The 288,358-nt window shown below is 36.1% G+C and overlaps 1 protein-coding gene and 1 long non-coding RNA gene across 3 annotated transcripts; one reads left to right on the top strand and one right to left on the bottom strand.

Annotated features, from left to right (window-relative positions):
- Nucleotides 1–72,515: 72,515 nt before the first annotated feature.
- Nucleotides 72,516–82,239, bottom strand: LOC122725809. 2 transcript variants are annotated; one of them, XR_006352757.1, is made up of 3 exons: nucleotides 82,107–82,239; nucleotides 74,523–74,608; nucleotides 72,516–72,883 (listed from the first exon to the last, which is right to left on the bottom strand). It is a non-coding gene; the product is annotated as an uncharacterized LOC122725809 (long non-coding RNA). The 2 variants fall into 2 exon arrangements; XR_006352756.1 differs by lacking the exon at nucleotides 72,516–72,883 and adding an exon at nucleotides 73,325–74,187.
- On the top strand, nucleotides 82,005–280,065 carry LMBRD1 (LMBR1 domain containing 1). The gene is given in 17 exon segments (XM_043963134.1): nucleotides 82,005–82,277; nucleotides 90,099–90,275; nucleotides 96,680–96,740; nucleotides 121,454–121,462; nucleotides 121,465–121,550; nucleotides 122,102–122,169; nucleotides 149,823–149,908; nucleotides 153,153–153,226; nucleotides 200,067–200,192; nucleotides 200,659–200,811; nucleotides 222,818–222,882; nucleotides 223,403–223,505; nucleotides 230,663–230,767; nucleotides 232,119–232,268; nucleotides 252,454–252,532; nucleotides 279,233–279,324; nucleotides 279,478–280,065. Coding segments are annotated over 17 exon segments (1,629 nt in total). The 5' UTR covers nucleotides 82,005–82,202; the 3' UTR covers nucleotides 279,598–280,065.
- The last annotated feature ends 8,293 nt before the right edge of the window (nucleotides 280,066–288,358 follow it).

Genomic DNA, 288,358 nt, shown 5'->3' with positions numbered 1-288,358 from the left:
ACCAGAAGAACATTGTATACAGTATCAACAACGTTGTGTGTTGATCAACTGTGATAGACTTGACCCTTCTCAGCAATACAATGGTTCAAAAGAGAACTATGGAATCTAGATGCAGATTGGACCATACTTTTTCTATATTTTTTGTTTTTCTTTTTTTAGGTTTTTCCTTTTTGTTCTGATTCTTCTTTCACAGCATGACTAATGCAGAAATATGTTTAATGTGATTGTACATATATAACCTATATCAGATTGCTTGCTGTCTTGGGGAGGGGGGAGGAAGGGGAAGGAAGGAAAAAAATTTGAAACTAGAAATCTTATAAAAATAAATATTGAAAACTATCTCTACATGTAACTGGAAAATAAGAAAATACTTTTATGAAAAAAGAAGATGCTCTTCATCCATTTGGTTCTTTTTCAGCTATTACAGTCATTAAATTAAGTATCAGAATAAACAGATCTTAGAAGTAAAGTGTCAAATCATTGTATCACAAAGTATTAAAACAAGATTTCTTAAAATAAACCTGCAAACATATTGCCTTCACTAAAGTATTATACTTAAAATAGTTTAGTGAGATCAAAAAGTGTTTTCTAATATTAATGATTAAAATAGAAAATTTATTTTATCCTATAATTTATTTCATATTTTCTCATCTTTTCAATTTCTATTTTTATATTTTATAATGGGAATAAGCATTTATATAGCACTTACTATGTGCCAGGCACTGTGCTAAGTGCTTTACAAACATTATCTCATTTGATCTTCATACAATTTTGCAAGGCAGATGTGGTAATTATCCACATTTTACAGTTGATTAAATTGAGGCAAACAAAGGTTAAATGGCTTGCCAAGCTTATTAAGTGACTGAAACTGGATTTGAACTTTTTTTCCTACTATGAGCATGCAATTAAAAAAAAGTTTTAGATAGAGGAAGGCATCTGTCTTGTTGGTTGAACTCCTTATGGAGGATTTATGGGGCGATATATACAAGAGGTACACAAGATAATAATGTGGGGAGGGGTTGCAGTATAGATGAGACCACAAGTCCAATAAAGTTTCAAGTTTCCTAATATAGAACCTTTTGTACTTTAGGTGCTCAGTAAATATTCATTGGATGAATTATATCACTTAACCTTTTCTGTGGGTTAAATAATTATGATTCTTTTACTCATTCCTGATAGAACCGATTTTATAATTTTCTAACCATTTCCATTACTCTCTTACAAATCTCTTTGAGTTTGCAACATCTCAAGTCTAAATCATTAATCTCTATAGGGGCAATCTCCAACATAGAGAAAACACAACAGAAATATTATGTGGACTGATTCTTATCACTCATTTCCCATTGTTGGGGAAGCTATTGCTGGCCATTTCCACCCAGGACCATGTCCATGAGATGGTTGATTTAGAGGTGAAAGAAACCTAAACTCTAGTAATCTAGTCTCACTACTTTATTTTTACAGATGAGAAAAATGAAGCCCAGGGAGATTAAATTATTTGTTCAAAGTTACACAATAAGCAATAATAATAGTAATAAGTTAACAATAATAATAAGTTACACAATAAGCAATAGGGATGGGATTTGAACTCATATCCTTTGATTCCAAAACCAGTGTTTTTTCTACTGTACCAATGGCTAGTTCAAAAGTCAAATACCTCTATTCTTCTGAATAGTCACATGTAGCACACATCTGCACATACAAACATACAAATACATCCAAGTCATCAATTGTTTAAAGCCCCTTCATCCTCTACTCCTCCACTGTTTGGAAGAATCTACTTCCCACACTACCTTCACTGCCTTTATCACTTCCCTTCTAAGGCTCAACAAATGTTCAACACCCCACTTCTCAAGAATAAAAATATGAATATGTGCAGATCCTTGCTGTCCACACCAAAAGGGAAAGGATCAGAACCTTGGCACATCATTTTTTTAAAAAAAGTTTGCTGGCCTTGCTGTTTAAGTTTCCTGCATGCCCAATCTCTCTTCATACAGTAAAATTTACCCTTTAAAAAACCCTAAATATATAAATGTGGCTGACTCATCATAAGCTTTACAAATAGTCACTCACCTGCTCTCCTGGAATAAGTACACCCTGGCATGGTGAGCAGTTATTTTAGAGCCCAGATTCTTGCTGCAGCATAACTGTGCCTACACACATCTGCTGCTCATAGATAGAAATGGAGAAAAAAGTGAGGGAATCGAGTGAGACTAAAGAGGGAAGAAATAGAAGTGATGAAATCGAGACAAAACTAATTTTAAAATAGGGGAGGGGAGGACTGAAAGGGATAAAGAAAAAGGCTCAAAAATAAAATTAGAGAACAACATTAAAGGGAAAATAGAAATATGAAGAAAGAATGTGAAAAATGCCCCTCTAATCATATCTACACAGGGAACTCACAAGTCAAGGCAAATATTTACAGTTGCATTGAATATCGTGGTCCCAAATATTTTCCCCCTTATCCTTTCATTTGCCTTAACTACAGGCTATGAAGAGAAGTGGGTTAAGAATAATTTGACATGTCAATGGGTCCATCACTTTATCAGTGAGGTAACTCCTGCTGGTGTAGGTTGCAACTCAAGAACACCTTTTCGGGGCAGCTAGGTGGCACAGTGGATAAAGCACTAGCCCTCGATTCAGGAGGACCTGAGTTCAAATCTTACCTCAAACACTTGACACTTACTAGCTGTGTGACCCTGGGCAAGTCACTTAACCCTCATAGCCCTGAAAAAAAAAAAGTGCCTTCTCACCCAGAAGATTTTTAGTTCATATCCTCCCCACAAATTCCTTGATAGGGAATTTGCCCAGTGCAATAGGGGTTCCTTCTATATCATTTAGTACTTTTTGGATTCCAGTGCAGCACTCAAGCTGTCTGTCATCTGTTAATCCTTCCTTTTGTTCATGACCAACCCACTTTCTTCTCCAATTATGTATCACCCTCACGATGTCTTTTATGGCATTTCTTATTTGGCACTGACAATATGCTGCCACCTACTTACACTAGGACAATGAGAATAACGTCAAAGTTGATGTGGTACTTTTCCACAACAATCATGAGAGGTAGGGAGTGAAGGAATTATCTCATTTTTTCAGACACCTATGGTCTCTATTGATTTCCAACTACACAAGAACCAGGGAGTGACCAGGCAGCAAAGGGCACATGCTCGGACCACGGGTACGTGGTCGAGGAGGGCAGGCGCTCAGGCAAAGGTGGGCCTGTTCCAGCTCACATTGGTTGCGTTCTCTGAGAGTAAGAAAAGTTTTTATGCCCTTTCTTGTACTCCATGTTCCAGCCAAAGTGACCTATTAACTGTATCCAAATTTGATGTTCTTTCTCGCATGTTTGTATGTTTGCATAAGCTAGTCCTCATACCTGAGACACACACATCCTCATATTATCCATTTATAATCCTTAGCTTCACTGAAGGCTCATCTTAAGTATTGTTTGTCCTTCGTTTTTGAATAGGACCAGTGACATCACAGGTGATATCTTTACTTGAATGTGAATTGGATTTAAGTGAGGCATAATTGCACAAAGTCTTCAGCCTCACTCTCTTTTCCATTGTCATTGAAACCCAGTGGCAAGACAAAGGTCAGGACAATTGGCAATGGTCCAGGATGCAGTGGATGACCTTGGCATCTTCAATGTTTGACCAAGCTCTAAGCACTCCACAGCACCTGCTTCAGCTGCCTTCATGGCCATTGGAACAATTTGTTCTCATCCACCCATTCTGCAGGAGAAAGTCTTCATGTGCTTGAGGAGGACACCCCACTACATAACCAACAGGTTTGAGGTCCTTCAACCTGGTTTAGCTCATCTGCCGATGTTTACTGTGGTGTGGCCACTGCACATGCTGTTGCTTCTAATGCCACAGGTGAGAGTTGAATACAAGGTAAACACCAAAGAAGAATGAAAAGCCCTGAAACGGTATCACCAAACCCTCATACCAGAGGTGTTAGTCCTCCTTGAATACTCCATACCCCCTCTTAAGTGTAACCTTCTAACCAAAGCCTTTCCTGATTCCACAAATTGTTAGTGTTCTCTCCCTCCTCATTTTATCTTGTACATACTTAATCTGTATATGTATCCCATGATCCAGGGCCCTCGAATCTCTGGGTTTACATGTACCAGATTTGATCTCTGTGACTAACCTAAAAGATAACATTCTTTATGCTCTATATTCCCCTTCCCAGAGTTTACACAGGGAATAAGTTTGTGTCTAGGTTTCTGCAAATGTAGGTAATAAAATCTTCATATTCTGACAAGTACCTAAGGTAACTAATGCAGAAGTTTTGAAGGACTTGTAGGGGAAGAGAAACATAAAACATTGACAAAAGCTCATAAGCTCCCCTTAGAAGGACATTGAATTTTGAGTTTTCAACAAGACAATACTGACATTCTGGTGAATCTCTGGCTCAACTAGAGTTCTATGCAGTCCATCCCAGATTCATTGGGTCCATTTTTCTTTGGATTCCCTGAGTAAGGCAAACAAACTATAGAAAAAGGTGAAGAAATTGGATCTTAGGCAACACTGAAAAATAGATTTTAGGATATTTCCTCATGGAATTTCTGACAGGATTGCACAAAGGATTTTGAAACTCAACATGAATAACTTGGACTTTATCTTTCCTTCCTTCCTTCCTTCCTTTGGATTAGACCTGCATTTTCATTGGTATAGGAAACTTCCAGTGAGGAAACACTCCCACCCATACCAATCAGGACAAGTTGTCTAGGGCATTGATGTGGACTGGCAGGAGTGTTTTTCAGAAGAATTTATGCAAGAAAAATGGAGAGATTCAGACAAAGAGGGGGAGCCCCTCCAAGTGATGGGTAGGTGAGAAAGCCAATTTACTGGTAACCTTTGGCACAAATTTAAAAACAGAAGCCAAAGAGTAGGTAGTTTTGTGAAAATCAGGTAGAAATGAGAGCAGGGCAGTTTCCAGCTCACACCAGACACAATGAGAAGGCGGAATAGCTCTAAAGATTCTGGGAAGGGAAAAGCCATCAGTTTCTACAACAGACTGTCTGTGGCAGACTGCTTACATTATGAAAATAGACACAAACAGTGAAGAGATAAGAAGGAGCTCATGGTAAAGAACAGTGACAGCATAGTTAAAAAAAAGTCTAGGGGCATAAAGTAGTAATACATCTGTAAGATATTGCTTCTAAGAAAGACCTAAACAAACTTATGGATTAATAGAAATGGCTTGGGAGGAGGTTTAAGAGACAAAAGTTTTAGTCCCAGCATGTTTACCAAAGGAGGTCCATTTTCCTAGGGAAATCACTCACCTCTCTATGCCTCAGTTTCCTCAATTATCAGATAGGTATAATTTCTGACATCCTATGAGCCCTCAAAGCTTTATTTTGAGGATAACTTAAGAAAACAAATGCAATATCATTTTGAAAAGTCAAAGATAGTGTACTATAGAAATTTTCATTTAAATTATTACATTAGGCACATTTCCTGGAGGGAAAAAAGGCTAAGCCAGGTTTATCTTTGGGATAGTGAAATAGCCAAGATGATGTTTCTACTGTTGTTCAATTGTGTTCAACTTTTCATGACCCCATTTTGGGTTTTCTTAACAAAGGTACTGGACTGGTTTGCCATTTCCTTCTCCAGCTCATTTTACAAATGAGGAGACTGAGGCAGACAGGGTTAAGTGACTTGCCCACAGTCACACAGCTAGTAAATGTCTGAGGCTTGATTTGAACTCAGGAAGAAGAGTCTTCTTGACTCCAGGCCCTACATTCTATCTTGTGCCCCACCCAGGTGCTCTTTAAAATAATGTACTAATAAACTAATGGACTCTGAAATGGTGAATTCAAATCCCCTACTGGGAACAGTCTCATTGCTGAGTCAACCCTGATCTCTTTGAACTCTAGAGTTTAGACTACTGGGGATCAACAACTGCATCAATAAGGTATTTATTTCTGTCAGGGTTTTGTTATCATAGTCACCATCACCACCACCTCCACTTGAAAATGCTATCATGGGGGCAGCTAGGTGGCGCAGTGGATAAAGCACCAGCCCTGGATTCAGGATGACCTGAGTTCAAATCCAGCCTCAAACACTTGACAATAGCTGTGTGACCCTGGGCAAGTCACTTAACTCTCAAAAACAAAACAAAACAAAAAAGAAAATGATATCTATCATCAATGAATCCTCCGAGTGTTAGAGGAGGCAAGGTGGCACAGTGGAGAGATTGCTGGTCAGGAAGGCTCAAGTTCAAATCCAGCATTAGATACTTACTAGCTGTGTAATCAAGTCACTTAACCTCTGCTCACTTCAGTTTCCTCAACTGTAAAATGGGCATAATAATAGTACCTTAGTGAGGGTCAAATGAGATCACTTAGCATAGTGCCTGATAAATAGTACATTAATAAAAATGTTTGTTTCCTCACAAATAAGAAAAAAGGTTGTTTCCTTCCTCCCCAAAATACATATATAGCCTCAGAGCACACAGAACTAATGAGTAAGGTCAGCTTCCATACAGCTCCAGTATATACCCTCACCATATCAATCCTCTGACCCTGAAAGGATAAGCACCCACTCTAACTGGAATGTGGCCCCAAAACTGCACCTGATACCAAAGGAAACATCACCCACACTATTCACAACAACCAACACTTCTCCTCTTCCAAATTGTTAACTTAATTACTCTATTTCAACATCGTCAAACAAACCAAAGGCTAACTCCTGTCTTACACACTAAAAACCTGCCCTAGGATTCATCCCTATCATCCAGGGACTGGTTTCCACCCACACCTACTCCACTACTTAAGCACATTTGTCTCTCTTAATGTGTAGGAGAAGGAGGGGGGAGAGAGTAAGGGGATAGAATTCACAACTTTGGGCAGCTGTGAGCCCTCTTCACCTTGGTACACAGCTGCTAACTCTTCAAAATCTATCTAATAGGAAAGGAATGAATTGGTTTAAATGGTAGCAGAAGAAATTTAGGTTTGACATTTGGAAGAGCTTCCTGACTAACACTTGTGAGACACTGAAAAAATGTGACCAAGGGATACATGAAGAGTTTTGAGTAAAGGCCATAGATGATTATTTTTCTGTGATAGTTTGAATGCAGTACTGACTGGAAGCAGTGAAACAGATTTTTCACATTTCTTCCCATGATACAGTCTGATTAAATGAGGATTAAATAAGGGGAGGAAGGAGGATTGGGGATGTATTAACAGAAGCAGTTATAATGCCTGGTGAATCCAATACCAAAAAAATTCTCTTAACCCTTATGTTTATCTTTATCTGACCTACTCATGTTTGGTACAAAGATGCTGGGGGTTAGGGGGTGGTCCACTTCAGGGGTGTGTGATAAATGTTTAACAACTGGCTGTCTGGGGGAAGGGGAGAAATGTACTTAAGACAAGATTTTAAGTTTAATCTGTTTTATTAACATTTTCTCCAATACCTTCTCAAGTCTAACTAACAGTCAACAGAACAAGAAATCAAGCCCTGATTTGTAGAAATTGATGATTTCCGAGGTATAAATGCTTACATTGAAAATTTAACAATCACCTCTAGCCAGCTAGTGTCAGCTGCTCCAGCCTACTACTGGTCTTCTTACTCTGGTTTGGAGGATTTGTGAAAAGCTCCAGATCCCTTTGTCCTCTTGAGTATGAAGTTATGCTGGCCCTAGGAACTAGACCATGCAAAACACAGCCTACAATTCTGGACAGAATTGTGATTACATGTTCAACTCATACCTGAATGCCAGAACAAGGCTGTGACCCAAGATAGCAATAATGTCTCCTTATATGCTTTTTATACTGAATATTCTAAAAGTGACCTGTTTGCTATTACTCCCCAAATTAGGAAGAGTGTGTAGCTTTATTGTTGCTCTTGAGGTCATGAACTAACAAAAAGATCACAGAGTGAGAGCTACAAGGGACCTCAGAGGTCATAGCATCTTATGCCAGTAATTTACAAATTAGGAAACTGAGGCTCAGGGTACTTAACTGACTTTCCTTTTTTTTGGTGAGGCAATTGGGGTTAAGTGACTTGCCCAGGGTCACACAGCTAGTAAATATTAAGTGTCTGAGGTCGAATTTTAACTCAGGTCCTCCTGACTCCAGGGCCGGTGCTCTACCCACTATATCACCTAGCTGCCCCTCTTAACTGATTTTCCTAACATGATACAGGTAATAAGCATCAGTGTTGAGATCCAGAGTAGCATATCTTTGTTCTAGAATTATACAATATATAAATCCAAACAATTAAAAAAATATTTGTAAATTTATACACCTACAAATGATACTTGAAGAAATTAATTCAGACTACTCATTGGAAGGATAAATACTGGAACTGAAGTTTAAATACTTTGGCCACATAATGAAAAGAAAGGGTTCATTAAAGAAGACATATATTAGAAAACACTGAAGGCAAAAGTTGTGGCAGAAGATGAGATGGACAGATAGTGTTATGGAAGCAATGAACATGAACTTGGACAGACTTCAGGATATAATAGAGGATAGATGGGCTTGGCATGCTATGATCCATGCTATGGTCCACAAAGAGTCAGACATGACTGAACAATTAAACAACAACACCTACAAATGTGTATGTAACTTTACTGGTAATTCACACTTGAATAAAATTCTTAAATTGATGAAGCATTTGCACATTCTTTTTTTCTTTTTTTTTTATTCTGGATCAAAATATTCCCTTGTTAATCAAATAACCAAGAATTTATAGTGTTCATGAAGTCTTTTATTTCTTCCCATCCTCAAAAAATATATAGTTGTTTTGCTTTGTTTTAAAGTTTATATTTTATCCTAGAAATGGATCACTGGAAGTTACTGAGTTGAGGAGTTACAAAGCAAAGGATATGATGTTTGTAACTTGAAGGATATATTATGAGAGTGGGGAGCCTTTTCTTTCTCTGATAAAGAGTGCTGTTTTGGATATGTTGGGTTTGAAATATCTATGGAAATCCAGCAGGAGATATCCAACAGAGTTGGACTAGAGTTCAGAAAGGGGATGAAGACAGCATATGTAGATTTGGAAATCATTTGTATGGAGATGATCACCTAGAAAAGAGGGTGTATCTATGGAGAGAAAGAAGATGGCCCCAGACAAAGCCCCAAGGTATATCTGTCTTTAAAGGTGGACTATAGATGATCATTCAGATAAGGGAACTGAAAAACAAAGGTGAGATAAGTAGGAAAAAAGTTGTGAAGGTGAGACTGTGAGATAGGCATGATTAACAATGTCAAACACTAAAGAAAGGTCACTAAAGATGAAATCTGAGAAATGGCTTTGAATTTAGCAATGAAGAGAACATTGGTCATCTTAGACAGCATTTCAGTTAGACAATGGGGTAAAAAGTAAACTTATAAGTGAAATGTAATGATGTAGCAACTATGAATATTGACAGATTTTTCTAAGGTTTTGGTCATGAAGATATGATAAGGTCAAATGAAAGGATTTTGTTTATTTTAAGAATGGACACTTTCTGTTCATGTTTATAGGCTGTAATGAAGAAGCCAACAGATAGAGAAAAACAGAAGGGATAATTAAAGAGTCCAGTTTGGAGAAAATGGTCTCCAAGGACACTGATAGAGTGATGGGGCTTAGCAATAAAAAGGATCACCTCTTGATCAGAAATTGGAACAAAGGAATAGTGGAGAACTAGGATCACATTGAGAAAATTTGAGGTCAAGAATTAGGGATAAGAGGGAGCTCATGATGGGTGGCCTCAATTTTCTCAGAAAAGTATGTTAAGGTCCTTTGCTGAGAGACAGGTAGGAGGAAATGATGTAAGGGGCTTGACAAGAGAAGAAGTTTGGAACAGAAACTATGAAGAGTCAATAAGTGAAGAGTAAATAGCCTTCCATGCAGCAGTGAGAGCCCACTTGAAATTAGGTAAGAGGGGGAGCAGAAGCAAGATGGCAGAGTAGGAGAAAGAAGTACAACAGGGCCTTTGCTGCATTATGTGAGACAGGGGTGGAGGAGGAGGTAGTGGCAAAAGGCATCTGGATGGTGTGAGAGGAGAAAGAGAGGAGAAGAAGAAGGTCTCACTAAACAGGCTCTTTTTTTTTTTTTTTTTAGTGAGGCAATTGGGGTTAAGTGACTTGCCCAGGGTCATACAGCTAGTAAGTGTTAAGTGTCTGAGGCTGGATTTGAACTCAGGTACTCCTGAATCCAGGGCCGGTGCTCTATCCACTGCACCACCTAGCTGCCCCAATTTTTTCAATAAAATATGAAGAAAGGTGCTCAACAGAGAGAGTGGGAGGAGAAGGAGCCATGAGAGGTTGGAGAAGAGATGAAAAGGAGTGGAAGAATGGCTATAGTGAGTGGGATAGTCACTTAATTAGAGAGTTTGTAAAAAGAATCACTTGCTGACATAAAAGGTGATACCATAGGTAAATTAGGAGAGGAAGGAATAGTTTACCTCTCAGATCTTTGGAAAGGAGAACAGTTTATAACCAAATGAAATAGAGAATATTATGAAATATAAAATGGGTGATTTTCATTACATTAAATTAAAAAGGTTTTGTACAAACAGAAGCAATGCATCCAAAATTAGAAGGGAGGCAGAAAATTGGGAAACAAATTTTATAGCCAGTACTTCTTCTTCTTCTTCTTCTTCTTCTTCTCCTTCTCCTTCTCCTTCTCCTTCTCCTCCTCCTCCTCCTTCTTCTTCTTCTTCTTCTTCTTCTTCTTCTTCTTCTTCTTCTTCTTCTTCTTCTTCTTCTTCTTTTGGTGAGGCAATTGGGGTTAAGTGACTTGCCCAGGGTCACACAGCTAGTAAGTGTTAAGTGTCTGAGGACAGATTGAACTCAGGTCCTCCTGACTCCAGGGTCAGTGCTCTATCCACTGCACCACCTAGCTGCCCCCAGTACTTCCGATAAAGGTCTCATTTCTAAAATATATAGGGAACGAAATCAAATTTATAAGAATCCAAGTCATTCCCCAGTGGAGAAATGTTCAAAGGATATGAACAGGCAATTTTCTGATGAAGAAATCAAAGCTATCTATTGCCATATGAAAAAATGCTCTAAATCACTTTTGATTAGAGAGATGCAAATTAAAAGAACTCTAAGGTATCACCTCACACCTATCAGATTGGCTAATATGACAAAAAAGGAAAATAATAAATGTTGGAGAAGATGTGGAAAAATTGGAACACTAATGCATTGTTGGTGGAGCTGTGAACTGATCCAACCATTCTGGAAAGCAATTTGGAATTATGCCCAAAGAGCTATAAAGCTGTGCATACCCTTTGACCCAGCAATACCACTATTAAGTCTTTTTTCTGAAAGAGATCATAAAAAAGGGAAAGGGACCCACATGTACAAAAATATTTATAGCTGCTCTTTTTGTTGTGGCAAGGAATTGGAAATTGAGGGGCTGCCTATCAATTGGGGAATGGCTGAACAAGTTGTGGTATATGAACATAATGGAATTCTATTATGCTGTAAGAAACGATGAGCAGGAGGAGTTCAGAGAAACCTAGAAGGACTTGCATGAACTGATGATGAGTGGGATGAGCAGAACCAGAAGAACATTGTACACAGTATCATCAACATTATGTATTGATTAACTGTGATAGACTAGATTCTTCTCACCAATCCAATGGTACAAGAAAGTTCTAAAGGACTCATGATGGAAAAGGCTCTCCAAATCCAGAAAAAAAAAAGGAACTGTGGAATATGGATGCCAATTGAACCATACTATTTTTTTGGTTTTGGTGGTGTTGTTTTTCTTTTTTGAGGTTTTTCCTTTTTGCTCTGATTCTTCTCTTATAACATGACTAATGCGGAAATATGTTTAATGTTATTGTACATATATAACCTATATCGGATTACCTGCCGCCTTGGGGAGAGGGGGAGGGAGGGAAAAAAATCTGATATTAAAAGGGGATTACTAGCCCCAATTTGTCTCCTTAAAAAAAAAAAAAAGAATGACTTGCAGTGGTTAAGGCCCAGGTGAAGTTATGTAGTATACATTTGTAGAGGACCCAGTCAGCATGGTTTCATGATTTTCTCCAGCCTTATCCAGCAGCATGTACATAAGAATGAAGGCAGCAAATTGTGAGAATGATTCAAGGTTGATGCTTTGCAAAGCAAGTGTGGCAATATGACAAGGGAGTAAGGAATTCCAGAGAAGGGGACAATATAGAGTTGAATGCCAAGGAGTCTGAGATGGGGAAGAGAGGAGAGCATAATTAATTCAGGAATGATGCCCTAGGAAAAACTGAGGGGTTGAGGAATTGGGAATCACTGCATGGACAAAGAATGGCAATAGATTGTGAACAGATAAGGAAATTTCAGAGTTGTGTTGTATTTGTAGATGATGGCAAGATCAAGGGTATGACTATCTTTTTTTATATCCTTATTGATAATTTTAGCTTATCCAGAAGCTAGAGGTTAGGGAGACTGTCAACTAAAACAGTGTTCCTTGAAGAAAGCAGGACCTATAAGCTAAGTACTTTTTCATTTTCCTCAATCATAGTGTATATATTTGTGGGAAAATGCACCCTAAGTTTATAGGTATAATGTTTCATGGTAAATGTAACTATGCTATTTCAATAAATGCCTTTGGTTTGAGTTAAATTTGTCCTCTGGCTGACATTGAGAGGGGCCTGTGAGCTATAGTTTTAGAGGAGTAGATTCACAGCTTATATACCTTGAGTCCAGTGAAAGTAGCCATACCTGTGGTAACCTGCCCTTTGAGTTGGGGGTGGGCTTTGGGTAGCTAGATCCCTAAAGTGTAGCATCCCCTTCGGCTAGAAACACTTCCAAGAGCACACTGTCTCTACCAAGGTCAGTTTCCACAATTTATAAACTCTTAGTCTCTCTCATTTGCCTGTATAAATAAGCCAGCAGAGAAAAGACACAGGAAGCAATCCATAGCCAGGTACAAGTCCACTGTTTCTGCCTCAGCTGAGCTTTATAAGTCTTTCATATGCAAATGGATCACGCAAAGTCTTGATCAATTGTAATTTCAACAAATGGATGGATTCAATTTATCAAGAACTTCCTGATCACATCTCCATACACACACACACAAGAATATACAAAATAAAATTGGCAGGGATAGGGGTTGAAGGAGAGAGTGGAAGGGAGGATAAATTAGTAACTAGGAAGATCAGGAAAAAATTAATATTTTAAGGAAATTGAGAATTCTAAAAAGTAGAAGTGAGGAAGAAGGGAGTAGATTAATTTAATTTATATTAACTTTATCTATTGAGCTCAATGAGTTAAAATCAGACAACAATATTCAGTTCCCTTTGTGGGCCAGTGAATTTTGTTCTCTTTACTGACCATAGACAGTAAGCTAAGTTTTATCCAAATATTTGTGTCATTGGTGATGAGAAAGACTAGATACAAAATGTGTATGATTTAAGACAAATCCATTGGCATTACTGGAAAAACAAATAAAAATATAAACCCTACTGATGGAGATGGGTCAGTTGTCATACTTCCTGTATGAAGACATTATATATTTATCCAGTATTTTAGCATGTACTTTGAGGTAATAGCTTAGGAGCACTCAGGGTTGTAAAGAATTAATTGTTATTTGAGGTTTTTATGACCCCCATCTTTTGGCTAGAATTTAAAAAAAAAAACAAAACTCAGCACACGCACTGGCCTCTGGGGCTCCACAAATGGCATGGTGCTCAACCCACTGGTTGTAGCTGTCCCCATGGCGCTGGCACCTCACGTCATCGTCATCACCACTCGCCGACGCCTACATGGGCCTGGCAAAATTATAATGATTGGAAGCCTAGTGACATCAGTCATGTGACTGTCAGGGCGGCCAGCCAATTGGCTGGGGGCTGTCTGGGGTCTGTGGGGAAGAAGGGAGGAGATTCGCCTTCAGGGTCATTTATTTGAATGTCAGCATCTGAATTAATCTACCTTTTTTTTAAATAGTCTGCTAAATTCCACTATAATAATATCACTGACAATAGCTTAGCAATCACATTTGCCACTTCTTTCCATAGGCAGTTAAGTCGTGCAGTGGATAGAGCATTGAGTCTAGAGTTAGGAAGACCTAAATTCAAATCCTACTTCGGATTATTAAAAACTGTGTGATCTTGGGCAAATCACTTAACCTCTCAGTTCCTCAGTTTCCTCAACTGTAAAATGGAGATAATAATAACTTCTGCCTCCCAGGGTTGTTGTAAGGATTAAATAAGATATTTGTATAGTGCTTAACACAATGTCTGGCACATAGTAGGTACTGAATAAATGCTTGTTTCCTTTATTCCTCTCAGTACACAAGGATGTTTTGCTCAGGTTTCCTGGTTTAAACAAATTAAAATCTCTGACTGTATCACATAGCAGAAAGGGGTCTGGATCTGGAGTCAAAGGATCCGAGTTTGAATCCTACCCCTCCCACTTACTATGTCATCTTGGATACATCAATTAACTTTTCTGGGATTAAGTTTTTCTCATCTATAAAATCGGGAGCGGGGGGTGAGGATTAGATGAACTCTAAGGTCCCTTTTCAGTTCTAAGTCTACGATCAGTGGGGAGATTATGATAAACTAAGAAAAAGAAAATTTCAAATCCACATTAAAAAAAAAAATTGAGAGGTTGTGTTGTTCCTCAGTGGACAGTGAACTGGCCTTGGAGTCAGGAAAGCCTGGGATCATATCCACTTCAGATACATACTAACTGTCTCTTACTACTCTTACATACTAACAAGTCTCTTAATCATTCCCTCAGTTTCATCTCAGGCACCTCTCTAATACTAAAACTAGCAGAATAGTTTATGATTTCCATTGGTAGAGGGATTGTTGTCACCAGAAAATCCCTATGCCAATGAAACTACAGGTCTCCTCTTTTTTTTTCTTTTTTCTTTGTGAGGCAATTGGGGTTAAGTGACTTGCCCAGGGTCACACAGCTAGTAAGTGTTAAGTGTCTGAAGTCGGATTTGAACTCAGGTACTCCTGACTCAAGGGCCAGTGCTCTATCCACTGTGCCACCTAGCTGCCCCAACAGGTCTCCTCTTAAAAGTATATTAAGACATTTTAAATGATCATACAACAAACTAATAAGTCTCACAGCTAGAATATCAACAACAAATAACTTTTTGTCCTTATTCCTTTTAACCCTGAGGCTCCAGAGGAATTTACTGTGCTCAAGGATCCTGTGGCAAATGGTTTTGTAATAGTGAAAAAATGATAAAGCATTTATATGGCTAAGAATAGAAACTGCAGTTCCACTATCTAAGATAAAATTACAAGGGCTATAAATCCTCATCCTTTAGAATATACACTGATCACTAGCTGGGATTAGAAAAAAAATCTACTCATGATTTATGCTTTTAATAGGTCTGAGAATTCCAAGGCTTTCCCACACAGAGACACCATTTATCGCTCCCCCCCCCTTTCTTTCTTACTTTATCAAGATATTTAAAGGATAAGATCCGTGAGGGAAAATGTGCTATCTTAGGATAGAGGGCCCAGTCCTTAGAAAAACCTCTGAAACTAAATATGGGAATAGGATGGAGCCAGAGGTGTGCTGGAGCCACGTGGTACAGGAATATTGTTATTCAGTTGTTTCAGACTTTTCATGACCCCATTCAGGGTTTTCTTGACAAAGATATTGGAGTGGTTTGCCATTTTCTTCTCCAACTCATTTTACAGATGAGGAAACTGAGGCAAACAGGCAAACTGTGTTAAGTGATTTGCCCAGGGTCTCATAGGTAGCAAGTGTCTGAGGCTGGATTTGAAGTCAGGAAGATGAGTCTTTCTAACTGCAAGCCCAGCATTCTATCATCTGTGCCACCTAGCTGCCCATGATACAGGGAAGTGATTGTTAAATTTTCAGTGAGCAGTCACACCTTGGAAATGAGCAAACACTATAAAGCAGGGCTTGATTTGTTACTTTGTTGATTGTCTGGAGGCTTTAAACTTAATAGCATGATGGAGAAAATGTTAATGCAAATTAAATTTTAAAACTGTATCATGTTCATGAGCTAGTTGTTAAACATTTACTATCACACCCCTGGGGGGAGCCCATTCTCATCTATCACCTTGGCTCCTGTTGAGAGTAGAGTGTGGAGGGGCAGCTAGGTGGCGCAGTGGATAAAGCACTGGCCCTGGATTCAAGAGGACCTGAGTTCAAATCCGGACTCAGACACTTGACACTTACTAGCTGTGTGACCCTGGGCAAGCCACTTAACCCTCATTGCCCTGCAAAACAAAAAACAAAAAGCAAAAAAAAGAAAAATGTCAGATATTTAGGGGCAGCTAGGTGGTTGCAGTGGATAGAGCACCCACCCTGGAATCAGTAGGACCTGAATTCAAATCCAGCCTCAGGCACTTGACACTTACTGGCTGTGTGACCTTGGGCAAGTCACTTAACCTTCATTGCCCAAACCACCCCCCCCCCAAAAAAAGAAAATTTATTTTTAAAAATGAGAGTAGATTGTGATGATCATCTCCAAGTTCACTTCCTGGTATGATGTAGCAGAACAGACAGTGTCTCAGCTGCTGGGTCTATTCATTGCTGATTAGGTCAAACGAGTAATTTCTCAGGGCTGGCTCCTTTCAGGCCCAGTTGCTGCAGCTACTGTCTGACTTTGCTATGGACCTCTAGCTAGACCTCTCCTCACTATTCTGAACTTTGCAAGTTCCTAACCATCATAATCAGTTCCATTCCCTCCCATGAGATAGTAGTAGCCAGAGCACATAACTTATGAACACCTGTCTTCATTTTTATAGAGAGAAGGACAGGGAAGCTAAGTGGTACAGTAGATAAAGTGCTGGGCCTGAAGTCAGGATGATTCACCTTCCTGTGTTCAAATCCTGGGCAGGTTACTTAACCCTGTTTGCCTTGGTTCCCTCATCTGTAAAATGAGCTGGAGAAGGAAATAGCAAATCACTCCCATATCTCTGCCAAGAAAATCCCAAATGAAGTCATGCCTTCATGCCAGATATGACTGAACAATGAAAGAGAGAGGGAACCTCACAACTTCAAGAGTCAGGAGTAATTGTTACTTCACTCTTCCCTTCCCTTTGCTTATGAGTATATGACCAGAAGGATGACTGGAAAATAGACTTTTAGCTGGAAACAGGAGCATACTGGTAAATGTTTAAGAACTGGATCTCTAAAAAAAAAAAGTACTCAGCTACTTAAATTTAATCTGCATAAGTTTAAATTTAATTACTAGTATTTTCTCCATCAATTTCTTAGACAATCAACAAACTAACCAGTTAAGCCCTGATTTGTAGTGTCTCTGATATTTAAGGTTATAAATGCTCACACTAAAAATTTAGCAATCTACTTCCTGAGAGCCCATACAAAGTGGCTTAGACTTACCCCTTCGCTGGAAGGGACCTCAGAGACCCTCATCTGAAGGACTTCATCTAATCTAAACCCTCAATTTTACAAATGAAGGAACTGAGTCCCAGAGAGGTTAAGTGATTTGCATGGTCACACAGGAGGTAAGGAGCAGAGGTGATATTTTAATCTCAATGCTTTGACTCCAAAGCTAAACTTCTTTCCACTCTACTGTGATTGGGAAAGGAACTAGACCTGTGATTTCATTAATCTATGGAATTCCTGAGTGAAGAAATTACCCCTAAAAATGCCAATCAGAACTTTCTCTGCAACTTAGTCTTGAAGAGCTGCCAAGAGCATTGAGAGCTTAAATGACTTACTCAGCATCCCACAGCTAGTATGTATCAGACACTAAACTGTAAGAGAAAACTCAATATGAATTTATTTTTTCAATGAATATGAGGGACTAGGGAATATCTATATTATTCAGTTTCCAATGAGAAAGATAGATTGAGTTCTGCTCCACTTTGTGTCACGTTTATCATGTAAAATTAGCTCTGAGTATATGTACAAGGAGTCTCTGTCAAGCTGGTTTTTGAAGGAATGGAAATTTCTTGATATACACTTAATGTTTATTGAATTGAATTGAACCTAGGAAAAATCATAAAATGGTTGTTTTATCACTTCTGTTTTTGACAACTTTTTTTTTCTCAACATGGGATCATAAATCTGGAACTAAAATGGACCTGTAAGGCCATTCAGTGTAACCTTGTTATTTTTTGACAGAGGAAACTGAGGCCTAAGTAGGTTAAATGACTTGCCCAAGGCCTCATGGAGGCCTCTCAGAGGAGAGATTCAAACCTAATCTCTCTACTCCACAGACAATTCTCTTTCCACTTTTAGTGATACCTACTGTATCCCTAGAGTCCTGTCCCACCCATGCCAATCTACTTCCCTTCCTCCCAAGTGTTCTTATGCAGGCCCTTCTGTCATGACAAAAAGTGATATTCCACCTCCCTTCTCTCTGAATTTATATAAGCCTCTCCCCCCAGATCCCCCCCCCCCCATGCCAGCAAAATACTTTCTCATGAAATCTTCCTTTCAGAATCCTTATCTTCTGACTTTATGGCTCCATGAAACCTTTCCCCTCAGATTTTTCCTAATACACTTTGTCTTGTCTCTCCTTTTCCATCTTCATCCCCAACCTCGTCATATACAGATCCATGTACATGCCTTATTAGTAGAAAGAAAACTTCATACGGGTAGGGACCATTTGGTTGTTGTCTATGCAACAACCAGCAACTTAGCAAAATGCCTTGCACATAGTAGTTGCTACCTATTTGTTGCGTTGTTGTCACATTGAACCTGGAATAAAACAATTGGGAAGCCAACAAAAACCCTCCACCAGGCACACTGTCCTATCACTTAAGAGACTTGGATATATTATGGTTTCTCTCCCTTTGTAGTACTCTGTTTCTTCCAGCAGATGTCACCAGCCATCGTTCTCTTAGAGATAGGCCCTGGGAGAAGTCATTACTAGCAATGGCTGTGATCTGTCATGCCCTTTTCCTGCAGTTCTTTGTTGTTTCCAGCAAATGTTGCCAGGTGTTGCTCCCTCTTGTCTCTCTTCATGTATTTTCTCATTGCTCACAGGCCACTGCTTTTTGTCTTCCTTGAATCAGTAGGGGAGAGCCGTCCTTGGTGTGGATCTCAATCCATCTTTGTCACCATGGGGGGAAACCTCAAAACTTGCCCCTGTATGGCAGGGGACACCATTATCCCTGAGGCAGAGCATCAAACTAGAGACTTCTCATTGAAGTTATTCTTCTTTGTCACCATTCCTATTGAAATCTGGCCACATGAAAGTGAGCCTAAGGAACAAGTTTCCTATTAGTCTCTAACTTCAAGAGAGTCCTTATCACCAGCTCCTATTTCAAGTATAATGAACACTAATCTAGATGTTCTTTCTCCCTCTTCCACCTTTGGGAACACTTCACACTTATTCAAACTCTAACCAACCTCACCCTTCAATGTCCTCCTATAGCAAATTATGCCTTGTACCACTGGAAAGGATTATGAAAATGCTCTGACATTATCAGCAGTCAATGGTCAAGGGTAGTGTGAATGATTGTGTTGCTTTTTTGTTTGTTTTAAATTTAATTTTATTATTTTTTCAATTAATAAGCATTCATTTTCTATCCCTGCTACTTCTCCCCACCCATTGAACAAAAGCAAGTCAAGGCAACAATCATTTATGCACCAGGAACTATGCTAAGTACTAGAAAGAAAATAAAATGATAACTCTTATAAGAAACATGCATAATCAAGCAAAACAAATTCCAGAATTTACCGTGTCCAAAAATATTTCTCATTTTGCATTTTGAGTCTATCACTACTGTGTCAAGTGGTAGATAGAATGCACTAGAAATCATGGTTTTGTCATTTCATTGAGTCAAGTTCTCAAGTCTTTCAAAGTTGCTTTTCTCTATAATATTGTTATTATACAATCTTCTCTTGCTTCTGCTCATTTCCTATGCACAAATTCACACAAACCTTCCCAGTTTTCTCTGAAAGCACCCATTTCATCACATTCATAATTTGTTTTGTGGGCAGCTGGAGTGCTGGGCCTGGAGTCAAGAAGATGAGTCTTCCTGAGTTCAAATCTAGTCTCAGACATTTACTATATGTGTAATCCTGACCAAATCACTTAACCCTGTCTACCTCAGTTTTCTCATCTGTCAAATGAGCTGGAGAAAGAAACTGGAAAACACTCCAGTATCTTTGCCAAGAAAACCCCAAATGGGGTCAAAAAGAGTTGGACATGACTGAACAACAACCACAGTTTGTTTAGTCATTCCCCAACAGATGGATATACCTTAGTTTCCAGTTTTTTGCTACTACAAAAAGAGCTGTTATAAATATATGAATATTTTTCTTCTTTCTTTGATCCTAGTATAGGCCTAATAATGTCATCAATGGATTAACGACTTTTATGTCACAGTTTTGAATTGCTTTCCAGAATGACTGAATCAATTCACAACTCTACCAACAATACTAGTTTCCTATAGCCCTTCCAACTATTGCCATTTTCCTTTTCTTGTCATCTTTAACAGTCTAATGGGTGTGAGGTGAAACCTCACGATTACTTTAACATGCATTTTACTAATTACTAGTGATTTGGAACATTTTAAAAATAGTTGCTGATTGCTTAGATATCTTCCTTTGAAAATTGCCAATTCATATCCTTTGACCATTTTATTTTTCCTTTCTCAAAATCCTCAAGTAAGAATTACCTCAAGAAAACCATTTATTTTAGGTGAGGAAGGAGGGGGAAAGATTTGAGCACCAGCAATATAATGCATGGTGGGGAAGAGTGAGTAATTCAGTTCAATCAACAAATATTCATTAAGCATCTAATCAGATGCTGTGGAAGGGATACAAAAACACAAGAAATAGTTCCTGCCTTCAAGGAACCTATATTAGAGGGAATAGGATGACTAGATTGTGTCCTATCATTTGCCACTTCATAGAATTGTATATTAGAGATGGAAAGGGCTTCAGAGATAAGAAAGTTTTATACAACATACCAGAAAATTGGCCATCCAGCCTTTCTCTAAAGACCTCCTTGGAAGGGAAATCCATTACCTCTGAATCCTATCTTTAAAGAGTTCAAATCATTAGGAAGTTTTATCTTACATTAAACTCAAATTTGCCTCTCTGAGGTTTCTACCCATTGCTTCTCCCTGTGCCTTCTATGACCAAGCACAATGAGTCTAATCTCTTTCCAGTGATAGCCCTTTAAATACTTGAAGAAAGCTATCATGTTCCCTTTAAGTCATCTCTACATGGCTAAATATTCCCATTTCCTTCAACCAGTCATCACAAGGCCCTATCTCAAGGCATCATCAAGATCATGAAGTCATGATCTCATGCTCCCTGAGTATTTTGGTCACCTCCAGAGACTCTCTCATTTATCAATGTCCTTCCTTAAAATGTGGTATCCAAAGTTGAACACAATCCTACAGTCATAGGTTGACCAGGGCTGTTGACATCAGGATTATCACTTCCTTATTCCTGGAAGGCAAGCCTCTCTAAGTATGGTTTTAGATCACAGTTGCATTTTTGGTTGATACATCATAACATTGACTCATATTGAGCTTGTTATTGTTGTTCACCCATTTTTCATTTGTTTCCAACTCTTCACAAGCCTCTTTTCCTGGCAAAGATACTGAAATGGCTTGCCATTTCTTCTCCAGCTCATTTTACAGATAAGAAAACTGAGGCAAACTGAGGGATAAGTGACTTGGCCAGGGTCAGTGTCTGAAGCCAGTTTTGAACTCAGGAAGATGAGTCTTTCTGCTTCCAAGCCCAGGACTCTACCCACTGTACTGCCTAGCTTCCAGTCTACTAAAAAATTCTCAATCTTTTTCAAACAACCCATTCTTTGGCAAGAAGTGCCTGAAAGATTTTGTAGCTAAACCCCCTCATTTTACAGATAAGAAAACTGAAACCAAAAAAGATTAAGTAATTTACCTAAGTTAAACAGATAATGAGTAGTGAGACTAGTTGTTGAACCTATGTCTGGTGATCCCAAATCCTTTGCTTTTTGCACTATACCAAACCTCTTTGGGCCCTAACCTACCCATCCAGCCTTATATCCCTCTTTAGCTAAAGTAGTCTTCTGACTATTCCCTGAACACACTATATGATTTCCCACCTCCTTGCCTTTATTCATGTCATTCCTTCCCTCCCTCCTTTTCATTCATCTAAATTGTATGCTTCCTTCAAAGTCCACCTCAGATTGGATAACATCCCTACAATCAGAGCTTCCTTCAGTGTCCTGTCCTTCCTGTAGTCCATATTTTATAACTTTTATTTGTCATTTAGCATAAGCTACATTCCATTGTTATTATTTTTATTTATATCTATGTACTCCCAAGCTCTTTGGGGGCAGGCATATGTCATTTTTTTTCATTCCTGGGACAACCACAGCATTTGACAAATGACAAGTAGTCAATAAATGTTAAGATGATTGAATTTTTTATCTCCCTTTCCTTATAACTGGAGTCTCCTTAAACACAGAGCATAGATCACAATCCATTTATGTGTATTGTATTACCTTGCATGCTTCTGGTGATTAGCAAATAATCTAAGTATGTTAATGGCATTATGGTTATTGTTATGAGCTGCACTAAGAATAACAATAGTAACCTGAAGCCAGAGCTCTGTGTTGGTGGGATTCATGAGTAACAGCTGCAGATGCAGCAATGTAGGAGCTGAGCAAGTCATAGCAGTGCCAAAAAAAGTCAGACTTGGTTATGATGCAAGAATGGAACAAAGCCGAGGGAGCACATATGCTGAATTACTGAAACCAGCCAAAGGGCATTCAGGGAAAAGCACAGAGCTTGGAGAACGGACAAGATTGAGAAACAGTCATGTTGGGATCCATTGAAATGTCTATGAGACCATGACAATATCATTTCTTGTGGCAATGTTAGGTTAAGATATTTTTGATACCATAATTACCTATTTCCTCAATATAAAACACCTGAGGTTTATTCAAAATGTCAGCTCTTTGGGATGTTCTCTTAAAGAGATGGTTTTTTTTTTTTTGGTTGGTTTTTTTTAGTGAGGCAATTGGGGTTAAGTGACTTGCCCAGGGTCACACAGCTAGCAAGTGTCAAGTGTCTGAGGCCGGATTTGAACTCAGGTACTCCTGACTCCAGGGCCGGTGCTCTATCCACTGTGCCACCTAGCTGCCCCTTAAAGAGATGTTTTAATACAACAATATGAATCTCAATATGACTTGGGAATCAACAGTGAGCCCAAGACAGAATGACCAAATACATAAATTGCAGCCAAAAAAATTTGTGGAAGCAAACAGAAGAGTGAGCTCTGTTATTTGGGTCTCTCCTTGATTTGCCCCATAATGGTCATGCATTAGCTGAGTAGCTGGTGTGATGCTGGCTCTTTTGGTGAAACAGTAAAATAGGTGATGGAATTTACAAGTGGTACACGTAACAAGTGATTACACCCTACTTCTCTCCAAAGCTAGCTAGCTACAAGACATAGTTAAGGGATACTGTAGCCTACCTTGTATACCATAAATATGAACATTTTGCCACTAGTCAATTGCTACTTCATAGCACAACACCCCCAGGCCATATATACTTTAGCATAGAGAGATTCTTCCTTAGTGGTAAACTCTAATGATCACCATCTCCAGTCTCTGACCCTGATATTGAATCTCACATTGATAACTCTCTAGATTTTAGAGCTGAAAGAGACCTTAGCAGTTATCTCCTTTATCACATTCATTTTGCATATGAGGAAATTGAGGTTCAGAGAGGTAAAAAGATTTACATAGTAAGAGAAAGAGTCAGAATTTGAACCTAGATTCCCTGGCTCCAAGTCAGCACTCTTTCTACTATACCTCAAAAAGCTATACCAATATTGACCATAACTTTTAATTTTTATCATCAATATCATCCGTGGTAGCATAGTGCTATATTAATCAAATGCTAAGGAAAAGCTGGTACAATGCTTTAGAATGTCAGCTGGAAAATTAATTCAAGTGGGACACATTCAAAATGTGGGAAATAGCCTGGTTGAAAATAAGGTCATGCTAATTATTAGTTATCAGCAGATATCTTACTGAGCAAAATTGGGAACCAGTCACATGGGCTCCTCCTAAATTATGCCATTTAGAACAAAAGGGTTGACTACTATAATCCAGAAAGTGACTATTCAATAAAAATTGGTCTTTTTTTTTTTTTTTTTGGCCTGTGCCACATGCTTACCACAGGGTTAAGCATACTATCCACCTCCAAAGAAAGAACTAATCTTGATTAAACACAGACTGAAGCATGCTATTTTTCATTCCTTTTATTTTTCTCTTTCATTCAAGTTTTCTTGTACAAAATGACTAATATGGCAATGGTTGACATAATTGCACATGTATAACCTATATCTGATTGCTTACTGCCTCTGGGTGGGGGGAGGAGAGGGAGGGGAGGAGGGATAGAATTTGGAACTCAAAACTTTAAATTAAAATGTTTGTTTTTTTTAAAGTACATACACGGGGCAGCTAGGTGGCACAGTGGATAAAGCACAGGCCCTGGATTCAAAGTACCTGAGTTCAAATCAGGCCTCAGACACTTGACACTTACTAGCTGTGTGACCCTGGGCAAGTCACTTAACCCCCATTGCCCTGCAAAAACAAACAAAAAAAAAATAAAATAAAAGTACATACACACAGAGAGTATATCTTTTTCCAGGGCTAACATGACTATTTTGTGGTTTCTCTAAAAACAAAATCCATTTCCCTCACCTCTTTACATCCTTTCACTAATACAAATCTTATGCATCTTTCAATGATTTCACTGGTTTAAGGAACTCCCTGATAAGTTTACTAATTCTGGTTAGCACCTTCTCTGCAACATATAGTCTTAGAGAACTGCATAGAACAAAGGTGTCAAACATAAGCCCCACCAAGTACTGCTGAAACAGATTAAAATGTAATTGGTAAATAGTTTACAAAATAAACAAAAATACAATAGAACATAGACAATGTTAATATATGGTTTTCTAAGTTAATATGTGGCAGGGATCTTTATGTAAAGTTTAGTGGTCCCCATCTCTATTTGAGTTTGACACCTCTGGTGAACATTGAGAGATTAAATGACTTATTCAGAATTACATAAACAGTATATGTCAGAGGCAGGATTTAAACTCAGCTCTTCCTTGTTTCAAGGACAACTCTCTATCCATTATCATGCTGCTTCTCCATACCCTTCAAAACCTGACTCAAATCTCTTTTTGTATTAACCTTCCCAAATTACACTATTCACTAAAATCTCTTCTTCCTCTAAATTCTTAATGTACTTGTATTCTATACTATTCATTTACCAATTTTATATATGTATACATATATATACATATATATGTATGTGTATACACACACACACACACACACACACACATGCTCGCTTAGGAAGAGAGAAAACTTGGAGAAAGGTTTCTTAACCTGGGGTCCATGAACTTCTAAAAACCAAATTTAATAACTGTGCTTCAATGTAGTTAGACTTGGTAATTCTATATATTTAATTTAAAATTCTATATATTTAATTTTAAAAGAATTTTCTGGTAAAGGGTACATGGGTTTTACTAGGCTACTAATGAGGTCTAAGAAATATAAAAATGGTGATGTACCCCTTACTTACAGGGAAATGATATCTATTTTCAAGTATGTGAAGGACTGTCATATGGAAGGACTATATTTTTCTTAGTCTCAGAGACTAAGAATTGGGAGTGCTCTGTAAAAATGAGTGGATAAATGAATGAAGCATTATTATGTGTCATTATATTTTATCGTATGACAAAGGGTCAAATTTTAAAATATAAGGATCATAGATTTAGAGCCAAAATGGACTTTAAAAGTCATATAGTCCAAGGACCCTATTTCAAGGTGATGAAACTGAGGTCCAAAGAGGATATATATGAATTGCCCAAGTTTACATAGAGTGAGTGACAGAGCCCAAAATTGAATTTATAAATCTAAGTCAATGCTGTATTTTCTGATGCTAAACTCAGGAATTTTTCTGCTATATTAGGCTTCTTTTTCTATTTTAATAAACATTTTATTTAAAGTTTTGAGTCCCAAATTCTATCCCTTCTTCTCTTCTTCCTCTCCCTCCACCCCAAGATGGCAAAAATTCAGATATAGGTTATATATTATGCTGCTGATAAGACAGGAACCTTTGACCTTCTCTCCTGAACATCTCAATAATAACAAAGAGCTTTCCTATTTTCTGATAGAATCTATGTGATCAGGAATGGGGAAGGATATTCTCACTATGATGAAGAAACAAAAGACTACAGAACCAAAGAAAGAGAGAGGAACAGATAGCTGAAGGAGAATGGCTAAGCATAAACTTTGAATGAAGATGGAAGAACTCACTGTAGCCACAGACATGTGTGGAAAGCCAGCACCTCAATGTATTCCTTCACTTACAGAGCCTACACCTCCAGTAGGCTTCCCAGGTGGCATCATTCTTTCCATAGTTGAGCTGTTTTTATATTGTTTTCAATTCAAAGATCCCTTAGCCTTTGTGTGTTCTATTATCTGATCTTATCTGTGTAACATCCCTGATGACTAAGTCACTAACTTTAATAAATACATTGGCTTGCTATATGTTATGTTCTTTTGCACAATAAACATTTGGTAGGAGGGAGCAAAGCTGGGTGAGAGTAAGCTGCTACCCTCCCTCTTTAGAGTGATCAGAGAAAGTGTTTTTTATCCTTTTAAGATATTTTTAAAAATATTCATTTAGTTATTTTAGCATTCTTTTTAAAAATTTTGAGTTCCAAATTCTCTCCCTTCTACCAACTCCTCCCTGCCACTTAAAAGGCGAGCAACATGTTATCAATTATACATGTGAAATCTTACAAAATATATTTCCATATTAGCCAGGTCACTCACACACACACACACACACACACACACACACACACACACACACAAAAGTAAGAAAATTATACTTGAATGTACACTCAGAATTCATCAGTGTTTTCTGTGGAGGTGGATAGCATTTTTCATCATGAGTCTTTTGGAAGTATCCTAGATCATTGTATTGATCAGAATAGCTAAATCTTTCACAATTGATCCTCATTGCAAGTGTTGTCCTTCATTCTCAAAGAGGACCATAACATCGGGGGGATGTCATGATTTGCAGTGAACTGGATTTAAGTGAGGGAGAGCAGTGCAAGATCATCAACCTCACCTTCTCTTCCAGAGCCATCTGGGTCCAGTAGAAAGATATATATATATATATATATATATATATATATATATATATATATATATATATATATATATATATCAGGATGACTGGAGATGACCCTGAAGTTTAAGGTAATTGGGGTTACCCAGGGTCACACAGCTAGTGTCTGAGGTAAGATTTGAACTCAGGCCCTCTCAACTTCAGGGCTAGTGCTCTATCCTCTGCACCACCTAGCTGCCCCTCCTCATTACAATATTGCTGTTACTGGGTACAATGATTTCCTAGTTCTGCTCACTTCACTTTGCATTAGTTCATATAGATCTTCCCATATTTTTGGAAACCTTTCTCCTCTTCTTTTACCATAACAGCATCAAAATTATATGCTACATTCCTACATGGGAAGATAATACTTCTAACTCATAAGAACTTTCTCAGTATTGGGGTAGCTGAAAAGAATACACTTAGAGGACACAGGTCTGAACTGAATATGAAGGGATGATATCTGTAAAGCATTTTTTTTTTTGCTTATACTTGTTTTTTGTGGGGCAGACAGGGTGGGGTGGCTTATGTCTGGAGCTGGATTTGGGCTCAGGGCCTCCTGGGACCAGGGCAGGTGCTTTGTCCACTGTGCAACCTTGCTAACCCATTATGACATTTTTAAAATAAAGTTAAAGAGTAAGAGGAATGCACTGGAATAAAGGGAGAGGGAAAAGTAGACTAGGCAAAATTAGATCACATAAAAGAATCAAGAAAAAGGTTATGGTGGGGAGGGGAAAAGGGGGAAGGAGTGGGGGAGTGAGTGAGCCTTACTCTCATCAGAATTGGCTCAAAGAGGGAATAACATACATACTCAAGTGAGTATAGGAATATATTTTTCCCTGAGGGAAAGTAGGAGGGGAAGAAGATGAGGCGCCGGGGGGGGGGGGGGGGGGGGGAGATGAGGGGAAGGAAGGAAGGGCAGATTGGAGGAGGGAGCAGTAAAAAGCAAAACACTTTTGAGGAAGGTGAAGATGTTCTGCATAACTGACATGTATGACATATTGAATTGCTTGATTTCATAGGGAGAGCTGAGGAGGAAGAGAGAAAGAAAATTCAGAAGACAGAATTAGCTCAAAGACCTTAATCTCATCAGAGTTGGCTCAAGGAGGGAATAACATACACACCCAATTGGGAGGAGTAATCTAACTCTGAAGGAAAGTAGGAGGGGGAGAGGATAAGGAGGGAGGGGTGAAAGAAGGGAGGGCAGAGTGGAGGAGGAGGGGGCAGTCAGAAGCAAAACACTTTTGAGGAGGAATAAGGTAAAAGAAGATAGAATATAGAGTAAATATGGGAAGGGAATATGATGGAGGGAAATTGTTATGATGATTGATTATAATGGCAAAATGTATGGTACCTCCTTTGCTGACTATTGTGATGAAAATTGTTTGTCAAGTTTAAGGTACTATATAAAGGTTATGATGAATAGGATGCTATCAGAAAAACCTGGGTAGACCTACATGAACTGAAGCAAAGTGAAATATACTGTATACAAAAGAACAGCAATAGTGTAAGATGATCTACTGGGAAGAACGTGGCTATTTTCAACAATGCAATGATCCAATATAACTCTGAAGGACATGAAAATGACAATCCATCTACAGAGAAAGAACTGATGGTATCTGAAAACAGATTGAAGCATAATTTTTTTTTATACTTCCTTAATCTGAAGTTTTGTTTTTATCTGTTTTCTCTTACAACCTGGCTAATGTGGAGATGTTTTCCATGACTACTCCTATATAAATTATATTGAATTTCTTGAGTTCTTCAGGGTGGGGGGTGGGAAGGGAGGGAAGAAGTGAAGTTGGAACACAAAGTTTTAAAAAATTGATGTCAAAATTAGTTTTTACATGTAATTTGGAAAATAAAATTCTAAACAGAAAATATAATATGCTACAACTTGTTCATCCATTCCCCACTTGATGGACACCCCTTCAATTTCCAATTCTTTGTCACCACAAAAAGAGTTGCTATAAATATTTTTATTGCATATAGGTCCTTCTTTTTCTTTGATCTCTTTGGAGTACAGATATAATAAGTGGTATTCCTTGGTCAAAGGGTATGCACAGTTTTATTGCCCTTTGGGCATACTTTCAAATTATTCTCCAGAATGGTTGGACTAGTTTACAACTCCACTAACAGTACTTTAGTGTACCTATTTTCCATCATCCCTTCCAGCATTTGACATTTCTGATATATGTGAAGTGGTACCCCAGAGATGTTTTGATTTGCATTTCTCTAATCAATAGTGGTTTAAAGTATTTTTTCACATCACTATAGATAGCTTTGATTTCTTCTAAGAATTGCATGTTAATATCTCTTAACAATTTATCAGCTGGGGAATCTCTTATTTTTATAAATTTGACTCAGTTCCCATATATATATATATATATATATATATATATATATATATATATATATATATATATAAAGGTCTTTATCAGAGAAACTTGCTGTAATTTTTTTGAAATTACTTCTTTATCTATGATAACTTTTATCAAAATGTTGTTTCCTTGATTGTTTCTTTTAATTAGGTCTGCTTTTGTTTTTGCTTTGTCTGAGATCATGATTGCTATTCCTTGCTTTTTTTTTATTTCAGCTGAAGCATTCTGCTCTATCTCCTTTTAAAAAAAACACCTCTGTGTGTCTTTCTGTTTCAAGTGTCTCTCTTGTAAACAATATATTGTTGGGGTTTCTAATATATTCTATCTACTTCTGCTTTGTGGGTGGGCTTATCTCATTCACAGTCACAGTTATGATTACTAACTGTATTTTTTCTTATTTATCATTCTCTCTTTTCATCCTTGTCCCTCCTCAAAAGTCTGTTTTGCTTCTGACCCCTGCCTCACTTAATTTGCCATAACTTTTATCAAACCCATTCTTTTTTTGTCCCACTTTCCTCCTATTTTCCTATTGGTTTAAGATATATTTTTATGCCCAACTGGGTGAGCATGTGTGTATATGTTTATTTTTCCCTCTGAACCAATTCCAATGCTACCCACATAATTTTCCCCTCCAGTGTGAAAGTTCTTCCTTGTGCACTTCTTTGATATGAAATAATTTTCCCCATTCTACCTCTCCCCTCTCCTTCCAATGCATCCCTCTTTTTAACCACTAAATTATTTTGGAGGTCTTCCTAAGATAATTGAGCCATACCTGTGTCCTTTGATTATGTAGACTGTTTCTAACTGCCCTAATATCAATAAATTTCTTAGGCATCACATGTGTCATCTTCTTATATAGGAATATAAATGGTTCAATTTTATCAAGTCCCTTTTGATTTTTCTTTCATATTTACCTTTTTATGCTTCTCTTGAGTCTTATGTTTGATTGTCAATTTTCTATTCAGCTCTGGTCTTTTCATCAGGAATGTTTGACAGTTCTCTATTTCATGAAATATCCACTTTTCCCCCTGGAGGATTAAAATAAGTTTTGCTGGGTAGGTGATTTGGGGTTGTAATCCTAGCTCCTTTGCCCTCTGAAATATAATATTCCAAGCCCTCCAATCCTTTAATGTAGAAGCTACTAAATTTTTGTTATCCTGACTGTGGCTCAATCATATTTGAATTGTTTCTTTCTGGTTACTTGTACTATTTTCTCCTTGACATGGGAGCTCTCAAATTGGGCAATAATATTCCTGGGAGTTTTCATGTTGGGTTCTGTTTCAGGACATGATTGGTGGATTTTTTCCATTTTTATTTTACCCCCTGGATCAAAGCTATTGGGACAGTTTTCTTTAATAATTTTTTGAAGTTTCATGTCTAATGTCTTTTTTTTATCATGACTTTCGGGTAGTCCAATAATTCTTAAATTATATCTCTTTGATTCCTACATCAGTTGTTTTTTCTGATGAGACATTTTACATTTTCTTCTATTTTTTCATTCTTTTGACTTTGTTTTATTTTTTCCTGATATCTCATGGAGTCATTAGCTTCCACTAGCCCAATTTGAATTTTTAAGGAATTATTTTCTTCAGTAAGCTTTTGTACCTCTTTTTCCATTTGGCCTATTCTGCTTCTTAAGGGACTCTTTTCTTCAGTGAATGTTTGCACCTTTTTTTACCATTAGGCCAATTCTGTTTTTTTCTTGTTTAAGGTCCTATTTTCTTCAGCATTTTTGTGCCCTTTTTACCAAGCTGTTAATTTTTTTCCCACAATTTTCTTGCATCACTCTCATTTCTTTAACTTTCAGTAATTCTTTTTGAGCTTGTGTCCAATTAGCATTTTTTTCTTTGAGGCTTTGATTGTAGGTGTTTTCACATTGTTGTCTTCTGAGTTTGTGTCTTGGTCTTTCCTACCACCAGAGTAGCTTTTTATGGTTGTTCTTTTTATGTTGTTTGCTCATTTTCTTTTTCTTTCTCCCTCCCTCCCCTCCCTCCCCACTCCCCTAGACAGCAGGTAATCTGATATAGGTTTTATACACACACACACACACACACACACACACACATATATATACATAATAACATTAAACATATTTCTGCATTAGTCATGTTATAAGAGAAAAATCAGAGCAATGAAGAAAAACCTCAAAATAGAAAAACAACAACAGCACCAAAAGCAAAAGAAATAGTATGGTTCATTCAGCATCTATACTCCACAGTTCTTTTTTTTTTTTTCCTGGATTTTGAGATCCTCTTCCATCATGAGTTGTTTGCTCATTTTCACAGCCTATTTCTTTTTTTTGTTTGTTTGTTTTTGTTGTTGTTTTTTTTTTAGTGAGGCAATTGGGGTTAAGTGACTTGCCCAGGGTCACACAGCTAGTAAGTGTTAAGTGTCTGAGGCCGGATTTAAACTCAGGTACTCCTGACTCCAGGGCCAGTGCTCTATCCACTGTGCCACCTAGCTGCCCCTCACAGCCTATTTCTTAACTTTGAACTTTATGTTAAAGTTGGCTTCTGCTCAACTGGGACTAGAGGGGCCACTGTCCCAAGCTTCAGGCTTTTTGTGCTGCTATTTTCAGAGCTAGTTCTGGGGGTCAGTGTTTCCCAGGTGGTATGATCAGGGGAGAGGTATAGTCATTATTATCCTTGTCTGGTCTCTGATCTTTACCCACGAAGGGTAGCCACAAATACTAGCACTCTTCTTCATCTGAAACTGTGACCAGGTACCCTGTTTTCCTGTTTTCATAAGCACTAGTGCTTTTCTCCTCCTTGAACTGTGATCAATGCCCCTGTTCCCTTGTGACCGACCACAAGTGCTCCTCTCTGTCCTAGAACTATGACCCAGAACTGCTTATGTGCATTGTAGCTGTCAATCAGCACCAACTACACCCAGTGCCAACAAAAGGCCCCTTGTAATCTCTTTCTAATCAGTTGTCTGACTCCCTTAACATCTCTGGATTGAGAGCCCCCAAAGCCACTGCTGCTGCTACTCTAATTGTCACAAGTGCTTCTAAGGCTGGTGTTCATGCTGTGCTCTGGGCAAGTATGGTATTCTTATAGGGATTCAAGATGAAAAATACTTCAAGATGATGGATTAGAGGCAGCAACACAGCCAAACTTCCCCAAAATTCCCTCTTGGAACAACTTTAAACTATTTCCTCAAATTGAACCTTGGGGAACAACAAAGCCAACAAAAGATCAGGGTGATACATTTTTCCAGCCTAAGACTATTTAGGTCAGCATGAGAGACCTATAACACCAGAATACCATACTTGAATACTTGTAGACTGGGACAGTCTAGATCATAGCTACCTAAATATCTCTCTTCAACATAGGTCACTCCAGGTACCTGTGGCTCTGGTTAAACCCATTACACCCTTTTGGGCTAATGAAGCAGAAAACTGAAGCAAAGTGGAGAGGGGGAATGGAGGAATTAAATTATTAACTATTCTAAATCCTCCCCTTTTTCTCTTATTCCATTATTCCCCACCCCTCCTCCAGCCCTAGCTAAAATTTCTTCTTCCTTCACCTTCCCGTTTTTGTTTGGTGGTGGTTGTTGTTATTTTTAGCTAGTAGTTTGGTACAATGGAAAGAGTTCTGAATTCAGAGTACCTTAGAGGTCCTGGGTTCAAATCCCAACTGTCATTTATTACCTGTGTGACCTTGACAAAGTCAATTAAGCCCTCTGTGGCTTAGTTCCTCATTTATAAAATGAGGAATTTTGATGAAATGGTCTTAAAGGACCCTTCCTGCTCTAACTCTATGATCTTATCCTATGATCCTAAGTGGCATGGTATGATAAACTGAGGCAGGAGACTTGGTTCTCATTCTGCTATTTTGAGCAACTGAGAGTCAATGTCCTCAGCTATTATGAGTGGCTTGGACTGGCTATTTTCTAAGGACCCTTCTAGATCTACTCTCTTTTTTTTTAATTAATAAAGTATTTTTTCCCCATTACATGTAAAGATAGTTCTCAACTTTTGTTTATACAAGCTTTCCAATTTCAGATTTTTCTCCCTCCCTCCCCTCCCTCCCCCTTCCCCTAGACAGCAGGTAATCTGATATAGGTTATATATATATATATACACATAATAACATTAAACATATTTCCAGATCTACTCTTAAAGAGAGACAGAGACAGAAAGACAGAGAGAACTGATAGAATATAAATTCTTTGAAGACAGAAAATGTTCCATTTTTTATCTTGTATTCACAGTACCTGGTACATAATAGGTGCTTAATAAATGTTTGTTGATTGTCCCATCCCCACTCCTACCTTTTCAAGTTAAATTAATTTATATGACTCATGGTTTTTGTGAGTGGAGTTTTATACACACAAATACACACACACACACACGCAGTGAGGATATGAATGTAATAGAGTTGAAATTCACAATACACATATATGTGTATGTATAACATATATATGCATGTATATAATTATAATATTTATATACTATTTATACTTGAATATATACACACAAGGACATCTATTTTGGGAGATGATAGCAGTACAAACAAATGCAGAACACCATATAGTTTGATGTATAAGAATTACAAATGGAGTGTTTTGGTTCCCAAGACTATAGGTAGAAAGTTTTGCTAAATGATAGATGACTTAGTATTTTGAAGTTTTTAATTAGCAGAACTCTAAATTGCACCCAGTGTGTTCCTATTCTCTTAAAAGAATGAATAAGCTTTGCAACAACTGCTGTTGTCTTAGATCATTAAAGTTTCTTATGAAATGAATTATCTGTAGATACACAGCCAGAGTTATAAAACAGATCACAATTTGGAAGATTTATACATAGTTAAGTCTATGTTGGTACTTTCATTACAAACTTCTATTTTCAGAGACAAATCAACTGTGTAAATTCATAGTAAGTTTAGTTTGGAGATAAAATGAACTTCAAAGTACATTTTTGACAAAATCTAATTTATTAGGTGAAGAATGATTTCATTTAATCCAACTTCATTCCCCGCCCCCCAAAAAATACATGTTAATTTTTAATGAAAAAGAAAGCTATAAAGGTTTTAAGTTACTTTTAACATGGAACATTTTTCAACTGCAAAAGTCTGCCCCTTCAGCCTAACCTCCCTACTCTATCCCTACCCACCTTAAAGCTCTCTCTCTCTGTGTCTCTGTCTTTCTCTGTTTCTCTGTCTCTCTTTGTCTCTGTCTTTCTCTGCCTCTCTCTCCACACACACACACACACACACACACACACACACACAAACACACACTTATTTTCCCCTTTTTTATTCAAGTTTGATTTATTTTGGGTTTCAGACTATGAATTTACAATATATGTCTGTGTGTGTAACCACCACCAAGCTTTAAAAAGAATGGAATTAAAATTATACAAGAAAGAGAATGCATATGGACAAAATTATTTTTATTTAAATACATATATTTGTGCTCAGTAACTCACCAGTCTTGTATATGCAAGAAGTATAGTGTATTCTTATATAATTTTTTTTTCTTTCATGGCAATGAGGGTTAAGTGACTTGCCTAGGGTCACACAGCTAGTAAGTGTCAAGTGTCTGAGGCCTTATTTGAACTCAGGTCCTCCTGAATCCAAGGGTGTTGTTTTATGCACTGTGCCACCTATCTGCCCCCTATAAGCTTTTTCAAATATTCATTAAGTACCTAAAATGACAAAAGAATCAATATATATTCTAAAATATATTTCAAAATTTTAGAACATTCCCATTGACAATAAATGTTGCAAAGCCATAATGTATTTACAGAATCAGTATGATTTAGGGAGAAGAACCATAGATTTGGAACAAAAAGGACTGAATTTGAGTCCCTGCTTCTCTATTTACTAGCAGCATGATCTTGAGTAAATCACCTGTTCTGAGCCTCAGTTTCCCCTTTTATAAAATGTGACTAATATTAAACAGAACCACTGACTTCAAAGAATTGCTCTGAGGATCAAATGAAATAGTTGGTGTGAAGGTAACTATAGGGTTCTTCATAAAGGTGAGTTGTTATTACAGTAGAAATTTAACCTATTTCAGAATAGTACTTTATAACAAAAGAGGTCACCTGACTTCTTAAGAAGACCAATAGTTTTCAGTATAAGATTGTAAATCATTTTAAGCTCATACTCTTCTTCACTTTCCCCAGTATAAAATACCCACAAATAAGGGGTGCCATGCCATATTTGCACTGGACCTGTAACTCTAGAAAAAGATTTAGAGCTAGAAGGGCCCTTAGAGGTCAATTAGCCCATCCCCCTCAATTTATAAGTGATGCCCTGCCCAAGGTCACACATGTATCGGAGCTGAGATTCAAAGTTCGGTCCTCTAACTGCAAATCTAGCATCTTTTCCACTGTGCCATGATGCCTCTCCATAGATCTAAAATATTAATATATAGTGAGAGAGGTAAAATGGTAGTATGGAAATAGTTCTGAACTTGGAGTCACAAGATCTGAGTTCAAATTACAACACTGCCACTTACTCTGTGTGACTTTGGAAAAGTCACCTTAGTAGGCCTCAGGTCCCTCAACTATTAAATAGGTTTCTTCCATCTCTAAATCATGATCTCATGAACCAAATAGACACAGTAGAATTAAAAACATTGATGATAAAAAGATATTTCCATGGATCTGAGATTTCATTGATGTTTGTTCTCTCTTCAGCAAAGCAGATCACAACCCATCCATAATACTATAATTATCAGTTGTCATGAATATCCTTGAAATATTGTTATCACCAATATATAAAAACCACTTAAAGATTATTAATACTCTCCTATTCAAAAAAAGTTTCCATATAACTGTTCTTGTTATGCACTGTCATTCTCGTCTTTTATGTTTATCTTAAATGCATGTTTTAATGAGCAGTCCTGTCTCAGGTCTTTTCCATTTAATGTTGGAATGAAATGTTGTTGATCATATCCAATTCTTTGTGATCCCTTTTGGGATTTTCTGGGCAAAGATACTGGAGTGGTTTGTCATTTTCTTCTCCAACTCGTTTGACAGATGAGGCAACTGAGGCAAACAGGGTTAAGAGACTTGCTCAGGATCACATAGTATCTGAGGCCATTTTTGAACTCAGAAAGACTCGTCTTCCTGACTTCAGGCCCAGTACCAAGTACATAGGCCCACTGTGTCACCTAGCTGCCCCTGGAATGAAATGAGAACCACATATATCATGCAACTGTTAACAAAAGCTTTACTTAACCATAACATAAAAAGGAAATTCAACAAGGATACTTGTGGAGCATTTAGCTTGGGTAGACAAGGTCTCCTCTTCATTAAATCCTTATGGAAATGTTGATCAACAGGGAAGGGTATGTTGTCTCACTCATTTTTGATATATCTACTAAATTGAAGGACCCTGAATCTACTTAAGGGAACCTTTTTTTTTATAACCTTAGGTGACCAGGAAGCCATATCAGTATGGCCAGAAGCTTCTAAAGAGGCATGTGCAAATGTAAGCCTTAGTCCCTTGGGCCAATCAGATATAGCAATAACTCTGTTGACTTTCAAGGAGTTAGCCTAACCTAAGGAAATAAAGACAAACAAGCAGTGAAACATAGAGACAAAGACAGAGAAAGAGAGGAAACCCTGATTTATCATAAATAGTGTTGTTGTTTTTTTAATTTTTGCGGGGCAATGAGGGTTAAGTGACTCGCCTAGGGTCACACAGCTAGTACACGTCAAGTGTTTTTGAGGCCAAATTTGAACTCAGGTCCTCCTGAATTCAGGGCTACAACACCGAGCTGCCCCCATAAATAGGGGTTTTTTTTAAGATAAATTTAAGAAAAGCTACAAAGAAAAAAATATATAATGCATATATGTGTGTATATAGCCCAAAAGCTATCTCATGGGTGAGAAATTTTTTTTAAAAACTCATCAAGCATATTACATTAATAATGATGAAGCAATTTATGTATAAGATGATTTCTGTGGAAGAATATATTAAACAGAATTAGTAATAGTATAAGCAAAATAAAATCTACTCTTAAAGAAGCAGGAATTACAGAGTAAATTCTAATTCCCAGAGAACAAATGCAACAGGCAGGAGATGAGAAGTTTAGACTTTACATTAACAGAGAACCAAATGTTCAAACACAGAAAGGGACTTTGATCAGTAATCCCAAAGTCTCTCTCTTGGGATCAGAGTAGTTGTAAAATAACTGATCAGAAAGAATCCTAAAGCAAGTATGTTTGTGTTGAGAACCTTTCCTCATCACTTTGTATTTCCCAAGTAGGATCACATCCTTGATGTTGCCAGAAGCAATTTTTGCTCTCATGCCGTGCATCCACTAGGAAAATCAACCTGCTTATTGTAAATGTACCTATCTTCTGCTGGAATAATCGTGAAAGGTAGAGAAAATCCAGGAAAATTCAAGGGTTTTATGATGATTCATCAAATTTCATCCTGAACTCCACTAATTCTTTGGGTCAGATGGATTAATTGATTAGGATTGATGGTAATTAGATGTTAATAAGGGGAAGAAATAGATAGATAATGGTATTTCTGTGTTAGCAGGAATGAGGCAGAGGCCACAAGCTCATTCTGTTCCCCTCTAGTATTTCTAGTGGTTTCTTGAGACCTATCCAAATTTTAAAATAATTTGCCTAGTTCTTTACTCCTCTCTTGGGTGGGAAAGGGCATACTGGGCCTGGAAAGGGCAATTGAAAAGGGGATGAGTTTGTACCTATACTCAGAGAAACATTATGAGGGGCTAAACATGGAATGGGGCACTCTGCCCCAAGATAGGGAATGGGTGAAGAGAATTCATTTACACTGAACTAAACTAGTAATCATAGCTGGAAATGTATTGTAATTTAGGTTAAAAAGGTCGGGGTGGGGGGCCTCCAAATGCTTGAGCATCTCTTTTCTAGAATCAAATTGGAAGGGACTTTAGAGGTCTTGAAGAAAAAATACTAATACTGTACTCAGCATTTTAGGCATGTCTTCCAGAAACAGTTTTTATTCATTTAAAATTATTCAAATTCCAAGCATTTCTAGTTTAAAGAAACATCCAAACTGACATAGTCCCTCCCATGCCCTCAGATATCTTCCTAACCTAAGACAATTTGAGGTCACATTTTTTGAATCCTGAACAAGGAAAAGGTGTGATATGTCAGAGTACAGTTTTGGATTAACATTCTATTCCATCAAATAGAACAAAAATCACTGAATTTTCTCCTAACTTCTCAATTCCTTCCTTGATCACTCCCCTCTAGGGTTCTCAGGCATCAATAACCTAATCCCTTCAGAATGAGAAAAAAGGAAATAGGAGGCATTTTGGTTTTTTGTTGTTCTAGACTCAGTTACCACCACTAATCCATTTTCTGCGACGTTAGCTTTTGATCTTGCCATTCTCCTAAAAGAGAAAATCTGTGTTTGGTAATGCTACCTTAAGGAGAGGTAAGGTAGGGGACTGAGCCAGGCTGGGAATCTAGGGGCCTTGTATAATGGCCAGAGTTGTTCTCTGGGGAATATAGAAACCATTGCTCTTCATTCTCTGACTATTCTGTGTATCTCACTACCATATTGAGGAAAGCCTTCACTTTCTTCACCCAGTTAATCTGAGTACCAGTTTTTCCCTCATCAATACCAGATACACACACACACACACACACACACACACACACACACACCCCACTTCCCTTCCCCTACACAGTTAAGGAGCTATTGATTTCACAGGGATCTCTTCTTCTTCAAGTAAAGAGTTGACTTCTACAGGAAACAGTGTGACAGAAGACAATGCCAAGAATATTGTCAGTAAGGTGATTGTTGTGTAAGGAATAGAAATTGAAGTTTCTGTAATTTTTGCTGAAAAGCCAATAACTGTTCCAGGAAATTAAGCAAATGCCAATCTATGCCCCTAGAGTTGGAGCTTCCTCCAAGGGACCTCAATAACTATCTGAGAAGATCCTGAGCTTTAGAACAAATCCCTTTCAGTAGAAATGTACAAACTAGTGAAGATTTTTGTCTAAATGGGGTTTTCTACTTGATTGTCATTTTAAATTGTTTGGCTTACAAGATCATAGGGTCATGGACAGTATTGAAAGGCCTTCTAAACCCTTCATTTTACAGAAGATGAAATAGATTTAGTGAGGAATGACAGCAGTTTTAAAGTAATTTTTTTAAGTCCTTTATCTTGGCAGATGGAGGAAACTTGACTTCTTTTTTTTTTTTTTTAGTGAGGCAATAGGGGTTAAGTGACTTGCCCAGGGTCACACAGCTAGTAAGTGTTAAGTGTCTGAGGCCGGATTTGAACTCAGGTACTCCTGACTCCAGGGCCGGTGCTCTATCCACTGCACCACCTAGCTGCCCCTAAAAAGGAAATTTTTAATATGCTTCCACAGAGGCCAATCAGTCCAACCCCTTCATATAGCAGATGAGGAAACTGAGGCCTAGGGAGATTAAATGACCTACCCAAAGTCACACATGTAATAAGTGGCAGAGGTGCTGTTCCAGTCAGGGAAGAGCAGTAAAGCTGACTGATAGTAGAGCCCCAAGGCATGGTGGTCCACACAGCTTTACTCTAAAAGAACAAAAATACTTTCTCAAATTAGTAACAGTAGCAACAGGAAAAAACAAAAATGTCAGTATCATGACAGAGAATTTGGTGAACAGCAGATTTGGAGACCAAGAGCAGCAATAGAAGATAGAGCTTCAAAAAATGAGACCTATAGAAGAAATCTCTCTGTATCACATGACACTGTTGAGAACCTTCTCATTCTGATTAATCTCTCCTTTCTGGGCTTTCATGATGTTGCTTTTTCATGGTTTTCTTCCTGCCTGACTCATTCTTTCTGAATCTTTCTACCTCATGCCCACTAACTGTAGGTATCCCGGGCCCCTAAGGCTCTTTTCTGGGCCCTATTTTCTTTTCCCTCTATGCTTTTTCACCTGGAAATCTTATCAGCTCCCATCAATTCAATTATCATCTCTATACAGATAATTCCCAGATCTATACATCTAGGCCTAGTCTTTTTCCTGAGTAATAGTTCTACATCATCAACTGCTTTTTCGACATTTCCAACTGAATGTGTCATAGGCATCTCAAACTCAATATGTTCAAAACAGAATTCATCATATTCTTCCCAACAAACCCCTTTCCTCTTCCCAATTTCTGTAGCCCTCTCAAGGGTACCTCCTAGTCACCCAGGCTCTAAACCATGATTTCATTCTTGATTCCTCACTTTCATTCACCCTATGTGTGCTATCTGTCCTCAGGTTTTGTCATTTCTCCCGTATAGAACTCTTCTCTGTGGTCACACGGCCACAATCCTCCTTTAGGTCTTCATCACCTCTTTCCTAAAGTATCACAATAGACTTCGAATTGGTTTCTTTGTTTCAAGTCTCTCCCCATTTCAATCTATCCTCCATTGAGCTGCCTGTTCTAAACTGCAAGGCAGATGATATTGCATCCTACCCAAATCTACCCCTGATCAGTGAGGTTCAGTGGTTCCCTATTATCTCCAGGATCAAATATGAACTCCTCCATTCCTGGGTCCCTTTTCTACTCCTGTGTCTTATGCACTGTTTCTCCCCATCCTCATATTTTGACCAACTAGCTATAAATTGGCCTACTAGCAAATTCCCAAACAAAGTACTCTCTGTCCTATCTCCATGACTTAGCACAAGCTGTTCCCTTATCTGAAATACTTTGCCTTCTCACCTCTATCTCTTAGGTTCCCTGGCTTTCTTCAAAATTCAGCTCAAATCTCACCTGTAGGCTGACCCTTTCCAAGTCAACCCAGCTGCTAATGCCTTCCTTTCTTGGAATACCTTCTATCTACTCTGTATATATCTTGCCTTAGTCTAGTTTCTTATAAGTTGTCCCTCCCATTACAACATAAGCTCTGTGAGGGCAGGGACTGTTTTATTTGCTTTTATTTGTTTGCCTTTTTCTGTCCTTCCAGCTCTTTCCACTGTTCCTGGCACACAGTAAATACTTAATAAATACATGTTTATTAACCACTTGTTTATGTATTTTCTCCTCAATCAAAATATGAGCTCCTTAGGGGCAACTAGGTGGCACAGTAGATAAAGCACTGGCCCTGGATTCAGGAGGACCTGAGTTCCAATTCGGCCTCAGACACTTGACACTTACTAGCTGTGTGACCCTGGGCAAGTCACTTAACTCTCATTGCCCCACCAAAAAAAATTTTTTTTTTTAAATGAGCTCCTTAAGGGTAAGGATACTTTTCCATTTCTTTTTCTTCTCCACTTGGTAGAGTGCCTGACACATAATAAATGCTTAATAAATGCTGACTGACTTCCTTAGTCATAAGTTATGCCTAGGCACAACTAGGAATCCTTTCACCTGGAGATAAAAACAGATGGGAGAGAGATTGGCAGTGAGGGGCAGACTATAGTAGTGGAGCTGTTGGCAAAAGCACAAAAGACAGTGAGAGGTGTGGAGGCTCACAGTGTTATAGATAATAGTCTGGCCACAAATGGAATCATTTTGGAGAAGGATGAAGAGGGAGGCCCCAAGAAAGTATTCTAATAACTACCTAGGATGATGACCTAGTACTGGATGTAGTTGGCACATTATTGGGGAGGACCACAAGGGTCAGGAAGAGTGGTCACTGGACTGTCACAAGGAAGAAACATACCCTTTCCAGAAGAAGTGCAGCCCACCCTTCCCCCATTCCAGTGCCTTGATACGTACCACCTGATCACCTTGAATTAGTTAGGACTGTTGAAATAGGCTGTTCCCTCTTTCTTTCTTTTTTGTTTTTTTTGGCTGGGCAATTGGGGTTAAGTGACTTGCCCCGGGTCACACAGCTAGTAAGTGTTAAGTGTCTGAGGTCGGATTTGAACTCAGGTACTCCTGACTCCAGGGCTGGTGCTCTATCCACTGCGCCACCTAGCTGCCCCTTGTTCCCTCTTTCTTAGGCCAATGATGTACATAGCTAAAAGAACAGCCCCAAACAGGGTTGTTATTTGAACTAAATAATTCCTATATCATATTTATGCTTGCTATAGATAAATTCTATGAAGCATAAATAAAAAATAAAACAAAAAGGCTTGAGGCAAAAAAAGCACATTTCTGTGGACACAGGACTAGTGTGTAGGAGAGTTAGGTTAATAGGTGCTATTTACTTCTACCTCTGTTATGTTCAAGGTAATAGCTGACTCTATAAAAACCTAATACTGATTTTGAAAATCAGATTAAGTTCTTCAATATCTCATTATCATTTATGTTTTCCAAAATAAGGATATTATGTGTATATCTAGATTTGTGCAACCAAGATGTTAATACAACTTACATTACGTACCAAAAGTAGTTTATTTCACATTACCTTAAGAATTGTGTATTAGAAATCTTATGGCAAAACTGAGGATATAAACTAGGAATCAAGATTTAGATTTTAAATCAGAGTTTGGATCCCACTCCCAACTGCACAGTGTACTAAGATTGGTAGAACCAGACAGTTCAATAATTCCATGATGACTATCTAGTCTTCTACTCTCTAGACAAAAAGATCATAAGCCTTGCTCAAAGGCCCCCTCCTGATACAAATTACTTAGTTATATCATAGGAGACTTCTTGTCTGATTCATTGCCAGATGATCTAGGAACTTTGAAATCTAATTCTTCTTTCCCTCTAACCAGGATGAAGAAAATAACAGAACTGAGGACAGAAAAACAACCATATGATGAGAATAAAGTGTGGCTAAAATGACTACTGAAGAAATAGAGGGGATGGATGGATGGATGGATGGATGGATGGATGGATGGATAGAGCCAAGGATATGACAGCCACCACCTGAAAAAGTTTAATATCATCTCATCACCACACCTCCTGCAACGAAGTTGTGGAGAACAAAGACAGGGAACAGCAAGGGGAAAAAACAACACTTGATATCTTCAGAGACAGTGAGGGCTATAGAGTGAGTGAAAGGGCATTTATTAAAAACTTTGTAAATGACAACTACTTTGCTAAACTCTAAGGATTAAAAAAAAACAGCAAGAAGCAAAGAGAGTCCCTGTTTTCAAAGATATTGTATTTTAATGGTGTAGAAACCACAGAAAAGACTATGATCACCATGAAAGAGCATTTTGGTCTGGAAAGATATAGGGATGGCTAGGGAGGCCATAGTGGAATAGATTAATGCACCCCATTTAGGAAAACTGGCAGAAGGAGAAAGTAGAGAAGAAATGCCATTACACAATGTCACTAAGGACTATTGAAACAAAACTTTTAAGTAAAAATTTGGCAAAAAAAGACTGCAGAAACATATCCAAAAAATTAATCATGGTGATCAAGTTTGATTTATACCAGGAAAGCAAGGATGTTTCAACACTGGCAAACAATTAATATAATTCATCATATGAATAAGAAATAGAGCAAAACCCATATGATTATATCAATAGAAGTAGATAAAAGCCTTTAATAAACTACAGCACTCATTTGTTTAAAAAACAAAGGGCTTAAAAACATAGACATGGAAGGACCCTTATTATGTATGAGCAAAAGTATATATCTAAAACCAAGAACTGGTGTTATTTACAATGGAGAAACACTGAAAGCATTCCCTAGAAATTCAAGAGTAAAGCATCTTTCTCCAGTATAATTTGACATAATACTACTAAAAAAGCTAGCAATGACCACGAGACAAGAGAAATAAATTAAGGAAACAAATATTAGCAAAAAGTGGGCAAAACTCTTAATTCTCAGATATATTGGCTTAAATAGAACACTTGAGATAATCATTGAAGAGTTAGATGATGAATGTAGGGCAGCATCAATCAAGCTGTTAAAAAGTTATTTTATAGGACTAGATAAATCTTAGTAAAATTCATTTGGAGAATCAAAATGTCTAGAATCTCAAGAGAAATAATGAAAAAAAAAGTAATCATGAAGTTGACCTACCAATATCATTCTATGCTGCCTTTCTTTAAGTTTGCCTTTGGTCCCTCAGTCCTGATAGGTCAGTTTTTACTTTACTTAAGCAGAGCCCAGGCCTCCATGACACTTTTGACCCATTCCACTCCACACTGCTTTGTGTTTATTTCTTCCTCCATTATGTGTTGTCTTCTATCATTAGAATGTAAGTTCCTTGAGGGCAAGGACTGTCTTGCTTGCTTGTATTTTTGTTAAATCCATAGCACTTAATACAGTGCAGCTGGCACATAATAAGCATTTAATAACTTTTTAACTACCCATAAGATATCAAACTATATTATAAAACAAAAATAATAAAAAAACCACTGGCTACTGCACAAGAAATATAAAAGTAGATCATATTTAAAATATTATGTAAGCAAGATCCTGAAGCAAACAGACATAGAAGCCTATTCAATAAATCCAAGGACACAAACTCATGGGGAAAGGGTTTGCAATTTAACAAAACTCCTAGGAAAACTGGAAATCATTTTGAAGAAAATAAGTTTGGATGCCTTATGCTACATTAGACAATAAGGTTCAGATAGAATAAAATATAAATGCAAAAGGTTGCCTCAAAAGAGAGAAGCTTTCACAATCAATCAACAAGTACTTACTATGTACCAGACACAATGCTAAGTGCTTGAGTGTACAAAAAAAAAAAAAGACTAAAATAGTCCCTGCCCTCATGGATCTTATATTCTAATCCAATGGAGACAACAATATGTAAAAATAAATGTATAAAAATAATATAGATATGAGACAATCTGGGAGAGGAGAGCATTGAGGGAGGGGAAGAAGGACCTGGAAAGGTCTCCTGAAGAAATGAGATTTGAGTTGACTCCTGAAATCTAAGACAGAGGTGAAGGGTAGAACATTCCTGGCATGGGGGAATGAAATGAAATGAAAATTCACACATTGGAAGATAAAATAATTTGTTGCTGGATCATAGAGTGTGTATGAAGAGCCTGGGGGAAGTACAAGAAGATTGAAAAGGTAGGAAAATCTGGTTATAGAGAGCTTTAAAGGCCAAAGAGGGGAGTTTATATTTTATATTATATTTGATCTTGGAGATAGTTATTGTCACTGGAACTCTTTTAGCAGGGAATGACATGTCAAACCTGAAGATTTGAAAAATCTCTTTGGTATCTCAGTGACGGATGAATTGGAGTTGGGAGAGACTTAAGGCAGGGACACCAGTTAGAAGGTCTTTTCAATATTACAGGAAAAAGGTGATGAGGGTTGTAGTTTTGTTACTATAGAGAAAAGGGTTTTATACAATAGATGTTGCAATTGGCTATAAAGAATAAATGAGAGTGAGAAATCAAAGATGACACTATGGTTGCAGGGGCCTGGGCAAGAACAGTAATCATTAGATTAGACAATAATAGCCAGCATTTATATAGCACCTTAAAGTTTGCAAAGTATTTTACGATCTCATGTTATCCTCACATTAACCCTACGAGGTAGATACTTTATGCTTCTACATTTAGAGTGGAATAAACTGAAGCATGCAGAAGTTAAGTGACTTGTCCAGGGTCACACAGAAAAAAAGTATCTGAAGTTGGATTTGAATGCAAGTCTTCCTGACTGCAGGTTCAGTGTTCCTTAGCTAGAGAAATAGATAAAAGGGCAAGGGATATGTATGAACATTCACTTCTCAAAGGAAGAAATCTAACCTATCAACAACTACATAAAAAATGTTCTAAATCACTATTCATTAGGGAAATGTGAATCAAGACAACCCTGAGTGTCTACCTCATATCTATCAGATTGGCAAAGATTACAAAAAAGGAATATGACAATTGCTGGAGGCTTTATGGCAGAACAGGAACACTAATTCATTGCTGGTGGAGCTGGGAAATGGTCCAGCCACTCTGGAAAGCAATTTGGAACTATGCCCTAAGTCACTAAGCTGTGAAAAATCTTTGACCCACTAGTTTCAATACTATTTCTAGACATATACTAACACTCTTCCCTTTTCCCCAGCCAAAGATAACAAAGAAAGAAGAAATGGACTCATGTACAAAAATACTCATAACAGCTCTTTTGTTATAGCAAAGAAATGGAAAAGAAGGGTATGCCTGTCAGTTGATGAATGATTGAACACATCATAGTATGTGAACATAATAGAATATTATTGGGCCATAAGAAATTATTAAATATACTGTTTGAAAAAAGCCTTGTAAGATTTATATGATCTGATATAGAATGGAAATGAGAAGAATCAGAATAATTTATATAACATCAATTTTGTAATACAAACCACTTTGAAAGATATAAGAACACATCAATTCCATGACCTACCACTATCCTAAAACCCAGCATCTTAAACTGTGGATTGTGACTCCATATAGGGTCATGTAACTGAATGTGGGAGTCAAGAAAAATTTGGCAACAATAAAAGATTATGCTTACCTATATATATATAAAGTTTAAGAATCCCTGTCCTAGAAGATTAATGTAACATTGACAGAGGGATGATGCTCTCAAGGTACAGGATGAGACCTACATTTTTGGGCAGGGCCAATATGGGGATTGATTTTGACTATGCATTTTTGTTTTTTGAAAGTTTTGTTTTCCTATAATTTTCAGTTAGGGAAGGTAGAATAGAAAGAGGAGAGGGCTATCTATAGAATTGCCAAAAAGAGAAAAAAAATCATTGACACATCTGTTTAAATTAAACATAAGGAAGGTCAAAAGGAAACATGAGCAAACAGGATAGCTTTGAAAATTACATGTAGAATTTATTATACACTTAAAAGTTAAAGTCAGTCAGCCAATAAATATTTATCAAGTACTAAAAAAAATATTAAGTACCTAATATTTGCCAAGCTAGTGATAATCTCTGGAGATATCAATAAAGGTAAAAGAGAGTTCCTCTAGTTTTAAATCCAAAATCTTACACTATAATAATCTATAAAGCAGGTATTGCATAACATTTTCAGAAAAGGAAAGGCCTACACACTATAGGCCAGTGATCTTGAGTTCCTTTTTTTTAGGGGGGGAATTCTAAAACTGATCATTAAAAATGTGGCTCTTCACAAAGAACAGGCCGTTCCACACTAACCAAATTTCATTTGTTAACATAATGAATTAATAGAAGAAGGGAATTGTAGTTATAGTTTATCTAGATTTAGAACAAAGATTTTTTTTATCATATAAATGCTATTCTTATGGAAAAGAGTGAGAGCTGTGGACTATGTGATAATATAGTTAGAAAGATTCACAATCAGGAAAACAGGCTAACTCAAAGAGTAGTCATTAATGGTTCTTTGTCAACAGGGCAGGAGGTCTCTAGTGGAGTATCTCAAAGATCTGTTCTTGTCTCTGGTTTGTTCAACTAGAAGTATTAAGAAATAAATATCTGAGGGGGCAGCTAGATGGCTCAGTGGTTAAAGCACCGGCCCTGGATTCAGAAGTACCTGAGTTCAAATCTGGCCTCAGACACTTGACACTTACTAGCTGTGTGACCATGGGCAAGTCACTTAACCCCCATTGCCTAAAAAAAGAAAGAAAGAAAGAAATATCTGACCTTAAAATCCTTTCCAAACCTCTCCCCTTTAGAAAGTGAGTTAGGCCTTTCTTAAGGAAATGCCTTAAGGATGGCAAACAAATTTAAAACAACTATAAGACACTGACATTCTCACCAAAGTGTTTGTGTTATTTTTCCATCTAAGGGGTATCTTCTCCTCCATCCCCTGAAGTAATTGGCCTCTTATCCACTCAAGGGAAGTACCTTTTATTAGTCAAAAGAAAGTGTCCTTTTCTGATATTATATAAAGGAAAAGCTTGCCTATATTAATGCCAAGGAGAAAAATTATTTTCAATTATTAGTCAAGGAAAGAATAGAATAGTGACAATTGTCAGAACTATTCTGAGATGTTAACATAAAATCATATTTTAACATTGTGATTTTCCTCAAGATTCATATAAATGTTACTTGAAATCATCTTGAAGTAAAAATATGTTTGAGGCTGTGGGGAACAATACCAGTTTGGACATTTGTCACTCTAAATTAGAAATAGCTTGGATATTGGGTTAATGTTAAATGAAAAATATTTCTTACAGTCTTGTGTGCAAAATGCAAAATAAAATATTAATATTTTTCTTTTGATGCATATGATAATTCCCATTCTATTCTATTCTCATCAAACTTCATCTGAGTACCACAAGCACCAAAATTTAAGTAGGACTTTGAATTGTTGGGAAAGTTGCCAAGAAGGTGAAGGGCCTTGTGTCTTTATATAAGTATCTTGTAATGTTTATTCTGGAGAGAAGATTCAAAAGAGACATGATAACTATCTTCAAATATCTAAATGGGAGGTGAAGCCAAGATATTATCATGATAGAAAGTGTAAAGAAATTTAAAATTTCCTTTTATGAATTTTTTAAAAATTTAGGTCTCTGGGCAGCTAGGTGGCGCAGTGGATAGAGCACTGGCTCTGGATTCAGGAGGACCTGAGTTCAAATCCGGCCTCAGACACTTAACACTTACTAGCTGTGTGACCCTAGGCATGTCACAACCCCAATTGCCTCACCAAAAAAAACAAACAAACAAAAAATTTTGGTCTCAGGGCCATTCTTCCTACAACTTTTGGTTGACTATAGGACAATCTTCTGTTAATATTGACCTCACCTGACCAAAACCTGACTCATGAAATAATACATTTAGGGAAGGTCAAGGCTGTTTTTCCTCACTGAGAGATTGTTGAGCTGATCAAAGCTTGTCCCATGGGATGTGAAATTTTAAACATTCCTTAGACAAGAAGAAGCCAGAGAAAGAACCTTAATTATCCTTGACTCCTTAGATGTAAATATTCCTCCTCAATTAGCCTATTTGTGAACATTCTAAATGTAGTTTAATCTATAACCTTACTTAGTTTACCTATAGAGTTTATTGACAAATTCTGTTTCCTTAGGGAATATATGAGGTTATGGCTCAGTTTAACTAAGTTTATTCAACTTTTATGGCATTGAAGGAAATATGCTGTCTTTTATTTAACTTTTATGGCCCAAAAGGTATGAATATACATGATTGCAATTTAGAAAACAATGATTTCTCTGTCAGTTTGATATATTTTTGCCTATAAGAAGGCTTGTTAGAATCCTAATGATTGTTCAGGTTTATTATTCTCTCTGTGGCCTGAAACTATGCTTGAGCATAATAATAGAGCCTAGGTTTTTACCTATATAATTTCTTCATTGTGGTAAATATATTTTGGTAGTAGTCACCTAGCACATGAACTCAAAGAGGAGATATATCTCCCATGACAGAAGCATGTAATAATTTCCTCTCTACAAACTCCCTCTAATATATCTATAGATGTATCAAACCAAATCCTGATGGGGGAATCTAGAAAACTTACTTCAAGTCTTTTGTGCAACTCGACTGGGCATAAGGTGATAGACAGGGAGATCTGTAGATACTGGAAGTAGGGTAAGGCAAGAAGCATGATATATAGAGAACCATTCCAGTTCCCAAATTCCATCTCAAATAGCCTCTGACAACTGAAGCCAACTCCTGGCCTTCTCTTGGCGGAACTGTTTCCACTAACAGGAGAAGGGGTGAAGGCAGTCATTGGCGCCTTAAAACCAGTTGCTTCGGGCAGGTGGGGCTCCTTAACCTTGGCAGGCAACCGGCCTAGGGGAAGAAACCCTGATTTTAAACCTCTGCTGCCTTGCGGTTATACCCATATATGGGAAAGGCTTCGAGAGTTAACTCTGAGGAAAAATCAGGAGTCGGAGTCCCTTAGGCAGTTGGATGTTGGACATCACATCCCTCTGGCAACTCCTGCGGTGGCACTGGTGTATTGACTCTGCCTCTCCTTTGGATACACCAATGTAGCGGAGAGGGAAAACCTGCTGCATGGGCAACAGCTTGTTTGATCTGTCCAGGCCAGCGCTCTGGAGAGGACACTCCAGCTACTCCTCATGGGGTAGATACAACATGGGATGAGGCAGTTACCAGTTATAAGTCACTTGGGAGTTGCGGCTCCCACATTGGACTGCACACTGTGGCTTGTGGCTCTTCAAGGTGCTGATCCATGGTCGTCTTCGACTGGCGGAGGCCTACTATTCCAGTTCCCAGGGAGAGGTTTGCACCAGGGCAAGAGGAAGTCAGTCTCATTCTGTGGCAACCCTATGCCTATACCAGGATGCTGTTATGGGAACAGGTGCCAACTGGCAGCTTTCTTGCCCACTACCCAGTCCCAAGTCAAGGTGGAGTAAGGAGACCTGCATAAGGCAGTAGTGTTCCCCAGCAGGGTAGCCTTGGGTGATATGTGGAGAAAGGAGAAAGTTCAGAAGCCAGCAACAGCAGCAGCAATAGTGTGGCTCAGACCTCAGAGGCAAAGTAGAATCTCACTTCCAACATCTAGCCTAGTCTTCAGAGGAATAAAAAGAGCAAGAATCTCAGGCCAAAGGGGATCCTACAATTCTGCCCCTCTGAGCTTTCCAGTTAGCTCACAGGAGCAGAATCCAACAGCAGTGCACTCCCATTGTTCAGTCTTTTTTTTTTTTTTTCAGTCATGTCCTATTGTTTGTGATCCCATTTGGGTTTTCCTTGGTAAAGATACTGGAGTGGTTTGCCACTTCTTTTTCCAGCTCATTTTACATATGAGAAAACTGAGGCAAAGAGGGTTAAATGACCTACCCAGGGTCACACAGCTAGTAAGTGTCTGGGGTCTAATTTGAACTCAGATCTTCCTGACAGGCCTGGTACTCTATCCACTGAGCCACCTAGCTGCCCCAGTCTAACTTGCAGAGCTCAGATTGAGGGGTCAGCAATCAGACCTTGTCCTGGATCAGACTGGGAACACTGAAAGCTTACAGGTCCGCTACCTAACCCTAAGATTCTGGAATAACACAAGGGCTAAACAAGGATAAACTGCTTACATTCTTATATAAACAGCAAATATTGAGAGATGATACATGTGTCCCCTCATCTCTGTCATCATCAAGGTTCATAAAGGGGATTCAATTAGACAAGATCTGGGAGAGGTTGTGTTACGTCTTGATGATCTTAAAGAAAAAATGGAAGGGGAGGGGAAGAGGAATACCTTGGAGTGGGATATGGGGGTTGGGGAGTGGGAAGGGAAAGGAAGGTTAGGGGAAATAATCACAATAATGAAGGTGCAAAACAAAAAAGAATGAGAGGGGAGCAGGCTGACACTTGAATCTCACTCTCATCTGAACAGATCAAAGGAAGGGAGAACACACACATAGACACACAATTGGATGCAAAAATACATTTCATTCACCAGTGAAATTAGAGAAGGGAGGGAGGGGAGAGGGGAGATTATAGAGAGTAGATTGAGAGAGATTGGCATTGTTTTTCTTTGAAAGTTTTTCTCGTCCAGTCATTTCAGTCATTTCTTACTCTTCATGACCCCATCTGGGGTTTTCTTGGCAAAGATGCTAGAGTGGTTTGCCATTTCCTTCTTCTGTTCATTTTACAGATGAGGAAACTGAGGCCAACAGTTGAGCAGGTTGTCCAGGATCACACAGCTAGTAAGTGTCTGAGACCAGATATGAACTCGGGAAAATGAGTCTTCCTGAATCTAGGTCTGGCACTCTCTACCCAGTATGCCACCTAGCTGCCCTAAAACAAATTCTAAGGATGTATGAATAGTTTTGTAGATTTTTTGAGATGGCAAAGAATGGGAATCTAAGGGTATGCCCACAAGCTGGGGAATAGAGGAACGAGTTATGGTATATAAATGTGACGGAAAACTATTGTGTTCAACTTTTAATCAGCGTAATGACCAACCAGGATTCCAGAAGGCTAATGATGAAACATATTACCCACCTCCTGACAAAAAGGGGAAAGCTCAGAACACATATAATAAGGCAAAAAAAATTTTTTTTAACATGGTCAATGTGGAATTTTTTTTTTGATTGACTATAGATGTATGTAATGAATTTTGCTTTTCTTGTGTTCTCAATTTTGAGGGGATTGTGTGAGGCCAATCTTGTTTGATTAAAACAAAATATATTTTTAAAACAAGAAAACTTGGGAATTCATCAATTTAATGACTAACTACAATTTTTAAGGACTCATGATGAAATATGTTGCCCACTTCCTGATAGGTGACTCAGAGTGCTGACTGAGACACACACACACATACATATATATATAATAGACATGGCCAATGAGAATTTTTGCTTTCCTTGACTATATAGAGGTAAGAGATTTTGTTTTTATTGCTTTTCAATGTGAGAAAGGGAAAGGGGAGGAGAAGAGAGAAGTGGGAATGAGAGAAGGCTGATATCTGTTTGAAAATAAAATAAAATTTAATTATAAAAAATGTATTTAAAAAGACGGCATGTGAAGGTGGGACTAGACTTGATCTGTTTGACCCCCAGAGGGCAAAATGAAGAGTTTGAGATGGAAACTGCAAAAAGAGAAATTTAGGCTTCCAAACAGTTAGAGGTGTCTGAAAGTGGAATGGTTTGCCTCCAGAGGTTGAAGATTCCCTCTCTTTGGAGGTCTTTGAGCAGAAGCTGGGTGATCACTTGTTGGGTATATTACAATGGGAATTCCAGTGGTTCTCTAGGACATCTCTGTGGCATAGTGCATAGAGCATTGGATCTGGAGGCAGGATGACCTGAGTTCAAATCTAGCCTCAGACACTTATTAGGAATATTACTTTGAGCAAATTTCCCTTGTTTGCCTCAGTTTCCTCATCTGTAAAATGGGGATAATAATAGCATCTACCCCACAGGGTTTTTGTGAGCATCAAATGAGATAATAATTGTAAAACACTTAGCACAATGCCTGACACATAGTAAGTGCTATATAAATGTTAGTTATTATTACTATCTGCTATGAATTTAGCAACTAAAGGAAATATTTTTAACTTTTGTAAAGGCAGTTAAATTTTATTTCTTTGGTCTGTAAAGAAATTTAATAATATTGTCATAAATACACATACATAAAAATAGATCAATTCCCTTTTTATGGAAATATTAAAACTAGCAGGATAGCTATGAAAAAGTTAATGTCAGGAGTTTGTTTATATGAAAAATCATATAAAATTAGCAAGAATAAGAAATACCTTTATTCTCAATTATTTCTCTATAATTCTCTCCCTTTTAAGCTCTGTTTAAATGAGGAAAGGAAAACCTGTTCCATGGTTGAATCATCTATCGAGAATTTACATAAAAATATGAATAAGAACAATTCAGGATAAGAAGGAATTAATGAATTACAACCTGCAGGGGTGTAGAAAGCACCCACATACAAGATCCATTAAAACATTGGTATTAATGAAAAATTCAAAATATTATCAAATTATTATCAATTATTCAAAATTTTATTCAAAATATTGGCTGATTTTCACATGCCTCCTGGATTTTACTTAGGCCTGGAAAACACTGTCAATTTAAAAAATTCGCTGGATAATGAAAATGAATCTAATAGAATTCTTTTAAAAAGCTAATTATTATGATAATAATCAGTTGTTTAATCAGTTTGTTGATTAATTATTGAAATATTTATACAGTCACTTTGCTCTGGTGGTGCCACCTAAGATTTACAAATGTAAAAATGGATTGTATAAGTTCTCATTCAGGAGAATGAAGGGTTGTTTTTTATTTAGCACTTTTAAAAACATATCATCCTCCCATATGTTTATGACAGTTATGGTTCCCTGATATGCAAAGAAATGAAATTAAAATAAAAAGCATGAACAAAAACATTTTATGCTGAAGAATTTAATGCATGTCTAATTATATTGTTTTCTGAGATACAAAAGGATACCCAGAGGAAATATGTTGTTTATTAAAATTGTTTAAGAAATGTGTCCAATCTTTAGCTTTGAGAATTAGAGGCTGAGAAGAAGCTAAAAATTTTTAAATATATGGAAGATGCTAATGACTGGTTACCTAATGACTAACCGGATTTTTAAAAATGCCAATTTTTCTCTGGAGGATCTGCCAAACTACCAGTAAGACGATTTCTGTGTGGGAGCAGTTAGGTGGCACAGTGGGTCTGGATTCAGGAGGACCTGAATTCAAATTTGACCTCAACATTAACTAGCTTTGTGACCCTGGGCAAGTCACTTAACCCTCATTGCCCAGCAAAATAAAAAAATTTAAAATTATATTAAATTAAAATTTTTTAAAAAGAAGATTTCTGTGTGGAAAATCTCTCTTATGGGTCCATGACAATATGAAGGGATAGCATTTTTATCCTAGATAAGTCCCCATATATAGTCTTTATATGTTCTGCAGTTCTTTATCCCAAATCACACAAACTGATGAACTGGTTCCTCAGAGCAAAGGGCTACATTGCCCCTTGGTGATCTGGGGGTGGCTCTGAGGATCTTTATAACTTTTATAAAGGAAGTTAAATTTCATTTCTGTGCTCTGTAAAGAAATTTAATAGTGTTTTCATAATTACGCATACATAAAAATAGATCTCTATCACTATGGGATAGACTTCCCCATTCTACTTAGCTCTATCCCATACTAATTACCAGTTATAGTTAGTATCTCCCCTATGTCATTTTACCAACTAACATTAATTAGCTTTTTACAAAAGGATGGTTACTGAAAAGATCTTTCAAGAACAGAAGTACTGGGCAGATAGGTGGCACAGTGGATAAAGCACTGGTCCTGGATTCAGGAGGACCTGAGTTCAAATTCGGCCTCAGACACTTGACACTTAGTAGCTGTGTGACCTGGGGTAAGTCATTTAACCCACATTGCCCTGCAAAAAGAAAAATAAAAGAACAGAAGTACTAACACATTTCCCTTAGAGCAAGGGTCACTCTCCCCTCTTTACTACCTTAGTACTTGGAGATACTGGACTCACCTTTAAAATGGCTGCTTACTAACATTTGCCCCACCAAGTTCACTTCCAAATGTGGCAAGGCCGATGGATAAGAGTTGCTTCAGAAAACAGAAAATTGGCTAGAGGGTTCCATCTTGCTGCTATGCTGGATTCCCATAACTCACAAGGACTATACTGGTAGTTTGAAAGCTATAGCCTGCACTCCAGCTCCTAAACCGCTCCCCACCTATTGAAGCTCACAAGGACATAGACATATCAAATACTCCACTTAAGAGCAGGAAAGAACAAACACAAAGAGACACAGAGGCCTGTATTCGTGGGCCATAAGTCAGCCTCAGTAGAGTGACAAAGACTTCCTCACCTTCGTCCAGCCATGTAGTAAAGAGGGCAGAGTTGCCCCTGTGGGTGTATTTTGCCTGCCTCTCAGTTCCAGTTTAGCAGTCAACCAAAAAAGTTCCCTCTTCACCATAATGTAAATGTACCAGAAACAGAATACCTGCCTGTACGTGCTCTGAATTGGGGAACAGAGCCCTTTGATTTTATATAGCATTACCTCTTTCTGTAAATAGGTTCCCCAGCCTTTTCCACCTGGGCTGACAGCAGGAAGAGCATACTCTAGGCATGGGACACCCCATTAACCAGTCCCTTTGTTACAGCAGTAATTGTATTTTCCTTTTTCCACTGAAGATGATACAGAAAATAATTAATTTCCTACAGCAGAAACTGTTTAGTTTAGACATTAGAAAGAACTTTCAGCTTTTTATTGCTATAAAACACTTGTTGGTAACTTGTTATATAACTGCTATACGGTCTTTATTATGAAAGGAGATGTGTAGCCATAAATTTGGATCTGGGACTAAGGATATCACATAGTACAAATATTTCTTTTATAAATAAGGAAACAGAGGACTAGAAAGGTGAGGTCATTTGCAAATTAAGGTTGCATAGTTAATAATTAGCAAATACTGATATGGGTGTGCTGGTAAATGCTTAACAACCAGTTCTTATCCCATACCAAATGTAGGTAGCCAAACTTTTTAGTTCAATCTGTACTATTAACACTTTCTCCATTACTTTCTTAAGTCCAGGCAATCAATAAAACAATGAAACAAGTCCTGATCTGTAGCTTTTGCACTTTCTGAAGTGCAAATGTTAACACTGAAAATTTAACAATCAACTCTCACAACCTAGTTTGAGCTGGCTCCAGCACACCCCTAACCCAGATCTTTTGTCTCCAACTCCAGCTTCTTTCTTTTAAAGCATATTTCCTTCAGTGGTGTCTTATTGCTTACCAGGCAAAAACTAAACTACTTAATTTTTCATTTTAGACCCTCCAAAATTGGATGTCTTCCTACCTTTTCAGCCTTCTCTTACACTTTTTCCTCTATTTTCCAACCCTACTATATGACCTGCTATTCTTGGACAGCTTGCATTCTCTTCCCTCCATGTCTCTACCCACATTATTCCATATTTCTAGAACATTCTTCCTTTCCACGTCCCCATCCTTCAAGACACAACTTATATGCCACTTTCTATAGGAAGCCTTCCCTGATCCCTGCAGGCAGAAATGATCTTATCTTCCTTGAAATTGAATAGTACTTTATACCCCTCTCACATGCTTATCATTTGCTATTTTATATTAGTTATTTGTGGATGCATTATATTTCCCTTGTTAAATTAAAAGTTCCATGGGGACAGAAATGTTGTCCTTTTTTAACCTTTGTGTCTCTCCTAAGTACATAGCACAATGCTCTGGATCTGTTTGTTTAATGAATGTTTGTTGAATTTGAATTATTCATTTGCATGAATCCAAAAATGTTGCATAATCTGGTTCGATTTTCAAAATAGTCACCTATTCATTAAACATTCCAGCACACAGTGAATTCCTATTCCTCTGAATTCATGAAACACTTATTACTCTTACTACTTTTTTAGTTCACAAAATGCTTTGCATTACTGGTCATGTTTTTAATAGATTTGTATTGATTTTTTTGTTTGTTTTTACATTACTTCATTTCCCTCTATATTTCTTCCTCTTCCCTTCCAGAAAGCCTTCCCTTATTAAAAAAAAAAGATTTAAAAGAAGAGGAAGAGAAAAAGAATCATCAAAACTAATTAATACATCCAAAAAGTACCTGACATTATATGCAGTATTTCATACCTGTGGACTGCCCATCTCTATAAAGGAGATTATCCTTTGAAAAAAGTATTCATGATCTAGATATGAGACTTCTGATGCATATTTTCTAGAATATGTGTCACCCTATGTTATAAGAACACTCTTAATATGAGTGGCTTCATCTTGAATTTTAATGAGCATATACTCTAGGTACCCAAGTATGTAAATAATTTCCTTATATATGTCTGATAAACAAATGCTTGTGATCAGATTATCTAGTTTTCCTGACCTGACCTAGTAATGTTTATACTGGTCAAGATGGATAAATCTGTTTTATCATGAGTTATTTAATAAACAATTGAGAGATATCTTGAAGTATGATGTCAGTGTATTAGTATATTGGCACAAACAAATTTTGGAACCTATTAAATCAGCTAAAAGCTGGTTATTTGAGTTCCCCATAAAACCAGGTCATACTGCGCTGAAGGTATGAATCTTGATTATCATAGAAGGTTTCAGTACCACAGTGAAGATCCTATCTAAGCCCAAGGGAAGCTAAACCAGTAAAATCCACAAAGATACTAACCTAAGATTTGAGATGTATTCCTAGAGCTCTTCATTTGTATCTTCAATACTTAGCTGGCAGCTAGGTGGCACAGTGGATAGAGTACCAGAGCAGAAGATCCAAGTTCAAATCCAGCCTCAGACAATTACTAGTTATGCGACCCTGGGCAAGTCACTTAACTCTACTTACCTTGGTTTCCTCATATGTAAAATGAACTGGAGAAACGAATAGCAACATTTCAGTATCTTTCCTAAGAAAACCCCAAATGGGGTCATGAAGAGTTGAACATGATTAAAATGACTGATCAACCAATACTTAGCACAGTGTCTGACACAGATTAGGTGCTAAATCTTAGCTCACTGAAACTGTGCCCCAAACCTCCAGCTTTCTCTAGCCAAAAGTGCAGTGACTGAAGGTTTGCCAGATACAGAACAGTTCATGTAGCAGTTGTCACTAATGGTGATGAAGAAGATGGGCCCCTTTTCCACAATGATTTTTCTACTCAGTGATAGCTGGGTTAGAAGAAGCTCTGTTGGGTTTAAGGGGTTTTGTAGGGTTTTTTTTGGAGTGGGTACTATTCCCAAGTCTCTTGCACTAAGGGTTATGATCTGTCTCCACTGGGGTCTTGAGGAAATGGTGTTCGAAGTGGAAATGATGTTGATTTGCCTGGCACATGCAATCTTCTATCTTTCCCTCTCCCTCTGGGCCTGTAGGATAAAGAAACATAATTGAGTCTGGTGCCTTTTAGATACAGTGGTCTCACCATTATATTGTTGCATACAGATGTGGTATTTCTATTCAACTCCCTCTATACTTCACCTTCAGATTTCCCATCATCCACAGTCATCCCAGTCAAAAGGTGTTTTAGTTTGTGTGGTAAGAGAATCAGAATAGGGATTCCCCTTCCCCTCTTAAACAATTGAGTGATTAAGTAAAATAGATAAAGTAACTAAGAGTACATAAAGTGACTGAAGTAAATAAAAGCCACTTGATCGACCAAACCATTGAGTACTTGCCTTTCCTTGGAAGTTATATTGTTAGTTTTGATTGCTCTTTTTTAACATAATGCCTTCACAGCTTGTACATAGGTCTATAGGTCTATTACCATGGGTAATCTCAACTGAAAAACTTAACCAGAAGAAGGGGGTTTGAATAAAGCACAACAGTTTTAATATTCCAACCTATTCCCTTCTTCTCATTTAATTAACCAATTATCAAAATATTTGTTGATTTAACTTGGACCATCTTCTACCTCTTCATCTTTCACAACAAATGTTGGTATATAAGCTGCAAATATTTTCATACTTGTCATTTTGCAGATACTTTTTTTTTTAGTGAGGCAATTGGGGTTAAGTAACTTGCCCAGGGTCACATAGCTAGTAAGTGTTAAGTGTCTGAGGCCGGATTTGAACTCAGGTACTCCTGACTCCAGGGCCAGTGCTTTATCCACTGTGCCACCTAGCTGCCCCTTGCAAATACTTATTATGAACACCACCATACAAGATGAACAAATGTCCTGTGAAACTATTTTTCTTAAACCTTTGAGTGTATAAGAAAACCCCAAACTCTTTTATTAGCTTCTCCCAACAAGACCCGTGAGCCATCCTTCCATTTAGCTTTAGTTTTTTTCTCTCTACAAATTTCATTTAAATTAAAAATGTTGATTGATATAACTTAGTTTCCCCAATAATGTCCTATCTACTTATGGGCCATTGGACAAGGACCCCTCATTTAAAGCAACAACAGCTAAGTTAATGTCTACCTATGGCCTAAAAACTATCCATCTTAGAATCGTTTGACTCATTTTCTGACATTCTGCCATAGCTACCGCAGAAGTAGAAGGGAGCTGCACAGGACTGAAAATAATTTTCTATTTGGTTCTTTTAATGAATTGCTATGGCCATAAAATTCATACCAAAAGACCTGCTTACTGGTAATGAGCCTTTCATTAATTCATGAGGCTGGTCCTTGGAAAGCAGACTCAGGCTTAAAATTTTTCCCTGGGCCACTCTCAGGAACAAAATTCCAGACTGGATAGGCTTAGCTTAGACCTTTGCTTCTTACCCACAGGATATATTGAATTTGGAATTTAAAGGTTCCTAGCATTTTCTTTCCCATTGCTGTATAAAGTTAGTTAGATTAGGTAAGGGCTTCCTAAAACACAGCACATGGCCTAGAAAATGAAGAAGTGGAAGTTTTAATATTACCAGGATAGGTAGGGTAGAGCAGATGGGCTTATGATAGGCGGTAGGAGGCTTCAGTGGGTGATGGACAGCAAGGTTGTTGGCTGGGCCGAGGTCCAGAATGGGTGGGAGTAAGCAAGTAGGTGGATAGGCCTTAAAAATTATTTAGCAAAAGGAGACAAAATATTTTTACTTTTGCAAATGAATTTATAAAGAAAAGAATAATGATGTTGGAAGTCATCAAAAGACAAAAAGGCCCAGAATAAGACATAAAGAAGAAGAAAGTTTAGGGAAAAAAAATCAGGCTCTTTACAACATCACTGAAAATATGTCAACTTGAACAAGGTCATCTTTAATTGGTACTACAACTCAAGTAGATAAGGGAAGTAATACTGCTGAGCTCAATTGGTCTATCAATACTCTATTGACTTTATCAACACAAAATAGCAAGAATTTGAAATGAGTGAAAGATCCATTTTTACAACTAAATGAAAACGCTGCAGGCCTACAAAATATTTTTGCATTGACCATTTTTCATTGCCCAATTTTAAGAAACTGTAACCATTTTTTAAGTACTGATTCATTCAACTTTTGGAAATGAAGATTTTTGCCTTTTAATGAAAAAAATCTGCATTTTAATATAAAGATGAAACCCCACATCTGTGGCTCAGGCTCCATAAAATGAGGGTCTTTTTTGGACTGCCCTCATTACACACTATGGGAACAGTACCGCATAAAGAGAGACTGTTACTAAAGATATTAGCCAAAACCCAGAATATTTGTTGAGGCAGCTGGGGTGTAGAGGAAAGAACAGTGGAATTGCAATTAGAAGGATCCTATGTTCCAGTTGCCACTACTAACTGGGTCAACCTCTCTGACCCTTAATTTCCACATTTGTAAAACTGGACCTATACTATTTGTACCACCCACCTAACTGAGGGAAAGGGGAAGGAAATAAGCATTTCTACAGAGCCTGCCATGTGCCAAGCACTATGCTAAGTGCTTTACAAATATCATCTCATTTAATTCTTATAATAACCCTGTGAGGTTCGTGGTATTATTATAATTCCAATTTTACAGTAGAGGAAACTGAAGCAAAAAGGTTAAATAGCTTGCTTAGAGTTACAAAGCTAGTAAGCATTAGAAGTTGGATCTGAGCTCAGGTCTTCCTCACTCCAGATCCAGCACTTGATCCATTGTGCCATCTTATTGCCTCCAAACATTGAGGTATTGTGAGGAAAGCACTTTGTAATACTTATGGCAAATATAAATGTATTATTATTATTAATACTGTCAAATGATAAAGCATAAAGTTATCCATGTTGCTTTTGTCATCTTTGTTTTCAACTTTAAAAAAATGTTCTGCATCTCATATGAAAGTTTAGGATGTGGATTATAGTAAGAGGCCTTAATTGTTTACCTACCTCCTTATCCCCCAGCTAGGTATGTGCATACTCTTTCTAAACAGCTAGAGATTCACACTTAAGCTAAAGATGCTCCATTGATTTAGGGTGTTTTGTTAACAGAGGAAGGATCTAGGGGAATTTTTTATGTTTATTCATGTTCATCCAACTCATTAAGTGATTACTATGCACCTAGCACTCAGCTCAGATGGAATTATGTGATGTGGATTAGGTAAATTTGGAAAGGCTGTTGCAATCCCTTGTTGGGGAACAAATTCTGCCTCAGGGCAATCCTGGATCCAAGGCACTAAATATTTCATAGTAAACTATCTGAAATTTTCCTTCTGGAGTGTGAGAATCTGATCATCTCAGGGAAAGTGAATGAAAATATGTGAACCAAAACAGAATACAGACAAGAGTTAGATAAAGTGACTGAAAAATTGTTGTGATACTTTATCCATTGAAAGTAATTAATTTAAATATAGTTACTAGGCAACTTTAGTTGGCAGTGTTGGTATTTCATGCCAATTTTTTAACAGAATGTTAAAAATACATAAAAGAATAAGAAAACAATTGAGAAAAGTAAGCATGAAGAGAAAACAAAAAACTAAAAGTTCTAAATGATTATAAGCATCTGTAAACTTCTGTTGTTCACAAGTTAACTTCACCTTGAAAAAAAATGTCTTTTGACTCCAAATTAGTAGTATCCAAATTATTTTTAATTTTTATATTAATTTCTTCATTGTATATATATATATATATATATATATAACAAATTTGTTTCTATTATTATTTCTTTAATTACACAGTAAGGTGTACATTTTAATTTTAATTATATATTTCACCAAGCATCACTTAATAACTTCCTTTATTTCTTGGATTTAATAATTTTTATAGTATAGTCATATTCCATTACATTTATATACTGTAATTTATTTAGTGTTCCTACAATTATTATACCATAAGTTTATTTCCAGGTTTTTAAAAAATTTATACTGCTGGACCTTTAAAAATTAATTATCACAAACTTTCTTGAGATACAGTTCTAACTCTGGTCACGTTATGCCTGTTATTGTAACTCATTGTATTATTCCATATTGTTATTCTCAAAGGTTGGACAAATTTATCATCCCACTAGCAGCATTAGAGTCTCTCTATCTCAGCTGCACCAGCATTTAGTTTTATTGCTTTAGATTATATTCACTGATGTGAAGGGTGTAAGTCAAGATCTCAATTATTTTAATTTGCACATCTGATTATTAGCTTTTTTGAACAGTTTAAAAATTTTTGTTTATGAAAATTTGTGTTTCTTTTTCTTTTCTTCCTTCCTTCCTTCCTTCCTTCCTTCCTTCCTTCCTTCCTTCCTTCCTTCCTTCCTCCCTTCCTTCCTTCCTTCCTTCCTTCCTTCCTTCCTTCCTTCCTTCCTTCCTTCCTTCCTTTCTTTCTGGTGAGGCAATTGGGGTTAAGTGACTTGCCCAGGGTCACACAGCTAGTAAGTGTTAAGTGTCTGAGGCTGAATTTGAACTCAGGTCCTCCTGAATCCAGGACCGGTGCTCTATCCACTGAGCTACCTGGCTGCCCCTTGTGTTACTTATAGGATGTTCTATTCAGAACTTTTGACTACTTATCTACTGGAAAATGACTCTCAGATTTATACATGAAATTCTGGAACCTGAGGAAAATTTAGTTGACAAAGGAGACATGGAGCCCCTAGGACACTTTACTTTTTATATGGTTATTATCTCTAACATTATCCCAAAACTGATCTTGGGCAGCCCTCTGGGCCCTGGTACAGGGTAATATACCAAGGTCTACTGTAGTCATGCTAGCATAGAAATAGGGAAGGGCAAGCCCTAGAAGAAGAGTGTGATAGTGATAAGATCCTCAAGGTTTGGTGACCTAGGGCCAGATGATGATGGTAGGATGTACTCTTGCCCACATAATAGGTGCTACTCTTTCACCCCATGGTGGTTCTGTCCTGTCAGCCTTGCGCCATTTGTTGTAACCCTACATGAGAAAGTGATGATCTGTGAGAAGGAAGTATGACCCCTGGACATTAGCATCCACTATAAAGAGCCAAATTGTTGTCCCATGCTATTTATTGCTCTGTACTTTGTTATACACTTTATATCTTTTACTTTAATTGGATTTATATGATGGAAATATTTCCCTCTGTCTTTTTTCCTTCTTATTCATACTTCATTGCTTTTCTTTTTTTCTTTTTTCCCCCCAGGCAATGGGGGTTAAGTGACTTGCCCAGGGTCACACAGTTAGTAAGTGTCAAGTGTCTGAGGCCGAATTGGAACTCAGGTACTCCTGAATCCAGGGCCGGTGCTTTAACCACTGAGCCATCTAGCTGCCCCCTGCATTGCTTTTCAATGTGAAAAAAGTCTTTAACTTTATACATCATCTTTCATGTTTTATATCTAGCAATTTATCTTAAATCATGTATTGTTTCTGAATTGAATTGTTAAATTTAACTACTATATGTCTTAAAGTTTGCAACCTTGTTTTGTTTTGTTTTCTGAAGGTGATGTGGTGAATACATTTAATTGAAATTTCATTTTTTTCTGTTCCGAAGTTCTGTATAGGTCTCTGTCCAGAAATTTCCTTCATGAAGGTGTTGAAGATTTTTGTCTTATTGTGTGTGGTTTTTTTAAGACCTGTGGTCTTAGGTTATCTCTGCAATATGATCTTTGAGATAATTTTGTTTTACTTGCATGGTGATCATCATTTCTTTTAATGCTATTGGTTTGTTTTTTCTTTTTTACTTTTCTTCTATATCCTTTACTTCTATGTATTTGCATTCCCAATCTATTATTCTCCCTTTGGATTGCCATTGCAGATTCAAGTTTTTTTGTTATTACTCTTGTTGCACAGGACATAAATTCTCCTGTCAGAATTCTCATTTCTCTTTCAAACCACTCAAGAACTGCACATTGTGGTTCCATGTTCTCCTCAAATTCCACAGGGTCTTCTATGACATCAAGTGTCAGATCACTTTCCTTTATTTTGCAGGATTTATTTATGGATGTCTGAACTTGTTTACTGGCTATAGAGGGTACATTTCCTTCTATTGTTACTGTTTTTCCTATTGATTCATCTTTTTAAGTTCAGGGTCTTTGAGATTTCTTCTTCCCCAAATCTCTGGTACTTTTAGCTTTTTTTTCTCCCCCTTATTTTCCTTTTCACTCACTTCCCTCCCCTCTGATTGTACTTTCCCTGGAGGTTGGATCATAAAGCATCTCAGCCTCCTCCCACACTGGGAAATTCATGGTTTACTACCCTAGATCCTTGCCCCAAATGACTTTGGGGTGGCAAGAACTGACCTCAGATGGGTTATGGGCTCTTTCCATCAATCTTGGTGAAGTGCTACATAGCTCCTGAGAGGCCCAGTATCCTGTCCTTGTGACCAGTCTCATTGTCTCTGTTCCTTAGTTCTTTAGCCTTTGTTCAGCATTTCTGAACTCCTGAACTTCTGCTACTGAAGGGCTGTGGCTAGCTGGCTATTGAGTTCTAAGCAAACTTCCTCAGCCTGGAGGCCAGGTCTCTACAGCACCAGAAAGAGGGAAGAGGAACAGGGTAAAAGGGTGAGTTCTGCTATAAGCCTGTGCCATGTTCTTGGGTCTGCTAGCACACTCCCCACTGACAGCGGAGGAGTAGGTAGGGGAGGGATGCTGAATGAGCTCAGGGTAAGGGAACACCAGGTCCTGTTTTTGGGGGGTGTTTTTATGTTGTTTTTTCCCCTTCTTTTGGATTCTGGGTATCCTGGATCATGAAACCAGCTGAAATTGATTTATCTTTGGCAAATAATTTCTATTTTGGAGAGATGCGAGAGACTGGGGTGATTACAGAAAATGTCTAGTCTGCCATTTTGTTGCTCACATGACCCAGAAGTAAGCCATGAATTAATAAAAAATTATCCTTTTTTTTCCCCATAGGTGTTCAAAGATAACAACTCATTGTCTGTGTCTTTTAAAAATATTATTTGAAAATAAATATTAAAGTAATATATCCATTTGGAATTTATTGATGTATGGTGTGGCATATTCATCTTCTCCTAGTTTTCACCAAACTACTCATTTTTCCAATAAACTTGGTGAAATAATGAATATTTTCTCCAATGCTTTATGACCCAAAGTTTATTGAATACTAAACTGTGATACACATTTTAATATATTCCAATATTATCTAAGCTATTCCACTAACCTATTTTTCTACATTTTTATCCAGTACTAGATAATTTGGGTAATTAATGCATTATACTATAACATGAAATCTGAGAATGTATGTCCTCCTTCCCTCTTTTTCATTTTCATAATTTCCCTTGATATTCTTTCCTTTTTTTTCCATATGAATCTTGATTTTATTTTTGTGTAGCTCTCTAAAGTATGCCACTGGTATTTTAATTTTTTATAGCATTAAATCGATAGGGAAATTTGAGAAGTATTGACTTATTGATTATATTAATTCACTCTAACAATGAACAGTGAGAATCTCTCCATTGAGAATATGTTTCAAGTTACTTAGTCTTTTCCTTTAGGTAAAAATTGATTTAAACTCTATTTTATGTATCTTTTATATATCTTTGTAAATAAATTTCCAGATGACTAACATATATCATAATTACTTTAAAAAGTATTTTGCTTCCTGTAACTTTGTTCTTATTTTTATTGTCTACATATAGGAATATTGATTTTTTCACCTTTGTAATATTAATTTATTTAGACCATTTTTTGTTTTATCATTGTAGGCACTATTTTTGTATGCATTTACCCATTTTCTTCACAATCTCAGTTTTATTAGCATAAATTGACATGTAAGACTTTCTAATTAACTTTTTTCTTTACTATTCATAGCATTTTTGCCCTTTTAATTTTGATATTTTAGTTTCCTATCTCTTCATTTTGGTGAAATTAGCTAAAAAGTGAAAGATTTTATTGGATTTCTAAAAAAACAGTTTTTTTTGTTTTGCTTATGAATTAATGTTTTTGGCTCCAAATTTCAGTAACATCTCTTTTGATCTTGATGATCTTTCTGTGCATATTTCTGATTATTAGTTTGTTGGTTTTCAAGTTATTTTGACTGAAAATGTTTCAGTCTTCTCATTTGTTAATGTATTTCGTCAAATAAATAAGTTTTTCTTTCTCAGAAAACTCTTTTAGTTGCATCCCATAAATTCTGATATGTTGTCCTATGGTCGTCATTATCTTTAACATACTTTTTATTGTTCTTATAATTTTGTCCTTGGTCCCATCACTCTTAAGCATATAGTTTTTAGTCTCCAATTAGGCATTACTCCTATTTTCTTCATGTTTTCTTTATTGACAACTATTCTGATTTTATTTATAGTAAAAATGTCAACATCAATTTGAATCATTATTTCCAATATCATATAAACTCATTCATTGAACAAGGATCTCAAATTAGAGTAGCACCCGTTAAGTTAATGTTTACAGACAGTTTAAAAACTGTGTGATTATTATTTTGTTTTATCTTTTGGAGATTGTTTCCCTATCTCACTCAAGTTGGAAGTGCAGTGGATATTCACAGCCAAATCCCATTCCTTATGGGAATAAGAATTCTTTGTTTCATTTTTCTGACCTTGGTTGATTCATTTCTCCTTGGGCATCCTGGTGGTCCCTCTTCCAGGGAATCGCTCACCATATTGATGCTGAACTTAGTGTGAGCACCCAATCAGATTACTTACTGAACCTCAAAACTTTTGAGCTAAAGCAATTGACCAACCTCAGCCTCACTAGCAGCAGAGATTACAGCTGGTAACTGTGATTTTCTCTGCCTCTCTTTTCCTCCATTCTCTGATCATCACTGAAGAAACAGCAGGGAACAACAGATAACTGAAAGGTCATCTTCCGTTTCTGTTTATTGCATTACTGGGAAATAATCATCAATAAATTGATTATAAAAAGTAGCACAAACTATTTCAAAAAGCTGAATAATCAGAAAAGGAGTTGAGCCAGTTACATTGTGAGAGTGAGTAAAGTGGTCACAGTTGCATGCTGCATTAATTCTTGCATTATTTTAAAATACCTAGAGGAAGTTCCCCAAAGTGTTGGTTGAAACCTGTCATAGAAGGAATATCTACTAGAGTTCCTCCACCATGTGGCCTGGACTAATTTCTTTCCTTAGTAGGGATTGAACCCGTCCTGGATTGGTTCTGGGCATCAAAGACCCCTGCCATTGATGTAGACTCTTAGTGCCCTAAATACAAAATCCATCTCATGAAGTCTTCAGGCTTCTCTCTTTAGACTTCTGACCAGCAGACCATCAATGTAACCAATACCACCAGCACAGGAAAGCTACACTCAGTTGAATTCAAGCTGCATCTCTGATAATATACTTCCCCTGTGGGATGGCTAAGTAGATTTCCCTTTGCTAACTGTGAGATGAACTCTGTGTGTCTTATTTTATTCCAATTTCAAACTGACATGCAAGTTTAGTCTGAACCAGTCCTGGTCTACCACAGAACTCCTGTGAAGGACTTAAGCTAGGAAACGGACATCAATTATATGCATTCAAAAGGTATGAATCAGTTGTGATCTGAAGCCTTGGAGGGTTCAGATCTTTTGAGATCACAGATCCATTAAAAGTATTAAAGTAATAAGAGCATCATTCTAATTGCATTATATTATTTTAAATTAGTATTTAAATTTTTGTTTTTCTGAATTTATTTAAAATTGTTATTCCATAAAGTATAATAAATTTTGTGTCATATATTTCAATGAAAAGTAAATTCTCTGAAAAGACCTTCCAACTAACGAATAGAGAAATGTGCATAAAGACATGGACCACCTCTTAGACACTTAAGAAAAGGAATGATAGGTACCTCAACTAATATGCATATACATATTTTATGTCTAACAAAGGTAAAACTAAGAGAATGACAAATTGCATAAGTATTTAGAGATTGTGATATGATTGAAAAAGGACTGCCCATTAGATAAATTTGGGGAGTTATGACTTCTTAGGTAAAAATTGAGTCATAGAATTAGATGCTCTCATTTTAGCCATTCATCTACAACTACAACAGTTGAAGGGCAAAAGAAGACAGTGGCAGCAGGGGAAGGGGCACCTGAGTAGAAGGGAAGACAGAAAGACAGGGGCTGAAAAAAGCTGCACTTCAGTGCCACCTAGATTTGGAGAAAGGTGAAGCTTTCTATAAGGGCTTCTTGCTCTCTGCTGCCACCTCTGGCTTAAGAAAGAAAAGTTAAAGTGGTTGTCAACTGCTTTCATATCCTAGTGGGAGATGTGTTGCTATAAGCTCTGACTGGACAGAACCAGTACTACCTGGGGCAACTTGAATAACTGGCCAGGCTGGTTTGTATAGTCCAGAGATAGTTTGTTGAACTTGACCATTGTCTGGCTTAAAGAGCAATGCTATTCACATTAAATGCTAACACTTTCTAAATGCCCTTTTAAAGATGATGGTTAATTGAAAGAGCTTTAAAGATGGTTGCAAGGGGAAGCTAGGTGGCGCACTGGATAGAGCACTGGCCCTGGAGTCAGGAGTACCTGAGTTCAAATCCTGCATCAGACACTTAATACTTACTAGCTGTGTGACCCTGGGGAAGTCACTTAACCCCAATTGCCTCACTAAAAAAAAAATAATAATAATTAAGATGGTTGCAGTAGAGAAGAAAGGATTTCCCCAGCTGAAGAGTAATGAGGATCAATAGTCAAGGATTAAGCAAAGAAGCAGTTTCCTGCATTGCAGAGGTTCTCAAATAAGCTAATAATATTGAAGCTTTCAGTCTAGAGTTGTGAGTAATGCTAAGCACATGAGTTCCCTAATGAGTTTTCCTACCAGGTTTTCCTGTAAGTGTCTGAGACCAAATTTGAACCCAGTCTTTCTGACTCCAGGCCCAGTGTTCTATCCATTGTACTTAGACATCACCTTCCAAGAAATTGTCAGGGAAAATTGCCCTGATATTCTGGAACCAGAAAGTAAAATAGAAATTGAAAGAATCCACCAATCACCTCCTGAACGAGATCCCAAAATGAAAACTTCCAGGAATATTAAAGGCAAATTCCAGAGCCCCCAGGTCAAGGAGAAAATATTGCAAGCAGCCAGAAAGAAACAATTCAAGTATTGTGGAGCCACAGTCAGGATAACACAAGATCTAGCAGCTTCTACATCAAAGGACCAGAGGGCTTGGAATATAATATTCCAGAGGGCAAAGGAACTGGGATTACAACCAAGAATCATCTACCCAGCAGAACTGATTATAATCCTTCAGGGGAAAAATGGGAATTCAATGAAAGAGAGGACTTTCAGGCATTCGTGATGAAAAGACCTGAGCTAAACAGAAAATTTGACTTTCAAATACAAGACCCTAGAGAAGCATAAAAATGTAAACAGGAAAAAGAAATCATAAGGGATATTAAAAGGTTAAACTGTTTACATTCCTAAATTAGAAGATTATACTTGTAACTCATAAGAACTCTCTCACTATTAGGGCAGCTGGGTGGAGTACATTTAGACAGAGGGCACAGGTGTGAGTTGAATATGAAGGGATATCTTTAAAAATAAAATTAAGGAGTGAGAGGAATGCACTGGGAGAAAGGGAAAGGGAGAGTTGAAATGGGATAAAGTATCTCATATAAAAGAAACCAAAAAAAGCTTATATAGTGGAAGGGAAGATGGGGGAGGTGCTGGGGAGAGAGTGAACCTTACTCTCATCAGAATTGGCTCAAAGAGGGAATAACATACACATTCAGTTGGGTATAGTAATATATTTTACCCTGCAGGAAAGTAGGAGGAGAAGGAAATAAGGGAGTGTGTAAAAGAAGAGAGGGAAGATTAGGGGAGGGGGAAATCAGAATCAAAACACTTTTGAGGAGGAGTAGGATGAAAGACAATAGCAAATAGAGTATATTTCATGGGCAGTGAATAGGATGGAGGAAAATATAGTTTGCAATAGTAACTATGAAGAAAATTAAAGTTTGTCTGACAGGCCTCAGTTCTCAAACACATAGAGAACTGAGCCAAATTTGTTAAAATAAGAACCATTCCCCAATTGACAGATGATCAAAAGATATGAAATTTTCAGATGAAATAATCAAAGCTATCTATGGCCATATGAAAAAAATGCTCTAACTCACTCTTGATTGGAGATTTGTAGGTCAGAACAATTCTGGGGTACTACCTGATGCCTATGGGATTGGATAATAGGATAGCAGAGGAAAATGATAAATGTTGTAGGGGATATGGGGAAAATGAGACATTAATACACTCTTGGTAAAGGTGTAAACTGATTCAAAATTCTGTAGAGCAATTTGGAACTATGGCCAAAGGGGCATAAAACAAGGCATACTCTTTGACCTAGTAATAGCACTACTAGGCTGGTATACAAAAAGAGTTTTAAAAAACCAAAAAGCTGAATTTGAAATTGAGGAGATGACCATTATTTGGGGAATGGCTGAACAAATTGTGCGATGAGATTATGATGGAATACTATTGTGCTATAAGAAATGATGATTAGGATGCTATCAGAAAAAAACTGGAAAGACTTACATGAGTTGATGCAAAGTAAAATGTACTGTATACAAAATGACAGCAATATTGTAATATGATCTTCTGTGAATGACTTAGTCATTTTCAGCAATACTATGATCCAAGACAACACTGAAGGATTTATGAAAAATGCAATCCATCTACAGAGAAAGAACTGATGGTGTCCGAATACAGATTGAAGCATAATTTTTTTTAGTTCCTTTTTTTTCCACAACCTGACTAATGTGGAAATGTTTTGTATGACTACCCATGTATAACTTTAAAAAAAGGATTATCTGTTTGGCAGATGGTTGGAGACACTAGAAGGAGGTAAATCATTTAAGAGGCTATTAAAATAGTCCAAATTAGAGATGAGGGTTTGAAATAGAGTAAAGACTATGAATGAGGAGAAGGGAATTGGATATGAGGGATGTTTTCAAGATAGCATGGAAAAGATTTAGCAACTTAACTTATGGGCATTTATGTGGTACAGTGGACAGAATGGTGGGCTTGGAGTCAGGAAGACTGGAATTAAGACCTGAGTTCAAATCCAGCCTCAGATTCTTATTAATTGTGTGACCCTAGGCAAGTAAAAAAAAAAAAAAAAACCTCTGTTTGCCTCAGTTTCCTCAACTGTAAATTAGGAATAATAATAGGACCTTCCTCTCAGGGTTTTGTGGAGGATTAAATGAGCTAATATTTATTAAAATGCTTAGCACAATGCTTGACATACAATAGGTATTTAATAAATGCTTATTTCCTTCCTCCTTCCCTTCTTCCCTCCTTTCCTTCCTTCCTATGAGGATAAGAAGAGTCATGGATGACTCTAAGAAGTGAACACTGGCAACAGGAATGATTGTGGTACAATAAAAATAGAGAAGTCTGTAGGCAAGGAGGGTGTGGAGAGAAATATAAAGAATATCATTCTGGACATGTTGAGTTAGAGACATTCAACATGCTATTGGAAATGCAGGATTGTATTCCATGTGAGATATAAAGACTGAATTATAGATTTAAGATTTATCTGTATAGAGTTGATAATTGAACCTATGGGAGTTGATGAGATTTTCAACAAAGAGAATATGGGCAAAGAAGAGAAGAGAGCCCGGGGCAAAGCTTTGGGGAACATCCAAACAAAGGATAATTCAGTGGTAAAAATCAGACATGTAGGAGCAAAACTTAGTAATACCATAGAATCCAGTAAAGAGTAATTAGGAGAGAGGAGGCTGTTGAGTGTCAAAAGCTATGGAGAGACCATATAGAATAAGAACTGAGGAAGGCTTAGTATTAGTATTTTGATTTGTTTTAGTATTATTTAATTAGTATTTAAGATATCATTAGTAACCTACCCAGTAAGAGTAGTTTTAGTCAGAAGCCAGACGTCAAGATATGAAAAATGAGTGTTGAGTCAATAAATTTAAACAAGTCTTAGAATGTTTGAAAGTATTGTGGAGGATAGAAAATATGATTTTTAAAATCTTAAAATATTATTCCTAACTTAGCTAAGAAGAAGATTCTAGGGTAAACCCAGGGTCTCAGAAAGAAAACAAAATGTACATGACTCGCTTTAATTTTTAATCTGCATTATTAACATTTTCTCCATCATTTTCTTCAGTCTAGAAAATCTAGACAATCAACAAAACAATAAATGAAGCTTTTGCAGATTTCTGAGGTGCAAATGTTCAGAATGAAAATTTAACAATCAGCTCCCAGGAACCATTCTGACCCTAGATGAAGTTCAACTTCTCTTGACTTTCTCCACATTGTGTTTGAAATTTTAATGCTTTCTTCTGATAGATAATTCCGTATGACATGAATTGAGGTACATTGATAAATGTTTTTTGTCTTCTTAGTTTCTGATAAAATAGTCTCTTTAATTAATGGAACTCTTGAATTTGATGGCAATTTTTGCTTGATTTGAATCTGATGTTTCTCTCTGACAGTGTCCAGTAAAGGTAGGGAAGCAGTATACTGAATGGAAAGAGTCCTGAATTAGGTTTTAAAGTACCTTGGTTGAAATTCTAACCTTGCCACTTGCTGTGGATATGACTTAGGCAAGTCACCTAATGTTTCTGGAACTTGGTTTTATCATCTATAAAATGAGTGGTTTATTAGACAAAGTGGCTTCTAAGGTCCTTACCAAGTCTAAATCTATGATTCTATGATCTTTCTAATCTTTATCTTCTAATTTCATCATATTGGCTTTCCACTAGTCAGTGTGTCTATTAATCACTTTTCTCTATTCCTACTGTTACTGAGAATTGGCCTTCAAGCTGAAATTTTTATTTTCCATTGATCCTATTCCTTTATCCAATTTTTCTCTCACATTGTTCATGTAGTAGGGGCAGCTAAGTGGCACAGTGGATAAAGCACCAGCCCTGGATTCAGGAGGACCTGAATTCAAATCCAGCCTCAAACACTTTACACTTATTAGCTGTGTGACCCTGGGTAAGTCACTTAACCCTCATTGCCCCAAAGAGAGAGAGAGAGAGAGAGAGAGAAAATGTTCATGAAGTAGACATGTTACCAATTTATTTTGCTCTATTTTTACTAATGATAGCTCTTTCATTACATGATATTTCATTATAGAGGTACAGGGGTCCTCAGGGAAGACTAATACCTCTGGTTTGAGGCCTGCTGAGCCCTTTTCAGGGGAGCTTTTTTTCTTTGGTGTCCATCTGATTCACCCAGCTCTCACCTGTGGCTCCAAGAAGCATGCCCAATATCCACACTCTGGTAAACCCTTTCAGCACATGGGTTTTTACCTTTGTCACTCTCACATCCTATCTGTCTCTTCTCCTTATAATGACATAGTCTATTAAATGCCAGTGTTTGCTGCAAGGGTGTATCCACAAAGTTTTATTACATTTAGGTCAATGGAAGACAGTGTTGGTGATCCTTCATGTGGAAGATGGTTATCTACCTGAGAGCCAGTGTGGCTTCAGAAAGGGCTAAGGAATAGTTGATATGGTGTTTGCTGCCCAACAACTCCAGGAGAAATGTTAAGAGCATAACAGAGGTCTATAAATAACATTCATCCATCTGACCAAGGCCTTTGATACTGTCAGTCAGGAGAACTTGTGGAAAATTATGGAAAAATTTCATTGCTTGAAGAAGTTAACCAGTATTGTACATCAGTTTCATGACAGCATGCTTGCCTGAGTTCTGGATAATGGACAATGCTCTTTCCCTCTCCCAGTCACCAATGGAGTGAAATAGGGCTGTGTGCTTGCTTCCATGCTTTTTAGCATGATGTTTTTAGCAATGTCAGACACCTTCAATTGAGACAAAAATGGAATCAAGGTCAGCTACTGCCATGACAGTAAATTACTTAAATTGAAAAAGCTATAAGCCAAGACTAAAGTGGAGGGAGTGTTCGTGAGTGGCCTTTTGTTCTTGGATGATTGTGGACTCAGTGAAGCCTCTGAGGCTGAGATGCAGCAAAGCATGGACTGATAATCTTCTGCTTGTACTAATTTTGGCCTGACAATTAACACCAAGAAAACTGTTTGTTTTTTTTTTCTACCAGTCAGTACTATACCATCCATATGTGGAATCATCAGTTACAGCCAGTGGAGGAATTTTGAATACTGTGAATAAGATCACTTACCTTGGCAGTATACTTTCCAGAGATGTACACACAGAAGATGAGGTTGACACATATATTGCCAGAGCTAGCTCAGTGTTTGGGAGGCTCTGAAGGGAAGTGTGGGAGAGAAGAGGTATTAGATGCCTACCAAACTGAAAGTCTACAGAGCCATTATGCTGACCTTATGCCTGTGGAAACTGGACAGTAACCAGCACCATGTAAAGAAACTAAATTACTTACATTTAAAATTGTCTTAGGAAGATTCTGAAGGTCACCTGGCAAAACAATGTACTGGATACTGAGGTCCTTTCTCTAGCTAAACTGCCAAACATTCAAAATCTACTGCAAAGAGGGAAGGCCATTTTGTTCTAATGCTAAATGTACATTTGCTTTAAAGACTGTTTTAGACAAGGTAAGTGCTCACACATAGATCAGAGGAAGTGATACAAGGACACTCTCAAGGTCTCTCTGAAGAACAATGGAATCAATTGTGATACATGGAAGACACTAGTGCAGGACCCCCATCTATGCATGGCATGATTACATCAAAGAAGGCTCTGTGCTCAATGAGCAAAGCATAATTGCAGTAGCTCAAAAGAAATGTGAGAAGCACAAATTTAGAGCCATACCTATTCCAAATATTTATGTGGACTATTTGTGCTCAGCCTGTAGTAGAGCCTTTCGGTCTCATATTGGTCTGACACACTGTGCCTTGACCCAGACATAATCATTTTGGTCCTCTTTAAGAATGCAGGACAACAACCAACAGATTTTTTTTTTTAAGTAGGCACCAGATCATCCTTCGTTTCTTTAAAAATTTTTGTTATTCAGTTTGATGTGTCTTGTGCTTGGTATAGCTTAGCTTCTTGGACAAATGCTGAAGTTAATTAAAAAATTTTTTTCCTTCTAGTAATTTCTCATTGGAATATTTTATTCCATATATTTTTTTAATCGCATTGGAGCATATTTTCCTGTTGTTTGCTCATTTCTTTGTCTTTAAGAGAGGTAGTTTGGTGGATAGAAGACTGGCCTCTGAGTCAGGAAAGTTTTGGATTTCTGATTTCTATCTCTGATACATAATAGCTGTATGACCCTGGGCAGTCATTTAATCTATCAGGGTCTTGGGCAAGACTATAGACTGCAGAGTAGGTATTAATCTGCTTTGACAGAGTTTTCTCACTGGGAGTTCTTTCAAAGAAATCTGACAGATTATGATTTTTGGTTTCTCTCTTTTTTCTTTCTTCCTCCTTTTTAAATAAAATTTACTTGTTTGTTTATCCATTTATTTAGGGGGCATTTTAATGTATTTATGCAGGAGGATTGAGAATTCCATTTCTTTCATGTTCCTTCATTCAACCATCTTGTCAGATTTCTGTCAACTCTCTCCTTTTTCAGAAGAGAAAACTAAAACCCAAGGAATGAGAAAAAAATTTATTACAGCTTTACTGTGATCCAAACACTCTCAGTAAAAGGAAAAAGTGATCCAGTCTTTTTCGAGGAATTTACTTTACCTGAGGGAGACAATACATAAAAGAAAATTCTGCTGCACAGATAGAGGGACTATTACTGCCCAAAGATCCTTATGTTACATTAATAGTCATGGGGCTCAGGAGGAACTGGAAGGCATAGAAGATAGTAAGATATTGTGATCCTCTATCTCACTGAAAGGAAACAAATTGGTGACTCCCAACTTATCCCAGCCCTGCAAGCAAGAGGTCTCATGGATTCTAGAGTGGCCAGGGTAGGGTGGTAGGCAGTGCTCCAGTTGTTGGAGATGGATTATGGGCAGCCAGGAAAGGGGAGGGGAGAAGCTATATGACTTGCGTACGAATATATTTCTATGCTGTAGAATGTTAACGTGACTGAGAATTAATAAGAGCTGATATTTACATAACACTTGAAGGTTTATGAAGTATTCTACTTTCATCTGAGCCTCACAACAATCCTGTGAGATTGGTTCTGTAGGCATTATTATTCCTGTTTAACAGTTGAAACTCAAAGAGATTAAATGACTCACCCAAGGTTAAATACCAATAACTGTTCAAAGCAGAATTTGAACCTATTTCATCCTGATTCTTGGCCCAGTATCTTTTTCTCTATAGCACATTCTCTCTCATCTTACATGAAAAGAGAATTCAAAAGGTTTACATTATTGTTACTTTTTGTCCAGTTTATCCTTGTGTTTATGATAGCAAATATAAAAAGACCTCATTTCAATTTTGGGAAGTTTAGATTTTTAATATGAATACTGCAGAGACTCATCTTGTATATAATGATAAACCAAAGAAATAGTTTTGAGAAAAAATAATTGCATAGTTCAAGAAGTCATCCAGTTCATTATTTGTGAATATAAGTGAAATTCTGAGTACAGTGAAACATAGTATTTTAAGGTTTTGTGATTTCATCCACATAGGGAATTCTTAGTGTGGAAACAATCTCTGCCAGTACAGATTGGCTGTTTGCCTTTAACTCAGTGTCTTACAGAGGCTCTTTTGCAAACAATAAAGCACTATAAATGGTATTTATCACTAGAGAGTTGCCAAGCAGTGCTAAGGTTAAGTGATTTGTCAATAGTCACCCAACTAGTATAAGTTAGAAGTAGAATTTAAACCCAGGTATCCATGACTCCAAGTTGGAGTTTCTATTCACTATTTTATGTGGCTTTTTCACAGTTGTATTCCATGTAACAAGTTACCTGGTATAGTAGATAGTGTGCTGGGCCTTGAGCCAGGAAGCCTATTCTTCCTGAATTCAAATCTGGCCTGACACTAGCTGTATGATCCTGGAAAAGTCTCTTAACCCTATTTGCCTCAGTTTCCTCATCTGTAAAATGAGCTGGAGAAAGAAATGGCAAACCACTCCAGTATTTCTGCCAAGAAAACCATAAATGGAGTCAGGAAGAGTTGGATGTGACTAAAAAATGACTGAATTCCACATAACAACATCCCAACAAAAACTGTTCTGTAACGTCGCTAAACCATTATAAACATATTCGTTTTGGAAACAGATGGTCTGGTTTCAAATTCTGCCTTTGCTACTTGCTACCTATTCGCTTAACCTCTCTGAGCCTCAGTTTCCTCATTTTTTTTAAAAAGTGGGGGAGGTTAGACTAAATAGTCTCTAAGGTCCTTTCCAACTAAACTTATTTTAAAGTAATCAAGTAAACCAATTAACAAGCATTATTAGATTGCTCATAGGTTCTAGAGATGAAAAGACATTCAAGAAATTTTCAGTGTAGTGAGTTGTGTACATAAACAGTATTTGCAAAATAAATACAAGCTGTTTATTAAGTTTGTATCTCTTATTCAAATGTGGTGGCCTAGAAGTTCTTGCTTCTGAAAGGGCTGAGGCTTGTGGATTTCTTGAGTTTGGGAATTCAGAGCTAAAGTTGTTTGGGTGTCTTCATGACACCCTGTATCAATGTGGTGAGTAGGAAGAAGGAGCATCATTCTGACTAAAGAGTGGTGATTGGGGGGCAGCTAGGTGGCACAGTGGATAAAGCACTGGCCCTAGATTCAGGAGGACCTGAGTTCAAATCTGACCTCAGACACTTGACACTTACTAGCTGTGTGACCCTGGGCAAGTCACTTAACCCTCATTGCCTCACAAAACAAAAACAAAACAAAACAACAAAAAGAGTGATGATTAGCCAAGGTTGAACAGAAACAGCCTCTGTGGGAATTCATAGTCAAGTAGTAAGCAGAGAAGCAGTTTCCTGCATTGCAGAGGTTCTCAAATAGGTTAATAATATTGAAGCCTGCAGTCCAAAGTTGTGCCCCTCAAGTGTTTTCTGCATTTCCAGCCTGGGTCCCAGTGAGAAAGGAAACCCCAATATTCAAACTAAACCAAAATAAAACAGATACAATATAACAGATACAAAGTCATTATACTATTTCTCTATCAGTGCTTAATTTGGGGTATATGAACTTTAAAAAAAGATAATTTTGACAACTCTATTTCAATACAGTTGGTTTCCTTTATAATCATATATATTTTATTTTATGTGAAACAGTGCATAGAGTTTTTCTGTTCTTTACTGTTTCATGTTTGTTTCTATATCCCTCTGTCTAGAACAGGTTCCAGGACAGAGTGGAGGCAATATATACTTGTTGAATGTTAAATGCTATGTAGTCACTATTCTAAATGTGGTGCTTTTATGAGGATACCTACCTCAAAGGCTGAAAAAAGGCCTCCTTTAACTTCATCTGTCCAGAATAGGTCCTGCTGTTCATATTTTCTACATATATAATTTTGCAAACAATTCTTGGACAATAATATCCCTCAAAATCTCTTTCTTCTAGGAAGTTTTCCCTCATTAATTTTCACTGTAATTATTTTGCTTATGTCTGTGCATGATATCTTTGCTTCTAGAGTATGGTGTTAATTTGAACTCATTTGTAACTTACATTTTCTCTATGCATTCAGACTGTCAACCTAGATTTATAGAATTTTAAGGCTAGAAGAGAACTCTGAAGTTATCTAAACCAACCCCCTCACTTTTCAGATGAAGAAACTCAATATAGTTAAGTAACTTGTCTAAGGAGACACAGCTAGGATCATAACTAGTTTCATTATACCATGATGGGTACTCATATTCCACTATACCTACTTCCTCTTAAATTGACACGACTTAGATTGAGAGACTACTATCACTGTTATCTAATATTCTCTTAAAATACCTAACTACAGAGCTTAGTGCATTTTTTTCTTTTGAAAAACACATTTAAAATAACTTTTTATTGCTTTCATTTTTACATAATTGAAATGTCTTCCAGGATCTTTCCTTCTCACCCTTTCAAATAGCCATCTCTTATAACAAAGATTATTTTTAAAGAAAGAAGATTTTTAAAAAATTAACAAAACTGATCAAAATATTGAAATGCCTGAAAATATATGTAATATTCCATACCTTTGGACATCTCATTGCAAAGGAGTTAGAGCAGAGATGATTTCTCATGTCTCTGCAATTTTGCAACATTCCATTTTTTTAAAAAATAAATTTTTGTTAATAACTTTTATTTTTTTATATTTCCAGAATTCTACAATTGTCCACCCCTGCCACCTTCCAGAGAGCAATCTCATATAAGAAATAAAAATTTTTAAGAAAGAAAAAGTGCTGAGATAAAAAAAAATCAGCAAAACCTATAAATATATTTTTAAAATATGAAAATATATGCATTGTGCCAAGTGGTAGACTGCCCCCCCCCCTACAAAAAAGGAGTGAGGTGGAATGGTCTTCTAATTTCTTTTCTTTGGAGCCATGCTTGTTCTTTCTAATTCTGTAGCATCGAGTTTTGATTATTTTGTGGTGGTTGTTCTTTCTATTTACATTGTTGTTTTCGTTTTGTAAGTTGTATTACCTGCTCTGCTTAGTTCACTCTTCATCAGTTCATGTAAGTTGGTCTTCTTATGCTTCTCTGTATTTATCATATTAATAAATTTGTACAGAACATATTCCATTACATTCATATAACACATTTTATTTAGCTATTCCCCAACTGATGGACATAAATAAGTTTCTAGCTCTTTGCTAATTAAAAAAGTGCTACTCAAATATTTTGGTGCCTATCAGGGTTTTCTTCTTATCAGTTACTCATTTGGGATTATACTCCTACTAGTGGAATCTTGGGGTCAAAAGGTATAAACATTTTAGTCACTTTATTTGCACAATTCCAAACTGTATTCTAGAATCATTGAATTGATTTGCAACTTTACCAACAATGTGCTAATGTGCCGTTTTCACTTAATTCCCCCAACATTGACTTTTCACCTGTTTTTTTTTATATTTGGCAATTTGCTAAGTGTGAGATGAAATCTTAGAGTTGCTTTAATATACATTTCTCTTATTACTAGTGATTTGAAGCATTCTTTAATACAAATATTAATAGTTCACAGTTCTTTTGAGAATTGATTCTTCATATCCTTTGACCACTCATCTATTGGAGAATAGCTTTTAGTCTTATGTACCTTTTAGTTGTCTATATATTTTGGATACCAAATTCTGATCTGAGAAATTTGATATAAAATGTTTATTATTCAAGTATCTCCTTTCTTAAATTAAGATGCATTAAATCAAAATTATTAGTTTATCTTTTTACTTCTCTAACTCTTGTTCAGTTAAGACTACATCTTCTATACATAGCTGTGAAATGTAGATCCATTTTAAAATTTACTGTGGAATGCGGTATAATATATAGGTCTAAAACTAATAATAATACTACCAGACTGTTTTTCAGTTTTCCCAATAGTTTTTATCAAATGGAGGGGTATACTGAACACTGAATTATTGAGTTCCATTGTTTCTGATTTGCCCTTATCTAGTCTATTCCATTGATCTACTTCTTTTTTTAATATTAGCAAATGGTTTTGATGGCTGCTGCTTTTATAATGCAGTTTGAAGACTGGAAGTGCTAGTCTCTCCTTAATTCCTACCTTTTCCAATTATTTTCCTGGGTATTTTGGGTCTTTTGTTTCACCAAATGAATTGTTATTTTATCAAGTTCTTTAAAGTACACTTTGATAGTTTGATTGGTATATCATTAAAACTGTAAATTAACTTCCATTATATTCATGTACCACAATTTGTTTAGCTATTCCCCAATGGACAGGGACATACTTTGTTTCTAAATCATTGGAACTGGAATCCACTTCCAAAAAGTGCTGCTATATATGGGTACTTTCTTCTTACCAATGATCTCTTTGGGGAATAAGTCTAGTAGTGGAAAATATTTAATTGTCAACATGACTGTCTATGAGATCAAGTGAAATAAGCACAAACTGGGTAATTCTTTTTGCCATTTTGTTCAGCAACTCGGTCCTAACTGAAAAGTTATATAGTTACCTAAGTTAACCTCTCAGTGAAGCTCTAGTTTTCTCATCTGTAAAATGATGTTGTACTACATCATCTCTAAGGCCATTTTCAGTTCTCACATTAAGTGATTCTAAATTCTGCTATTGATACCACCTTTACACACACAGAAATACTATTGTTTTGTACAGCAACAGAGTAGTGGAAAGAGTAGGTCTTAGAAGTTGGTGGTGTGGTCATGGGAAAAGTACCTAAACCTCTCTAGATTTCAATTTGCTCACTTATAAAATGCATAGGAGCATGTTTTCATTATCTATGTCACAGGGACGTTGAAAGGAAAACACTTAAGTTGTGAAGAGATTGGTATAACTGGACAGTTGGGATCCCTGAGGTTTTTCTTCATTCCTGAAGCGACTGAAGTTTCATAGTAAAAATTTAAAGAAAATCCCAGGTCCCATCTTGTCCAATGCCTGGGGTTCGACTCTTTTAGCTTCCCTAGTCTATTAGACTCAGTTGGTTTGGTTCAGCTCCTACACGTTAAACGACTTGCTCAAAAAAAGGCTATCTGCCACCCTGCTACTAGCAGTATCACTAGACACCAGTTGGGGGAGAACGCGGGTCACGGAGGGGGAGGAGATGAGGTTATGACGTTACCTGCGTCAGAAGCGACAGAGCGCAACCTCCTCCCCCCGCCCCCCAACCCCATCCCACCAGCCTCTTCCGGCTCGATCGGCAGGGGACGCTAGTGGGCTGGTCTCTTTGGCAACCAGTGGCCCCGCCCCCTCTGCCCCTTTAACCTTTAGGCAGCGCGAGCGGCGTGTCCCAGGCCGCTCGCTGCTGGTTTCTTCTCGTTGCGTTGTCGTGTTCCTGGGATTCCGGGGCCGGAAGCGAAGATGGCGGCAGCGGGGAGCGGGTCCGCCTCCGCGGAGCTGGTGATCGGCTGGTGGATCTTCGGGCTGCTCTTACTGGTAGGAGGAGGAGGAGGAGGCGCCGCCGCCTGTCATCATCTTCTCTGCTGTTGTGGCTGTGGGGAGAGGAGGAGCTGGTTCCAGAGCCGGCCCCTCTCCGCCGAAAATAAAGGCTCCCCTTCCCCGACCCGCGAGGGGCCGGGCCGGACCGGGCCGGACGGGACCCGGGAGCGCAGGCTTCCACACGCCTCGACTCCCGCCCGGTCTCGGTCTCGCCTCTTCTCTTCCCATCGCGTGGGAGGGAGATGGGGGGGGGTACTGTGGGTGTTTTTGCGGACTCCTTTTCTGCCCCTCCCATCTCTTCGGGTTGGGGCTAGGGAGGAGCCTGGAGCTGTTGGGGGAGCAGGAACCGGGGCTGTCACTGGGGAGGCCGAACGGGGGGAACGTCAACCACTCTCCACAAACAGAGGCCTCCCCTGTTTGGAGAAACACGCGGGGAGATGGGTGGCATCCTCGGCTGGGCTTGGGAGGATATGTGTTTGTGCTCGTACTTGGGAGCCTGGAAGCCTCCGGAGAACAGATTTAGAAGAGGCGTGGAGAGGAGGGGCTTTCTGCCCCCTCTCCTACTTCCAGCCTTCCCACGCACGCACCCACTCACGCACCCACCCACTGTCCACTCCCCGGAGTTAAAGAAGGCTTCTTCCCATTGTACGTTTCTCGTCCTCGTGACGTGGTCGCTGGTTCGGACTTCCTGTGTCAGGCACCCACTCTCCCACCCTGTCCGGTTGAGTTAGTCTGTTGAAGCCTATGGACGCCCTTCTTAAGTGCATAATATACACAGCATTACAAAGGAACCAAATTCAAGTACAGCCATCAAGATTTTTTTTTTAAAGAATCAGACATTGCAAGTTAAGAGCCTCTGACGTAGGATCTGACATAAATCTGGAAGAGAATTTAGGAGAGCATCTAGTTCAGTGGTGTCAGACTTAAGTAGAAACGGATCCCTGAGGCTGCATACAGACTTAGAAAACCTCAAATTAGCATTATCTATGTTGTGTTGTATTTTTATTTATTTTGTCATATATTTTCCAGTTGCATTTTTATCTGATTCAGCCCTAATATTGCAGGCACTTATGGCCAGGGACTAGAGTTGAACTTTACTTAGTAAGCTTACTTAGCACAGTGGCAGGAGCATAGTAGGTGCTTAATTGATTATTTCTCTGGGCTTGGGTTTTCACGTGTATAAAATGACATGCTTGGCATACCTGACCTCTGATGCCCCTTAGTCTGTAAACTTGTGGAGTTCACTGAACTCACTCTGACTCAGGTTATCAATCTGTAAAATGAGAGGGTTGGACTAGTTGCCTCTTGTGGCCTTAAGTCTATCAACCTTAAAAAAAAAAATTTAAAAATCTAAGTGCTTTCTATATGCCTGGCCATGACAAAAAAGAAACGTCCTCTACTCCTAAGGAGTGTACTTTCCATTGAGTTATTCTAGATTATAGATTCTGAAATCGTGTGTGTGTGTGTGTGTGTGTGTGTGTGTGTGTGTGTGTGTGTGTGTGTGTGTGTGAGATTGACCACTCTGACAGTCTGGAGAAACTGATGGATCCCTTCTAAGTACAATGTTTTTAAATTCATAAAATAAAACAATTACAAAGGAAACCAAATATATTATAGTGCAGTAATAAAAATATTAAAATTCATGGAGCCAAGATTAAGGACTCCAGCTCTAATATCCTGTGACTCATTTTCCTGTGAAATATGAAAGCCTTGGACATCCGTACACATTTCCTCTTGCACTTTCTCTTCACTCCTTCCTCTGTGGTAGTTAGCTTTGCCCACTTTTGTAAGGATGTCTAAGCTGCAATTAGAAGTAAAGACTTTGGGTTTTTTGCTAGGTGATTACTCTGTGCACTTTCCATGTTGGGGTCTGGAATTTATGCAGTTTAATTTAGCTAGTAAATAAATTCAGGTTAGTGCTATAGTAGAAAGCCATCAAAGACAATAATTTGATGGCTTGAGGGATTAGAAGAAAAAGTCAGGTCATCACTGGCATGGTCAGGTGGCATTAGGATAGCAATTTAAATCATTCTTCAGATATTGAGTTCTAGACCTCTGAGAAGAAAGAAATACAGAACATGGTTCCTCTAGTCCTAGACTAGATAGTAGGGAAGACAAGATTTAATATGAAGCAAATTAGAGAATAGGTGCTGAACTGCGTAGGTACTGGAAAAGGGAGACAGCATTGATATAGTTGATGAGGGCTTCAAAGAAGAGTTGGATCTTAAAAGGTTGGATTTGAATTGGTGTAGAGGAAGGACACAGGAGCAAAGCCATGATAAAATGGAATGTGTTGTGGGATAGTGAACAGACCAGCAAGATTTGAGCAGTGGTATATAGGATTGGAAAAATAAGATATTAAATGATGCATAATCAACCTTTGAAAGTCATGCAGAATATTTTGAAGTTGATGTGATATGCATGTAGAAAGGTCATTTTAAACTGAAGAAAGCTAGTGGTGTGATGAAAGTGATGTTTTTGAGACTGATTTCCTTTAGCAGCAGTATAGTCAATAGTAGATTGAGATTGGAAGATACATACATACATACCTTGATATTGGAGGTTTTGATCAATTTAGAACAATATCATTTGGCACTAAATGCTTTTAAAATAAATGTGGTACCAACAAGTGTTCATCCTGCCTTTTCTTAAGGACATTCAGTGTGTGTGTGTGGGGGTGTTGAGGAACCCATTAACTCCTGAGAAAGACCACTGGGAGTTGTGATAGCTCTAAATGTTAGAGAGGTTTCTTTATATCAAGCCTAATCTGTTCCTTTCCAGCTTTTATACCTATTGATCTTAGTTCTGCCCTTCCGGGCAAAGCAGAACTAAATCCTTCTTGGGCAACTAGGTGGGTCAGGCAATAGCCAGGAGTTCAGGCAATAGCCAGGAGTTCAAATCCAGCCTTAGTCACTTAATAGCTGTGGGACCATAGACAAGTCGCATAAACCTCTGTCTTTTTTTCCTGATCAGTAAAATGGGAATAATAATAGTCCCTACCTCACAGGGTTGTCATGAGGATAAAATGAGTTAATAATTATAAAGTACTTAGCACAGTGCCTGGCACATAGTAAGTGCTATATAAACGTTAGCCTAGTCTGAACATGTTTTATCTTTTTTTTTTTTCATTTTAAATTTATCACCTCTTGTAGAGGCATATTTCATCTTCATTCTACTGAACCTCTTTTAAAAAAAATTAATATGCAATATATCCTCCATTTGTTTCAGGATTTATTTTATACTTTTATACAGCATTGACTTCACAAGATTTTACACCTTTTTACATTCATCATGAAATCATATTTTTATCACATCGGATATGAAGTGTCCCTTGGACAAACAACCCCTTTTATTTATTTTTTAAATCAAACCTAGCCTTGATTTTGTAGCCCAGAAGTTTTCAGTGGGGTTTAAATTACATGAGTTCCCAGGCCACTGAATAATATTTACCTCCATTTCTTTGATAAATTTCTAACTTTTTGTAACATTTGGCCTGGGCATGGTTGTAATATTATATCTCCAGTTGGGAATTTTAGTAATCCTGTGAGTCTCATTAGTAGAAATTACTTTTTCCAATTTTTAGTGCTCTACTTTGCATTTTTCTTCCCATGAAAAACTTTTTTTTGTTTGTTTTATACTTTCCACTATTTTCCAACTTCAAGATGCCTATGGTGCATTGTAGAGGAATCTGTACAACCCCGCAGATACCTTGTCCTAATGAAGGTCGGCTGTTTTGAAGTAATATTTTCCTAGTTCTTGGTGCTTTTAAAATTTGTTTTTGACCTCACCTTTGTGGTAAAAATTATTTGTGATAAAGTTATTACTGGCATTTTAACTGACTCATTTGGGAGGGGCCATACCTGGCCCACTCTGAGGTTACATATGCCCCACCTTTCTTTGTGCTTTGGTGTGATTTGATCCTATTTCATTTCTTGATGAATAAAAATGATTTTCTTCCAAAGTCAATAAAAGTTTATTAAGCATTTACAGTGTGCTATAAGTAGTCAAGAGCCAAATGCTGCAGAGAGGTTGAGAAGAATGAAGACTTGAGAAAAGGCCATTGAATTTGGCAGTTAGAACAACGGTAACTTTGGAGGAGTGGAGATACCTATTACAGACAACCTTTTCAAGGAATTTAATCACAAAGGGCAGAAGATATATAGAATGATAATGAGGATGGAAGAAGAATCAGGGGGAAAGGAGACAGAAGACAAATTAAAGATAAGTGATGAGTGGTGATGACAGAGGGAGCAGTGTGTTGGAGGAGAAGGAATGGAATGCAATTACTTGTTCTGATTGAAGGGTTAGCCTGGTAAAGATAGAGTAAGGCTGCCTCATCACTAGAGATGAGTGAAGGAGACAGTGAGAGCAGAAAGCTACCGTAGAGTGATGAGAGTTAAGGAAGAAAAGAGATGAGGATTTTTTTTCTGTAAGATAGGAGGCAAAGTTCTCAACTGAGAGGTTTGGGAAAGGAGGGGGAGCCTTGAGAGGTTTGAGAAAGGATGAAAGCACTTGGAAGAGTAGTTATGAAGGGGATAGAGTTGATAAGGAAGGCACCTCATTGTCTACCAGAAGTGAGGGCTCAGTTGAAGTTGTGTAACATAAATTTGTAGTGGACCCAGTCAGAATGGTTGCTTGATTTTTCTCTGCCTTTATTCAACAAGCATGTGTGCAAGAGTGAAGATGACAGATGTTGGGAGTGGTCCAAGGTGGAGGCTTGGCAAGACGCAATCATCAATATAAAAGGGTCAGTGATATAAGAGAAGAGGACTGTAGCGTTGAACTGGTTCGCCAAGGGGTCAAGGTGAGGAGAAGAGGGGAGAGAGGCTAGTGCTGGGGAGGTAGCCTGGGGGAGAGCCAAGGGATTAGAGGTGATGGTGTGGACAAAGAGTAGGGTTAGGTAAGGTCAGAGGGAGATGTGAAAAGCCAATAGATTATGGTCAAATAAGGGGATTTTGGAATTATTGAACCATGGGGGTTAAGTGCATTTTTGCATGATGGCAAGAATGGGGAATCTGTGCCTGGGTCTGAGGTAGGGTAGAGGATTAGGGTAGGAGAAGTTAGTAGGTTGAGGAACTGAGTGGTTAAAGTGTTTGAGGGAGAGTCAGTTTGTATGTTGAAGCCCCTAAGTATGAGGGCAGAAGGTGGAAGGAAAGAGGACAAATGTGTGAATGAGGTACCAACTTCATTGAGGAAGGAAGAGGAGTGAATTGGATATCTGTAGACAACAGCCACCAGGATTTTGACCGGATGGTGGATATGAATTTCGTGAACCTCAAAGGAGAAGTTATTTAGTAATAGAGGTAGGAAGAAAACCTGCAAGTGGCTGTGGGGAGCAAGGAATATTCCAACTGTATGGGCTTTCACTAGTGAGCTGAGGGAAATGAGTGAAGGTGCAACCAGTACTGGAAAGGGTGACTTTAAAGGGTGGAAGTCAGTCTGACCAAGCTCCTTGCTACTTTGCCTCAGGAGACAAGCTCAACAAGAGATAAGGGGGATGAGGTCAGAAGAAGGTCTTGTTCCAACTTCCTCATTCATATTGAAAACAAAAGGAAAAAAAAGCAAGAAAAACAAATTATCTGATCATGTCTAAAAAAAATAAATGAAATGATCGACTTCAATAGATCAACAAACACCACAGTAATTCTAACAGTTGTTTATATATTCTCTTTAAGAGCTACAGCTTTTGCACATTTTCTTGGAGTAATATCCATTAAAAAAAATTAAGTAAATGCCACATAACATGAAATCCAGCATTTACTTTACAGGGAACTTATTGAAGAGGGACCACCTCAGTCCAATTTCTTCACTACTAGGGAAGAGGGTCTGAATCAGCCTAATGAAACCATTCCAAACTTATTGCTTGTCCTAAATAATTGACATGCTACTATAACTGTAAAGCGCTTTTAGGCCTAGCTCTATCTCATTTGATACTTACAAACAACCTTATAAGGTTAGGTAGGATCTGGGTATATATTGTTTCACTTATCCTCTTGAAACTGAGGCTCAGATTTGTTTTGTCCAAGATTATATGAAGAGTAAGTGACAAAACTGGGACTTGAACCCATTCTCTTCTTCTTCTTTTCTTTTTTTTTTTGGTGGGAAGTGAGGGTTAAGTGACTTGCCCAGGGTCACACAGCTAGTAACTGTCAGGTGTCTGAGGCTGGATTTGAACTCAGGTCCTCCTGAGTCCAGGGCTAGTACTTTACCCATTGTGCCACCTAGCTGTACCTATTCTCTTCTAACTCAAACTAAATGCTGCTTTTTTACTATTACCACCTCATTTCCCTTTCATACTTATGCCTGGGTTTTGGAAATAAGTTAGTCAGTTTCTGAATTAAAAAAAAAATCCTTTCCAGAACAGGAAATGACATATTTAAAATGAATAATGTTTAAATACTTCTGGTCAATTGCAGTACCCTCTACTTGGAATGAGATTAACCTTAGCTTATCTAGTATGAGGTAAGACATATGAACATTAAAAGTTAAATAATAGTGCAAGACCACCATAAAAGAGATCATAAGACTGAACATGATTAATTACCAAAGAGTGTCACAAGCAATACATGTTTTTGAGTTCACAGATAAGGTTACTGTGAACTGAAGTGTTGTAGAAAAACAAGGTGGAAGATAGTATGGCAGAAACTAGGCATAGACCAACATCTTACACAGTATATCAAAATAAGGTCAAAATGCATACATGATTTAGACATAAAGGGTGATACCATAGGTAAATTAGGAGAGGAAGGAATAGTTTACCTCTCAAATCTATGAAGTGAAGAAGAATTCATGACCAAATAAGAGAGAACATTATAAAATGCAAAATGAATGATTTTGATTACATTAAATTTAAAAGTTTTTGTACAAACAGAAGCAATGCAGTCAAAATTAGAAGGGAAGCAGAAAGCTGGGAAATAATTCTTACAGCCAGTGTTTCTGAAAAAGGCCTCATTTCTAAAATATATAGGAATTAAATCAAATTATAAGAATGCAAGTCATTCCCCAGTATAAAAAATGGTCAAAGGATATGAATAGGCTGTTTTCAGATGAAGAAATCAAATGAACAGGCAGTTTTCAGGTGAAGAAATCAAAGCTATCTATTGCCATATGAAAAAGTGCCATAAATCACTATTGATTAGAGAAATACAAATTAAAACAACTCTGAGGTACCACCTAATACCTATCAGATTGGCTAATATGACAAAAAAGGAAAATAATAAATGTTGGAACATTAACGCATTTTTGGTGGAGCTGTGAACTGATCCAGCTATTCTGGAGAGCAAATTGGAACTATGCCCAAAGAGCTAGGGGAATATGCATACTCTTTGACCCAGTAATACCACTATTAGGTCTTTATTATGGTATAGTGTGGTATATGAAAATAATAAAATACTATTATGCTATAAGAAATGATAAGCAACCAGATTTCAGAAAAACCTGGAAAGAGTTAAGTGGACTGATACTAAGTGAAGTGAGCAGAACCAGGAGAACATTGGACACAGTAATAGCAACATTTTGTGATGATCAACTGTGATAGACTTAGCTCTTCTCAGCAATACAATGATCCAAGACAATTCCAAAGGACTCATGATGGAAAATGTTCTCCACATCCAGAAAAAAGAACTGGAATCTGAATGGAGATTGAACTATACTGTTTCACCCATCTCAAAGTGCATTTGACTTAACAAATTCTCAGTTACTCTCTGGGTATATGGGGTGGTGTTTTTTCACAAACTTTGAAAATATGTGTATCCATGTATCTTTGGGAACATGCTCGTTATATTAACACTACCTTTTTTTTTTTTTTTTTACTTTTAGGCAATTTTGGCATTCTGCTGGGTATATGTTCGGAAATACCAAAGTCAACGAGAAAGTGAAGTTGTCTCCACTATAACAGCAATTTTTTCCCTCGCAATTGCACTCATCACATCAGCACTTCTACCAGTGGACATTTTTTTGGTTTCCTATATGAAAAATCAAAATGGTACATTTAAGGTAATACACCACATAGCAGTTTCAACCTCTCCCTCCCCCCAACAAAATGATTAGAACTTTTAAGTGGGTTAGAAATTTTATTAGTTGATTCAGATTTGTGGGTTTTTTAAATACATTTTCTCTTCTGAAAACATTTTAAGTGTTCCTGTTAAACTTTATTGCCTAGTTTTCTCCAAAATTTATGGGACTTGTAGGGTAAAATTGGAGAACTTAATCCTTTAACAATGTTAATTTGGAAATACTTTTGATTGGTTGGTCTGTTTGTTAAGATCAGGGTACTAGATTCAAGCTCTGTGCTGGAAACCTTTTTGAGGTATCATTGTATTAGGAAAAAGCTCTGGACTGGTAATAAACCTGAGTTCTAGTTATGTCTCAGCCATTACTTAATTGTGTGGCATGGGAAAGTTACTTCATCTTTGTGTCTTAACATCTATAAAATGAGGATATTGAACTAGATGATTTCTAAGGTCTTTTGAAGATCAAAACAATAAGAATAATAATAGCTATTGTATATACTAATAGCACTTACCTTTTAGGATTGTTGTGACCAAATGAGATAATAATTGTAAAACACTTTGTACAGGACCTGGCACATTGTAAATATTATATAAAAATTAGCTGTTATCATTGTTATCTCTATTGTTGCTTTTCATTAGCTCCAATTTAGTTTTCAGTCTTTTTGACTGAAACTTTCACTTTTGTTTTAGGTTCCTTGTGATGCAGTATTTTCAGTGGTTTTATTAGATGTATTCTGATCCCTATTACTTAACAAGAATAGAAAGTATACCGTTCCTGTTTATTTGTCAAACCTTTTAGTCCTGGGATACTTGGAATGAATAAATAAATAAATAAAAACAAAGCATTTATTAAGTGCTTACTATATGCAAAGCACTGCATCAAGTGCTGGGAATACAAATAGAAAAGTAAGATAGTTCTTGCTCTCAAGGAGGAAGAGACAGTGAGAATGGAAGGAGGGTTTGTCTGCAAATCAGATGGAAATGTCCTGTGGTACTTAGTGTATAGTGTTAAAGTATATAGTAATGCTGCTTCTTTAACATCATTTCCACTGATAACATGAATCATTTGACAGTGCCAAGGACTTTGGTGAAAAGCACTTTATTTTTAAAAAATGACTGACTGTTACATGCAATAGTCCTTTCTGAGAAATAGTTCTATCACTTTAGGGACCAAGTTATAAATAAGCTTAAAAACCTATAAGAATGTTTAATTCCTTATAAACTTTGTACATTTCAAGGATAGAAGATTTTGGCAGCTTCAGAGTGTTAAAAATTTTCTTCCTATTTTTAAATAGGATATTATACTTCTAGAATGTCCAATACATTATTCAGTTTCTAAGATTTTTTTCTTGCCCAGTCTAAATTACATGTAAAAGATTCTGCTGTGTTTATATCAACTTAATTTTTTTTCAGTATAGTCATGGATATAACATTAATGCTTATTTGTTCAGAAGTAACATCTTACTGTATCAATTATATCTTGACTCTAAAGGTGTAGACTAGCAGGTTGCCATGTTGCCTAGCTCATGGTGCTTAATATTTTTGGCACAGTCCACCAGAAATTATCAGTATATTTTATACTTCTTGCTTGAGCACTTCATAATTTATTACCGTTATATCTTGAAAAGAAGTCCACAGTGACATTTGGTGTGGATATGTGCCTAGGGTCTCTTTTGGTTTTTCAACTGCCATATATATGTACCAGCCTTTAAGTTCAAGCTCATTCTTTTTTGCACAGCATTATGGGCAATGGAGACTGTTTATGGCCAGTACTATTGCTAAATAGTCTCAATTCCTTCTGAGCCTTTCTGAAGGATCCTTTAAGACCTTTCTTTTAGATCCCCTTAAGACCCAGTTTAGCTTTTCCAGCAGTAAGATGTTTGCCATCATACTCTTGTTTTTCTTTCTTTGCAAGTCAGATAGTATTGTTTGACTGCTAAAGTCTTAGAATAGATCCTATATCCACAGCTGTTGAGCCCTGGATCATGTGTTTTTCAAGATTTATGATCTGACAAATTTTTTTCATTCTGAATTTTCTAAAAAGAATCTTTTTACAAAGCTAATTCTTTTAGATTAGCCAATTTGCTTACTTAATTCAGTAAGTATTTATTTAGTACCTATTTTCTTCTTTGAGATGCCATCATGGGGATGTCAGCAGGCTTGTCATTGTATAACCCATTAGGAACTTAGCAGAAGAACATGAGTAAAAGATGTCATCACGGAAATGTGTGATAGGAAAGTAAGATGTGTTACTTATATGTTGAGGGATGACTGGATTACCTAAATGCTCCATGATGTTAGGGGAAAGGGAAGAAGGTCTCCAGGATCTTGAGTGGTCTTCCTGTGGCAAGTGTGGATGTCAGACATTTATGAGTTATGAGCTATGTTGGAGGAAATGTCAAAATCAGTTAGACTACAGATCCATTTTTCATTCTTCAAGATATAGAGTTGAAAGAGATCTTAGAAGCTATTTGGTTTTCTCCCTTTATTTTTCAGATGAGGAAACTGAGACACAGAAAGATTAAGTGACTTGCTCAGTCATACAGGCATAAAGTGGTGGAGCTAGAGTTTAAATCCATATTTATAATCACAAACCCAGCACTTTTTTTTCTACTATACCTTATTGCCTTGCTCTAGGAGGAATTTTTTCCGTATCTGTCTCACAAAGCTATTACTAAATTCTTCTCAGCTGTACACTTAAATAAACAAAAGAATTTTAGATTTGGCAGTTGTTGAGAATGTGAGCAACAGCTGTGAAATTAGCCACAACAGAGTAAAACAGAGCAGGTAGTAATAAGTTTTAATGTAGCCTAGCCTTGTCACATAGGTTGGATATATTAAGTAGACCTCAAAAGCTTTCTCTGATGAGTCATTTTCCAAATTTATAGTTTGTTTTAAAATATTCTAAAAAAGAACATGGGCTTGCTTTATAAAACTTAATTTTGTGTGTGATGCTACAGATCCTGGCAACCCCTTCATGTAAGGGCCAGAGGGTAGTGTACCAAGCCATTTTCCTGACACTCTGGCACAGCTTGGGGTTGTCATCACTGCTTTTCCTCTTTTGTTGGCCCTTGGGTTATTCTCCTTGGTTGCTTCTGTCTTCAGTTAAATGATGGAGGCATTGAGAAAGAGAAAGTGTGTATCTTTAGGTGGCTGGTACAATTATTAATTCTCTTTCCTGCATTTATGGTGTGACATTTTAAAGGATTTTATTATTTCCTTCTATAAGCAGTCAACTAAAGAAATAGATCCTCTATGTAGCTTAAGTGTAAATTTAGGCATTAATGTATGTATAGAGCAACATGGGTAGATACTAATTAGTTTTAAATATTAGGAAGGGATAGAGACTGAACTTAAGATTTCATTGGTATAAGAAGCTACTGGAAAAGCAAAAACTCCCTCTATTAATGCAAACTGACTGCTCTACAACCTTTTGTATTAGATAGCTATCTAGAATACTAAAAGATTAGATTGACTTTCCTGGGGTCACAAAATCAATGTGCATTAGAGGCCAGACTTAAACTTAACTCTCCTTTGCTCCAAAACCAGCTCTAGCCACTGTTATACTACCTCTCAGGAAAAATTAGGAAGCTAAATTTAAAATCCTTTTCCACAATTTCTGTAAAATGAGCAAATCTCTTATTTTAGACCACACATCAAATGAGAATAAAACATCTCAATAAGTGAAGCTTTGAGAAGTCAAAACCAGTTTAGTACTGTGGTAGCTAAAAAAACCAACACAAACAACTTTCCTCTGATTTTTCTCTTCATAATCCATTGCTAATCATTCTTTAGTCTTAAAAACTTTAGAAATTGCAACTTTCTTGTCCCCTCCCCCTCCTGTTTTCTTTCTTCCTTCCTTCCTTCCTTCCTTCCTTCCTTCCTTCCTTCCTTCCTTCCTTCCTTCCTTCCTTCCTTCCTTCCTTCCTTCCTTCCTTCCTTCCTTCCTTCCTTTCTTCTTCTTCTTTCTTTCTTTCTTTCTTTCTTTCTTTCTTTCTTTCTTTCTTTCTTTCTTTCTTTCTTTCTTTCTTTCTGGTGGGGCAATGAGGGTTAAGTGACTTGCCCAGGGTCACACAGCTAGTAAGTGTCAAATATCTGAGGCTGGATTTGAACTCAGGTCTTCCTGAATCCAGGGCCGGTGTTTTATAACCACTGCGCCACCTAGCTGCCCCCCCCTCCCCCTTTCTACTTTATTCTTTCTGTTCTTTCTATTCTCTGCCAATCCTTGAACCTCTCACATAACTCTTTGGGCACTGAAGATCTCTGCTTGACTCCAGACTTCATTGGATACTACTTTGGGAACTAGTGGTTTATAAAACATATCAAAGGCTTAACATTCTTTGGTATGTAAGAAAAAAGGCTGTTTCATGAGCTAAGCTCTTTTGACAGTAAGTACATCAAACACCTTGGAGGAAAGGCTGTTTATAAATGCCAAATAATCTAATCATGCTTGAGTGATGTTGTGTATGTTGTACATAGTTGTGCTTTCAAAATAGTAACAGTTTATGTGATGAGATTTGGGTAAATGAAAGTACATTGTAGCCAGGCTCAACAAATTTGCTTTAGATCCTAGGATCTAGCCCCCATATTTAAAAGCCAAATGAATTTAGTAAATAATCCACAACAAAAATTGCTTTCACATTTTGACCTTAAGAAAGTGGTCAGAGGAGCATGGGAATTCACTGCCAAGCTACAACCCAGTCCAAAACCTAATCTCACAAAAAACTGGAGGATTTTTGTTTTTTATCACTGGGGAAAATTCTCTTCAATCCCAGACTTAAATAAGAGGAAAAGACTGGCAGGACCCTGGATAAGAAAGAAATAGGTCCTGGTGAATTTGCCCACTTGTTGCTCTTGAACAAATAGTTCTGTGGGGGTTTTTCTATAGAAGGATGCAGAGTTTGTGGTTGGATAGGGAATGCCTTAACACACACCAAAAAATGTTTTGGGAACTCAAGCAAATTCACTTTGAAACAACTGGTCAGATTATAGCATCTGTTTGCCTTGCTTTTGGCAGCAGGAGATAGAGGAGGCAGAGCCAAGGAGTCCCACCTAATTGGTACCACTGATTGATGGAGACATCTTCTGTTCCTAGGAATAAACAGGAGCCAGTATGATTCCTTGAATGTTCAATAATAATTCTACTGTATAAAATTTAATATAAAATATTTCTTTTATATTTTGTCATCAAATGATTACTCTTTTAAATGTTAGAGACCAGTGATAGAATTATGAGTCATGTTAGTGATCTAACACCAATATTTTGTCCATGCCTACACTAAAAGAGATTATTGGTTGTTTTTTAATGTATCTGAACAAAAACTGTTAATTTAAGAGTGTCATATATTTTCTGGTTTTCTAAGGTCAAATCTCAAATTTAATCCTAATATTTAGTTTACCCTAAGTAAAAAAAAAATATAGGTGGTAATACAGCAGTCTTTGACAAAGTAAAGGAAATCATTTTATTTCTCTGAACCTTAGTTTCCCTCATTTCAACATTGAGAACAATATTCGCCCTGAATATCTCACAGAATTGTTGTGAAGATCAGATAATGCAATTATCTAGTAATAAAGCCCTTTAAATATTTTAGGGCATGTACTTAACATAATTTATTAGAAATAATTATTAATGCCATAACGTTTGAAATTAGCTAAAATTTCTGGTTTGCTTTCAAATACTTAATACATCTTGGTGTGAGGAATTTTAAAAGACTCTGCCACACGGGTAAGTTTATGAAAGTTCCGTAGTGCCCTTCCCCATATCCATTTGACTATAATGTTTCTTTTTCTTGAGAAGTACAAAGTTTTGGACAAATTAGAATGGCACTTAAATAATATGTAAATTCCATGATACCTGCTAATTGATTGTTATGATATAAATGAGGTTTTGGATCAGGTGTTAGGCTTATACTTTCTAGAGCAAAAAGAGTCCTGGATTGGGAATCGGGAGAATAGGTTCTTATTTCAGCTCTTTTTAACCTTGGGCAAGTGACTTAGCCTGTCAGGATCATGTTTTCTTACTTGTAAAATGAGGGAGTTGAATTAGATTATGCCTAAGGTTCTTTTCAGCTTTGGTATGATTCTGTAGTACCCAAGTTGAAAAACTATACATTTGAATTAGTCACACTTTTAAAAGTTGAAAGTATAAAAGAAGAATATGGATAATGAATGAATTGAAAGGAATTCAAAACAACTGAGGTGGTATTTTTTCTTCTAGAATAATTTTTTCCCCCTAATGTAATGTAACATTACACTGAAAACTGTTCTAGTTTGTAAATGTTTATGGAAAATTACTTAACTATCCTCAAAAACATAATCTTAAATTTTTTATGCAAATGAATGTTGCCTAATGAAACACTTCTACTATTTTCTTTTTTTTTTTATTAGGACTGGGCTAACAGTAATGTGAGTAAACAAATTGAGGATACTGTCTTATATGGATATTACAGTAAGTAACTTTTAGTGCTTTATTTGTTATTTTTACTGTTATAGTTTTGTGTCTAAGAAGATTTAAGGTTTTGACATTTGAGTCTTCTAATAGATATATCTTGTCCAAGTCTGAGGCAGTATTATGTAAGAAGTTACTGTTTCCATAACTTAAACCACAGAAAAAAATAATATAGCTATACTCTATTATATTAAGCCTTTAGCCTCCTTAAAAAAAATTGATTTTTTTTTTAAGTGAGGCAATTGGGGTTACGTGACTTGCCCAGGGTCACACAGCTAGTAAGTATTAAGTGTCTGAGGCCAGATTTGAACTCAGTTACTCCTGACTCCAGGGCCGGTGCTCTATCCACTGCACCATCTAGCTGCCCCCCAAAAATTGATCTTTAACCCTTCCTCATAATTCTCCATTCGGATTTCTTTTAACTTTCTTTTATAAGATATCCAAACTTCAGTTTCTGACTTCTGATCTGGGTTTTCTAGTCTCTGAAAGGTTGGTTATATAGGTTTCCCAGTATTAGTAGCTTTATTATATGCCCTATGAGATCTTCTTATAAGCTCACAAAAATTTGCTGTAGCAAAAAATGGGAAGAAGACTTTACTTTGTTCTACCCCATGCTATTTTGTGAGGCTTTGAATATATTGGGTACTTTTAAAATACTCTCTTATACCAGGTGTAAGGTGTTCTCTTATACCAAGAAAAAGTATTTGCTAGCAAATCAGGAACAAGAGAATTTTCAGATGTGGGAAGGTTTATAAAAATGATTAGTTTGAGGGGCAGCTAGGTGGCGCAGTGGATGGAGCACCGGCCCTGGAGTCAGGAGTACCTGAGTTCAAATTGGGCCTCAGACACTTAACACTTACTAGCTGTGTGACCCTGGGCAAGTCACTTAACCCCAATTGCCTCACTTAAAAAAAAAAAAAGATTAGTTTGAATAATCAGATCTGTCCTTAAAAAAAAAACTGGCAAAGTTTCATATGGGAAGATTTTAGAAAAAAATAAAGGAGTCAGGTAATGTCTTTATAATCATGTTGTTTAGCTTTTTCAGTCTCTAGAGGGTAAAGCACGATAATCTGATTTCAGATGTATAATATTTAGCAAAAGGGACAAATGAGAGTAGATGTTAAGAGTCTCAGTGGTTTGCATGATTAATTGAGAGTAATAATGTTTTAAAATTTTATCATTGTGAATAATTATCTTTAGGGTCACTTAAAAATTTTTTTCCTAGGGCAAGTCAGAAATCCATATATAGCCCCTATAAAGTTGAAAAAAATAATAAACCCTTTTTTTTTTTTCCACTCTTGCATTTTCCCTCTTTTAATAAACTATAAAGAACATAGGGGCAAGGCTGATTTCATGTTTTGTTTCTTTTGACCTATGGGTATTTATTAATATTTTCTTTCAACATTCATTTTCATAAGATTTAGAGTTCCAAATTTTTCTTCCTCGCCCTCCACAAGATTGCAACCAGGTTATATATGTACAAACCACAAGTGTTCTTTTTATCAGTTCTTTCTATGGGGGTGCATAGTAAGCTTCCTCATTAGTTCCTTGGGATTGTCTTGTATCATTGCATTGCTGAGAGTAGTTAAGTCATTCACAATTGCTCATTGAACAATATTGCTGTCACTATGCACAATGTCCTCCCAGCTCTGCTCACTTCACTATACATCAATGTTCATTAGTCTTTCCAGGTTTTTCAGGGATCATCCTGCTTGTCATTTCCTGTAGCACAAGACCAATCCACTACAATCATATAGCACAGCTTTTTCCATCATTCCTCAATAGATTCCCTTGATTCTCAATTCTTAGCCTACACCAAGAGTTGCTATAAATATTTATTTTGTACAATTTTCCCCCCTTTTCTCTTTTTCATGATTACTATTGTTAACGGTTTCCCTTTCCTTCCATCCTATTCCCTTCCCCATGATATATATTCTATTATCCATCTTCTTTCATCTTATCACTCTTCAAAAGGGATTTGCTTCTGTCTGTCCCCTCCCCCACTCTGCCCTTCCTTCTTTTGCCCCTCTCTCTTCACCCTCCCATTTACCCCTTCCTCTCCTCTCCAGATTTCTGAAGTCCCCTTTTCTGCTATAGAGCATTTAGGAACAAAAAATAATGGATGGGATAAGGAATACTTCCATACTTTTAAGAACCTGTGATATCATAGGTACTCCCTCCAATTGTTCAGATCTCACCCTATCTTTATGGGTTAGAGAGATTACTCCACCCAATTGAGTGTGTACATTATTCCCTCCTTGAACCAATTCTAATGAGATTGAAGTCTTTGAGCCAATTTTTTGTTGTTGTTGTTTTTTGTTTTTTAATTTTAGCAGGGCAATGAGGGTTAAGTGACTTGCCCAGGGTCACACAGCTAGTAAGTGTCTGAGGCCGGATTTTAACTCAGGTACTCCTGAATCCAGGGCCGGTGCTTTATCCACTGCGCCACCTAGCTGCCCTTTGAGCCAATTTTGATGAGTGTTAGGTTCATTTACTGCCCAGATTAAATAGATTACTCCACCCAGTTGGGTGTGTGTGTTAGTCCCTCCTTGAGGCAACTGTGATGAGTTTAAGGTCTTTGAGCCTTTTCTGATGAGTGTAAAATTCATTTGCTGCCCTGTTACTCTCCCATCTCTTCCCCACACTCCATAAGCCTTTTCCTGTTTCTTTTCATGTAGGATTTCACCTCTGCCCTCCCCCCTCCCTCAGTGCATTCCCTTCACCCCTCAATTTAAACCCAAAAGATGTCATCACCTAGCTAGGTGACACAGTGGACAAAGCATCACCCCTGGACCCAGGGGGATCCCAGCCAAAACCCGGCCTCAGACATAAGACAGTTGCCCACTGTATGACCCCAGGTATGTCCCCCAGCTCCATTTTTTTATGGTTCTCTAGGGTCTTGTATTGAAAGTCAAATTTGCCATTCAGTTCAGGTCTTTTCATCCCATTTTTTTCCGCTGAAAGATTATGCTGAGTTTTGCTGGGTAGGTGATTCTTGGTTGTAATCCCATTTCCTTTGCCCTCTGGAATATCATATTCCATGTCCTCCGGTCCTTTAATGTAGAAGCTGCTAGATCTTTCCTATCCTGACTGGGGCTCCACAGTACTTGAATTCTTTCTTTTTGGCAGCTTGCAATATTTTCTCCTTGACCTGAGAGCTCTGGAATTTGGCTATAATAATATTCCTAGGAGTTTTCCTTTTAGAATCTCTTTCTGGAGGTGATTGGTGGATTCTTTCAATTTCTATTTTAGCTGCTTCTTCTAGAATTTCAGGGCAGTTTCCCTGAGAATATCTTGGAAGATGGTGTCTAAGCTCTTTTCTTGATCATGGTTTTCAGGTAGACCAATAATTTTCAAATTCTCTCTCCTGGACCTATTTTCCAGGTCAGCAGTTTTTCCCAGAAGATATTTCACATTGCCCTCTATTTTTTATTCATTTGGATTTGCTTTATTGTGTCTTGGTTGCTCATAAAGTCACTGGCTTCCATTTGTTCAATCCTCATTCTTAGGCAATTATTTTTATCAGAGAGCTTTTGTACCTCCTTTTCCATTTGGCCAATTTGACTTTTCAAGCTGTTGACTTTTTTTCTCATGTCTTTCCTGCATCACCCTCATTTCTCTTTCCATTTTTTCCTCTACCTCTCTAACTTTATCTTCAAAGTCCTTTTTGAGCACCTCTATGGCCTGAGACCAATTTGTATTTTTCTTGGAAGCTTTAGATATAGGGGCCCTGATGTTGACATCTTCCTCTGAGGGTGCCCCTCGGTCTTCCTTGTTATTGAAGAAACTTTATATGGTCCTCACCTTTCTCTGTCAGCTCATCTTGCCTTTCTTTTACTAGACTTTTAGCTCCTTAAAGTGGGGCACTGTTTCCAGGCTGCAGTATCTCAAGCTTGAGAAGTCCCAGGTGGTATGATTTAAGGAGGATCAGGTTCTTCACTCACCTGGCCTGTTCCCTGGTCCGTAGATGACCACAGGTCAACTTGCTAATCAACCAGCTTTGTGTGTTGTGGTTGTTAGCTCTGATGAGCCTGTACCCCTCCCCCATCTGTGCCACTGCTACTCAAGCCTGCCTTCTGGTTCCCAGCAGGGGTGAAAAACCCACGTTCTGCCTCAGCACTAGCATAGCCCCCTGTAGTCTCCCCCCTGCCCAGGGCTCAGCCCTCTCACCAGACTGTGAGCTTAGTTCCAGATGACACTGGTGCTTCAGCTGATTCAGAAGCTCTGGGGGTCTCCTTCTCTAGTGAGGCCTTCCTGGGACTGGATCTGTGTCAGGGTGACTATGGGGTTGGGCTCAACTCCTGTATCAGCACAGCCAGCTCCCTCCTTCTGACCTTCCAAGCCGTTCTTGGTTAGAAGATGATTTCAGCACATTCTTCTGTGAATTTTGCTGCTCCAGGCATTTTCCTATGGCGTTATTTGGATGTTTTTTGGAGCGATCATCTGTTCATATTTTCTAATAACTTTGGAATTGTTCATGGTTTTCTTAGAGTAAACATAAGACCAGGGCTTAAGTAAGAATTGTTTGTGGTCATTTTTGATAGTAGGTATATTTCTGTTTTAAAACAAAATAAGAAATAGTTAATCTTTCAGAGGATTTATAATTTTTTTTATTTCTGATAAAGAGCAGAAGATGTAATGACAGTTTTTTTTTTTAAGTTTGACATTCACTTTAAAAATATAAATTAATTGACAGTGTAGAAAACCTTTATTTCTTTACAAATTAAGAAATCAACAGGCATTTAGTACATACTATGTGTGAAATACTGGTACCATTATGGTGACACAAAGACAAAAAAAAATGAAACTGTTCTTTCCTTTTGAGAATTTAGGGCAACTATTGGTTCCTAGAGTCAGGAGTACCTGAGTTCAATGCAGCCTCAGACACTTACTAGCTGTGTGATTCTAGGCAAGTCACTTAATCCTGTTTGCCTCAGTTCCTCATCTGTAAAATGAACTGGAGAAGAAATGGCAAACCACTCCAGTATCTTTGTCAAGAAAATCCTAGATGGAGTCATGGGGAGTTGGATGTGACTGAAACACCTCAACAACAAAGACATTGAATTTACATAGGACAGCAATAAAAATGTATTATACATGCACACATACAAAACATACAAAGCAAATTTTGGGGGAGTGAAAGTATTATAACTGGGTATCAGGAAAGACTTCATGTATAAGGTGTCATTTGAGCAGTTTCAAGGGGAAAAGGGGAATTCTGAGAAGTGGAGGCATTGCATGGATACCAGTGGATGATGCTGGGTGGCCCAGTGGTTACCCTTTGCTTTTGCCTATATGCTCTACCCACCTTTTCTCCTTTCATTTTGGTTCATAGATTTAGAGTTAAAAATTACTTCAGAGGGTCAACTAAGTGGTGCAATGTATAGAGCACTGTCCTTGGAGTCAGGAGGATCTGAGTTCAAATGTGACTTCAGATACTTTACCAGCTGTGGTGACCATGAGCTAGTCACTTAACCCTAATTGATTCCTCCCCCCTCCAAAAAAAATATTTACCTCAGAGCTCATGTGATATTCTTGAACATGACTTAAAGCCTTGGGTTATTACTGGAAGAATGCCATTATGAAATGATAGGTCTTTGTTTTACATAGAAGCTTAGGGTTGTTAAAATGCCGCACAGTTTCTGAAATCAGTCCAGTCTGTTTTTTCTTCCTGTTTGATTCTATGCTTTACCTCATTTGTCCAAAATATATACAGGATGTCCTAGAAGTATTAGTACAGTTTTAAGCTTTAATAGTTTTTGTTTTAACCACTGGTTCATTCAGTTTCATATCAAACTTGAGCAAATAGCATTCTTTATTTGGGTTTTTTCCCTTCCTCTGTGGATAGTAAAGCCAAGCCCTTAAGTGCCCATGAAACTCATTTAGGAGCCAGTATTACTATTTAGGGGCTTGATGCAATCAGCATAATGTCTTCTGCAAATAGGATCATCTATATGACTCTTGTCTAGGGAAAGTCTTTTCTTTGAACTCTTCCTCTATGGCCATGGTAGACACGTTTGGTGAACAAACACTTAACTGTTTTTGCTTTGATTGATTTAATAGAATAGCATGAGTTTGGTATCACTGATTTGGCTGGATATCAGAAGTGCGGAAAAATGAGGAATCCCACTGACTGGAATTTGAGTCTGGTCAACCTTTGGTGTCAGGATTGTCAGGAGTGGGAGCCATTTTAGTTAAGATTAGGAGTTTTGTTTTTAGATATTAGCCTTTCAGATGGCACGCTGTCCAAGTAGGAATGTCCAGTTAACTGTTGAGGTTTTGGTTATAAAACCAAAGCCTGAGTGTCATTACTTTATCAGAAATCAAAGTAGGAAGAAAATTTTTCTCCATTATTTTATTAACGAATACCCCTTCCCCCATATATTTTTTAAATTATGAAAGTTCCAGCATACTGTTGACCCAGAGGCACTGCAAAATCCTCAAGTACCTTTTGGATCATCAAAACAGGTTATATTATATTTTGTATGCACTCTTGCCTCTTTCCTGTAGTTGTAGATTTCACTGGCTGTGCCCATGTCTAAAGTGCTGTGCTCTTAACCTCTAAATCTAGTTTTCTTGGCTTCCTTCAAGACTCAGCACAAAATCCACTTTCTATTGGAGGCTTTCCCAATCTTCCAGTATACTTATGCCTTCCCTTTTCAGATTACCTTTCTTCTGTTCTCTGTTTCTTATATAAACCTAGTTATGTACATATCTCCTAGAAATATGTATATACATATATACATATATATATATACACACACATATATATACATATTATACATACATATTTTATATATATATCGTGAAGGCAAAAGCAGTTTTTTTGCCTTAATCTATCCCTCCCACAACATGGCGCATTTCCTGGCACATAGTGCTTAATAAATACTTTTTGACTGACTTACTGAAACTTGCAGTTAGTGTTTCAGGGGATAAAATGATATGTAAAATATTCTTGCATAGTTGTATGGTAAATCAAGAGCTTTCTGGAAGGACAGTTAACATATATACCAGAGATAGTTTATAGGGTGAAGGAACAAATGCTGGTTTATTTATATAGCAAGAGTGATTTTTTAACAGGTAGAAACTTCTGACTATAAGTGAGATGGCCATGGAATCGATCACAAATGGTTGTCTAGGAGGCCAGAAGCTCTGGAATGAACTCGCAGTTTGGTTGTTTTTGATAGAAATAAAAATGGTAATTATTAGTTTTAGTATTTGGATTTTAGTATTTGGATTCTCTGAATGAATGAATTTGTTTGAAGTACATTCTGTTTTCCAATTCTTAGAAAACATGTAATTTCTAAGAAATAGATATTGTGTTTATTAATCAAATTTAACAACCACATGTTATTTCCTAATTTTGTTAGATTAGGTTTGTATGCAGACAAACCCCAACCCCTTGGCCCTGTAATGTTTCCCTGACTTAATAATATCATTTTGCAGTGTTTTTCTGAAATGTTGCTTTTCCAGTTATTCTAAATGCCATTTGATCTACAAAGATCTCAGCTAGTGCTTTAGGTGACAATAGTGTTAGTCCCAAGAGAGTGAGTCTCTTTTTTTGAGTCTCTTTATAGTCATATGACTTATATGTGTACAAACTTTGTTCCTATAGTACTGACTACCCTGCTGTAACACTTTTATGTAACATATTGTTCTCCTGAATTGCTTACTAGCATTTGGTGGAGTATGGTGTATATAATAGTTGGTTTTGACTGTTTCATGAAATTGGTAGTTATTCTAAATGCCATTTGATCTACAAAGATCTCAGCTAGTGCTTTAGGTGACAATAGTGTTAGTCCCAAGAGAGTGAGTCTCTTTTTTTGAGTCTCTTTATAGTTATATGACTTATATGTGTACAAACTTTGTTCCTATAGTACTGACTACCCTGCTGTAACACTTTTATGTAACATATTGTTCTCCTGAATTGCTTACTAGCATTTGGTGGAGTATGGTGATATAATAGTTGGTTTTGACTGTTTCATGAAATTGGTAGTTATTCTAAATGCCATTTGATCTACAAAGATCTCAGCTAGTGCTTTAGGTGACAATAGTGTTAGTCCCAAGAGAGTGAGTCTCTTTTTTTGAGTCTCTTTATAGTCATAGACTTATATGTGTACAAACTTTGTTCCTATAGTACTGACTACCCTGCTGTAACACTTTTATGTAACATATTGTTCTCCTGAATTGCTTACTAGCATTTGGTGGAGTATGGTGATATAATAGTTGGTTTTGACTGTTTCATGAAATTGGTAGTTTTGTAAAATCAATTTTCTAATATTTTGTACCTGATTATGTTGCAACTCAGTAAGAGGGATATAAAAATCAGTATTTTGTATGTGACAGATGTAAGCAGATGTTTTTTAAGTAACAGATTTTTGTGAGTAACTTTTATTTTACCATCACCTAGGAGATTTTCCTCTGTCTCCTCCCCCCTTCCACAGAGCCATCCTTTATAACCAAGAATTTTTTTTTAAAGAAGAAGAAAAAGAGAAAGAAAATCAGCAAAATCAAAAATCCCTCCAAGCTCTCAAACATGTTATATGCATGATTCTACTCCATGGACTCCCCATTTCTGCACAGTATTCTCATATCTCTACTTTGGTTGCCAAGCTTGTTTTTATTTTAGCAGTATTCAGTTTCAGTTGTTTTGTGGTAAAGGAAAATTCTTAATGTTAGCTCTGTGATAAACATAGAGGCCTCTCTCAGTTTGCTCAATCTGAAATAATTTCAGGCATCTTTTCCATTTTATTTATTAGTATCTCTGTTTTTCCTTTTGGTAAAGACAGTGGAGTTCTACATTTTTGATTTTTAGGAATTGACAAGTAGAAAAAATTGACCAGTTATTGAAAATCTCCTCTACAATTGTACTAAGTTCTTATGTTTAGTGTTAAACCCTTTCTTCATGAAATCAACTTAAAAATAAATTTTTCTTGAAATGTTTTGTTTTTATATCCCCCTTTGTTTTTATTCTCCCTTCACTTCTTCCCTTTCACCTTCCCAGAGATCCATTTCTTATAGCAAACAATTTTTAGTAGAGAACCTCAAAATTCAGGAAAACCTGGTTAATACATTGAGAAAACATGACCTTTTAGAGGAGTGGGATGGAGGTGTCTTTTCACATCCCTTTTTGGGTCAGCCTGGTTTTTTGTTTGTTTGGTTTTTAGATTTAATTTTTTCCCACTTATATATAAAAAATTATTTTTAACATTTTGTTTTTTAAATTTTTGAATTCCAGATGATCTCCTTCCCTCTTTCCCTTCCCTCTTATTGATAAAGAAAGCATTATACATGTTCAGTTGTCTTAATTGTATCTGGCTCTTTCTGACCCTATTTGGGGTTTTCCTGGCAAAGATACTAAAGTGGCTTGCCATTTTCTTCTCTAACTCATTTTACAGATGAGGAAACTGAGGCAAATAGGGCTAAATGAGTTGCCCAGGGTCACATAGCTAGTGTCTGAGGCCAAGCCTGACACTCTATCCACTATACCACTTAGCTGCCCAGGTTATACATGTACAGTCATGCAAAACATATTTCCATATTAGTTATGTTGTCACAGATCAACCCCCCCCCCCCCAAAAAAAAAAAACAAAAAAAAAACAACTAAACCAAAAATACCAAGAAAAAAAAGTATGCTTATATCTGCATTAAGACTCCATTGGTTCTTTCTCTGGAGGTGGATAGCATTTTTCTTCATAAGTCTTTCAGAATTGTCTTGGAACATTGTATTGCTGAGAATAGCTAGGTCATTCACAATTGATCATCATACAGTATTACTGTTAGTGTGTACAATGTTCTCCTACTTCTGCTCATTTCCCTTTGTTTCAGTTCATGTAAGTTTTTCCTGTTTTTTTCTGAAAGCATCCTGCTCATCATTTCTTATAGCATAACAGTATTCCTTCACACTCATATACCACAACTTCTTCTGAGTTTGTGTTTTGATCCTCCCTGTTACCAAAGCAATTTTCTATGGTCAGGTTATTTTTTGTTTGTTTTTGTTGTTTGATCATTTTTCCAGCCTATTTCTTGACTTTTAATTTTATGTTAAAGTTTGGACTCTACTCCCAGAGTGATGCACTGTCCCATGTGTCATGTTTTTCATGCTGTTATTTTTAGACCTAGTTCTGGGAAATTGTAATTTTTCAATACATCCAAGGTGGTATGATCTAAGAAGAGGTGTGGTCACTGTTCTCCTGGCCTGTGCTCTGGTCTATAAGTACTTTTTTCCCATCCTGGAACTGTGACCAGGGTCTCTGCTCCTCAGGGACTGCATGCTCTAGTGTGCTAGTGTTCCTCCTTGCCCGGGGATTAGAACCCAGAACCATGTATGGACAGTGCAACAGAGGCTTGCACTCAGTGCTAGCAAAGGGTCCCCTATAATTTCCTTCTCACCAGCTGTCTGACCCTCTTACTGTCTATATGCTGAGAGCTCTGGAAGACTCTGATTCAGTTGCCATCAAGGCCTATTCCTCGCTTGCCAGGGTGTGTTGTGCACTGGAGTGCACTCCACTCTCACCTATGCCAACCATTTATATTGTCTTGGGCTAGAAAATTATTTCATCCCATCCTTTTGTAAGGTTTTGCAGCCTCAGAGTTCATTTTGAGGTGTTATTTTAAAGTTGTTTAGAGGGAATTGAGAGAGCTCAGGTGTGTTCCTGCCTTTACTGTGCAGTCTTGGTTCCACTGCCCAACCTGATTCATTATAATTTTTCAACACTCAGTTTCTATTATTTTGAGGTTATTATTCTTTCCATTTAAATTGCTTTCATGTTATGTGTATGTTGTTGTATATTTTATTTTCCTGACTCTCCTTATATCATTTTACATTAGTTCACATAAGTCTTTGAACGCTTTTTCATGTTAGGCACATTGTTCATTTCCAACATGCAATATCTATTACATTCATGTAACTTTATTTAGCCATTTCCCAATTAATGATGTAATTTTAAAACTTGGGAAGTGGTTTTGTTGTTACAGTTGTACGGTACTCTAAAGTGAATGACAAATAATTTACAATACTTAAGATTTATAATACTTCAAATAAAAGCCTATCTAAGGTATGCCCATTATTCCTATTGCTAAGGTTTTCATAAAATAGGATTAGGAAACTAAAATCTATGTTTCTTTTATTTGTACTACCATATTGATTATAATTTTATATTATTTTTCTTGCTTGCTCTTAAAGATATTTTCTTGGGGCAGTTAGGGGGTGCAGTGGATAAAGCACTGGCCCTGGATTCAGGAGGACCTGAGTTCAAAACTGGCCTCAGACACTTGACACTTACTAACTGTGTGACCCTGAGCAAGTCACTTAACCCTCATTGCCTCACAAAAAAAACCACAAAACAAAAAACAAACAAAAAGATATTTTCTTTACATTTATCTCTGCTAGTGTTATGGATAATAAAATATTGGTCTAGGCCTTATCATAGTTATCATATAGTATAAATTTCTATTTAATCAAGACTTATTAAAGTAAGCAACAACTTTGGTTGGCTCATTGAATAAAAAGCTAAAAATTAAATAGAAATCAAGTTTTAAAAATCTGTATTCAAATAGATAGAATGAATAACTCTTTTGAGAAGTAGTTGGTATTCAACTATTTATATTGCATTTGGGAGAGCCCTTGTGTTAAAATTATGTTGTCTGTTCACTCATTTTAGATGAGAATCTCATGTGAAATTAATAAAAGTAGATTTCATTTAGGGGGAGCACTTTTAAAGATTTAAATCATGATGTTGAAATGAGCATGTAAATGGAAATAAGAGCAGGGAGGAAAAGCAATCATGAGAGTACAATTGAAAATGGAAATTTACCAGATTGTCTGGTTTAGGACTTCTTTCTGTTTCCTTTAAGTTACACATTATGCAGGTATATAGATATAAATTATTTTTTAAACTACAATAATTAGTTTCTGTTCTTTTGAGACAGTATAGTTAGAAGTCCTTATTTTTCTTTGTTTCTTATCTCCTCTTGAGAGTTTGAATATTCAAGAGTATGTGTTAGTTGGCCCAGGATGTTTTAACTAGGAGGACTTAACTCAAGCTGATTTGACATCCAAAAAATGGTCATTTTCCTCGATTTTTTTTGTGATTTTAGGTTTTAATCAACAATCACTATGTGAAACTTCAAGTTAGAAGTAGAAGCACAGAATTGAGAATTCAGAGGGAAAACCACTTTTGAATGTGAGCAAGTTGGAGTCAGATTTGGAATTGATTTTCATTCTGAGAGATAACTGAAAGTTACCTGTGTAGGTGGTCTTGAAAGAAAAAGATTGGAGAATCTTTGTTAGCACTTCTCATTTTATATCTTTGTCATCCATCAGTGTTTCCTCTATGATTCTACTGCTAGCTTTGAGGGAAGCAGAGCTAACTCTGGAAATAAGAATATGTAGATTTTAGATAAAATGACTACCCACAGATCAGATTACTTGTCAAGTGAAAGTATCATTCTTTTTTAAAGAGATTTCTGTGTGTGTGTAAAAATTATTATTCTGTTCCTTTTTTTTAAACACTGTATTAGTCCAAATAGAAGTCTTCTCCCATAAAATCTACTTTGTATAAAATCTAAATACAGTCTATAATCAGTATTATTTTCAGTATCCCTAGAGACATGTGTATGTGTGTGTCTCCCTTTGAGAGAACTCTTTTTACTGGTATGATCTGTATAGTTAAGGGTAACCACAGCAATATAATATATTTTTGGTAGCTAGAGCCTTAATGCTTTGTGTTTTAGAGGATAGAAGTGTGAGAGAACTCACTGCATTTTTTTGCTCTAACTAGTAGAGATTATTCAGTTGTTGAGATCCAATGTGTGGTAACTTTAAAAAAATTCAGTGGGCAGTTATTAAGAACTCATTTTATATAAAGTCTTATGTAGACTCTGGGGATGCACAGACAAAATGAAAATCAGTACTTGCCCCAAAAGAGCTCAAAACTAGATGTATACTGAGGAGGCACTCTGAATGTTGCACAAGTTAAGTATTTAATACTAACCCTAAATTTTAGCGAAGTTAAATGGAAATCATTAATAAAAAATACTTGTTTTTTTAAAACCCCATTCAGTATAAAAACTGACCCAGAACTTGTTTTAAAAAGTTTGAATTACTGTCGAGGTCACCACCATGCTCTTAGTTACCAGTGTTGGAAACTTGAGTCTTCCTCTAATTTTTACTCTCCCCTCCACACCGCCGCCCCCTCCCCCATATACAATCATCTCCTAAGTGTTTTCAGTTCTATCTTCCTGACAACTTTTATATGACCCCTTTTCTTCTCTAACACTGCCACCACCTTGAGTCAGGTCCTAATTACCACATACCTAGACTATTACAATAGTCTTCTGGTTGGTCTACTTGCTCCCAGTTTTTCCTTGCTCCAGTCCATCTTCTGCTAAGCTGCTGAAGTGACCTTCTTAAAAGTTCAAGTCTGATTATGTCAGCACCCTATTTAGTAAAACTCCCTTTTACCTCTAGAATGAAATTTAAAATCCTATTTGGCCTTGAGAACTTCATAACTCTAGTCCTTTCCTCCCTTTTCAGTCTTCTTACATCTTCTTCCTTTCCATATAGTCATTCTTCAATCCAGGCCTCCTTACTGTTTAATATGACACTCTAAATCCCAACTCTTGGTTCATTTTCACTGACTGTCCCTAATGTCTATAATTTTTTGTTTTCCCCATCTCTGCCTCTTGCCTTTCCTCTTAAAATTATCTCTAATTTATACTGTTTATATCTGGATTGTACATATTTGTTTGCATGTTTTCTCCCCCATTAAATCCTGATCTTTTTGAGAAAAAGGGACTTTTGTTTCATTTTGCTTATGTATCCCTAGCAATTAGCATAGTATCTGGCACACAATGGGCTCTTATTAACATGGTTTATTGTCTTGGCTTCCTATTGGCCATGTGTGTTTCCAAACTGAAATTCTTAAATAATTTTAGATTAATTCCATAATGTGACTTGTATAGCCATTAGTGAGAAAAAGCAACCCATAGGCACTTTTGGATCCAGAAAATTGTTACCCCTGTAATCTCTCAACAGGATTTCTGGCATTTTGTGTACAAACTATTTGCTGTATTGGGAAACCCCATTAATTGTGTTCTTATGTTTTATCATGTTTCTTGAGAAAGTATCAAAACATTTGGCTCCTTCACATAGTCATGTAGAAGAATATACCTTAGAAGGTTTTTTGATGGTCTAGGTGAGTTACTACTGAATCAGGAAACATGAAAAATGTACAACTTATACTACAATTATAGAAAATTCTTTATTTTGTTGGAATGGTTCCTATAAGGATATTGTTTATGTCTGTTAGAAAGCACTGAAAATTAGGGTTTTAGATATATATTATCGCTATAAATTGGGATTGCAAGTTTGGAGGGTATAAGCAGTCCATTTTTAGAATAAAAAAGGAATTTCTTGCGGATTACAGTTAAATCTCTTTTACTGTTTTAATGCTGTCTTGCCTCCAGGTGGTGGTAGAGTTTTATGTACACTTTTAGAACAATAATTTTCTTGGTAATTTATAAATTTTGATCAGGATTTTTTTTTCATTTTCTTTCCCATCTTCATGTTAATTTTTAATTAGGAGTTCCCTGTGAAATATCCTGAGCATAAAACATATTTGAATGTACCTGTATTTTTATATGTATTAAATTAAAGCTGGAAGAATTGTAGTTTCACATGGGGTTCATTTGAGTTGTCATGGATTTGTAATGGAGTGTCTAGAGTATTGAGAACATTATCCACAGCACTATTTTGCTCTTGGGAAGCATCTTGCAACTTGTTTAAATCAATACAAATAGTTGGTTATTGTTTACTTGAAGTATAATAAACATGTCTATTATTGATAGCTAGGAAAATAGCTAATTAACCCAAACACAAGGGTTCAGAAGAGCTTCCTGTGAGTTAAATACGATTTAATGACATTTGTTTTGGTCACATGCCTTTACTTTTGTTTTTTTGCATTTATTCCAGATAGTTGAGGTTTTTTGATAATGATCTCAGGATAGTGGTGTGTTATAGTGTAAAATATAATGTACTAGTTGAACTGAAGAGAGATAATGTTGATATGGTATAAAAATGAGATGTATTCAAAAGGGTACTGAATTGAGTCTGGTGATTAGGGTTCTAGTCCTAGTTCTTACACTAGTAGAAAACCTAATGGCATACAAGCCCATGGGCTTTGAGCATCAGCTTTTCCAAGACTCTAGTTTCCTCGTCAAGATAGGTAGGTTAATAGAAGCACCTGGTGGTTGTAGTGGATAAAGCACCAGGTCTGGAGTTAAGAAAACCTGAGTTCAGATCAAGCCTCAGACATTTGTTAACTGTGTGACCCTGGGAAAGTCACTTAACCTGCCTGTGTCTGAGTTTCCTGAACTGTAAAATATGGATAATAATAGCATCTGTCTCTCAGGGATTGTTATGAGGATCAAATGAGATAATATTTGTATAGAGCACTTAGCTTAGTGGCTGGCACATAGTAGGTGCTATGAAGTACTTATTCCCTTTCCTTTACCCCATTAATAACTTACCATGATTATTTTTAGAGGTTGATAGTGTGAGAATCAGAGTGCCAAGCCACTGCTGAGAAAGACATTGTGAGAACCAGGGCAGTGCCACCCTGAGGAGAAAGCATGTGACTAGCATCTGGAAGTTACATCTATTCATAGAACTGTCCTGTAAATCATGTCAATCAATGCTACCGAGCCAATTAGCTTAGAGCTCTGTGTGGGGACTGTGCAGGGTAGTCCCGCAGGGAGCTTCTGCTCAAGGAGGATGGGGGATCTTCTTTTTGGTTGGAGGTCGGGGTAGAAGCAGCTGCAGGTCAAGGGGGAGTTAGGCTCTTTCCTTCTGAACTACACGTGTTCTCTTTACTCACTTCTAATATACTTTAATAAATATTTAATGCCCAAAGAATGGTGCTATAAGAATCTAATTTAAGGTGACCACACATTAGATTTTTAGACGTCACAATTAGATTTTAAATTTCACAATATCTGATAAGCTCCAGCTGCATTCTGGGCAATCTTATCAGCTCCCATGTATTCATTTATCACCTCTATGCAGATATCTTCGACATCTGTTGAGCTTTATTTCTTCTTTTGAATTCAATCTGCTAATACCATCTACTTGCTGGACATATCTACTTGGACATCCCAATGGCATCTCAATTCAACATGACTAAAACAGCTTAGGTCTTCCCTTGATTCGTCTTTTCTTCTCCACTGCTGCCTTCCATCACTCTAAATTCAGTTAGTTATTAAATTTTATGGATTCTACCTCCATAGGCTCTCTTAGAACTTCTCTCCACTCAAACTGATACTAATTCAGACCCTTATGATCTTGGCACTTTTAAAGTAGTTTTAAAAATTATTCTTTCTAATCATTTTCCTCTCCAGTACCTATGTGCTACATTGAATAGTGTTGGATTTGGAATCAGAAAGCCTGAGTTCAAATCTTGTCTCAAAAACTTGGCTTGCTTAGTTTCTCTGAGCAAATCACTTAACCTTTTATTCTCAGTTTCCATATCTGTAAAATATGGATAATATCAAATATGATCAACTGTATCAAGTGCTGTGTAAACCTTAAAGCACTATGTAATGCTATCTATTATTAGCTATTATTATGTTAATATTCTTAAGACACATGTCTGGCCAAACTACACCACTATTAGAAACAAAGATTCAACAGTTCTCTATTGCCTCTTTGCCAAGGGTGGCCATTTACCAAAGGGTAGAAATTTTATTTTATAATTTTTTTATACTTTTTTTTCTATTGCCCATGTTCCCAGTATAATCCCTTTCGTTCAACCAGGACATCAACCAAATTTAACATTATATATAGTGTTCCATACCCATAGGCTCCTGCCTTTGCAAAGAAGGGAGGGGGGTGCCTTCTCATATTTCTTCTTTAGGGCCAAGTCTGATCATGATAATTTCTAAACATTCAATTTTAGTTATAGTGTGATATATTTAGAGGTAGAAGAGACCTTAGAAGTCATGTGTTTTATCATTTACATTGTTTAGTCATTGTCTATGTTTTCTTGTTTCTACCTACTTAACTTTCATCAGTTCATGTCTTATATTTTTCTGCATTCTTAGTGTTAATCATTCTTATAATACACAATTCCCTAATCAATGGGCAGTCATTTATTTTCATTTCTTTGCTACTACTGCTATAAAAATTTTCACATATGTAGCCTTCTTTTTATTATTGACTTCCTTGGAGTATATGTCTGGCAGTGGAATCCCTGGGTTGAGGTGTATAGACCTTTTCAGTCACTTTAAAAAAACACAACATAATCCCATATTGTTTTCCAAAATGTTTGGACTAATTTATAGGTGCATAGCGGCATTATTTTGCTAACTTGCTATACTGCCCACTATTGACTATTCTGCTGAGTATGAAGTGAAACTTTAGTTTTATTTTAATTTGCATTTCCCTTATTATTGGTGTTTTGGAACTCATATGGTTATGAGTAGCTTATAATTTTTTTTTTGAGAACTGTTGTTTTTTGCTTAGTTATTGGGGAATGGCTTTAATCTTATTTATTTGTTAATTGTTACATACTTTGGATATCAGATCCTCATAGAAGATGTTTCATACAAAATTTCTATCACCTTTTGTTGCATTGATTTTGTTCATTCAAAAAAGCTTTTTAATTTTATGTAGTTGAAAATAAACAACAAAAGCAATTTAATCTTCATAATTACTTCTATCCATTGTTTGATAAGGAGGTACTTCTGAGCAGTTGTGCCATAATGTGATTTTTTTTTCATGCTATATGTACTCCTTTACATTTTATATTGCTTTCTAAGGGTATCCCAAATAATCCTATTAATATAGTACTATGAATTCTTTTCTAAATACTTTTTTTCTTTGAGGTTAATGTGTTCCATATGGGAACAAGTATTTCTTTAACAAATACTTTGTTTCTAGTGCTGCATCAACAATAACATTTAGTGAAGACAATCTTTAATATGTTAAGGATCTGTTATTTCTTTGTGTGAGCTTATTTCACTTAAGGAGGTTAAGTGAATTGTCCAAGGTGACATCAGGGTTAAGTGACTTGTACACAGTAACAGAGTAAGATGCAGATATGAACCCAGGGCTTCCTAGCTTAACTCTAAGGTCTTCAATTTTTTTTTTTTAATATTCTTTATCTCTTAGGTAAAAACATGCTTAGAGAGATGTTGACTGTAGTTTTTAGAATACAAATAACATATTGAATGAGAAATGTTTAAAAAAATATCCACTAAGTACTGGGCTCAGGGGTGGGGAAAAAGCTATATAATGCTCTAGAGTATTAACAGTGGTGCTTGAACAAATTTAATTGTATCAAGTCTAAAAATGCCAACTTTATAACAAAAAACCCCAACAAACCCCAAACTAAAGTAGTGGAATTATAAAAACACTATGAAATTAATTCTTGTGGATCTCTAGTGGTTAGCACAGTGCCTGGCACATAGCACTTGATGCTTGTTGACTGAATGCTCAATTTAGTTAAATACATATTAAAACATCTTTGTGCCTAATTAGATACTGGGGAATATGAAAAGCACAAAAGTCCCTTGAGAAGGCAGCATGATAGAATTGTTAGAGGGCTAGACTTGAAGTTCAGTTCATCAAAAATTAAGCACACAAGGGGGCAGCTAGGTGGCACAGTGGATAAAGCACCGTCCCTGGAGTCAGGATTACCTGAGTTCAAATCCGGCCTCAGACACTTGACACTTACTAGCTGTGTGACCCTGGGCAAGTCACTTAACCCTCATTGCCCTGCAAAAAACCAAAAACCAAAAAACAACAACAACAACAACAAAATTAAACACACAAGTCATTGTGCTAAGCATTAGGAAGACAAAAGCAAAAGGGAACCTGGCCCTTGCTTTTAGGGAGCTTACATTCAACCAGTACCTGGGTATTAAACATGGGCACATCACTAAACTAAGCTTCAACTCACAAGTAAAATGATGATAATACTTTGTGTATCTACCTGATAGGATTGTTTTGCAAAACTAAAATCTCCAAACAAATTACTATTACTCTAGAGAAACATCATCAATTTGATTTATTGTGATCTGATCACTGTTTTGAAAGATGATGAAAGGATTTTTGATATTTTTTCCTACCCCCTCCTTTATCTGAAACTTCCATTTCTTGACTTCTGTGACTCTATCCTAGCTATATTTTCTTCCTGTCTCTTCTATTACTTAACTTTCTCACCTTTTTTAGCTATAAAACTGTGGTTGTTGGGCAAATCTGAATTCCTAGCCATGTGAATCTTTTTTTTTTTTTACTCCCTTCTTCTGAGATCTCAGCAATTCCTTCATCACTGTTGAATCTGTGGCCTTAGAAGAGAGCAGAAACCAACAACTCTATTAGGAGATGGTACATATGACCTTACCCTCATCAAATTAATTAGGTCTATAATGATTACCTTCTTTTTCTCACAAATGAAAAAAAAATCTTATTTATTGAGCTTTTACTATGTTCAGTGTGCTAAGTATTAGCAGTACAAATATAAAAGAGAAATTCTGTCTCTCTTGTAGTTTACATACAACATATGTAAGGGATTGATGGCCAGGGAAGGGTGAAATCACAGGGCTGGTGGATGAGGCTATAGGGCAATTCATTAAGCAGGCTTGGGGTGAGATGAATAAGAATATGGACATAAGACAGAGTCAAGTGGCCGCAGTAGGCCAGCTATAGTGAACTCTCATCGACCATAATGGCCCAGTGGTAGTTGGAGGTCCAGGTGAGTGGTGTAGCAGTGGAAGGACTTCTTCTTTTCATAATTTTCTTCAGCCCAGTGTGTCACCACAGTTCTTTTCCTTGTGAAGTCCTGACTGGTTTTCTTCCATATATCTCACTCTTTTCTTACTTTTCTTTCAGTTCTTAAATTATGACAGGGAACCAGGGGGTAGCTGAAAAAACTCATCAGAAAAGCAGACGCAAACCAATATGGGGTAGAAGAAACAGTGTGATGGGGCAGGAGCTGGGAACTATTTATATTAGTACAGATCTTAGTTACTTTGAGCAAATACAGATGTTCTCCTTTCTGTAATGGTACCATGTCCTGGGAATATCTTTTAAAGGTGCCTACCATTCAGTGGGAAATTGATAGAAAAATTAAGTGGTGAATTATTTCCTTTATTAAATTAGTCACCACAAGAATTGTTTAAATTTTAAATGACTTGTTAGTACTTGATTAGATTTTGGTTTTCTAAATTATTTTTACTTCTAAAATCCCCAAATTAAGCACCAAAGGGCAACAATATGAGAATCTGTATGAAACTTTGAATCTCCATTTCATATCTCTTATTTTTTAGGCGTTTATATATATGTGTTACCTTCAAAAGTGCTCTTCTTAACTTTATTCTGTTTCTTTTTCTAACTTTATTCTGTTTCCTTCTGTGCATTTAAAAAAAAGTTGCTCTCTTTTTTTTTTTTTGAGGTTACAGTTTTGCTATTGGTGCTTTTTTCCTCACACCTCTAGCTCCCAATTAAAAAACCAAAAAGAAAAAAAAAAAAGAGAGACCCTTACAACAGATAAGCCTAATCCAGCAAAATGAATCCAAACATTTGACCATGCCCCAAAGTATGCATCTTTCTGTATCTGAGCTTATCACCCCACTGTCAAGTAGTTAATGTGTTTCATTATAGGTCCTTTGGGGTCATGATTGATTATTGCTTGGATTAGAGTTCTTAAGTCTTTCAAAGTTTTTTTAAAATTTTAATAAAGTTGTTGTTCTTCTTTAAATTGTTCTCATTCTGCTTGTCACTTTATACCACTTCATACTACCCAGGATTCTATGCAATCCTCTCTTTTGTCATGAATTACATTACAGTAATATTATATTACATTTATCTATCACAAAAAGCAACTTGAAACTGTGCCCAGAAAGTTATTAAGCTGTTCATATACTTCGACCTAGCAATATCGCTAATCAGTCAGCTAGTCAGTAAACATGTATTAGCTACTTACTACATGCCAGGCCCTATGATAAGCACTGGAAATACAAAAAGAAGCAAAAGATAAATCACCAAGTGATGTAGTATAGAGGGAGAAGAGAAGGGGGGCCAGGACAGATTCTTGTGGGACCCCACCAGTTAGAGCACATTATCTGAGTGAGGTTCCAATAAGGAAGACTGAGAAGGCCCATTGATCTATTCCACTAACCAATCGTACTCCACTGGCTGTTTGGGGAAGCTTCAGAATGTTTTTAAATAACTGAAGGAAATGCTAAATTTCAATTAGAAGACAATGAACAAAACCCAGATATAATTTTTTCTTATCCAGATTCATGGACTTCCAGAAACCTATCTTTGGATCCCTAGATTAAGAACTCCAGTTTTAAGGGAATAGGTCTTACAACAAATGTACTCTGTATATTTGATTCTTTTTTGGGGGAGGGTAGGGCAATGAGGGTTAAGTGACTTGGCCTAGGGTCACACAGCTAGGAAGTGTCAATTGTCTGAGGTCGGATTTGAACTCAGGTCCTCCTGAATCCAGGACCGCTGCTTTATCCACTGTGCTACCTAGCTGCCCCTCTATTTGATTTATTCTTAAATTTGTAAACTTCTATGCATTTTTACTCATTGAACCCATGAAGCTATATTGGACCACATCAAAAATGAGTAGAATTTTTAAAAAAATTAAAAACAAAAAGATTTGTAGAAAAGACTAGCTCTATATAATAGGAATTTTAATATAGTTTATGAGCTACATATACTCACAGTCTACTCACAGCATTCAAAGTAGCCTATTTTTATTTACTGTTATCTCCAAAAGAAGAAAAAAGACCCACTTAAATCTCAATACTTCATACTCCTAAATGACTCTTTGTGTATGAAATGCAGGCTCCTTTGTTATGAATGAGCTTCATATTTGACACTTTGGACTTATAAAATTCAAACTCAAATTTATAGATTTTTCTAGGCTGGAAAATGTCATAAAACATAGATAGCAGTATCTGCTAGAAAATTGTAGTTCTAAAGATCAGGAATGTTCATAAATGTCTTACTTTATTTTTCTCTCTTGGGGAGGGTTACTGAATTAGATGATCCACAGATATACAAATTCCTATATGTTTCCTTTGTTGGTCTTCATCCAAGTTTGGTCTTCATCTAGGTTCAACAACCACAGATGTTCCCATATTCTTTTTGTCTTTGGCCCTCTTCTCTATATATACTATCTCATCAGCTCCTGTGGATTAAATTATCTCAATGGAGATGATTCTTAGGTTTGTTTTTCCAGTCTTAACCTATCTCCTGACTGCCAGTCTTAAGTCACCCAGCTGTTTTTTGGACATCTTGATGCCACCTTTTTGGGATATTTTTAAAGTGACCATGTCTAAAAACTAAACTTGTAATCTTCCTTCCATAACCCTCTTATCTTCTAAACTTTTCTCTTATTGTCAAGGACACTACCCCTTCTCCCAGTTAGCCAAACTTAAAACCTAGATATCATCCTGAACTCCTCATTCTTGCTCACCCCCCCGTATCTAATCTGTTACAAAATGTTATTGCTTCTACCTACACAACCATAACCCTATACAACCCTTGCTTTCTACTCACATAGCTATTGCCCCTGATAAAAAGTCCCTTTTCATGTAGTACCTAGAGGTATAAGTTGCAGTAGCCTTCTGGTTTTTTTCCTTGACTCAAGTCTTTCCCCATTCTAGTCCATCTACTCAGCCACTGAAGTGATACTTCCTGAAGCACAGGTCTGACCATATCACCTTTCCCTTTACCCTTTCCTTGACTTCCCCCCTTTCCTCCCACTCAGTAAACTTCAGTGGCTCCTTTTACTTCCAGGATGAGATATAAAATCTTCATCCCTTCCTTATTTCTAATCATTTTCTTTATTTCCCACTTTCTTCTTTTTAGTCTTAAAATTTATTTTCCCTCTAGGCATTCTGTGTAATCCAGGGACCCTGGGCTTTTTGTTCCGTGTAAACAATACTTTTTCTCCTAGTTGAGTCTTGCACTGACTGTAAACTGCACTCCTTTACCCCTGTTTGTCCCCCCATTCTTGGAATGATTTCCTCCTTATTTTGGATTTTGCTTTCTCTGGTTTTATTGAAGATTTAGCTCACATTCTACCTTTTGCCTTTCTTGGTCTCTAATCTTTTCTTTATTGATTATCTCCAATTTGTCTTATATGTAACTTGTTTGTATATAGTTGTTTACGTGTTGTCTCCCCATTAGAATGTGAGAGGGCATTGTTTTTGTCTTTCTTTTTATTCCCAGCACTTAGCAACAGAACTTGGCACATAGTAAATGCTTAAAAAACTTTTGGTGCAGATGATGCTGATGTTGGGGGGGGGGGATTCCCAAAGTTGGTAAATTATGCCAAAGTACAAAGAAATTGCTAATGGAAATATTCACAAAGTTATGGTGACAGTGATTTTCTAGCCCTTCTCATTCTTCCCATGGTCCTCTTAATTGTATTTTGTGAGCATGTGCATCTAATTTTTATTGTGGAAGTCAATGGGTAAGTATGAAAGATTTTGTGAACCTTGGTTAGAATTGTTATTTTCCCTAAATCTTACAAGTATTTTTTAATATATATTTGTATTGTTATGTGCTGTTAAGGGTCCCCTGAACTTGTCTTTTTGAGTTGCCATATTTTCTAGAAAGACTGGACTAGGATAGAGAATGCAAGAGGCCTTGAATGTGTCAAGGATGAAGTTCCCCCTGAGCTGACATAATTTGTTTGTTGTACCTCAATCTGAACCCCCTGTGTGTTCTTGGGAGGCAAGACAGGCTCCAGCCAGTCTGTGCCAGGCTAGGATTTTGCTTGAGCAGCTGTGGGTCCTTTTCAGATAAACAGACCCTCCAATCTTCATAGTCTAGCAGTTCCCAAGGGAAAAGAAGAAGGCTTTTGCCATCAGTTCACTCCTCCTCATGGGGAGTGGTCTGGTCCTTTTGCTCACCTGTGCTACACTGTTCCCCCTTCTCATGTCATACCCCTTCCTGTCATCCCCTCCTCCCTTTGTCCTGCTAATATAAAAATGTAAACTTCTGTAAAAACAGGGAACCCTTCGGGTTCTACATACATGTTAATTTCTCTAGTAATAAACCTAATTTTCATATAAGTCTCATGATGTGATTGACTTTTGACAGTATTTACATAATTATTTTCTTCTAAGATCTAAAGCTTCTGAAGTAAATCTATAACTTCTATATTAGTTGTGAAATGTCATGGAATAAATTTAAACAGAATGTGCTTATTCTGTTATTTAGGCTTATTTACCATTTTGCTGGTCTTCAAATTATTAAAACTAATATAATTAAATAAATCCATTAAGTTATAATGAGAGGATGAGGAGATAAGAGTCAGGATTAAGGAAGGACAGAGGCAGAATGGGAAAATTGGTAGGGAACAATTGACTCATGGAGTCAGAAGACCTGGGTTCAAATCCTGCCTTTGACAGTCATTATCTGTGTAACTGGGTAAGTCACTTAGTCTCTCAAGAGGGGATTGTATTACATGGTCTTGACAGTTCTTTCAGCTTTAGATGTATGATCATAGAAAATGGGGGAACAAGAGAAGTTAAATATATGGTGGGATAGAGAATGCTGGAATGGAGATGTCATAGAAATTTGTTATAGTATACATTATCCATTTTAATATAATCTATTGTACTGTGCAATTAAATGTTCTATATACTTTTCCATACCCCATTGAGCCTTTTCTCTTTGTTCACAGCTTTATATTCCGTATATTATTCTGTGTGTTTTTGTGGATACCATTTGTCTACTTCTATTATGAAGAGAAAGAGGATGATGATACTAGTAGATGTACTGTAAGTATTCCTATTTTATTTTAGACTTTTAGTTTAGGAAAAATTGCCTAAGAATGATAATATGGACGATAATTTTTTCCTTATTCATTGTCCTTTACCCCAAACAAAAAGTATCAAGAGCTGAGTGTCAGGAAAAAACAAAAAGGTAGACTAATGGTCTTTGTGCTGTTTCCCCATTGTAGAGTCCAAGTTCCTTAGCTTTATAAAAGATTTTACTAAATATTTTGATAAAAGTTTGCTTAAGGATTTTGCTAAAATAGTCCTCATACTGGTAGAGCACTGAAAGATGGGAAAGTAGGCATTATACTTCATATAAATGCCCAATTGTCCAACAAAAATTTTAGACTAGACAGTATAGTTTGCAAAAGTATATTCAAGGTAACATGTTCTAGTTTAAAAAATTATTGAATCTTTAAACCTTGAAAGTGAAAATTGTTCCATTTTGAAATTAAATGTGTTTTTGACAGCCACTTTGTAGATTTTATGATAGAAAAAAAATTAAGTTAAAAAAAGCGTATCCTAATTCTTACTTTTTTTTTTAATATATCTAGCAAATTAAAACGGCTTTCAAGTTTACTTTGGGATTTGCTTTCATTTGTGCGCTTCTTCTTTTGGTTGGGTAAGTATTGTCACTTCATCATTTTTGTGCTTATTTGAAAGGTTATATGGTAAAGGGGAAGGAGTGCTGGCCTCAGAGCCATGTCTGACACTTGGTAGGTGTGTAGTCTTGGACAAATCACTTAATAACTTTGAGTCTTTTCTTTGGCTGTAAAACAGTTTCTGAGATTTACCTGAGGTAACAAACCTCAAAGTCAGGAAGTTCTGGGTTCAAGTTTTACCTCTGATTCTCACTGTTTTGTGACCATAGACAAGACACGTCTCTTTTGAATGCTACAGACAACTCTTTAAGACTTTCTGCACTCGTTTGGGAAATTTCCTCGTCAGGGCCTTCCTGTACCAGAAAAATCTCAGGACTGGTCCAAAAAGTGATATTCTTCAAAGAGTTATTATATGTAAAACACTTTAGAGTTTGCAAAGTGCAATATAAATGCCATTCAGAAATTTTACCACTTTTTCCCCCTTTTTATTGAAGCACTGATTTCTTACTTTCATTGTGAATATTCTATTGGGAAAAATGTGTCTTAGTTTTTAGCTTGGGTTGTTAATTTTCTATCCTTCTATATATTGCATGCATTAGTATAAAATAATTCTTGCTTAGCAAATTATAGTAAAATTGAAAAAAGTGAAGTAGGGAGAGAAGTAATATGGTAAGGAAAACATTGAACTGTGAATTTGAAGATTTATTTAACCTTGTACAAGTCACTTAACTCCTTGGGTTTTAGTTTCCTTGTCCTTAATGTAAGTATGTGGGATTGAATAATTCCATAGTCCTTTCTACTGCTAACAGTTTGTGATTGGATGGTACCTAATGAAAATGATGGTGGAATCAAACCAAGCAGAGCAACTGCTCACACACACACACACACACACACACACACACACACACACACACACACATACACACACACACACACACACCCCTGTTTGTATATAAATAAGCATATTTCCTATTCATTTGTTTCATTTTTCATACATACATGAGGTGTTTGTGTGTATATGGTAAGATATTATACTTACCCAGTAGTGTCAAATATGCGAAACATAGTGAACTGAATAATTAGTGCATTAATTTTACTTGAAGGAGAGGCCCTTACTTAGTAACTGTTTGTTCTTTAGATTCAATTCCAACAAGTTTTAATATCTTTTTTTTCTAGACAAGTGGATCATTATAAAGTATGTATGTATATTGTGGCGGGGAAGGGGAGTTATTAGAAGCAAGCACAATGATAGCAGGAAGAAGTGACAACTCATAGTGTGAAAATAAGCAAAAAGAAAGATGAAAGTATGTGTTATGGTTTAGCTCAAGAGCAAAATGCACATGTGATGATTACAAGTTTATGATGCTAAATAAGTACAGTAGGAATTTAGAGAAGTATAAGAGATCATTATGATCTAGAATAGCTGAGGAAGGCATCATTGAAGATGAAATTTGAGTGTATGAGTGAAGGAAGAAATTTTGATTTGAGAGCTGAGAGGCAGCTACGTGCACAGTGTATATAGTGCTATGTAATGTCAGGAAGATTCATCTTCCTGAGTTAAAATCCAGCCTTAGATACTTAATAGCCATGTGATCCTGGGCAAGTCACGCAACCCTGTTTGCCTTGGTGTCTTCATCTGCAAAATGAGCTGGAGAAGGAAATGGCAAACCACTCCATTATTTTTTGCCAATTAAAACCAAATGGGGGCAGCTAGGTGGGCAGTGGATAAAGCACCAGCCCTGGATTCAGGAAGAATTGAGTTCAAATTCGGGCTCAGATTCTTGATACTTACTGGCTGTGTGACCCAGGGCATGTCACTTAACCTTCATTGCTCCGCAAAACAAAAACAAAAACCAAACCAAATGGGATAGTGAAGAGTCAGATATAACTGAAAAAAAAGACTTAAAACAACAGTAGAAGAAATGAGAACAAAGTGACTGAGGAAGGGATGAACATGAAGAGTATTCTTTTCTAGGCATCTGCTCATCCTGAAGCCACACTCCAATCGTGGAATTCACATTGGAATTGGGTATCTGGGGTATTCAGGAGGACTAGCACCTTTGGTGTGAAGGCTTGTCAAGTACTTTTCAGAGCTGCTTATCCATCATTGCTGTTTACCTTTCACCTAGCTCTCACCTGTGGCTCTTGGCAGATGGGCTAAACCAGCTGACGGTAACTGATAGGCTTCAGGCCAGTGGTGGGGGTGGGATGTCTACTTCAAGCATGTGAAGACAACTCCTGGTGTAATGGGCAGAGGAAAATTCCAGTGGCCATGAAGGTGGCTGAAGCAGATGCTGTGGAGCACGTAGAACTTGTTCAGATGTTGAAGATATCAGAGTCATCCACTGCATCCTGGATCATCACAAGTTGTTCTGGACTTTTGATTTGCTGCCAGACTTTGATAACTTGGAAGAAAGAGTGTGCAACTCTGCTTCACTTAAGTCCAGTTTTCCCAAGTCAGGACATCACAAACAACACTTTATTCCCTGTGCTAAGCACAGTGCATGGCATATAGTAAGCACTTAATAAATGCTTTTTGACTTGATTCTTATGCTTATGTTTACATATATAAGAATAGGGGATTGGGATGAGTTGTATGGTTTTCTTGGTATGGGGAAATCCCAGATGAGGAAACTCCCTCTAACAATATGTGTTCACTTTCTCTGCAACTTGTAGTCTTAGAGAGGTGTTTAGAGTGCTGAGAGGTTACATGTTTTGTCCAGAGACACATAGTATCTGTTGGACTTGAACTCAGGTCTTCCTGGTTCCATACCCAAATCTCTGTCCTTTATGTCCCTCTTCCCATTTTCTGTCAAACTTATATGAGGATCTATAGATCATCAAGGATACCTTTAAGGAAAGTATGAGAAGGGAAGAGATAGGCCTTGTGGAAGATAAAAGGGAAAAACGCAAATATTATTTTTTGCTTTCTATATTTATTCCTTGTTACTAATAAGGACTTAGTTTTCATACAGATACTTTAAAAAAATTAAATACATGTGGGGGTGGAGCCAAGATGGTGGAGGAAAGACATTAAACACACAGAGCTCCAGACACAATTACCCCCAAAACAGCAATAAAACAACCCCTGGAATGGCAAAACCCACAGAAGGACTGGCTGAGATTATTTTCAAGATTAAAGTGGGCCATACTGGGCTAATAGTGGAGTCCAACCCCATGATCATGCCAACACAGACCCCAGATATGCTGTGAAAGACCCCCAAACCTCCGAATCAGCTACAGCAATGGCATCTTCTGGAATGAAGCTGGCAGTCGGCTGAGAGGGCTGAGCGGCTGATGGGGGGGGAAGTGCAGGGGTGTCTGCGGGATCTAAGGAGGAATTCAGCTATCCCACCCCAACAAGGAACCAGGAAGAAACCTGAGCTGCAGGAGGCCCAGGTGGGGGAGGGGCGCAGGCTCATCAAAGCTAAGAGTCACCACAGCACACAAAGTTCTGTTGGCTGGTTAATTAGCAAGTTGCCTTGAGGTTGTCTTTGGACCAGAGAAAAAGCTAGGCAGAGAAAAACCTGCCCTCCCTGAAACTGGAACACCTAGGACCCTCTGAAGCTTGGGACAGTGTAGCTTGGAAGTAGGGCCCCACTGGAAGAGGGAGTTAAAAGTGAAGTAAAAGACTGCAAGATGAGCAAGCAAAGAAAGTTGAGATCTATTGAAAATTTCTTTAGCAACAAGGAAGATCGAGGTGTACCCTCAGAAGAGAATAGCAACCTCAGGGCCTCTACATCCAAAGCTTCTAAGAAAAATAAGAATTGGTCTCAGGCCATGGAAGCTCTCAAAAGGGACTTTGAAGAGAAAGTAGGAGAGAGAGACAGAAGATTTAGAGAGGTAGAGGAAAGAATTGAAAGAGAAATGAGAGCAGTGCAGGGGAGTCATGAGAAAAAAGTCAACAGCTTGAAAAACCAAATGGAAAAGGAAATAAAATGCTCTCTAAAAAACAAATATTGCCTCAGAACTAGGATTGAACAAATGAAAGCTGGTGACTTTATGAGAAACCAAGACACAGTAAAGCAAATCCAAATGAATAAAAAAATAGAGGGCACTATGAAATATCTCCTTGAAAAAACAGCTGACCTACAAAATAAATCCAGGAGAGATAATTTGAAACTCATTGGACTACCTGAAAACCATGACCAAAATAAGAGTTTGGACAGCATCTTCCAAGAGATTGTCAGGGAAAATTGCCAATATATTCTAGAAGCAGAGGGCAAAACAGAAATTGAAAGAATGCACTGATCACCTCCTGAAAGAGATCCCAAAAGGAAAACCTCCAGGAATATTATAGCCAAATTCCATAGCTCCCAGGTCAAGGAAAAAATATTGCAAGCTGCTAGAAAGAAACAATTCAAATATTGTAGAGCTACAATAAGGATAAGATAAGATCTAGCAGCTTCTACATTAAAGGACTGGAGAGCATGGAATATGATATTCCAAAGGGCAAAGGAACTGGGACTATAGCCAAGAATCAAGTACCCAGCAAAACTGATTATAATCTTTCAGAGGAAAAAATGGGACTTCAATGAAAAAGAGGAATTTAAGGCATTTGTGATGAAAAGACCTGAACTGAATAGAAAATTTGACTTTCAAATACAAAACCCTGGAGAAGCATAAAAAGGTAAACAGGAAAAAGAAATCATGAGGGATATTTAAAAATCAAACTGTTTACATTCCTACGTGGGAAGATAATACTTTGAACTCATAAGAATTTTTTCAGTAAGGAATACACAGAGGACACAGGTCTGAACTGAATATGAAAGGATGATATTTGTAAAGCATTTATGTTGTTTTCTTTGTGGGGCAAACAGGGTGGGGTGTTTTATGTCTGGGGCCAGATTTGGGCTCGGGGCCTCCTGGGTCCAGGGCTGGTGCTTTGTCCACTGTGCCACCTAGCTAACCCATGATGACATCTTTAAAATAGGATTGAGGGGTAGGAGGAATAGACTGGGGGAAGGGGAGAGGTGGACTGGGGAGAGGTAGTTCACATGAAGGAAACAAGAAAAAAGCTTATGGAGGGGAGGGGAAGAGGGGGAAGGAGAGGGGAAGTGAGTGAATCTTACTATCATCAGAATTGGCTCAAAGAGGTAATAACATACATACTCAAGTGGTTATAGCAATATATTTTTGCCCTGAGGGAAAGTGGGAGGGGTGGGAGGGTGGGAGATAAGGGCGGGGTGGGGGGAAGAAGAGGGGAAGGAGGGAAGGGCAAATTGAGGGAGAGAGCAGTAAAAAGCAAAACACTTTTGAGGAAGGTGAAGATAGTCTGCATAACTGCACAAGTATGACATATTGAATTGCTGGATTTCATGGGCAGGGTTGAGGCGGGAGGGAGGAAGAAAAATTTAGAACACAGAATTAGCTCAAAGACCGTAATCTCATCAGAGTGGGCTCTAGGAGGGAATACCATTCACACACAATTGGGAGGAGTAATCTATTCAACAGGAATCTATTTACAGGAAAGTAGGAGGGGAAGAGGATAAGGAGGGAAGGATGAAAGAAGGGAGGGCAGAGCCTGGGAAGAGACAGTCAGAAGTAAAATTCTTTTGAGGAGGAATAGGGTAAAAAGAAGAAGAAAATAGAGTAAATATGGAAGGGAATAGGATGGAGGGAAATAGTTATGATGATTGACTAAAATATCAAAACGTATGGTACTCACTTTACTGGGCTATTTGAAGAAAATTCTTTGTCAAGTTTAAAGTACTATATAAAAGTTATGATGAACAGGATGCTATCAGAAAAGCCTGGAAAGACCTACATGAACTGAAGCAGAGTGAAATGTACTGAATACAAAAGAACAGCAGTAGTGTAAGATGATCTGCTGGGAAGCACAATTGTTATTTTCAGCAAGGCAATGATTCAATATAACCCTGAAGGACTTATAAAAATTGCAATACACCTACAGAGAAAGAACTGATGGTATCTGAAAACTGAAACACATTTTTTTTTCTTTGACAATTCTTTAATCTGAAGTTTTGTTACTGTTTTCTCTCACAACCTAGCTAATGTGGGGATGTTTTCCATGACTACTCATGTATAACTTACATTGAATTGCTTGAGTTCTTGGGGTAGGGGGTGGGAAGGGAAGGAGGAAGAGAAGTTGGAACACAAAGTTTTAAAAAATTGATATCAAAATTTGTTTTTACATATATTTTACATATATTAGTGCTATAGTGTTATTTGAGAGGCAGTCTGGCATTACAAATAGAGAGCTGACCTTGGAGCTAGGAAGTGCTGATTTCTAGCCCCACTGGTGACACATACTGGCTATATGACTTCAGCTCTTAGTGCTGTAGGCACTAGGTCTTCTGGTATAGTTGTTTGCATATTGTCTTACCTGTTGGAATATGAGCTCCTTGAGTTTAGGGATCTTATTTTTACTTTCTTTTTTATTTTTCGTATTTAGCACAGTGCTTGGCATATAGTAAATGCTTAATGAATGCTTATTGATTTATTTTGACTCAAAAGATGTTGAATGCTGTTTTTGTTTGACTCTAATTTTTTTAATTTCTGGAAGGAGTATGCTACTAGAAAATGAATATATTTTTCATATTGCTAGTTAATTTGATAAGTAGTTCTGTCATTTTACAAATATAACAAGTAGTTTTTTTTAACATGCTAACTGAGGCTTGGTTATTTCCAGCGTAATATTGTTCTAATTGTTATTACACACAAAATAGTTGAATCGTGTTTAAATTTAAACTGATTCATCTTATTTCCTGGAAGCAATATGACTTATACTGAAGGTGACATATTCATAGCTTTCTTATAATTTGCCTGTAAATAAACGATTTATGACTGCTGGTAAAAACAGCACCTGACTTTATGTTAAAGATAGTGAGTTTGCTTCTAGCCAAGTCCAATCTCTAAAATGATAATGTGAGGGGGCACCTTTAAGACTTTCAAGGTTAATAGGTTTGAAGCTCAATATATCTTTACTCCCTTTCCCATTTGCTGAAATACTTTAACTTAGTTTTTTCCAGGATACTGTAGAAAAAATGCTACACTTGGAATCAGATTTCCATTCCCCCCCCCCCCATACTTTTGGCTTTTACTTTTTCACTTACTACTGGGTGCTCATAGGCACGTCACTTAAATTTTGTTTGCCTCAGTTTCCTCAGTTATAAAATGGGATAATAGTACCTACCTCAAAGAGTTGTGAGGATCAATTGACAAGTCCTATTCTATTACAAAGGAAATAATAACACTCTCTTTGTCCCATAGGATTTTCTAGGGGGTCAAATGAGATTATTGATATTTAAGTACTTCATATATTATTAGAATCCATGTTATTTTGATGAATAATTTGGGTTGTGCAACTTATATTTTGAGTAAAGGAAAAGCTTCAGATTTAACCATTTTGAAGGACATGGGAAAATATAAGTACCTCTACATAGAAAGAAAACAATTATTTTTAAAAGAGCTATCTTTCTAAAGTCAGTTTTAAAAACTATTGCTCTGCTTTCAGTTAATAACTTACATTTTTATGGTGCTTTACAACACTATAAACAGTTTTTTTTGTGTGATTTCATATTCTTTAATGTCTTATATGCGTTATTTATATATTTTATTTCATTTTAGCCTAACAACAATCTTATGTGATAGGTACCACATATGGTATTTTCTCCACTTTGTAGGTGAGGAAACTGAGGATTAGAAAAATGAAATGGCTTGCCCATGGTCACATGGCCTGTTAGAGGTAGGATTTGGGTCTCTGTTTCTGACTTCAAGTTCAACACTCAGTGCACACTAAGTACTTACCTGAAGGAGATGGGATTATATTACTTTTCTTTGTATTGGGACTATGTCACTACCAAAGGATAGTCTGGTTGTCTGAACCTATATTTTGAACCTTTATTGCCTACAAATTCTGTTGTCCTAGCTTTTGATTTAACATCATTAGTATATTTCTAATTAGTCAGGAAAATAGTAATAGAGGAGTTGAGAAACTGGAAAAATTGAATTTTACCTATTTTGTGAAGCCTTTTTAGATCAGTCCTTCTTAATTCTAGTTATTTTGGTGATTCTCTGTTATTTACTGAATATCCTTGTCACTTTACATATCTTTGTGTCTCAATTTAGATATGCCTGCTAATACTGTAGATATATTTTTATTAGTTTATAGGAAGCCTTTTGGATCAGAGAACTACTTGCACTGAACATATGTGGTAATCAGATAAATTTTACAGGTAAAAGCAGAAAAGATAGAAAATAGCTGGGGATTTTCAAGTATTTAAACAAGTTATTTATTTGCTGATTACATTAGTGTTTGCTTCTAGTTAGATTGATTACTGGCTCCTAAAACTTGGTTGTTATAGCACCAGATAGTGTAAAGTTTGAGAAAATCCTAGGCAAACCAGAATTGGGTCCTACAAGTCAAATAAGATTTTTTAGCAAAAGACATAAATGATCATTATTTAAATGGTGTTTTCAAGGTTACCACAAAAAGACTATTTCCATTTAATTTTTCACTACCAAAGATAAAGCTACCAGTGAAGGTGCCATTTTTTTTTAACATATAAGGCATTTTATTTTTTCCGTTACATGTAAAGATAGTTCTCAACTTTTGTTTATACAAGCTTTACAATTTCAGATTTTTCTCCCTCCCTCCCCTAGACAGCAGGTAATCTGATATAGGTTATATCTATATATCTATATAGATATAGATATCTATATCTATATACACATAATAACATTAATCCTATTTCTGCATTAATCCTGTTATAAGAGAAAAAATCTAGAGCAGTAATGCAAAACCTCAAAATAGAAAAAAAAAACAACAGCACCCAAAACAAAAGAAATAGTATGGTTCAATCAGCATCTATACTCCACAGTTCTTTTTTTTTTTCTTGGATTTGGAGATCCTCTTCTATCACGAGTTCCCTGGAACTCTTCTGTGCCATTGCATTGGTGAGAAGAATATAGTCCATCACAGTAGGTCAACACTCAATGTTGATGATACTGTGTACAATGTTCTTCTGGTTCTGCTCATCTCACTCATCATCAGCTCACGTAAGACCCTCCAGGTTTCTCTGAACTCCTCCTGCTCATCATTTCTTACAGCACAATAGTATTCCATTGTATTCATATACCACAACTTGTCCAGCCATTCCCCAATTGATGGAAGATGCCATTTTAAAAAAAATTTTTTTTGCTGGAGGCAATCATCTATGTATTATGAATTGTTTTTACTTAAGGAAGGGACTTAGGGAATGCCTTTGATGTACTTTGGTGTAATAAAGAGCAAAGAGTTCTTAGACAGGATGGAATAAATGATCCAAGAAGAGGACTAGGAAGAAAGATTCAAGTAACAGAAAAGAATAAAAAATATTATCAACAGATTAGCAGAAGGAGAAGAAAGTATAACATTTACAGAATATGATTAAGAACCTACTGGGACTTTTCATTTCTATATGAATCACAAGCAGTGGGGAATAATTGGTGGGTTTTTGCTATGACACTGTTAGAAGATACCTGAAAAGAATCACATGTGACTATGAAGTCTTAGGCAGGAAACTAAGAAATTTGAGGACATTTGTGGTATTTTAATCATTGCTTTCATTTAGAGTTTGGGAATTTAGAGAAAGATATGGGATATGAACAACTGATTAAGCAAGTGATTTCAAAGATAAGATTTGGTTTCTGTACTGTGCCTTAGGTCTTAATTTTTTTTCCATCTTCCAGTGCTCACTAAAACCTGACTCTTTCAGAAGAGTGTCCTTCTACACTCACTCCCATTCAAGTTGTTCCTCTGTTATACCCCTTTCACTCTAGACCAGAAAGAAGAATTTGCATATTCTTTCCATTGCCATTTTTAGACACTCCTCTTATTGATGTGGGCTAAAATTTGTGGTCAAATTGATTGTGAGTTGTCCCAAAAGAATTACAAGACTCAGTGACTCAATTTCCCAAGTTTTATTGCAATGCTGTGAGTGATCACAGGGAGAGTACCAGAAAAGTGGAAAGGTATCTCTCCAATAAGGAAAGGAAAGACAATTATATTTATAGTATGGATAAATTGATTATCAGTCTCATTATAATAATCTCCACCTAGGGGTGTTACAAGGGAGGGCTTATCCTACTTTGGAGTTCCTAGGGTCCTAAGCCAACCCCCAAGGTGGGTACCTTTTTTGGTGGAGGTGTGTTTTGGGGGTTTACGCGTCATAAAATGAATCTGGGGACAAATTTGGCCTTTTCTGCACATGTCTCTTTCTTGATTCCCATGGCTAGTTTCAAAATATAATCATTTTTCATTAGAATTTCTATAGGTTGTCTTTTTCCTTTATTGTTATTTTCACCTGACCTGTTCTGGTCTGTTGTGGATGTTGATCACTATGGGTATGAGAACCTAACATAAGTTATCCATTAACTGGGATCTGACTCCCTTTTAGAGCTAATATCTGTACTAGAGCTTGGGTCTTAGATTTTTCTATTAACCCTTTTTGGCCTCCTACATCATTCCCCCCTTTTCATATACTCCAGGAAAAAGGACGAAGATCATCTCTTCTGTTACTGCTTCCTGCTGAGTTGGGGTGAAGTAGGGGCCCACAGGGGGTTTATGAATTGAGGGAGATGTAGGAACTAGTGTTATAAATGCAAGAACCACAACACAAAAGACAAATGATTTACAAACAGACCAAGGGATAACAGGGACCCTAATACAGAATAAATCTAAGAGTTCCATGAAAAACTGGACAAAGCAAGCAGTCGTGAACAGTTTCAGCCATCCAGATAATCTCTGCACGGCAGCTCAACTTTCAAGAGGTGTTCTGAACCTTACAGACTCTGCCTCAGTCCAGGACCACATTTGCCAGAGAATTAAAGCACTCTTCCAATTCTTATAACCCTAATAGAGTAGAATTAGAAACTTATTCCATTACCAAAGTTAAATTTGTAAGCATAGCTTCATGTTCAAGTAACCCAACAAAAGGAATAGTAAAGACAGCAGTTTTTCAGACCCACCAAAGAAAATTATCTCACGTTCCTCTTTTGACTCTAGTATAAGAAGAGGCAGTAGCATTTTTACTCTATAATCCAAATAGACCAAGATAACATATGCGTTTATGCAGTTGGTAGTTAACACTAAAGATTTATAATCTCCAACTTATTTTAGGAAGGGGAAATACCTTTGGGGCACAATAGGGTACAAGGGGACCAAGGCTAGGGTTGACCGGTGAATGGACCTGGCAACTAATCTAGCAGCAAGGTCTGCCCTGTGATTCCCTTGTACTATGGAGTTGGTAGCTTGGTGCCCTTGGCAGTACATAACAGAGATCTGACTGGGCAGATTTATGATAAAACCTAAAATGCTAAAAAAGTTAAAAGTGACCACCAGTCATACAGTAATAGCCAAATTCAGGGATAGCCAGATGGGGAAAACATTTCCTATTCAGTAGGAACTCAATGAGCCAAAAGGAGCCTACCTCGGACTGCACTCTCAGCTTTTTTCCAGATACCTCCACCTGTAAGCAGCACATTCCCTCTTGTGGCATTGATTTGTAGCATTCTCTCCAGTACTTGCATTACTGGATTAACCATCCAGACAATTATACCTGAATTCAAAACTCAAAACAATGTAAATTACAGTCCCCAAAATATTTTATCTTAAATAGCAAACCTCTACTCTCATGAAATTGCAATGAGCAAAAAAGATTTACCAGGACACACACACATGTTGCTTGGTTTTTCCTTCCTTCTCAGATTAAACTTTATCCTGGTGTAAAGATCAATCATTAGAAATTACTTCTATACAATTAGCAATCTTATAAATCCTCAGTAAAACCATTCCTTGTAACCAGCTCTTTTCTGGCAAGTTTACAAACTTTAAAAAGTCTAGAAGGCCTTTTCTGTTTAATGATTTACCAGCTTCCAATGCTTTTCTCTGTCTTAGAGGAAACAGCTACTATAACTAATTTTGTTAAAACCATCAATTGCTTTTCCAATTTTAACACAATTACAAATTTAACAAAATTTTAACACATATACATCAATTTAAAAATAACTTTAAAACTTTAACAGTATTCTTTGGTTCCTTCCAGAATTCACAAACCTTGAAATGGCAGGTGAACACTTTAAGTGGCAGTGTACCTTAAATATACTCCCTTTTTTTTCTTTTTTCAAGATTCCAAATTCTTTGAACAGTCAGTACAAAATGGCACAGTTTTCTTTCTATTTGTTTTTTACCAATAATTTAAAATACTCTGAACAATTTCTTAAGATTTTCTAAACATTCTCTCTCTCACCCACCACTCCGCTCTGGTGCTGCGCAGCCAGCCAGCACCTGAGGTAGGGGGAGGGGGGGGGAGGCAGCATCGCAAGTCAGGCTTGACTATTTCCCTTCCCCTGCCTTCAGAGCTTGGCCATCACTCTGAAAGGCTACAGGGGTACAACCAAAAATTCCCCACAGATTATACAACACAATTACAACATTTGACAGACATAAATGCACAAGACAACAAGCAGACTAGCAGCCCCACACAGACCAGCAAACAGGCAGCCATACCTTAAATCTTTCTCTTGCAAATAAGTCCTTTTCACCCATGTCCAATTTTTTTTCCTTTTTTAACAAATTTGTAAGGATACACCCGAGGAGTTATGCAAAATGTTTTCTCTCCCTGTCCCTTTAAGGTGGGGTGGGCTAGTACCACACCTGTGAAAAATCCTACCTCAGACCTTGGGGGTCCATCCAATGTGACTGAGGTTTCTGAGGCAACAGAGGAGAAAAACACAGTGCACACTCTGCTCCAGGGAACCCAAGAGCTGAATGAGGGGGTTGCTGTGGTCAGACAGTATTGGAATAAAACACCACCCATTTTCTTTTCCAGGTCAGTGCAAACAGACTTGCCCCAATTTTTCAAGATATACCCCAATGGGGAGTCATTAGGGATGCTAGCCTCGTGACCCATCTGTAACCTCCTGGAGGTTACCGACACCACACCTGCGTCCCCCACACTGCTGGGTCTTGCCAACAGGGCAATTCCTTTCTTCCCTTTTCAGGAAAAAAAAGAAATCCCTCAGGGTAAATTGCTTGATCCCGGATCAATGAGAAATACCCCCGCTTGCTTTGGTGTGCCGGCCAGACTCCCAAATGAGCCAAAAACCTGGGTGCACGAGTTAAAGGCAGATCCCAAACTTACCTTAATGAGATCTCACCCTACTGCTTTCAAAAAAAGGGAAAAGAGTTTGAGTCTGGGACTTGAAGTTACAGGGGGCACAAAATGATGTGGGCTAAAATTTGGGGTCAAATTGAGTTGTCCCAAAAGAATTACAAGACTCAGTGACTCAGTTTCCCGTTTCATTGCAATGCTATGAGTGATCACAGGGAGAGAACCAGAATATTGGAAAGGTATCTCTCCAATAAGGAAAGGAAAGACAGTTATATTTATAGTATGGATAAATTGATTATCAGTCTCATTATAATAATCTCCACCTAGGGGTGTTACAAGGGAGGGCTTATCCTACTTTGGAGTTCCTAGGGTCCTAAGCCAACCCCCAAGGTGGGTACCTTTTTTAGTGGAGGTGTGTTTTGGGGGTTTACGCGTCATAAAGTGAATCTGGGGACAAATTTGGCCTTTTCTGCACATGTCTCTTTCTTGATTCCCATGGCTAGTTTCAAAATATAATCATTTTTCATTAGAATTTCTATAGGTTGTCTTTTTCCTTTATTGTTATTTTCACCTGACCTGTTCTGGTCTGTTGTGGATGTTGATCACTATGGGTATTAGAACCTAACATAAGTTATCCATTAACTGGGATCTGACTCCCTTTTAGAGCTAATATCTGTACTAGAGCTTGGGTCTTAGATTTTTCTATTAACCCTTTTGGCCTCCTACATCATTATCATTGTGCTTTTCCTCCTATGCCAAGGCAGAACACTTTTACTTGTGTTCTTGAGCTCAGCTTCTCTCTCCTCCTTCAGGAACTTGTCCCATCGATCATTCTTATTTTCTTTCATTTTTAATTCCTCCCTTTCTACTGACTGCTAACTTGCTGCCCATAAGTATATCCAAAGTTTCTCTCAATCTTTTTTTTTTTTTTTAGTGAGGCAATTGGGGTTAAGTGACTTGCCCAGGGTCACACAGCTAGTAAGTGTTAAGTGTCTGAGACCGGATTTGAACTCAGGTACTCCTGACTCCAGGGCGCCGGTGCTCTATCCACTGCACCACCTAGCTGCCCCAGTTTCTCTCAATCTTAACCAAAAAAAAAAAAACAAACCCACAAAAAGCAACTCTTTAACCTTTCTATTCCCTGAAGAGCATGTGTGCTCGCTCGCTTTCTCTCTCTCTCTCTCCCCCTCTCCCTCTCCCTCCCTCTTCCTCCATTTCTCCCTCCATCCCCCCCATCTTCCACCTAGAAGGACTTGTCTCCTTTTGCTGTCTACATTTCCTCACTTTACTAATTCTTTTTTTCCTTTGCTCCAGGTTTTTGCAAAGAATTAACCTTTTGTGTCACATACAGCCCTTCTTCTTGTGCGCTACATCCTGTCCTTTTGCTTTCAGAAGCTTTTACTTTTTGACCTTGCCTTGTGACTTTCATATCAATCTGTATTTCACTTTGTCTTTCCCTGCTGTGTACAAACATGTTCATATCTTCTCTATTATTACAAAACCTTTCTTGATCCTTCCATTCCCTTTTGCTATCCTGTTCTATCTTTCTTACTTTTTAGAGTCAGAGTCCTAGAGTTCTTTATACTTATTGCCACCACTTTACTTCCCACTTATTTTCTACCCTCTTGAAATCTGCTTTCCGACCTCCATTATTCTACTGAAGCTGCTTTCTTCAAGGTTACCACTTATCTCTTAATTGTTCAATCCTGTGACCTTTTCTTGGTCCCCACCCTCACTGAACTCCATGAATCTTCTGACTGGTTTGTACCCCTGGGTGTCTCTCTTCCAGTTCTCTTTGTACCCATCTTACCATTCCTTTTCAGTGTCCTTTTTTGGTTAATCATTTGATTTCCACCCGTTACATGTTAATGTTCCTCAAAGCTCTGTCCTGGGCTCCCTTCTCATATTGCATTTCTTTCCCTGTTGATATAAATGTGCTCCATAGATTCCGTTATTATCTCTATTCATGTGACTTTCTGCTCCTTCCTGAACTCCAGCTGCATTCTCAGTTGTCTATTGAACATCTCTACCTGGGTGTCCCATCAATATCTTACTTAAAACAGAATTAATCATCTTTTCCCTTTTTAACTGTCTACCTGTCTTCCAAACTTATTTATGTCAAGGTTGTAACCATCCTTAAAGCCACCCAGGTTTTCATACACATTCAGTGAATTAGCAAATCTGTTCATTTTACCCGACCCAGAACCTCTTGAATCCACCTCTTTTTCCATACAACCACATTAGGCCCTCATCACCTATTATTGCCTTCACTATTGTCCCCTAAATGGTTTCTTGGTTTGTTTTCTTTTATACAATCTGTCTTGAACATAGATATCAAAATAATCTTCCCAAGGTATGACCATATCACTCTCATATCCAAAGACTTCCCATCTTCTTGTTGCCTCCAGAATAAAATTCAGTAACCTCAGCTTTTCATTTAAAGCCTTTCATTGTCTACTTCAACCTACTTCACTTTAAGTCTTATCTTACATGATTCTCCCTTCTGCATTTTATATTCCAGCCAGATGCTACACTCTGTCCCTGTCTCTAAGTGTGAATAGTACCCACTTTCTCCATTTCAACTCCAATCCTCTCTAGAATGTACTTTACTACTTAGTGGATTCCCCATGTTCCTTTAAGGTTCATCTCAAGTGGAACTTCTTCTGTGAAGTCTTTACTTCTTCACTCCCTTCCCCTCCTTAAAATTAGCTTACATTTACCTACTTGTTTATCTGTTGTATCCTCCCAGTAGTAGAATGCAAGCTTTTTGAGGGTAGAGATTATTGTATTTTTGTCTTTCTATTCCTAGCATTTAGCACTATGCACACAGTAGTAGACACTCGGATGATATGCTTCCAACCAGGATCCTTGTCCTCTAAATTCCTGATACTTGATATACATGTATGCCTTATTGTTTTTCCTTAATGGAAGTATAGAATCAGACTGTTGCAGCTGGAAAGTACTTCTAGATATCCAACCTAAATCACTCATAGTTAAGGTCACTTCCTAATGTAAAGATGCTCTTGACACTGTTGTCTTCCTTTGCATTGTTTTTGGCATATAACAATACCTTCAGTTTACTTGTCTGTAAGTAAAGAGAGACTGGTTTTTGATAATGCTACAGTTGGGACTTATGTCCAAGGTTTTGTTACTTCCAGTTTCCAGAGGTACTATAGTACCTCTCCTATAGATCTCAAAGTTTATAGATATTGACATGATCCTATAGCACTAGACTCTGAGAGAGAGAGAGAGAGAGAAAGGACTACTTAGGGGAGGATCCCAAGAATTGAATTTTTACTATCATAAATTTATTATGTTGCCCAGGAAAAGGAGGAGGCATCGAAAAAATATAATGTGCTATATATAGAGCTCAGATTTATTAAAAGGACATATTTAAATGTTAGAGTATAAGACCAATAAATAAAACTATGTTGATAAAGCCCAGAAGAAAATAAAGACATGAGTAAAGTACTGATGTTCACAAGGAGAATTTTAAAAGCTACATTTAGACTGAGAAAACAATAAGGTGAAGAGGAAGCTGAGTACTTGCTATAAAGAGACTGTGTTAACAGAAGATAGAAAGGATAGAGACTAGAACTATCTAATTTCAATTTTTGTTTCAGTCTCCTTACTTAAGGAAAATGATCTGTAGACAGAAAAGAATGAAACCTAAGATACATGAAGTGCTAGTAATTGAAGACCTAACTGCTTCAAATGCTTTTTCATCTTACTCAAACAAATTACATTTCTTTTTTCCTTGAAGACCTTTCCTGATGTGTTTGCTAGACTGCTTTCCATTATCTTTGAAGAATTATGGAGATGGGCAGTTATTTTCCATATTTCTGAAAGTGAAAGAAGGGGGTTCTTCAAACCAGAGGCTTGATGACATCTGCTTTAGAAGTTATTACTAAATGAATATTTTTAAGCACTTAATCATTAGGAAGTTGTGAAAGGGACCTCAGAGGCCATCTAGTCCAGTGATTTCCCCCTTTTACCCCCAAAGAAAACTACACGCATACACACATTTTACAGATTAGAAACTTTGAAGGAAATTAAGTGACTTTCCCAGTCATGGGTCCATTAAATGTTATTCCAGACAAACATAATTTCCTTTTTTGATAAGTTAATGGTCTATGAGCTAGGGTAATGCTGTTGATATAGTAAGATTGCCATGAGTAGACAGGATAATGATACAGTAAGGTAGATGTATAGCTGGGCAAGTGATGTGAAGAATTGATCATTGTCAATCTGCAAGAGTATTAGCAAGCAGCACTGCTCTTGCCTTGTTGACCCTGTGCTTTTCAATCTTTTATTAATAACTTTGATCAAGATGTATCATCTGTGATTTCTGCAGACCACCACTATATAAGAGGCTGTTACAGTAGTCAAATTAGCTACAGATCAGGGAATTCAGAACCAAAAGGAATGTAGGAAATTAGAAGTCAGGATTGTAGACGTCATTAACTTGAAGGAGCTTTATGAACAGGAAGGCCATTGAGGTCAACAACCATAATTTTATAGATGAGGTTCCTGGGAAGTATCTTGTCCAGGGTGGGATATGAACCCAGGTCTTCTTTGACTTCAGGTGCTGTTCCCTTTGTAGGGAATCTCAGTTGTGCTTCTTAGTTCCCCATGTGACCTTGGGCAGGTTACTTTGTCTCTGTGGGCCTCATATTTCACATCCGTGTAACTTAAGGGCATGCAGTGTCAAATCTGTAATACTCTGCTATTAGAGAGGCAGATTTATGCTCAGCGTAAGAAGGTCCTTCTTGTTCAACTACAGCTATTCAGAAACGCTATCTCATGATGTAGTGAGTACCCAGCCATCATCATAGACTTGTAAGTAATTTAATCTACCCCTTATTTTAAAATTGAGGATACTGAACTTTGGGTCATTGAGGTCCAGATAGGTTAAATGACTTGCCCAAGATCACACAGTAAGTAGCAGAGCCTCAATGAACCCAGACCTTCAATAGTCTTTAATAATTCAACACATAGTTTCTCATTGGAGGTATTCAACAATAGGCTGGGTACCCAACTAATTAGAGATGTAGAAGGGTTCATTTGTTATTTTGGACTAGATATATATTTGAGAGCTATTCTAACTCTTATTTCATAATTTTGTGGTGTTATCTTAAGTGTTGTCTTTTATGGTCAGTCTTAGTAGATGGTAAACACCTTTCTTTTAAGGACAGGTTATTTCCTTTTATTCCCTATAAGGTCTGGTACATTAAATGCCCAATAAATGTTAATTCATTGATCTTTTTAAACCATGTCTTTCATTTGTCTGACAGTAGCAGTTTGGGATAGTTAACTTTTGTCACACATATTTTCTCTGGTATTACTTTTTCGTTAATTTCAAATCTGCCAAAAAGTTCTGCTCAGTGGATTAAACAATTTATTAAATTAGTGCAAGAGCAGCTTTGGTTAATCCATTTTACTCCATTGTTGAACATTCTTCTGACAGATCCTTCAAAATGAAGATATCTATTAGTAAAGCACTAAGTTCATTTATATAGGTTGAGCTATATTAGTCAATATTCTGTGCACAGTACAAAAAGAAATCCAAAATGTTGATGATCACTCCCTTCTTGGCAGGTGCTTATCATAGTAGAAAACAAATAGATATGAAAATATAAGTGATTGGCACAAAATAAAGGAAAAATTCTTAGTATTTCCATTTGTAATATAGTTTAAAATATTGCAAATTTTGTTTAGAACTAATGGATTCTAGGTGCTTTCTAGAATAGCCCCTAAGGTCCTACCTATGTAAAGAGGAAAATATGCAAATAGTCCTTTTCTAGTTTTTATATTCAATTTCTATTCCTATTGGGAACTTGGAATTCAATTGAAACTACATAGATATTTTTCAGAAATGAAATGTTATGTTTTATTTGAGAGACAGTATGATATTGTGGTTAGAGAGTCTATCTTGTAGCTAGGAAGATCTGTTTTCAAATTCCACCTCTCACATATATTTAGCTGTGTGTCCCTGGGTCAATTCCTTTAACTTCTTAGTGATCTAGGAAACTGAAAATTTAAGTTGCAGAAAAGGTTGCAGCCTTGAATTAGTAAAGGGAATTTTCTCCCCTATAACAATGAAATAATAGATCCAGGTCCTACCCTACTTCCCCTCCCCCTCACACCCTTACTTTGTCCTTTATATATGCTCAGGTGACCGCTAAACCAAAATGTTCCTATCATACCTTTAATATGGATATGTAGGATTGAGCTAAGTCATTTCCTTTTGGAGAGTGAGAACAGTTAATATGACGAGGGCTCAAGGATGATATTAAATAGGACTCAAATCCAGCTCATTTTTCTGTGTGACACTACATATCTTTCCAATATCTGCCTTGAACCTCATATGCTGCCAGTCTGGTCTGGGATTTTAAGACACAAAGGCATTCCTCCCACTCAGTTGATATAACTAATAGTATTCAGAGGGATTTAGTGGACAGATAATACTGAAATTATAAACTATACTGATATTTTCAATAATATTACATATATATATGGGTATATGTATACATGTATATTGCATATGTATTTTATCTACCTCAGCACTAGCTTGGATCTCGATATTGGTTCTCCATAGATGTTTTCTTACTTGCTTCTTTGGTTTACGCTGTTGCCTTAATCTATTTGAAGCTTGTCTCAGTATATAGTGTGAAATTTTGATTTGTCTAGTTCCTGCCAGATTGCTTTGCATTTTCCTAGCAATTTTTAAAAAGTGAATCTTTATCCCAAGAGTAAAGGTCTTTGGGATTATCAAACACTGTATCAGTCAGTCAACTGGCATTAAGTGCTTACTTTGTGCCAAACATTGTTCTGAGAATACAAATACAAGTAGAACAAAATTCTGCCCCTGCCTTGGGACTGAGACATGATTGGCCTGGGCAACCTTCTTGAATAGAGGTTTCAGAAGGAGCCATCCAATCAGAGGAACAGCCACAGCAGGGGGCGTACTTCCAACATGTAGATTCCTGGGTTTGAGTGAGGCTTCAGGATGAACACCTGGGGCATGCTGAAACTTCAGGATTGTAGTGGAAGTTCAAAGTGTGGCCTGTACTACACTACTGCATTCTTTTGCTTCTGTGTGTTTTGTAGCTAATCTGTTCTATTGATCAACCTCAATTTTTAATTAGTACCAATCATTTTAATGATTACTGCCTTGTAGAATGCTTGAAGATGGGTAATTCCTTCCCACTCTTTTTTACTATTTCGTTTAAGATTCTTGACCTTTTGTGGCTCTAGAAGAGTTTTATTATTTTTCTAGCTCTTTAAAGTAATTCTTTGGTACTTTGATATATCTCTGGTTTAGTGAAGTAATTTAGGCATTATTGACATAAAAAATGACATGGTCTACCTATGAGTATCTGATATTTCCAATGACTTAGATCAATCTTTATTTCCATAATATTTGTTGTATTCATATGATCCCTATGTACTTTAGTAGATAGACTCCATTTTTTACATTCTATAGTTATTTTGGTAGCAATTTCTTTAAAAAAATTTTTGTCAACATTTTTCTCTCCTTTATACCTCCCCCAGTTGAAAAAAAGAAAAGAAAAAATAAAACCGTTATGACAGCTATACATAGTTAAGCAAAACAAATATCTACACTTGTGTTAAAAAAAATAGCTGTATTATTCCTCACCTTGAGTCTACTTCTGTCAGAAGGCAGGTAGCACCCTTCATCAGAAATTCCCTTGGAAGTGTGGTTGATTATTGCAATGATAAGAATTCTTAGTCTTTCAGACTAGTTTTTTTTTAATATTATTTTTATTTTTTAAAATTGTTCTAATATCACTCTGCACCAGCTCATACAAGACTTCCTAGTTTTCTCTGAAACATTTTCATAATGTTTATAAACAATAATATTCCATTATATTTATATATCATAATTGTTTAGTCATTCTTCAATTGATAGGCATCTCTTTAGTCTAGTTCCTTGCCACTACAAAAAGAGCTGCATAAGTAATTTTGTACATATGGATCCTTCTTTTTCTAGGAAAAAAGGTCCAATAATGGTATTACTAGGTCAGAAGACGTGCACAGTTTAGTAACTTCTTTTTTTTTAATTATAATTCCAAATTGCTTTCTAGAATTGCTGAATAGATTCATATTGTCTTATTGTACCTGTTTTTCCACAACTTCTCCATCATTTATCATTTTCCTTTTTGTCAGCTTTGTTATTCTGATGGGTATTATTGGAACCATAGAGTTGCTTTAATTTTAATTTCTCTAGAGATTTGGAGCACTTTTTTTTAAAGAAATTTTTTGCAGGGTGGAGCAATGAGGGTTAAGTGACTTGCCCAGGGTTACACAGCTAGTAAGTGTCAAGTGTCTGAGACTGGATTTTTGTAAAGAATTGTTATTTGAGGTTTTTATGCCTCAGGTGTTCACTGGCCTGGGGCTCTGCAAACCACATGGTGCTCCACCCACTGGTTGTAGCCATTGCCATGGCTCTGGAACCTCACTTCACCACTCGCTGAGCCTACATGGGCCTGGCAAAATTATAATGATTGGAAGCCTAGTGAGGGCAGTCATGTGACTGTCAGAGCGGCCATCCCAAGGGAGGGGTAGAAGGTGGGGTTTGGAGAGAAGGGGTGGGACCAGGGCAATTTGAATCAGACTTGATTTTGAACTCAGGCCTGGTTTTCCCTTCCCCCACAGCTAGGGGATTAGGCTGGGTCGGAGCCTCCAGGCATGCTAAATTAGAGAATCTCTTAGCATTAGAATTTGAAAAAACTGCAGGAGTCAGAGGTTTCTTTGAAAAGGCATGGAGTGTATCTACATTCCCTTGTGTGAGCACCTTTCTGGCTCTTCTAACAAAAATTAAAAGAGAAAATCCACAAAAACAAAGCATTAACATGATCTTATCCCCCATTTGTCTGGTCAAACAGAGTAAAATCAGAAATAGGGTATTTAGGGAGTTGAAAAAACCCATTTGAAAATTTAAAGGGAAAAAACAGCCAATACTTAGCAGTTTAAAGGGACAGGGTAGGGGAAATTTCTTACCCAACTGGAAGATCAGAAGACTGGGGTTCAGCTTTCCTCTTCGTGGTCAGCCATCTGTTAAGGCTAAAATTCTAGCTAGTCTGTATAAAATATCTAATGAGTAGTTGCCAATAAACTAAAAGCTTTAGCAAGAGTTAGACTTTTAAGCATTTATTAAGGAGAATAAGAATTTGGTGAAGAGAAAAAGAATGGCCTAGATTCATTTATCTATTAAAGAGAGAATGCATTTCTCGCTCCCTTTTCCACTGGAGTCCTGAGGAAAGAGTGAGTCAGAGGGCCAGGCTCCCCCTTCTTCCTCCCACAAGCAAACATCACTTCCTGACGCCAAAGAAAAGACACGTGGTCTTGCCCTCAGAGACCTTCACGTCATGGTGGAGCTTTTCTACAGTAAGTCTCTAGCAGGTGGCGTCATTCAAATCATTACAATTTGACCTCAGCTCCTGAATCCAGGGTCGGTGCTTTATCCACTGTACCACCTAGCTGCCCATGGAGCATTTTTTTTTTAGGTTATTCTTAACTTGGATTATTTTCTTTTAAAAACCACTTCTATTCTTTGACCATTGTGAATGGGGAATGGTCCTTATTCTCAAAAATTGAATAATTTTCTTATGTATTTTGTCAATAAGACCTTTATCAGAGAAATTTTCTGCAAAAATTCTCCCCTCCTTAATTTTATTTCCCTGCACTTGTCTGCAAAAAACATTTAACTTTTATATAAATATTTTATCTTCTCTAATCCACTCTACTCTTTGCTTATGATTTTTCAAAGGTGCTTTTTGACATCTATTGATATAATCATGTGAATTTTTCAAAATTCCTTTTGTTTCCATATAATGAAACAACCCTGTATTACTGTTATAAATACATCTTGATCTTAGTGTATAATGTTTTTATGGCCTTTTTCCTAGTTTTTTTTTTTTTTGAGTTATTTTGTGTCAATGTTCATGAGGGATGTGTTAACCCTCTTATAGTTTTCTTTCTCTGATTTATCTTTCCTTGGTTTAAGTATCATTATTATAATTGCATCTTAGAAAGAGTTTAGTAGTATATCTTAGTTTCCTATTTTTCCCCAATAGTTTATATAATTTTAGAATTAATTTTTCTTTGACTGTTTGATAGAAATTATGTATAAGCCTATATGCACTGGGATATTTTTTCCTTTTAAGAGTTTATGGGTTGGGGCAGCTAGGTGGTGCAGTGGATAGAGCACCGGCCCTGCATTCAGGAGTACCTGAGTTCAAATCTGGCCTCAGACACTTAATACTTACTAGCTGTGTGACCCTGGGCAAATCACTTAAACCCAATTGCCTCACTAAAAAAAAAAAAAAGAGTTTATGGGTTGCTCAATTTCTTTTTAAAAAATATTTAGTTATTTAAATAATATGTTTCTTGGTTATTTTAATATTGTTTCTGAAACCAGTAACTAAAGTTGCAGAGTCTTAGTCCCAGGTAACCCACTCTACTTGGAAATTTTCAGGATAATTCAGAGTGATCCTAAGGAATTTTATTTTGTAAGAATTTATATCAAGATTGGCAATGGGAACTGGAACCTTTTGCAAATGTACTAGGCTAGGATGAGCATACTTTAATATTAATATTATATACTAAAATTTTCAATAATAATCCAGTCATTAGTAGGCCTGATAAGGACAAATATAGGATTTGATAAAATCTGTTTAGTCCATTCATTTAACAGACTTTTCAGGTATTTTAACTTGTCTATACTCTTTCCTTTATCTGTGAAAATAGAAAGATTCCTAATACCTTTTCTTCTTGTCCATTTCCCCTTTTTTTCTGCCTAAATCAAATGGACAACAAAAGAAGCTGGTTGCTAAGGAGAACTTTGAGGATAGCACTAAACTTGAGATCTAGGCTTGAATCTTATTTCTGATACTATGTCTGTTACCACATTTAACTTCTCCAAGTCTGTTTTTTTCATTTATAAAATAAATATGACAGCTCATTGTGTATAGTGCTTTAAGGTTTACAAAATGTATTGTGCACTGCCCAACTTAAAAGGAAAGTAGCTTATTTAGGAAACTTTAAAGTGCTTGTAAATGTTAGCTCTTAGCTTAGTTAATAATTCCAATACGTGTTGTGGCTTTTTTCATGATCAGTGCTATCAACTTCAGTGAGATTTTACTGAAATCTGAAAGGCAGAATGATTTTTCTACATAGGAGATAATCATGTACCTGAAAAATAAAGCTATATTTTTATATATATATATATATATATATATATATATACACATACATACATACATGCATACATACATACACATACACGAATGTTGTGTGTGTGTGATATAATACAGAATTTTGGATCAAGGTCAGAAAATGTTACCACATTCAATTTGAAGATAACAAAAATTGAAAATAAATTATCACCAAGAGGGAAGCTGAATTGTATAAATCTTGACATTTTTGCTATAATTGAAACCAGAAGGAAGTTGCAGCTAAGTAGAAGAATGGCTTCAGGTAGTACTTGGAGAATCAAGGAAAAGGTGTAGCTAAAATGGGTTGTAAGAATCATTACTTCATAAGGATGTTTGGCCAGTTATTGGCCGTACTCATGACAAATATTTGCAAAAAGACCACATGAGAATAATTGCAATTTGCATGGCAACAGCAGATATTAAGGCTCATGTAGAGAAGTCTACAAAGAACTTGATAAAATGAGTTATTATGCATATGAAAGCTTGGTGACTTTAGTGCAAGAGTGGGCAAAGATGAGCATGAGGGAAATATGGGAAAGCATGCTTCTGGAAGAAGGAGGAAGATAGGCTCAAAATATGTTGTTTACACACAGTAAATTAATTTCCACAAGGAGACCAAAATAGCCCAATACCTTTATCAGCAAACATCTGACTTTGCTAAATGGAGAGAAGATGCATGCCAAAGGTTATACTTGGTTAGAATATAAAGTTGTTGATAAAATCTTAAGTGGGATGATGGATGATTGTGTGATCAGTGTCGTAAAGCCAGTTTAAAGAAAGCTTGGCAAGCTATCTAAGCCAGGGTTCTTAATAATTTTTTTTTTGTCACAGACCCTTTTGTCAGTCTTAAGTCTACGGACCACTTTTCAGAATAATGTTTTATAATGCATAAAATAAAATAAATACATTTACAAAGAAAACCAAATAAAATGAAATAAAAACTTTTTTTCTCATTCAAGTTCACAGACCTCTTAAATTTATCTCTAGACCTTTACTGCCTCTTGGTGGTCCCTGAACTAAAGGCCAGGCCCTATTAATCTAAGCAGGGTCATTGCAAGGGTATTCAAGGATGAAAATAAAAGGAGACAAAAGAAAAAATGCAAGAGATTTGCAAAAACCACATTAACAGTTGTTTTCTCCATCAACAGCAGTGGGACTACCAACTTGAACCCTGACATTACAATCCCAAATGTGCATATAGTAGAATGAGAAATGACACTAAAGAGAACAAAGATAGAAAAAGGAGCCATATGTGATTTAGTGTATACAAAAAAAAATTTATACTGGAGACTGTATGATGGTCAGGGTTTTGATATATTGATGTACTTGAATACTTGAAATATTTGAAGGATGGAAACATATTTGAGGTGTGGGGAAAGTGTCAGAAGTAATAGGGAGCATTAATAATTAAAAAACATGTTCGTGAATTAAGGATATCTTTGAGGAGACTATTAGGGAAGAAGAGGAAGGCTTTCACAAGTGAAATTTTTAACAATGGATCACATCTTTACCGTTTCACATGTAACTGAAAGATGCACAGAATAGATCTTGTTGTGCTGCTTGTTGATTGACTTCTTGAGAGTGAAATACTCAATATTCACAGTATCTACTGTGATAGAAATGAAAGTTCATAAAATTGAATGTTGTGTAATGACTGATCTTATTTCTAGAGGAGAGGAGCAGTAGGAATTTGGGGTGGAGTCAGTCTATGTGTGAAATGTTGCATACGTTTTCATAGGTGCTCTCTGTTCATTGGTTTTGCTTAACTTTTTTGTGTGGGGGTAGAGGAGAGTCAGGAGGGGAAGGCTCACATGGGAGAGAAAGGAATGAGATACCCAGAAATAATTGTGATATAAAAATAAAGGCTGAAAAGATATATATTTACTACCCCACCCCACCTTGTAAACAACAACAACAAAATCAGATAGCTTGAGAGCCTGGGAAGCCTGATTTGCCGGGGAGAGGGGGGGGGGGATCAAAAATACAATTCTTTTCATTTCCCATTAATTTGCCAACATTTTCCTAACCTCCATTATGTGCAGGAAATGATTTCACCTGGGGGGTCTCTTCCCTACTGGTAATGCACATATTTTTGTTTGACCATCATGAAGCCTACATTACTCTCAAACACATTGTAGTCCTTAGATCAAAGAGAAAAGAGTCCTCTTTTTACACATAGGCTTCTAAATCAGAAATCAGCATCCTTCACATTTAATCTTACTAAATTTCATTTATGTGGCACATCATTCTATTTAATCTTATTAAATTTCATTTATAATGGCACATCATTCTAACCTGCTGGGATATTTTTGGATTTGGACTTGGTTATCCATGGTTTTACCTATTTCATCAAGTTTTATACCATCTATAAATTTTACAAAAGGGTATGTAAGTTTTCAAGTCATTGATTAAAAGTGTTGAATAGGACAGGACCAATGACATTCTACTGGATACTCTATCCTGCCTTCAGCTTAAGTAAAAATAATTTTAAAGATTAAATTTGACATATAGTGTATTTTTAAAAAGCAACTTTATAATTACTGATGTTTTTTCTGGATCTGGTTATTCAAATAGGTACAAATACAGTGAATTGTTTTATCATTCAACCCTTATCTCCCCATATCATTCACAGGCATAACATGATAAGCATTGTAAAATGCTTTTAGGATGGTAGAAGCCAAGTTTCTTGTGTCTGTGGTGAACGGGAGCATTAGAGGGAGGGTTGGAGTTGAGCAAAGAGAAATCTTAATACAATTGCTGTGGAGAATGAATAACTGCAAGGGGCAGGAAGATTTGTTGGATCTGCTTAGCAGTAATGAAGCTCAACTATCACCTTTTTTCCCCTAATCTTAACTGAAGCATTGTGATTTGTTGTTTCCTATGCACTTTCAGTATAGACAAGAATGCTTCAGTATGAATTGAGGGACTATCCTATAAATGGATGAAATCCATTTATACCACTTACTGCTTTATACTTAGGCAGTTCATATAATTCCAATATTGAAAATCTATTTTAATGTATGAGAAATAGCTTATATAAAAGAGTGTGAAATGTTAAAAGAGTATAAATTGACATAAATGTAAAATAAATTGAAGCAGAAGAAAAGTTTTGACAGTATGTTAATTTTTTATAATGAAGTTTATTGGAGGAATTTTTTCTTCCCTCTCCTATTCTATTGACTGATTTTTTTTTTTTGCATGTGGGGCACTTGGATCTAATTCTGGTGGAAATAACCATTAGTAATATCTTTATTAATAATTATTGTAATTAAGTCTTATATATTTAAATACATTATGGTTTTTAAAATTTGTTTATAGTGCTTTTGTTCCTTTGAGCGTCCCTAACAAAAATTCTACGGAGTGGGAAAAAGTGAAATTCCTGTTTGAAGAACTTGGAACTAGTCGTAAGTATTCTAAGGAACAGCATTAGCAAGAGTAATAAATTATAACTTTATATACACACAAATATATAGGTCCTGTTTTAACCGATTATATAGAGCTTTTCCACCTTTGGCTACAAAGTTTGTAATCAGTCTGATTTCTCTATTGACCATCTGGTGAGATCCATAGGTAGATCCAACCACCTTTTGGGTTGTTGAAAAAGAATGTTTGCTATGACTAATGAATTATCTTGACAAAATTCTGTTAGTCTCTGCCCTGTGTCATTTTGTATTCCAAGACCAAACTTCACTGTTACTCCAATTATCTTTTGATTTCCTACTTTTGCATTCCAGTCCCCAGTGATGAATATGACAAGTTTTGGGTGTTATTTCTAGAAGATGTCATAGGTCTTCCTAGAACTGATCACCTTTGGCATCTTCAGCATCAATGGTTAGAGCATAGATTTGTATTGCTGTTATGTTGAATGGTTTGCTTTGGATTTGAATAGATATCATTCTGTCATTTTTGACAATCCTACTGTTCTTACCATTTTATTGACTGGAGGCTACTCCGTTTATTCTAAGGGATTTTGCCCACAGTAGTATTTGTAGCGATCACTTGGATTAAATTCACCTATTTCCATCCATTTAAGTTCACTGACATCCAAGGTGTGTATTTTTAATCTTTCCATCTACTCTTTGACATTCAACTTACCTTGGTTCATAGATCTTACATTGCAGGTTCCTGTGAAAGACTGAGCTTTAATTTAATTTTACACCCCACCCCCCCCTTTCTCAATCATTGCCTTGTCATGGTGGAGGGGCTTGTGTAACTCAATGAAACTATGAGCTATGCCATGGAGGCTTACCCAAGACCTAAAAGTCATAGTGGAGTGTTCTGACAAAGGGTGATCCCCTGGAAAAGGAAGTGGCAAACCAAGACTCCAGTAACTGTGCCAAGAAAACCCCATGGACTGAAATGCTAAAAGAGATGACATTGAAAGATGAACCCCTCAGGTCATAAAGTGTCCAAGAACACTACTGGGGAAGAGTGGAGGACAACTACAAGTGCCTCCAGTACTAATGAAGTGGCTGGGCCAGAGCCTCAGCTGTGGATGTGTCTGATGATGAAAGGAAAGTCTGATGTTGTAAAGATCAGTATTGCACAGCTATGTAGAAACTTTAAAATATAAGAGGAATGAGTAAGTTAAACAGGTAAATAAATGAATAATTATAAAGGACTAAATAAGGATAAATGATTACATTCACATATTGGAAGGTAATACATGTATCCTCTGTGATACCTATCATCATTAAGAGTCATAGAAGGAATCAGATCAGATAACACCTGGGAGTATGCCTTGATAATCTTAAATAATCTTAATAAATTCAAAGACTAGCTATTTGAGCAAGAACTTACTATTTGACAAAACCTGTTTTGAAAACTGGAGAGCAGTCTGGCAGAAACTAGGTTAGAACAGCATCTCACGTTGCATACCAAACAAACTCTATATGGGGACATGATTTAGACATAAAGTGTAATACCAGAAATAAATTAGAGGAATATGGAAGAAATTACCTGTCATATCTTCATGGAACAGACAAACTAGATTAAAATGTAGTTGGAAAACATGTAACAAAATAAAAATTCAACAAAACTTACATAAATATTAAGGTGATTTTCTTAGTCAGTATGTGATCCCCAAGGATCCTCATGTTCAGTTTTTTCCCCCCTGGTCATTTCAGTCATGTTTGACTCTTACTGACCCCATTTGGGTTGTTTGGGTTCCCCGCCCCACCCTTGGCAAAGATACTGGAATAGTTTGGTATTCCTTCTTCAGTTTATTTTGCAGACAAGGAACTGAACCAAACAGAGTTAAGTCACTTGCCCAGGATCACACAGTGTTAAGTAACTTGCCTGGATTCACATAGTATGTGTCAGAGGCAATACTTGAACTCAAGTCTTTCTGACTTTGAGGTTGCCTCTCTCTCTACTGTGGCATGATGCCCCTTAAAAACAAAAGGTTTAAATACATAATTCTTCAAATCCTCCAGCATATTAATTTGCAAGTAGTTTAGTTTTTTTGTATCACATTTATACAATTATGCAGAGTTTTAAAAAATAAATATCCCTGGGGCAGCTAGGTGGCACAGTGGATAGAGCACTGTCCCTGGATTCAGGAGGACCTGAGTTCAAATCCGGCCTCAGACACTCAACACTTACTAGCTGTGTGACCTGGGCAAGTCACTTAACCCCAATTGCCTCACACACACACACACACACACACACAAATAAAAAAATATATCCCTTGATTCTTGGAAAGAATAGGTTCTTGAGGTTATTTCTGAAATAAAGCTCTATATATCAGGTAATCTTTCTCTATTGGTTACTTTTTTCTTTTCAAAATAATGAGATGTATTCCTCAGAAAATAATTTTGTCCTTTTACAGTTGGAGTATGTATGAAAAACCTTCAAAACCAAAACTAATCCCTAGCTTCCTCATATAGTTTTGGAGCTGGAAGGGACCTTAGAAGTAATCTTTACCAACTCATTTTATAGATGGGGAAACTAAGGCCCAGGGAAGTAAGTGACTCACCTAAGGTAAGAGGCAGCCAGGATTTTAATTCAGATCCTTGGACTCCAAGTCCACTGTTCTTTCCAGAGTGCTGTTTCTTATTTTGATAGATATTTGAAATAATTTGCAAAATAACAGTACTCAAACTGCAGAAATGTTTATGGAGGAAATGGGAGAAATGATACAAAGATTATCTGTTTTGCCTTTTGATTTAGCACCTCTACATATAATTTTGTCATTAAGAGGAACACTAGTGTAAGGTGTGGAGAGCAGGGGGACACTTTCCTTATGTATGTCTAATTGTCTCACTTCCCTTTTCAATTCTATAAGCATCAGTCAGGATGTTAATTTGTTTAAATTCAATATTTTACTTAGCACCAGTCATATGGAAGGTATTTTGGAGCTAGCTCAAGGTGGGGCTGGGGGAGTTGTGATAAAAGATAAATTCCTTTCTACCAGGATTTTCCAGTCTGTAAAAGGTAGATTAAAAATGGCTTTTACAAAAGAATTTGTAAATATTAGGTTTTCTGATCAAATATTTATCTTTGCATCTTCTTGGTAAGTTAATAGTATCAACTAGTTTACATATTTATTTGATCCTTTATAAATTATATAAAAACATTACTGAAGAATCATAAGTAAATATTTGTATCTTATGTAAATTTTTACCATTTTTTTCCCCCTAATTGCAGATGGTTTAGCTGCCTTGTCATTCTCCATCAGTTCTCTGACCCTGATTGGAATGCTGGCAGCTATCACATACACAGTAAGTGTCACTGATTTGTCTCCTGACTCCTAAAACTTATCCTGTTTTATTAAAATCATTATTTGTACACTTTCATGAAATTTGTCTTTTCATGTCACCCTGGAAACATTAAATAGTAAGGAATACTAAATAATCATGCTATTAACGAAAAAGAAAATCTTTAAGCTAAGCTTGAGCAAAGAGTTTTGATCATTATAATTTTAGCATTTTTTCATGTTTTATGACTGTTATCTCATAGGATTTTAGATTTAGGGCTAGAAGAGACCAGCTAAGTTAAATCAACCTTAGGGCATCTACGGAACAACTAACTGAAGAAAAATGTAAAAGATCTGCAGTGTCTTTTATAATAAAATGTTTTCGCCATCCAGGATAGCCACCATATCACTGTTTGTAAGTTACACTGTTATATTTTCCTTCTTTATTCTAAAACTTCTGGGTTACAAAATTTGTGTCCTCCTTCAATCCATTTCTGTTTGTGCATTTGTTGCTCTCATCCTGTTCTCTTTTATTCTTTGTGTAAATGTTTTATTTTGGTCTGGTTTTGGTGCTGCCTCCTGTTGTGCTTAACTTCTAGAAATGTCAGTTCATAAAGGAAGCAACAACCTAAAGTAGGAGTCACAGTTTTTAATCTTGACTCATGAGGGTCATTTCCTTGGCATACTTAAAGCTATTATAGTTTACAATATAATCTGTGTAGCTATCACCCTGAATGTTCTTTTGAAATGTAACTGTTGTACATTCATATTCATATCCTTTGTCACTTGAGGCTTTTTCTTACAGGTAAATTTGAATTCAGCTAGTTTATATGTAAACTATGCAGTACTTCCTTGGTCATTTTACAGGAGAAAATTTCAAGAGTAAACATTTCTCCACTTCACATTACAAGAGAAAGTCAATGACTTAAAATTTTTTTTTTCTGGAACTTAAATAAAATTGTTTATAGCACTTAACTTTTGTCCTTGTCTCTCGTTTAAAAAGGAGACAGTTTCTTACAAAAGACAAACTTAGGATATTCTTTCAATATAGCTTTCTCTCAGCAAAAACGATTAGAAATTTTTGTAAAATAGCAGACTAGCAGAATAATTTTGTTATTTTTAATCATTCAAATATCCTGATATGTTATTAAAGATTTTATTTTATTTTAAAATTTTTAAATTTTTTTTTGTTACTAAAGATTTTAAACAAAGCTATCAGTGTTTCTTGTTTCTTTAGGTGTTTAGATAAGTCAGTTTTATTCCAAACAAAACAGTTTGCCATTTGATATATATGTGGATGATTAATTTATTTTTCACAGAATAAAATGGTTTATAGATGGGAGAAAGGAAGGCATAGATTAAAAACACAAAAAAGCCATGGTACTAGAAATCAGAAGTCCTAGGTTTTCATCTTCACACTGTAACTAACTTTTGAGTGGACATGTTGCAGTTTTGTGATTCAATTTCTTACTCTCTTAAGGGCAGTAATGCCCTTCCTACTTGTGTTCCTCTCACACAATTCTCCTATCTTCTAACTGCATTTTCACTGCCTGTCCCCTAGACTTGGAATTCTCTTCCTCTTTATTTCTGCATTGTAGCTTCCATTTCTTACTTTGAGATTCAGCTAAAATCCTTTTGTAAGAAGCCTTTCCAAGTCTCCCTTAACGCTAGTGTCTGACCTCTGTTGATTATCTCCATTCATCCTGTGTATATCTTGTTTGTACATAGTTTTTTTGCATGTTGTCTCCCTCATTAGGTTATAAATTTCTTGAGGGAAGTGATTACTTTTTTATTTCTTTATTTCTCCAGTGCTTAGCATGGTGCTCATATTTAGTGCTTAATAAATATTTCTTGACTTCCTTATTTGGGTTTTTTGTGACAGTAAAATTACATATACATGTAATTTTAGTATATACATATATATACATGTGTGTATACATGTATGTGTGTGAACACACACACATATATGTATATATATATATGGATATGGAAATATGTGGAAAACTCCAGACTGCCTTCTAATTTATCATGTTGTGTTCCTAGAAAAGACATTCACAGTGATTTAAATTGAATCTGACTTCACAAAAGAAAAAAAATATGATAGGACATAATGTTCCCTAATTCAACGATCTTAATCACTTAGCTATTCTTCTATTTTGAAACTCTCTAAGTTTCCTTGAAGGTCATAAGACATGAACAACTGAAAGGTTATTCTCATTTATATTTTATATAAATTTTTATATTCTTTTATGGTTTATAGAGTACAATATGTTTAATTCAATGATCATTTATTGAACATGTGTTATTAAACTGAAGAGACATGCTTTGTATGATTTGATAACAAAGTTGTTTAAAATCTAGTATTTTAGGATTTCATAATGATTTAGTAATCTAAAAATTTTAAATTTTAGATTGTACCCATGTGACTAATTTCCTTAGCACTTAGCCTGTAGCCCTCATTTTAGCAAACATTTATATAGTAACACTGGAACACTTATCCGGAGAAGCAGATTGCTATATAATCAGTGGTCACGTTAACTGTACATAGCTGCAAACCCAGAAGTAAATATGGTAGCTCTTTGAACAGTGAGCAAAATAGTTATCATTAAATGATTGCATTCTGCTTCAAAGCAGTGGCATGGATCTATCCTTAAGTTCTTTGTTTTGCTGCATTAATAAAAGGCAGCAGTTTAGAAATAACTGTGACAGCAGACAGAAAGATAAATTACAAAAGCATTGTAGTTTGGGGGTGTTAATTTAGTGGTGGAACAACTAGCCTTATGTACTTGTCCTTGAGCATTAAAGGACAGTTCAATAATTAATATTTTCAGTAATGTCTCTGTTCATCAAAAGGTTGTTATATTCAATATAACTTGCTTCAGAATGGAGCAGTGTATAAAGATCTGGCCTAGGAGTCAGAAAGACCTTACTTATTGACTGTGTGACCTGGTAAGTCACTTAATCTAATCTCTTAGTATCCCCACAGGTAACTCATTAAGACTATAAATTGCAGAGTATTTGCTCACCTGGAGTTCACCACACCAATGCAATCACAAGTTTGTTTGGACCAAAAGGAAAAAAACAAACTGTTGACCAAGGTAAAGGGAAGTATGTAGGGCTTGTAAAATAATGACATCTGCATTATCTTACGTGATCTCCTTGGCAACACTGAGTGGTCAGCACAGCTATTATTTTCATTTTACAGATCAGAAAACTGAGTCATTAAGTAGTTAAATGATGTAGTCATGGAGCTGTGACTGGACTCACTAAAACACCAGTGTTCCTTATATTATATCACATCATTTGCCTTAGATTTCCTTCTCTTTCATATGACTTCTGAAAACTATTTTCATTTTCGGCATTAGAAGCACATAATCCATTTTGATTCCTGTACAGACTCGTAGGTATAATTTATTCTCTTTTTTCTGTCTAATATAACCGAAGATTTTTAAAGACTTCATAGTTCATCTTTTCCTACCAGAGCAGTTTTTCTTTAAAAAGTTTGCATATCACACATCAAATGATTAATGCCTCAAGTCTTACTGCACTCCAATCCATTCTCCAAACAAATGATTTTCCTACTACTCATTCCTCTACTCAAACTCCAGTGGTTTCCTGTTACTTTGAGGATAAAAATAAAAACTCCCTTTTTAGGGGGTGAGGATATTTAAAGCCCTTTATAACTTGCCCCCAACCGACTTCTTTAGCCTTATATGTATTACTTTCCTTTTTGTATTCTACAATCCAGGTATACTGACCTTCTTATTATTATACATGATCCTCTATCTCCTGGATCTGTGCCTTGCTTAGACTATTCCCTATGCTTGTTATACATCCTTTCCTCACTCCAGCTTCTTAGCATCTCTTCAAGGCTCTGTTTTCTTCAAAGTTCAGTTCAGTCTGCATAATGCCTTTCTTGATACCACCCCTACTGTGAGCTTCTAGTGTCACCTCCCTGAAACAAAACAAAACTTATTTATTTTGCTTATGCCTACATGTATACATGGTGTCTCCCCAGTAAAATGTAAATTTCTTGAGAAAGAGAATTATTTTTATATCTCTAGTTCCTATCAGGGTCTGGCACATAGTAGGTGCTTAGGAAATTGCTTGTTAATTGGTCATTCACATTAATGATAAGGAAAAGATTATGTCTTCATATCATGTACATACAATCACAGTTCTGACATAATTGGTTATTTGATTTTTTCGTCAATAACAGATTACAAATAGTTTTTAATACCTCATCTCACATGCTGGACTGTAAATTCCTTGAATCAAGGATCATATATATATATATATATATATATATATATATATATATATATAAAATTCCTTGATCAAGGATCATTCATATATATATATATATATATATATGAATATTAATTAGGTGTTTTGTATATAAATATACTAAACTCTGAAAGTGTATAGTTCAGAATAAATGCCTGTTTTCATCAGATAAGTAAGTTTTCTGACTAGGAGTATCACTAGTCCAAAGAAATTACAGTTGCAGGCCCAAAATCCATGGAACTTGTCGAGTAAAGGAATTCAATTTAGCAACCATTTATTAAGCACAAGGTACAAGGCAGTAAAATGAATTTTAAAAATTTAAAACAATGCTAGTCAGTTAAACTGTGATATAATAGGAAGAAAATGCTGGCTGGCATTAGGGGGTGAAAGAGGAGAATAAACTGTCCAAGCTATCTGAAGTAATTTAGTTAGAAACAAGTTGACTTATCCATTTTAGTCCTTGAGGGCATTGGGTTTTGCAAATACCATATTGTTTAATTGTTAATAATTGTTGTTCATGATGATGTTTTTGATGTATGCAAAAAAAAAAGATTGAGTTCTGTGTACCCTAACTGAAGCTAAGGTATAATAAATTTAAGCACTTCCAGGAGATTTGACAGGGCGGTTCTGTTATCTGGAAAGTTCACATTTGCAAACTTATATTTTTAAAGTATGACATGTTACTTTGTTATATGTTTTTTATTTAATGTGATAATCGCCCTAGCTAAGAGAAACCAGAAGTTGCTGGGAATGACTTTGTGTCTATGTATAATCTACATGTAAATGTGTACACACACATATGTATATACATATACATATATACACACACACACACACACAATATATATATATATATAAGTACATATATATGAATACATATGTGTATAAACTCCCTTACTAAGTACCATTACGTGCTAAACCAAAGAAAGAACTAATTCATTCTATATAGGAGATTAGAATTACCTGGGGAAGAAAATTACTTGTAGCTTTTTATTATCATAGCTAAATTAAGCAATTTTTAAAATTTTGCCTTTTAAAAGACACCATATATAAACTTTGAGGGCATATGCTTTTTTTGACAGTGTATAAAACTAGCTTTTCATATATCATGATCAAAAGATGCATTGGACAATAAGGTATTCATTCATTTTTAATTCTTCAGAGCCTATAGTACTCTGACAGCTATTCAACAACACAGATAGCATATTGGTATAAAACGTATCACTCAGAGGGCAGTGAAGAAGCACAGTGTAAGTGTGAGCAGATTGTTCATATACAAATATGCCACATAAACAAATATGAAGAAAAACCATAATATAGATCAAGGAAAATATGGTTAAGAAAGAAAATGGGCTAATCACATAGTGAGAGTGAGGAATAGCAGCCAGACAGCCTTAGCAGCCAGACAACCTGAGTATTCCACTGGTATCTTTGCATTGTTAGGAGAAAACAAGGGATTCAACTTGGGTGGGTGCCCTAGTAAATTAGGAGTCATGTGGGATAAGCAGGTAGGTACTTGCATCATTGAAGGAAACATACAAATCAGTGAGTTCACAGATTCAACTGAGTATTTTGATTTAGTGATGTTGGGAAATTACTAGTTTTGGTTTACTTTGTAAACTATCTGGAATTTGCTGTGTTGTATGTGAAAATTCAAACAAATAAATTTCATAGGTGGTATTAGGCCCTGTATTTTCTAAGTTCTGCATGTTGTGTAGTCTCCTGAAATTAATGATCCAAAATTATGTTAGTCATTGATACATGGTGGAGACAGCAGAGAATTGAAGGCCTTTGACTTTGCTGCCCCAAATGGAAAAATGCCGTTAAGGTCAATTGTGAAACATACTTTACTGCTAATGGAATGTCAAGTTCCTTGGTGATAATAAATATCTTATTTAGTTCTTCCCCAAAAAAGTGCTTAGTGCTGAAGACATAAAATGGAGTCTAGAGATTTACAGTCTGTTATACAACTCCAATCACAATCCTCTAGCATACATCTTGTAATATATTATAATCAATATTTTCTTTTTTTTATGTACAAGAAAAGTGAATGTATGGAAGCGTTTAGTCCCAAAATTGTTTCAATATTTTATTCTTGGGAATTTCAGTGTTAATAATAAATCTATGTACTTAGAAATTTACACAATAGTGTTACCAAGTTGAAAGGATAACGCAAAGCCAAATAATTTTAATCTTACTAAAAGTTTTTTGAGACATATAGAGTGGTTTTTATAAAGTTGTGGGCCATTCTTTTCTTTCTTTCCCCCATGGTATTGACTTATTTATTTGTTTTTTCCACTTAATAGTATTTTTTCCCAATTACATGTAAAGATAGTTTTCAACATTCATTTTTGTAAGATTTTGAATTCCCGATTTTTTTCCCTCCATCCCTTCACTTCTCTCCTCTAAGACAGTACACATTCTGATATAGGTTATATATGGACAATCATGTGAAAGAAAAATCAGAACAACAGGGAAAGACCATGAGAAAGAAACGAAAAACCACCCAAAAAGTCAAAATAGTTATGCTTTGATCTGCATTCAGAATCCATAGTTTTTCCCCTGGATGTAGATAGCATTTTCTATCATGAGTGTTCTGGAATTGTCTTAGATCATTGTATTGCTGAGACGAGCCAAGTATCATAGTTGATCCTCACACAATATTGCTGTTACAATGTATAATGTTCTCCTAGTTCTGTTCACGTCGTTGCCTGCTTATCATTTTTTGTAGCACAATAGTATTCCATTACATTCATATACCACAACTTGTTCAGCCATTCAATTGATGGGCATCCCCATAATTTCTAATTCTTTACTACCACAGAAAGAGCTACTATAAATATTTTTGCACATCTGGATCCTTTTCTCTTTTTTATGATCTCTTTGGAATACAGCCCTACTACTCTATTTCTTAGCCATGCGAAATAATTTGTATGATTACCACTTTATAATATAGTTTCAGATATAGTATGGCTAAGCCATCTTCCTTTGCATTTCCCCCTATTAATTCCCTTGATATTCTTAACCTTTTGTTCTTCCAGATGAATTTTGTCATTTTTTTCTAGCTTTATAAAATAATTTTTGGGTAGTGTGATTAGCATGGCACTAAGTAAGTAAAATAAATTAGGTAGAATTGTAATTTTTATTATATTAGTTTGCACTACCCATGAACAACTGATATTTTTTCAGTTGTTTATATCTAATTTTATTTGTGTGAAAAGTGTTTTGTAATTGTTTTCCTATAGTTCCTGGTTTTGTCTTAGCAGATAGACAGGCCTTTCTTTTCTGAAGTTATTGAAAATATTTTAGGCTTAAGTTTTCTTATGCCATATAATATATCTCAAAGCTTTATCTGGTATTTTCAACTCGATGTGCCTTTTAATTTTCCTTGTTGTATTTTATTAGGGTTCCTATTAGGAGTGTAATCCTGATGAACAAATGGTTCATCCTATCTCACTTTAGACAGGGGCTTCATTGCAAATGCATTTCTCCCTTGATATTTACTTCCTGTCCTGTTAATCTAAAGATTTTAAGGAAATCTTCATTTGCCATCCACCATCCCCATCCTGCATTAGATAGCTCCTGCATTGGATGATTTCTAGAAGTCTTTCTGGTTCTATAATACCTTAAAATTTATTTCTATACATTATATTTTATCATTAATTATTAATAATTTGTATAGTTTTATTTAATTTGATATGAATAATTTAATATATTTACAATTATTGTAAACAATAATAAATGTATTATAGATGAAAAATTTTAAAGTATTAAAGAATCAGAAAGATATCTATAGATTGATATAGGAGGTTAATGGTACATGTCAAAGATGAGGGCATTTTCTTTAGAGTAAGAATGAAAAGGGTACACAATTATCAAATGGGAAAATGTTCACAGTACTCTGTCTACCATGTGCAATGTGTTATGCTCTGGTGATGACACAAAATTTAGATAACCCCATTTGCTATGCTTAAGGACTGTATAATCTAAAGAACTCTTGTCCCTTCATTCCTATTCTAAGGAAGATGTTCTGTTCTGTGCCAAGAGAATAAGAGATCACTAAAAGGTGATATTCATCTAGTTTTACTTGTTCAACATTTCCTGATTAGTGTTTCATACTTCTCCAAAAGAATTGTCTTTAATATCAGCTTTGTTGTAAGAACTTTATAATGCATATCTCAGAATTTTTGTTAGTTAATATTTCTAAATCTACTATAAACATTTCATATCTTTAATAGAATTTGTTCTAAAATAAGCTTGAATTGTGATTTTCCTAAACAAGCTAAACATCTTAGACTAATTTCTGCAAATGAATTGATTGGTGTGATTGCATACCAATCTTCATGATATTCTCTTTCCCCCACCCTCAGTGTCTACATATGAACGATTTATTTTCTTATCTAACTTTTTTTTTTTTTGCTTAAGATAAATTAGTTCTTTTTATCGCCCTTCTTATTTTGCACAAATCTGGACTGAGGGTTTATAAATTTGTTGCTCTGACTTTATATTGTTCCAGACATTTAACAGTATTACTGTAGCCCTTTAGGTTAAATTCACACATCACGTCCACCGCTTCCCCCCAATAGCTATAAAATAGTTTTGTTAAAATAGAACTAATACTGAAAGAATGAGAATGAGCTTTCAGAGATTATAAAAAAAAAACTCTGGGAAAACCTGTATAAGAATAAAATAAGAAGTAAAAGTATGAATGGCTTCCAGTCTGTATTTGCTGAGAGAGTACCCACACTGATCATGGACTTCAAAAGAATCAACAATTTTACTTCAGTATTCAAACCTGTCATTTCATCACTGTGGGTACTCTGTTCACTATGGCATCTATTAGTATGTGGCCCTCAAGAGTTTCTGTATCCTAAAACTAAGATACCCTACATTCAGCCTGATTCTCTCTAGCTTAACCTCAGTTGGGTGATAGTCAGCAAGCATATATTAAGCATCTACTACATGCCATGCTATATTTAGAATACTAATAGAAAAGTGAGACAGACAGGAGCTTATACTCCACTGGCAGACATATAATTTACTTCTGGGTCACTACTAAAAGATTTACAACTTTGTCCTCCTCTCTTTTTTCCCCATTAGAATGTGAACTCCTTGAGGGCAGAAATAGTTTTTGCCTTTCTTTGTATCTCCATTGTCTATTACAGTGCTTTATACATGGTGAGCACTTAATAAATGCTTATGGTTCTGTTTACTCTCCCTCTATACCATATGTTCCTTTTTATTTTTTTTTTTAAGTGAGGCAGTTGGGGTTAAGTGACTTGCCCAGGGTCACACAGCTAGTAAGTGTTAAGTGTCTGGGGCCAGATTTAAACTCAGGTCCTCCTGACTCCAGGGCCGGTGCTCTATCCACTGTGCCATGTAGCTGCCCCTATACCATAGATTCTTTTTTTTTTTCTTTCCCCTTTCAGGGCCATGGGAATTAAGTGACTTGCCCAGGGTCACACAGCTAGTATGTGTCAAGTATCTGAGGCCAGATTTGAACTCAGGTACTCCTGAATCCAGGGCCGGTGCTTTATCCACTGCGCCACCTAGCTGCCGCCCCCCCCCCCAATAATAGGTTCTTAACCCGAGGTCCACAAACTTTTAAGAAATATGTATTTTGATAACTATATTTCATTGTGATTGGTTTTCTAATCCCATGTCTTTTAGGCATTTAAAAACATTTCCTTTTTAGAAGGAAACCATAGCCAAAAGGGTCTCACATCATGAAACTTTACTGTATACTATTTCACTTGGTAATCTCATCAGCTCTCCTAGGTTTAGTAATGGTGTCTATGTAAATGATTCTCAGATCAATATATCCAGCCATAGCCTGTCTCCTGAGCTATAGTTCCATATCACAAACTGCCTTTCCATTCGTTACATCTTTTTGCCTGTGAAATATTTATGCAATGCTGGGTATATAGGTATATGAAATAGGTATAACATATCTTTTTATTGTTGCCAAATTTTCACAACCCCCTCATATTCAGTTATGCGACCGCATGTGGGTTAACAACCCATAGTTTAAGAAGCTTTACTGTAGAGGATACCTCTGTTTCTAGAGCATAGAATTTGGAGTCTGGAAGACCTTAGTTCCAATTCTGCCTCAGACGTTTACTTAGCTATATGACCTTTGGCAAGTCACTTAACCTCAGTCAGCTTCAGTTTCCTCATCTGTAAAATGGGGATAATGATAGTACCTACTCCCCAGGGTTGTTATGAGAATTGAATGATTTAACATGTAAAGTGCTTTGTAAACCTTAAAGCTCTCTCTATATATGCTAGTTGTTATTATTGTTGACCCTTATCACCCAGATTTCCAACCTTGGTGTCATCTCTCACCAACATATCCAGTCAGTACATTGCTGAACATTGTCATTTCTACCTCTACAACTTTATTTATATTCCCTTTTCTTCCCTCACACAGCTACAATTCAAATCTGGGCTCTCATTGTCTCTATTCTGTTCTATTGCAAGAGTTTTCTAGTTGGTATCCCTGTCTCAAGTTTCTTTTGCTACAATCCATCTTTCACTCAGCTGCCAAAGTGATATTCCTGTTTGATGAGTCTGACCATGTCACTCAGTAAATTCCAGTGATTCCCTATTATCTCTAGGATCAAACATAAATTTCTCTGTTTGGCATTTAAAGTTCTTTGCAACCTGACCTTTTTTTTTTTAATCTTTCCAGTCATTTTGCACTTTACTTCCCTCAATGAACTCTAAAGCTTGGTTATTCTAGCTTATTTACTTTACCTTGGACATGATGCTTTATCTTCCATCTCTGTCTTTACATTATCTGTCCCTGATGCCCATAATGGTCTTACTTCTAACTTCTACCTCTTAGCTTCCCTTGCTTCTTTCAAGACTCAGATTTAATCAAATCTTCTACAGGAAACTGTTCACAGTTCCCCTTCCTACACTGCTTTCCTTCCCCACTGCAATTACCTTTTCCATTTGTAATTGCTGATTTATGCACATGTTGTCTGTCCCATTGGAATGTGAGTTCATTGAGGGCAGGGACTTTTTTTAACCTTTTTTTTTTTTGGTATTTCTAATACTTATCATAATGCCTGACATACAGTAGAGACAATAATTCCTTTTGATTGATAAATTGGCAGAATGCCAGAATTCATATTTCTTGAGCCTAGAGTTATTTTTATATTGTGATGGGGCATTAGAGTGATGGGTAAATTTATCTTTATTAGGTAACTGAAAAATGACAACTTTTATATCTAGAGTAGCATTTGTTCACTATAAAACTATTTGTTAAATTCCAGTACAGCATTCAAGACATTCTTAAACAGTTGTGAATATCTTTTACATTCCGAATGACAGTATACCTTCATATAGTCTCACAACATAATTTTAAACCTGTTATACTTGATTTGTTTTGTATATCACTGGTTGATTGAATTCATGTCATGTAGAGGAAGAAGTTAGTGTTTTCTTGCATTTTAAATTTTGTACAAATTGTAGAGTTCTGTGCCCAGTTATTTTTATCATTTTTAATCACATTTTAAATTTTACCATATTTAGTGAATTTTTGTTGTTACAGAATTTAAAAAAGAATATTTATCTTTTGACTTAAAATAGGAGTAAGTAACTTCTAGCTTTCATGTCAGAACTGCCTCGTCTTCATTAGTGCTTGGGTTAAGAAGTACAAAGAGGTTAAAAAAAAAACAACCCAACTTTTTATATTGATACAATTTGTTTTGACACATCTATGAAAAACCCAAGTTTTTCAATGCTAGATTTAAGAATCTTTAGTGGCAGTCCATTTTATTCAACTCAACTATTCCTAAATTGGTAACTAGCTAACTACTCATACCCATCTCTTTGTTTCAAAGAGATTATGTGACAGCTCCCAGATTTATGTTACTCTTTCCCAGAGTAGATTATAACCGTTTTGGACTGCTTCTCTTATACTGTTCATCTTCTTGCCCCCCTCCTTTTTTTTTTTTTTTTTTTGCCATAATCAGAACAACACAAAGTAGCTTTTGGATTTCACCTTTAATTCTCAGCTACAATATTAATATTCTGTGTCACCTAGTTGCCCCATAAAAAGGGGTAGGAGAGGAATAATATGTATCCTCAGGAAGGGAAGTTCATAAAAGCAACTGTGGCCATTGGAGTAGAGAACTTCCCTTCCTGAGGATACATATTCTTCCTCTCCTACCCCTTTTTGTGGGGCAACTAGGTGACACAGTGGATAGAGTACTGGCCCTGAAGATGAGAGGACCTGAGTTCAAATCTCACCTCAGACACTTATTAACTGTGTGACCTTGAGCCATTTAATCCCAATTGCTTTAAATATCCAGGGCCGTCTCCAGTTGTCCTGATGTATATCTAGCCACTAGACCCAGATAGCTCTGGAGGAGAGAGTGAGCTTGGTGACCTTGCACAGCCTTCTCTCACTTAAATTCAATTCATTGCAAGTCATAACATCAACTTGATGTTTGTTGTCCATCTTTGTGCTTTCTTCTGTATATAAAGTGCTTTGAATGTTTTAAGTTAATAGGGGTTCGGGTGGTATGGAAGTGACCTGGTCAAAGTACAAAGGCTGTGTGTCATTCTTCAGTCTTATTAGCACCTTGGAAACCTTTCCTGGACAACATGATGGAAGTTAGAGAGCTATAGTGTGGCTTGGATGGCCTTTGAGGTTTTTGAGTACTAAGATTCTATTTATACTTACCTGATATTTTTTAAACCTACTTATTAATGTCCTAAGGTATTAGTAAGTTGTCTAAACAGTCAAATCATTGGGTCTAGTCAGTTTGTATTTATCATGCTTTTTTGAAAACAGATCTCTGTTCAGTTGCTTAACTATTAATTTGCTTAGTGTTTTTTCTTAGTAATAGCTTCAAAAAATGGATTTCTTATTGTTTGCCTTCATTTCTTACTTAACCTTTCCTCTTAAAATATCAGAAGTATTAAAGTAAACTTGTCATTATTTTAAAATTTTCTTGAAGTTCAAATAGATATAATTAGATTTTTTTACTTCTTAAACAGCTGATGTATTCCTGAAAACAAATCTGAATAAAAATATATAACATCTCTTCTTGTAATTATAATCAGATGTTTTTTGTTTTGGTGGGGCAACGGGGGTTAAGTGACTTGCCCGGGGTCACACAGCTAGTAAGTGTAAGTGTCTGAGCCCAGATTTGAACTCAGGTCTTCCTGAATCCAGGGCCAGTGCTTTACCCACTGCATCACCTAATTCATAATCAGATTTTAAATTCAGTAGAGGTGTTTGCTAGTCTAAAGAAATCCTTCAGTGAATTTATTGATATGAATTGCCACCCACTAACTTACCCATTTTTATGTGTAGACTATAGTATAAACTATGTTGACAATGTGATAGATCAGCGGAAAAAAAGCTAATTTGATAATAGACTACTTCTAGAACAGCATAGTGTTCAAAACTTGGGAGAATATAGTTTTGTTTCATTTTGCTTTGGCCAGAATAGATAAAGTATTATATTTAGCTGTTGGTGCCACATTTTAGGAAGGACATTGTTAATCTGAAGAGTGTGTAGAGGAAGGTAGCTCAGATGCTGAAGGGCCTTAAGACTGACTGTACTATATGAAAATCAATTGAAGAAAGTATTAAGGCTGTTTGGCCCAGAGATTAGAAAACCTGAGGAGCAGAGGAGGTATACTTATTTTTCTTTGACTTCAGTGCGTGTAGTACTAGGAGTAAGAAGATAGAAGTTGCAAGGAAGCAACTTTTGGCTTGATATGAAGATAACTTTCCTAACAGCTGTCAAAAAAGGGAATGACTTCCTTGGAGGTGGTGGGTTCTCCCTCACTAGAAATCAAATAAAGGCTTGATGATCACTTACATATGTTGATTCTTGTTCAGGTATAGGTTGAAGTAAATGACCTAAGGTCCTGAAATTTTTTATTTTTCAAGTCTGTACAATAAAAAACATATTACTGTCTGCTGTATTTTGGTCACTATTTTAAAAATGATATTTGTAATAGCATTTTAAATTCCTTTTGACTCAGTCAGATGTTTGATATGTGCAAGGCACTGTACCAAGTGTTACGGAGGATAGCAAGCAATTACTTATTTGGCCTCTTTGAGTTTATGATCTAGTAGGGGAGGTACAAGACAACCACTTCAATAACTAAATAACATAAAGTGACGCTATGTGATAATTACTATGTGAGATACAAAGCTCTCTTGGAGGGAGGGATGTTTATGAATGGGATAGGAATTGATGTTATTTAATTGGCCAGTGGAGAAAACAGTATCCGCTATAGGCAGGAAAGTACACATTGTGTATTATGAATAGTGAGTATTTTAATTTTGGGGGCAAGTAGGAAGGGGAATGTCTTAAAGCAAGACTAAAATAGTGGGAATTACCGTGTCAGGAAAGAAGGTTTGTGTTTGCTACTTTTCTACATCAAAGGCATTTGAAGCATGATTCAGCTTGCCAAGCATTTGGGAGTGGTTCAGAGCACAACACAAAGCAAAGATAGTGATACCTTACTGCAAATGTATTTGAGTGATCCTAGAACCAAAGAAAGAGAAACAGTAACACCCAGAAATAGGAGATATAGGACAGGCTGTCCTACTTCCTAGTGTCTATAAGCTATCCTGACTCTGTTTAAAATTTCCTTTAAATAAATAATTACTTAGGTAATATTTAACCACAATATATCTTGGATTTTAAAGCATATCTTTTGGGATATACTGAACTCTCTCAATGTTCATCACCAAATAACTTTAAAATAATGCCTCAAATCAAATTTTTAAGTGACAGAGCCAACAAAAGGTCAGGGTGAGACACTTTCCCAGCCTAAGAAAATTTAGGTTAGTAGTAGAAATTTGGGACACTGGGGTAGAGGCCTGTATGAAGCCCACCCCCAGGGTGGCAACAACAGCAGCTTTGGGAGTTCTCAGCCCAGAGACAGTAAAGGGGTCAAATAATTGGTCACAAAGAGATTGCAGCATAACCTTTGCTTGCACTGGGTACAGCTGGCACTGACTGACGACTGTTTTGTCCATACCCTGTTCTGGGTTGCAGTTCCAGGGTAGAGAGGAGCACTGGAAGTTAGTCACAAGGAATCAGGGGCCCTGGGAACAAGGCAAAGAGGAATGCTAGTTCTTATGGCTGCAAGGGACCAGAGGGCCATTCCTGGGTACAGACCAGAGCACAGACAAGTAGAGCAATGATTTCACCACTCCCCACATCACATCACTTTGGAAGGACAATGGTAGGGAAATGAGCAAACAATAACAGAACTTGACCATAAAAGCTACTGTAGTGCCAGAGAAGACCAAGACACAGACTCAGAAGAAGACAACAATGTGAAAACACCTACAACCAAAGCTTCAAAGCCAAATACTAGTGGGATCCACGTCTGACAAAAATTCCTGGAAGAGTTAAAGAAAGAAATATGGGAGTGGTAGAGGAAAAATTGGGGAAAGAAATGAGAGTGATAGAAGAAAATTATGAAAAGAGAATTTAAATCTTGGTAAAATAGGCACTAAAATACTGAAGAAAATAACACCTTTAAAAACAGAATTAGTCTAATGGAAAGAGATACAAAATCTCACAAAATAATTTAAAATTAATAATTAAAAATTAGTGGAGTCCGGGGCAGCTAGGTGGTGCAGTGGATAAAGCACTAGCCCTGGATTGATGGGGTACCTGAGTTCAAATCCGGCCTCAGACACTTGATTCTTACTGGCTGTGTGACCTTGGGCAAGTCCCGCAAAAAAAAAAAAATAGTTGAGGCTAATGACTCCGTGGGCATTAAGAAACAATAAAACAAAGTTAAAAGAATGAAAAAATAGACAGAAATGTCAAATTTCTTATCAGAAAAACAGCTGACCTGTAAAATAGATCAAGGAGAGATAATTTAAGAATTATTGGAGTACTTGAAAGCTATGATCAAAGAAAGAGTCTAGACATGATATTTCAAGAAACTATCAAAGAAAACTGCTTCAATCTTAGATCTAGAAGTTAAAATGGAAATTGAAAGAATCTGCCAGTCACTTGAAGAGATCCCAAAATGAAAACTCCCAGCCAAATTCCAGAGCTCCCATGTCAAGGATAAAATATTGCAAGTAGCCAGAAAGAACCAATTCTAATATCATGGAGCCACAATTAGGATCACACAAAATTTAGCAGCTTCCACATTAATGGAACAGAAGGCTTGAAATATAATATTTTAGAGGGCAGAAGATCTAGGCTTTACCCATCAAAACTGAGTATAATCTTTCAAAGGAAAAAATGGACACCTAATGAAATAGAGGACATTTCAAGCATTTCTAATGAGAAAACCTGAGCTGAATAGAAATTTTGACATTCAAACACAAGACTCAAGAGAAACATAAAAAAGTAAATAGGAAGGAGTAATTGTAAGAATCTCAATAAAGCTAAACTGTTTACATTCTTGTGTGGGAAGATGATACTAACTCCTAAGAACTTTTATCATATTAGGGCAGTTAAAAGGAGTTTACATGGATAGAGGGTGTGAATGTGAATCAAATATATTGGGTTTTTTTCTTTGTTTTGTTTTGGTGAGGTAATTGGGGTTAAGTGACTTGCCCAGGGTCACACAGCTAGTATGTGTCAAGTGTCTGAGGCTGGCTTTGAACTCAGGTCCTCCTGAGTCCAGGGCTGGTGCTCAATCCACTGTGCCACCTAGCTGCCCCCGAATCAAATATATTGTAATAATCTCAAAAAACAAAAAATTAGAGAGAGGTATGCACTGGGAGAAGGGAGGAGGGAGAAGTAGAATGGGAAAATTTTTCTCACCTAAAAGAGGCATGCAAGGAAGAGCTTTTACTGTGGAGAGGGAAATGGGGAGTGTGTGGTAGGCAATGCTTGAACCACAGTCTCATCAGAATTGGGTCAGAGAGTTAAGAATTACATCCACAGACTGTTGTATACAGAAATGTAACTTAACCTGTAGAGAAATAGGAAGTGTAGGGGATCAGATAAGGGTGTCTGTGTGATAAAAGGAAGATGTGAGATTTAAAATTGGATACAAGAGCATTAAACTCCCCTTTAACCTTTCCCTTATATATCTCCCAGACCAGTAAGTGAAAGAAGCCTCTGAGCTTTAGTTAGAGCTTTTATTGTTTGGGAATTAATTAGCCAACAAAACAAAGTGATGTTGATTAGAGGGATAGGAAAGTAGAAATACAAATAAATAGTCTTAGATCTAAGCTTAGTCTGTGTTCTGTATAGAACTCACCAAAAACCCAAGGCCATCTCTGAGGCTGAGAACCGCGTCAAGCACGTGCTGTTACGGAGGACCAGGCCGATCACCAAGGACCTGAGTCAGCGTCTCTGTGTGCCACGCAAGCCAGTTGAGTGAGTGAGGGAAAAAGAGACATCACTTCCATTCTCTCCTTGCCTTTAAGCTCGCACCCCGGAAGTGGAGTGCTTAGCAGACGGAAGTGGAGTGCTTAGCAGACGCACTGGCGGTTCATCACAGTCTCCTCCCCAAAAGGGTGGTCCTTCAAAAACTGGCGTCTTTCAGTTATCCTAACCAACTGTTAAAAGCTTTCACTTTTTACCACAAAGACAAATTAAAGGGGGCAGTGGTTAGAAGTAAAATAGACTTTTTTGTGGGGGGGGGGGGAGCAATGACTTGCCCAGGGGTCACACAGCTAGTAAGTGTCAAGTGTCTGAGGTCTCATTTGAACTCAGGTCCTCCTGAATCCAGGACCAGTGCCTTATCCACTGCACCATCTAGCTGTCCCCTGAGAAAGAGATGAAGAAACAGAAACATAGGATGTAGGGCAAAATAGAGTAAGCTTAACTGAATGTGAATGGAATTAGCTCACCAATAAAATGGAAGCAGATAGCAGAATGGGATAGAAATGAGAATCCAGTGCTATGCTATTTACAAGAAACACTTGAAACAGGACATATGCAAAGTTTTAAAATAAAGAAATGGAAGAGAATTTAATATGCTTCAGCTAAACTAAAAAAAGGCAGGTGTAGCAATCATGATCTCAGACAAAGCAAAAATACTAGTAATTCAGTGGGATAATCAGGGAAAACATATTTTGCTAAAAAGGTACCATACGGGGGCAGCTAGGTGGCATAGTGGATAAAGCACCAGCCCTGGATTCAGGAGAACCTGAGTTCAAATCTGGCCTCAGACACTTGATATTAGCTGTGTGACCCTGGGTAAGTTACTTAACCCTTATTGCCCCACCAAAAAAAAAAAAAAAAAGGTACAGTACACAATGAAGTATTTTTATAACAAATAATAGGCCTCATTTATCAAATATATACTGAGTATAAAATTGAGTCAGATTTATAAAAAGAACCATTCCTCAATTGAGAAATGGTCAAAGGATATAAATAGGTAGAAATCACTGTTGATAAGAGAAAGGCAAATTAAAACAACTCCTGAGGTACTCCTTCACACTTATTAGGAATGACATGGTAGAAGAGATAAGGGCAAAGTAGGTACACTAATGGTGGATTAGTAAACTGGGCCAGCCATTTTGGAAAACAATTTGGAACCATAAGCTATATATACCCTTTGACCCATCAGTACCACTACTAGGTCTGTATCCCAAAGAGATCAAAGAAAAAGGAAAAGGACTTATATGTACAAAAATGTTCATAGCAATTCTTTTTTGTGATAGCAAAGATTTGGAAATCAAGAGAATGTTTATCAGTTGGGAATGGTTAAAGGAGTTGTGGCATATGATTGTGATGTAACACTGTTTTGCTATGGGAAATGATAAGACACCTGGCTTCAGAAAAACTTGGCAAGATGTATATAAACTGATGCAAAGTGAAATGAGATGAATCAAGAGATCATTGTGCACAGAAGTAGCAGTATTGTAATGATAATCACCTGTGAAAAACTTGACTACTCTGATCAATATGATGATCTGAGACAATTCTGAAAGACTAATCATGAAAAAAGTGCTGCCTCCAGAGAGAAAACTGATAAACTGAGTATAAATTGAAGTGTAATTTTTTCACTTTATTTTTCTTGCTGTTTTTAAAAAATATGGATAATATGGAACTATGCATAATTTAACATGTATAATTGATATATTGCTTGCCTTCTTAGTAGATATAGGAGGTGGTATGAAGAAGGAAGAGAATTTGGAACAAAATTTTTTAAAAAGAATGCAATAAATAATAAATTTAAAGAATAAAGTGCATCTTTTTTTTTACTTATTTTTTTATCTTAGAACTACCCTGCACACTTTCATTCAGACCTCAAGATTTCCTCCCCAGTTCCTGAGGTCCTGGAGAGGGAAAGAACAGGAACTGAACTTTTATCAAAACTTAAGTCTTTCTGATTGCTTGTATAGCAGCTTCTCCTTTCCCACCTAAAGGAATTAGCTATAAAAGAAGAATCATTAATTTTTCTGGTTCAGCTCTCAAGATGTGAACTTCTTTTGCCTATGGTACTTTTGCTTAAATGTATTTAATACAGAAGATCATCAGAATCCAAGGTGTTCATTTGATTAATCTCCATTTTGCTTTCATTTCATTCTTTTTCCTCACGGGTTATGGTTACTTGATTATTTCCCATCAGATCATTTATTGAAAGGGGAGAAGTTATTAAATCCTCCATCAGACTCCCATTCCCTGATTATACATTAACATGATCATTACCTCTCAAATGTTCAAGAAAATCTACTCCTTGTGATAATCTTTTTAGCCAAATAGTAATTACAGTGGTATCTAAATGTGTGTAGTAGTATAGCATTTTTCCCTTTTGAAGACCACTTCTCATGTGTTGTTTCTTTAGCATGGTAAAGTGATTTATGAGTGGGGTTTTTGTTTCTGACTTACATGTGGAAAGGTTGATGGTTGGTGAGGTTGATTGACATCCAGATAAATTCATGATTTAAAGACTAAAATATTTCCTAAGTTTATCTCTTATAGCTTTACCCTCTAGAATCTGTAATTACCATATCAGCCAATAAACAATTCCTTAGGAATATCTTCTTTTAGACTCTCCAGATTTGGTTTGAGAATTTCTTAAGATGTGGGATAGAAAGGACCAGAGGCAACAGCAGCTGTTAGAATATTTAATTTAACCATTTAATAATTTTAACCAAAAATTCATTAAACTGCCTATACGCTTTGATCCAGCAGTATTAAGACTATGTTTCCCAAGATGATTAGGGAAAAGGAAAAGAAGCTACATGTTCTAAAATATTTATAGCAACTCTATATGGTAGCAAAGAACTGGAATTTGTAGGGATGTCCATTAATTGTGGAATGGCTAAACAAATTGTGGTGTATCATCGCGGTGGAATACTGCTGTCCTGTAAGAAATTATGAGCTTGGTGATCTTAGAAAAACATGGATAGACTTGCACAAAATAATGAAAAGTGAAATGAGCAAAACTAAGAGAACATTCTATACAGTAACAGCAATATTGTTTTAAGAACAACTTTGAATTACTGAATCATTTTGACTATTACAAATACCTTGTTGTTTGTCCTTTGTTCTTGAAGAGGACCATGATATGGGATGATATCATGACTTGCAATGAATTGGATTTAAGTGAGGGAGGATTGTGCAAGGTCACCAACCTCATTCTCTCCTCCAGAGCCATATGGTTCCAGTGGCAAGATATATATCAGGATGAGTAGAGATGGCAATTGGGGTCTAAGTGACTTGCAATTATAAATACCCAAACTATACAAAGGACATAGGAAGATGCTATCTACATCCATAGAAAGCACTGATGACTAGAAGTATGTATATAATGGTTTTACATATGTGCATCTAATAGTAGCCATTTTTAGGTTGTGGCGGGGAAATGTGACAAAAAGAAAATTGCATGATAACTATATCTAAAAGGAATAGCAGGTTGTACTTAATTTGGAATTGCTTGTACAATCACATTTCCTCCCATTCTACTATGTTATGGAAGTGTTTGTTTTATTTCTTAGTTTAGAATAAAATAAAAATAAACTTTAAAAATCTTCCATATGATTAGAAGATTGTATTTGTTCTTATGAGAAATCTGTTCAGTTTGTACTATTGGTCCAAGGTTATAGTCTATTCAGTCAGGAAAAGGGTGACAGAAGCTTTATACCTTCTGGGTACTTTTCTGTGCCTTAGGTTTTCAGCATACCTACTTAGTTCTTTACAGTCTTTTGTCAAAACATTGTTTCTTAGACCTGGCCTACCACTCAATCAACCATCATTTATTACATGCCTACTATGTGCCAGGCACTGTGCTAAGCATTGGAGATAAAAACACAAAAATGAAACAATTCCTGTCTTCAAGTATTTTATGTTATCAGTTTCATTAGGCACACCTACAGGGACAGTTCTTGATTTAATCTTGTTCTTTAACTCTTGGAATGACATAGTTACCTAATGAAAAAGCTGGCATTTATACCCTGTCTCACTAAGAAAGCTCCAATATTATCTATCAGCAATTATAGATCTCCGTTTTTTTTACTAGACAGGCTTTGGCTAGGTCTTTTATAACATCTTACCTCCCTAACTGATTCTCAAGTGATATTGGATAAATTGGCCACAAATAATTGGTAGGCAGAATATATTTTCTGCCCAAAAGTGATTGGGAATGTCTATTGTGGTGCTAGAGATTGAACAATATGGATAGATTGCCTGATTTAATATCTAGCAGGGACAGTGTCTTTAATGAAGCAATTTGCTGGTAATAATATGTTTACATAGTACTTTACTATTTATGGAGTGTTACCCCATACATTATCTTGATTAGTAACTGGAACTTTTAAGTTCTTTGTCTTTGAATTGCCCATTAACTTTACTAAAATAATGAAGAATATTACCTTATTCTTTGAAAGTTCAGAATCCTGCTGATATAAGGTCACAAGAAATGATGAGGTTGATGTGAAAGTTTCTTATGCACACATTCTGTTATTCCAGAATTGATTTCTTGTAAGAAATGTATGTCTTGAATTTCTTAGTTCATTCAGCCCAGACATTGGTAGGCATCATAGAATAGGGAAAAGAACACTGAATTTGGACTTAAAAATCTAGGTTCTGAACCTAGCTCTCTTACATGTTATAAGTGTGTCCTTGGCCAAGTAATTTAGGCTTTTAGGGCCTCCGTTTCCTTATTTATAAAATAAGGTAGTTAGATTAGATGACACATAAAGACCCCCTTCTGCTCTGAATCTATTACCTATATCATATGACCTCTTTGATTATCAAAGAAGGTATGCTTCAAGTTAATCTTGAGCCATCATGACTGGTCGCTGCATTGATTAAAATTCTTACCAAGGAAGCTTCCTTGAATTCTTAGTTTTCATTTTCTTCTATGATTTTTGCTGCTTCTACAAATATTTTTGTGTAAATGGTACTTTTACTTGACTGTGATCTCCTTTGGGTATATGCATACTAAGAGAAATGGTTACTACTAGATCAAAGAGTATAAACTTTTTTGACTTGCACGATTTCTATTTCACAGAATTTTTTAACCATTTTGTAACTTCACTAACAATTTATTTGTATATCTGTCTTTCTACTGTTATTCCTCTTTTAAAAGAAATCTCTTTTCTTGTATTCTAATCTGTGAAGGAGGTTAAAAACCTCAATATTATTTTAATTTGCATTTCTTATTAGTGATTTAGAGCATGTTTTCATATGGTTATTGCATTTCTTCTTTTGTAAACAACATTGAGAGACTTACAGGAGTCTGATCCTTTATATTGACTTAGACTTCAGAGGACTCTTGATTAGACATTTCTCATATTCTCTAGAAATGACAGAAAATAGCTGTGAAAGAGGCATATATTGTCAGTTATGACCAATATGCTGCTTAACTTTTTCATTAGGGAGGTTTCTATTTAGGGAATGTGCCAAGGGAAGAATCATTAGAAAGTGACTTTATTTTTTTAAAGAACAGCAAAGAATTTTATTTCCTTTTCTGTGTTTAGGTTATTTAAATTTTCTGTTTGGTTTTTCTGATAGTTTGGTTATTTTATATTTTTAAAAAATATTTCTTTGTTTCTTTTATATTCTTATTTTTTTTAGAAACAATAAAACATTTTAATAAAAAACTGCCTGGTCTTTTCCTTTGATCATTTAGTTAGTGGTGAATAGCTCTTGTTTGAACAAACTAGGAATCTTTAGCCTGGAAAAGAGAATATGTGGGACCTAATAGATGTCTTTAAGTATTTAAAGGACTTTCATTTGCAAGAGAAATTAAATTTGTCTTACTTGAATCTTGGGGGGCAAAATGAGGATCAATAGGTGGAAGTCATAGAGGGAAATGTAGGTTCAACATAAGGAAAAACATCATGACCATTAGAGCTAGCCAAAGTGGAATGAACAGGAGGTGTAGTGTTGTTGTATGGTAGATCTTCAAACAAAAGCTCAAAGAACACTTGTCTGGTGTAATATAGAGTAAATTAGTCATGTATGGGTTGGATTAGGTAATCTCTTGCAACTTCCAACTTTTTCTTCCAACTTTGAAATTTTGAGATTACTCCTTAAGTTATTTTCTGAGACTATATTTTACAATCATTCTCTTCTCTCTGAAATTCATTTTGTAGGGATGTCTGGATCATTCATTTGCTATTAAGCAGCATGGAAATCGGTAAACAGGAAAAGTCAGTAGACATTTAAGTGCCTACTATGTGCCAGGCACTTTGCTAAGAGCTAGGGATTGTGAGAAAGAATTAATAATATCTTGGGGGACCCAGAGATCTCCCCTTCTTTCTTAGTCCTTTTTCCTCCCCACTCTAAAAAGGCTAGTTTTTCTTGAGAGATTGCATCAAATCTCTTCATCTGGGTCAAGCCCAAGCCAAGTTTACAAAGGAATCTTAGGTGGAGAGATTCTTTTGTCTAAAATAAACTGAAGGATTTTGGCCTCTACAGCCACACCTAGATGGAAGGTATTTGGGGTAAGAGATCTTACATTCTTTCTCTGATGGCATCTAAATCACTATCCCCAGATTTCATTTTAGTACAACCCAACTCCAGTCATGTCCATCAATTAGATTTGATTGCAGGGGGCAGCTAGGTGGTGCAGTGGATAAAGCACTGGACCTGGATTCAGGAGGACCTGAGTTCAAATGAGGCCTCAGACACTTGACACTTACTAGCTGTGTGACACTGGGAAAATCACTTAACCCCCATTGCCCCACCCCCCAAAAAAAATCCTTCATAGATTTGATTGCTATGTAATGGTGTGATAGACTTCCTACAGTTGGAAGGGTATGTGAACCAAGACTCCACTGTCATTAGGAGTCTTTGGTCTGAGAGAGACAGATAATAGATGTCCTTTTATTAATAACCTACTGGCCTATTAATAAAATTATTAAATTACCCAGAAAATATGTCTCTCATATTTTTAATCATCACAGGATATGAAAAGAGTCAAAAGACAGCCCCTACCCTTGAGCTTAAAACTAATGGGAGGAGGCAGCTAGCTGGCACAGTGGATAAAGCACTGACCCTGGATTCAGGAGGACCTGAGTTCAAATGCAGCCTCAGATACTTGACACTTACTACCTGTGTGACCCTGGGCAAGTTACTTAACCTTCATTGTCCCCCTCCCCCCCAAAAAAGAATTAAAAACTAATGGGAAATGGTAAAAGAATTTTACAAGTTCTTTTGCTGAGAGAGAAAAATTAATTTCTTAGTTTTAGCAAGCATTTTAATAAGTACTTACTATGTGCTAGGCACCGTGCTAAGTACTTTACAAATATTATCTCATTTTATCATCACACCAACCCTGGGAGGAAAAAACTGAGGTAGACAAAAGTTAAGTGACTTGTCCAGTGTTACATAGCTAGTATCTGATGCTGAATTTCAACCAAGTCTTTCTGATTGCAGGCCCAGCACTCTATCCATGTCACTATCTAGCTGCCTTAGGAAACATAAGAATAAACAGTTGTATATCTGTATATCTTGCTTCTCCAACTAAATAAACATGCCTGGAACACAGGACAGTAGTTTTCACTAATTTTTTATCTTGCTCAGTGTTACCACAGGTCAATAGGTACTGAGTAGAGTGAATTAGTGAATAACTTTGATATAATTAGTTTTGTCTTTCCTTTTTACTTTCTTAATGACCTCTACTCTTATCCCCCAAAATAATTTTTTTTCTCCTAGATAATCCTGTAAATCTTGGTTTTAAGGGTTTGCTGGGGTTTGGGAGTGCTATTTTAACTATTAGTGGTGGTGGGGGGGAAGGAAAGTCTTTAAGGTTGTCAATTTTTTGTTAGAACTACAAACATGTTTCCCCAATTGAGAAATGGTCAGAGGATATGAACAGGCAGTTTTCTGATGAAGAAATCAGAGCTATCTATTGCTATATGAAAAAATGCTCTAAATCACTATTATTAGAGAAATGCAAATTAAAACAACTCTGAGGTACCACCTCACACCTATCAGATTGGCTAAATATGAAAAAAAAAACAGGAAATAATACCATGTTGGAGAAGCTGTGGAAAAATTGGAACACTAATGCATTGTTGGTGGAGCTGTGACTGATCCAACCATTCTGGAAAGCCAATTTGGAACTATGCCCAAAGGGCTATAAAACTGTATATACCCTTTGACCCAGCAATACCACTATTAGGTCTTTTTCAAAAGAGATCATAGAAAAGGGAAAAGGACCCACATGTACAAAAATATGTATAGCTGCTCTTTTTGTGGTGGAAAGGAAATTGGAAATTGAGGGGGCTGGCCCATCAACTGGGGAATGGGCTGAACAAGTTGTAGTATATGAATGTAATGGAATAATATTGTGCTGTAAGAAACAATGAGCAGGCAGATTTCAGAGAAACCTGGAAGGACTTACATGAACTGATGCTGACAGGTGAGATGAGCAGAGCCAGGAGAACATTGTACAATGTTGTGTTTTGATCAACTATGATAGACTTGACTCTTCTCAGCAATACAGTGTTCCAAGATAGTTCTGAGGGACAAATGATTGGAAAATGCTCTCCAAATCCAGAAAAAAGAACTGTGGAATTTGGGTGCAGATTGAACCATACTATTTCTACTTTTTTTGTTTTTGTTTTTTGAGGTTTTTCCCTCTTTCTCTGATTCTTCTTTCACAGCATGACTAATGCAGAAATAGGTTTAATGTGAGTGTACATATATAACCTATATCAGATTGCTTGCTGTCTTGGGGAGGGAGAAAAATTTGGAACTAGAAATCTTATAAAAACAACTGTTGAAAACTATCTCTACATGGAACTAGAAAATAATAAAATACTTTTATGATAAAAATAAAGAACCACAAACATGTAAAGAGAAGTTTCTCAGACTTTTTTTCTTAAGGGAGTTTTTGTAAACCTTTGAATGACTTATTTAAGTTTATAATCTGCGATGGAATAATGGGATTTAGCAGATACTCAAAGACCAACCTGGAGCTTAATCTATACTGATTGAATCAAGTGAGAGTGATTGACTGCTGATTAAGCCTACTTCAAGTTAATTGGATTGTAATCACACCTGGCTATCCCTTAAGAGGGTATTGTTCTCAGAAGCTAGACTGTGAACTCAACTTGAGAACACCTTCAAAACCAATGGATTTGGATGATGCCCACCAATCAGCTTGAAGCAGTGTGTAAGGACTGCCTCTGTTCCAGACCTATAAAAAGCTTCCACAGTCAGCTTGCTGGAGAGTTCCTGATTAAAGCAGGCTCCTGGAGGAGGACTTGAGGAAGAAACCAACCAGGCTGGAACTCTAGGCTAGATTTTAAACATCACAAATCTTAATAAGTTTTAGACTGAATTAGGAACAAATCTTACATCTTACAGTACTATAAGATATCACATTTTACTAAAATAGAAAAAAAACCCAAACCATAAAACTTTCTATTAAACATACATGATTCTGATGGTGCTTGTGTATTTCCATGTCCACCTTGATCTATCTCTAAACATGGAGCCTGATGATAATATGAAAAATTGATGCAGTAGTACTATGCAGCAATTTTACAGATGATATAGTTTGCATCTATATTTTTATTAATGCGTTTTACACTGAAATGATTTTATCTAACCTCCTGTATTAGTACAATAGTCATCAACTATAAGTTGCAATTTGAATGCATGGCAGAATAATATATTACTTTCAGTATGATAGGCAGATTAATTTTTGAGTGATTTTTGTGTATCTCATTTAACTTGTCCTTGAAAGATGAACATAATTGGTTTTGTATTTTTCTAAAACATTTAATAACTTCTTTGATCTTTTTGTGTCTTTTCAGCGTAACTTCCAAGCAATTACTCTCTTTATCGTCTTGAGGGAACAAAACATTTAAAAGATTTGAGAGTAATTCTAGTTATCAGACCAGAAAAGCCTGTTTTTCACTCGTTAGAGAGATTATGCTAGATTTTTTTCTTTGTTAGAAAGTAAACTTTTCCAACCTGACAAAGAACTCTCTCATAAAATACTGGCCTTTAAATAACATCTTTTTTTAAACAAAGGATATTTTTTAAATTTTGTATTGATACATTTAGATTTCCCCCAGATCCCTCCTTCTCTTCCCATATAACATGGCTTATAGCAGTCCCTTACAAAGAATATATTATAAAAAGCAAAAGAGGAGCAAAAAACTCAGCAAAAACCTAACACACTTAAAAATGTAATATCATATTTAATATCCCATACCTATGGAACCTTCACCCCCTTGCAAAGAAAGTGGAGATACTATCTATCTGATACCTAAGTTTCCTTTTTGGGACTAAGCTTGGTTTTTATAATTTTACACCATTTACTCTCTGTTATTTTATAGTTGTTATTCCTTCCATTTATGTTATTGTAGTCATTATATGTATTTTTTTCTTAGCTCTATTTTACTTTGCATCAATTCATGTAAGCTTTTCCTTCTCTGTATTTGTTATATTTGTCATTTCTTGCAATATCCCATCTATTTCCTAGTTCTGTCCTGATTTTTGTCCCCTACATGCATCCCCTCTCAATGTCTTCCTTCTGAGATTAATTTACATGTATTCATATTAAATAATATTTAGCACTTCACACAAGGCTTTGCTTACACTAGGTACTTACTAAATGCCTTTTCCCTTCTTTCTACTTTGTATATACCTTGTATGTACTTAGTTATTTGCATGCTGACTCTCCTTTTAGAAGGTGAGCTCCTTCAGAACAGTGACCATGTTTTTGCTTTTCTTTACATCTCTAGCACTTAGCACAGTGCAAGTTGGTAAGTCATCAAGCATTTATTAAGCACCTACTATGTGGCAGGCACAAATACCCTATCAGTTTCCTAATTATTTAAAGGTAATAGCAACAAAATCTAAACTTGACCAAGCTTCTGTGAGTCTTCCACTTTGCTGCAGTCCATTCTTGTTTGACAAATAAATAGTAGAATCTAGCAGAAGGAAGTTGGTAGATTATTTAAATGCTTCCTGTCCTGCCAAGAATTTATCTTATATGTGAGTATTTGAAGAGTGGAAGATAAGTGTAAAATATTTTTAACTTACTTAGGGGGCCCAATCTTACTGGGGGCCTAATCTGTTGACTTGTGACTATCTGGCTATCTGACTGCTATAATTTCCTAAGGCCAATCTGTTTAGGGCCTTTAAAAAATTTCTCCACACTGCCTCCGCTCCCAAATTGATAAGCAAATGATTAAGAAGCCTCTTAACTAAATAATCAAAGCAGGGTTTATTTATAAAAATAAATGTAAGAGATAAGAAATGCAACATTATACCAGATCTGACTGCTTTCCGCACGTCTCCCTCCTGCCACTGCTTGTGCTTACTCTTTACCGTCCTTCTTAGCATCCTCCTGCGTACCAATGGACCTTCTTCTAGCCTTCCCCCTTTCTGTCTAGCATCCCCCCTCACTGAAAGCCCTTGCTTCACTGCTCCGCTCCTTTCTTCTAACTCAAGCCCCCTTTGCTTTGTTGACTCTAACTCTATCCTGTTGCGAACCCCCTGCATCTCTTCTCTCACTGACCTCCTTCCATTCTAGTCCTCCGGTGTCCTACTTCTGTCCGTCCTCTCCTGCTCAGTCTCCTTTGCGAAACCCCCCTTTCTGTACTGTCACGCTGAACCCTTGTGTCTCTCTCTGTCCGTCCTCCCCTACTGTCTAACTCCCCAGTATATATCTTCCTTCTCCTCCCCTCAAACCCCTGTGCCCCTGCACACGCCAAGCTAATCCCTTGGCTGCGCTAGGGCTGCGACCAGGGTGGGCTCAAGTCTCCTGTACATACCATACCCAGGGCTCGAGGGACCCATGCCCCCTGCTGTGTGCCTAGGACCTCCATATGGGCTACATCAGAGGCTAGCCTAGATGAGCCCAGTATCTCTGGGGTAGATCCCTCAGGGCAGAGGGATCTGGGGCTTTTTCCCAGCCATCAGGCCTGGTGTCCTGTAAGGCCCACGGGGCTTTTCAGCTTGGCTGAAGCGGAGGGGGAGGGGCCCAGCCCCTCTTACACAGAAAAAACCCTGAGGGCCTAAGGCTTTTAATCTCAGCCAAAAGGCAGGGTTCCCAAATCACAATAAATTCCCACGTAAGAGAAGATGAATGAAATATTGTGGGAAGTAGAATACATCAGTTTAAAAGTTCTTTGAAATAGATGAGAGTAGGGGCAGCTAGGTGGCACAGTGGATAGAGCACCGGCCCTGGAGTCAGGAGTACTGAGTTCAAATCCGGCCTCAGACACTTAAACACTTACTAGCTGTGTGACCCTGGGCAAGTCACTTAACCCCAATTGCCTCACTAAAAAAAATAAATAAATAGATGGGAGTGAGAAGTTAAAAAAAATATGTTGAATAATTTGGTACTTAGAATAATCAATTCTCAAAAGGGAAAATACTACTTTTTATTGTAATATCAGTAATCTAAAATATCAGGACTCAGGGAAAGAATGTCTTATATATGTCAGCTAAGTGTAAGGGGCTAAAATTCTAGCTAGTCTGTCTAAAATATCTAATGAGTGGTTGCCAATAAATTATAAGCTTTAGCAAGAGTTAGACTTTTAAGCATTATTATTAAAGAGAATAAAAATTTGGTGAAGAGAGAGAGAAAAGGCCTAAATTCAGCTTTCTATCTCTGGGAGCTAATGTCTCTAGCTTCGCTCTCCACGAGAGTCCTCATGAAAAAGAGCAAGAGAGCCAGCCTCACCCCTTCTTCCTCCCACCAGCTTCCTGTGAAACTCAGAACATCCCATCTACATGCACACATAGCTCCAAGCTAATTGGCTGGTAGCTTTGATAGACAGTACCCACAAGCAAATGTCACTTCCTGACGCCAAAGAAAAGCCATGTGGCTTGCCCTCAGATGCCTTCACCTCATGGCGGAGCTTTCCTACAGTAACTCTCCAGCAGGTGGCGTTACTCTAATCGTTACACAAGTATGGATCCTAAGTTATGCATCACTTATTTCAAAACTTAACGTGGCCTAAAAATTAGTTGATTATTTAAATTTAATTAAAATTATGACAACTCTTTTGTGATTTATAAAAATAGCTAAACAATTAGACATTCAATTTTAGAAAAATAAAACAATACATCATATTTACCTGCTTATTACTGTTAGTTTAAATTTATACTTGGTTTAACACTGTTTTTAGCTAACACATATAGCTTCTAATCAGAAATAATTACACCAATATTTAAATTTTTTTAGTACCAACCAAGTAGACACGTTGAAAATTCATGTAATATCTAGGTAACATATACATCGTTGGTTACTAGGCTGAAGGGTTATTGTCAGAGTGTTGAATGTTTTAAAAAAAATAAAGCATAGAGCTTATATGGGGAAAAAAGGTTCTATTCCAGACTAAGCAACAAAGATATTTAGAAAATTTTTGTTTGACTTTTGCTCTGAACCTCTGGTTCACCCAAGTTCACACAATGTCATCCTTGATTCCTTACTTCCAAAAACTCCATTATACATCATCTATTGTCAAATCATATAATTTCTATCTTCACAGTATTTCTTATATATGAACACAGCCACAACCCTAGTTAGCCTTTTGACCTCTTGCCTAAACTATTTCAGTAACCTTCTGGTTGATATTTGTGCCTCAGATCTCCATCTCTCCCTATTCCCCCCTTTCCACCCTTTACTCATCTGCCACAATGATTTTCCTAACACAAGTCTTCCTATATCATCTTCCCTTCCTTCCTATCCCCCATCTTACCCCATTCAAATAGCTCCATTGATTCCCTTTCACCTCCATGATCAAATATAGATTTCTTTATTGGACATTTAAAATCCTTTACAACCTGATCCTTTCCTACCTTTCTAGTATCCTTATATTTATTTCCCTCTGTGTACTCTGTGATCCAGCTACTTTGGCCTACGTGTTTCCTCACCACAGAACACTCCCTGTCTCATCTCTGTGACTCTCCATCTCCTCTGCTTTGGAATGTCCTCTCTTACCTCTCATCCTTGCTTTCCTAACATCTTCAAGAGTTAATTCAAAGCCAGCTTTCTGTTGGAGCGCTTTCCAGTTTTCTTCATTTTCCTCCTTTGTGCCTATCTTTTGAGATTAAATTCCTTCTACTCTGAATATATCTTGTTTTTACCTAGGTTATTTACATGTTTTCACCCCCATTAGAAACATGAGTTTCTTGAGTTAAGAAATTCTGGTTTTTCCTGTTTTTATATTCGCAATGCTTATCACAGTTCCTGACAGAGTAAAAGGCTTAATAAGAATAAGTACTTGCGACTGACCAACTGATTTATTTTCTTAAAGAGTTTCCTAAGGATTAAAGGTATTATGTATGAGAGTCATGAATTTAACCCAGGGGTCTTCCTGACTGAGATCAGCCTTTTGCCCACTATACGGTACTGTGTCTTTCTTTCAGAAATCAACATAGTTTGTTCTAGAATAAGATGCTCATGTTGAGGTGATGACTAACAGTATAGATAGAAAAGACTGTTAACCTTTACTTTTAATATTAGGGATATTTTACTGGAGTTGCTCAGAAAGTCCTTGAAATACTTTGAAGGTTGAAGAGGAAGAAAAGATAGGATCATTATAGCTATTAGTTTAGTAATATCAAAAGCAATTTTAAAATACACTAATCACAAGAAAATCCCAATTGTTTGGATTTCTAATCTATCACAAAAAATATTACTTCACTGATATAATTCTAGAAAAGTCTTTGGGAAGAAATTGATTAGCATAACTGTTGGGGAAGAATGAGGTATAGATTTATTTATGTTGTCTTATTATAAGCAGTATTCATTGGTTAAGATCATAAGGATAGTAAAGTAACAGATTATATTCATAGTATTAACTTTCATCTTTTTAACTTATAGCATGAGAATCTAAATACATATTATCATGGTGAAATAAACACTGACCTCTTAACTATAAATGTGATTTTACATCTGAAGTATTTAACAAAGAGCTCTGAATTTGGTGTCAGAAAGACTTGTTCCTGCCTCCAGATGCATACTAGCTAATGTGACCCTGGGCAAGTCACTTTGCCTTAGCCTGCCTTAGTTTCTTTATCTATAAAATAAGAATAACCCACCTCACAGGGTTGATGTGAGTACTAAATGAAAATACATGATGTAATTCTAAAACCACTATATAAATGCTAGCTTTAAAAAAAGGGAAAGTAAGGGAAAATGTTACCCTGCTGAAGCAAAGTGATTTCTACTAAGAAGTTATTGCTAATATCTGAGATGATTAAATAGAACATGGACTATTCATCTTGATCTCATAGGATATTTCACTTTTGATATTATACATATCTAACTGGGTTTGTTCAACAGAGCATTCAACTACTTTTTCATTCAAGAAGATACTTCTCCATTTATATTTGCAACTGAAGGTGTGTTTTTATCTTCTAGTGAAAGCTGTAAGGCAAAGAATATATGTTAAACTAATTTTTAAAGTACTTTGGTGATTTCTTTTACATTTGAGATAAATACAGTCAGGGAGGTTGTTGTGCAGACTGAGAAACATTAAAAATTGACTGTTTTCAACAACCTCAATCTTAATTACTTCTGGAGGGAATTCACTAGAGGGCAGTGGTAAGCAATGAATGTTTTGTATGTGTCTGTAAAAGGTAGTATTTCTGTTTAAAAATAAAAAAAACTTCATTAGCTTTTTTTCTTCAAAGTTTAAATTAAAAAAAAAAAGTTCTTTCCAAAAATTAAAATAGTCCTGGGATTTGTGGAATATAGGAAAATCGGGTATTTTTTTGGGGATTTCTTTGTATTTAGTGAAATTCAACTTGTATACAGAGATGAAAATGTTAATTTAATCGTTTTAATGAGAATTGTCTTCAGTCACTTAGAACAGTTTTCAAGAATAGGTATTATTGTTTTCCATGTTCTTATTACAGTGATTCTTTACCAAGATTACATTTACTATTTCATTTTAAAACATTGTATTTTCATATTATGAAGTTTAAATCCAGCCCCTCCAAAAATAATAAAGGTCTTTGTAATGGTATTCATAGATTAAGAGCCCTTATATATCTTTCTTTTTAAAAAATAGTATCAAGAGTTTTAAATGAGCTTCCCATTTGCTGTTACTTTTTGCAACATTTTCCACTTAAGAGGTTGGCTCACTATATTAAATATTGTAGCAAATATTATATATCATCAACAATACTTAGACCTCGAAATGAAGATTCAACAAACCAATTGATTAATGATTAGCAAATACTTTAAAATGGGACTATTAACTACCAGTTACTGTTCTTTAGTTTCCAGCTCTATAAAACTAATAAATCCCATTGGAGGGTTTACATGTACATATGTCCCATGTTCTCCATAATTCTATTACACATGCATAGAAAATGATCTTTTTTTGAAATAGCATTAAATTAAATAGTGACAATGGGAAACTTTAGACATCAAAACACAAAACGCTTTTTTTTTTCACATGGGAAAGACATTGGTTTAGTAAAAGATCTGAAGGTGGGAAATGTTATAGTTAACCATCAACTAAGAGCTGTTGAAAACATGAGATAACAATACTCTGTTGATATTTTAAATGTTTGACATAAGTTAAGAAATGAATATTTTGTTCCTGTTAGAATATCTAGAGCTTGGGCCAATAATGACATCAAAAGGATATAAAATAATTAAAAACATTCATTTAGTACATATGTATAAAACACTGTGTTAGGTGTTGGAAATTAATTGAAAAGCAAGACAGTCTCTCTTCTCAAAGAGCACACACTCCATTTGGGGAAGACAGCACACATAGGTTTCATCTACAAGTCAGATGAAAAAGCGCAGTGGTCATTGATGTCCAAGAACCCCAAGTTGATGGTAACACATCTTTTGTAATGTCATTTCCATAACATTTCCATAAAAACTATAACAATTAGATGGTACAGAGAAGTGTGACCAAAGTGATTGGAAAATGAGGAAAGATGAAAGGATTTGGGTTTAATTTTAGAGAATTTCATATAGATTTTCATAAGAAAGTTGTTGGCAATTCCTTTTCACATCTGCAAAGGAGCAAAAATAGGAAATAAAGATTTTGATTCGACTTAATATTTTGACTTTGAGTTTTCAGATACCGCAGTGACTTTTGGGTGGACCACTTATAAATTCTTTCTTTCCCTATTTTTAAGAATGTGACAGATAAATGTTAATTCTGAATGGTTACTGATTTTTCCTCTACCCTCTTTTAGTAAAATATAGTAGTATATTCTCAGCAAAACTTAGACCTTGTGATGAAGGTTCAACAAGCCATTGTGTAATAGTAATTTAAAGTTTGACTACTATTTAACAGCACCTTGGTGATTTATCTTCTTCCCCTTTCTAAATCTTCCTTTTTACTTCAGTGACTCTTCAGGATCCTTGCCCATTTGTCAAATCTTTGCCTGTATCCTCTATTTTTTCTTTGTATTTCAGTATGTTTCCAATGACTGTCTGACTGCTCCTTATTTGTCTCCTTTACCGGATACTAATCCATGTGCCATTTCTTATGTGCTAGTATACTACAAGGGTCCTTTTCTTTCTACATTCTGTTGGTGATCTTATTAACTTCCATGGGTTTAACTATTATCTCTTGACCGACAATAGTCTATGTTAAGGGTTAAAATTCTAGCTAAACTGTCTAAAATATCTAATGAGTGGTCGCCAATAAATTATAAGCTTTAGCAAGAGTTAGGTTTTTAAGCATTTATTAAGGAGAATAAGAATTTGGTAAAGAGAGAGAGAGAGGCCTAGATTCCTATCTATTAAAGGGAGAGCACATTTCTAGCTCCCTTCTCCGCCAGCGTCCTCAGGAAAAAGAGCGAGCCTGAGCGCCAGTCTCTTCCTTCCTCCTCCCACTAGCCCGCGTCACTTCCTGACTCCTGGTCTTGCCCTCAAAGACCTTCCCTTCATGGGCAGAACTCTTCTACAGTAAGTATCCAGCAGGTGGCGTTATTCCAATCGTTACAGTCCCCCCTGTTGTTCCTCAAGAAACAAAATATTTCCTTGACGGAACAGTAAAAAGAATATAATAACTATTGCTAACTAATAATATGTGAACAATATAGAAAAGGAAGAGAGGGAAGTTTTGTCCAGAGGGGCGATTTTTTTTTTGTCCTCATGAACCGACGCTTTGACATTAGTCTTGCAAAGGGAGGGCCTCTGCAGAGAATACATGTTACAGATGGTGTATATTATAACAGAAAGAGAAAAAAAACAACAAAAACAACAAATCAAAACTGTTCATTTAAAGTCTCTGAAAGTCTTTTCTCAGATGTCCTCTAGGTGTAGTCGTGGAATGGAAGTCTTTTCAGGGGTTGATGTGTGGATGCTGGTAATCAGCCAGGAAAATTTCCTACAAAATTGAGCTTAACACAACTTTAAAATAGCTTTGTCAATAATCAAATCCAAACAATGAAAGTTCTCAAAAACATGTCTAAGGGAATTCAGAATCTTAGTTGTTACACATGAAACATATAATAAAACAAAATTGAACCATTCTTTAAATTATAATATTACTATAGTCCCCCCCTTATGGAGGGTAATTGAGAAGACAATTGCTGCAATATTAATTAATAAAATAATTTTTATCTTTGTTTTATCACTTTTTGCATCATCTGCCTAATTATCCTCATGCCATTATGAGAAATTAAAAAATCTAATATTAATTGGTAACAGGTGTCAAGGCCAAATTCAACACTGTAATTTATCATGACACCTGAGATAATTATGGGGGGTTACCATAAAAGAACAGAGAAATGATGGGATATGAGCATTCCCACACTTGAGCAATATGTACTGCCCATACAGTATGCCAGGCTTAAAATAGGTGGATGGAATATATGTCCATGCCACCGAACATATTGGAAGAAACTGAGTCAGACTTAATCAGATGCATGGGACTGAGATGTCCATGGCATCAGGCATATAGGAGGGAGCATGGAAGCCAGGTGTAGAAGTGAGATGGGTGGGATGAATACTTCCAGCCATCTGTACAATATTGTGGGGAAAAATAAAATAAAATATTAAACCAAGAGAATCCAACCTCAACATTAGTCAAAAGCCGTTCCCCTCGGCCATACCTTGACTTCATGCATGTCTCCCCCTCATGTGACAGTTCAGTGTCTGCTCTTGCATGTATTCTCTTGTGATTGGATGGCATCTTGGCCAACTGGCATCTGATAACTCAGAATAAAGGCAATAATGTCTTAAATGATAAGTTCCCATAATCCAAGTCTCATATGGATTTAAAAATGAGGCTAATAAATGATTGCAAAAAATGTGAATACATCTTGACTCAGAACACAATATATAATTATGCAACAATTTCAAATAATACCCCCCTTTTTTTTTACTTAGTATACAATTACTTTTGTGAAAAATCAGAAACATACTTAAATACAAGTTAAAGCACAACAGAATCTCAAAGAACTTTTTTTTTTTTGAAAAAAGAAAACTTTTACAAATGTTCCCTCTTTTTTTTTTTTTTGGAATATGCTTATCAAAAATAATACTTCTAGAATCAATTTACACTTGCCATGGCAAACAATTTGCAAGGGAAATGCTTTTAAAGAGTTTGATCAAATAATCAGTTGAGAAAAAATAACAAAAACAAATAACTCAGAATATGGGAGCACAATACTCCTAGAATTAACATTGTATAATAAAATCAAAACCATCTTGCAATGTTCAAAATTAGATAGACAAATGAATAGAAGAAAATACACATGGAACAATAAAAATACAGTGAAATTCAAACTAAGGAAATCTAAATGAATATGAACTTAATATCAATAAGAGTATTATAAAATATAAACTTGATCACATGACTATAAAAAGCTTTTACAAATATTCTCCTTGTTTTAAAAACTAAATATAAAACACAATCTCAAAAGCATGAAAATCTCTATGAAAATAAACCCATACCATTAATTTCAAAATGTATATGTAATAGTATAGAAATCCTATGTAACCTCTGAACTGATACTATTAATAATCTGAGTGAATTTAGAACACTTTTGATTCCGATATCTAAAATCCCCAATACTCATATCAATACCTTGCTGCTTACTTCTACATTTCTGTAAAATATATACCCTTCCATGGCAAAAGAAGCAGAGTCTTGAACTATGTTGATGATTGTCATTCTTATTCGGCTTAAGTTTTTCTTCTTTAACCCCTCTATATTGTCTGTCAGTCTTTTCACCATACAAATGCTTTATAAGATTACTAATTAAAGACAAAAGCAGGTTAGCAAAATTATGAACAAATCGAGCATATCTGGAATTTAAAGGGTTTTCTAAGGTTGTTTCAGAAGCACAGCCAGGCCGGGGAAGGGCTGAGCCTGAAGCTGCAAATGCAGGTAGAAAAAGTTGAGCATGCGTACCAGATCTCTGGACTTCCCAGGCAGGGGAAGCTATGGGCTTGGCCATAGGAGGAGTAGAGGGTGGGGTCTGGAGAGGAGGGGAGGGACCAGAGCAATTTGAATCAGACTTGATTTTGAACTCAGGCCTGGATTCCTCTTCCCCCACTTTGCCTCCAGGTGCTAGGGGATTAAAAGCTTCTAGAGGGTGGGTCATTGCCTCCAGGCATGCAAATTAGAGCAACAATTAGTGTTAGACTGGAAAAGCTGCAGGAATCTCTTCAGATTTCTCTGAAAAAGCATGGTTGGGAGAGGGAGAGATATTTCCTTGTGTGAGTAAGTTGCTGGCTCTTTTAACAAAATAAAAGAAAAATAGAAAATCCACAAAAACAAAGTATTAACATGATCTTATCTCCCATTTGTCTGGTTAAACAGACTAAAATCAAAATAGGATAATTAGGGAGTTTAAAAGGTCCATTCGAAAAAATTTAAAGGAAAACACAGCCAGTACACCAGTACTTAGCAGTTTTAAAGGGTAAGGGAAATTTCTTACCCAACCGGAAGATCAGAAGTGAGGTTCAGCTTTCCTCTTCGTGGTCAGCCATCTGTTAAGGGTTAAAATTCTAGCTAAACTGTCTAAAATATCTAATGAGTGGTCGCCAATAAATTATAAGCTTTAGCAAGAGTTAGGTTTTTAAGCATTTATTAAGGAGAATAAGAATTTGGTAAAGAGAGAGAGAGAGGCCTAGATTCCTATCTATTAAAGGGAGAGCACATTTCTAGCTCCCTTCTCCGCCAGCGTCCTCAGGAAAAAGAGCGAGCCTGAGCGCCAGTCTCTTCCTTCCTCCTCCCACTAGCCCGCGTCACTTCCTGACTCCTGGTCTTGCCCTCAAAGACCTTCCCTTCATGGGCAGAACTCTTCTACAGTAAGTATCCAGCAGGTGGCGTTATTCCAATCGTTACATCTAGGAATCCTCACATTTCTCTTCTGCTCTAGTCCTACATCTCTGCCTGTTTTGCACTTATAGTGAAATATTCCATGGTCTTTTCAAACTCAAGATGTCCAAAACAGAATGTATCTACTCCTAATTTTCAACTTCCTTTGAAAAGGCTTGGTGTCTTAATTTTGAGGATCACCTTTGATTCTTCATTCTCTTATCCCCATGTCTAGTCATTCGCCAGTTCTGTCACTTCTGCCTCTACAATATCTCTTGAATCTCTTCTCTTTACTCACACCACAACCACCCTAGTTCAAGATCTCATTTCATTTCTTTCAATAGCTTCTTTGCATTCTTTCTCTCTCCTTTCCAACCTGTCCTCCAAATTAATATTCTTGAAGTTCAAGCTTGACCATGTCACTTCTCTGCTTAAGAAGCTACAGTGTCTCTTAGGATATAATATGATATAATACAAATGCTATTCAACATTCAGAGTTGTTCATAATCTGGAGCTTTCCCTGGTTATTACACATTACTTTCTTTTGCACAATGTGTATCATAGCTAAAATAGTCTACTAAGTGCTCCATCTACATAGAAATCTATCTCATGTTTCTCCATGACTTTCCTTATTTTTTTAATGAATTTTTTTCAATCAGCAAAAATCTGTTCTTTCTCCTGTCCTCTTTCTTCCTCTCTACGTAATCATTTTGTACCCTGAGTCCTTTACCTCTCCATCAGGAGGGCAGATAACATGTTTTACCCTAAGTCATCTGGAATTGTGATTGGTCATTGTGATCAGAGTTCTCAAATCTTTCAGTTGTTTGTCTTTCTAATATTATTGTCACTATAAATTGTACTCCTGGATGTATTTATTTCACTTGGTACCAATTCATACAAATCTTCCTGGGTTTCTCAGGGACCATCCCCATCATTATTTCTTATTGCAATTCCATCATATTTATATCACATTTACATGCCATAACTTGATTAGCCATTTCCCAGCTGGGTCCCAATTCTTTGCCACTGCAAAAATAGCTTTAGATATTTTTGTAAATACTTAGAATTTTTTTGCTTAGGACCAGTCTGTCCTTTAATCTACCTTCCCTGTTTTCTTCCTGTCTTTACCCTTATTCCTGTCTCTTTTCTTCCCTTTTACTCCTGTATCCCTTTTTCTATACCCAACTCTGCAAGTATATGTATTCTTCCCTTCTTTGACCAGTTTAGTTGAGAGGGAAATATGTCAGCCACTCCCCTCATCCTTTCCTCCTTGTTTTTATAGACTACTACTTGTGCCCTTCATTTAGGAATGATATTTTCTCCCTTGTTCCTCTCACAAACTCCCTGACCCTTCCCCAATCCCGAGTATATTCCTCTTGCCCTATCTTTTCATTCGTCTCTTAATAGTATCAAGATATAACAGAACCACTCAAAGGCCTTCTGTCTAATCAGACAACCTTTATGAGTCCTGATGATAATAGACTGATAATGGAGTTGGGGAAAAATAACATGTATATGTATGTATGTATGTATATATTTATATACACACACATATGTGGATGTATGTATGTATAGCCTGTCTCCATATTAGAATAGAAACGATTTATTCTTCTTTAGTCCCTTATGGTTGTTTCTCTTTATATTTCTCTTGACTCCTTATTTGTTCTTCAAAATGTCTATGCATTTCTGATCTTTTCATCAAGAATGCTGGGGCGGCTAGGTGGCTCAGTGGATAAAGCACCGGCCCTGGATTTAAGAGGACCTGAGTTCAAATCCAGCCTCAGACACGTGACACTTATTAGCTGTGTGACCCTGGGCAAGTCACTTAACCCTCATTGCCCCCCCAAAAAAAAAGAAGAAGAAAGAAAGAATGCTTAGAAGTCCTCTGTTTTATTCAAGGACTATTTTTTCCTCCTATATGATTATATTCAGTTTTTCTAGATAAGTTATTTTTAGCTGTAAGTCTATAATTTTTGCCTTGTGGAATATCTTTTATAGTGGGGCCTGCTAAATCACTTGTAATACTGACTATGGCACCTTGGTACCAGAATTCTTTCTTTCTGGCTGCTTGCAATAGTGTTTCTTTGACCTAGACGTTCTTCATTTTGCTGTTATATTCCTTCTGGGTTTACATTTTGCAGTTTCTTTCAGGTTACCATCAAATTCTATTTCCATTTTGGCCTCTGTTTCTCAGATGGTTGAGGAGTTTTCTTAAAGAATTTCTTAAATATGATGTCTGGTCATGGCTTTCAGGTACTCTAGTGATTCTAAAATTACTTCTCAATCTGATTTCCAGGTTGGTTGTTTTTGCTATGAATAATCTTACATTTTCTTTTATTTTTTCTGTCTTTTGACTTTGTTTTAATATTTCTTGTCTCATGGAGTCATTAACTTCTATTTAGTTGGTTCTAATTTTCAGCAAATTTGTTGTTACTCAAAGCAAGAGGTTTTGAACCTCTTGTGCCAGTCTGTTTATTGCCTTTCCATTTCTTTCTTTGAAAGCTCCCATTTCTTTTCCAAATTTTTTTCCTTAAATGTGCTTTTCTCTTTTTTTTAAACTCATGCTTTATCTCTTACTTACATTCGAGTTAAACTTCTGGCCAAACTGTGTTTTGAGGCTTTACTCATAAATGTTTTGGAGTTAAAATTTTCATTTGAACTCTTTGGCATGGTGTTGATATCAAACTAAAGGGAAAAAAAAAAGAATGAGGAAAACTATATTTTAAAAAATGAGTGCTATAAATGAAATCACTTGGTATTATTACTTATCCAGAATCATAATATAATAATTTTTATATTCAAACTTACTAACTTTTCTTACTAACATTTTCTAAAGCATTAAGATATTAAATAGGAAGGAAACCAATATAGTTTTATAAAGTTGTGATTTTTTTAACAATCAGTTAGTAAGAAAACTGGTGTTCCTGGAGCCAAGATGGCGGGGGAAAGGCAGTGATTTCTTGAACTCATGACACTATCTCTCCAAAAAACATCCAAATAACGCCATAGGAAAATGCCCGGAGCAGCAAAACTCACAGAAGAATGTGCTAAAATCATCTTCTAACCAAGAACGGCTTGGAAGGTCAGAAGGAGGGAGCTGGCTGTGCTGATACAGGAGTTGAGCCCAACCCCACAGTCACCCTGACACAGATCCAGTCCCAGGAAGGCCTCACCAGAGAAGGAGACCCCCAGAGCCTCTGAATCAGCTGAAGTGCCACTGTTGTCTAGAACTAAGCTCACAGTCTGGGGAGAGGGCTGAGCCCTGGGCAGGGGAGAGACTACAGGGGTCTATGCTGGTGCTGAGGCAGAACTTGGGTTTTTCACCCCTGCTGAGAACCAGGAGATAGACTTGAGTAACAGTGGCCCAGGTAGGGGAGGGGCACAGGCTCGTCAGAGCTGACAACCACAACACACAAAGCTGGTAGATTAGCAAGTTGGTCTGGGGTCATCTACAGACCAGGGAATAGGCCAGGTGAGTGAAGAACCTGATCCTCCTTAAATCATACCACCTGGGACTTCTCAAGCTTGGGATACTACAGCCTGGAAACAGTGCCCCACTTTAAGGAGCTAAAAGTCTAGTAAAAGAAAGGCAAGATGAGCAGACAGAGAAAGGTGAGGACCCTAGAAAGTTTCTTCAGTAACAAGGAAGACCATGGGGCACCTTAAGAGGAAGAGGTCAACATCAGCACCCCTATGTCTAAAGCTTCTAAGAAAAATATGAATTGGTCTCAGGCCATAAAGGTGCTCAAAAAGGACTTTGAAGATAAAGTTAGAGAGGTAGAGGAAAAAATGGAAAGAGAAATGAGGGTGATGCAGGAAAGACATGAGAAAAAAGTCAACAGCTTGAAAAGTCAAATTGGCCAAATGGAAAAGGAGGTACAAAAGCTCTCTGATGAAAATAATTGCCTAAGAATTAGGATTGAACAAATGGAAGCCAGTGACTTTATGAGAAACCAAGACACAATAAAGCAAATCCAAATGAATAAAAAAATAGAGGGCAATGTGAAATATCTTCTGAGAAAAACTGCTGACCTGGAAAATAGGTCCAGGAGAGATAATTTGAAAATTATTGGTCTACCTGAAAACCATGATCAAGGAAAGAGCTTAGACACCATCTTCCAAGATATTCTAAGGGAAAATTGCCCGGAAATTCTAGAAGAAGCAGCTAAAATAGAAATTGAAAGAATCCACAGATCACCTCCAGAAAGAGATTCTAAAAGGAAAACTCCTAGGAATATTATAGCCAAATTCCAGAGCTCTCAGGTCAAGGAAAAAGTATTGCAAGCTGTCAAAAAGAAAGAATTCAAGTACTGTGGAGCCCCAGTCAGGATAGCACAAGATCTGGCAGCTTCTACATTAAAGGACCGGAGAGTATGGAATATGATATTACAGAGGGCAAAGGAAATGGGATTACAACCAAGAATCACCTACCCAGCAAAACTCAGCATAATCTTTCAGTGGAAAAAAATGGGACTTTAATGAAAAAGAAGACTTTCAGATGAAAAGACCTGAACTGAATGGCAAATTTGAATTTGAAATACAAGACCCTAGAGAACCATAAAAAATTGCAGCTGGGGGACATACCTGGGGTTGTACAGTGGGCGACTGTCTTGTGTCTGAGGCCGGGTTTTGGCTGGGATCCCCCTGGGTCCAGGGGTGATGCTTTGTCCACTGTGTCACCTAGCTAGGTGATGACATCTTTAGGGTTAAATTGAGGGGTGAAGGGAATGCACTAGGGGAGGGGGAAGGGCAGAGGTGAAATCCTACATGAAAGAAACAGGAAAAGGCTTGTGGAGTGGGGGAAGAGATGGGAGAGGAGCAGGGCAGTAAATGAATTTTACACTCATCAGAAAAGGCTCAAAGACCTTAAACTCATCAGAACTGTCTCAAGGAGGGATTAACTTACACACCCAACTGGGTGGAGTAATCTATTTAATCTGGTCAGTAAATGAGCCTAACACTCATCAAAATTGGCTCAAAGACCTCAGTCTCATTAGAATTGGCTCAAGGAGGGAATAATGTACACACTCAGTTGGGTGGAGTAATCTCTCTAACCCTGCAGGAAATAGGAGGGGAAGGGGACAAAGAGAGAGGGGCAAAAGAAGGAAGGGCAGAGTGGGGGGAGGGGACAGACAGAAGCAAATCACATTTGAAGAGTGATAGGATAAAAGAAGATGGATAATAGAATATCATGGGGAAGGGAATAGGATGGAAGGGAAATAGTTAACAATAGTAATCATGAAAAAGAGAAAAGGGGTGGAAATTGCACAAAAAAATATTTATAGCAATTCTTGGTGGAGGCCAAGAATTGAGAATCAAGGGAATGTCCATCAATTGAGGAATGATGGAAAAGGCTGTGCTATATGATTATAGTGGAATGGTCTTGTGCTACAGGAAATGACGCACAGGCTGATCCCCGAAAAACCTGGAAAGACTAATGAACATCGATGTATAGTGAAGTGAGCAGAGCTGGGAGGACATTGTGCATAGTGACAGCAGTATTGTTCAATGAGCAATTGTGAATGACTTAACTACTCTCAGCAATGCAATGATACAAGACAATCCCAAGGAACTAATGAGGAAGCTTACTATGCACCCCCATAGAAAGAACTGATAAAAAGAACACTTGTGGATTGTATGTATATAACCTAGTTATGATCTTGTGGAGGGGGGAGGAAAGGGAGGGAGGGAGGGAGAAAAATTTGGAACTCTTAATCTTATGAAAATGAATGTTGAAAACTACCCTTACATGTAACTGGAAAAAATAAAATAAATGTTTGTTGCTAAAAAAAAACAAAAACAAAAAACCCAATCAGTTAGTAATATAATGTTAAAAACATTCAAACAAAATACCCCATAAAGCACAGTATTCACTTGTGAACAGGTCTACTCCACTACCCCCACCCCCAGTGAACAGAAATCTATTTTCCCTCTCTCCTACTTCTCTTGTCTTCCATTGTGGAGAAAAATAAAGGAACAAAACCTTCCTAACCAATATGCATCCTCAAAGAAAATGAATTCCTTCATTAACCTATATCCATTAAATAAATGTATCATTCTGTGCCCTAAGCCCATCCTCTCTCTGTCAGGAAATGTAGATAGCATACTTACTTGATCATGGTCCTCTAGAATCATAATAGGTCTTTGTGTTGATGACAGTGTTCTTCATGTCTTTCAAAGTTGTTTGTCTTTATAATGTTTTATTGTATTAATTGTTCTCCTAATTCTGTTTATTTCACTCTTCATCATCATACAAGTAAGTCTTTCCAGGTATTTCTGAAACTATAGTATAACATCATTCATATACCATAATTTGTATAGCCATTTCCCGATTGATAGGCAGCTCCAGTTCTTTGCCACCACAAAAAGGGCTACTATAAATATTTTATCATACACATAGGTCTTTTTTTCTCTTTCTTTGATCGTTTTGGGTAATGGTATCACAGAGTCAAAGTATATGCACAATTAAATAACTTTTGGTATATAGTTTCAAATTGCTTTCTTGAATGGCTGGATGGAGCCTTGAGAGATGCAATTAGTGAGGAGACACTGATGAAGAACTAAGAAGTTAGGCCTGGGACACCAATCTGAATTCTGTTATGCAAGTCATTAGTTTTCCTGAATAGACCTCTAGTCTGTATAACCAAAATGATTCAGGAAATTACCTTTCAGATCTATGGATGGGTAATTACTTATTTTATTTATTTATTTTTTGGGGCAGGGCAATGAGGGTAAAGTGACTTGCCCAGGGTCACACAGCTAGCAAGTGTCAAGTGTCTGAGGCCGGATTTGAACTCAGGTACTCCTGAATCCAGGGCCAGTGCTTTATCCACTGTGCCACCTAGCTGCCCCGGGTAATTAATTATAACTAAACATACCATAGAATCACTGAAGACAATTTTGAGTATATAAGACTGAAAAGATTTTGCATAAACAAAATCAATTCATCTAAAATTATAAAAGATGCAAGTAACATGGAAAATATTTACAGCAAGTTTCTCTGAAAAAGACCTCATTTCCAAGATGTATATGGAACTGATTCAAATTTATAAGAATGAGCTATTTCCCAATTGATAAAAAGTTTTTTAAAAAAAGTTATAGACGTGCAGTTTTCAGAGGGAGAAATTACAGCTATCAATCGCCACATGGGAAAATGCTTCAAATCACTAATAATTAGAGAAATGCAGATCAAATCAACTTTTTGGTTCTACTTCATACCCATCAGATTAGTTAAGCTGTCAAGAAGGAAAATGGCAAATGTTGGAGGGTCTGGTCTGGAGGGAGAGCAAATTAATATATTTTAGGTAGAAATGTGACTTGATTCAGCCATCCTGGGCCTTCTTCTCTTTTCCCTAACTATGCTATCTCCATTGGTGATCTCATCAGCTCCCATAGGTTTAGTTATCTCTTTGTGGTTTATTTATGCATGCATATATGTATATGTATACATAGATGTGTGTATGTATACATATATTATATCTATAGAGATAGAAGTATGTTTATATGTCTATATCTGTATAAGGCAGTTGTTGAGGGACTGGAGAGATTAGATAAGGAAGGAAGAAAGGAAGGAAGGGAGGGAGGGAGGGAGTAGTAAGTAAATTATGAAACCCTTTTCTGAATAATTGTTTTTAGTTTTAAAATAAAAAAAAATTATTTATGACATTTTTAATAATTTGAAATTTTTACCAGTTAACACTGATCTTTTTTCTGCTTAGTTTAAACTGATAAGATTTTCCTTTCCATTTAAAGTCCCAGAAATTTAATCTGAAATTTTAATTTTTCAATTCCCTTAAGAAAATTTATTTTCTATACTGATAGTAAAAGCTAAAAGCATAAAGTATACTTTTAGACTTGTGAAATAATATGGAATTTTGTTTGAACAGAATTGTAAACATGCTTTCAATTCTCTTTTATCTTTTTGTTTTAGGCCTATGGTATGTCAGCCTTACCCCTAAATCTAATAAAAGGTACTCGAAGTGCTACATATGAACGCTTAGAGAACACCGAAGATATTGAAGAAGTGGAACAGCACATTCAAAGAATTAAATCAAAGGTTAGGCAATATTTTATTAAAATTAGAATCAGCTTTCTTTCTAATGCTTATCTGATTGTGACTCAGACACTGACAGAATTGTCTTTTCTAGTAGTTAGTTGTATAATAGATTATTGAACTGGGAGAGAGGAGACCCAAGTTCTAGTCCAGCGTTTACTTTTAACTAGTTATATGACTTTGGCTAAATCTAATGTACAATTCTAGCCCTCCTTATTCTCCCCTAAAATGAGAGTGTTGATGAGATGATGATTTCTAAAACTTCTTACAATTCCATTCTCTGATTCTGACTGTATACATTATAAAGACATTTCCACATTGTTATATTTCGAAAGTGCTCCAAACACACACACATATATGGTGTATTTGTGAATCATATACCTTAATTTTCAGACATGCTAAAAGTAATTGGTAACTTTATGGACGAATGATTACATTCTGCATTTCATTTATTCTGCTTTTTTTGCAGAACAAGGATGGTCGCCCTCTACCAGCAAAGGATAGACGGACCTTAAAACATTTTGAAGAAAAGTTACGGACGCTTAAAAGGAGAGAGAGGCACCTAGAATTCATTGAGAAGAGCTGCTGGACAAAATTTTGTGGTGCCCTACGACCCTTGAAGGTAAATGGAGTTTAAATAATATAATCGTAATGACTTTTCCCATGTTTTATACAGTGCCTCAGCTTTATATAGAAACTCAAAAACTATTCTTCCAAGAGGAAAAGGATCATTTGAGTAGCACTTTTTTTTTTTTTTTTTTTTTTAGTGAGGCAATTGGGGTTAAGTGACTTGCCCAGAGTCACACAGCTAGTAAGTGTTAAGTGTCTGAGGCCGGATTTGAACTCAGGTACTCCTGACTCCAGGGCCGGTGCTCTATCCACTGCGCCATCTAGCTGCCCCGAGTAGCACTTTTTAATCCTAGCATATTTCTGTAATATTTTGTAGCTAATACTGTTATTCATTGCCAAAATAGTTTCCTCAACACCTAAGTAGGCATGCCCTAATCTGGACAGAGGCAATGGGAGCCATTTGAGCAATGGGGTTGAGGGTAGAAGGGGAAATGGTCAGATGTGCTTTAGGTATGTTACCTTGACATGTGTGGAGGAAGGATTAGTAATCAAGGTAAATTTTTTTTGTAATAAACATTTTTATCTATAGTTTTGGGTTTCATTTTTTTATCCCTCTTTCCCTCCCTCTTCTCCCTCCTCCCTGAAGCAGCAAACAATTAAATATGGGTTATATATGTATCATTATCTAAAACATTACTATATTTATCATTTTGTACAAGAAAACTTGATTAAAAGAAAAAAATGAAAGAAAGTGGAAAAATAGCATGCTTCAGTCTGTGTTCCATCAATATCAGTTATTTATTTGGAGGTGGATAATGTTTCAGCAATAGTCCTTTGGATCATTGTATGGTTGAAAAAAGTCAAGTCATTCACAATTCTTCATCAAACAGTGTTTCTGTCTCTGTGCACAGTGTTCTCTTGGTTCTATTCACTTCACTATACATCATTTCATACAACTCTTTCCATGCCTTTCTGAAGTCATCCTGTTTGTCATTTCTTACAGCACAATAATATTCCATTACCATCATATACCACAGTTTGTTTAGTCATTCCCCAATTGATGGGCATTCCTTTGATTTCCGATTCTTAGCCACTACAGAAAAAGTTGCTATAAATATTTTTGTACAAATAAGTCTTTTTCTCCTTTTGGAGATGTCTTTGGGATATGAAACTAGCAGTGGTATTGCTGGATCAAAGGGTATGCACAGTTCTATAGCCCTTTGGTTATAATTCCAAATTGCTCTCCAGAATGATTGTATCTTTTCACAACTCCACCAACAGTGGATTAGCATCCCAGCTTTCCCACATCCCCTCCAACATCCAGTATTTTCCATTTTTATTATATTTGCCAGTCTGATAGGTATGAGGCGATACCTCAGAGTTGTTTTAATTTGCATTTCTCTGATCAGTAGTGATCCAGAGCATTTTTCATATGATTATAGATAGCTTTGATTTCTTTGTCTGAAAACTACCTGTTCATATCCTTTGACCATTTATCAATTGGGGAATAACTTGTATTTATATAAATTTGACTCAGTTCTCTATATATTTGAGAAATGAGGCCTTTATCAGAGATATTTGCTTTAAAAATTCTTTCCCGGTTTTCTCCTTCCCTTGTAATCTTGGTTACATTAGTTTTGTTTGTGCAAAAGCTTTTTAATTTTACATAATCAAAATGATCTATTTTACATTTTATTTTATTCTCTATATCTTCTTTGGTCCTAAATTCTTCCTCTGCCCACAAATCTGACAGATAAATGATTCCATACTCTCTTATTTGTTGATGGTATCATCCTTTATGTGTAAATTATGTATCCATTTTGACCTTATTTTAGTATATGGTGTAAGATAGTGGTCTATATCTAGTTTCTGCCATACTGTTTTCCAGTTTTCTCAGCAGTTTTTGTCAAATAATGAGTTTTTGTTCCAAAAGCTTGGATCTTTGGGTTTATCATATGCTAGATTACTATAGTCATTTACTATAGTATAATTTCTGATCTACCTCTCTATTTCTTAGCCAGTACCAGATTGTTTTGATAATTATCACTTTATATTACAGTTTGAAATCTGGTACTGCTAGACTACATTCTTTTGTATTTTTTTCATTGATTCCCATGATATCCTTGAACCTTTGTTTTTCCAGATGAATTGTGTTATTACTTTTTCTAGTCCTATAAAATACTTTTTGATAGTTTGTTATAGCACTAAATAAATAAATTAACTTAGGTAGGATTGTCATTTTTATTATATTGGCTCTACTTACCCATGAGCAATTACTATTTTTCCAATTGCTTAGATCTAACTTTATTTCTGTGAAAAAGAGTTTTGTAGTTCTGGTCATATAGTTACTGTGTTTGTCTTGGGAGGTAGACTCCCAAGTATTTTATATTGGCCACAGTTATTTTAAATGGAATTTCTCTTTCTATCTGTTGTTGCTGGACTTTATTAGTAATATATAGAAATGCTGATGATTTATGTGGATTTATTTTGAATCCTGCAGCTTTGCTAAAGTTGTTAATAATTTCAAATAGCTTTTTAGTTGATTCTCTAAGATTTTCTAAGTATAACATCATATCATCTGCAAAAAGTGATAGTTTTGTTTCCTTATTACCTATTCTAATTCATCAAGGTAACTTAACTAGAGGATCTTGTTATAGTTTGCTATAACTTTATTTCATTATATGTTTACGTAAAAGCTTTAGCTTTAGGAGAAAGAAGGCAAAAGAAAGGGTACAGACTACTGGGCAAAACAGAACATCTATTTTGGCACTGATTTGAAAGAAAGGTGCCAGGAACCCAAAGTAAATCTAATTATTCTCATGGAATTGAATCATCTGTGACCATTGATATCAAGGTCACATCATTAGTAAATATCACACCACTCAGAATTCAAACTAAAATAGGAGGCGCATTATCCTTTTATCCCCAAGAGTGACTAGAAAACCAGTTATCTAATTTCTTTCTTCCAGCTCATAGTTGTAGTTTAGACACTATATAACATACCTGGTTTCAGCTGAATATTGTCCCACAAGAGAAAAATAGATTTCTTTCCTTTTTGGGGGGGGAGGGGAGGGCAATGAGGGTTCAGTGACTTGCCCAGGGTCACACAGCTAGTAAGCGTCAGGTATCTGAGTCTGGGATTTGTTTCCTTTTGCTGGCAAATGCTTTTCTGGTGAAGAAATTGAAAATATTCTAAAAAGGCCATGGGTCAAAGGGTGAAGATCAGTGTTGTGATTACCTTTATGACCATGCATATAACTGCAGTAATCATTTTTTCCCCTGGGTATACAAGATTTCTTTAATTTTTTACCATAGGCAAAGTGGGTATTGGTCCTTAATCTATGACATTTGAACTTAGGCAGCTGGTGTATAAAAGGCTCTTAAATTCTGCCTTGTAGAAGATTAACAGAATTCCCAGCTATCCTAAAAGAAGTACCATAAACAGACTTGGGTTTTTACTTTTGTTTTACCTCATGGTTTCCTAGGATTAAATAACATGTAACTAACCTTCCATTTGGTCTCAGTCTAGAATATAAAGAATATCTATCTTTGTCTCACAGGATTTAAATTGTGAGATTAAATGAAAATTTTGCATAAAAGCACTTAGGAAATTTTTATATTTGCATAAAAGGGTAGAATGGTACAGAAAACCATCACTTACATCATACACTCTCAATTTGACTTGTCCTTTGTTCCTAGGGATGTTCCCAAATTTCCTCTTGGTTGTTACTTCATGCCTTCAATGCCTTACCCTCCAAATATTCCTAAACCTAGACAATTTACTAGGTACTAGTCACAGGGAAGTAATGAGGGATTACTGGCCTTGACTTCTCTTTTAAATCTTTTCATTTCCCTGGATTCTTCCTGACTCTGAGCTCCTTTCCAAGCATGAAATTTTGGGGATACAATCTTAACCTTGAAGGGATTTTCATATGTTCATTTAATGAACATATAGGACCCAGTTGAGAGTTTTTAGTCACCTGTGAAAGCTTTACATACTTAATCAATATACTTGTCATTTCTATGGAGCCAGAGCTCATTTGGCCTCTTACTAAATCATAGCCTGGGTATTGTCAGTTACTTTCCTCTCTCCATCATTTTTAGAAATAACTCTAGGGGTGTCTCTTTACTAAGAGATATTTCCTTTTACACCAGGACATACATGTCCTCAAATCTAATAGTTTTTCTTGTCTAGTAGTTTTTCTGTGTAGAAATGGATTGTATTTCTAAATCTACACTTCTTGCTTTAAACCATGGAGTTTAAATCTAGAATACTGACTGTCTTAAATAGAAAGATATAACAACATTTATCTTCCTTTATTTCAAATCTTCATTTGTATGACACGACTCCTATCACTTTTCCTTCCCTGAATGGAATGGGGGTGGGTTGGGAATAATAAGAGATAGTGGTGTTTAGGAGTTATTATTATTAAAGTTCTTCCATTTGTTTGCACCTAAGTAAACAAATCTGTGATTTCATTAGTATGAGGGAATTTTTTTTTCAACTTCCTTCATCAATTCAGATTGACTACTTGTTTTTGATAAAGTCTTGTGAATTGCTCACATGATCAGGATCACATGATTAGTAAGTGTTTCAAGTAAGATTTGAGCTCAACACTTTCTGACTCTAAAATTGTTCCTCTGTCTACTATGTCATGTTGATTCTTTATGAACTTCTTAAATATCTGTCAAAGGAAAATATTTTTATTGATACTGTTTTTTAAAATATTGCTGTTATTTCTCAGTAATGTTTCAAATGCACTGCTGTAATTATTTTTAGTACATATGGATCTTCACTACATTTTTCACCTTCCTGAAGTATAGAACTAGTCATAGTATCGCTTTGTAATAGTTTATATGTAGGCAGTTTAATTACTTGTTTAGAATAATTTCAAATTGTTTTTCAGAATGGTTGGAACAGTTCACACCTCCACCACCAGTATATAATTAGTGTTCTTACTTTTCCACAGCCTCTTCTGCCCTTACCATTTTTATCTTTTGTCATCTTTGTCAATCTGATTTGTGCATTGTAACACCTTAAGTTGTTTTAATCTTTGTCCTATTAATTTGTTATTAATGATTTGCAGCATTCTTTCAAAAGGTTGTCGATAGTTTTTATTTCTTCCTTTGTAAAATGCCTTTTAATCTCCATTGCTCATTTAGTTATTGGAGAATGGCTTTTGGTCTTATAGAATTATATCAATTTCCTGAATATCTTATATATCACCCCTTTATCACAGATATTTTCTGGAAATATTTTTTTTCAAACAATTCAAAAGTGCTTTTCTTCAGAGTATATTGAATTAAATGTGTAAGAGGTTTTTTAAATTAAATTTTATATACTCAAAGTTTTTGCCTTTATATTTTTATGGTCACAAATATTCTTAGCGCGATTAAGAATTTTCTTTTAGTCATATTTGTGTAGGGTATCTCTTTTTTCCTTTTACTCAAAAGTTTAATATAACCTTTTCTATTTAGGTAACATGTCTGTTTAGAGGTTACTTCCTATTCCATTAATAACCAATTATTAAAATAGGATTTAGGTTTTTTCCCTTTATTTCCTCATTCAGGGACTAGCACTTGCAGGTCAGTCAGTCTCTAAAACTATTGCTGATAAAGGAGATCACCCATATTCTTCCAGTATATGCTTTCTTAATTTTGGGCATGACCCCACCCAACTGGAGAACTTACTTTTGCGGGGGAGGGCAATGAGGGTTAAGTGACTTGCCCAGGGTCACACAGCTAGTGTCAAGTGTCTGAGGTTGAATTTGAACTCAGGTCCTCCTGAATCTAGGGCTGGTGCTTTATCTACTGTGCCACCTAGCTGCCCCTTGGAGAGTTTACTTCTTCCTTTTTAAAAAAAATTTTTTTTTTAGTGAGGCAATTGGGGTGAAGTGACTTGCCCAGGGTCACACAGCTAGTAAGTGTTAAGTGTCTGAGGCCGGATTTGAACCCAGGTACTCCTGATTCCAAGGCTGGTGCTTTATCCACTGTGCCACCTAGCTGCCCTGGAGAGTTTACTTCTGATACTGATCTAAACTAGGTGAATTCCAACATTAGGCTTATGTCCTCAATACACCCCCATTGTTGAGTTTGAGTGGAGGTGGGTTCCTTTGTCCAGATAGCTGGACACAGCTGAATCTCAAGATGAAACCACATTCTCAGATGGAGAAGCTGAAGGCTTTCAGCCCTCCTTCTCTTTACTCCGTATTGATTATTCACCAATCAGGGTTGATCTCACCTGTCAGAGGCACCCACTTTTCCAAAGGTATTTAAGCACTGGATGATCTATACAGTCTTTGTCTTTGGTTACCAAGAAAGACCACTGACCATCAATTTATTGATTATTTGCTAGCCTAATTAATAAATTGATTATTAATTATGCAGAAACTCCATCTCTTGGGCTTTTCATTCATCACAGCTATAACTTTTTTTGATGCTCCAAAATGAAATTTTTTGTTTTGTTTTGTAGAATAACCACTTGGTACTTTGTTGGGAAAACTGGAAAGGAGTATGGCAGAAACTGTGCAAAGAGCAATATTTTCCTTGTCCCCTCTAACATTTGTCACTTTCCCCTTCAATCATTTTAGCCAGTCTGGTCTATTTAAAATGATATCTCAGGGTGGTTTTAATTTGCATTTCTTTAATCAATAATGATTTAGAGCATTTTTTTCTTAGGACTATAAATGGTTTTGATTTTTTTCATTGGAAATCTGTCTGTTCATATCCTTTGACCATTTATCAATTGGAGATTGACTTAATGTATTGATATGAGACCTTTATCTGAGAAATTGTAAAATTTTTTCCCTGATTTTCTGCTTTTCTTCTGACCTTGGCTATATTTGTGCAAAACCTTTTCAATTTAATATAATCAAAGTTATACGTTTTACACTCAACTTTCTATTTCTCATTTATTTATAAATTATTCATCTACCCAATATGTAACACATTCCATATTTTTATAATATCTTTATATCTGGGTCATGCATTTATTTTGACCTCACCTTGGTAAATGGTGTAAAATATTGCTCTTTGCACAGTTTCTGCCATACTCCTTTCCAGTTTTCCCAACAATTTTTACAAAATAGTAAATTCTTATCCCCAAATCTTAAGTCTTTATACTTGTCAAATACAAGGTTATTATGTTTGTTTGCTGTTGTAAATTGCTTGTCTTCTCTGTTCTGTTGATCTACCTCTCTGTTTCTCAGCCAGTACCAGATAGTTTTGATAATCACTGCCTTATAATATAGTTTAAGATCTGGTACCGGGGGAGGGGGGCCACTAGGTGGCGCAGTGGATAAAGCACCAGCCCTGGATTCAGGAGTACCTGAGTTCAAATGCAGCCTCACATACTTCACACTTACTAGCTGTGTGACCCTGGGCAAATCACTTAACCCCCATAGCCCTGCCCCCCAAAAAAAAAAAATCTGGTACTGGTAAATCTCTATTCTTTACATTTTTCATTATTTCCTTTGGTATTGACTTTTTGTTCTTCCAAACGAATTTTGTTATATTTCTAATTCTGTAATTTTTGGTAATTTAATTTGCATGGCATTGAATCTATAAATTAGTTTAGGTAAAATTGTCATTTTTATTATATTGGTCCTGCCAACCCATGAACAATTGATATTTCTCCAATTATTTAAATCTGATTTTATTTTTATAAAAACTTTTTTATAATTTTATTTATTTAATTACTGGGTTTGTTTTGGAAGGTGTATTCCCAGGTAGTTTATATTGTATAGAGTTATTTTAAATGGGGTATCTACTCTCTCTTCTCGCAGAGTTTTGTTTGTGACATATAGAGATGCTGATGATTTATGTGGATTTACTTTATATCCTGCTACTTTGTTAAAATTATAAATGTTTCAACTAACTTTTTAGTTGTGTTTTGGGGGTTTTCCAAGTATATTATCATGTCATCTGCATAAAGAAATAGTTTTATTACTTCATTCCCTGTTTTCATTCCTTCAATTTCTTTTTCTTCTCTTATTGCTATTATTAGGATTTCCAGTACAATATTGGATATTGGTGACAGTGGGCATCCTTGTTTCACACCTCTTCTTACTGGGAAGGTTTCTAGTTTATCCCCATTACAAATAATGCTTTGATGATGGTTTTAGATAAATGCTTTTTATCTACTAAAGGAAAAATCCTTAAATCCTGTTTTTTTCTTCATTTTATAATTAGTGCTAGCTCTTGGTTTTAAAGAACAATTCTATCATATCAAAGAAAGGTATTTTTACTTCTAGGATTTTTGCTGGTTTTTTGTTTTGTTTTGTTTTTTAATGAATGAGTTTATGTTGTCAAAGGCCTTATCTATTCCTATGGATATAATCATATGAGTTTTATTTTTATTGTTAGCAGGAAAAAACCTAGTAAGAAAAAAACACCAATTCATCCAAACACGAAAGAACAAGGTACTGGGCTAGGCCCTGAGAGGGATAAAAGATGAGTATGATATGATCTTTTCCCCTAAAAGAGCCCGGAGTTTAGAAGAGAAAAGACATGTTCACAAGTTAGTGTTACACAGTTATACAGTTAATGTCACAAGTTACAAGGCATCATATACATAAGGGTACAGAGTGTTAAAGTTCAAAAGAAGGAAAAATTACTTCTGGCTAAAAGACTTCATGGAATAAGTGTCTTATGTTAAAGAATAGTCAGAATTTAATAAGTAAAACCAAGGCAAGGGAAATATCATCCAAGAAGAAATTCCTAATTCCAGGATCATAGAATCAGGGAAGTAGAAAGAATGTTGTTAGTCCCTTAGCCCAAATTGTATACCAAAGTGATATTCATTATAGCATTTCCAACACAAGTCGTCTCCATGCTATGCTCTAAGACCTTCAGGGAGGAAGAACTACTTTCCAAAGCAGTCCATTTTACTTTGGACAGCTCTAAATGTTAGAAGCTTTTTCTGACATTATGCTTAAACTTGCCTCAAGGAATTCATATTCTACTGGGAAAAAGCAAACTATAAGGGGGAACTAGGAACAGGAATTCTATGGCATGGTTTGGAAATAACTGGTAAGTGAAGTGAAGACCTGGTTCTGGGCAAGGTAAATCAAAGGGTCATCTATAATAGCTCAGGGACCCAGAGGCAGAGTCTGAGTGTTTTCTGGTGGCTGAGGGTTGAGGTGAATAGCCCAAGAAGATGCACTGTGGTATGTAATTGCCCAAGAAATGCTGTGGATGTCTGCTCTGGACAAGATAAGGTAAAAGGTCACCTAGCAGAGCCCAAAGATTGAGGGGCAGAGTCTGTATTGTTCCTGTGGAAGAGTGTTGAGGCAGATGGCCAAAGTCTGGCAACATGGTCGGGCAGTGACCACCAACTAAGGAGATAGTTGTTGGTGTCCTCTCTTTATTGAACTAAGAAGGGGAGGGGCTGATGTATTCACTTTCAGCAGCAGTAAACACATCAGGATATTTGTTAAAAAAAAAAAAAAAAAACTTACACATGTGTATGAAATTTTACTTTTAGTTAAATTGCTTTTCTTTCCTTAGCCAAGCAATTCAAGAACAAGCTGTATCTTTCTTTGCTTTCACCCTTACAGAACAGGGGGGAAAAACTAGAGGAAAAATTCTTCATGATTTCCTACTTTGTTTTGTTAGCAGTTTTTTCCCCTATTCTGTTAAATTAGTCTAAATCTAAAACACAGGAGACATAAATTAATTATTCTTCTTGCTTAGAGACCTACTTTACTAGACATAACAAGGAATTCTTTGATAAATATTATAACAATGAATTTCTTGTACTTATATATGCTTGACTGTTTGCATGATTTTAGTTAGAAAAAAAACCCTTATAGTATAATGAGGAATGAATGGAGACACACACACACACACACGAGAAATCATAACTGTTTGGCCACTGACCCTATCAGTCCCATATGGAATAAGTCTTGAAAAAAAAAGGAAAATTGTGTGTAAAAGTGAGATTTCTTCCAATATAGGAAAAGGCCAAAATTCTACTTTACTGGAGCTCCTAATTAGCCATTAGTACATCTTAATTTTCTTTTATAATACACAGTAAGTTCAATATGTAATATTCAAAACTATCCTGCCTGCCTGCCTGTGATTTGTTCTAGCCTCCCATCTGTTCCTCTTGTTATTTTTTTATTATTTATTTTATTTTGGAGGAGAGGCACCATCTCCAATCTTTGCACCAGTCACTTGTGATTTGTAGCTTATTTTTTATTTGATTGTTAGATTTCTTTGTCTGAAAATTGTTCGTTCATTTCCTTTGACTATCTGTTAAGGGGATGGATACTGATTTATATTTATATAAGAACAAGACCATCCCTACTAACAGCCTGAAAATAAGACAAAAGGAATTTATTTAGAAAACACTTGCTGCTGGATGATGAAATGTAGAAGTACTTGGTTCACACATATCCAATAATAAGGAAAATAGCTTGTTCAATAGCCCCCAAAGTAGTTTTATTCTTGTGGTATATAGAAAGGGAAGTTTATAAAACACAAGATGGATGGGGGAAACATAAAGACTGTGGAAAAAAATGTACTCATTAGAATTTCAAAGTGTTACCCCAACTAATCAGCCAATCAACATTTATTAAGCACCTTCTTTGTGCCACGCATTATGCCAAGCTCTGGGGCTATAAAAAGAGGCAAAAGACAGTTCCTACCTTCTGGGAACTTAGAATCTAATGGTGGGGAGCAGTATAAACAAACAAGGACATAAAAACCAAGCTATATACAAGGTAAATAGGAAGAAATTAACAAAAGAAAGGTACTAGAATTAAGAGAGGTTAAAAAAAGCTTCTAGTAGAAAATGGCATTTTAGTTGGGACTTAAAGGAAGCCAGGGAGGTAAGTAGTTGGAGTGGAGTGGGTAGAGCTTTTCAGGCATGGGGAACAGCCAGAGAAAATGCCCAAGGCTGAAAGATGGAATGTGCACTGCCTTTGTACTTGTCAGGGAGTAAGGTGTAAGAAGACTGGAAAGGTAGGACGGGGCTGGGTTTTGAAGGGCTTTGCATGCCAGAATATTTTTGTTTTTGCTCTTGGTGGCAATAAGGAACTATTGGAGTTTATTGAGGGGGTCCTGGTGATGTGATTGGACCTCTGTTTTAGGAAAAACACTTAAGCTGATTGGAAGATGGATTGGAATGGGAAGAGATTGGAAGCAGCCACACCCACTGGCAGGCTATTGCAATAATCTACACATAATGTGATGAGGGTGGTGGCAGTGTCAGAGTAAATGAAAGACATGGTAAATGTGAAATGCACAGGCCTTGGCGATAGACTGAATATCGTGGGGTTAGGGCAGCAAGAGAGTGAGGAATCCAAGATGACTCCTAGGTTGTGAGCTAGAGGGATGGTGTTGTCCCTTACAGTAATAGGAAAGGTAGGGAGGGAGGGTAAAGGGGAGTTGAGGAGGAAAGATAATGAGTTCTGTTTTACACATACCGGGTTTAAGATGTCTACTGAATATCCTGTTCAAAATGTCTGAGAGGCAATTGGAAATGTGAAACTGGAGGGCAGCAGAGTTTGTGGTAGGATAGGTCAATTTGAAATTCATCCTGTAGTGATGGTAATTAAATCTATGTGAGATAATGACATCATCAAGTGAAGTAGTATGCAGGGAGAAGAGAAAAGGGCCCAGTACAAAATCCTGAAGGACACTTAGGATTAATAGGCATTATCTGAAAGAAGACTCAGCAAAGGAAACAGAATGAGTAATCAGAACAGAAAATGGCCTTGAAAACCTTGAGAGAAGAGAGTATCAAGGAGGAGGTAGTGATCAAGTGTCAAAGAATGTAGAGAGGTCAAAGAAAATGAGCATTTAGAAAAGGCCCCTGGATTTGGCAACTAACTTTGAAGTTAGTAACTCCAAAGTACAATAATAACCCCAAGTTCAGTTCCTTACCAGGGGGAGTAGGCTGTTTAATGCTTTTTGTGTTTTTCTACCTGTTTATAGGCTCAATTGAGTCATGTGCATCTTCTGAACTGGAAAAGGTCAAAGTCCAAGGGAAAATTCTGGTTTTTCAACTTGCTTTTCTAGATGACAGAAAGGTTCTTCCTCTCAGTCAGCCAATCATTATTTTTCCAATCCAATCAATGGTTTTCTCGGTTCTCTCAACAAGATACTACTGTGTATGTCCATACCTCAATAGGATATGCCCCTCAGGTATCTCCACAAAAGGACCAAATACTGTAATATTAGCAAGTTGATTTGGAAATGAATCTAATTAATCAGCCTTTTGCACATGTCCCCCAACATTCCCACCTCCCCCGATTTAAAAAAATTTCTTCCATATAGTTATTTGAGGCCAAGGATTCTCTTTTTTCATTTTTATATATCTACTGTCTAGCCATAATGCTGTGTGTGTGTGTGTGTGTGTGTGTGTAATTGAATAGTGTATTTTTTAGTAAAAGGAGCTTTGTACTAGGAGTTGATATAGATTATTCATGAACTATGTATACAATCCCAAGTAAGTCTTTAAATTTTCTGATTCAATTTCTTTACTTATGTTAAAAATAGATTACAAATTTTACTATTTTTCTAGAAACTTGTCATTGATCTTATTTTAAATTTTAACAGTTAATAGAAATAGAAATTCTATAAGTATTTCATCTGCTTAAATATATACAAGACTTTTTCCCCCTTTAAAGAGACATTAATATTGAAATCCAACAGAAAAGTCATCTGGCTTCTGGTGTACAAGGGGCAGGGTGGTGAGATCTGTACTCTGAGTGCCAGAAATATGAGAATACATCGTCTATAGAGAATTTAAAAACTATTAAAACTGACTAGTAGTTATTCTGATTTTTGTCATTATCATGCATGAGCAGTTCCAAACAATGTCAGTGATAAAATACACCTTGAAAAAAACCCTTTTGTTTTTTATGTTCTAAACAATTGCTCTTTGAGCACAGTGGGCCCCCTGACACTTGTGAATTCAACTAAATGTGTTACTTTAAAGAATAAATTCATAATAGTTTGGAATCATTCTAGCTTACTTCGGTGTTCATGTCTCTAACCCCTGTGGTTCTACATAATCATGCATTTAAATGGTAGTTTCAAAATAAACAGTGATAGCACAGTGATTGTAAAGAAGGATCAGAACATTTTTACTTCAGTCCCATCCTTCTATGTGACAACTTGAGTTTGTATTTTTGTTTAAAATTTATAAGCGGCTAAACAGAATGTGAACTGCAAGATGTACAATGTTATATGCAGATTGAAATACATCTATGAAATATTTAATTGCACTTAAATTCACAAACATTTTATAATTAAAATGTATTCCTTTAAAATTAATTGCTATTTTAAAACTAAAATGTTTCAATTTTATTACAATTCACTTGTGAAATGGGATTTTTATGAATGTCTGCCAAATTTATCCTTATGTTTAAAATTTATCTGTATAGCCATAACTTCATGTGAAAAGAACTTTTTGAAATAAAAAATAATAAAAAGTATTCTTTGATCAACTGTAAACAGATTTATTTACAAGTATGGCTGTACTGGTTTTTGATATGTGAAAATTAGCTTTGATGAAGTTATTGAAACATTTATAGAAGGTAAGTCTTTCATTGCCATGATTGATCAATATATATTTTCTTTTTTTAAAAAAGCCATTAATATATTTTAAAGTATTCATTACTTTTTACCTTTTTGTACTGTAATACTTTTTTTCTTTTTTACTTGCATAACAATTTATATGAAGCTTGATAAAAGAAAATTTTCACTGGCTATTATTATTTGTTTTATATCATATTTATTACTCAAAATAATTTTGGGGGGTAGCTAGGTGGCACAGTGGATAAAGCACTGGCCCTGGATTGACCTGAGTTCAAATGCAGCCTCAGACACTTGACACTTACTAGCTGTGTGAACTTGGGCAAGTCACTTAACCCTCATTGCCCCACCAAAAAAAAAACAAAAACAAAAAACGGTAAAGAAAATAATTTTGTTGAAAGGTTTGGATGTTTAAAAAAATCATCCACTTCACTTATCATTATGTATTATTATATATTATATATGCCACTGCATCTAGCATTTTACATTTGAACCTATACAGATTAAATGTATGGGATGTGATGTTAAATTGTTCTGCACTCTTTGTCTGCTTTGTTCTTTGGATAAGGATACTTACCCAAAGGACCTACCAAAAAGTGTTTTTAAGAAGTTTCTTGAAAAACAAAATTCACTTCATTATGTTATAGTTATACATTTTCCTCCACTAATTAGAAATTCATTTGTATTAATAGACAGACTGTATAGTTTAGTGGGAAACATTGGTTTTGGAGTTAAGGATCAGGGTTGAAATCCTAATTTATTTCTTTCCTTTTCTTTGTGACTTTAGGAAGGTCACTTATAAAACAGCATTATAATTCATCCCTGAATAAAGCTTATCTAATACACATTTTCTTTGTAAGGAACATCACAGCATCTTTGTGTACCGGGCCATTTTAAGCAGTGAAATCACCAACAAAATGTACAAAAAATTGGGGGGGAAGGGGGGAATGGCACTAAATAGACCTTGAAATGAATATTTGTTTATAGAATGAGAACTGAGACACGGCAGAAGAATGTTGCCATGTATGACCTCATCTGGGAAAATGTGTATTGAGGAACTCAAAATTTTCACCATTCTGTGAAGGGGAGGGAAGCACAGCCATTTATTTCTCTTGCAAGCCTCCCTTTCCCTTGTAGAGAGACTTTAGTAGCCATCAAACTCTTTGCTGAAATATAGTAAGCATAAACAAGTTTTAATTTAAAAAGTGACATTTTTAACAAGAATTGAAAGGACTTGATTGAATATGATTAATGGAGGGAAAGAAAAAAATGAGGTTTCAGGGAGAGAAATGCTAGTGGCAAGCTATACCCTAGAATGGTTAAAAAAAAAAAATAGCCTGGTGACTAAAAACAAAGACCATTGAATCACAGTATTTAGCACTGCAAGTGGTAGAAATCATCTAGGTCAACTTTATAGATGGGAAAACGGAATCAAAGCAGTGAACTCTAAATGACTTACTCAGTGTTATTCAGGTAGTAAGTGGCAAAGTTGCTATTCAAACACAAGTCACTGGTTTCAAATTCGATTAAACAAATTGGATTAATTTAGAATATCATTTATCTTGAGAGAGCATTTTCAATAGGGTTCAAGACTGGAACCATATTCCAAGAGTTTAATTTCAATATGAATTTAATGATAAATTAACAGAATCCCAGATTAAGAACAAGATGAACATTTTTCCATACTCAAAAGAACTAATGATATTAAATTACTTTCAGTTAGCCAAGTTAAGCCCTGTTGTTTTGAGATGTGTAGTAGTTCCAGAGAATACGTTGATTGCTGGTGGATCAGCTTTAACCTACTCCAAATGTGTTAATGATTACATTACACAAAACTGGAAGTTCTCCCACCTTATTTCACTCCTTTTTCTTAGCTAAAGTGCTCTTTCAACTCTATGCTTGTTTTTTTTTAAACAAATATTTTTTACTTAGACTTTGCTTAATTCTATAAATTGGATTTTTTAAAGCCCATTAAAGTTTCTTTGTTAGCATAAAGAAAATACATTTTTATGGTTTCTATTTATTTTGCAAATGTTTTTTAGATATATTTAAATTCTAAGAACATTAAATATTTGTTTTTATGATAGAATCTGAAGACTTTAATTATGAAATATGGGTACTCTTTTGTATATTAGACAAAAATTTTATTGGTATATTGTATTTGTTCTATAGCTTTTTCTTCTGAAAAGTATCCCAGAGAGGTATATAGTGAAAACCAGTTTTTTATCTCAGCGCCGACTGTGAAGGTTTCTTTGTTTAGGTGGTAGTTATGAGTATCTAGCTTTGTGTGTGTGTGACTGGTTCTGAGGTTGTACCTCTGAGAGTTACTTTGAGGGTCCTTCTGTATGTCTGTGACAGTCTGTCTCTGGGTGGGTTCATCTCTGAGTTTGTTGTTCCATGTGACTGACTATCTCAGTATGTGTGCCAGCCAGTATATATCACCTGCCAGGGTTATAAGATTCCAGATCTCAGCTATGAGCTGCTTTTCTGTCCTTTTTAGTCCCTAGTGTCTTCTATTTACCCTCAGGGTCCCCTGGCAGCCTGTCTGACTGACCTTTGACAAGAACCTTTTTTTGAGCAGCCCTGAGGCACTGACTGATGTGTACATAAATAAAAGGTTTAAAAAAAAAATACCTGGGCACTTTTTGGAATACTTGCTATTTGTGAACTGTACTTTTTGGGAAAATAAATTGAATTTTTTTCCCTAAAGCACTGTATGTTATAAGTTAACTTTAAAATGAGGATTTTAAAATAGATCAGACAAGAAAAAAGTGTTACATTACCTTATGAAACAATAATCTTTGGCATGGTTCTATAAACATTGTTCTCTACATGTCACTGAACTTCTGCATCTGTCTTTGATTTGCTCCATATGAAATTTTGACTTACAAAAATTCTCATTTTTAAATAGATTCTTTTGTTAATTGAAGTTTTCAAATTAAATATCTCTGATCCCATAGTCATTGATCATGAAGTAGAATGATAGGTAGCTATTAACTACAATTTAATATACAGTTTGGAAAGATATTTGCAAATAAATCCTTTGCCAAAATGTCACTAAAGAAATCTTAGAATTTGTGCTTTAGCTTTTTAGACTGAAACATGTTTGTCCAGATACCCCATTGCTTGTTTTATTTTTAATGTTATTCCCCCGTAACCTTTCTAAAAGAATACATCCCTAGTATTTAATTGTTTCAAATTGCTTGGCCATTACTTTTCAGTTGTCAGAGTTAAACCAAGAAATCTTCCTTAATATCAATATATCCTAATTTTAGAAAAAAAAATCGATCTCCGTGTTAAACTCAAAGTATTTATTTGTGAAATTCACAATATCTGATTTTCTTTTTTTCTTTTTTTTTTTTTTGGTTTGTGTTTTTGTTTTTGCAGGGCAATGAGGGTTAAGTAACTTGCCCAGGGTCACACAGCTAGTAACTGTCAAGTGTCTAAGGCCAGATTTGAACTCAGGTCCTCCTGAATCCAGGGCAGGTGCTTTATCCACTGCACCACCTAGCTGCCCACCCACCCCTGATTTTCTTTATATTTATTCAAAACGCTTTCTTTTTAAAGTGACTACTTTGTATATGAAGTACTGTGTCAGGATCTGGTGAAGGTGGGAATAGAGATGAAGAGAATTTTCAGTTTTATACTAAATACAGAATTATTGTTGTGGTAGGACTTAAAAAGATCAAGTCCCAGGTAGATAGAAAGGCATAGCTAATTTTGGAGTCTAAAGCCTTGTCACTAAATTTTGTATAATAAAAAAAACACCCAGTAAAATAGAAAAGTTTCTACTGATACTTGATAGATATATGAAAGATAGATGGATGGATGGATGGATGATGGAATGGACAAGCATTTATTAAGGGCTTGTTATGTTTTTTAGGCACTGTTCTATGTGTTGAGAAAACAAATATAATCAAAGACAGCCCCTGCCTCCAAGGAGCTTACATTTAAATGGTGGAAGTCAATATATAAATGTGAGCTAGAAAGGGATTAAGCCAACCAAAAGATGAGGAAATAATAAATCCCTATATAAACTCTTTGAGAATATAAATGCTACTTGTAATTGAATGTTTCACATTAAAATCATCCTATATAGAACCTTTTTTATTGTTTTCCTGATTCCTAATTCAAAAGTTTTAATATAATTGACATTCTGACACTACTTGTTTGTGTTATACTTAAACATTTGAGGTTAAGGACGTTATGTTTTACCTCCTAGCATTTAAGAATTTAGGTTTTGTGTCTGTAGACAGAACTTTAAAATAATCTCTTTAATACCCAAATGTGGATAAAATAGCTCAGTTCACATGGATGTATTTTCATTTAAAGGCTAGTAAACTAGTGTGTCAGTTAGTTTAATACATCTACTATGTGGCAGGTACTCTTCTAAGTCCTAGGGATGCAAAGAAAAGCAGAAGATAATTACTGACCTCAGGAAGTTTATAAAGTAACTGGAGAATGAAAACCAAGCCAAAGGAAGCAGAAAGGCAGCGGTGGAATGGGGAAAGAAAGTATCTAGAGTAGGGACATAATGGAAAAGTTGAGAGGAATATAGCTGGGTGGTAAATGAAGAGATTACTGACCTGGGCACCCTTCTTAAATGAAGATTCTGGAAGAAGAGGTGTCTGATCTAATCAGAGTGTGCCTTTTACATTTCTTACTGCTTAAAATATGAATGTCAAATTGTTTATTTAGTTTTTTCTTTAATTTCTATGATAAATAGATCCCCTAAACATTATTGTGAAGCGTTATTACAGGGGACAGACTAGTTCTATAGAATCAGTGTTATAAATATCACTGTATCATGGCTTGTTTTATGATTTTTATGGTGGAATTTGGTTATAATGTTTTAATAACTTAAATGCAAAGCAATCTTAGTGTGGGAAGGTTTATTTCGATTATGCTTGTACTTAGAAAAATTAGGTAGCTATGAACCTAACCTCAGTTTTAAATTGAATGAATGGATGGGTCACTGATACAGTATCTTTTCATCTGTATAATGGGGGTGGAGGGGATTGGACTGCAACAATATCTCAAAACCCTTATAATTCCAAAACTCTGTTATTCAGTAATAGCAAGATTATTTTAAAATAACTTTGTCTTCTCATATGAATGAGGGGATACATTTTGTGTACTGTGTAATATGTTCTTTAAAAAAGTTTTCGGGGGTAGCTAGGTGGCGCAGTGGATAGAGCACTGGCCCTGGAGTCAGGAGGACCTGAGTTCAAAGCCAGCCTCAGATGCTTAACACTTACTAGCTGTGTGACCTTGGGCAAGTCGTTTAACCCCAATTGCCTCACCAAAAAAAAAAGAAAAAGAAAAAAAAAGTTTTCTTCATTGCAAGTAAATAAAGATATAACCTTTGAAAAATGTTACCACCAAAGCATATCGAAAGTTCATTTTGTCTTTTAGATTGTAAGGATTTTTTTACTTTTGAGTGAATTTTTTTATATTTTTGTATGAATAGATGAAAAATATTTTTATCAATTAATAACTTAATAACATTCCTGAAAATCTGGTTATCACTAGTGTCTAATAATGGTTATTCTATAGGTAGTTCTGCCATGCCATACTGTAAAGTTAATAAACTAATTTAAAATACTCATAGATAATAGCAAACATTTATGTAGTGCTTTAAGGTTTACAAAGTGCTTTACAAATCTCATTTGATCCTCACAATAGTGGGTGGTAGGTGCTATTTTGATCCCCATTTTATAGATGAGAAAACTGTAGATGGAGGGCTTAAGTGACTTAGGGTTGAACAGCTAGTACGTGTCTGAGGCTAGATATGAACTCAGGTCCGCCTGACTCCAGGTGTTCTTATCTACTGTGCCAAATAGGTGGCTATCATAGATTTAGAACCAGAAGATAGATTAGAGACCATGAATTATATAGATAAGGAAAAATGAGGCCCAGAAAGGTTGTGACAAGGTGTCACACACTGCAAGTAAGTGTCTGAGGCACAATTCCAACCCAGGTCTTCCTGACTCCAAGTTTAGCACAATTTAAGCTATTAGAAATTCTTATAGTATATGAGATTAGCATTTTATACTAACTATATTAGCTCTTAATTTGTGTTCATCTATAACACATATGTTAGGATTCCAGAATACTTTAAATATTAACATTTACATATGTGAAACAGCATGCTTCTAGTATAAATAATACTTGATTCATAGGCTGGAGCTTTGGGTTTGAATACTTGTTTTGCCACTTTTGGTCTCTGAAACTTGGGGCCTTTCTGTGGGTCAGTTCCCTCTTCTTTAAATGGGGACAGTAATGTTTATACTCCCCATCTCAAAGGGTTGTTGTTTAGATCACAAGATTATATAAAGTCTTTCATAAGCCTTTAAACACTGTACACATGCAATATGTAAGCTATCATTTTTATGTAAGTAATGAGAACATAATGTGTTTATCTTTAGTTTATATACCTATAAAATAAGACAGGTTAAATTTGTGATCACTGCTGTCAGTGGCAGAGCTGGGGTAGTTTGCAGGGGTTTTCTTTAGTACTTTGGATCCTTTGCAAATAAAATGTAAAATATTGGTTTCCAGAACTTTATTGGAGGTAAACAAATCATATCTTACACATTATAGTTATTCAGTAAATGTTTAAATTGGATTTTTAAAACTAAATTTATATCATTATGTGTACAGCCTTAAGAGCCTACGTTCTTTAAATTGTATCTCCTTCAGCCACCATGTTTTTGTTTTTTATCCTTCTTCCCACCCCCTGCAGACATTTATGTATACCTAGGATAGTCCAAGGCAATTCCATAGTACCTTAGTGTTGTTCTTTCTAATTTGTTACTGCATTTCCATTCAAGAGGAGATAAATAGTAAGTGAAGCTACTAATATTTTAAAAAATTCATATACATCACCCTACCTTTTACTTAAGCTTAGTAGCTTCCTTGTCATCTTTTGACTCTCTTATGTACCCTTCTCTTCTCCCCACCAATCCAATCACTAAGACCTATGTATTTTCCCTCCAAAATATTTCTCCCATTTAATATTCCAGAGTCAGCTAGGTGACACAGGCAATATAACATAGAGCCTGGAGTCAGAATGATGTGCGTTCAAATCCAGCCTCAGTCATTTAGCATGGTGACTTGGCCTCTGTTTGCCTCTGTTTCCTCACGTACCTCACAGGGTTATTGTGAGGATCAAATGAGAAAATACTTGTCAAGCACTTAGCACAATGCCTGGCACATAGTGGGTGCTTAATAAATAATGCTTGTTTTCCCCTTCCTCCTTAATTTTGTTTCAATTCTATAAATATACAAGTATATACAGGATGGTGGAGATTCAGTTAAAAGGGAAACTTTCTCCCTCCATTCCTAGAGATACTTTTAACTATTTCAGTAGCCTTCTTTTCCTTCTCTAGTTCATCTGACACTAGCCATTTTATTCTTCTTAAAACAGTTCTAATCATGTACAATAATCAAGTACAATACTTTCAACAAGTCTCCATTGTGTAATTTTTAAAGTTCCTTCACTTAGTTTTTAAGTATCTTGTATAACAGGAGTCTCCTCAGCCTTTCTAGCTTTATCCCCTTCCTTTATCCCCTTTGTGATTTTCAACCAAATTGGATGGCAGAGCATTCTCCATATATACCCTTGTACTTTCCTGCCTCTGGACTTCTCTTTTTTGAGTGTCCTCTCTTTGCACTCTATCGTCAGGGTTCAGCTCAAATGCTGTCTCTTCTTGGAATCCTGCCTTAATACTAGTAGTTGGAAATTTTTTTCCCCTTTCTGAACAACTTAGTTTTTTAAGTACCCTACAGGTAAGTTCTTCATTGCATATGAACTCAGTTTGCATTTGGGCCATGCCTAAGCTTATTTTACCTCACAGATGCCAGTGATTTCCTTTTCTGGCCTTTTCTAGCTTCTCACCGTGCCCCACTGGACATTCATTCCAGAGTGTACAATGGTGGGAATGAATGGTGGTGCAATCCTTTTTTCTCTTCTCCCATACTTCTCCCATTAAATCTTATTTTTCACCCAGAGTTGTTAATTCTGTCCTTTATTCTTGAGTCCTCTAAATAAAATGAAAGTTTGCAATAAATTGAGAAATTTTTTGATTAGTTTTTAATCCATGGTTTTTGATGAGTTTTTATCCATAGTTTAATGAGATAATCTTAGGTTTAAGTCTGATAAGATCAAATAATCTTAGGTTTAAGTCTGATAGGATGAACTATCTCATCTAGCACGGAATTTCCATTCCTTTTGTTTACTGATAAATTGATGAAGTTTTCTTCAGATGTTATGTAAATACATTTTATCCTATCCAAGTGTTCTCAATCAAATAGATTTTCAAATTATTAAAACTTGTGTGACAACTGGAGTTATATGCTAAATAAAAATGTTCCTTGCATTGATTTTTACTAAAACATTGGCATACTAATAGCTCATGATCAATAAGTTTGAGCATAATGTGTTTGTGCTTTTAATATAAACTTTTAGAGCATCTTGAACTACAGTTTAGTAATATATTTTTTGCTTTTAGATCATATGGGGAATATTTTTCATCCTTGTGGCACTGCTGTTCACAGTTTCTCTCTTTCTGTCAAAGTAAGTACATTTCAGTGTAGTTTTCCTAAATCATTTACATAAATCATGTAATGTTAAGCCTTTCCTTGCTAAAATCCATTAGTGTAGTCTATTCATCTTAAGTTACCTACTTTATTTGAAATGTTTTATAGTGTTTACTCATAAAAAATGGCCATGTTCAGGGCTAAGTGGCACAATGTATAAATCACTGGCCCTGGATTCAGGAGGATCTGAGTTCAAATTTGGCCTCAGACATTGGACACTTACCAACTGTGTGACCCTAGACAAGTCACTTTATCCTCATTGCCCCACCAAAAACAAACAAACAAAAAACTGCTACGTTCTTGTAAAGGACAGTATTTCTTTATCCTCTCTCAGTTGAATATAGTTCTGTAAAACATTTAAATGAAGTTGAATTTTCTGTGCATGTATTTCTACCACCAGTTTGTACTCTGTGTTTAGGTTGTAGTCATTTCTCCATTTCATCAAATATGCAGATTTTCCATATAAAAATTCAAGCCTTATTTTTTTTTAACTTTAGCCTAGACAAAGCTCTTCATTCAGCTGGCATTGATTCTGGATTCATAATTTTTGGAACCAACCTGAGTAATCCACTGAATATGCTTTTGCCTATACTACAGACGGTGAGTAGCAAATAATGATAATTGTAATAATGATAATAATAAATTTATACTGTTTGGTGCTTTGAAACTCAACCCCATACAAAATTTTGTTTCTAGAATAGAATATATTCTTAACTGCTTCATATAGAATGTTACCTTGATAAGCAAGGAAAGTGGTATGCAGCAGAGAATAATACTTTAAAGTAATTTTGTAACTGGTGATAGAAAATTTCAAAACTTCATTAACCCTTTACTTAACTTCCATCTTTGGGGAAGGAAAAATTTCACACAAAGTTTTTCAAAAATATACCCCCTCTAAGTGTTGTGGATTTACAATTTTTTTATGAAAATCTTTCTTAAGAAAAAACAAAAAACCCAGCAACAAAAAAACTGAGGAGCAAGTTTAGAGGCATGCAGCAGTGCTGTGACTCAGATCTCAGGGATAGAGCTCTAGCCCCTAGCCCATTCTGAAGCCTGAAGAAGAATAGCCAGACCAGGAATGACCTGTACAGGAATAATGAGGACCAAAAGAGAGCTTGCAGATCTATCTGAATGTAATTCTAACTGAATCAAGTCTACTACTGATCAGATTCAAACCCAGCTCAGGAACTTGTAGTGCTTGGACAGGAAGAAAATATTATCAGTTTTGTACTATATCAGACCACACTGGGAGCACCAACAACTGGCAGTTTCCCAGATGGATTTGTCACTGAAATCCTGGAACAGCACAGCACTTGATATCCCCAAGGCAACAACAATAAGCCCAGCAGATCTTCCCTCTACAGGTACACAGAGCCTGGCCCTAACATCCAGTCTGAAGGCAAAGAATAAGTTTGGAAAAATGAGCAAATGAAAAAAGAATCCCACCATAAAAAGCTCTTATGGTGACATGGATGCTCAAGACACAAATCTAGAAGAGAATGACCCAAATATCTATAATCAAAGACTCAAAGTAAAACAGTATGGGTACAAATTTAACTAGGATTCCTGGAAGAGATGAAGCAAGAGTTTTTTTTAAAAAGTTAAATTTTTCTTTTTTAAATAAATGAGAGTGAGAAAAAAAGGAAAAGAAATGAAAACTATGGAAAGAAAATTAACAGCTTGGCCCAAAAGGTACAAAACCTTGGCCAAGAAAACTCACTGAAAATGAGAATGGATAAAACAGAAGCTTAATAATTTCATGAGACAACAAGAAACACTAAAGCAAATTCAAAAGACCAAAAACAAACATACAAACAAAGAAACATAAAGATTTCTCATAGCAAAAACAAGTAACCTTAAAAAAAACAGGGTAATGGGGGAAAATTAAGAATCATTGGACTACTTGAATGCCATAACAAAAAGAATCTAGATATCAATATTTTAAGAAAAATTGAAAGAAAATTGCCCGTATCTCCGGAACCAGACGGCAAAGTCGAAACAGAAAGAATCGACCAGATACCTCCTGAAACAAACTACAAAATTATAACTCCAGGAACATCATAGCCAAAATTCAGTCAAAGGAAAAAACATTGTAAACTTCCAGAAAGAAATACTTCAAGTACTAAGGATCCATAGTTAGCATTTACACACAATTTAGGAGAATCCACTATAAAGAACTGGAGAGCTTGGAATAAAATATTTTAAAAGACAAAATATATAAATAAGCTTATAGCCAGGAATAACTGACCCAGTAAAAATTGTATGGGGAAAAAAGGCAAGAGGAAAAAAAAATAGACCTTTAATGAAATATGGGACTTAAATTTTAAGCATTCCTGATAAAAAAGACTAGAACTGTATAGAAACTCTGAAGTTCAAATATGGGAATTAAAAGACATTAAAAAAAAGTAAGCATGAATGAGCAATCATAAAGGACTAATAAAGATAAACTGCTTAATTGTAATATGGAGAGAGAATATGTATTCCCTCTTTGCCCTGATGATGAGAGGGCTCAGAGGGTGTTTAATTAGAGAAAACCTGGAGGTGGTTCTATTATGTCTTGAAAATCTTAAAAGAATAATCAAGAGGGATGGAGGAATATACTGGGTAGGAGCAAGGGAAAGAAAGGTTAGGGACTATTATTTCAGCTAATCAGGGTGTAAGCAAACATCTATCCAGACATGGGAAGAGGGTTTGGAGAGGGGCTGTTGACATATAAACCTCACTCTTATCTGACCTAGTCAAAAGGGGGGAAACTACATATACCAGTTGATTACAGAAATCTATTTTAATCAACAAGGATACAGGAGAGAAACAAAGATGGAAAAGGGGGAATTAGAGGGATGATAGACTTTTTTTTTTTTTTTTTGGTGAGGCAATTGGGGTTAAGTGACTTGCCCAGGGCCACACAGCCAGTAAGTGTCAAGTGTCTGAGGCCAGATCCAAACTTAGGTCTTCCTGACTCCAGGGCCGGTACTCCATCCACTATGTCACCTAGCTGCCCTGGATGATAGACTTTTAAGGGAGAGATGATTTCTAAGCGAAACAAACTAAAAATGTACACAAATATTTATAGCTGTTTTTTGAGCTGGCAAAGAATGGGAATCTAGGGAGTGATAACTAAACGAGTTATAGTAAACAAATGTGATTATAATTCTACTGTACTCTAAGAAATGATGAAGGGGATGGTTTTAGAGAAATCTCAAAAGACTTATGTGAACTGATACAGAGTGAAGTGGGAGGACAATTTATATAATAGTAACAATATGGTAAAGACAAACAACTTTGAAAGAATTAGGAACTTTGATTGATGTAATTATCAATCACAGTTCCAGGAGACTAAAGATGAAATATGTTTACCCACATCTCCTGATAGAGAGATGAAGGATTTAAGAGTGTAGAATGAGTGTACTTTTGGACACAACCAATATGGGAATGTTTAGCTTCACTACATAGTTTCAAAAAGAGTTTTATTTTTTTCACTGGAAAACAGTATGGCAGAAACTAGGCATAAATCAACATTTTACACCATATACCAAAATCGAATCAAAATGGGTACATGAGTTAGACATAAAGGGTGATACCACAGGCAAATTTTAAAAGGAAGGAATAGTTTACTTGTTAGATCTATGGAAAGGGGAAGAATTTATGACTAAAGATGAGCTAGAAAACATCATGAAATGCAAAATGGATCATTTTGATTATATTAAATTAAGAAGGGCAGCACCTAGGTGGCACAGTGGATAAAGCGCTGGCCCTGGATTCAGGAGTACCTGAGTTCAAATCCAGCCTCAGACACTTGACACTTACTAGCTGTGTGACCCTGGGCAAGTCACTTAACCGTCATTGCCGCCCCCCCCCCCCAATTAAAAAGGTTTTGCACAAACAAAACCAATGCAACCAAAGATTAGAAGGAAAGAAAGCTGGGAAACACTTTTTATGGCCAGTATCTCTGATAAAGGCCTCATTTCTAAAATATATGAAGAACTGAATCAAATTAAGAATACAAGTCATTCCCCAAGTGTCATATGAAAAAATGTTCTCAATCACTACTGATCAGAGATATGCAAATTAACTACTTTGAGGTACCACCTCACATCTATCTAATTGACTAATATGATAAAAAAGGAAAATGATAAATCTTGGGGAAGATGTGGGAAAATTGGAACACTAATGCATTGTTGGTGAAGTTGTGAAGTGATCCAACCATTCTGGAGATCCATTTGGAACCCAAAAGGCCCCAAAGGGCTGTAAAACTGTGCATACCCTTTGACCCAGCAATAACACTACTATATCCCAAAAAGATTATAAAAAAGGGAAAAGGACCTATATGTACAAAAATATTTATGGCTGTTCTTTTTGTGATGGCAAAGAATTGGAAATTGAGGGGATGCCCATCAATTAGGGAATGGTTAAACAAGTTGTGGTATGTGAATATAATGGAATACTACTGTCCTCTAAGAAATGATGAGCAGGTAGACTTCAGAAATACCTGGAAAAACTTAGATGAATTGATGCTGAGTGAAATGAGCAGAAATTGTGCTTAATACCAGGATAACAGGAAAAGAAAAACAGTGTCTGTACTCAAGGAGTATACATTCTAATGGAATAGATAACCTGTAAAACCAGATATATACAAGATATATAGAAAACAGGTAGGTCACCATCAGCATAGAGGGTTAGGAAAAGCCTCCTAGATAAGGTGAGATTTGAACTGACTCTTAAAGGAAGAAGGGGAAACTGAGGCAGAAGTAATAAAAGAGAGCATACTGGGCATGCGATGAAGCCAGGGCAAAGGTACAGTGTCAGAAGATAGAGTAAGCCAATATGCATGCCTGAAAAGGTAGGAAGAGACAGATTGTAAAGAGTTTTAAGTGCCCCCAGAAAAAAAGTTTTTATATTTGATTCTTAAAATAATAGGCTGTTTGGTAGCATTTGTCAAATTAAGAGAACGACATGGATAGACATGCCCTTTAGGAAAATCCCTTTGGCAGCTGAGTGGAAGATAGATTAAAGTGTGAAGATATTAGAATAATTAGATGGCTATTGCAATAGTCCAGTCATGAAGTAATGAGGGCCTACACCGGAGGGGTAGCTGTATGAGTGGAGATAAGGGGATTAATATGAGAGATGTTTTGAAGGTAGAAATAAGTTTGGCAACTTGGTGGATGCAAGCAGCTAGGTGGTGCAGTGGATAGAGTGCCAGGAGTCAGGGAGATCATATTTCAAATCCAGCCTCTGACGAGTACTAGCAATGTGACCCTGGACAAGTAACCACTTGGTCTCAGTCCATAAAGTGAACTGAAGAAGGAAATGACAAACACTCCAATATCTTTGCCAAGAAAACCCCAAATGAGGTCATGAAGAATTAGACACAGCTGAAACAAGTGAATAACAAACTTGTTGGTTATGTTGCATCAGTGTTGAATCTGGAGGCCTGAATAACTGGTATGATAAATACTCGGTAATAATAGATAGGAAAGTTTGGAAGAGGAGTTTAGAAATAAAGATAATGAATTCAGTTTTGGGCAAGTTGAATTTTGTTGTACATATAGGACTTTTAGTTTGAAGTGTACGGCATTTGGTGATGGACTAGATCTGACAATCATTTCCATACAGATGATTATTGAACCCATGGGAGCTAATGTGATTATAAATCATAGATGATATAGAGGGAGAACAAAAGAAGGCCCAGGAGAGAGCCTACAGTTAGTTAGTTGAGGGACATAACGAACCTAAACATAACATAAAGAAGCAAAAGAGATTAAGAAGGAGCAGACAAGTAGGAGAAAACCAAGAAAAAAGTGTCACAAAAACCTAGGAAGGAGATTATGTAAGAGGAAGTGATAAGTATTGTCAGATGCTATTTAGGTCTAGAAGGTTAAGGTCTGAGAAGAGGACATTAGGGTTGGCAATTAAGAGAGCATAGTAACAGAGTTTCTGTTGAATTATGAAGTCAAAAGATTGTATAGGGCTTAGAAAAAAGTGAAAAGAATAGGAGTGGAGGCATCAAATATGGATTGTTTTCTTGGGTTTAGTTGTGAAAGGAGAGAGGTATAGTAAGATCAAGTTAGGATATTGGAATAATTTTCTCTAAAAGAAAAGAGGGGATATGATTTTATTTACACACACACACACACACACACACACACACACACACACACATATGAGGGGTTGGCTTTGATGGGGGAAGATCCACCTTTCTGAGTCAGGAGTGAAAGAAGGAGTAGCTGGGGAAGATGTCTGAGTGTTGTGAGATGAATAGAAAAGGGGGTACTCTTCAATTTTTTTCAGTAAAATATAAGATAATATTATCCTCTACTGACAGGATGAGAAGAAAGATGTGTTATAAGAGGCTTGAGCAGAGATAAAAAGCTTTGAAACAGCCAAACTATTAAACCAGACTGCTAAATCTGTCCAAACAAAAGTAAAAGTAGGGGCAGCTAGGTGGTACAGTGGATAGAGCACCGGCCCTGGAGTCAAGAGTACCTGGCTTCAAATCCGGCTTCAGACACTTAACACTTACTAGCTGTGTGACCCTGGGCAAGTCACTTAACCCCAATTGCCTCATTTAAAAAAAAAAAGTAAAAGTAAATATGATTTAAATGAATGAAAGTCTTAGGCACTGACAGTATTAAAATGACTAAGTTTTCTTAATATAATGTGTATGGACTCTGTGGCCTCTATTTTGACTGCTTAGAAAGACTTTTTTTTTTCCTTTTGGTTGTTAGTATGTTGTGGATGTGTCAATGATAATAGTAAGATGTTACTGTAATTAAGCATTAGTAAAAGTTCCCTATTTCAAAAATTTTTAATTCTTTCAAATGGGAATAACAAATAATTTTATGGTTACTAATTGAAATTAGTATGAAGATACATTCTAAGAGCTTAGCTCTAATTGAATCACTAAGCTAAACATTTGAAAATTCAGTTACTCGTCAAATGAAATCTTGTTTATAAAATGCAAATTTCATAAGCATAACTTGCATAAGTGTCAACATATCAAGACATTACTACTTAATAAGTTATAATCACTTCTCTTTTTTCCTTACAAATTAATAACTTGTTAATGTGGCTGTCATTTCCTGAATGGAAGCATACCATTTTTTGAAGATATTTTCTATGGAAACTAAGTAGCCATTAGCAGTTTTAGAAACCAGCATTATTCAGTTGACAGTGTTGCTAAGAAAGACTTTGAGAATTGTGACATTGCTTAACACTCCAAAGCACATACGCCAATTGGTATTAACATTATAACATTTTAGCCAAGAAATAACTATTTGTAATTTAATAAGGGGTTCATTTGCTTTGTATGCCAATATGATTTTTTAAAAACTTGGAAACAACTTCTATTTTGACTAATTTCTTAAAGAGTCTGTTATTTTAAAATTATATCTATATATGTGTAACTGTTTCCCTGTACTATTTCTTAAACTTATAGGTAGCTTGTTAAAGTTAAAGTCCTAAGAGAATTATACATTTTTTTGACATGAGCCCTTTTCCGCTACTTATTAAAATACTTATAAATATTATTTTATTCTAAGGCATTATTTAAAATTATATAAAATAGATTCTTATTAATTAGGTGATCTGTCTTTCCCCCCCTCTTCTTCTGGTTTGGTCATAGTAATATTGAAATTTGTTCGGATTTGATGTTTTAAACTCTTGCCAATATTAAGATTAATTATCTTGGGCAGATTATTATATTGCAACACTCTCACAGTTTATTTCTGTATTAAATTTGAATTTCCATGTTTCAGGTTTTCCCACTTGATTATCTTCTTATAACAACCATAATTATGTACTTTATTTTCACTTCAATGGCGGGGATTCGGAACATTGGCATATGGTTCTTTTGGATCAGAGTGAGTAATAAAAATATATACTACTAAAAATCAAATTCATTTTCCCCCCTCATATACATTTAATACCAAACTATATTATTTGTTTTGTGAGGATAAAGGAAACAATTTTACAAAAGTCATCCAAAAAATTATTATTATTTTTTTTATATTCTGGAAGGCATTCAATATACAGTAATGTTTAAGAGCTGGCACTTAATCTAAGAGTTTTGAGACTAAGCCCTACAGTATACAAATTTCTTTTTCATGCTAGAGAAAAGAAGTTACTCAATTTTATTATGTTAAATATCAATTCAAATTAAATGTGATTTTTAAGGTAAACCCATGAAGATGTTTGAATCATGGGATTTCATTCAATTAAAATCCACTTCCTTGATGCCATTTTATATGTACAGACATAAAAATAGATATGAAATGCTTTAAAAAAATCAATAATAGAAAGATGTTGGGTTTGATGTCAAAGTTAATGAGACTTGAAACAAAACATTTGATTCCCTTGTTCTTATTGTTGATTTACCTATATTTGGAATGAATGTAAACATATCTACTTCAGAGGTTGTCACAAACCAATTTTCATAGCAATTTACCTAAAGGTTTCATAAATGCATTTTATGAATATGGTAGTGTCACTTGGTTGACTTCATGTGACTTCATATTATGACTTAAATATATAAAGTCAAATATTTAAAATTTTAATACTCAAATCATTATCTTTCATGTAAACAAGAATGCTCCAGCCTTGTATTCCTTTGTAGTTTGGTAAAAATCTTTAGATCTCTTCTCAGAATAATGTTTTTAAATGCATATATTAAAGTACATAGGTGGGGGTGGAGCCAAGATGGCAGAGGGGCAATGAGCTCTCGAACTCATGACATGACCGCTCCAAAAAACATCGAAATAAAGTACATAGGCTTACAGAGAAAACTAGTTATATTGAAATAGCCATAAAAATTGTTTTAAAAGAAGAACAAAAGGAAAAAGCTCATTGACACAAGATTATTAACCCCTGCTCTACAAGTTAATACAAAAATGTTGACTGTGTTAAATAATATTGTCTCTAAATTGTTGATTTTTAAAAATTCATCATTTATAGGCTCTTTTTGACTTAGCAGCTTTTGCAATAACTTTTCTATAAACAAATGAGCAATATTAAACTTAAAAGCTCCATGAGGGGAAGAACCATTGTTTTTATCACTTTTATAACCACTAGCAATGATTAAGAGCTTTTAGGCTTTATTTTAGAAAAAGATTGATTATAAAAGTATAAAAGCATTTCCTTCAACAGAGAATTTGGGCTTAATGTTCTACTTGAAACAGTATTGCTAATGGATTAATGCTATACTTTTTTTTCCAGTTGTACAAGATAAGAAGAGGTAGAACCAGGCCCCAAGCACTCTTATTTCTCTGCATGATACTTCTGCTGATTGTCCTTCACACCAGCTATATGATTTACAGTCTTGCCCCCCAGTATGTTATGTATGGAAGCCAAAAATACTTAATAGAGGTGAGCTCTATATGTTAAGATATTTTCATCTATATTTTGCTTGACTGTAGAATCTTAACAGACAATAGGGGCTGTCTAATCTACATGATAGCCCTTAAATATTTTCAGAAAATTATCATGACCTCCCTCTTTCTATTTAAGTTTTCTTTTTCACTTTTTCACTTAAGCATTCTCAGTTTCAACTGTTCTTTGTATGATATGACTCTTTGTCCTTTTAGCTATCCTGGCTATCCCCAGCTCTTATTGGTAACTTTTTTACAATATGATAGTGCCCAGAACTAGACACAGTACCACATATTATCTGACCAAGGCATAGTAGTACAGTGGAGCTATACTATTACTTTCTCTGGACACTATGCCTCTGTTAAGGCAGCCTAAAGCATTCACATTTTTGTCTACAATGTAACACTTCCTATTCACATTGAGTTAAGTTTATAGTCTACCAAAATCCATATACCTTCATCACATGAATTTGCTGCCTAGTCAAGTCTACCACATCCTGTATTTGAATAACTGACGTTTTAATCCATGTTTAGGACCTTATTTTATCCCTCTTAATTTTCCTCTTGTTAATAAAATTACCCAACTAAATATTCCAACTTTTGAAGAATTTTTAACCTTATTTACAAGTTAATGTTAATTATATTGAGAAAGTAGATGAAATTTAAAGGATATATGACATTAGATTAACAGTTTCATCAGATTACTTCTTAAGCTACTTTTTAAATTTATATAACGCCATATTTATATTATTCATATTTAGTCTAAAATTCTCTTCAGAATCGTGTTTGAAATTTCATTATAAAGCTTTCTTAAATGGATCCCGTGGTACTAAGTGATTACATTTTAACTAAAAGCTTTATTAAAACTCCTAATATTCCCTCTTAACTGAATGACTATGTGACTAATAATATGAATTTCCAAAAGGAATTAGTTTAGGAGAATATGTTATGTCAGTCCCCATAGGTACTGACTCCAGAGGGAGTTCCTTTATTAATTCTGCTATTTCAGTTGCATTTAATTTCTAAGAGCTTAGAAGAAGGCCCTCTTCTAGTTCTGTTCTAACTAATGGCGAAAGAGAAGACAACTCGGCATCCTGTGTCTCCTTTCTTCTAATATTTTTTTCTCTTCTAGTCTGTCTTTTGTACTACTTCTGAAATAATCTTTCTAAAATACAAACTTCATCATGTTTTTCCTCACTCAGAAAACTCTATTGGCTACTTTATGCTACAGAAGAAATGTTAACCTTTTGAGACTGCCCCTTAAAGGCTTCAATAATCTGGCCTTATTCTGTCACATCAGTCTCCTTGCCTCTGCAAACATATAACATTTTCATACTCGATAATCATTTAATTATTCTCTCTTTTCTGAGATAGTTTTGCATTTCTCATCTGACCATGCAAATTTCTCAGACATATTTGTCCGACTTCACAAAGCCTTCTGAGATCACAGTATCCTCCATTGGTGACTTTTTTAAATTGAATATATCAAACATGAATATATGCCCACTATGTGTGAGACACTGCTGAGTATTAGAGATCAAAAGTATAGTGCTGGGGCAGCTAGATGGCACAGTGGATAGAGCACCAGCCCTGGAGTCAGGAGTACCTGAGTTCAAATCCGGCCTCAGACACTTAATACTTACTAGCTGTGTGACCCTGGGAAAGTCACTTAACCCCAATTGCCTCACTAAAAAGAAAAGAAAAAAAAAGTATAGTGCTGATTGTGGCATATCTTCATGTGTTGCCATGCATTGTATTGTATAGGTGTTGCATGCTTGTACTTCCTTATTTTTCAATTAGATTATAAGCTACTAGAAGACACAGAATATATCTTATTATTCTTTTATCACCTCTCTTCACACCCTTACTTAGTAAATACTTGTTGAATGAAGAAATTATGCCATTACTCAGCAGTGTTCTATGTGTGTTTGCTAAATGTGTGTGGTAAACAAATCATGATTCCTGCCCATACTGTGGTATTCTTTAGCCTCTGTTTAACTTGTGACTGAAGACTAGCGTTTCTGAACAATATAGCTTTTCTCTCAAATAGTTGTACTCTGCAATCTGCAACACAAATGTAAAATATTTAGACATACTGTAGTATTTATTTTCAGTGATACCTTCCCCAGTCCATTCTACACATGGCTACCAGAATAACTTTGCAAAAATTTAAGCTTGACCATGTCACTCTCATGCCTCAAAGTACTTTCAGTGGCTCACTCTTACCTCAAAGATAAAATAGGAACCCCTCAGTTTGGCATTAAAACCCTTCAAAACCTGCCACTAACCTACCTTTTTAGACAATACATATTATCCTTTTCTACATGTTCATGTAGTACTCTCCAAACAAATTGACCAATCACTATTCTCTGTAGGAAGTTCTTTTTACTTGGACTCTGCATATTTGCATAGGATTTCATCACTTCCTCTTCACCATCACTTCTCAGATTCTATAGTTTCCTTCAAGGCTTCCTTCATAGGGAAGGCTGTCCTAAACTCTGTAGTTTTAGACTTCTAGCTTTACTTAAATGATTAGGTATAAACTTATCTATTTCCACTTTGTATTTGCTGCCCCAAACCCAAAAGCAAAAGGTAAATACATGTAGAATAGGACCCATTTTTCATTTTGTCTTATCCTCAGTTCCTGGCTTATATAGTGCCTTGCATGAAGTAGAAAATTAATAAATCTTTTACATTAATAGTGGAGACTTGAAGCCCTTAGTCCAGTTATAGGTTGCTTTTGAATGATCTCATCAGGGGATGATGATGACCTGAACTAGGGTGATTAGATGCATGAGTACAGAGATGGGGATGTATATGATAGATGCCAAACCAGTAGAATTGACAAGACTTTGCTATTGAAGGGATATGTAAAGTGAGGGAGAAGAAAGGATCAAGAATGACACCAAGGTTGCTAGCCTAGATCTGGAAGCATAAATGGTATCTTTAACAGAAAAGAGGAAGTTAGGAAAAGGGGTGGATTTGGGAGCACAAGATAATAAGTTCTGTTTTAGAAATGTTGAGTTTTCAGATGCTTATAAGACCTCTGATTAGAAATGTTTAGCAGACAATTAGTGGTATGTTACCAGAACCCAGGAGAAAAATTAGGGTTAGTTATGTAGATGTAGAAGTTCTTTGAGGGTGAGGACTATTTGATTTTTGTCTTGGAATCCCCATGAACACTCCATCAGATTAAGCAGTTAAAGAGAAGTTTTCAGTTAAGTGGTAAGATTAGAAACAGTATTTCAGGGGTTTGAGAAAGAAAGTAGACATTTTTCTTTTTTCTTTTTTTGGCAAATTTTATTTATTTATTTAAAATTTAAATACAAAATGAGAAAAGGGGGGGAGGAAAGCATTGCCATGTACACAGCAGAACATAATAGAGGATTTAATATAGAAAAATAAATTTCCATTTCAAGAAAACCTATGTAATAAATACTACACATTATTTTCAGATATGCCCAGATTTTCTTTACTACTTTGTAGGTTTTCTTTTGTTCTCTGCTGTGTACTTTTTACTTTATCTCCCCACCTCCTCCCCTTCCCCCACAAAAAAAGAAGCTACAATTAAGCAAGGATATATATGCATATACATAGTGTGAGGGCCAGAATTGGATATATGGAGCATTATTTGGGTGACTTGCTTTAATATTGGGATCCTGGAAATATGAGGGACTCTTTTAGGTTTAATCTCCCCTTTGAACTTTTCTTTTTATATATTCTTCCCAGGCCAATAAGAAAAGGAGCCTCCGAGCTTTAGTTCATAAAGGATCAGGTTTTATTACTTGGGAATTAATTAAACCACAAAAGTGGAGCCAATTAAAGAAATAAGGAAGTAGAAATACAGATAGATACTCTTAACTCTAAGCTTAGCCTATGCAATCCCAGAGGGTTCCCAGTTAAGCTAGTTCAAAGGAATTTAGGGTTAAACTCACCAAGTCCAGTCAGTTTACAGTTGCTTGTTAGAAAAACAGCTGCCGGAAACAGAGCAAAACACACGCCTCCACGAGGTCCAGGACCCTACAGAATCCCCCACCAGACTGAAAGAGCGAGAACTCTTTAAACACGCCCCACCTCCCAGAAGTTCCCTCTGTTCTGGTCATGTCCTGTTTTTCCTCCCTCAAAAGGGAAGGTCTGGCATTCCATTTTTCCTCCCCCAAAAGGGGAGGTCCTTCTCAGTAGCATACATAATCTCAGGGTGAGCCAGGTGTGGCCCCTCCCAAATGATTCAGCTAAAACTTTCGGTATTAATCTTTACCACAAATAATTTTTAACAAATTTCCCCCTTTTGTTTCATTGGAAAAACCCGAATGGGTTTGCTCAATGAAACAGCCAAAAATAACAGAATATAATATCCTATGCTAACTAACAATATGTTAATATCAGTATGGAAAAGGGAGAGAGGAAAGTTTTGTCCAGAGGGGCGGTCCCTCATGAATGCAACGCTTTGACATTGGTCTTGCAGAGGGTGGGCCTCTGCAAAGAGTACATATTACAGATGGTGTATATAACAACAGAGGGAGAAAACAAAACCAACAAAACAAAACTGTTCATATAAAGTCTCTGAGTTCTCTTGTCTTCTTGGAGTGGTAAGATGTCATCAGGAGAAAACTGGATTCTGGTCTGGAAAACTGTATTTTCTTCTTTAACTGTTTGAACTGCTGGATTTTTACTAATCCTTAGCATAGTGTTGTCAATGATCAAATTAATACATTCCATTACATTCCCCTCCTTTATATAATACAGGGGTGAGGTACTTATGCAATCTATAACACTTCTTACCACCATGTGTCTGGATCAAAGCCAAATTTAGTAACATATTCATGACACCTGAAAATGTTATGGAAACGTTATCATACCACATCTCATGGTTTCAAGACAGCCAGTGATTGTGCTAGGTCATAGGTGGATGAATTCTGACCATGCCATTAGACTGAGTGAGAGAAAAAGAAAACAAGTTAAGTTAAACTAGGTTATTTTTAGGAGGGAGAGAGGAAGGAACTGGACTGTGTCTAGCAATTGTGCTCTACATAGTTGCCATCATAAGCAAACCATGGACTTACATATACTCGTCTGTCCTCTTGTTGCACATATATTCTCTCCAGGGCCTGCATCAAGCTTACCGTAAGAGTCAGTTATGTCTCTGAAATGATAAGTTTCCATAATTCATAAATCTCCTATTAATTTCACCAAAGACAGTATGATGGTAAAAATGTGTGTTATGCTGCATAACTGAGGATATACTAGTAATATATACAATAATTCCAAACCATACCCAGAGTATAATGACATATAAATGATAAATGAATGTAAATAGCTGATTATATTAGACATTATTACATAATCTTCTTTTAGCAAGTAAACCACATCATCTTGTACATGAATTCTTAACAGATACTTAAAGTAATAATTTATCAAAAAGAAATAAGACTCCAATCAGTAAGATTCAATATTCAATATGTTCATTGATAAACAAAGCAATAGGTTTTCAATAACTTCTTTTTTTAAAGCAGAATCCCATAAACAAAACTCATTAAAAACTCATGGTTCACTGTCTAGGGGAGGGGGGAGGGAGGGGTGGGAGGGAGAAAAATCTGAAATTGTAAAGCATGTATAAACAAAAGTTGAGAACTATCTTTACATGTAATGGAAAAAATAAAATACCTCATACATTAAAAAAAAAAGTCGATGTTAAAATTTGTTTTACATGTAATCTGGGAAAAAATAAAATTCTAAATAAATGGGAAAAAAGATCTTAAAAAAAAAACCTCATGGTTCTCTCAAAAAAAAAAAAAGAATTGTGGTAGCTTCTGAGGCCCAATGGCCCCACGCACAGCGTATACTTAAAATGTCTTTGAAAAGTCACTTAGTTTACAAAATTGAGTTAAAAAGAAACAAAAGTCAAAAACAAACCAAAACCAAAAACCAAAAGCAAAAGATTTGCTAAACACCCTTTTGTCTGGGGTTCAGTTTTTCCTCCCCAAAAAGGGAGGTCCTTCTCAGTAGCATACATAATCTCAGGGTGGGCCAGGTGTGGCCCCTCCCAAATGACTCAGCTAAAACTTTCTATATTAATCTTTACCACAAATAATTTTTACCACAATAGATGCCTGTAAAAGTATACACACATACACACACACACACACACACACACACATATGTAAGAACATACTTTGCTCATTTCCATTTGTCATCTGTTTCTCTGAAGGTGGATAGCACCTTCCTCCATAGGTCCAAGTCTTTCCATGTTTTTCTGAATCTGCCAGCTTGTCATTTCCTATACCATAGCAATATTTCAACCTAATCACATCCTGAGAGATTGTCTATGAAAGGTATTCTTTTGTTTTGGGGGGAGTGTTATTTTTGGCAGGGCAGTGAGGGTTAAGTGACTTGCCCATGGTCACATAGCCAGTAAGTTTCAAGTGTCTGAGGTCAGATTTGAACTCAGGTCCTCCTGAATCCAGGGCCGGTGCTGTATTCACTATGCCACCTCGCTGCCCCCATCTATGAAAGTTTTATCCCACTTTTCTGCATTCCTTCTATTCTTGGCTTCATAGGTTTTACTTATACAAGAAAATTTTAATTTGAAATGATCAAAATTATCATTTTATACTTCAACAATGTTCTCACTTTATAATATAGTTTAAGGTCTGATACTGCTGAATATTATTTCCTTTACATCTTTCCTTCCTGGTTTTTTAGAAATACCCGACCTTTTGTTCTTCCAAATGAACTTTGTCATTATTTCTTCTAACTCAGTAAGATACTTTTTTAGAAACTAAATTGGGTGACATTGAACAAATAGATTAGTTAGGTTAAATTGTCATATTTTTATGGTATTGGTTTTACCTACCTATGAACAAGAAATATTACCACAGTTATTTAGTTCTGAATTTATTTGTATAAAAAATGTTATATGTTTATTTTATATAGTTTCTGTGTCTGTTTTGGCAGGTATAATATCAGGTATTTTATAGTATTTAGTTTTTTGAAATGGTCTAAAACAGTATTGAATAATATTGCTGACAGTGTAGTTTTCATATTTTTGTTTTGATTAAATCTGTTTTAACTTTTACTTTGAGATCCTGATTACTACCCCTGCTTTTTTTATGCAATAAATTATACTCTGGACCTTTATTTTATCTTTGTGTGTATCCCTAATTTTTATAGGATTTCCTGAAAGCAACATATTGTTGAATTCAAATTTTTAATCTGCTGTCAGTTTCTGTTTTATGGGTAAATTCATCCCATTCACATTTTAAGCTATAATTACTTGTTGTGTATTTTCCTCCTTCCTATTTTTCCTCACTATCCTTACCCTTTCCTATTCCTCCTCACTTCCCTGCTTTACTTCTACCCACTACCTTACCCTCCTATTCCTTAACCTACCCACCCCTCTTAGAGTCCCTCCCTTATCCTCTTCCTCTACCCTGTCCCCTTGTCTTCTTGTTTCTATCTGAACTTAGAAGACTTTTATACCCTTCTAGATATATATATATATATATATATATATGTAACTCATTCCCAATGAGAATAACGTTCCAGCACTATCTGCCCTCCCCTACCAGTTTTTTCTTTATCAATTTTTCTTCCTATGCCTCATTTATATGAGATAATTACTCTTTTTTTTTTCCATTCAGGATTGTATTTAACTTTGCTGGGTGAGTTGCCCTTGGTTGTAACCCCAACTCTTTTGCTTTACAAAATATAGTATTATAAGACCTACAATTAGCCCTTCAGCATAGTAGCTGCTAGGTCTTATGTAACTCTTATTGTAGCTCCATGATAATAAATTGTTATTTTTTTCCTGTTGTTTCTAATACTTCCTCCTTAATCTGGGAGCTTGGCTTTGAAATCCCTGTCAGTTTTCTTCCTGGAATCTCTTTCAGGTGGGTATTGGTGAATTTTCTATTTTGGCTGCGCCTTCTTGTTTTAGAACTTCAGGACAGTTTTTCTTAATAATTTCTCGTAATATTGTATCAAGATTCTAAGTAGACATTTTTCTAGAAGTTTGGCTATGAAAGGGAAAAATAGTTCTAGGGGATGGCAGGGTCAAGGGAAAGTTTTTTTAAGTTGAAGGTGACTTAGGAATGTTTTTAAGCAGTAAGGAAAGGGCTATAGATTTAAGAGATATTGAAGATAAAGAGAGAACAAATGATTTGGGGGAATAAGCTACCAGAGAAAACAGGAGATGATGAAATCAAAGTCTGCCTCTTGGTCAGAGACTGGATCTAGGGAGGAGAAATAGAGGATAATTTCTGAGGTTTTGAAATATAAAGTAGGGGAGAAGGACCTTGTGATTGGTCCCTTCCAAATTAGGAGGCAAGGTTCTTAGCTGGTTGGTGGGGACAAGGCTGCAGGAGGCTTGAAGAGGGAGGGAAGATAACGTTTTCAACTGCTGTAGGATTCACAATAATCCCTTAGGGAACAATAAAAACAAGCCATGCAGCAGCAAACATCCAGCTAAGATTATAACATAAATGTATACTTTACTCAGTCAGCTTAGTTTTGAGATTTCCTCCAGCACCATTTAGCAACATATTTGAGAAGGAAGTAAAGTAGCCAGTGGTGGGGGTAACCCAAGATTTCATTTGGGAAGGAGTAAATAATGTTATAGGATAAGAAAGAAAGGGATTGGGAAATAAAGGATAGCTTATAGTTAAACTGATGAAGTACAGCAGAAAGAATTGTGAAGGGAAGCCAACATAGGACTATTGGCCTGGAAGACTGGAACAAAATGTAATGGCTAGAAGTTAAGGTGATAAATGAATAGCTTTAGAAGGGAACACAGAGAAGATAGGAGGATAGCAGTGAAATGACCCAGTGATAGCGCAAGATAGGCATTTTCTAGGGCAGCTAGGTGGCACAGTAGATAGAGCACCGGCCCTGGATTCAGAAGGACCTGAGTTCAAATCCGACCTTAGACCCTTGACACGTACTATCTGTGTGACCCTAAGCAAGTCACTTAACCCCAAATGCCTCACACACACACACAAAAAAAGATAGGCATTTTCTTCATTATTTCTATAAGCCTTCTTACATTGCTCTTACAAATACTGATCTGATGGGGCAGCTAGGTGGCGCAGTGGATAGAGCACCGGCCCTGGAATCAGGAGTACCTGAGTTCAAATCCGGCCTCAGACACAACACAACACTTACTAACTGTGTGACCCTGGGCAAGTCACTTAACCCCAATCACCTCACTAAAACAAACAAACAAACAAACAAATACTGATCTGACCATGAGTAATGTAACGTTTTTGAAACTTAAGCAACTCTCTCAGACTTAGCTACTTAAATTATAATCTTCATAAGTGTAGGAGTGCCCACAACAATGAACTAACAAATCTTTAATGTACTGATAGATTTGAGCATTTTTGTGAATTTGATGTTGGTAATGTATGTATTCCTTTCATTGAGAGATTTCACCCCATCCTTACCTTTTCATTCTATGAAGTCACTTTTCCTACTTAAGTGAATCTCTTACGCCATTGATGTTGATATTATTACCAGTGATACATACATATTTGCTTCCCATATAAGGCTTTTCTATCATGTGACTTTTTTCCTTGTCTTCCCATAAATCCATAACAGTGGATCATCAGAAATATATAATTGAAGGAAAAATTTGGGTGGTCATTGATGGACAGCATATATATTTCACTGGTATACATTCAAATGTCAGGAGTTCTTAAAGAAGCCCTTCCTTTTCCCTACTACTCCCTAACCCCCAACCCCCAACCCCCACCCTGCCAGCATGTTTAGCAGATTCCTGCTTATAAATTTACAAGATGACAGGAGGAAGATTTGTACAGTACAAGCAGACATGAATGAGAGGTGTGTAGATCTGTGTTTTTGGACTGTTGACATGCCAGAGATCAAAGGTGCCTCAAAGTATTGAAGAGAAAGATTTCTTTTTTGAGGATTTATGGAATCTGAGGCAGTGAGCATGTGGATAAATATAATAGAGAAACTAGTGTTATTTTTTGTCGTAGTGTGGACTACAGATAAACTAGACTAAAGTAGGCGATAACTAGGACTTCAGGACAGATCACGAGCCTGTCCTGTAGGCATGCTATAGAGGTGTTAGACTGTTTCAACTGTCCAATCATCTGTTAGATGCCTCCCTCTGCCAAAATCAGAGCAGCTAAATAATTGGCTTGCCTTTGTGGTAACTTGGTTCTTTCAAAGACAGAGAAAGTGATATGGGGAACTGCTACCCTCTACCTGACATGACCAAATAAAGAATAATTGGTTGCTGAACTAAAATTTTTGAGAACTATGTAGTGGAAAAGATGTGACCATTCTGTCTTAGAATTCATGAAAGAAGAGGAAAACGAGGCATATAATGACGTGCACTTTTGGTTTTTGGAGAACATATTTCAAAAAGATTAAGAGAAAGAATAACTAGGATCTTGTACCCTATCACACAATACTCTATCATACTATAGGGGGAAGTCTGCCCAAGAGGAATTAGAAATTCTTAAGGAGGAAATTCTGAAGGAGGAAAGAGAGGAGCTATCTCAAAAAAATAATATGAATTTGCAGGGAATTCAGCCAACTTAGATAAATATATGGAAGATGGAAGCAGGGGCAGGTAACATCCTGAATACAAATGAATGTCACTGTCCCATAAGAAGTATCAGGAACTCTAACACTCAGAATAAAGCAAAGCTGACTAGGAATACTATGGGGAGGAAAAGAGTGTATTTAACTGTACAAGAATCAAAGATAAAAAGCAATGGTCAATATCATTGGATTTTTTTTTAATCAACCATTATTAATGTACCATGTGCCAGGCACTAGAGATACAAGTGCAAAGAATAACATAATCCTTACTCACAAGAAATCCTAACATTCTAACAGAGGAGACAGTAAGGACTTATATACAGAATTTGAAGAATAAACAAGAAAGTATGTAAAATACATGGTGGTTTGTAAGGGAATGTACTAACAGTTGAAGGGATCAGGAAAGGCTTAGAGAATGTGGAATAGAGAAATTCTTTAAGGCAGAGGTGAGATAGTATGGGGGGTGGGGGACAACTGGCTCAAAGGCATGGAGATGGGAAATGTGGTGTACACTGTGAGGATCAAAGAGAAGGTAAGTTTAACATGATTATAAAATCTGATAGGGGAAATAATTTCCAATGAGCTTGGAAAGATAGTTGGGACTAGGTTGTATGGGGCTTTAAAAGCTCTTTGATTCTAGAGACAATAGGGAGCCCCTTTACTTAATTGAGGAGGACAGTGTCTTGATCAGATCTGTATTTAAGGAAGGTGGAGAAGATGAACTGAAGAAACTTGAAACAGAGAACAAATGAAAGAAGTCATAATAATCTAGATGAATGATAAGAGAATGGACCTAGATAGTAGCCATATCAGTGAAGAAAAGAGGTTGGACGCCAGAGATATTGTGGATATGGAAATAGCATGATTTCAAAACTGATCATATAAATAGAATGAGGGAAATTTAAGAGTAGAAGATAGATAATTTCGAAGTTATAAACCTGGGGAAGTGGAATAATGATGGTGCTTTTGACAAAAATAGAGAAGTTTGGAAGATCAGTGTTTGGGAAGGATTATAATGAGTTCTGTTTTGGACATGTTGAGTTTGATATATCTCATTTGACATCACTAGGCAATTGTTGATGTGAGATTGAAGCTCAGGGGAGAGACTAAGTCTGTATTTCTAGATCTCTAGGAATCAATTTTTAATTCTACTGTGTATAAATACCTATTATTATTGGGGCAGCTAAGTGTTGCAGTGGAAAAAGTACTGGTCCTTAAATCAGGAGGACTTACTTAAGTTAAAATCTGACCTCGAAAATATAAATTAATGAATGAATGAAAAAAATCTGGCCTCAGACTTATTAGCTGTGTGACCCTAGGCAAGTCATTTAACCCCGATTGCCTCCCCAAAACGCAATAAAATGCCTCTGATTCTCTATATGAAAACAAAAGTGAGACCAGCACAGCAAATTCACTTTATCAGACTGTGAAATGCAGTGCAATGTAATTAATTAATAACTAGAGATTATATAGCTAGCATTTATATAATGCTTTAAGGTTTGCAAAATACTTTACACATATTTTCTCTTTTGATCCTCACAAAAGTCCTGTAATATATTTCCTAACATTATTCCCATTTTACAAGAGATAACTAAAACTGAGAAAGGTTAAGTGACTGACTCAGTCACACAGCTAGTAAAGGACCTGAGGCAGGATTGAAACTCAAGAAGGTCTTTCTAATTCCAAGGCTAGACTCTCTCCTGTACTACCTAGCCACTAATATGGTATATGAAAATGAAGTCATATGTGTGTTAGATAATGGCTACATACATTTTCAAGGATTAAATTTAAATTTATTTATATTAAATTTTTATAATTTTTAAAAAGAAAATCTCTATGATAAATACATAAATAGTTAGTAGAGAAGATCAACAAAAACACCTGACGCTAGTACAGGCAAAAACTACAGAAGCATTTAAGTTGAAGAAATTGAGAAACAAAGTTTAAAAAAAAAAGTACAAATCCATAAATAGAATTCCTTATACTTCTCACTGGGATTCACAAGTACTGTTTTTGATTTTTAGACTGATGTTTACTTTCAATGAATGCTTTAGTAGCTGCAGATGTCATAAAACCTAATAAATGAAAAAAAAGATGTCTAAGCATTAAGAATACATTGGCGGGGCAGCTAGGTGGCACAGTGGATAGAGCACCAGCCCTGGAGTCAGGAGGACCTGAGTTCAAATCCGGCCTCAGACACTTAACACTTACTAGCTGTGTGACCCTGGGCAAGTCATTTAACCCCAATTGCCTCACTAAAAAAAAACAAAAACAAAAACAAAAAAAAGAATACATTGGCAAGACAAAAATTTTTCCAGATAAAATTACATACTTTTAATAATGAAAAATAAACTTTTTTTCAGAATCCATTTCTAGGACATCAAAAGGATTGCTTCTATTCTATAATGTACAAAATTTCTAAATAAAAAAAAGCATTGTTAGATAGGAAAAATGTAACTCGTATCCTGGGCAGTGGTGTTACCTGTGACTATTGATATAATTGAAACAGTGATGACTTGTAGCATAATAGATTTAGAGTGGGAAGGGATTCTGGGTAGAAGCTATCAATTCCAACTCCATTTTATAGATAAATATATATGAGGATATGGACACAGAAAAATTAAGTCACATTCCCAATCATGTGATTAATGTCTGAGGTAGGCTTTGAATTCAGGTCTTCCTGTATCTACTGTTCCACTTAAACTCTCTCTAATATGTAAAGCAATTTCAAGTCGTTCATCTTGCAAATGATATGATGCAAAAGAGAACTGCCCAATTTTTGAAGACCTTTACAATCAATTTATTGTGACTCTAAGATTTTTCCACTTTGCCTTGCAAATGTAGTAAAAGATACTCATTGAATTACATATTGCAGTATAACTTTGCAAATCTTTTGCTGGTAGTGAACACAGTAAGATGAATTTGGAATGTAATTGATGAATTTGTAAAAATGAAAATGAAATAACATGCTATAATTATATTGGATTTTGAACTGGCAGAGCTTAGTTGACGTCAGGATGAAATGCTGTTCAGGAGATAACTGATCAAAAAATATAGTCCCCGGGGCAGCTAGGTGGCACAGTGAATAGAGTACTGGCTCTGGAGTCAGGAGGACCTGAGTTCAAATCCAGCCTCAGATACTTAACACTTATTAGCTGTGTGACCCTGGACAAGTCACTTAACCCCAATTGCCTTACCCCCCACCCCCAAAGAGAGAGAGAGAGAGAAAGAGAGAAAGTCCCTTGTACAATTTGGTTGCGTTACATGTTTCCCAAATGATGACTTGTCTCAAGAAATATGAGCAAAGGGACAGCTAGGTGGCGCAGTGGATAAAAGCACCGGCCCTGGACCTGAGTTCAAATTCTACCTCAGACACTTGACATTAGCTGTGTGATGGTGCTTTTGACAAAAATAGAGAAGTTTGGAAGATCAGTGTTTGGGAAGGATTATAATGAGTTCTGTTTTGGACATGTTGAGTTTGATATATCTCATTTGACATCACTAGGCAATTGGTGGGCAAGTCACTTAAACCCCATTGCCCCACAAAAAAAAAGAAAAAAGAAAGAACAAGAAATATGAGCAAAGATATAACATTTTTTCAGGTTGTTATGAGAATAATAAAGTTTATGAAAACTTCTCTTGGCAAAATTATTTGAAGTTATTAGGAGCAGAGATAGGATCCACCTTAAATTTATGAAATACGCTGGCTTTCTTGTGCTATGTTACACTAAAGGGTGTTCAAGCTAAAAGAAGAAATTGTCATTTTCTTGGTGATAATAATAAAGATGAAACAAAAAAATTCCTTTTGTAATAATTTTATCCTGAAACTTGATGTATTTGGTAGATTTTTTAAAAAATACTCTAAATCAGTGCAAAGTTCTCAAATTCATATTCTGATCCAAAAAGACAAGTTACATTAATTAAAATTATTATTATTGCATTTATGAAAAATTAGAACTATGGCAAACATTTACAGAATATTCTTGCATGTTTCCCAACCTTAAAAAAGCCTGCTGTACAATTGTGAGGTCAATCAAAAAGTAAAGATTTGATTACTCACCGCTTTATTCATCTAGAGATACAATTCTCATTTTATAAAGACCTAGATATTTCTAAATATGGATAAATATGATACATTTGATATTATTCCACTTAAACAAAAAATAGTTAAAGTGATAGTTTTAAATGTCAAAACACATGTTTGAACCTGAAAATCTTATTCAGTTTTGGCTACATGTAAAGGAACTTTCTGCTGATTTTTCTTTCTTTCTGTCTTTCTTTTTTTGGTGGGCCAATTGGGGTTAAGTGACTTGTGTCTGAGGCCGGATTTGAACTCAGGTACTCTTGACTCCAGGGCTGGTGCTCTATCTGCTGCGCCACCTAGCTGCCCCACTCTCTGTTGATTTTCAAACAAAATGACAGTAAATATTACAACCATTGTAACATAATATTTCTTTGAAACTGGATTTTTTGAAATAGCTGTCAGGAAGACAAAATAACTACCTCAATTAGTGGTTAGAAAAAAAATTACAAAGTGCAGTATTATTCAGGATACCACTTTTTCAGAAATTTTGTGGTGAAAAACAGAATTATCCAACACACATCATAATTTCTTCTGTGTAGGTAACTCTCACTGAGGAAGTGCCTCCCGTCAGTTTAGAGTGTCTATCCAATTTAGAGTCTTAGAGAGTTCCCTATAACAAAGCTTCTTAAACTGTGAGTTGTGACCATATATGGGGTCACATAACTGAATATGGGGATGGGAAAAAATTATATACCTATATACCCGAGGTCAAAAAATTTCTTGGGTGAAAAGGGGTCACAAACAAAAAAAAGTTAAGAAACCCTGTCCTAGAACATAGAGAGGTCAAGTGACTTCCTCAGGTTCACAGAGCCAGCTTGTGTCAGAGGAGAGACTTGAACTCAGCTCTTTTTGGTTCTGTAGTGAACTCTGTATCCACCACACCATGATGTCTTTCATGTTACAGAACATCAGGTTAGACCAAGTATTCCTAGGATTATTGGAGCCTGAATTCCCTCTGGGTCTCTGCCACATGATTCCATCCCACAATTCTGTACCACATTGTACAGAAGAGACTGGGACTCCTTGAAGCCTGAATAAGCTCCTGGGGACCAATGGCTTCACTGGGCAGCTGTACATGCTTAATGGTTATTTTATGTTTATGGAAATTTTAAAGGAATATCTATCTGTTCTAGTTTATAGTATCTTTAAAGTCTGTTATTAAAGTAATAATAAATTAATAATTGAGATAAGTAATTTATATAGTTTATTCTATGAAAAGAGAGGCATGACAGGGTTGGGTTTTTTTGCTGTTTTTTTAAGAGTATGAGGATATATTGCTACCTAAAGTTTGGAGACCATTGATGTAAGAAGATACTTCCTAACAATTAGAATTAAATCAAAGCAGGCTGCCTCAGGAGGTATAGTGTTCCCCATCAATGAAGGATTTGAAAAAGAATCCAGGGATATTGTAGAAAGGATGGGTTCGATTAGAGGTGTGTCCTGGGGAAAAAATACAAATTTAGACTAAATCTTGTTACTTGTTAGGTTCAAGCTTATTTCCATTCATAGACTATTGAACATAATTCCTCTCTTGGACTTTGATGGACACCAATAAGATCTACTGTGTTTTCAACATCTTTATTAGATTTCATTTAGTATATTCCATTCTTTAAAAAAGGGGGGGAAAAAAGCATATTCCGTTCTTGAGGGTAGCTTCCTTGAATTAACTTAATCAGTATTATAGGGATTGGCTGGTTGGTAGTATTATGAAATGGATTCCATGACAGATGTATTACATAGTAGAAAGATGCCATAAATGTTATTTGTTGTCAAGTGTGGCCGGTTTCAAAGGGCTTTGACAAGGTCTCTAAACTTAGCAGCAATCAAGAGATAGTGCAAAAATTACCACAGCTTTCCTTTTTTTCTTGAAATTAGTGACAATAGAATCTTTTCAGAAATCTCACTAGATATCATAGCACTGCAACCTCTATACCAGATATTCCTTACATTTTCGGTTCTCTATGTGAATTCTTAATTCACAACAAGTCTATATTATTGCTGTCTGGTAGGTTCTGTCAGTTTGCCATGGTATTCTCTGTCATGCTTCAAGATTTATATATTAAGGAGATCATTTTTGGGTTGCTGTCCTCATTCTTTTCTGTGTTATCACTAAATCTTTTTTAGCATGGTGTGTGTGTGTGTGTGTGTGTGTGTGTGTGTGTGTGTATGACAGAGAGAGAGAGAGATTGATTTAACCAGTTATTAAAAATCTCCCTGTACACAGAACACTGCTAGGTGCTAGGAAGGAGAAAGGGTTTACTTTAATAGGGAAATAAGGCACATGCAAAGATAAGCAAATGGGGGATAGCTAGGTGGCTCAGTGGATAAAGCACCAGCCCTGGATTCAGGAGGACCTGAGTTCAAATGTGGCTTCAGCCACTTGACACTTACTAGCTGTGTGACCCTAGGCAAATCACTTAACCCTCATTGCCCCACAAAAAAACAAAAACAAAGATAATAAAATGTTATGTTAGAGATGTGTAAAAAGTGCCATGTGAGGTGCAACCCTGAGTTTTTTAAAGTAGTTTATTTTCAGGTGATTTGTACAGTCTTTTATATTTTTAGATCTATTATTTTTACTTAGATGTATAGCTGGAAGAGACCTTAGAAGCCACCAAGTACAACACTAATTTTATAGATAAGGAAACTGAGACTCGGAAAAGTTAAATGACTTCATATAGAGTCACACAGCTAGTAAATTCAGTCTTCATGATGCTTTTTGCATCATGAGGAACCAAAAAATGTCAACAATATCTTACTTTGTTGTATCTAGATAATTCTAAGGTCAATCTGACATTGATCCATGGTACCTCCATTCTCCCTACTACAACTTGGTGGAAAATATCTTAGCACTCACTGTTTACATTGGATATTTTCAGAGAGAGAAGGAGGAGCAGGAGAGAGAAGGAGAGAAGATAAAAGGAGTTATCTCTTCTACATTGCAGGGGTTAGGGGTGTAGCACTCCTGCAATCTGGAAAATCGAAGTAAAACTTTTTGGCCCTCCCTTCATACTAGAGAAGTCTATTTTTTTTTTCTTTTTCTTTTTCTTTTATGGGGCATTTATACCTTATTGTAAAATTTAGATATGTTTATAATATTAAAATATAAAATATGTTTCTTTTATACAATATTATATGTTTACTGCCTTTCTGAGTTTCTAAGTTTTTTTCTGTGTCATCTGCTAAGCTTTGTGTGTCATCTGCAGCTTCCACAAAACTGCCAAAAAATTCCCATTTAATTTTTTTATGCCAACCCTCCATATATTGAAACTGTGGTAGGGAAAGACATGATGTGGAAGTGTACAGAAGGAATAATCGTACAACAAATTTCTGACCTCTAGCATCTCACATTTGAATGGGGAAGGACAACACATGAAGAGGTGTTAAGAATCAGAGGGTGAAAGTGAAGGATATGTGCATGGTGATGCTGGGAAGGGATTTACTGTTCTCTGGTCTTCCACAATAACGATAACTACTTACATTTTTTTCTTCCTTTGGAAGTTTCAGTTTAAACTGTTTAGATATAACTGAACTCTCATTTGCACAGGGAATCTATTCTTGAATAATACTGAATAACTTGAAAATATTTGACTGAAGGATCTTTTATTTATTTATCTTTTTCTTTTAAACATAACAAAAACGGACATTCCCATAAATGTAGAAAAACATTATACATGAAACTATAAATATCTATTATTTACAGCTTGCTTTTCATTTAAAAATATATAATTTTAACATATAATTTAACACTGCCCTATTTATCTGTATTTCTTTTTGCCCTTCCTTCTGATATCTGCTGTGCATTTTTAAAAAATGCTTCAATGACCCTCTTCTTTAAAAAAAAATTTTTTTGGCTACCCTATCTGTACCTCTCCCCCTCCTATCTACTCCCTTGAGTTGAAAAATAAAATGAGACCCATGTCACAGATATTCATAGTAAAGCAAAGAAATTTCCACATTAACTATCTATATCTTGAGTCCATCACCTTTTTCTTGGGAGGTAGGTAACTTGCTTCATCCTGACTCCTTGTAATTTTGCTTGGTCATTGTATTGATGGGAGTTCTTAAGTCTTTCAGAGTTATCATTTTATTCTGGTTCTGCTTGTTTCACGCTACAGTTTATACAAGTTTTCTCAGTCTTGCTTGAAACAGTCCTTTTTGTCATTTCTTATGACACATTGATATTTGATTATATTCATTTACATAATTTCTTTAGTCATTACCCATTTGGATGTATCTCTGTAGACTGTCTGGAATAGTAATTAAAGATAAACTATAAACTCTTAATTTGAAATGAAATGTCTCTCATTGGATTTCTTTTACTTCTTCCTTCTTAGGGACCAATTTGGAAGTAGCTCCTCCTTTCACATAATAGGACATAAAATAGGAGTTCTACTTAGCTTTTATAGACCTCCCACTGTTCCCCCCACCTCTCCACTTCATTTACATATCAGGTATTCATACCTTGGTGTAAATTACTTTGATCAAAATCACTTTATTCTGTGTGTGTGTGTGTCTGTGTCTGTGTCTGTGTTAGAATCACTTTACTTTTTAAAGACTCATGGAAAGTCTGTGGTAAGACTTTACCAGAAAAGAATGTTACTTTTTGGAGAATGGTGCATTGTAGGAGAGGTCAGATCTCATAAGGTACTGCAGTGGGCTTGCAAATAGTGGATAATTGCATAGGGTTTTAATGTTTGCAAAGGATTGTAGAGATATTATCTCTTTTAGCAAGGTTAGACAGAGGAGGAGCCAAGCTAAAGATAATTGGCAACAAGAAATTTTAGGAAGGGAAAAAGGATGCTGTTTTTAAAAAAAAAAAATTGGCCTACTCTATCATTTGCCTATGGCCCTTGTGCTATTGAATTTTTGCCTTAGAACATTCTGTCTTGGATTGCTAATGCCTGACAAACTTTGTAAACTTGAAATAGGCTGCTATGTAAACACTACTTGTTCTACATTAATCATATGTAACTCCATATAACAATACATAGAACCAGTGGTGTCATTATATAGTATTATTGTGTTACAGTGACTTATATAGGATATCTACTTCAGCTATTGCTGTTGTTCAATTGTGTCTGACTTTGTGACCCCATGGACCAAAGCACACCAGTACTATCCATGGGATTTTCTTGGCCAGTAATAGTGGAGATGCTTGCCATTTCCTTTTCCAGTGGATTAAGGTAAACAGAAGTTAACTGACTTGTACAGGGTCACCTAACTAGTAAGTGTCTGAGACCAAATTTGAACTCAGGTCTTCCTGATTCCAGTCCTATTGCTCTGTCCACTGAGCCACTTAGCCGCTTTGCCTCTTTAGCTGTATTCTATCAGAACTCCTCAAGCTCCTGTTCTATTAGTAGTTCTTTTGTTAAAGATACGTTGATGGTTTTTTCCTCATCTTTATTAAATAAATTTGTGAAATTTGGCATTCAGATTAAACCATTTCTGATAAAACATTTTAAAATCATGAGAAATATAATATTCCATTTAAAAAGTAGTATACTAACTTTTTTTCTTCTTCCTCCAGGGCAATACAACAAATATTGACCACAAAGGGAACTATACACTACCTGTGCCAAAGAAATGTGATGCAGATGCTCCAGAAGGTGAGGGATTTTTGTAAAATATTTTAATATACTTAAGCATCACAAATCCATGCTAAATACACAGCAGTTTTTTTTAAGACTCACTATTGAATTAAAATCCAATATACAAATCTTTTGTTTTTGAGGTTAACAATAAGTAAATACCAGATTTGTAGAATCAGTCATTTGCAGTCCTGTGTTCCATTTAGTCTGTTCATTTTTATTTTTTTCATTTAGAGGCAAGCTGGTATAGTAACTAGTGTTGGGCTTGGATTATGAAAGACCTGAGTTTTCAGTCTTACTTCTGACCTTTACTAGCTATGTGAGATTGGCTAAGTCCTGTAATAATTATAGGTGTCTTGACAGGTTAAGACACTGAGCCAAATCTAGTATGAGAAAACATAATATGGATAAATGCAAAGTATATGGGGGTCTGCATAACTGTATAGAATATTTTATCTAGAAAAGATCTAGTGCTTTTAATAGACAGCAAGCTCACTCTGAGTCATCAGTATGATTTGTCAAACACAAAACCTAATGCAGTCTAAGATAAGTCCGACAAAGAAGAAGAAACGGTGAAGTCTCCAAGCCATAGAAAGATAGGTTTATTGAGAGAGGTCAAGCACTGTGTTAAGTTCTGGGAATCAACAAGAGTAAAAAAGAACAAACAACAAAATAACCAGTCCCTACTTACTCTCAAGGAGTTAGCTCAGTTTCATGCCGAGACAATATGAAAACAACTATAGGGGGCAGCTAGGTAGCACAGTGGATAAAGCACTGGCCCTGGAATCAGGAGGACCTGAGTTCAAATATGACCTCAGACACTTGACACTTACTAACTGTGTGACCCTAGGCAAATCACTTAACCCCAATTGCCTCATTTAAAAAAAAAACTGTATACAAACAAGAAATATATAGGACAAATTGGAGATAATCAGCAGGGGAAGGCACTAAAATTATGGAGAATTTGGAAAGGCTCATTGTGAAAGGTGAGATTTAAGCTAGGACTTAAAGCATCCAGGGAAGCCAGGAGGCAGAAATGAGGAGGGAGAACATTCCAGGCATGGAAGACAGAGTTAGATGATGGAATAACTTGTAAGAAGAACAGCAGTGGGGGCAGTGTCATTGGATTGCAAAGTTTGTGTTCCTGGTGAAAGAAAACCAGAACAGTAGGAGGGAGCCACTTTATGAAGGACTCTGAATGTAAATAGAGGATTTTCTATTTGATACCAGAGGTGGTCAGGAATCACTGGAGTTTATGGGGCATGGTGGGGTTGAGGAGCAACATTGTCACCCCTTTACTTTAGTAAGATAAATTTAACAAATGAATGGAAGGTGTATTAGAGTGGGCAAAGTCTTAAGGAAGGCTATTGCAGTAATCTTGGTATCAGCTGACTGTTGGATGCTTACTGTGTACTGGGCACTGCGAGGTGATGACACCCTGTACCAGGATGGTAGCAGTGTGAGAGAAAAGAAGAGGAGGGTGGGGCATGACATATAAGAGGTGTTATTAAAAAAAGAGAGAGAGATGTTATGAAGTTATAATAAACAGGACTTGGGAACCCCATGGATATTATGAGGAATGAATGAGACCAGTGGAGAGTTGAAAATGAAACTAGATTGCAAGCCTGGGTGGCTTGGAGGATGGTGGTACCCTGGCAATTATAAGGAAATTAGGAAGATATGAAATCTTAGGAGCATAGATAATGAGTTTGGTTTTGGACGTGTTCCATTTAAGATGTCTAAGAGACATCCAGTTCTTGATGTCTAATAAACAGTTGGAAATGTGAGCCTGGAGGTCAACCCAGAGGTTAGGGCTGAATAAGTACATTTTCTAATAATCATCAGCATAGAGAACAATTGAATTCATGGGAGCTAATGAGATTACCAAGTGAAATAGTATAGGTGGAAAAGAGAAGGGGGCCCAGAGCAGAGTCCTGTGCCAAGAAGAGGGCATGACTTGGATGTAGATCCAGCAAAGGACAGTTGAGGAGGAGCAGATAGACAGGTAGGAGGAAAGTCAGAAGAGAATACTGTCTGGAAAACAGAGAGAGAAAATAATAGCAAAGAGAAGGTGAGCAACAGTGTCACAGGCTGCATAGAAGTTAAGAAGGATGCAGATTGAGAAAGGCCATTAGATTTAACAATTAAGAGATCATTAGTACTTCTGAAGATTAGTTCTCATTGAATTACAAGGTCAGAAGCCAGACTGGAGAGAAGTAAGAAGGGGCAGCAAAGTGTCACAGTGCGTAGACTGCTCAGCCTGAAATCAAGAAAACTCCTCTTCTTGAGTTCAAATCTACCTTCAGGCACTTATGACCTGTGTGATCTTGGGCAAATCATTTAACCCTGTTTGCCTCAGTTTGTCATCTGTAAAATGACCTTGTCGAGGAGGACCATAAAGGCCTCCTATCATATGTTAAGTTGAGGAAGTTCTCAGCAAATGGCCTCAGTTTTTTCAGGGAAATATGACACGAAGTTCTTAGTCAAAAAGGGGAGAGGGAAATCTCTGGGTGGTCTGAAGAAGAATGAAGGTTGGAAAAAGCCTTGGTAGTGAGTGGGATAATGAGTCATTTTGTGATTGTTATGTTGTTTTAGTTGTGTCTGACTCTGAACCTTTGGAGGTTTTCTTGACAAAGATACTGGAGTGGTTTGCCTTTTCCTTTCTAGATCATTTTACAGATGAGAAACTGAGGCAAACAGGATTAAGTTACTTGCCCCAGGGTCAAATCTGGTCTGAGGCCAGATTTGAACTTGGGAAGAGTAATCTTTCTGATTCCAAGTCCAATGTTCTATCCACTGTGCCATAAAAAGACTGTTGCTGCAGTGACATCACAGTTGAGATTATCTAAGAAATTTGTAATTGGTCCAGTTAGCAAGGCTTAGTGATTGGGTGGGTATAAACTGGTGAAGTAAAAGAAGGGAGATGGGGCAGGTAGGTGGCGCAGTGGATAGAGCACCGGCCCTGGATTCAGGAGGACCTGAGTTCAAATCCAGCCTCAGACACTTAACACTTACTAGCTGTGTGACTCTGGGCAAGTCACTTAACCCCAATTGCCTCACCAAAAAAAAAAAAAAAAAAAAAGGAGGAAAAGGTAGAAGGGGTAATGAATGACCTGGGAAAGAACTGAGAGGTCAGGGGATTGGAGGGTAAGGTGACTATGAAGAATAATATTTGAGGATGTAAGGCAGAGGAGAGATAGAATGATAACAGATTGTCATCAAGCAAAGGAATATCAGAGTTCCAAGTGGAATATTTGTGGGTGATAACAAGGATATGACCATCTCTGTCCAGGAAGAGTGAAGGGTCTTGAGATCATATCACAGGAGAATTGTTTGAATGATCATAGGATCATAAGTTTTAGGATTTGTAAATTAACATGGGTAGTGAACAGTGTATCTGAATTTAATTTTCAGATTAGTCACAGACATTGAAAACACATACATATACACATTCTGAAAAGGAAATGGATTAGTAGTTAAAATGAAAACCTTTGAAACATTTTTTAATAAACATTTTCGTTGTTTCACGTTTTCTGTTGAAAATACTTTTATTGGTATATGACCTTTTCACTGGGGTCATTCATTAGCTCAGACAATCACAATCAAGTACATTCCTTTGCCATACTTTGCCTATTAATAACTCTAAAGAACACCTATAAACATAAGAATTTGCCAAGATACACCTTGGTGTTTCCAAAGGCACTTAAATTGTTGCCAGCACAGTGCTAAGAGTTGAGGGGCAAGATGCCCTTTGAAAAGAACTGATTCAATGAATGACTGACTCTGGGATAGATGAAGAAAGGGAGGCCTTGAGAAGAGGCTTGGCTAATACAACATAGGATTCAAATTAAGTGCCACAGATTGTCTTCACCCTAGGAAAACTGTTTATATTAATGAAGATGGGGCAAGAAGAGAAATGTAGAAAGGAACTGGCAAGACTGATTGTTATGTCAGCTTCTGTTGGGGAGGAAGTAGAGCTATAGAGAGCCAGTTAGCTTTTCTAGATGGCAAATAGAAACACCAGAATAAATAATATAAATTAAATCTATTCAGTATTTAATGGTTTAAATATATGTGCGTAATATTATATATATGTATATGTATATATGCATGTATATGTATATATGAATATGTTAGGCATATACTTTTTTATTGTATTAATTTGGTAATTATAGGAAATGACTGTTCTCCAGAAAACAGTGAAATTCATAAATGCTTAAATTAAAATTTCCTGTGCTGATGAATAACTCCACTGGAAAGATGTTGTTATGGCAACAAAATTTCTAAAAATAGTTAAAACTACTATTTTCTTTAATGTGAAGTGAGTTTTAGGGATATTCATAAATGATAATATTTTTACATCAAAAGTTTGTTTTTAGCCATTAAAAATGGATTAATGAAATTATTGTTGACCTGTAAGCTATTTGTGATGGTTTAGTTTCCAAAATAATAGTTCTGAAGTATTCTAATGGAGAAGTTAATTTAAATTATTGCACCTTGCACTTTAACTTTATTTGTTTACGCAGCAGAGTGAGTTGTATTTTTTTAAATCAGCATTGTCTACCTGTCTTATATGTCTGAATAAGTATTCTCCAAGTGTTAGTATTCATTTAGTTTCTATTTTTTTTTAAGAAACAAACATTATTAATTAACATGTCCCTTCTATACTATCTCCTTCTTTTAGACAAATTAAAAAAAACAACAACAACAAATCTCTCGATACATAGCTACACAGTCAGGCAAAACAAATCCCCACATGAGCCAGGTTTGAAAACATTTGTCTTGAGGCAGCCAGGTGGCGCAGTGGATAGAGCACCAGCCTGGGAGTCAGGAGTACCTGAGTTCAAATGCGGCCTCAGACACTTAACACTTACTAGCTGTGTGACCCTGGGCAAGTCACTTAACCCCAATTGCCTCACTAAAAAAAAAAGAAAGAAAGAAAGAGAAAAAAAAAATATTTGTCTCTGCATCAGAAGTTCATCACCTCCCTATCAGGAGATGAGTGGCATATTTCATCTTCATTTTTTTTTTGGGAGGATTCATGGTTTATCATTGCATTGATCATAATTCTAGAGTCTTTCAAAGTTTTTTTTTCCCATAATGTTATCATTATAAAAATTGTTCTCCTAGTTCTGTTCAGTTCCCTTAGTATCATTTCATAAAGGTCTTCCCAATTGCCTGTGAAAAGAGTTATCCATTACATTCATGTATTACAATTTGTTTAGTCTTTATACATTAAGAGGACAGCACTTTAGTTTATATTTTTTGGCTGCCACAAAAGAGCTGATTCTTTGGGTTATAGGTCTAATAGTGGTATAGCTAGGTTAAAAGAAAGTTATTAACAGATAACTTTATGAGGATAGCTCCAAATTGCTTTTTAGGTTGCTGGAACAGTTCACAGTCTTCCAGAAGTAGACTATTATACCTGTTTTCCCACAGCCCCCATAATATTTACCATTTTCCTCCTTTGTCATATTTGCCAGTCAGTCTGGTAGGTGTGAGGGAGAACCTCAAAGTTGTCTCAGTTTGCATTTCTCTAATTATTAGTGACTTAAAGCATTTTTGTATGATGTTGATAGCTTAGGTTTCTTCCTTTGAAAATTGCCTCATCATGTTTTTAAGCATTTATCTATTGGTCAGTGGCTCTTAGGCTTACAAATATGAATCTGTTTCTTACATATCTTGCAAAGGAAATCTTTATCAGAGACACTTGTTGCAAAGATTTTTCCCCCAATTACCTGCTTTTCTAGTTTTTATTACATTTGATTTGTTCGTGCAAGAACTTTAAAATTTTGTGTAATCAAAGTTGTCCATTTTATCTAGTTTGATCCTATCATTTGTTTAGTTGTAGACTCTTTCTCTCTTCACATCCAAATGGTAATTTCTTCCTTGCTTCTCAGATTTGTTTGTTATATTATTTTTAAAATATCTAAATAGTGTATCTGTTCAGAGCTTATCTTGGTATGTGGTGTGAAATCTTGGTCCAAACCTAATTTCTGCCAGACTACTATCCAGTTTTGCTAGAACTTTTTGTCAAATAGTTTTACCCAAATAACTGGGGAAACTCTTTGGCTTTATGAAATACTGTCTCTGTCTCTCTCTCTCTCTCTCTCTGTCTCTCCCTCCCTTCTGCTTTCCCTCCCCACTCCCACAGTTCCAAATAATTTCTAAGGATTACTGCCTTATGTATCAAATGTATTTTAAGATCTGGTACTAAAGACTCCTTTCCTTCCCACTCCCTCCTCCCCACCCAATTTTTACCCTTTAGATTTATTACCTTTTGTTCCTCCAGTTGAATTTTATAATTTTTCCCCTAGCTTTATAAAATATTCTTTTGGGCCTTTTGGTATACAGCACTGAATAAATAAATTAGATTAACTTGGACAGTATTGTCATTTTCATTATATTGGCCCAACCTGCCCATGAGCAATTAATATATCCCCAGCTATTTAGATCTGTCTTTATTTCTACAAAAAGTCTTATAGTTAGATCATATAGTTACTGGGTGAACCTTGGAAAACTTACTTCTAAGTATTTTATAGCTTCTGTAGTTATTTTTGGATGGAATTTCTCTTTCTGGCTGTTCTTGCTTGATTTTGTTGGTTATATATAGGAATACTAGTGATTTATGCAGATCTATGTTATATCCTAAATTTTTGCCCAAATTGTATTAACTTAGTTGACTCTCTAGGAATTGTACATCATCAAGAATCTGCAGAAGATAGTTTTGTTTTTCTTTTCGCCTGTGCTTTATCGCCTCAGTTTTTTTTTTTTCTTGTCTTTTGGCTAGAGGTAATTAGGATTTATTGTACTATGTTGAAGAGTGTTAGTGTTAATGTTAATGGACATCCTTGCTTTACCCTTTTTAACATATATAATGTTTGCTCTTAGATTTGTTTGTTTTATTAGACTGAAACACATACGGACTGTGTATTCTTCTAAAAGTTTAAGAAGAAGCCACCAATAACCATAAAGGCATATCTACCTAGTTGGTGGTGAAAGTAGAATTATTATTCATTTCACTTTTCCTACTATGGAATATAAACCTCAAATATATAATACTATAATGTTTAATTCTGAGGAACCTCAGTAAGTACAATTCATTATTTTCCCTTGTCCCATTGTACTTCCTTCTCCGTTTCCTTCGTACTTCTCTGAAATTGTGGGGTTTTTTTTTAATGTTCTTTGCTAGGTGAACTTACCTTCCCAATGTTTTTTCCAATTTATAGGTCCCCCCCCAACCCTCTTTAAATTCTTGCACATATAGATTCTCATTTATCCTGATTTTTTTGTTTCATTTTATTATTTTAACATTTCCTTTTTTTGAAATTTCAAGTTGGGGCAGCTAGGTGGTGCAGTGGATAGAGCACCAGCCCTGGAGTCAGGAGGACCTGAGTTCAAATGTGATCTCAGACACTTAACAATTACTAGCTGTGTGACCCTAGGCAAGTCACTTAACCCCAATTGCCTCACTAAAAAAAAAAAAGAAATTTCAAGTTTCCAATTCTCTCTCTTCCTCCATGTCTTTGCCCACCCATTAAGGAGGCTAGAAATATATCAGTTGTACATATGAAATCATGCAAAGTATTTTCATATTAGTCATATTGCAAAAGAAAACACTGGCCAAAAAAAAAAAGAAAATTAAAAAAATTGTTCTTTGATCTGCATCCAGAATCCATCAGTTCTTTTTTTGGAGATGGAAAGCATTTTTCATCATAATTTCTTTGGAATTGTCTTGGGTGATTGTGTTGATCAGAGTAGCTAAGTCTTTCTCAGGTGACCATCATTTCAATATTGCTGCTACTGTGAACAGTGTTCTCCAGGGTCTACTCATTCACTCTGCATCAATTCAATAAGTTTTTCCAGGTTTTTCTGAAACTATCCTACTCATCATTTCTTATATTATAATAGTATTCCATTACAATCATATGCCGCAACTTGTTCAGCCATTCCCTAATTTATGGATATATTCCCTCAATTTCTAATTGTTTGCCTAAAAGAGCAGCTATAAATATTTTTTACAAATAGTTCCTTTTCCTATTTCCTTGATCTCTTTGAGATATAAACCTAAGAGTGTTATTGCTGGGTCAAAGGGTATGCACAGTTTTGTAGCCCTTTGGACATAGTTCTAAATTGTTCTTTAGAATGGTTGGACTAGTTCATAACTTCATAACTTCAACAGTGCATTAGTGTCCCAATTTTTCCCCTGCAGCCACAAGCTCTAGTGCTCTTCTTGTCCCTGAAACTGTGACCCCAAACTGTGCATGGACAATGCAGCAATGTTCTGTGCCCAGTTCCAGTTCAGGGTCCCCTGTACTCTCTTTCTAATTAGTTGTCTGACCCCCTAAACTGTCTTTGGGCTGCGAGTTCCTGAAGCATCTGCTGTTACTATCATAGCCACCTCTAAAGCCCATGGCTATCACACCATGTGTGCTCCAGGCTGACACCAACCCCAGTGTCACAGCCCTCTTGACCTCCTACGTTGTCTAGGGCTGAAAAGATGTCTCATCCTGACCTTTTGTTCAATATTATTGACATGGTTTATAATATTTGTAGTCTCCTGTATATTCAACCAAGCCTGCATTCATGCTATAAACCCAACCTAGTCATAGTGTATACTTTTTCTAGTATTTATTTGTTTTGTAATGGTAAGTTATGCCATAGTTAGCCAAACAAAGGAAGTTGGTAAAACAAATCACCAAATTTTGTTTGTTTATTGGAACTAAAAAAGGGCCAGAACTAAAATGCAAATTAAAATGTCACAAATACAAAGGACCAGTGTTCATAAAGTCAGAGTTCTAGAGCTAGAAGAAACTTTACAGGTCATCTAATCCAACTCTCTCATTTTATAGGAGATAAAACTAAGCCCCAGGTCATTTAAGCTACTTGCCCAATGTCACACAGATAGTAAGTTTCAGAGGCATAGTTTGAAGCCAGTTCATCTGATTCGGAAGCTAGTGCTCTTCCCTCTGTTCTGAACTACACTACCTCTTAGTGGTGTGAATGTATCCCTGGCCAGCAGAGTGTGAGCTCTAACGGATCCAACCAGGCTGGCTGGAAAGGATTCACTATACGTCTGATGGTGACAGTATCCATATGCCTGTTGCCTGTGGACCAAATAAAGAAGTCAAAAGAAACTCATCACCTCCAAGTGAGCCCCAGGGCAACTATTTTTCAGCCTCAGGAACTTTCACTAACAGTGTGAAGCAGACACTTGACACCTACTTAGCTGTGACCTGGGCAAGTCACTTAACCCCAATTGCCTCACCAAAAAAACAAAAACCAACCAAACAAACAAACAAAAGATGCCAAAGAGAAGATTAAAATTAAAGTATAAAAGTTCTATTTAATCTACTATATGACCTTATTTCTAGTCCCTAGTTCCTATCTTGGTCAGAATTTTAGCATTTTTCTTAGGTAAAACTAGTTTTGTTTTGTTTTTATTTGTTTTAAGTGAAGTCCAGACCTGTAACCTCTAATGGTAGTTCAGGTTGTTATTAGTGCAGCTATAAAACAGCTTTGTTCATTTAGTAAAACCTTATAGATCCAACACTTCTGGTACAACCTAGGGTCATCTTTGGCTGCTGTAAGGCATCAGGATAGGATGGGATGACTATCAGTTATTTAATGGGTGAGAATGAAGAAAAAAGTGAAGAGAAAACAATCATGAAACTGTTGAATTTTTGTCTTTTATCTGCTTGCCTGCTTGACATTTGCTGTATTTTTCTTGTTAGATAACATTTGTTGTCTTTTTTGGACATTGAAAAAACTGTTATAGATCCATTTTGATTAAATACATACTCCAATTGAGGAGACTTGCACAGACTTTTTTAAAAAAGGAAGGGTGGGAAGGAGTCTCAGTCTTCTTTAAGCACAGGCTTTACCTTTATTCCTATAAAATGACATCACTAGAAAAGGGGGTTAAAATATCACAAAATATAGTCTATAATTCTAAAAGTAATTGATGTGTTAAACCATAGGAATTAAAAAAACCTCTCTAACTAGAGTGTGATGTTAACAGTTATGCTGGAAAGAGAAATGAGAATTTGGCTTATAAATTACTGGAACAGACTTAACAACTTAGGAAATCAGGCTCAGAATTATATATGTATATGCAAGTTATAATGGGAAACGGTCTTAGAATTGTTTTTAGAAAAAATACCTAGATACTATGTAGAAGGTGAAGTAGATATAAAGGAATAAATGGATTAACAACATTGGTGATAGTTTGTTTTAAGAACTTAAAAATATTTTTTTGAAAAGAAATTAATTTGTCAACAGAAATGTATAATATTCATATTCCATTCAAGTACAATTTTGTGTTCAGTGATGATCTGCTGTGACCAAAAAATAGCCTTGTCATTATGATTCATTGTCCAGGATATGGTAGGCATATGATATCAGATTCAAAGCATGACTCTAAGAGAGCTATAAACTTTGATAAATATAGCATAGACTCAAAAAAACTTTTTAAAGCCTACTGACCATAATATAAAAAGCACATCAATTAAAAAGTATTTTATAAGGAAGAATAAAAGAGAATTTTAGAGTTGGAAGGGACGTTAGATGTCATCTAATCCAATGTTGTGTTATTCTGATGACAAAAGCATAGAAAAATTTTGATTTGTCCATATTCAACTACCTAGTGACAAAACAAGGCCTAGAATTTAATTCTTCTAATGTATTCCTAATGATTCTTCTACTGTGTTGACATTTGAATTTTTCTCTTAAAAAAAAGGCAAGAAAAAAATCATCTGTTTATTGTCTGAGCCAAGTACAAAAGTATTTCAATTCAATATAGAGATAATTGAAGCTGGAGAAGGAAAACAGAATATAGTGTCAGGGAAAGAAAATCGGATTTGGGGTCAAAGAATCTTTTTGTCATGGTTCTTTCACCAAGTATGCCACCTGGGGTGAGTTTCTTCCCTTTTGTGCCCATAACTTTCTTCTTAAGTAAAATGGGGACAATCCTTACATTATTACCTTACCTCCCTAGACTATGATGAAAATCAAACAAGAATAAATGTAAAGTGCTTTTTAACTAAATATACTATATAAATGTGAGTTGCTAATATATTCAAAGAAAAAATAAATCCAAGCATCCATTCTTGGTGAGTGTGGTGGGGGAGGGCCTTGGGGGGAAGAATACACACTGATAGAGAAGGAAAAGAGGAGAGGCCAGCCGAGACTGACAAAAATGCCAGACGCTCTAGGCATGGTGTATATGTTGTACAAATAAATGCACAGAGACTGGAAATAAAATGCTAAATATAGGAAAGAGGCGAGTTTTGTTAGAAGATGGAACAAAGGGCAGTAATGTTAACTAAGGATAAAAAGGAAGCTACCAGAAGGATTTGTATGTGAGAAATTTGTATTTTATCCTAGAGGCGATAGGCCTCTATAGAGAGTTGAGCCTAATATTAGTGCGTTTAGACTTGTGCCTTAAAAAGATGATTTTAGCAGCTATGGGAATAGGTAGTAGAGGAGAAATTCTGGAGGCAGGGAGACCAAGTTAGAGCTATTTCAATAGTTTAGGCAGGAGGCGATAAAAGCCTGAAGTAGGGTGGTAACTAAAACCACCCATGAATGAATCAAATGAATAGATAGAATGAATGACTAGATGATCAGTGAAAGTAAGAGAAAGAGGTAGAACTGACCGAACTTGGCAATTGATCGAGGTGAGGGATGGGGCGGGAATGGAGAAGTAAGAATCAAGGAGGATTTGGAGTTCTGAGTTTAAAAATCTGAGTAATTTAGGAGGATAATGAAGAGGAGCAGGTTTAGCAAAGAAAATAAGTATCTTTTGGGGCACATTGCTTTTGAAATTCTTATTAAAATCCAGGTGGATCGTATACATATAGTTTGTGATTTGAGTTTGTTAGAGGAATTAAAGCTGAATATATCAATATGGGAGTCATCTACAAAAAAGATAATTGAATCTATGAAATATGGAGAGAGTGTAGATAGAAAAAGGCCCAGAACAGAGCCTTGGGGCACAGGCCCCCCAAACCCCATGTAAGGATTAAAAATTGAACAGGGGGAGTATGTGTGTGTGACAGACAATGTATGTAAGGAATATAGGGGATAGGGACTATGGAAAGGTAAAACTAAGTCAAATAGTTTTCACTTTGGCAAATGGCAACTCCACATCACAAGTATTAGGAGTTTGGAGGTGGGCATTTGCTAGAAATAGAAAACGTGAAGTGTCAATTATGTGGGATACTATTGGTTGATCAGGACAGGGTACCAGAGGGTCAGTGTTAATGGTGATGGGAAAAGCCATGTAGTAAAGGTTGCTACTAATCCTGTTTAATAAGTAATTGGGGCTGTCATTTCACGCTTCTTTCTCTCCATCATGATCCATGAAAAGGTCTGATACTAAGACCAAGAGTATCAATAATAATGATGATTGTGAGAGTTATAGTTGAAGACTTTGTCCCCAACATCTTGGAACCAGAGTCATAACTAGGGCAGGGTGTCTGGGACTTTGTCCAGGAAACTAGTTTCCTTGAGTGAGGGATGCTTCCTTCCCTTAAAATTCTGGAGACTGTTATTTCTACATTTTGTAGTCCATTGGCCTGCATATCCCTGTTCTTTCTCCTAGCCCTACTACTAGGCTCCCATAACACCCCTCTCCTAAGGCCAGTCTTCCCATCTAACCCCTAAGTTGGTCTTTGTGGTAAGAAGATTTCCAATTCCTAAGATGGTCAAGGACTATACCCCTCAACTTCCTAGATTATGTAATGAGCCTGAAGAGTAACCTAGCTTTGTGGATTTTCTCATCATGAAATTTCAACAAGCTTACTCCTCATTTACTGTCATGTCAACATGGACTTTAAGTATGTAAAGTATCTAGTTGGAGCTCCTCAAACATTAAGGGTAAATAAATTGAATTGTGTATTTACTGAGAAAATTGCTATTGAAATCATTGTGTAAAATAAGGCTTTTTGTGAAACCATTTATTTTGTGTAAATTCATATCAGTACACTTCAGGGTAGTTTAAAGTGAAATTCATCTGTATTGCATGTTTTTTAACCAAGTACAAAGGTAGTTAATAATATTGGGGAAAGTACCTGCTATAATGAAAAGATAAATAGTCTCAGAGCCAAGAAGACATTAATTTCACTGGTTCTGGGGCCTTGGGCAAATCCCTTAACCTGCCATTGTCGCAGGCAATGAAATCATAGGTCTGTGATGAAATGATGAGATTTAGCAGATACTCAAACACCCACCTGGAGATTAATCTAGACTGATTGAATCAAGTAAGAGTGATTAACTGCTGATTAGCCTACTTCAAGTTACTGGATTGTAATCACACCTTGAGAACACCTTCAGAACCAATGGATTTGGATGACACCAACCAATCAGCTTGAAGCAGTGTGTAAGGACCGCCTCTGTTCCAGACCTATAAAAAGCTTCCACAATGAGTTTGCTGGAGAGAGTTCCTGATTGAAGCAGGCTTGTGGCAGAGGACTTGAGGAAGAACCAGACCAGGCTGGAACTCTAGGCTAAATAGGCTTTTTTCTTAACTTTCTGAACTCCATGGGAATATCTGTATGCTTTAAAGTTTTTAATTTAAGGCGACCACAAATTTAGATTTTAAACATCACAGGTCAATAAAAAAAGAAAGAAAGAAAGAAAGAAAGAAAGAAAGAAAGAAAGAAAGAAAGAAAGAAAGAAAGAAAGAAAGAAAGAAAGAAAGAAAGAAAGGAAGGAAGGAAGGAAGGAAGGAAGGAAGAAAGGAAGAAAGAAAGAAAGAAAGAAAGAAAGAAAGAAAGAAAGAAAGAAAGAAAGAAAGAAAGAAAGAAAAGAAATAAATAGTTCCTTCTTGAAAAAGAATATATGTATGTGTGTATGTATGTACACTGAGATTCATTCATATTCTCTCTCTCTCTCTCTCTCTCTCTCTCTCTCTCTCTCTCTCTCTCTCTCTCTCTCTCTCTCTCTCTCTCTCTCTCAAAACTATACAACTCAGCCTTTCCACAGTCTTTATTCCCTATATAGATATATAGAAAGAATCTGTCAGCTAAGAAATAAAATTAATACCATCATTCCTTGACCTATTTCTCTGGTAACTTTTGCTTGTAATAAGTTTATTACTGCATATGTAATTTGAGTAACATTAGCTTAGCTGACATTTTTATTTCTTTTTGAGGTTTCCAAAGAATTTTATGTACATTATTTTAAGCCTCACAGTAACCCAGTAAGGTAGATGCTATTTATCCACATTTTACAAATGAGAAACCAGGATACCAGGAGGTTAATTGGCTTATGTCAGGATTACAAAGCTAGTAATTGACAGAGTTAGGATTTAAACAGCTCATCTTTCAAGGACTTCATCCCTTAACCAGTTAATAAAGATCTTAGTGAAATGCTGCTCTATGGTAGGCTTTTAAAAAATATTTACCCTCTCTACTTATGCTCCGCCTATTTATTGTAAAGAAGCTGTAAAATTGGCTTAATTTAGTAAACATATAAAAGTATGCTATTTTATAATAATCTAACACACAGGAAAATCCGACTTTTAAGGATGTCTGGAGTATCAGAAAATTTAAAAAGCTAAAATAGTAGAAGCCAGTTAACCTCCTGGTATCTTGATTTCTCATTTGTAAAATGGGGATAAATAGCATCTACCTCACTGGGTAAAATCATGTGCATCACATACTTGGTGACATGTGTCTGCATTCCCTACCACTGAAGAAGCTAAGGTTGGTAGAATATCCACATTAAGTTCAGCACTTTTTTGGCGAGCTACCAAGAGCAGGGTGTTGCAGGTGAGTTACAAAGCTGCCTACAGAAGTTGAACTGTCCCAACTCAGAAATGGAATAGATCAAATATCTGTGCTGATCAGCAGTGGAATCAGTCCTCTAGGTAGTAGCCACACCAGCCTTCCTGCTTGGGCAAGATAAATGGATACAGGCTCCCCTCCCCCTCCCCCTACCAAAAAAGAATCAATTAGAAATAAAGACTATTTTTATATATGTGGATGTGGATAGTATTTCCATCATGAGTACTTTGAAATTGTCTTAGATCTTTGTATTCCTGAGAATAGCTAAGTCATTCAGTTGATCTTCATACAGTATTGCTGTTACTGTGTACATGGTTCTCCTGGTTCTGCTCGTTTGACTTTGCATCAAGTTCATGTCTTTCCAGGTTTTTTTGAAAGCATCCTGTTCATCATTTCTTATAGTCCAGTAGTATTCTGTTACAACCATATAGCACAACTTGTTCAACCATCCCCCAATTAATTGATGGGCACCCTCCTCAATTCCCAATTCTTTGCTACAACAAAAAGGGCTGCTATATTTTTGTACAAATAGGTCCCCTTTCCTTCCCTTCCCTTTCTTTTTCTTCCCTTCCCTTCTTCATTCCTTTCTCCCTTTCCTTCCTCCCTTCCCATTTTCTTCCTTCAAATCCACTCTTCTTTTCTTTCTTAAAATGAAGTGTATATGCTTATCAATAGGGAAATAGCTACAAAATTGTGGTGTATAAATGTAATAGGATATTTTTAGTTGTATTCATATAGTTTCTGTTTAGGTCTTAGTAGGTAGACTCCCAAATATTTTATATTGCAATTATTTTAAATGGGTTTTTTCTATCATTTTCTTTCTGGTTTTGCATTTTAAGAATATTTATCAATAGTTATTAAATAGAATTGCCATATTGTTTCTTATTAGGTAGATTTGAAAAATAAACATTTATACCCTAAGAAGTTAGTTTTCTTTAATGTATTCCTCCTTCCTTATGAGTAATTTAAGATTATTTTCCTACAATATTTTGCTCCATTTGCAGTCTTTTAAAGATAAATAATTGTAGAATTGCTGAATTGTTAGAAAAGGTTTTCCCAAAATAACAAACATCCTAGATTTTTACTTTAAATACTTCTTAACACATGGTTTACAGTGTACCCAAATTTGGTTTGAGGCTTACAAACAGCTTGATTGGATAGTATGTGCTAGCATGGGTACCAGAAAGAACCCTGAGAAGATCCCAGGTTTGGGTTCCAGGTCTGTTATTAAATATTGAATTTGCACAGGTCACCTTTTTGTGAATATTTTCTCCTTTCTTCTGTACCACATTGTTAAATTCTTTGTGGGTATGGCTTTTTCACTTTGCCTTTTATTTTCCCCCACCAGCAATTAATATAGTGCCTTGTCAGAAGTGTTTAGTAAGTACATGCTGAATTTAATTGAACCTCAGTTTACTTATTGATAAGATAGAGATGACAATGATTGTTTATGACCTATCTCACAGGATCATTATCAGGAAGGGCTTCATAAATTATTATATAAAATTTAAGTTGCCATTAATCTAATCTCATTTGGAGATGAAATTGAGAAGTACAATAAATTTGCAAAACAGAATACAGTCCATTTCAGAGTAACTGAATTAATTTTTTAGAATACTATTGATCCATAATCCAGAACATTTTAAATACTAGGATTAGTCATTAAATCTTAGTGCTAGAAAGAGACCTTATCAATCATTAACATACCCTGTACTCTCATATTACAGATAAGGAAAACAGAGTTCAGGGAAGCTGAATGACTTGTCCAGAGTCACACACAGTTCATTAGTGACAGAGCCAGGAACTATAGCTCTTGTCTTCTAACTCTTCATCCAGTACCCTCTACACTGTGCTGCCTTCAAAGAAGCAAAAAGGCTGTGTAGGATAATGAATAATCCATCTAGTTGGTTCCCCATGTGGGCTTATTAAAGGAAGCTGTTAAGTTTTTATGGTGCTTGCTTTTTTTTCCAAAAAAAAATTGAAGACTATTTTTTTCTACCTTTGATCTACACGTGCAGCCCCAAATCCTCTACACTTCTTGCAATTTCTAGTAAGAATTTTAGCTACCCTAACAATAATAAAACATAGTTATGCTAATATTAGGATGAGTGATTGTTTTTCCATGTTCGACTGCTTGGTTCCTTACCCATCCTCTACCAATAAAAGCTTAGGGATAGAGTTTCCTAGGCTCCAAGTCTCTGCCCCTTTCCTTGGACCCTTATTTTTGGTTTAAAAACAACCACCACCAAAACAAAACATTGATAATGTAAATTATTTGTGCTCATTTTAAGTGTAGGGTTCATATGGGGGTCCTCTGTTTAAGGAGAGGTATAAATAAGATACTAGGTAAGTACTTAGATAAAGGTAGGATCTTTAAGTGGTACTTTTAAGAAAGGTGATGTTGCTAAATATTTTCAAATATTATACTCTTCATAAATGTCTAATTTTAGTATCCTGTTAGATAATTTAAATTTACTTGTCTCTTTTTTAATTAGAAAGTTGTCTTCTCTACTTTTTTCTTAATTTATCTGGCAGGGTCCTCACTTTTAATAATATCTATAATGATTCTTCATCTTTGATTTATAAATCATTTGCAGGGGTTTGACAAGTACATTATTAGGATTTTCACATTAAAACCTACTGTACTGTAATATCATGTATTTCGTAACTTCCATCCTGGTTTTTAATATTTTAGGAGAATTATGTAGTGATGGTCAGGCTAGTGTGGCATAACAGATAGAAGAGACCTATGTCTGACATGTGGCTGTGTTATTCTAGGCAAGTCACTTAACCTCTCAGTGCCCTGAACAACTCTTTAAGATTATAAGCTGTAGAATAAGTGGCAGAAAATTGCCAGTCTTCTTTGATGGGGAGAAGTTTCTCACTGGGAGCTTCCTTCAATTGAATCACAGGTCTGTAGCCATAAATATCTAATTATAGCGTCTTGACATAAATGGAGAAAATTAAAAACAGGTTAACTTCAAATGCATATGGTTTTTGATGAAAAAATTAAATATACAACACAACTGATCATACTTTTTTTAGCTAACAAAACCAGTTTATTATTTTTATCAAAACCTGACTGATGAATGGTATGTGCCTCTACAGCAGTACACATGATCTACCTTAACTCCTGACTTTTTTTATCTTTTTTTTTTTTTGGTGGGGTAGTGAGGGTTAAGTGACTTGCCCAGCTAGTAAGTATCAAGTTTCTGAATCCAGATTTGAACCCAGGTCCTCCTGAATCCAGGGCTGGTGCTTTATCCACTGCACCACCTAGCTGCCCCAACTCCTGACTTTTTTAAGCTCCAATTTGGAAGATGTCTCTTTCTAGGATGGAGGGCCTGAGGTACCACCAAACAGTTAGTCATCAGTATCATCATGGAATACTATAGTTTGTATGCCTCCCTCACAGTGGTTTTATTGAAGAAGTCTGGAACGATACAAAGGTTGAAGACTATAGGACTTTGAACAAAAGAGCTAAGGTGGGTTGGTACATCTTGCCACAAATTCAAGATGGCCTGCACTATCTGCTAGATAGCCTGTGATTTTCAGTACTGGATTTTTACCCTTAGCAGAGGAAGATAAGGAAAAGGTGGCTTTTATCAACTCAGTAGGTTTCCAATAATTTAAGTGCATGCCCCAAGAAATTTTGGGGGTACCTTCAACTTTCTGATGGCTTATGGAAAAAGTGATTGCTGATCTCAATAACTAGGAAGTAATATTGATATATCTGGACAGTCTTATTAGGTTTAGAAAGTTGATAGAAGAACATGAAGAAAAATCCAATTAGAAAACCTAGAAGATCCTGGCCTGAAGTTGTCAATTGGCAAGTCCCAGTTCTGTAGTGGTTGTATCAAATACATGAGTAATGTAGCATTCTTGCAGGGATTGAAGACTGACTTCCAAGAAATTAGATATGCTCCTCTTTAGTCTGTATGTAAAGACTTTTCAAGAGCTAAAGACTTTGTTAGCATTTTGTGGTCACAGATTGATACAGAATTAGGACATTGTTCATCAGTAAGTCTTTCAGTGATTTCATTCATGGGTATGTAGTGTAGTACCAGAAACAGAGGGGCTAAAGAAACCCACAGTCTGAACTCTCTGGGAGCATTTGAAAAAGATGGAGATGAGGAATGTGAGCAGACCTTCAACAGTTTGATCAACTGCCTCATGTTTGCAACCATGTTTGCATTTGCAAATCCAAGCAAGCCCTTTTTATTGCACATAGACACTGGCCTATAAGGCCTAGAAATAAATAAATTTATATCCAGAGAGTAAGGACCATCTGAACCCTTTTGCATTATCTAGTGGAAAAATTACTGACAATGGACTCCCAGTATTTCATATACAAATTGGAATTTGTGGCTTTGAAGTGGGCTTTTGCTGACAAGCTCTGTACAGAAACTCTCAGAATATGATTTTAAGTTTGACTATATAGCAGTTCATTTATATACATACATAATATTTATTCATGCATGTATGTGTATGTGCAAACATTATCAGATGCTGCCTTCCTGAAGTGAATAGCAGCACTAGCCAATTCAGTATAATTACCATCCAGTGAATAGAAACATGGATGTAACTGCCTTATCCCATAGGTCCCATAGGCCCAGTATTTCTGAAGCCATAAAAATACCAGTAGGAAGAGTGGAAGCAATCTGTGACATGTAGGGAGTTGGGCCACTATAGGCTTGAAAGAACAGCTGAAAGTTTGGGGCTTCCACCAAAGAATTTGCCATTAGTAGATATGAATTTTGTGGCATTAGACTGAGCCTTCTATCTGCTAGTCAGCCTCTTCCCAAATCTTTTGTGAGCTAACGCATATCCCAGGATTATATTCTTTTGTGAACCAGAACCAGAGCTCTACCCAGACAATAGAGTAAAAATCCATCAGGTCAGATCTACCTTCTGACTTCACTTCCCTTTCAGGGGTAACTCCCAAGGCCATCTGATAATTGGGTTGCTAGGGAATGACTTTCACTTCCCTTCATGCCCCAGGCTGCTAGCAGTAGGGGTCAATTGGTCACACAGATCAGGGTTTCTTAAACTTTTTCCACTCTTGACCCGTTTTTACCCCAGAAATTTTTATACAGCCCCAGATGTATATAGGTATATGAAAATAGGTATACGTAACCTTTTACTATGGCCAATTTTTTTTTGCAACCCCCACATTCAGTTACACAACCATATATTGGGTCACATCCCACAGTTTTAAGAAGCTAGGACAGAGATTATATTATAGTTTCACTTACACTGGAGTAAAACTAGAAATCTTTCTCTTGACCACCTGCATCCAAATTGCTGGTCTCTCCATACCATTATAAAAAATGAACATTTAATAATGTCAAAATTCAAAGTTTAAATTTGTGTCTCCTGAGCTGAAACACCACAACACCTGAATCATCACTCTAAGGTTTATGTGCAAGAAGCTTATTGAAATCATATTCTTAAATGTGAATTAAATGAGGTAATTTATGTAAAACAGTTTGCAAAACTTTAAGTGCTTTGTACTTAGTTATAAATTTATCTGATGTTCCACCGGTGTCCTAACCAACTCTGAAACCATATTTGTAGAACTCTAAACAGGACCTTGAGCCCTGTAGGTACAAAGTTCACTTCAAAATGGTACTTTCGAGTCATGGATTTAGAGAAGCTTAGGGTCAGAAATGAACTTAGAAATTATCTAGTCTAGCTCCTTCATGTTAAGGATCAAGAAATTAAATTCCAATAAATATAAATGCCTTCAAAGAAGGGATTGTTTCATTTTTATCCTTATGTCCTCACTGTCCCCAATGCTGGGCTCATAGTAGGTACTTAATTAATGTTTATTGGTATACTAATATTGGCCTGTGAACCACTACTATTTCTTTTGTATAACTGAGAACATTTTGAAGGCTTTATAATACTTATTGAAGTTGTCTAGGAAGAAAGGTAAAACACTTATCAGAAAATATCAAATTCAGAAGCCTTTACTAGAAATAGAATACTAGTAATTATAATTAAGACTTATGCATCTCATATCTCTCTTGGTTTTTAACCTCAAAAGTAAAAACAAAAGCCTAGTATGTTTCATTGTGTAGCCAATACATTATTCTTTGTGTAGGTCACCTTTAATTTTGCTATCAGTTTTACTAAAAAATTCTATTTACTTTGACATTTTTCTCTTTTTTTTGCAAACATCATAAAACCTTAAAACAAAATTATTTTATAGAATGTTTAGTGGTTATCATCCATTTCTTTGTAGTTAAAAGTTAAATGTAAGTTTAAATCTACCATGAATAAGTACTTGCAAGTGTATTGTCAAATCAAGCCAGCAAGCATTTTTTAAGCACTTGCTGTGTACCAAACATTGTGCTAAATGACAGGGATAGCAAAGAAAAGTAAAAAAATAGTCCCTTTCTTAAAAGATAAGGTGGTGTTTTACAGTTTGTCTTAAAATGACAGAGATTTCCTACTAGAAATTGACCTTGTAAAAGTTAGTGCACATTTGAAAAGCTATTTATCCAGTCAATTATAAGTAAAGGATGCAGGCATATTTTCACTTGCATTAATTGGTTTCTTGAAAGCATGACTTTGGGTTAAAAAAAATGTTATCGGGGGTGGTTTATGCCTTTTGAACAACTTTTATGTACATATATATAGTGTGACCAAAATTAAGCAGTGTTAGTGAAAGACGGTCTCAAAAAATATCTAAGACCATTGTTGACTTCAGTTTTCATCTTGGATTATCAACAGAATGACTTTATAACAGAGTTGTGACATTATGATGGGTTGGCTTCTAATTGCTTATTGATGGTGGTATACTTGGTCAACACAATGTTACATAGGGTTTACTTTTTGCCCTTTACATATCATGTATTGACTTGTCAAGTCAATCAATGTCTCCAAATTCTTGTGTGAAGAGTAAAGATTCCAGTGATTCTTGTAAGATTGAATTTACCGGTTTGTGTATCTATAGACTTAGCAGAGATAAAAGGATACCTTTTTTTAAAAAAGAGAGAAACATTTCCTGTTCCTGTAGTCTGCTTCTAAAAGTAAGCCTTTTATAATGTCATTCTTTTTTTTTTCTTCTGAATCTTTACTGTACTACTTCAACAGATCTATCAAAATGCTCATTCATTGGGGCAGCTAAATGGCACAGTGGATAGAGCACCAGCCCTGGATTCAGGAGGACCTGAGTTCAAATCTGATCTCAGACACTTAACAATTACTAGCTGTGTGACCCTAGGCAAGTCACTTAACCCCAATTGCCTCACACATACACATAAAAAAATTTTTTTTAAATGCTCATTCATATACTTACCTATTGTAATTGTTGACTTTTCATCCTTATAGTTTAATGAGAACATCCCTACACCATTTTAAGTAACTATGATTTGATCAGAAGTGTACAGTTAAATTGTTGTAGTATTTTAAGTGATTTCAGGACACTTAAACTTAACTGTAGTAATTCTATGATTTTAGAATATGGATATTCATTTCACCTATACAGCTCCTAACCTTATCATCGTTCTTGTCCTCTGCAGTACAATAACTAAATTTCTACAGGTTCATTTAAATGTATCTTGAAGGTGAATCAGGTTCAAAATGCTTACCATAATTTGTTTAGTCAGGTAACGGTAAAGAGCCATCTGTAGATCTCTCTGCTACACTATCTGTAATTCAAGTGAGCAGCTGGAAGGCTGCAGATGATGACACTGGCCTCTTGACTTTTCCATGGGAAAAATATAAATTTAGAAGATGATGCTTATATTTTCACAAACATTGTATTCAGTTATATATTTTTTAAAAAATAGTAATTGGCCTAACCTATTTTCAAAGAAGACATGAAAACTGAGAGGAAATTCTCTAACTGCATTAATATTTAGCCAGTTATTTTGGTGTACTGCATGTTACAACTATTTTTCATTACTAAAGAAATCCATTTGAGACTTGTACAAGAAACTAAAAGATGAGGAAAACTTTAAGAACTAGAATAAATTTAGAAGTGTAGAGATATAGTTGTGGTAGACACTAATACTAAATCATCTATGATTATTGTCATTGCTTTAAAAGGAGTTCAAAGTTCATATTAAAGATTTCTTCTTTGGAATTTATTTTCTTACTAGTATTCATCTTTAATTTTTTTTAATAGGGCCATAGGACTGTATATCTAGAGATAGAAGATGATCTGGCAAGCTCAAAGGTCATTTAGTCCAAACTTGCCTCCTTTTTTTTTTTTTTTAACAGATAGAGAAACTAAGGCTTAGGGAGTTAAGTGGCATGCCCAAGGTCACTCAGGTAGTAACTGTTAGAGATGGAATTTGAACTCAGTTTATCTGAAAACAGAGCTTCTGAGCCTTCTACTAAAATGCCTTAAGCCTTTTTTTTTTAAGTATCCCTTAAACTTTTTCTTAGAAGGGGTCTTTTTTTGTGAGATTGTTGGAATATTGCCAGCTTTGAAACTTATAATTTTTTTCCCCTCTATAAATCTTAAGCACAGAAGAATAAAAGTTAAAAAGTTCTTTGTACGGTAGGGAAATGACACTGTTTTTTGAAAAGAACAGCAGTGCATATGAAGAACACTTTGCCATCGTGATAGGCTTTGCAGTCCTTTGTAGGAAAAGGTAATGAAGTTTCTTGGGTATCAAGCTATGTAATATCCTGTAGAATCTACAATTGATGTAATAAAATTTTAAGTCTGGAAGGACCTTAGCTCTTCACACACTCCATCAGTGACTCTGCTTTGTCAGGAACTTAATGCAAGAACAAATATTGAAGTCCAAGTATGAAGTGCAGAGTGCCATAGTCTTAGATTGTACTGTTAATAATGAGGTCTGCTTGTAATATTTGTGCATTATGGGATGGGTACCTCAGCAAAAATCCTGCTGAAATTATTTCTCATTAAAGACACTTCACTTAACAAAATCAGCAAACATTTCTTAAACACCTACCACCTGCTAAAATGTTGGGGATACAAAATAGCACAGCCTCTAAACTCAAGGAGCTTACATGATAGTATTGGTAGAGAGATGAGACATCTATACAGATATGTATGATACTTGATATGTCATACTTGTGATAGGGAAAAAACAAAAGGAAAACTAGAGGTATTGGGGTAAGAGCAAGCACATTTTAATTATATTTTTCCTTCACTTTTTTTTCTTAATAGTATTTTTTCCAATTACATGTAAATATAGTTTTCAACATTCGTTTTTGTAAGATTTCAAGTTCCAAATTTTTCTCTGTCACTCCCTTCCCTTCCCTCTCCCCAAGACAGCAAGCAATCTGATACAGGTTATATATGTACAATCATGTTAAACATATTTCCATATTAGTCATGTTGTGAAAGAGACATCAGAACAAAAGGAAAAAACCACAAGAAAGAAAAAGCAACAAATAAAGTGAAAATCATCTGCTTCAGTCTGCATTCAGACTCCATGGTTCTTTTTCTGGATGTGGAGAGCATTTTCCATCTTGAGTCTTTAATAGTCTTGGATCATTGATTGTATTGCTGAGAAGAGCTAAGCTTATCACAGTTGATTATCCGACAATGTTGCTGTTACTGAGTACAATGTTCTCGTTCTGCTCACTTTACTCAGCATCAGTTTGAGTAAGTCTTTCCAGGTTTTTCTGAAATCTGCCTGCTCATCATTTCTTATAGCACGGTAGTATTCCATTATATTCATATACAACAACTTGTTCAGCCATTTCCCAATTGATGGACATCCTCTCAATTTCTAATTCTTTCCCATCACAAAAAGAGCTGCTATAAATATTCTGTACATGTGGTCCTTTTCCCTTTTTTATGATCTGTTTGGGATACAGACCTAGTAGTGGTATTGCTGGGTTTCAAAGTGTATGCACAGTTTTATATCCCTTTAGGGAACATTTTAATTCTTACATTTCTTCTTTGACTTGTTGGTTTTCATTAATACCAGTGCTATTTCCACTAATGCAGATTGCATCCCCTCTATATCTTCCAATTCTATTTAGTTCTTTTCCATATATTTTCTGTCCAATATACAGAAGGCCTCCTATGAGGGTACCAGTGTAGCACTCAGGCTACATTTGGTGTGTTGCATTCTTGATAGATGGCCAGCTCACCTCCTTTTCTAGTCATATATAAGCATTTTTATGCTCCTTATGTGTAAGTGATCATTGATAATATTATCATAGTATTTAATCCCCAATATGTCCCTTTTCATTATGCTTGATGTTACTATCTTACTTCTTCTAGGATCATGGTGGTCATATAACATTAATATATGTATGGACCTTTGTTGGCAATGAGTAGTTTGGGATAGTTTGGGATGATCAAAAGAGAGAGTGTGTGTGTGTGGGGGGGGTGTTTAAAATCATTGGAGGGTTTTTTGACATTAGGAGTTATCTACACAATTGAAATCACATATCTAAAACAAATATCTATAATACTGTATATAAAATCTTGGACAGCTACTGCTTATTGGTGAAGAGTAAGCTAAATGGTTAAGAGGATAATCAAATAAGAGATACTTCAAGTAAGATATCAAGATGCTTCTTTTTTAGTCAATTGTGCAGTGATTTTTATGACATCAAAGTCTTAGACTCTAAATAACAGTTAAATTTTATGTAGTACTACTTCATATTATGCCTTGAGAAAAATAGCTCTGGTGCATTGAAGCTTAAAATTGACAATGAGAACAAATTTGAATAATATAGTTTCTTCTTTGGGGGAGTATGGAATGGTATTGATCTCTTATAAACTTATTTATGTGCAGATATCTTAAAAACATCTGTTTTGGGGCAGCTAGGTGACGCAGTGGAAAAAGCACTGGCCCTGGAGTCAGGAGGACCTGAGTTCAAATCCGGCCTCAGACACTTAACACTTACTAGCTGTGTGATCCTAGGCAAGTCACTTAACCCCAATTGCCTCACCAAAAAAAAAAAAAAAAGATTGAATTTTAACAAAAGGGTAAACTGAAGTAGATCTCCACACAAGATAACACTTATTAGCAGGGTCTTGCTATCGTCAATGAGTGAGTCAGTGGCTTGCCTCCATTAACGCCAAAGACGCCAAGCAAGAAGACAGTTCCCTTGGGTTTGGGAAGCACAGAACAAAGGAAAGAACTGAGTAGGTGACATCATGGGATTAAGAGCAACATGATTGATAACAGAGCTGAGGTGCAGGAACAACATGATTGGTTGAAAGTTTGTTGGTGGGAGCTAGGAACAACCCCACATTTTCCATTTTCTTCTCATAAGACTAAGGGTACGAGATAGTGGACCAGACTTTTGGACAGCAAACTAGACATGCTTGAAGGATAGCTTCAGGCCCAGACTCCTTTAATGTTCACACAGATTCTCCAAGGTCAGTTAAATTCATTAAGGCAGGGGAACTGAGTTTTTTTTAAACATAACTCATATACAACTGACCTGAACTAAATTCAGGACAAAGAATGATGACTTAAGCGGTTATGGGATAAAATCAATTAATTGTAAATAGGATCAATAAGATGATATAGGTTTAATCTTAATCTTCTCACTTTAAAGTTCAAGCAAGAAGCTTGATAACAAATAATTTTTTCTTGTTTTTTAATGTTTTATACTTTTTCAGAAGCACATAAAAAATCCCTTTAAGCTTTAAGCTGCCCTGAAAACTGAATCCTTGAAAAAGTATAACATCCTAATAACTAGATTGCAGTTATCTTCTTATTCAGTTTTGATCAATTTGAACCAAGAACATGATTTATTTGTTTCAGCTTTAATTTTATTTTGTTAGAAAGATTTAGTATATTACAAGTACATTTATCTAGCAAATACCTCAATTTTCAATAAAAGGCATCATTTTCTCTGTATTATTTTTTTAAGTTTGCGTTTACTTAGTAGATAATAAAATTGTTGGCATCCTAAATAGCCAAGCTCACAACTGTTCTTTGATAATTCTCTTTTCAATTTTACTTTGTAGATCAGTGCATCGTCACAAGAACATACCTGTTCCTTCACAAGTTCTGGTTCTTTAGTGCCGTCTATTATTTTGGCAACTGGGCCTTCATTGCAGTAAGTCTATTAATCAGTGATTATTCTGCCTCTAATATTAGAGTATTTTTTAATTTTTCATTTTGTTCTCTTATTTGTAGGACAATAATGTCATTGAACTTGAATGTACTGTTTTCATCCTCTTTTAATAAAGTTTTTTTTTTTAATTCACAGGTCTTCTTAATTGGACTTGTAGTATCATGTTGTAAAGGGAAGAAATCAGTCATTGAAGGAGAAGTGGATGAAGATGATTCAGACTTAAGTGATGATGAACCATCTGTGTATTCTTCTTGACAACTTTTCTCAGAGGTTAATAATTGTCCATTTAAAATTGATCGAATATAACATTCATATAAATCATTAGCCTGAGTAGGTTGAGCCAACTCATTTCCATCAAAAGTGGGAGTATGGACTTATCAAAAAGTATGTATTTTGTTGTTTTATAAAAAGATTATTACTGTACCATAGCATACTAATTTTGAAAATAATTATAATAATATGTAAATATACATCCGCTGATTCAATGAGGGAATGTTTTCAGGAAGTGTTTTTTTTCCTCTGATGTATAATAGTGTTGAAATTGATTAAAAACCTTCTGAAATTAATGCTCCCTTTTTGTTGCTATTTTAAGATATAATATATCACTGGTACTTGTGCCTTTGGCTCTCTGCAGTCTTATGGAAATGTAAAATGTCTTTTACTAGTGGTTTGGTACCTAATATTCATATAATTACAGGTGGTAAATAAATATTGCTCCCAATATGCAGCTTCTGGTTTTCACTTACTATGTAAAGTTACAGCTAAAATAAAAAGTGTATTGTAGTCACTACACCATTCAGGTGCAGTTTATGCTTAAGGATTTTAACGATTTTTCTCTTCAGATTGTAAATAGTAGCATGCATGTTATTGTAAATGCATTGGTAAATCTGTTTATGCTAGAAAATATGGTTCCCTAAAACTCTTATGCTACATTTTTCAAAATTTGGTGTAATATAATCCTCTGGATTACTAAAAATACTTTTTCTTAGCTAAGCTTACATTTCAAGTTCTTGTATTAAAAGGGATCGTATTTATCATTGCCAATAATACTTGCTTCTGAAAAGTGATTAAAGTTATGGATCAGGGATTTTTAAAATAGCACTTATGGAACAAAACTTTTGTTTTATTATTTCACTGAAAGTAAGTATCTCATTTTAAGTGTTTGAATGATAAATATATTAAACTCTTATCTAGTGGGGGGAGTTGGAGGAGTGCAATTAATCTTCAATTCTGATTAATCTAAATAAATACTGATAAAAACTGATAAAATCTAGATAACTTGACAGCCTCATTATTATGAGATTACTAACAATATAATAATTTGAGGGTCTATCATTTCATCAGTGTGGGCATTTCCTTTATCATTAAGCATCACAACCACTTCGTGCCTTAGTAAATTATCTTTATGAGTTGAAAAAAATTCATAACCTTGAGGTCATCCCCAGCTGAGGCTCTGCTGCATTGGGTTAGACTGTTCTCAGCTGAGACTATACCCTGATCCTTTTAGCTTTCATTCCCTGGCAAACCTTTAGGCACACAAAAGCATCTCATTCTATATCCCTGTAATACAAACTGACATTTTTTTGTATTACATTTATATCCACAGCATGAATAGGTAGTTTTTACCATTTCCAAGTGAGAAAACCAAGGCAGAAAAAGATTGAGTAACATTAACCAGAATTGGCATTATTTCCTAATGATACTAATAAATTTCCTCTGCAAAGATCAAAGCTAAATCTGTTGCTTGGTGAATGATTACTGTGTTCTTCTTAATAGCCCTAATTGTTAAATGACTTTCTTAATAGCTTAGTAGTTCATCCATTCTTAGTTGTATAGTCAAAAAATTGTGTGGGATGTAAAAAGAGTTAACACTGATCAAAAAGCAATGTAGACTACTGAACATAATCACAAGTTGTTCACATAAGATACTTTCTAGTTGCCTTATAAACACCCTGTGTGTGTGTGTGTGTGTGTTTGTGTGTGTGTGTGTGTGGTGGTGGGGGAGGTTCACAGGCCCATACATGTCTATATGTGTAAGTATGTGTGTGCACATATATACATATACATATACATATACATATGCCAATTATTAGGAGTGACAAATTGCTGTCAGTGAAAAGCCAGATGTTCTCAGTTCAAATTCTGGTTTTATTTACTCCTATGTGACCTTAAGCAAAATGCAAAATTGGGAGGCCTTAATTTCCACATAAGACATTAGACTGGATATTTTTAAGGTCCCTCCCAGCTCTTAGTCCCCTGATCTACTGGTAAACATAGAGGGACCCAAGGTGCTACGATAACTCACATTTATATAATACTTAATAAAAATTCAACTATAGGAGCAGCTAGGTGGCACAGTGGATAGAACACCAGCCCTGGATTCAGGAGGACCTGAGTTCAAATTCAGCTTCAGACACTTAACACTTACTAGCTGTGTGACCCTGGGCAAGTCACTTAACCCCAATTACCTCACCAAAAAAAAAAAATCAACTATATGTACACACTAAGTATATTATCTTAAATCCATTTGATGATATTCAGTTTTATAAGTGAATAAACTATATTTTTGATCATACAGAATTCCTTGTACATAAATATGAATGTCAAAATAATTATTAATGCTGCATGATTTTCAAATCATAAAGGGTTCATCCCTAAACAATTCTGCCTGTCATTACCACCACCCCCTCAAAAAAAATGAACCATAAATCACTTGTTGACAATGATTTTGACTAAAAGTGTGGAAAAGAAAAAAAAATTGTCTCAAATCTTCGATTAGTGATAAGAATATCCTTGTTATAATCATTTAGTGCACGATACAAATTAGGTCTTATTTAACAAAATGGTTAGTGTGGCCATCATAGGCTTTTAACTTAGTAAGTATGTGCTATTTGGTTGCCAGATTTTTTGTCTAGATGATCCCAAAGGAGCTAAACTTCCAGGGTATTACGGTCTACATTCCCAGTAATTCCAAATTGGTAGAGTATGATTTCACCCCATATTTTGAAATTTGTACTTAATCTATCATTGCCAAAGGAAAAGGAACTGGTTTCCCCCCTCAAGTTTTCCCCTTTGGCTATTAGAGGGTTGCTTGAAAGAATCTATTAGGGGAACAGCTAAGTGGCACAGTGGATAAAGCATCGGGCCTGGATTCAGGAGGACCTGAGTTCAAATCCAGCCTCAAACACTTGTCACTTACTAGCTGTGTGACCCTGGGCAAGTCACTTAACCCTTATGGCCACCCCCCCAAAAAAAAAATCTGGGGTTATACCTTGGGTCCTATATGGCTTTTACCTGACATTAGAACCTTTGTCAACTTCCTCAAGTTTATGTGCCCTTGTGGCCACAGGTTGGAATTAGGTGTGAAGATACTTGGTACTTCTTGGTATCTGAGCCAGTACTAAAGAAATAATTCCATAAAATAACATTAGATCTTCTTGTTTTGATAACTAGTCACCCATTAGTTCTTTTGTTAATTTATATTTGTAGGATATTCCAAAAATCTTAGTGTAGTTTTAAGCTTTAATTGCTTAAATTTGCATATGTCACAGGATTAAAGCTTTGGAGCTAGAAGGGATCTTATAAACTATTAAGTACACTTGTATTTTTAATTTTATTTTTAATTAAAAATTATTTTATCTCCTTCCCATCTCTTCTTACCCAGTTTAAAAAAAAAGGAAAGAAAAATTTCTTGTAACTAATTTACCTGGAGTGCTATATCAATAAAACTACCAAAGAATTATTTTATGGAGCTAGAAAAAATAATATTCTTCTGGAGGAATGAAAGGTCAAAAATATCAGGGGAATCAGTGGGAAAAAAGTGATGGAACATGGCACAGCAGCATCAGATCTCAAACTATATAACTGCAAAACAGTAATTTTCAAAACATTCTGTTACTAGATAAGAAATAGAGTAGTTTATCAGTGAAATAGATTAGGCACATAACATACCATAGTAAATGACCACAGTAACCTAGGATAACCACCTGCCCTTGCATGTTTTACCGTCCAGAGATGGAGTTTGTCTTATGATTAATCCTTCCCTGAATTTACCCTCTCTTAATCCCCTCTATTGTTTCCCTGTCTCTACCTGAATCTCTGTAGAATTTAATTTCTACACTGGATTCTGTGTGTGTGCACTTGTGTATGTGTATATGTATTCAATCCTCATTTATCCATTTCATCAAAGTGATGAGGTTCAAGTGCAGCTTACTTTCAATCCATTTCATATTTGTATAATATTGTGATTATTTGAAATAATCCATTCTACCTTCTTTTTCCTTTTGATTTCTCTGTTATTTTTCACTCCTTAACTGAGTGAAGAAACAAAACTGAGCTCTGTTTTACTCCTTCAAGCTTCTGAGGTTATATGTGTTTACTTCATCATTCCAGTTCTATCTACTCAGCTCTGGCCCATTAACAAGGAATATTTAGAAGTCCTCTATTTCATTGAAGGTCCACTATCCCACCCATATGATTATACTCAGTTTTATGAAGTAAATTATTCTTGTGTATAAGCCTTTATCTTTTGCTCTCTTCCTAGTGTTTCTCTCCTATATAATGGTAATTTGCCAACTGTGGCTCCTTGGTACTTACATTCTTTCTTTCTGGCTGCTTATTCTCTCCTTTGCCTCCCCTCCCTTATTCATATTAACCTGGAAGTTCTAGGTTTTGGCTTTGACATTCCTGGTAGTTTTCATTTGAGAGTTTTGTTTAGTTGGTGACCAGTAAATTCTTCCTAGTTTCACTTAGCCTTCTGGTACCAATAGTTGTAGGCAGTTCTTATCCATGCTTTTTTTGGTAATTAATTTTTAAAAAATTAGTAAGCATTTGTTTTTTCTCTCCCATTTACCACCCTCCAGCCCCCCCCCCCCCGCCCCGAGTAAACCCTTATAATGAATATGCATAGTCAAAACAACATATGCTTCTCCATGGTCTTTTGGGTAATTCTCAACTCTAGTACTGTACAGACAGTAATGTTTAATCACCAGAAGAATACTGGTAGATCTTTGTTCCAGGGAAGAGTTAGGTATCATTAAAAGAACTCTAGGGGCAGCTAGGTGGCACAGTGGATAAAGCACTGGCCCTGGATTTAGGAGGATCTGAGTTCAGATCTGTCCTCAGACACTTGACACACTTACTAGCTGTGTGACCCTGGGCAAGTCACTTAACCCTCATTGGCCTGAAAAAAAAAAGAACTCTAGTTTCCTAAAGGAAATCCATTCTTCTGTTGAATTCTGGGTGTGGTTGTTCATTAATAATATCTGTCCAATATAGAAATACTGGTAACAAATTATCTATTCAACTACATATCATCACTTGTACCATATGCATTTTTTATCCACTCATCTCTTCCTGTATGAATAATTGAGCTGAACTCCCAAGTGACTGTGGATCTTTTTTTTCATTCAGCATAATGTCATCAACAAATGGTAGTATCTACAAGACCTCATCATCTATAGTTTCTGTTATTATATCTTTCAAGAACTCTTGTATTGTCATATTAAGTATTAAGTGCCTACTACATGCCAGGCATGCCATGCATTATACTAGGTGCCTGGGAGACAAGTCCAAGGTACGAAACAATCCCTACTTGCAAGGGGCTTATGTTCTAATAGGGTAAAAAAGTTGAAAGTGCATATAAAAACATTGAATATAAATACATTAAGAATCTTTAAGGTAGTTTTGTGAAAGCCTCTGTGAAATCCTTTCTAATACACTCATCAAGGATGCCCTCAATTCACATATGGATTATTCTCAAAAATTTTGTATAAGTAGGAAAGTATGTCTATGGGTTGCTGATTATTGATGCTTTAATTCCCTTTTTTTGAATAATAATAAAGTCAAAGATTTTATTTTTTTTAAATGACCACAGTAACCTAATGTTTTGATAAACCCAAACATCCCAGCTATTGGAGCAAGAACTATTGAACAAAAACTGGGAAAATTGGAAAGCAATCTAACAAAAACTAGGCAGAGACCAACATCTCACACCATGTAACAAGTTCAAAACGGGTACATGATTTAGACATAAAAGATGAGCAGGGGTAAAATCTGTCAGATCTATGGATAAGAGAAGAGTTCACAATTAAACAAAAGAGAGGATCATGGAAGGTAAAATGAATCATTTTGATTACATTAAATTTTTAAAAGTTTTGCACAAACAATGCAACCATAATTAGAAGGAAAACTAGAAAATGAGGGAGGGGAAGATTTACAGCAAGTTTCTATGATAAAGGTCTCATTTCTCAAATATATGGGAAACTGAGACAAATGTATTTATTGATTAATTAGGCAGTTGATAAATGCACAAAGGATATGAACAGGCAATTTTCAGAAGATATCAAAGCTATCAATAGTCATGAAAAATGCTCTAAATCACTGATAGAAAAATACAAATTTAAAAAGCATACCACCTTTCATCAGATTGGCTAAGATGGCTAAAAAAGGAAATGAGAAATGCTAGAAAGGATGTGGGAAAATAGGGACACCAATTTACTTTTGGAGGAGTTATGAACTGGTCCAACCATTCTAGAAAATAATTTGAAACTGCGCAAAAGGCTAGAAAACTCTGCATACCCTTTAACCCAACAATATCACTACTAAGTTTTTATCCCAAAGAGTTCAAAGAAAAAGGAAAAGTTCCATATGTACAAATGTATTTATAGCAGCTCTTTGTGGTGGCAAAGAATTGGAAACTGAGGGGAGTATCATCACTTGGGAAATGCCTGAAGAAGATGCAGTATATGATTGTGATGGAACATTATTGTACTGTAAGAAATTATGAAAGGGATGATTTTAGAAAAACCTGGTAAGACTTATATGAGCAGATGCAAAGTGAAGTGAGCATAACTAGAAGAACATAGTACACAGTAATAACAGAATTGTAATGATAATCAACTGAGAAAAACAGCTACTCCATGACAATTCCAAAAGACTCATCATGAAAAATGTTATTTACTTCCAGAAAAAGAACTGGTGAATTCTTGAGTGTTGATTGAAGCATATTTTTTTCACTTTTCATTTTCCTTATTCCTCCCACCCACCCCCAACATGGCAAATGTGGATATAGTGCATGACTTCATATGTATAATAGGTATCATTATTTCTTGCCTTCTCAATGGGTGAGGCAGGGTGGAGGGAGAGATTCTTGAATTGAAAAAAAAGTTTAATTTGTGTGCTAGAAAAAATAAGTAGATAGAATAATGGATATGAAGGTAGACTTAGAATCATGAACACCTGAGTTCAAATTCTACATCCAATACTTAACTATCTATGTGACCCTAATCCAGTCACTTAACCTCTGTAGCTTCAGTTTCTTCATCAATAAAATAAGAATAATGACAATTAAAAAGCAACTATGTGATGTGGTATGTGATGACTAAAAATTTAAAGAGACACAATTTCTGGATAATTTAATCATTTTATTAATAAGGCCAGTAGGTCATTCATTCATAAAAGGATGGTCATTTGGCCATCTCTTTTAGACCAAAGACAATCATGGCAGACAGATACAGTTTATATACCCTTCAAAATAGTAGGTGGTTCAAACAGCAATCAAATATAATTAATTAATGTGATTGGAGGTGGGCTATATTGAAATGAAGTACTAAGTATCTCTTAGGGAAAATATCTCTGTAGCAGACCACCCATAGCTTTAGGCTATCAATTGAAAGAATGTATACCTTTTTCATTGGGAGTAACCCCTGGACAGAGAAATTATCTCTACACAGACCACCCCCAACCTTCATCTACCTAGACAAAACAAAATCTGTCCCCACCCAAGCTTGAGTAGAGCACAGTGGGCTTTCCTACCTTAGATTAAATCCCTTGAAAGATTGGGTGAGGTTTAACCAAGATTGAGGAAAATTAATGCAATTTCATTGTCCTTCTGAAGAAAAACTGGACCAAGTCAGGACTTTGGAAAATGGCAAGCTCTGAATCTTCCTAAGATAATTTTTATTAATAACCATTTCTCACTGGGCATGGCCTCAAGAAGACCTCAGGTAAAATTCTACTTCAAACACTTAATAGCTATGTGGCCTTAAGCAAGTTACTTAGCCTCTGCCTCAGTTTCCTCAATTGTAAAATAAGACCTACTTCATAGAGTAAGGATCAACTGAGAGAATATGTTAAAGTGCTTAGTATATTGCTTTACACATAGTAGGTACTTAATGCTAGTTGCTTTTTCTGTCCCCTACATCATACATAGACTTGTGAAAATGAAATGAGATAATATACATGAAGCATTTTATACATTTTTAAAAAATATAGATTCTATTATTAGGATTTTAAGAGGTGCTAACATAGGGGCTATCTGGGTTGAAGGAACAATTAGAAGCTATAATAGAAGTGGGAAAATATATGACATTCATATTGACTGTAAATACAGTATATTTTAGGGGAGTAGTGGAGGATAAAGGAAAGGAACATAAACATTTATTAGGCAATAACTAATGATGTAGGATAGAATTAGGGTCAAATTGATCATGGATCATCCCAAAAAAATTACAAGACTCAGTGACTCAGTTTCCCAAGTTTTATTGCAATACTGTGGGTGGCCACAGGGAGAGAACCAGAATAGTGGAAAGGTAACTCTCGAATAGTAAAAGACAGTTATATTTATAGTTTGGATAAATTGATTATCAGTCTCATTATAATAATCTCCACCTTGGAGAGGTACAGGGGAGGGCCTCTCCTCACTATAATAATCTCCACCTTTGGGAGGTATAGGAAAGGGCTTATCCTAATTTGGAGTTCCTGGGGTCCTAAGCCAACCCCTGAGGCAGGTACCTTTTTCCATGGATGTGTGTTTTGGGGGTTTACACATCATAAGGTGAATCTGGGGACAAATTTGGCCTTTTCTGCGCATGTCTCTTTCTGTTTCTCATGGCTAGTTTCAAAATATCTCCATTTTTCATGAGAATTCGTATACCCTTGTCATTTCCTTTATTGTTATATGACTTGACCCTTTATGGTCCCGTTATGGGTACTGATAACTGTGGGTACAATAACC

This window comes from Dromiciops gliroides, chromosome 4 (genome assembly GCF_019393635.1).
Source record: "Dromiciops gliroides isolate mDroGli1 chromosome 4, mDroGli1.pri, whole genome shotgun sequence".
Taxonomy (NCBI): Eukaryota; Metazoa; Chordata; class Mammalia; order Microbiotheria; family Microbiotheriidae; genus Dromiciops; species Dromiciops gliroides.
This window is presented reverse-complemented; position numbering and strand designations above follow the sequence as displayed.